Source organism: Macaca nemestrina, chromosome 2 (assembly GCF_043159975.1).
Source record: "Macaca nemestrina isolate mMacNem1 chromosome 2, mMacNem.hap1, whole genome shotgun sequence".
In the NCBI taxonomy this organism is placed as follows: Eukaryota; Metazoa; Chordata; class Mammalia; order Primates; family Cercopithecidae; genus Macaca; species Macaca nemestrina.
Window position 1 is genome coordinate 194,697,758 of NC_092126.1, and position 288,358 is coordinate 194,986,115.

General features: G+C 35.5%; 2 long non-coding RNA genes across 2 annotated transcripts; both read left to right on the top strand.

Annotated features, from left to right (window-relative positions):
• Positions 1 to 37,949: 37,949 nt before the first annotated feature.
• Positions 37,950 to 162,687, top strand: LOC105485514 (uncharacterized). Its single transcript, XR_011619467.1, has 3 exons — positions 37,950 to 38,124; positions 153,734 to 153,847; positions 162,596 to 162,687. It is a non-coding gene; the product is annotated as an uncharacterized lncRNA (long non-coding RNA).
• A 56,723-nt stretch (positions 162,688 to 219,410) lies between these two features.
• On the top strand, positions 219,411 to 247,876 carry LOC105485515 (uncharacterized). The gene is made up of 4 exons (XR_989614.3): positions 219,411 to 220,293; positions 221,055 to 221,136; positions 244,921 to 245,085; positions 245,984 to 247,876. It is a non-coding gene; the product is annotated as an uncharacterized lncRNA (long non-coding RNA).
• Positions 247,877 to 288,358: the final 40,482 nt, after the last annotated feature.

Consider the following 288,358-nt stretch of genomic DNA (forward strand, 5'->3'; position numbering starts at 1 on the left):
AGCTAGAGGAAACCCAATGATCTCCAAATACATTCAATTCTAAAACTCTTCTCCAGGGTACTAATATATAGTCAAACTGTCAACAGTCGAAGACAAGGAGATAATTCTAAAAACAGCAAAAGTGTCAAGTCACATATAAGAAAATCCCCATTAAACTACCAACAGATTTATCAGCAGAAAAGTTACAGTGCTGGAGATAATGGAATGCTATATTTCAAAGTACAGAAAGAAAAAAAAATATTGTTAATCAAGAATACCATACCCAGAAAAGCTATCCTTCAAAAATAAAGGAGAAATCAAATCTTTACCAGGCAATAATTAAAAAAAGGCAATTCATTACCACTAAAACAGCCATATAAGAAATTCATAAGGAATTCCTACATCTGGAAGCAAAATGACAAATCTACCATCATGAAAAAAAAGGAGAAAATATAAAACTCATTGGTAGAGCAGACATACAAATGAGAAAGAGAAAGGTGTCAAAAGTTACCACTACAGAAAACCACCAAAATGCAGTTATTTTTCGCAGAATTAGAAAAAACAATCCTGCAATACATATACCATAAGATACCCTTAGTAGCCAAAGTAATTCTGCAGAAAATGAAGAAAGTTGGAAGCATAACACTACGTAACTTCAAAATATATTACAAAATCATGGTAACCAAAATAGTATAGTACTGGCAAAAAAAAAAAAAAAAAAGATGCATAGAACAATGGATTAGAATAAAGCACCCCAAAATACATCCACACATTTATAGACAATGCATTTTCAACAAAGGAGCCAAGAATATACATTGGGAAAAGGACTGTGTCTTTAATAAATTGAACCAGGAAAATTGGATATCCATAGGCAGAAGAATAAAACAAGTCCCTTATCTCTCACTATATGCAAAAATCAACTCAAAATATCAGACCCCAAATCATGAAACTACTGGAAGAAAACTTTGGAAAAACACTTTAGTACATTGATCTGGGTTAAGCTTTTTTTAGTAAGATCTCAAAAACGGAGTCAACCAAAAAAAAAAAAAAAAGGTAAACAAATTAAAAACGTTCTTCATATCAAAAGTAACAGTCAGCAGAGGAAGGAGACAACTTGTTGAATGGGAGAAAATGTTTGCAAACTATCCATTCAATAAGGGACTAATATCCAAAGTATACAAAGAATAGAGACAACTGAATAGAAAAAAATTCCAAAAATTGGACAAAGCATGTGAATATAGATTTTTCAGAAGTTATACAAATGGCCAACAGATATATAAAAAATGCTCACTATCACTAACAATCATGGAAATGCAAATCAAAACCACAATGAGATGTCATCTCTCTCCAGTTAGAATGACTATTACCAAAAAGACAGACAATAACAAATGTTGCTGAGAATATCAAGTAAAGGGAACTCATAAATTGTTGGTGAGAATGAGAATTAGTACAGCCATTATGAAGAAAAGTTTGGAGGTTTCTCAAAAAACTAAAAGTAGACTATTATATCATCCCCCAATCTCACTATGGCTATTTCTCCAAAGGAACAGAATTAGTAAATCAAAAGGTTACCTGCTCCTCCATATTTATTGCAGCATTATTCACAATAGCCAAGATATAAAACCAACTTGTGTCCATTACCAGACAAATGGATTAAGCAAATGTGGCATATGTGCACAATTGGATACTCATCAGCCATTAAAAATAATAAAATCCAATCATTTGCTGCAACATGAATGGAACTGGAAGTCATATTAATAAGTGAGTTAACCCAGGCACAGAAAGACAAATATCATATGTTCTCACGCATATATATAGGAGTTAAATATTTGATCCCATGGAGGTGGAGTAGAAGAGCTGCCAGCGGCTGAATAGAACAAGGGAGAATGAAGAATGGGTGCATAATGTGCACAAACATTAGATAGATGCAATATGTTCTAGTGTTCAAAAGTAAAGTAGCATGACTATAGTTAATAACAATTTATTGTGTATTTCAATATAGCTAGAAGAGAGAATTTGAATTGTTCTCAACCCAAATATATGGTAAATGCTTGAGGTGATGGATAGCCTACATACCCTAGTTTGCTCATTATACATTGTATGCATGTATCAAAATATCACTGTACCCCATAAATATGTACAATTATGTATCAATTAAAATTTTTTAAAATTAGATTGACCAAAAAGATAATAACAGGAGAAAAACAGACAAAAGTTTATTAACACGTGCATTGTGCATGTACATGAGGACCCTCCATGGGGTGGTTAGAACTTGAGCTTATATAGCATCTTAGCAAAGAACAATAATTTCCACAAAAAGGACAAGAAAAGGAAGATGACTTGGAGCTTCTAGGTGTGGCAAATTGTGGGAAGGTAAATATTTTGGGGAGCCAATGTTAGACAAGGGCTGGTTAGTAAGGTTTGTTATATAGATTCCTCTGTATATTCCTCTGTTTGCCATCTTTTGGCTGATAAGCATCTAGAGTTGCCTCTAGCTGTTAACTTCATCTTTTCTGGTAGAGAGTAATAAGATACCTTGACAAATTTGTGTCTTGCTTTTTGCACAAAGGGGAAGGCAGAGAAGTTTTTTCTGTATCAGCTTCTTCTTAACTGCCTGTAGCTCAAAATAAATCTTATGCCAAAGTAGTGTATTTTGGGGTGCCACATTGTGTTATGTTTTACACACAAATAAACATAAAATTTTTGTTTATTTTCAAATATATATTCTAGGCTAGCTACAGTTCATAGCACAGGGCTTTGTAGGTACTAAATGTGCAATGAATAGGTATTGAGTAAATGAATGCATAATATTTTATTATTTCTCTATTTAACCTCTACTTCTGCCCCACCTGTAGAAACAGAATGTTTCTTTATTTGACTTGAAATAATAAAATTTGCATTAGCAAGCATTGAGACCTGTGCATTTTCAACATGTCTATACTGGGTCAATCAATATTGTAAAATAGAGAGCCTGAATTTGAAGACTCAGTCATATCATCTATGAATAGGTTTGAAGTCTTAACTTTTTTCAGCTGCAGTGAAATTGTGACGTTATGGTTATATTTGTCTGACAAGATTAGGGTGAAGATTAAATGAGATAATGTAGTTAAGCAGCCCTTGCTAAATGATAAACATGTACTAACTTTTACTGCTATTGAAAAAGTATTAATAGGAGATAAAACTTTCAAATCAAGTAATCATAATAGCATGTAGATTATTCAAAATGGAGGAGAATAAAAAGTTCAGGAAGAATCTATAATGTCTAAAAATGAAGGCTACTTTAACATGTTATGACAGTTTTATAAAGGAAACATAATTGAGGCATTACAAAGAATGAGGAGGCAGATCTTTTCATACCAATATAGAAGTATTATGAAGGAAAATTAAGTGAAAAAGTGATACAGAATTGTATGTGTAATATATGGTCTTCTTTGAGATGGATCTATGTCTATTTGTAAGTATATGTTTACTTGTATATGCATGTTTTGAACAATATGTAAGGAATTGATTATATATATATAATACATATATATTTTATTCTGGGCAAAAACGTGGTTGGTTTAGAAAAGGAGGAAGGAATAAGAATTTCTTTTACTATATATTTTGAACTTGTACACTGTTGTCTAGAGGTTAGCTATACATAATGCTGAATAACAAACCACCCCTAAATTTAATGGCTTAAATCAATGATCATTTATTCTATTTCAGGTACCTCTGGTTTGGCTAAAGTTCAATTGATCTAAGCTGGGCAGAGTCAGGCTTGAGTCCAAGATTCAGGTTGGGTTTAAGTGTATTCCCCATGTTTTTAATTTTTTGTAGACAACCTGGCTAGTCAGCACATTATCTGCCTATGGTGATGCCAGAAACATGAATCAATACCTCATCATGCCAGTATGCTTCAAGTGTTTGCTTGTGCCACAACAGTAAATATTTATTTGATTAAAGCAAGTGACATGACAAAGCCTAACATTTAGGAGATTTAATCTACTCACCATAACACAAAACAAAGTTACGTGGCCAAAACCAGCACCTGTTGGGAGGAGAAATGTAGTCCTACTCTCTTTTCATGTGGAGGAGGGAATGATTAGTAACCTAAGCAATCATCTACTATATTTAAGACTGCATCACCTGTTCAAAATATATGTAAATGAGAATTCACAAGAAAACAAAACAAAAGGGGTGGAAAAGTGTGCATCTACAGGTTAAGCACAAGAAACAGGATACACCTAATGGCAGCAGTATCAGAATGAAGATTCATTATGTAGTTTTTTCCAGAGATGAGAAAAGCATATTATTTAATAAACTCACCATATACGGCCATTATCCAAGTATTGAGGATAACGTAAAGAGAAAATTAAAAAAGAAGGGATTTTAACTTTGAAGATCCATTGTTTTCTTCCTCTGATCTTATAGAGATCACTATACACAGTGATCTCTCACTAATACACAGCTACAGAATGATTTTTGTCCTTATTTCTTTAGCGTATCATTTATTATGTAAACCATTTTCAGCCTGTTTTTTGTAGGGCGTTCATTTATTTATTTCATGTTTCTACAGTTGGACATTGTTCTAATGCCCAAATTTGCATTTGTTTGTTTCTGTTCTGTTTGCAATTGAAAACAAAGCAAGAACAATAGAGATACCCTGCAGTTTCCAGACCATTTTGTGTTATTTTTCTTCCACTGTGTTTTTATTAATCTTTATTAAAGATTAAACAAATAATGGATTCATTTCAAAGGTATCTTGATTTTCAGTATTTTAAAGTGTATATATTAGAATTAAAAAATCAGTCAATTATATCAATACCATTATAGTATTTGCCATCAGTCTGGGAAATTTGTTTTATCTGAAGGGAATTTGAACAAATTTTCTCCGGAAACCATGTTATGCTGAAGGAGCTCTCTCCTCCATAGCAACTCTATCAGAGGGGACAGAAAATTACTTTGTTTAAAGATGCAGAATACCACACATGAGGCTAATCTTTGCTCTACTTTGACCAAGTCACTTAGGTTATCTTTACTGCAGCATCGTCTGCTAAATGAAGATAAGAAACTTTGTGTCCCTTCCCTAATTTTATATAAAATTATTCTTTAAAATGTGGTACATTCAGAAGGGAGTCCATATGGTAACCACTTTACCACAGTAGATGACCCAGATTTAAAGTGTTAAATAGATAAGTAGAAGAGAAAAGGTACACCATGCTACCCATGGTGCAGCACAAATTTGTTGGCAAAATCTGGTGGCCATATGGACTTCTGTAAAGCTGTCAAAAGTATAAGTAGAAGATAAAAAAGAGTCACTATGCCCATGATATAGGCACAAATCATTCAAAACCTGTTGACCTCATAAACAGAAAGGACTAGAGAATAAATAGACTACCTTTTGGAGTTTGAATATACTAGATCCAATTTAAAAAATACACTAGATTCAATATACTAGATCCAATCTGTAGTCCCTCAATATATCTGCCTATTCCCATATCAGTCAACAAGAGGAAAATAGTCACCTGTAATGGAAATTTACAGGAGGGATGTATCAAATACAAATTTTATCAGAGAGAGTGCAGGGGCAAGGAAGACTTTATTCAAGACTATTGCAATAGAGGAGAGAGATTGAACTCAACTCTGCAGAAATAAAAGACAGGAGGGTTTTAATCAATATGTAGTCTGGTAGAAAAATACTGGAAAATTTTAATGGGAGGTTGGTCAATGTGTTTAGGCTGTGTTTGCAATTTTCCTTTATAGAATTTAGGTTCCTCCCCTCCCCTCCTGCTGAGACTAGGAGATGGGTATTATCTTTCTTGATCATTGCATTTCAAAGGAATGGCTTGAAGAAGGTCCTTCGGAAAGACATTCCTGGGTTGTAAAATTGTCAAGAGTCTGAGAGAAGATTTATATCTCAAAGAAGCAGAGATAGAATTAATAGTTACAAGTTTTGTGAAGTAGATCCTCTATAAAAGCAGATCAGGGACTTATAGTCGGGAACAAAAAAAACTCTATGTAAAGTTCAGACAAGCTAAAGAGAATATTAAGGCTGTCTTGGTCAGATGATAGGGTTAGTTTGATTGATGAAATAGGATGGAAGAAATCAAGGAAGACTGAGGGTAAAGAACGGAATTAACTCATTTGATTATTATTATTATTATACTTTAAGTTCTAGGGCACATGTGCACAATATGCAGATTTGATACATACATATACATGTGCCATGTTGGTTTGCTGCACCCGTCAAGTAATTGTTTACTTTTGGTGTTTCTCCTAAAGCTATCCCTCTCCCAGGCCCCCACCCACTGACTGGCTCTGGTGTGTGATGTTCCCTGCCTTCTGTCCAAGTGATCTCATTGTTCGATTCACATCTGTGAGTGAGAACATGCAGTGTTTGGTTTTCTGTCCTTGTGATAGTTTGCTGAGAATGATGGTTTCCAGCTTTATCCATGTCCCTGAAAAGGACATGAACTCATCCTTTTTTATGGCTGCACAGTATTCCATGGTGTATATGTGCTACATTTTCTTAATCCAGTCTATCATTGATGGACATTTGGGTTGGTTCCAAGTCTTTGCTATTGTGAATAATGCTGCATAAACACACTTGTGCATGTGTCTTTATAGCAGCATCATTTATAACCCTTTGGGTATATACCCAGTAATGGGATTGCTGGGTCAAATTGTAATTCTAGTTCTAGATCCTTGAGGAACCGCCACATTATCTTCCACAATGGTAGAACTAGTTTACACTCCCACCAACAGTGTAAAAGCATTTCTATGTCTCCACATCCTCCCCAATATGTGTTGTTTCCTGTCTTTTTAATGATTGTCATTCTAGCTGGCATGAGATGGTATCTCAGTGTGGATTTGATTTGCATTTCTCTGATAACCAGTGATGATGAACATTTTTTCATGTGTCTGTTGGCTTCATAGACATCTTCTTTTGAGATGCGTCTGTTCATATCATTTGCCCACTTTTTGTTGGGGTTGTCTGTTTGTTTCTTGTAAATTTGTTTGAGTTCTTTGTAGATTCTGGATATTGGCCATTTGTCAGATGGATAGATTGCAAAAATTTTCTCCCATTCTGTAGGTTGACTGTTCACTCTGATGATAGTTTCTTTTGCTATGCAGAAGCTCTTTAGTTTAATTAGATCCCATTTGTCAATTTTGGCTTTTGTTACCAATGCTTTTGGTGTTTTAGTCATGAAGTCCTTCCCCGTGCCTATGTCCTGAATGGTATTGCCTAGGTTTTCTTCTAGGATTTTTTATGGTTTTAGGTCTAACATTTAAGTCTTTAATCCATCTTGAGTTAATTTTTGTATAAGGTGTAAAGAAGGGATCCAGTGTCAACTTTCTACATATGGCTAGCCAGTTTTCCCAGCACCATTTATTAAATAGGGAATCCTTTCCCCATTTCTTGTTTTTGTCAGGTTTGTCAAAGATCAGATGGTTGTAGATGTGTGGTGTTATTTCTGAGGCCTCCATTCTGTTCTATTGGTCTGTATATCTGTTTTGGTACCAGTACCATGCTGTTTGGTTACTGTAGCATTGTAGTATAGTTTGAAGTCAGGTAGCATGATGTCTCCAGCTTTGTTCTTTTTGCTTAGGATTGTCTTGGCAATGAGGGCTCTTTTTTGGTTCCATATTAACTTTAAAGTAGTTTTTTCCAATACTGTGAAAAAAAGTCAATGGTAGCTTGATGGGGATGGCACTGGATCTATAAATTACTTAGGGCAGTATGGCCATTTTCATGATATTGATTCTTCCTATCCATGAGCATGGAATATTCTTCCATTTGTCTGTGTCCTCTTTTATTTCATTGAGCAGTGGTTTGTAGTTCTCCTTGAAGAGTTCCTTCATATCCCTTGTAAGTTGGATTCCTAGGTATTTTATTCTCTTTGTAGCAGTTGTGAATGGGAGTTCATTCCTGATTTGTCTCTCTGTTTGTCTGTTATTGGTGTATAGGAAAGTCTGTGATTTTGCACATTGATTTTGTATCCTGAGACTTTACTGAAGTTGCTTATCAGCTTAAGGATATTTTGGGCTGAGATGCTGGGGTTTTCTAAGTATACAATTGTATCATCTGCAAACAGGAACAATTTGACTTCCTCATTTCCTACTTGAATACCCTTTGTTTCTTTCTCTTGCCTGATTGCCCTGGCCAGAACTTTCAGCACTATGTTGAATAGGAGTGGTAAGAGGGGGCATCCTTGTCTTGTGCCAGTTTTTAAAGGGAATGCTTCCAGTTTTTGCCCATTCAGTATGATATTGGCTGTGGGTTTGTCATAAATAGCTCTTATTATTTTAAGATAGATTCCATCAATATCTAGTTTATTGAGGGTTTTTAGCATGAAGGGCTGTTGAATTTTGTCAAAGGCCTTTTCTGCATCTATTGAGATAATCATGTGGTTTCTTTCATTGGTTCTGTTTATGTGATGGATTACATTTATTGATTCGTGTATTTTGAACAAGCCTTGTATCCCAGGGATGAAGTCAACTTGATCGTGGTGGATAAGCTTTTTGATGTGCAGCTGGATTCAGTTTGCCAGTATTTTATTGAGGATTTTCGCATCAATGTTCTTCAGGGATATTGGTCTAAAATTCTCTCTCTTTTTTTTTTGTTTTTGTTTTTGTGTCTCTGCCAGTGTTTCCTATCAGGATGATGCTGGCCTCATAAAATGAGTTAGGGAGGATTCCCTCTTCTTCTATTAATTGGAATAGTTGCAGAAGGCATGGTACCAGCTCCTCTTTGTATCTCTGGTAGAATTCGGCTGTTAATCTGTCTGTTCCTGGTCTTTTTTTGGTTGTTAGTTTATTAGCTATTGCCTCTATTTCAGAACCTGTTATTGGCCTATTCAAAGATTCAACTTCTTCCTGGTTTAGCCTTGGTATGTGTATGTGTCCAGGGATTTATCCTTTTCTTGTAGATTTTCTAGTTTATTTGCATAGAGGAGGTTATAATATTCTCTGATGGGAGTTTGTATTTCTGTGGGATCAGTGGTGATATCTTTTTATTATTTTTTATTGTGTCTATTTGATTCCTCTCTCTTTTCTTCTTTATTAGTCTTGCTAGTGGTCTATCAATTTTGTTGATCTTTTCAAATAACCAGCTCCTGGTTTCATTGATTTTTTGAAGGGCTTTTTTTGGCTCTCTATCTCTTTCAGTTCTGCTCTGGTCTTAGTTATTTCTTTCCTTTTGCTAGCTTTTGAATTTGTTTGCTCTTGCTTCTCCAGTTCTTTTAATTAGGATGTTAGGGTGTCAATTTTAGATATTTCCTGTTTTCTCTTGTGGGCATTTAGTGCTATAAATTTCCCTCTACACACTGCTTTGAATGTGTCCCAGAGATTCTGGTATGTTGTGTCTTTTTTCTCCTTGGTTTCAAAGAACATCTTTATTTCTGCTTTCATTTCATTTTCTACCCAGTAGTCATTTAGGGGCAAGTTGTTCAGTTTGCATGTAGTTGTGTGGTTTTGAGACAGTTTATTAATCCTGAGTTCTAATTTGATTGTACTGTGGTCTGATAGACAGTTTGTTGTGATCTCTGTTCTTTTACATTCGCTGAGGAGTGCTTTACTTCCAATTCTGTGGTCAATTTTAGAATAAGTGCTATGTGGTGCTGAGAAGAATGTATATTCTGTTGATTTGGGGTGTAGAGTTCTGTAGATGTCTATTAGGTCTGCTTGTTGCAGAGCTGAGTTCAGGTCCTGGATATCCTTGTTAACCTTCTGTCTCATTGATCTGTCTAATATGGATAGTGGGGTGTTAAAGTTTCCCATTATTATTGTGTGGGACTCCAAGTCTCTTTGTCAGTCTCTGAGGACTTGCTTTATTAATCTGGGTGCTCCTTACTGGGTGCATGTATATTTAGAGTAGCTAGCTCTTCTTGTTGAATTACTGCTTTTACCATTATGTAATGACTTTCTTTGACTCTTTTGATCTTTGTTGGTTTAAAGTTTGTTTTATCAGAGACTCTGCAACCTCTGCTTTTTTTGCTTTCCATTTGCCTGGTAGATCTTCCTCCATCTCTTTATTTTGAGCCTGTGTGTTTCTTTGCACATGAGATGGGTCTCCTGAATACAGCACACTGATGGGTCTTGACTCTTTATCCAATTTGCCAGTCTGTGTCTTTTCATTGGGGCATTTAGCACATTTACATTTAAGGTTAGTATTGTTATGTGTGAATTTGATCCTGTCATTATGATGTTTGCTGGTTATTTTGCCCATTAATTGATGCAATTTCTTCATAGCATTGATGGTCTTTACAATCTCACATGTTTTTGCAGTGGCTGGTATCAGTTTTTTCTTTCCATGTTTAGTGTTTCCTTCAGGAACCCTTTTAAGGAAGGCCTAGCGATGACAAAGTCTCTCAGCATTTGCTTGTCTGTAAATGATTTCATTTCTCCTTCACTTATGAAGCTTAGTTTGGCTGGATATGAAATTCTGGGTTGAAAATTCTTTTCTTTAAAGATGTTGAATATTGGCCCCCACTCTCTTCTGGCTTGTAAGGTTTCTACCGATAGAGCCACCGTTAGTTTAATGGGCTTCCTTTTGTGGATAACTTGACCTTTCTCTCTGGCTGCCTTTAACACTTGTTGCTTTATTTCAATCTTGGTGAATCTGTCAATTATGTATCTTGGGGTTGCTCTTCTCGAGGAGTATCTTTGTGGTGTTCTCTGTATTTCATGAATTTGAATGTTGGTCTGCCTTGCTTGGTTGGGGAAGTTCTTCTGGATAATATTCTGAAGAGTGTTTTCCAGCTTGGTTCCATTCTCCCCATCACCACTCAAACCTAGATTTGATCTTTTCCCATAGTCCCATATTTCTTGAAGGCTTTGTTCATTTCTTTTCACTCTTTTTAATCTAACTTTGTTTTCTCGCTTTATTTCATTAATTTGATCTTCAATCACTGATACTCCTTCTTCCACTTGATCAAACCAGCTATGGAAGCTTGTGCATGCATCATGACATTCTCATGCCATGGTTTCAGCTCCGTCAGGTCACTTAAGGTCTTCTCTACTCTGTTTATTCTAGTTAGCCATTCATCTAATCTTTTTTCAAGATTTTTAGCTTCCTTGTGATGGGTTCATACATCCTCCTTTGGCTCGAAGAAGTTCGTTATTACCGACTTTCTGAAGCCTACTTCTGTCAACTCTTCAAAGTCATTCTCTATCCAGGTTTGTTCCATTGCTGGTGAGGAGCTGCAATCTTTTGGAGGAGAAGAGATGCTCTGATTTTTAGAATTTTCAGCTTTTCTGCTCTGATTTCTCGCCATCTTTGTGGTTTTATCTACCTTTGGTCTTTGAAGTTGGTGACCTACAGATGGGGTTTTGGTGTACATGACCTTTTTGTTGATGTTGATGCTATTCCTATCTGTTTGTTAATTTTCCTTCTAACAGTCAGGTCCCTCAGGTGCAGGTCTGTTGGAGTTTGCTGGAGTTCCACTCCAGACCCTGTTTGCCTGGGTATCCCCAGTGGAGGCTGCACAACAACAAATATTGCAGAATAGTAAATATTCCTTCCTGATCCTTCCTCTGGAAGCTTTGTCACAGAGGGGCAACTGCCTATACGAGGTGTCTGTCGGCCCCTACTGGCAGGTGTCTCCCAGTTAGGCTACATGGGGATCAGGGACTCACTTGAGGAGGCAGTCTGTCTGTTCTCAGAGCTCAAATGCCCCGTTGGGAGAATTACTGCTGTCTTCAGAGCTGTCAGACAGGGACGCTTAAGTCTGCAGAAGTTGCCTGCTTCTTTTGTTCTGCTACGCCCTGCCCACAGAGGTGGAGTCTAGAGGCAGTTGGCCTTGTTCAGCTGTGGTGGGCTCCACCCAGTTCGAGCTTCAAGGCCATGGTTGTTTACCTACTCTAGCCTCAGCAATGGCAGATGTCCCTCCCCTGCATCGCAGATTGATATCAGACTGCTGCACTAGCAGTGAGCAAGGCTCTGTGAGTGTGGACCCCACCAAGCTAGGGACTGGAGAGAATCACCTTGTCTGCCGGTTGCTAAAAGTGCAGCATTTGGGCGAGAGTGCTCTGTTTTTAAAGGTAGTCTGTCATAGCTTCCCTTGGCTAGGAAAGGGAATTCCCACAACTTCTTGCACTTCCCAGGTGTCGCGACGCCTCGTCCTTCTTCAGCTTGCCTTCTGTGGGCTGCACCCACTGTCCAACCAGCCCCAATGAGATGAACCAGGTACTTCAGTTGGAAATGCAGAAATCACCCTTATTCTGCATTGATCACGCTGGGAGCTGCAGACTGGAGCTGTTCCTGTTTGGTCATCTTGAAACACCCAGCAAAAGTCATTTGATTTTTGAAATTCATTCTATGAAATAAAATTACTCAAAACTTAATTTGCTATGTACTTGTGTCATGCATTATAAAATACAATTGGATAAAGGAGAAGTGGTTCTCATCTTTTTGGACTTTACTTCATAAAAAATGTGATACATGCACACACACACACACACACACACACACACACACACACACCATACACCCCTATAACTTTAAAACCAGGTAAAACTGGGTAAGAATTCTCCCACAAAATGATACAGAAGTAAAAGGCATAATGGTTTTCAAGATGATTTCATGAGGTTAGGTAGATTTTTTACAAAACTGATTTGAACTTGGTGGTAAAAATGTTGGTTAGAGTTTCCAAACGAACGAAATTACCTTCTACAAATATTTTTGAGAGTAAAACTTTTTTAAAAAGAAAATTTTGAATGCAATTTCAAAAATTAAGTGTCTTTGCCAGGCACGGTGACTCAGGCCTGTAATCCCAGCACTTTGGGAGGCCGAGGCGGGTGGATCAACTCAGTTTGGGGAGTTTGAGACCAGTCTGACCAACATAGAGAAACCCTATCTCTACCAAAAATACAAAATTAGCAGGTGTGATGGTACATGCCTGTAATCCCAGCTACTCAGGAGGCTGAGGCAGGAGAATCACTTGAACCCAGGAGGCGGAGATTGCAGTGAGTCGAGATTGCGCCATTGCACTCCAGTGTGGGCAACAAGAGTGGAACTCCATCTCAAAAAAAAAAAGTGTCTGTGAGGAAAATTTATTTTAGTATCATCTTTTGATTTATTTATGTTTGAAAGTTCCTTGGAGTACCACATGTTATGCATCTGTTATCCATTGTGGATTCAAAGATAAATACTACACTATCTCCTCAAAGTACTCATGGGTGCAAGTGATAACAGGCAAATGAACAAAAAATTACAAGAGAAAATGGTAGTTGTTTTGATAATGGTGAAAATCATAAGTAGTAACACACAAAAGGAGAGATCAAATGCCTTTGTATTACAGAAAGCTTCAAAGAAGTTAAAACATTCAGAGAAGGACAAAAGTGATTTTGTAGCACTGTGCTGACAAAGCAAAGGATGAAATTCTGTTACTGCTTCATCCTAAACCATTTTGTGACTTTCCATTTTATTTAAAAATTTTAAAATTAATTTGTTGGTCTGCAGGTTCTCTATTTCTCAACCATCCTACTGTAACTCCTTTCTTCCATGCTACAAATTTCAAATTCACTGGCCTGCCCTCAGTTTCTAGAATGTGTCACACATATACCCTTGTCTGCTTTCTACATAACTGGATTCTTCTCATCCCTCCTGTCACATGATTCATGTCATAATCCCTAAGGTATCTTTCCAGAACATCCTATCTAGGTATCTCCATCACTCATTATTCTCAGTAACAACAAAGTAACATCTCTGTTCAACTTATCATCATTTATCTTTATTTTAGTTATTATTTAATTTTAACCATTAATTACTCCTTCTTCTGAAAGAGGACAGTTTTCATTCTTTAATGGAGATTTCGGGAATAAATAAATATACAGCTTTGTCTGGTGTCTACAGGGGAAACAAAAATAAGAAGCAGAGTATTGAATATAATATAGTAACATTTGTGTTTATATTTCTGAAAAACAAAACAAAACAAAACAAAACAAAACTGGAAAGCCAAAATGAAAACTAATAAAAACGTTTGTTTATACAGGTGGCAGGGAACAGAGGGAGAGGATAATAATGAAAGTAAGATGTTTCTGAACATATGTTGTTATTAATTCTGACTTAAGACACGCAAGATTTGTGTATATTAAAAATAAATTATATAAAAGTGCAAGTCTTAAAAATTGAGGACAAACTAAAACAATTGAACATATCAAGTTGGTGATGTAACCACACAGGCAAAAATGATTAATTTCCACAAGATTCAGAACATAGTATTGTAGCTGTACATCCTTAAAGGGGAAGATACAAAGGAAACCTAAGGCAAACTTTATTCAGTTTTATTGTTCTAGTTAGGATATCACTATGGTTATTTAAATGTTATTTTATGTGTTGTAGAATAAAGCAAATAAAAGTTTGTATTTTCAGAATTTTTCTTGTAGGAGAAAGGAGGTAAAAGTATAAAATTTTTAAAAGTTAAGGACAAACTATAATATTGAATTTAATGTTAAGTATAAATTCAGTTTGTTGTTGTTGTTGTTAAAATTTTTTCCCAATCTCTGTCCATTGAAAATGCAATGTCAACTCAGTAGCTCTGAGCACTCACCTGTACACATCATGTTCTCTAAATATTATTCCTTACTAAAAGTATTCAGGGCTGCTTGGAAAAATAACTTGTTTTCAGCCTAGGGCAGGATACGAACAAAAAGATTGTAGAATAGTTTGCTGTGCTAGAAGTCAAGAAAGCTATCATAAGCTAGTGTTGTTGTGCCGAAAAATCACTGTGACAACTTTAAGGGGATCTTGCTGCCAAAGATTGAATCATTTAAAAATAAAAAATAATAATAACTGTAATTAATTTTAATAACAATTAACAAGTGATAACTATTAATTATATATTTTATATCCACTTAGCTAAAAATAATTTTCAGTAATATAAAAAACTGAAAATGGTGAATCTCTTTTATCATTATTGAGGATAGCGAGTGCATTAGTTACTTTACTCAGAAGATCAATAATGAAGAAAAAAAATTAGATGTTTTCCTCTTTTTTCCTCCTAGAAGTGTATTTTAACTAACAGAATATCCTTGTTTGAGAAAAAAGTTACTTTTATATTTGATTCAAGTTAATATTAGTACATATACGGGAAATACAGAAAGTCACCATTTTGGCACCACTACTTAATGATTATATTAAGCAAGAATAATAAAGTACTTAAGAAGAACACTGTTGTAAAAAGTTGATAGGGGATGCTTACTCTCAAAGATGATAAGTTTCAGCCCAAGGATTATTTATAGATTTCAATATTTAAACCAACACCAACCAACCAACCAACCAACCAACCGTGAGTTCACAATGGAGGGAATAAGCTGCCACTTCCTGAAATATCTGGTCAATCACTAATAATGTGACAGCCAGACACCATGTGTCTCATGATGATGCAATATGCTACCTAGAAGACCACCTCAAAAATGATTCTGCTAGAATGCTAATGTAAATCTAATCACCTTTTAGAGCTTAAAGGCTTAAAAAAGACTAGAGGAAAGTAACAGCCAAATACAATATGTAGAACTTATATGGAGCCTGATTTGAACATCAAGTACAAAGAGATATTTTTGAGAAAACTGAGAAATTTTAAAACATGAAATTGGTATTATATGATATTGAAGACTGCTGTTTTTTCAAAACATGTCCTCAAATTTATTTTACATTCCTTCCATACTCACTCCCCTCCTTGCATGTAGACTGACTTGCGGCTGCTTTCATCAATAGTGACTTCTGAAGTTAGGTCATTAAAAGTTAAGCATTCTTTGCCTAGTAATCTTGGGTTACTCACTCACAAGAGGCCGAGCTCTATCTAGGAAGTTCAAATACTCGAGACTGTCATGCTGGTGAGGATACACATAGACACTCCATTTGACAATCCAGATCGTCCCACCTAAGGAAGGGTGCATAGAAGTCAGTCTTGAATAATCTAGACTGGCTCATCACCAGGTGAGTACCACTGAGTAACAATACAGAGCAAAAGAATCACCTAGCGGAGCACTGCCCAAATTTCTGACCCAGAGATCCATGAACATAACGTGGCATTTGTTTCATAACGTGAAATATGGAATGGATGTTTTAATGGAGAATAGATGACTGGAAAAACATAATTGTAAAATTTTTTGTAGGTGGATAATGGTATTAGAGCTAGGAGAATATATTTATTTGTGAGAAATGCAAATAATGTATTTAGGAGTTAAATAATGCCTGGGATTTGGATGAAGCATATATAACTAAATAATTATAATTGTTGAATCTATGTAATGTGGATAGAATAATTTATTGTATTATACTCTACTCTTTTTTGTTTGAAAAGTTTCTTTTTTGTTGTTTGAAGGACTCACAGGGACATGAGTAAAGATTTCTGTTAGAAAATTAAAGTGAGTGGGGGAAGACTATGGCTTCCTGTAATTTTAATCCAAATCCTAGAAGAAAGCACGAATTAACATAGGATTTGAAAAAAAAAGTTAAAAGATAGATTTGGGAAGAATAAAAGGTAGACTGAAAACGAGGAGATCAAAGAACCTTGACAGATATGATAAAATCACTTTGTACTGTAAATCTCTGTTTTATGTGGTGGTTCCTCCCACCACTTTGTAAAATCATTTTGGGCAAGGACATTATCTTCACCTTTGTACCCTTAGAGGCCAGCATATTGCCTGGCATAATTTGGACACTCAGTAAAAGTCACATAAAGGAAAAATAATGTTGGTGGAAATTGGGATTTTAAAAACTGTACATATTAGTTCAAAACCTCAATACTGAATCTATGGGGGAAGATCTATCATGTGTAATTGTCTGTATTCAGGGCTCTGCGCACTGGCCTGTTGGCGTGGATACTATGGAGATTCCGGATATGGCATTCATACTGTATAATGCATAACTAGAAAGGAGAAATAGAGAGAGAAATAAACATTGTAAATTAAAGTAACTTCAGCTTTCATGTAAAACAAATACAAAATATATTTAAGCATATAATAACTTCTTCGCATTTTTTAAAAAAACAAATATTAAGAGATCATTTTAGCCCTCAGAATAAACAGTGAAAGATGAATCATGATAATTATAGTCATCAACATTGACAATACCATTATTTATTGAATATCAGATACTTTATAATCATTGTTGCTAATATATGCAACATCCTCTGTAAGGGAAGTATTATTTTTTTATTTTATAGATCAGGAAATGAAAAGTCAGAGATTTAAGCATCATGTGAAATACCTCACATGCAATAAATAGGTCCGAAATGTGATAGGAACTACAGAGCTAACAACAGTTAGCAAAAACAAAGTTAATATTATCTCTTTTTCTCCATGAGAAAAATGAGATACAGAATCATGCAGTTTATAAGTGGCTAGGATATGAAGTCTGCCTAATTTGCAAATACTTGCCAATAAAGTCAAAGGCGTAACCCTATCTGTGTTACCAGATTGAATGATACTAATTTAAATATACATGCTCACAGTTGCAAATATTAATGAAAAAGTCCCAGGAAAAGTGTGTCAAAGGAACTGATAGTACTTTTATACAAGGGAAAACAAAGGCTGTAAAATATAACGTGAAAGATGGTGGCTTTCCTGAACCTGCTATGGTAATAGCTGAAATTAATTTCTCAAAAGTTGCGAAATTTGGTAGAGCCTTTTGGAGGCTGAGAATATCCCTATGAGAACAAGAGGAAATTAAAAAATATAAGAGAGATGATCAAGGGTAGAGAATCCCTTCTCACCTTTCCAGATGTCACAAAGTGGTGGTTCATGTTTAAAAAATGGTATAAAGAAAAGTCCCCAGGGAAGGAAGCAAGCCAACAGCTTTAAAGAGCAAAACAGCTGCATTTAAACTGAAATGTTTAAAGGAGTACACAGACAGGAAACCAGGGTGAAGACTTGGATGCAGAAATCCATACAGAAATAACAGGTCTGTGAAGATAGTCAGGGTGATGAGAGAAGAGAGAGGAAGCCAGACAAAAGTAAAAGCACTTCCCACAGACACCTGAGGTTGCACAAGGAAACGAGACAGAATAAAGAGCAAAAAAGGCACAGGTTAAGTTGGCGCTAAAGGAAAACAACGGCAATGCTTGTGTTGTCTGAATAATGAAAGTGATATTTATAAAAGAACTTCAGAAACAAGAAAGGAGAAGAAACTGCGCTGATGCAGGGTGCCAACAAAAGAATAAGAAAGTGATTTATTGGAAATGATCACAGCTCAAGTAGCGAGGAACTCAAAGAAGAAATTGCTCTAATGACATATTGCAGTCAAATTAAGCACATTCTTAGATATTAATTATGACAATATTTGAAAATACTCATTACAGTGGAATTTCTAGTTGGTTATTTTTTAAGAATTGAAAAATGTGTTTTGAAAGTTGGAAATCTATGAAAGTAGACATTGATGTCAAGATTTTTTGAAGCATAGCATAGAAGACATGTGATAGGTGTTGTGGCAGGAGGGAAAAAAGCTTAGGGAGGCTAAAGAGACAGCATGATGAAGGATGAAAGTGGGAAGAACATTAATTTTATTTCAATGAAGCAAATGTTTGATCAGAAAAACAACAACACAAACAGTTTCTCTTCAAGACCATCTGTCTGAACATTGTTGAAATATGTGAAGACATTTCCCAACACCACCATCCACAGCCCATACTCAGTGGTGGGAGAAAGTGTGTGAAGACTGTGTTCTTCAAGGTGCTGGAGAAATAATACAAAACTACTTTTCTAGCTTCTCTGTGTGTGTATGATCTGAAAACTCTTTCTATGAAGATATTTATTTTATTATTATTATTTTGAGATAGGGTCTTGCTCTGTCACTCAGACTGGATTGCAGTCTCAAGCAATCCTCATGCCTCAGCCTACCGAGAAGCTGGGACTACAGATGCATGCCACAATACCTGGCTTTATTTATTTATTTATTTATTTATTTATTTATTTATTTTTGAGATGGAGTCTCTGTCACACAGGCTGGAGTGCAGTGGTGTGATCTTGGCTCACTGCAACCTCTGCCTCCTGGGTTCAGTGATTCTGCTGCCTCAAGCTCCTGAGTAACTGGGACTACAGGCATGGTTAGTCCCAGCTACTAACTGGGCCTTAGTAGCTGGGACTAACCATGCCTGGTTAATTTTTGTATTTTTAGAAGAAACGAGGTTTCACCATATTGGCCAGGCTGGCCTCAAACTCCTAACCTCAAGCAATCCGCCTAACTCAACCTCCCAAAATGCTGAGAGAAGAGATGTGAGCCACTGTGCCCTGCCTTATTTTTTACTTTTTAATTTAAATTTTTTAAAATTAATTTTTAGAGACAGGGTCTTGCTATGTTGCCCTGACTAGTCTCAACTCCTGTCCTTAAGTGACCCGCCCAGCTTGGCCTCTCAAACTGTTGAGATTACAGGTGTGAGCCACCACACCTAGCCCTAATTTTTTTTTTTTTTTTCTGTGTTGCCCAGGCTGCCTTCAAACTCCTGGGCTCAAGTCATCCTCCTGCCTCAGCCTCATGAGTACCTGGGACCACCGGCTCATGTCATCATGTCTGGCTAAATACTTTTTATAAGAAGATTCTTAGGAACTTTCAGGGAAGTAAAATACAAAAATGAAAACAGGATGCTAACATTGAGTGTGAAATCAATTTTATTTCGTGCAGATGACACCACTCTTTGAATTATAGGAAGAGCACAAGGATGTACAGAAACATAACTAATGTTCTCCAGAGACCTGAAGGAGAACATTTAAACAGATCAAAGCAGCAAAATCATAAACATAGGCACCAGATGCAAAAGTGGCACTGTGACATGTAGAATTCAGAAAAGAGCTCAAGGAGAATTATTGGCCTGCACTTTATAAAGGAGACAATTAAGCAAAATAAAATAAGATATGGAAAAGGAAAAGAAAAATCAGTGAAGAAACTAAGGAGAAAGTTGGTATTGGAAAATAACACTAGGCTGAGTGTATGGCTTCCAGTGACAGCTTTTGTACCTTATTTCTATATGCTCACCTCACAGGTATGTGGTACTTCTGGCACTGGATTTTTCAGATTCCACTGGAAAAGTACGAAGGAGTTAAAAAAGGGCTCATATATCTGACTGAGGAAGAACTGCACAATTTACTATTGTGTTTCCGTGTTTCAAAGTGAACAGTAACAATACAGTGCTTTGGGAAATAAACTTCAAATTCTACCAGCTCATGTGAAGGAATGAGGGAGTGGGGGTGCTTTACTAAAGATAAAATATTTTTGAAGGAAGAAAAGGGCAAATTATGAAAAGGATATAGTGAAGTACATGACAGTGTAGAGTATAAAGCCTAAGACTTAAAAAGGAAAACTAGGAAAGGTACCACACTTAGAAATATCAAAGGCGATCTATATGTATAAAATAGAAATTGATGATCTTGAGGATGAAGATGTTAAAAAAGGTTTTTAAACATCTAAAGGAAGTAGTGGAACTGGGTCAAGGTAAAGATGTCTTTTTGGAATGAAGCAAACTTCTGGCTGAAATACATATAAAGTTCTTCCCAAGAGAACTAGGTATAGAAGAGACCAACAAACACACATTCACTGACTATCAAAGGCTTGGGAGTCAGATGGCTCAGGTTATACAAATGATAGTCATAATAATGGCATATGCACACATATATGCATACACATGCATGTAAATATACGTATATATGTTAGTGAACTACACACATCTTCTTTCACATATTGAATTAGTCCATTTTCATGCTGCTGATAAAGACTCACCCAAGCCTAGGCAATTTGCAAAAGAAGAGGTTTAATTGGACTTACAGTTCCACATGGCTGGGTAGGCCTTACAATCAAGGTGGAAGGCAAGGAGGTGCAAGTCACATCTTATGTGGATGGTGGCAGCAAAAAGAGAGGGCTTGTGCAGAGAAACTACCATTTTTAAAACTATCAGCTCTCGTGAGACCCAATCACTGTCATGATAACAGCACAGGAAAGACCCACCCCTATAATTCAGTCATCTCCTACCAGGTCTTTCCCACAATGCATGGGAATTATGGGAGTTACAAGATGAGATTTGGGTAGGGACACAAAGTCAAACTATATCGCATGTGTTGTTTGGTGTTTACACTAATCCTTCCGGCTGGAAAGACGGTTACTTTAATTTCCATTTTGCAGGTGAAAACACTGAGTTTCCAAGAAATGTATCAACATTTCTAAGAAACAAAATAGCTGTAATCCTCCACCTCATTAGCTTTGCTTACTTGCTGGCTTAGTCTCCCTATTCCCCAGGGAAAAGCAAATCTGGGAGTGTAATAACCCAGTAATCACACTTGAGTGATACTCTGGGGGTGTGTGTGCCCACAAAGCTGCAGCTCTTTCCTGTAACCTTTCCTAGATTGATGGGTCTTTATTTGGGCCTCAGTCCCAGCTCTAATTTTCTCTCCAGTTCTGTGATGACCCTAGATCCTGCTTGACTGGGTGCCTGCTCCCTTATCCGGGTATGGATGGCTTCTTATCTTTTGAGGGCTGGGTCTTACGCCTGTCTACAAACTATTGTTTGAGGTTCTCTTTAACCAAGACAGCGTGTTTAGAACAAAGACACTGGAACACAGCTGACAAGGAGTACTGCTGGTCACCCAGTATGCTGCACATTTTCATAGGGCCTACATTTGCCATGCCCTCTTGAACACAGTACATACATTTTGGGTTGCTGTCCTTGAGACAAAAACAGTTCATCACCTTCCCCAAAAATAATCCATGAGTACAGTTTATTCTGTGCCTTGCTAAGTAAATGTCATTTATACTACAAATATGAGATAGAGACAACTGTAGTGGCAGTGGAGGGAAAAAATGGACAAGTAACCATGGTAGAAGAACGACTTGGATACTTTATTGAGAGAGAAAGATATATAGAGAAAATGATGTGGTGGGAACAAAGAATCCACAAGAAAGCAGGAATGCTAAAACAATGCTACTCAAAGTGGGGTTAGTGGGACCATGCTTGTCTGCTGTTTGTTACTGTTCATCAACTAGATAAGAAATTGAGAGTAAGTATTTAGAAATCAGTCAATCAAACTTAGATTGACTAAGTAAACAAGCAAAAGTAAATTCATTTGTTGCATTTAAACTTGAAAAGCTAGGCAATACCATTCAGGACATAGGCACGGGCAAGGATTTCATGAGGAAAATGCCAAAAGCAATTGTAACACAAGTAGAAATTGACAAGTGGGATCTAATTAAACGAAAGAGCTTCTCCACAGCAAAAGAAACTATCATCCGAGTGAACAAAGGTCCTACGGAATTGGAGGAGATTTTTGCAATCTATCCACCTGACAGGTCTAATATCCAGAATCTACAAGGAACTTAAAGAAATTTACAAGAAAAAAACAAAAAAAAAATTAAAAAGTGGGCAAAGGACATGAACAGACACTTCTCAAAAGAAGACATGCATGTGACCAACGAACACATGAAAAAAAGCTCAACATCACTGATCATTAGAGAAATGCAAATCAACACCACAATGAGATACCATCTCATGCCAGTCAGAATGGTGATTACTAAAAGGTTCAGAAACAACAGATGCTGACAAGGGTGCAGAGAAAAAGGAATGCATTTTCACTGTTGGTAGGAGTGTAAATTAGTTCAACCATTGTGGAAGACAGTGTGGCAATTCTTTAAAGATCTAGAAGCAGAAATACCATATAACTGGGTATAAACCAGAAGAAATAGAAATCATTCTATTATAAAGATAAATGCACATGCAGCACCATTCACAATAGCAAAACATGGAATCAACCCAAATGTCCATCAGTGATAGAGTGGATAAAGAAAAATGCGGTACATATACACCATGGAATATTATGCAGTGATAAAAAGGAACTAGATCATGTCCTCTGCAGGGACATGGGTGGAGCTGGAAGTCATTAACCTCAGCAAACTAACACAGGAACAGAAAACCGAACACCACATGTTCTCACTTATAAGTGGGAACTGAACCACGAGAACACATGGACATATGGGGGTGAACAACACACACGGGCCTGTTGGGCATGGGGGTGGTGGGAGAGCATCAAGAAGAATGACTAATGGATGCTGGGCTTAATGCCTTGGTGATGGGATGATCTGCACAGCAAATCACCAAGACACATGTTTACCTATGTAACAAACCTGCACATCCTGCAAATGTATCCCTGAACTTAAAATAAAAGTTGAAGAAGAAAAGATATTATATATGGATCTATATGGTGCTTGTTCAAAGTGTGAACAATATGCAAACTTATAACTCTTGGTTTAGTAAAAGTGGGAATCACGTTAGGAGTATAATAATGGTTCTTTCAATGAAGAAATTTTACAAACTTCATAATTATTTTCTTTTTCCTAATGTTTGATATGATATTTACGGGAATGGATTTTGTGGTTTTAAATGAAATAGAAAAAGTTTGGGTTTGTATTTGGTATGTCTTTTTTAATATTCCTTTTTGTTTGTTTGTTTGTTTTGAGGTGGAGTTTCTCTCTTGTCGCCCAGGCTGGAGTGCAATGGGATGATCTCTGCTCACCGCGCACCCTGGCTCCCAGGTTCAAGCAATTCTCCTGCTTCAACCTCCCAAGTAGCTCGGATTACAGGCATGTGCCACCACGCCTGGCTAATTTTATATTTTCAGTAGAGACGAAGTTTCTCCATGTTGGTCAGGCTGGTCTCAAACTCCCGACCTCAGGAGATCCGCCCGCATTGGCCTCCCAAAGTGCTGGGATTACAGGCGTGAGCCACGGTGCCCAGCCTAATATTCCTTTTTCTAACGATTAATTCTTACTATAATTTATGGAAGTATTGATCTACAATTGAATATAAATCTAGAAATAAAACAAACTTGTTCTTTACCACTGTATTGGGAGGCACTGAATTAGAATACAGATCTCGTAGGAGGAGGATTAATAAGAGAAGTAACTTACATTGTAAAAAGAGAATAAGTCAGTTGGACACAGTGGTGTGAGTCTGTAATGCCAGCTACTTGGAAGGTTGGGACAGGAGGATCATTTGAGCACAGGAGTTCTAGGCAAGCCTGGGCAACATAGTGAGACCCTGTGTCTAATAAATGAACAAACAAACAGACGATAGATAGATAAATAGATAGATAGATAGATAGATAGATAGAACAGTAATAGGGAAAATGATGAAACTGGAGAGTATGATATTTACAGCAGTAGATAATTTTAACATGTTTATAGAAGTATAATATACATATAATGTTCAAAACATTTTTATGAGATGACAATGAGATATTGTACAGGCAGATCCAATTTATTGTAGATATCTATTTCCTATACCACACCATTGCTGACGCTATGGCAAACATCATGAGAAACGTGGAGCAATGAGATCATCTGTGTTTTCAGAAGTGAATGGAAGGAAGCGGATATCATACACAGATCAGAGGGTTTAACTATAGCTAACGTGTGCATTTATTTTTCATTTAGTTATTTCATCACTCTTTTATTAACTCATGAATCATTCAACAAATAATTGATATATTTAGTAATATTATATCTACTCATAAAAATTATCCATCATATTTATAGGTTTAGATGAAACAAAGAAAAACATAAAAAAGAATCAAATTTCCAATACCTCAGAGATAAATTGTGTTAACGTTTTTGTGTACCTTATTGCAGTTTTCTACACACACACACACACACAAACACACACACAAATGTTGGTATATTATAATTTAAGAGGTTTTTTGCCAATTTATAATCATGAACAATTTCCTGATCATTTAATCATGCTCTATAACGCCATTTTAGTGGCTGCATATTTTTTTCAGTGGAGATGTGTGTGTTGTCTGACGTAAGCATTTTTTTCAGTGGATATGTGTGTGTTGTCTGACACAAGCGTAAGTAATCTGATCATTTTTTCTTTTTTGGGTATTTGCATCACTGACAATATATCATTATTTTGAAAATGCTGTGCTAGGTATACTTGAGGTGAATATGAACATATCTGTAAATATTTCTTCAAATTAATTTCTGAAAGTCCAGTATTTTGCACAGTTTGCGGGTTTCTAATATGTACTTCTATTTATAATGCTAAATTGTACTTGAGAAAAGTTTGAAACATGTTTTCCTGCTCAGCTGTTATAAATGAGTGTCCATTTCTTCATACACTTGTGAACAATGGGCGCTATTAAATTGATTTATACAAAAACAAAACAAAGACTAAAAACTCAAGGAGAATGCATGTGCGTACTTTTCAATCATATTCTCACGGGCACTTTTCTCTCTCTCTCGGCATATTAGCTGCTATGTTCCGGGTACTGGGCTCTGGTCTTTTGGTGACTCCTGGCCACTAGACTTTTCTGCAGTTGTCTTGGGGATTGAACAGAAGGTATTTCTGGGAAGAAAACGTTGGGGGTGAGGATAAGAGTACAGGATCCTGCAGGTAGAGATGATCTAGGAGGAAGGCTGGTGGAGAAGTCTGAGGAGGTGGCAAGTTTGGAAGATCACAGGCAGAGGTCGGAAACTGAGAGTCTGTGGTTGCTAGAAAGCCTTCTGTAGAAAGGGGAATTAGACGAGGAACAAGCGGTTGCAGAGAAGTGGTCCTGAAGGCAGCAATACTGAAAACAAGTTTCCTAGTAGAACTCCTTGAACTTGAAGGTAACTAGAGCAAGAAAACAACTTCTGCATCTGCTTGTGTATTGTTATTTATAACATGGAGCAGTGCTTGGAATTTTACGAAGAGAAAATCTACCATGGCCAGCATGTACCTTATTTTCCAGTATAAATGAACAGAAATGGTGTGGGGATATTAATCAATCACCTATTAATGCAAATAAATGTGTGCCTGTTGCTTTTTTTTCCGATAAGAGATACAAAATAATTTAGTCTTAAAAAAGAGAAACTGTAATTTGGTCTGTGTTTACAATTCTTTCGGATGTGGGTTACACTGGAATATCAGAGTTCCTCTTTCTTGTTCTGAAAATAGAGACCTGAGGAAATATATTGGACATAGGGGAAGGAAAACACCGACATTTGTAAGAGGATTAGGGACTGGGGCTGGTATTGCCAGGTTGGCATACCTTACTTCCAAATAAGGTTTTGCCTGAGGTTGTGGCTTAGCGGAAAATGAGAAGACAACAGCATCCTCCTTAAACTCTCTGGACAGCCACTCCTACCACTCGAACTTCAGGTTATGACCTTTATCACATTAATTTCACTATAAATCATTTACATGATCTTTTTGGTGAAGGCTTAGTCTCTACCATTTGCAATAAGCATTCTATGGAAAAACGTCTTCAAACATCACATGGACAGATATATTTTGTCTGTCCTCGCTATTTACAAATAGCAGTTCTAGTTATTAATGGCATTATAGTGAAAACAATTTAAAAGTCTCTTCCAATTAACAAGAAATGTTCAGTCTAACTTAGTGGCAGACTCAATTATAATACAACGCATACTAAAATATGGTGGGGATTTATAGGGGCAGGGAGCACCAGAAAAAAGTGTGAAAACACTAGTTCACAAATCAAATCTCAGGAGACCATTTCACCAAAAACTAGCATCTAAAGTCTTTGTGTGTGATTTGAAAAATAGGACCCAATACTAATTCAGAGTTTAACTATTTTTATTGGAAGAATACAAATAAGTCATCTGTTTTTTCAGCCATTACCAAATAATTAATTATTTAACTGAGAGGCATGACTAAGGATCATATTTAGATCGTGTTCACACAAAGGTGTAGAGATTACCTATTTGCAAACAAGTCCAAGGTTTTTCAACACACACACACACACACACACACACACACACACACACACACACACACAAACACTTCCATTTTCTAAGCACTTTCTTTGCCATTGGCTACAGCTGTTTTGAGAAATAATTTCTTAAAGTGAGTATCTTTCTAAAATGGGTTAAAAACGAAGGAATGATGCTGGAGGGGAATGACAAAGATGAGCAATTATTTGAGAAGGGGGGCTTTTGGCACTGTAAGTAGACACATACAATGCAGGGAAAGTAAAAATTTCAATGTCCTTTTGGAAAGAACATTTTTCATTTTGTGATGTTTCCTTCACTGTGATCTTTATCCCTCCCTAAAGACTACACCTATAAATAGATTCACAGGATGGTGGTTTCTGCACCAGCATCAAACTAAGTATGAGTTCTTTGTAATGATTTCAGAACCACTGGTTATGATCCTCTCTATGTATATGTGCATGTGTATCTGTCTGTGTGCTAGAGAGAGAGAAAGAGAGAGAGGCAGAAAGAGACAGGGAGATGGAGATGGAAAGAATGAGATTGTTTTGTTTATAAACTTGGAAGCCGTGTGTCTCTGGGCCCTAATTTATTAGTGTTATTTTATTTTTCTTCTTTGCCGTATCACATTGTTTAATTGCTTCGTTTTTGTCTGTGATACCTATAATACATGCCAGCATATCTATTAACACTTATTCATTTTCAAAGGTGGCAAAATTACTAAATAGGCAAGGTCTCATAGCTTAGATAGCAGCTGGCTTGTACTGCATCCAGCAAATGGACCTACACACCTGTGAGTACTTAATAGACTCTCTTCCCCCTGGATTTAAAAATCATTCCATACTAAAATATTTGGTATTTGGAAACTCATTTTAAGGTTACCCCTGAAAATCATGGAATCTATATGCATCACCTTCTGAATAAAATAAGCCAGGATGATTTATCATTTCTGTTAAAGTGGAAATCCCTAAGAAATAAAAAATTTAAGATTTCCTTCTGTAAAATTGATTCATTGAAATTCTGAGGCTGAGTTTGCATGATTTAATTTCTTTATAGATAGACAAATAGATATTTATAATGATCCTCCTCTTTCAACTTCCCCATCTGAGGGGGAAAACTTTCCAGACAAGCATGTAAGCATATTGGTCAATCCGGCTTGATTGCTTTCCTCCAGCAATGGGCAGTTTTAATTTCCTATCACATTTATAGTCATCATGTTTGAGAAAGGGCAAAATAGGTTAATGAAATCATTATAATTTCATTCAAATGATATATATTTTAAAAGCTCAATTAAAGAAACAGATACCAGGGTACCACATTTTATTTTGCCTTATGGAGACCATTGCTCTGTAGCATCTGTAAAGATACAGAAAAACACATTTCCCAATGCTAAAATGAATGTAAAGTCATTACCATCACTGAGCATATCTATAAAGTAAATTTATTATGAAGATAAATGATGTTTTATTGAAAATTCATTGTTTCCTTCTTTATTTAATGCATTTTTAATCAAATTCCTGACAGTTTTGAGGTAACATTACAAAGTGGTTACTGAAGAGTACTGTAATTCAACTGAAATATTACCAGTTACTTGGTTTTGAACAAACTAATAAACCTCTTTAATCAGTGCTTTCCTCTTCTGTAAGGTGAACATAATGACATTACTAGCCCCACCATGATGGGGCAAATAAGTAATATAAAATCACACTAACTGACATCTATAATAAGACATTAATACATTTTCTCTATTATCATTATTACTGCTGTTACTATTATTATTATGTCATATCCTTTAGAAAAACGGAGCATTCTGGGAGGCTGAGGCAGGCAGACCACAAGCTCAGGAGATTGAGACCATCCTGGCTAATATGGTGAAACTCCGTCTCTACTAAAAACACACACACACAAAATTAGCCAGGTGTGGTGGCGGCGCCTGTAGTCCCAGCTACTCGGGAGGCTGAGGCAGGAGAATGGCGGGAACCCGGGAGGCGGAGCTTGCAGTGAGCCGAGATGGCGCCGCTCACTCCAGCCTGGGCGACAGAGCAACACTCCATATGGAAAAAAAAAAAAAAAAAGGAACATTCTGATATGAGTAAGACACTTACTCACTTCTTAATTCCTTGGTGTCCAGGTGGGAAAGCAGATAAGATTATGTTAACATTGTACCAATCTGATCTGGTTCTAAACATTTTATCTATATTAACTCACTTATACTGTCAATGATTATGTTAGGTAGGTTTCACGAGTATTCCTGTTGTACAAATGAGGAAGCAGTGGCTTCATAGGATAAAGGGTTGCTCATAGTTACATGGCTAGCTGGAGTTTTGCTGGGACGTGACTCCAGGCAGTTTTGTTCCAGAGTCATTTCTTTTTTCTTTTTTACGGCTCTACAAGTGTATAAACACTTCTATAGAATATTTAAATCCTTGAACAAAAATACCACCTAAGAAAATATGAAATACTTCCGTCTGTCTGTCAGTGCTCGCTTCCGGTCTAGAAACTTTCAGGTGAGGAACACAATTCCAGAAATGGTTGTCCTCAACCATGTTCAATTCTTTTCCCCCAGTAATAATTCAGGCATTAGGACACTTTCCTCTGTGTGCAAAACCTCTCATATTTTTCAGTGTGATAAGCAATTTCTTCACCTTGAACAATTATTCCAGTATTCTTTACCCAGGAGAAGCAAAATTATTGATAGCATTCAGCTATCATCTTTTCACAAAACGCTATTGTTCTTTTAGGCTCCCGCACAAATGAACCATGTTCTTCTCCTAAGTCATTTATGGAACATCTACTTTGGGTTTAGCATCAGGTAAGATAATAAGAGAAATCCAGTGCTACTGTCACAGCTCTCAGGAAGTTTACAACCTTTTAAACAAATATGCAACCATAGTGTATGGCCCTTTTATGGAATTTTGGAAGATGAATAATGTCTGCATATGAATAATGTCTGTAATGTATGTACATTACATGTCTGTAATGTATGTACATACATTTTAGTGTATGTACAGAAATATGTGTATACACATATATATACACACACATATATATAAATATATGATGTATATGTTTGTTTTGGAGACAGACATTATTAATCTTCCAAAATTCCATAAAAAGTTTATACATTATGTATGTATATATGTGTATATATTCACATACACACAATTATAATATTTGGTTATACATATAGTAAAGAATGCTACCCATTTAAAATTATTTTCTGCCTTCCAGTCAATGATAAGAATCCAGACATATTCATTTAAATGGGGGGAGAGGGACACTTACAATTCCTATTTCATCTTGACAGATACAATATATTTCTTTGGAATTGACATGGGAAACAAAGCAAAGAAGAATGACACCCAAAATCAAAAAACATGAGAGTAAGACCCATCAAGATTATAGAAAGATACATTCCTAAAATTAAACATTAAGCAGAATAAAAATAATCCCAGATTATATCGTCTGACATGGCAGAAGAAATAAAAAACTAAGGAATTAGTTAAAGTCTGTGCCAGAAAACAACAACAACAACAACAACAACAACAACAACAACAAAACTATGACTAGAAAAAGCACTATTACTAGTAAAAATAATGATAATGAACTCTGGTGTCTAAAATATTGAACCTAATACTTAACAATAGCGTATACATTAAGAGAGAGTGATTGGGATTTACAGGTTCTTAATCCTGCTAATGTCAGGAGTAAGATAGAGATAATGTTAGCAGAGATTTTGATAAATACGTACATTAAAATCTGGAGGATAATCACGGAAACCAAAATGGTGGATATAATTTATCAAATAATAGCAAACAAATCAAGTGAAAAATTACTAAATTGAGGCTGGACTCTGTGACTCACATCTGTAATCCCAACAATTTGGGAGACCGAGGTGGGCGGATCTCCTGAGGTCAGGAGTTCGGAACCAGTCTGGCCAACACGGTGAAACGACCATCTCTACGAAAAATGCAAAAATTAGCCAGGCGTGGTGGTGGGTGCCTGTTATCCCAGTGACTCGGACGACTGAGGCAGGAGAATCGCTTGCACCCAGGAGGCAAAGGTTGCAGTGAGCCAAGATGGCGCCACTGCACTCCTGCCTGGGAGACAAGAGCGAAACACTATCTCAAAAAAAAAAAAAAAAAAAAAAAAAATCAAACTATTTCATAAAAGGCTAGAGAGCACGAAAAACTAAAGAGAAAAAAAAATAGCATTCAGCTATCAGAAGTTTGGGTCTAAAGTAAATAAATCTGTTAAATCCAGTAGTCAGACTCCCTAAACTTTGGCCTGCCTCTCCCAGATGAGATTATACCAAAACCATCCTCATTATTACTAAATTATTTGGTCAATTTGAAATTGAAAGGAGGAGGAAGAAAACACAACTAAATGGAATTGTACACCCAACATTATACACTAAAGTCAATTCTAGTTTGGGATAAAGAAAAATCTAAAAAATGAAAGCATACAAGTTTTAGAAGTCGTTTCATGGGGATATATTTATAATTTAAAGACAGAAAAAAAAAAAAAACCACCTTGACACAAAACAAACAAAAAAGAAAACCTCTACTATATGAGAATATAAATTAAAAGTTATTGTTTATCAAGGACCATGAAAAACAAAAACAAGAATTTCAAATTGCGAGAAATTATTTTCAGTGCATAAAAATGACAAGTGAATATTATTCAACATGTATAACAAAAACTTCACAACTACTAAGGGAAAGAAAAATAATATAAAACAGAAACAAAGATTCAAATTGCAGTTAACAGAAGGGGAAATTTGAATTTTTATCGAAAAACTAAAAATTACACTCAAATGTAATAGCAATATGAAAATACAAATTAAAATTATAATGTGGCACCATTTTACATGTAACCACATTGTTATAAAAATTCATAGCCTTCAAATATCAAATATTGGTGTGTGAAATGACAGAACTTTCATATATTGCTCACAGGCAGGACTCTAAGTAAGTACAAACACTTTGGAAAATTGCTGATATTACCTTAAAAAGTTGATAACATATATGTACGAGGACCAGAAATTCTAATCTTCAGTCTTTATCTGGAAGAACCTCATGTATATGTATTCCAAGACATATATATTTTCATAGGAGTATGTATCAGCCCCTTCTTACACTGTTATAAAAAGAAATACCTGAGTATGGGTAATTTATAAAGAAAAGAGATTTCATTGGCTCACGGTTCCATATGCTGTACAGAAAGCATGACGCTGGCATCTGCTCATGTTCTTGGGGGGCCCTCGGGAAACACAATCATGGTGGAAGATGAAGAAAGGAGAAGCAAACGCGTTTTGTATGGCTGAGGCAGGAACAAGGAGAGGGGGAAGATGCTACACATTTTTAAACAATCAGATCTCATGAGAGCTCTTTCACTATCATGAGAACAGCACAAAGGGGGAAATCCTCTCCCATTATCCAATCATCTCCCACCAGGCCCACCCTCCAACACTGGGGATTACAATTTGACATAAGATTTGGGCAGAGGCACAAATCCAAACCGTATCAGAGTACTTTTTGCAATAGCAAAAAAATCCAAGAAAAATCTTAAATGTCCATCAGCAGTAGAATAAACAAATAAATTGTGTTACAACCATACATTATAATACTCTATAGCAATATACATGAAGACCTCAGCTACCTGTAATAACATCGAGGAGAGAACCTAAAGGTTAAGAACCTTAACTGAAGCTAAAAAAGCAAATTTCAGGTAAATATATTCGATTTTTTTGTTTTAATAAATTTTAGAAGCATGGGAAATAAATGATTAGTTGTTTAAAAACTTAAAATGAATAATAACATTTTTCTAAAGCAAATAAAAAATACATTCAAAACTTAAAATAGATGTTACCCATGAAGAGGAAAGTGAAGAGATAAGGGGAGGAGGATTAGAAGAAAGATGTTAAAATCTATGAGACCCATCTTTCTCTTAAACCGAGTAATTTACATGTAGGAATTTATTAGTATTCTTTGTACTTTGTACCTCATTTTTTTTTTTTTTTTTGAGACGGAGTCTCGCTCTGCCGCCCAGGCTGGAGTGCAGTGGCCGGATCTCAGCTCACTGCAAGCTCCGCCTCCCGGGTTTACGCCATTCTCCTGCCTCAGTCTCCCGAGTAGCTGGGACTACAGGCGCCCGCCACCTCGCCCGGCTAGTTTTTTGTATTTTTTAGTAGAGACGGGGTTTCACCATGTTAGCCAGGATGGTCTCGATCTCCCGACCTCGTGATCCGCCCGTCTCGGCCTCCCAAAGTGCTGGGATTACAGGCTTGAGCCACCGCGCCCGGCCTGTACCTCATTTTTTAATGAATATGGCTTAAATAACACAAATTCACTTTAAAAATGACTGTTTTCAAGTGACTAAAAAGAGAAAATAAAAAATGCCCTAAATGAAAAAGAAAATCTTTATATTTCAAGATTTAATACATTTTAATGTAAAATATTATATAACTAAATTTATATATTTAATTTATACAGATTGTCAATTCTACTACATTGACTGCCGAAATGCTACACAGCTATGAGAGTGTATATATTTATTTGAAAGGTAATTTATGCAAGTTCTGATAATGCATTTTTTATTACATCTGTGTGCAAAAAGGAACTGCCAGCCTTTTTAGATTTTAGCTTAAGAAATACAAATTTTAGATAATGCCTAGCTTGAATCTGATTAACATGGTTTTCAAAGACATTCTGCCTCATTCCATGTAAACATTTCTAATACCGAGATTCTCATAATTTGTATAAAATTTAATATAATACCCACTCTGAGAATTCTGAAGTATCCAAGGTTAGAGCAATAATTTAAATTGTTACTGCTATAGCAACTGATTCGTTTTCTGACTGAACCACAGCACTGGGTGAAATCCCACTTGTAGATTTCATTTTCTCTAGTATTTCTCTACAAATGAACTAGTCTCAGTTTGAAATTTCTATCTTTCTCTCTGGTTATAACTCCATGAGAATAGGCTCTTTGCTGTTCTATTCACCCAGGGTCTAGCACAGTGTCTGATAAGCAGTAGATATTTGAGAACTGCTTATTAAAGGAATAAATAGATCACTGATCACAAGTTAGTGTACAGAAAAAAGGCAAAGATAAAGGACAGCATTTCAAAAGTCATATAAAGTACTGATTATTTCTACTATTTAATGCTTAAGTGCCCACATGCTTTCAGTAAGATTCATTTATTTTGATTGAATTGAATTTTATTTTTTCTTTGATAGTATATTCACATAAGTCAAATCTCAGTAAAAAATATACATTTAGAAAACTTGATTGTGCCCATTTCCTTCTCTACCAAATTTCTCCCCTGCTATTCCCTAAAATGATTTCTTTCCTGATGCATAAGAGTCTTCCAGTGTTTCATGAAACCAATATGAAAATATACTTTTTATTACCTCCCTTTAGATATGTAAAATTAGATATTCTATTTACACTCTTCCACTCCTTACTTTCATCTCTTAAAAATATACCCTGGACATGGTGTGCATCTCTAGTCCCATCTGCTGGGGGACTGGGGCAGGAGGATAGCTTGAGCCCAGGAGGTCAAGGCTATAGTGTGCCTGTGAATAGTCACTATACCTCAGCCTGGGCAATAGGCTTTGGAGATTGCTCCATATTGGCACAGTGAAAGCTACCTTAATTATTTTTATAAATATAGAGCATTCCATTGTGTGAATTTACAGCATCTAATTGAATTCATCCCCTTGTGTTTTTTCCAATCTTATACTCTTAACAATGCTCTGGTGATGTGCAACCTCGTCCATACATCATTTTTGATGTGTGCAGACATGTCTAGCTGATAAGCCCCCAGAGGAGGAATTGCTGTGCCAAAGGGTATATACATTAGCAATTTTGAATAATACTACTCCACAGCAATTGTACTATTTTGTGTGTCCACAGTGTGTTACTAATCCAGGTCTTCCAAGAAACAATTGCCAAGATGGCATTAAACATGAAATGATTTTATTTGGTTACATGCCTGAAAGTAAATACAGAGGGCACCAGCTAAGACCGAAACAGTCTTCAGTGATACGAATTTTACCACACTGAAAGAGAGAGAGGAAAAGTTCAAGTGGAAGCTCCTACTCAGCCCTGCTGTCTAAGGAAGATTTGGCAAAACCATTAGAATATCCTTGAGCCAAAGTCAGTCAACAGAAATCCCAGCTTTCTGCAAAGAACGGATCTGCTTTACTATCTTGCTTGATGTTGTAGGTAGGAAGCAGCCAGGGGAAGCCAAAGAGCAGCAGCAATAGAATGCCGCTGGGTTCTTCCTGGTTGGAATTGTGCTCTGTGTGTAAGACAAAGGCCAATATAAAATCAAAGGCTTAATTCTTCTGGTTGAAAATGGGAGAAGAGGCTTTCCTCCTCTACTTTTTCTTTTACAACACTATCTTCTTGGATGACTTTTAATTATAAATATTTTCCAATTTATTCGAAATGTATATAAATATTTTCAAAGACTATATTGACTTGGTTTTGGCTTTGTGACCTAGTAATATCTTTCTCAAGTGCAGGAAACATCTCAGAAATGCAAACATCAAGGAAGATAGTAATCCTTTTTTCCAGTTTCTGTGTGAGGGTAACAGCCTGACTTTGGTGGTGATCTTGCTCCAAATTATAGAACTACATCCTGTCATGAAGAGAAGTTTGGCTTCTCAATAAAGCCAAGTAGCTAACAGAGATGGTCACCCCAATTACCAGGTAAAGTTAGTATGAATAATGTGTGGCAAATGGTGTTGTCAAGTCCTCTTACTTGAAGACTAGTTATTGTTTATCTTGAAAACATGTCTGTAATTCGTTATATCTTCTTGGCTCTTTAAGAGGGTGAAATTTGTTTCTGTCTTTGCAATCACTTAGTGGACCGCCTGCGATGCACATCACATTCTGTTTTCATGCCTTCTCAATAGCGAAAGTGTTTCTTTCTCTACTGCCTTTGTGGAATAGATTTCTGGGTAGAGAGATTTTACTTTCAATTATATTTCCTCAATAGATACAACAGGCAGGTATTGGTGTCAATTTACCTACAGAATCATGAAAGTGCGTTGTCAAACTTTTCACTTAACTGTTCTAAGTGCTCAGTTTTCCTTCCATTAGATGGGCATAATTATACCTGAATGCTGACCTACAACATTGTGTGCTGTGGAGAGGCTTTGAAAATCAAACAGCTTTGAAAATACAAAGCACTGCGTGGATGTAAGTTTATTAATTTTTGTTTTCATCAACATTCAGTTGAAGGTATCACTTCAGGAAACATTATAAGATTTATTATTATCAATGCTCAGAATAGCATGAAATATACTGGAGAGATTTATATACGATAAGTTTAGCACACTATGTTTACAACATACTCCGAAGAAAGCACACTTGATAGCACTTCAATTTAACATGAATGGAATTTGCATGAATAGATTGGGGGAAGCATTGAGTCCCTAGTAGCAGAGAAATACCAGGAAAAATATTAGTGATTTTGAGCAGCTAAAGAGCTTTGCATGAATTAATAAATAAGCTATTTGGTGATGGTAATTATAGCATTGCTCTCTACCTTTGTATGATACAAATATATCTGGGAAGAGCAAATAGACATGAGTTTTGGAGAAACACAGTATTAATATAACATATCATGTATAGATCTTAGTTGAAGGATTGCACTCACTTTAAATAGGGCAAGTAGAAAATTATGAATTCCATAACTCTAAAACCTTTTTCTTTGCCCATTTGCCGAGTCCCAGTTTTGACATAAAACGTTTTTCTTCCTGTTGAATTTACTTTCTTCACTTTGCCACGCTTAAACCAGCTTTAATGAAAACTATTTCCTATGATGTGACATAGGAGATCTAGCAGAGGCTTGTTCGCTTGTATGTAACATGAATATTGTGCCGAGCAAACACCATTTAGATACTACCATTATTATAAGGCTCATTTAGATACTAGCACTACTAGGCTCAGCAATCAAATAAACATTTACCTAGAGTAGAGGCACTAAAATACATATTCACAACGGGAAATTCTCCATTCAAATTAACGCACAGCTTAAAGACCAAACCTGGCATTGCATTCTATACATCTAGACTGAGATGTGTGCCATTATCTTTATGCCTTTCCTGTTGTGTGTTTCCCTAGGGGTGCATTTACCTGTTCTGCATTCTATCTTGGTTACTTTCTTTGACCTTTTCTTGCTTTCATTTTGCTTCTTTTGACTTACAAATCCCTTTCAATCTATAGTAAATGCAATGGATAAATAGCACGATTTTAACTTCTCACCCCTTTATTTTAAATACACTGTTTCTGCAAACTGTGGTAGTATTTATAGCAACACACCAATATTCTACTTTTCTATGAGTTAACAGTCAATACTTTTGAAATTGTTCATCTTTTCCAATTCTACACAAAGGAAAACTACTTTGATTTCCATTGAGTAGGAAAAATTCAAATGATAAGCATGTATATACAAACTTCTAAGACACTAAATCTAATTTACTGATAAAAATAGGGGTGTGGTGTTAATCATTTGTATTAATCGAGACAATTGAAACATGTTAATTATTATATGTGTAAAGGTTTCCTTGATTTCTAAAGAAATGCATTTCTAGAAGTTTTATGCTCTAAGGATGCTGGATGCGTAGTTTGACCAATTACGGCTCTTGATATCGACTCAAGTGGTCACTTGATTCCTATTAGCATAAGTATCTGTCTGCAAAGACACTTTATAAAGAAAAGCCTTAATTTGAAAACAACAACACAATAACGATGAATATCTGTCTAATATAGAAATCTGCACATCAGAAAACAAAGCTGTGTATGTATCTGTTGATTTACGAGGATCTGATAAAATGAACCACTTAATTCCAATTCCTTCCTCTCTAAGAGAATGTTGAAAACAGGACACTTACTGGTAAGCGACAGGTCTCCTCTCTGTCTTGGTTTAGATTCTATGCTTTTCATGCAATAGCTGAAGTGTTCCTCATCTGGAGAAACAGGATCTCTTGTGATGAGGCTTTTTTGTATCACGGATCATATTTCACACTTTTTGTTTGTCAAATCTTTTTCACAGTTTATGATACTCAAATTTTATATTTTTAAAAATATTATGAGCACTTCTTACTTGACTTTCTTTCTTTCTTTTTCTTTTTTGAGAGGGAGTCTCACCCAGTCGCCCAGGCTGGAGTGAGCGGCGCCATCTTGGCTCACTGCAAGCTCCGCCCCCCCGGTTCCCGCCATTCTCCTGCCTCAGGCTCCCGAGGAGCTGGGACCACAGGCGCTGCCACCACGCCCGCCTAGTTTTTGTATTTTTAGTAGAGACGGAGTTTCACCATGTTGGCCAGGATGGTCTCAATCTCTTGATCTCCTGATCCGCCCGCCTCAGCATCCCAAAGTGCCGAGATTGTAGGCGTGAGCCACCGCGCCCTGCCAGAAAGACGTATTTACCTACCGCTTTCTCTCTCGTCATGGTGAGCAAACCGCAGGCATAAAGTCAGAGTTTGACGTTGCTCCTCCTGAGGAGGGGCGAGCTGGAGTTCAGGAAGCCTCTTTAGAGCTAACGCTGCTTTCTGATTCTGTGCCTTGGTATTAGGAACCTGATTCAACCCCATATATATTATTTAATAGCAATGCTATCTGGTCTCCATATGACAATGACTTTGCTTTGTCTCGCAACTGGTTCAGTGTTTGGGTTTAATTATTGTCAGAGGCAGTATTATTGGTACACTCTAAAGGTATCAGCTCAATGTATTTGCTGCATTCCCATTTAATACAACATGTTTGGAAAGTGCCTATTGCCAGTTACTTAATACAAGTAATATAATCTCTAATATTTTACAGTCCAAAAAATTGTTTAACTAGTCTTAATTTCATTTATGGGGGGCCCTTTCTGTTTAGACTACTATGTAAATAATTTGATAATAAGTCAACATATTTTTAGTTTTGGTTTTGGTTTTTATTTTGAGACAGAGTCTCACCCTCTCGCTCAGGCTGGAGTGACGCTATCTTGGTTCACTGCAATCTCTGCCTCCCGGGTGCAAGCAATTCAGCCTCCAAGTAGCTGAGATTACAGGTGTGCGCCACCACATCCTGCTAATTTTTGCATTTTTAGTAGAGATGGGGTTTCACCATGTTGGCCAGGCTGGTCTCCAACTCCTGGCCTCAGGTGATCTGCCTGCCTCAGCCTCCCAAAGTTCTGGATTACAGGCGTTAGTCATTGCGCCCAGCCTAGTAAACATATTTTTAAAATAAAAATGTTATTTTATCATTTACATCATATCAAAAACATGTCTGTTGGATACCATCGGCCAAATTCTTACATTCTACATTCTATTTTGCCTGCAATTTGACTCTACTCACTTGCTATTAAGCTCTGGATGAGTTTGATTCCAACTAGTTCAAAAGAAAAATGGAGCATCCTTTAAGAACATAAAACTAATAAAAATCAACTTGCTTATGAATCTAAAATGATAAAAAGCCATACCTTTAAAATAAAGGTTACTTTAAAACATGATTTCATGTCTCAATTTTTCCAACTACTTGGAGATTTTTCTAATATTAACATGCCATTATTATTAGGCTTGACTGCCTGCTGTGAACCACTGTGAAGCCCACAGAAGAATCTCACTACAGGCAAATGCAAATGCTGAGATTTTAATGGCTGTTAAGTAAATTTGAGCTTAAAAATAAACAACAGGCTTAATAGAGCCTTAATTATTGTCAGATGCAGTATTTAAAAAAAAAAATCAAAAACAAAAAAACAAAATTTATCTCCCTACCTGTCATGAAAATATATTTCTTCTGGGAGGAAAATCTTATTTGTATTTTAAAATATGAGACCTGCCAGGCAAGCAGGTACTTCTCTGCTTAATTATTGATTACTTTCCTTTAGATATAAGATCCGCCTTGTAGATGGGATAAAATTAGACCATCAAACTACAAAAATGTAACATTCAGACATACTCCTCTTTGTCATACACACTCGTGTGTCCAGCTTCTTCTGACACTTAATTTAAAATATTGGTTGATTTAGAACTTGATTTTTGTCTTAATTGTATTTGCTTTGGTTTTTTACTTATTCCTAATCTTGTTAGCTTGCTTGTTTAGAACTAAGCTGCTGGATTTTTATTGATTATAATTTCTTATTGATGTGTCTTGAGTACATGTACAAAGACATAAACACATGAAAGAGCATAAATACCTTGTTTCACATTACTGTTTGATCGGTCTCTCTATTTATCTATGTATCCATCCATCTAGCTATGTATATTGTTATGTGTATGTCTATGTATCTGTCATCTATGTATCTAGCCATGTAGATATGTATATAGGTATCTGTGTATGTGTGTATAAATGTGTCTGTGTATGTCTCTGTCTACTGTCTAGCTTGCTAGCTGTGCATGCATGTATGTACCTATCTATGTATGCATCTATCTACCTATCATCTTTCTAAATTATAATTGGCAAGAAAGACACTGAATTGGCAGAAAATAAATCTTAGTAGTTATTTCTCTCAATTTCATCAGTTTACAAATGAGGAAAATGAGGCACGAAGGTATTAATAAACAGATGGTTTGTGATGTAACTACAGCCAAATGGAAGGTTTCTCAACTCTAAGGATATGAAATCCTTACATTTTATCTTCCGCATAATAACCTCTGATGCCCAAATCAGAAGTTGCTTACCATTCTGGTGAGCATTATTTCCACGTAGCGCTAGGCAAAGCCAGAAGTTAGGGCAGATATCTCACTGCTGTAGTGTGCTAGGTATCTTCATTAGACCTTTCATCCATACTTTCCTTACCATTTTCTTGAAAGAAAATCCTCTTTTAAACATTTATTATAAAATACATACACAAAAGTGAACACATTATAATCATTCAGCTTGGTGAATATTTGCAAAGTGAATATGCCTGCATAGTCACCACTCATATCAAGATATGGAAGATTATCACCATTTTTAATTGTATATAACTTCACATATGCTGTTATATAAATAAATGTCATATAAATTAAAACACACTAATTTTTTTCATGTTTGACTTTTTTCGCTAAGCGTTATTTGTGAGTTTATCCACATTATTGGATGTTTATTTTAATTTCATCATATAAATATGCCACAGTTTACTCACTGATCCTACTGTTGATGGATATTTGGGTTGTTTCTGCTTTTGACTTTCGTACATAGTGTTGTTATCAGTATTCTGTACAAATAATTTCTACACAAAATAACACATTTCTCTATATATTGTTTGGCCTTAGGTTGTACCAGTTAGGGTAGAATATAACAAAGTCATATATCAATTGGCACTCTGGAAAGTAATATGTGACAGTTTAGACTACTTGATTTCCTCACCAATATCTGATCATATCAGGTGTCTATTTTTGTTTCACTGTTTTTGGGTTTTTTTTAAGCCATTCTAATGGTGTATGTTAAAATTGTGTCTGGAATCGGTGGGTTCTTGGTCTCGCTGACTTCAAGAATGAAGCCGCAGACCCTCGTGGTGAGTGTTACAGTTCTTAAAGATGGTGTGTCCGGAGTTTATTCCTTCAGACGTTCAGATGTGTCTGGAGCTTCTTCCTTCTGGTGGGTTCATGGTCTCGCTGACTTCAAGAATGAAGCCGCAGACCCTCGCGGTGAGTGTTACAGTTCTTAAAGATGGTGTGTCCGGAGTTTATTCCTTCAGACATTCAGATGTGTTTGGAGCTTCTTCCTTCTGGTGGGTTCATGGTCTCGCTGACAGGAGTAAAGCTGCAGACCTTTGCGGTGAGTGTTACAGCTCTTAAGGTGGCGTGTCTGGAATAGTTCCTTCCTCCTGGTGGGTTCATGGTCTCGCTAGCCTCAGGAGTGAAGCTGCAGGCCTTCGTGGTGAGTGTGACAGCTCATAAAGTCAGCGTGGACCCAAAGAGTTAGCAGCAGCACGATTTACTGTAAAGAGCGAAAGAATAAAGCTTCCACAGTGTGGAAGGTGACCCAAGCTGTTGCCACTGCTGGCCAGGGCAGCCTGCTTTTATTCCCTTAGCTGACCCCATCCACATCCTGCTGATTGGTCCATTTTACAGAGAGCTGATTGGTCCATTTTGACAGAATACTGATTGGTGAGTTTACAATCGTTTAGCTAGACACAAGGTGCTAGACAGAAAAGTTCTCCAAGTCCCCACTAGGTTAGCTAGACACAGAGTACTGGTTGATGTATTTACAAACCCTGAGCTAGACACAGAGTGCTGGATGCCGAGGCCGAGGAGGCACCAAAAGCGAGGGCTGCTAGCATATTGTCACCTCTCAAAACGTTATATTCTTTAAAATTTTTATTTCCTTGAGGACTATGTTGAATGCCCCTTCATTTTATATGCATATATATTTATGTGTGTATATGTGTGTATATATATACTCAACCCTATCGAGATCTATTCTGTTACTCTCCATCCAGATGTAGGTCCCTGCAGAATGCTCTATATAGCATAAATTTATATAACATAACATGTGTTAAGTTATGTAATGTAACATTGTTTTGAGTGGTGACTATGCAGTGGTGTGCTCTATGTTGTATTGACTATACCAACAGACTCTCTTGTCTTCTGGGTTCCATCATTGAGGACCCTTGGCAGGGAATAAAAGGAAGGAAAGGAGATAATTAAATCAACATTTCCTCCCTCTACTCTCTCCTGGCTCTGCTGCAGTCTGTCTGACCTTCCACAGAATGACCTCATCTTCCGCAAGCAGGCTTGCCTCACGGCCCTCTGTCTGTAGTTTCCAGGTCACTGTTGCCTCTCTCATTCCAAACACCTAGAGTTGCTATGGGAGCCATTCTAGCCCCAGAGATTTCACTGTTTTGTGGGTTTCCTATTCCTTGCTACAACTATGCGTATGGTTCTTTTACTAAGCCTCTTCAGTTTATTTAAATTTGAATGTGCTATCTCTTTCCTGGTGGAAAGCTATATAATATGCATGGTTACATCTGAATTGTACTGAACATGTGTGGAAAGATGGTATTTGCAAGAGATGGAAATTTTAAAATTGAGCGAAGGGTATTTAGTAGTAAACACAGAGTTTTAAAGCAGACTTCTCATCAGGACCTTAAGTCGTGAATGTAGTTTGCCAAGGTATCTTGCAATGTTTTAGCAAATGGAAAGATATTCTATTATACTGACATCTAAGGTCAAATCCTTAATGAGATTCTGGTAAGATTTCATCTTTGTTTTGTAGCAACAACAAAATTGTATTTCATACATATTGTGTGATCTCGAAGGCGTGCACACCAGATTTGCCTAATAATCTTACCAGAGTGCCTTGAAGTTCTATATATTACTTACCCATTTGTAACAAAGTAGGAAATCTGACATTTTGAAATATTATCTTCTGAAAGAGGTGTACCATTGTCTTTTTATGTACTTTTAAGGCTTCCATCAGATACTATTAAATACATTGAAATCTGAGTGAAGTAAAATTCTTCCTTTTCATGAATAATAGCTTCCACTGTAAGTATCAAAATGGTATACAAAAACCAAACCATTCACATAGAGGAGAAGAATTACAGAGATTAAAGTTTACAAATTTCCAGGGAGAGTGAGGGAAATAGTTGTAATTTCAGTTTTAAATGTCTTTAAGCCAGGAGATTAATCACTTTTAAGCATTTGTTTAAAATGGGGCCCATAGTTATGAAAAAAACACTGCCTAACAGCAGTGCCAACTTGGAGCCAACTCAAGATGAAGTATAATAAAGTACTCCCATGATATAGTTAAACAGATCTAATACACAAGATAACAATTGGAGACAATTCCATGAGCTCATGAGTTCTTCACCATTCAGTTTAATTCCCCTACCCACTGTAATTTAGTGTCTGCCTAAATATTCCTTCAAAAAATGCTCAAAAAGTCCACAGTGATGTTTTTAACAGTGACGTCCTCTCCAAATGTCTGTAGCAATTTTTAGTGTAAATCATTTCACTCGTTAAACTCAATAGTACAAAATCTACTCCCTTAATTCTGCTTTCTCCTTTGTGGCCACTCTTTTTTCCTTCTTCCCTGGTGTACCTTTCACTAACTACCTCTTACGTATTTGTGTAATGCAGGGTTCAGTTTTTGGAACTTATCTCTGCTCATTCTATATGATTTTAGAGGGCTAAGTAAATCCCTTCATTAGAGTGATCTTTTATTCCAGTGAATTTTAAAAATCTGTGTTTATAATAACCCCCAATCATATAACCTGTGTTGTAATATAACCTGTATTGTAAAATGGTTACAAGGTATGTTTTACATAGACTTTAATTTCAATACATACAGGCCAAAGTCCTTATTTTCCTCTCCAAAATCGCTCTTTCCTCTTTAGTTTTCCTTTCAGTTAATGAAATCACTATTCAGCGAGTCACCCAAGCTAGGAAACCTCATTATGATCCTCAACTTATTCATTTATCTCATCTCTCACATTCAATCAGTCAGCACATCGTGTTAATTCCATCTCTTGAATAGCTTTGGAATCTGTCTTCTACCTTTCATGTCCACAGCTACCTTTCTTGTTTACAGGTTCATCATCCCTTTTTCAGCTTCTAACCATGGCATCCTAACTAACTTCCCCAACTCCTATGATTGGCTCATGATGTCCTGAACTTCCACTGATCTTTGGCATTACTACAACTGTATAATTCTGAAACATAAATAAATCATATCCAACTCCTACTTTAAAAGCTTCAGTTACAGAATTAAATACATGCTTATATGGGATCTGCCTTAGGATAAGCCAGAATTCCAAATGGTAATATGCTCTTTCAAAAGAAAATATAAGAGAAAGTTTCCTTTCACAGAAAAACATAGAACATGCATAAAGAGAAGTATCCTTATTAATTTTTAATACAGTGTTGAATTTTATGGCTTTTAAAATTATACATTGTTTCTATTTAACCCTCAAGGATACAATACAAATTAATTATACTTATTGTTCACTAATGATTTTCTCTTTAAATAAAATTATTTCATGGTCTCTCTCTCTCTCTCTCTCCCTCTCACACACACACACACGCACACACCTTTAAAATTTATACATTATGTAAATGTATACACATGTGTATATACTGCTTAAGCAACAATCTCAGAGAAACAACATTTATGAATTCATAAAATATATGAGTTCATTTAAAATGAGTCTAAATCGGCCGGGCGCGGTGGCTCAAGCCTGTAATCCCAGCACTTTGGGAGGCCGTGACGAGTGGATCACGAGGTCAGGAGATCCAGACCATCCTGGCTAACGCAGTGAAACCCCGTCTCTACTAAAAAATACAAAAAACTAGCCGGGCGTGGTGTTGGGCGCCTGTAGTCCCAGCTACTCGGGAGGCTGAGGCAGGAGAATGGCGTAAACCCGGGAGGCGGAGCTTGCAGTGAGCTGAGATCCGGCCACTTATCATCTAACTAGAAAGATTTTTTTAGAAAGAAAGAACTCTTGGGGTGCATGGAAAAAATGAAAATTGTTTCTAATCAGCACTTTTCCCCTTAATGAATAGGGCCAATGAGTTGGTATTAAAATGTGCATTTATAAATAGGATTCTGCAAGCATGTGATATTACACACCTGCCCGATAGCTTTAAATTGCAAATGCAGTTTTTTCTTATCTTTTTCTATTTTGTATTTATTTATAGTAATTGATCAGATTATTTTTCTACGTGATAAAACTTCTGTTACTTCCTGTTATTTAACATTCCCCGTGCTCTGCTTAATAGCAGTGTGCTGGCTAGTTTTGGTTATTAATAAATTATATCAAATAGAAAGAACATGGTAACTTGCAACCTTATGAATTATTATTCCACTATATGTCTAGAAAATGCTTCGATTTAAAGAATCTGTTATTTCTAGAAAAGTTGCCTTTGCTCCTCTTTTTTCTTTGTAAAATATTACAGAAATTTTAGGTTTCTGAATTTTGCTTCTAGAGAGGCTGAAAACTCAAGAAACGTGGACTAAGTGTGTGGGCAAGTGTGTCACTGCTGACTAAAACTATGAACAGTTTTGTTTACCACGATTCCCTTCTGTTAGGCAGCAATGTGTTGCAAATTAAAAACTGCACGATTGATAATTATGAAATAAAATAACCGACAGTATTTTTTTCAGTGTCCTCCTTTTCCTTGACTCTATCAATAAAAGGAAGACTATTTTGAAGTTCTAAAGAAAAGTTTTGTAGTATCTCATACATAAGAATGCAACATCCTTATGAGTATCAGTTCGCTCTCAGAGTGACAGGAACTAGAACATGAAAATATTATTTGATACATTTTTGGTTTTGAAATTGACAATCAAAGTATAAAGATCTCACTACAATGACTAAATTACAATCTAAAATCAGTGCTTTAAATTATCATAATCAATGAACAACAATCCTTAGATATGTGTTTAAACTAATGAATGGAAATGGGTAGATACTTTTATTTTGACATAGTTATAGATAATGCTTAGAAACTTAAAAGAGTTTTTCTGACTTTTTCAAGAACACAAAATGAAGTAATATACAGCCAAAATCACAGTTCAGGTAACCAGTGTCTCACTTCTGCATTTGTTCTATGAGGGCCCGAATCTGGCTAAATCTAGTGATGATTTTGATTAACTTAAGAGCTTCAGTGATGGAGGAGACAAAAAATTCTTCATAACATTACATTGAAGAATAAACCTTAGAACATATTTTTACTTGCAGCCAAAGGGAAATACACTGCTCCACTTGGCATAGTTTATAGACCCAACACTTCATTACTATCTATGACTGAGCTTAATTTAAAGTCTAAGATAACCAGAATGTTTGCCCAACATTCCAAAATCAAGGAGTATTATAGATTCGTGGGTAATAAATGGTTCTGCAATAATGGGATGCCTATCTCACATAATGCACAAAAAACAATTTCAGGTAGAATTTATGTTCACCAAAAGACACTTAGAAAATGTGAACGTTTGTCAACAATCCAAAAGAAGAGCTTACAACGCATAAAATTAACATAGCATGTATCCAGAATAGCTAATGAATAATTCTTATGATCAATAGTTCATTATTGATCAATTCTTTGACTCTATCAATAAAAGGAAGACTCTTTTGAAGTTTTAAAGAATACTTTTGTAGTATTCCACACATCAGAATGCAACAGCCTTATGAGTATCAGTTGGCTCTCAGAGTGACAGAAACTAGAACAGAAGGATATTTATTTGATAATTTTTTGGCTTGGAAGCTGACAGCCAAAGTATACAGATCTTCTAACTGTAATGACTAAAATACAATCTAAAATTAATGCTTCAGATTATAATAAATGAAATGACGAATAACATAATTTCATAAATTTCACTGAAAAAGCAGCACAACTAGCCCACAAAATTTATAAAAAGATGTTAAGTTAATGAATAGTCAAGGAAATGAAAATTAAAACCACACTGATTTTGGTGTGGTTTTTTGTACTCAGCAGATGGGCAAAGTCAACTAATATCATGTTTGACATGGCTGTTGACTGGTGGGAATTGTTTACTATTTTAGCTGCCTTGGAAATCAGTTTAGTGTGACCTAGTAGAGAAGAATATGTATGCATATATTCTATAATTAGCAATCCTACTCCTAGTTAATCCTCCAGAAAAATTCTTGCACATGTATATTAAGATATATTTACAAAACTGTATCAGCTTTGTAAAAAACTGTTTTGTACAAAACTCTCCTCAAGACCTACAAATGGTATGATAATTTACAGTATATTTGTACAATCACTTAACAGAACAGTGAAAACAAAGACCTGGAGCCATACACATCAAAATAGATAAATTTAAAATCTAAATTTTGAGCTAAAAGAAGCACCTCACAAAAAAATTCAAAATAATATTGTATGTCTTGGCCTAAATGATGGCTACTCAGGTATTTTTAAAGAAATTTTTGCTTATGCTCCTACGCCCACTTCTTATGTATATTTTAGATTTTAAGAAATCCAGTGTCCACAAATGCAATACTGTTTATGAAGGAGAAGAAAGCATAAAAAGGGAAAACATTTGGGAGACTTTTCTCATGGAGTTTATTTTTAACTTCCTTCAGCACCCTAGAATTTTGCTTTCTTTTCATGTCTAACTTGCAAAGCCCTCTATTACCTTAGATCTCTTTCATATAGCTGTGAAAGTTTTAATAAAATAATTAGGAAAAGCAGAAATGCTAGTTCTTTATCATCTCCTTGGAAAATTGAGCTTATAAGGTATCAGTGTTATTAATATTAGTAATCGTGTGTGAACTGTTGATAGGAAGGCAATATCAGCAACGTTGACCACACTGACGTTGGTGGAGGACCGAGTGGTGATAGACGTAAGCTAAACCTTGAAAATAAGTAACTCTAACTGAAGAAGCAATGCTGTTGATGGTTTCTGTTGGTAAGGCTGACAACATAAAATAGATGTATAGTGAGAAAAGGAGAAAAATAGAGAGTAGTCTAGAGTAGATACTACATAAAACATTTTAGGATTATTTCTTAAGGCCCAAGTAAAACAGTTCTTGGAGACTCCCAGTACGATAAGAAATTTGAAATTGTTTTGTTAAAAACAAACTGGATGGAGTAGCATCAGGTTTGGGAGGAGCTGCTGCCAATGAGATATATATATATATATATATATATATATATATATATGGTTGTTAAATGTATGTATTTTCTTACTACTTATAGATTGCTTACATCCAAGTCACCATAGTCTTAGAAATATAACTTATAACAATTTAGAAAGATAAATGCATTTCCAGATTAAACATGTTATAATGGTTTGGCTCCATATAGCCAAATAATATTGTTCAAAAGTTTTGTCATTGGCTTGATTCTATATACATAATTATAATGTTGTTACCAGAAATAATGCATTTTGGGCATTAACTGAATTTATGAATGAATATTTGAAATATACCATATTTACAAATTGGGAGATGACCATACATGAACATGGAAATTTACCTAGGGTATAATTTGTTGATAAACATTAAATAGAAAACTGGTGAAGCAGTAATGCATTGTAGCAGGACACAAAGAAAAAGCAATGTGCTGGTTGAATGGAGCTTGTCATAGTCAGTTCGGGCTGCTATAATAAAGTATCATAAACTTGGTAACTTATAAACAACAGATTTATTCCTCACATTTCTGGAGACTGGAAGTCCAAGATTATGGTTTCAGCATGGTCAAGACTCTGGTGAGGGTCCTTCTCTAGGCTGCAACTGCTAACTTCTTGTTATATCCTCATATGAGAGAAAGAAAGTGAGGCAACTCTCTGGTTCTTTTATAAGGTCACTGATCCCATTAATAAGGGCTCTGATATGGTTTGGCTCTGTGTGCCCATGCAACTCTCATGTCAAATTATAACCCCCACATGCTGAAGGTGGGGTCTGGTGGGAAGTGATTGGATCCCAGGGGTGGTCTCTAATGATTTAGTGCCACCACCCTGGTGCTGTCTTGTGATAGAGTTCTTGCAAGATCTGATGGTTAAAAAGTGTGGCACCTCCCCCCTTGCTCTTTCTCTCTCCTGACATCATTTAAGATATGCCTTGCTTCCGCTTTGCCTTCTGCCATGATTGTAAGTTTCCTGAGGCTTCTCAGTCATGATTCCTGTCAAGCCTGCAGAACTGTGGTCAATTAAACATCTTTTCTTCATAAATTATTCAGTCTCAGGTAGTTCTTTATAGCAGTGTGAGAATGGACTACTACAGAAAATTGGTACTGGAAGAGTGGGGCACTGTTATACAGATAACTGCAAATGTGGAAGCAACTTTGGAACTGGGTAACAGGGCAGTGGTTGGGACAGTTTGGAGGGCTCAGAAGAAGACAGGAGGATGTAGGAAAGTTTGGAACTTCCTAGAGACTTGTTGAATCATTTTGACCAAAATGCTGATAGTGATATGGACAATGAAGTACAGGCTCAGATGGTCTCAGATGGAGAAAAGGAAATTATTGGGGCCTGGGGCAAATCTTGCTATGCTTTAGCAAAAAGACTGGCAGCATTGTGCCTCTGCTGTAGAGATCTGTGGAATTTTGAACTTGAGAGACATGACTTAGGGTATCTGGTGGAAGAAATTTCTAAGCAGCAAAGTGTTCAAGATGGAGCCTGGCCACTCCTAACAGTGTACAGTCACATGCGTTCAAAAATTTATGATCTGAAACTGAAACTTATGTTTAAAAGGCAAGCAGAGCCTAAACGTTTGGAAAATTTGCACTCTGACCATGTGGTAGAAAAGAAAAACCTATTTTGTGGGAAGAAATTCAAGCCAGCTGCAGAAATTTGCATAAGTAATGAGGAACCAAATGTTAATAGCCAAGAAATTGGAGAAAATGTCTCCAGGACACTTCAGAGTTCTCTGAAGCAGCCCGTCCTATCACAGGCCCAGAGGCCTAGGAGGAAATAATGGTTTTGTGGGCCAAGCCCAGGGCCCTGCTTCTCTATGCAGCTTCAAGACATGGCACCTTGTGTCTCAGCCACTCCAGCTCCAGCTGTGGCTAAAAGGCACCAAGGTATAACACAGGACATTGCCTCAGAAGATGCAAGCCTCAATCCTTGGCAACTTTCATGTGGTGTTGGGCCTGTGGGTGTGTGGAAGGCAACAGTTTGGGAACCTCTGCCAAGATTTCAGAAGATCTATGGAAATAGATGAATGTCCAGGTAGAAATCTGCTGTAGGGGTAGAGCCCTCATGGAGTACCTCTACTAGGGCAATGCAGAGGGAAAATGTGGGGTTGGAGTCCCCACAGAGTCCCCACTAGGACACTGCCTAGTGGAGCTGTGAGAAGAGGGCCACAATCCTTCAGACACCAGAATGGTAAATCCACTGACAACTTGCACCATCTTACTGGAAAAGACATAGGCACTCAATGCCAGCCTGTGAAAACAGCTGTGGGGGCTGTACCCTGTAGAGTCACGGGGGCAGAGCTACCCAAAACCTTGGAAGCCCACTCCTTGGATCAGTGTGGACTGGATGTGAGGCATGGAGTCAAAGGAGCTTATTTTGGAGCCCTAAAATTTAATGACTGCCTTGCTGGGTTTTGGACTTGTAACCCAGGAACCTGTAGCCCTTCTGTTTTGGCCAATCCCTCCCATATGAAATGGGAGCATTTACCCAATGTTTATCTCTCCCATTGTATCTTGGAGGTAACTAACTCATTTTTGATTTTACAAGCTCATAGGCAGAAGGGACTTGCCTTGTCTCAGATGGGACTTTGGACTTGGACTTTTGGGTTAATGCTGGAATAAGTTAAGGCTTTAGGGAACTGTTGGGAAGGCATGATTCTGTTTTGAAATGTCAGAAGGACTTGAGATTTTGGAGGGGCCAGGGGCAGAATAATACGGTTTGACTTTCTGCCCCCATCCAAATCTTACATCAAATTGTAATCCCCATGTGTTGAAGGTGGAGCTTGGGGGGAGGTGATTGGATCATGGGGGGTGGTTTCCAATGGTTTAGTACTATCTTCCTAGTGCTGTCTCAAGATATAGTTCTCACAAGATCTGATGGTTTAAAAATGTGGCACTTGCCCCCTTGCTCTCTCTCTCTTTTGCTGCAATGCAAGATGAATCTTGCTTCCCCTTTGCCTTCTGCCATGATTGTAAGTTTCCTGAAACCTCCAAGCCATGCTTCCTATTAATCCTGCAGAATTGTGAGTTATTTAAACCTCTTTTCTTCATAAATTACCAAGTTTTAGGTCATTCTTTATACCAGTGTGCAAATGAACTAACACCAGCTCCAACCTCATGACCTAATTTCCTCCCAATGGTTGGGGATCAGGACATCAACATATAAATTTGGAGGGGGATGATAGACCAATATTCAGTCCTCAACAGCACACCTTCTGAGGAATGGAAGTGATTGCCTCCCATTAAAAAGGGGAAAAATGAGACATTTACCTAAAAAGGGAGAAGAAGATATGCTGAATGTTGTAAACTCTCCACCCCCAGATGAGATGAGGAAGTGTTCACTGACACAAGTCCTGGATTCAGAAAGAGAGAATCAAAACCAGGAAGCTAAGGCAGTATAGAACCCACAAATGCCAAAACAGCAACAATTAAAAAATCAGTAGTGATTCTGAGAGATATTAACTGTGATGAAAGCTATGTTGCTTATTTTTCTTTTCTTCTTATTTGTTTTTGTTTTAAAGAAATCTAAAATAATTTCTCACATAACTAACAATGGTTAACTTCACATTTTATAGACTCTCGTAAGATTAGGTACTTGACAAAATGACAGCAGTTAGCTTTGCCAGTTTCATAAATGCAAGTCACTGAAAAATTGTTGCTTCTGTTAATTAAGTTTATTAATACAATTTCATGGTAAGAATACCTGTTCTGAATTTCAGATTTCTATCACTACCAGAGAGATAGAGGGTTTTAGAAAGTAAAAAGATATGCCAATTTGGCAGTGTTTCATGAAACTAAATGCCTGTGTAAATGCAGGAAAATAATATACTAACACAGGAATGATCTATGTAGACACATTAAAATTCAAGAAACATATTAGCACAATTACATAGGACTGATTAATAAGCATCACACAAATACAGAGAAATAGAAGTGAAATTAAAATAGTATTTACTATGGCTTACACATAATATTACAATATTAAAATATTCATATTTAAAAGTTAATATGGTTATGTTATCCAAATATTTTTAGTTTCCTAAACAACAACCAAATAAGCTACTTCTTTTAAACTACTTTCATTTAAATGGTATTGATTATGAAGCAGTTTTATCTCATTATTATTTAATTTGTAAAACAAGTACGTCTGTATCATATAGATTTTAATGTAGATCAGAATTCAGATTTATATTATTTGTGGTTAGTTTTTTAATATAACTGTGAATGTACATGTGTTAACATAATTATTTCTACACATGTTTATTCCACAAGTGTATACTTAAAATTAGACATGATTTTGTATGTTCATGATAGAGTAGTGAATGAAATAAATTCCCTCCCTTGTATATTTTATACTCTATTTTAAAGTTTTTCTTAACTTGTATTTTCTTAAATTTGTAGTCTTCTATAGTGTTTAAAAATTGCAAGTAACAAATCACCATCTATAACAAGGAAAAGTACAGAAATGTTATTTTTCATTGTTAGCATTAACATAAAGAATAACAATCACAATTTGCTCTTACATAGTCACTTTCATTCATGACTCTCAAATAATAACATTTTAAGGCACCCAAGAGAGACAGGGAGGTATTATTATTTCAATTTTACAAATGAAGAAAATGTGTCATGAAAGCTGAATTCAGAGTTTCCTCCATACCTCAACAGAGCTCTTAAGAAACCCCATAGCTATGGCAAGGTTTCAGTTTATGTATTGTTGTGTATCTCTGTGGCTATGGCACTGTTTTCATTGCTCAAGGTAGACATTCTTTGGTAAATGAAACAGAGCAAGTCTTTATGGGGACTGGGTTTTCGAACAGTGTTATACAGTTGATGGAACCTTCCCAGCAAATTGTATAGTAAAGGTGGACTGACCCATGCTCATTTCTTATGTCATTTCCACATAGAAATGTAAAGCCAGATATACATTTGGTTCAGAGAAAACAAGATCATTTTGCCCATGACCTTCTGATTTCATAACTTGGAAAACCCAAATAAGATTTTAAATACAATTTCCTCAACACAACACAAAATGATAAATAACAACCAACAAAAGAACAAACAAGCAAAAAAAAAACTAAACCTTTTTTACAATAAACAAATACTTGCTCTATCCTAAAGAATATATTAATGCTCAATTAACTCATAGTATAAAAAGGTAACCAATTGTATTAGTGAGCAGACAGAGATTTCAAAACAAACAAGCAACAAATAAACATACCAGGTGATTCAATAAAGAGACTATTGTAGCAACTATTATAATAATGTTAGAACAGCTGAAACCAACCACGTAGGATGGAGAGGCAAGCAGAAGTCATTGAAAGAAGCCACTAAACCAAGCTCTGGAGGGATGCTGGGAGAAGCTTGTATAAAAGCCTGAGCTGGCAGGCTGAAGCCATGGAAGAGACACAGCCACTGCTGTTTGGTAACAATTCAAATAGGACACAAATAGCTTCATACTCTGTCCTCTTTCTGAGAGGTCAAAAACAAATGCTTCTCCTCCAGATCTCCTTGACACAAATCTTCGAACTGGGTTTCTCCAAGTTCCTCACAAATTAACCAAACGATTAGCCAATTCACATGAATAAGTACTATGGAATATCTTTCCTTTCATGCCAAATAAACAACTAGATGTGTTGTTGAAATTTCACCTCGCTGGGAGAGTTTTCTTTTAGGGACACATTGATTGGGTTATTGAAATAGGGTTTTAACTATGAACTGGTTTTCTCCAGATCGTGCCTCATATGTCATTTTTCCTCCTTGATTTTGCTTTGTATCCTTTCACTGTATATGTCTTTCCTGTTTCTACCTCTTTGTCTTATTCTCCACATGACAGCCAGAGTCATCATCTTAGAACATAAACTATATCATGACAGTCCTGTGCTCACAACTCCAGAGAAGTTCCCACTCAAAAAAAAAAAAAAAAAAAAAAAAAAAAAAAGCCCGAATCCTGACATGGTCAAAAGACCACTTGTAATCTCACCTTTCACTATCACTGAACAGTCTCGTAGCACAGGCATACCTTGGAAATATTGCAGGTTTGGTCCCAGACCACCACAATGAAGTGAGTGTTACAATAAAGTGAGTCACATCATGTTTTTTTGTTTGCTTGTACATATAAAAGTTATGTTTATACTATACTATAGTCTATTATAGCAGTCCCCAACATTTTGTTACCAGAAACTAGTTTTGTGGAAAACAATTTTTCCATGGATGGTGCAAGGGGGATGGTTTTGGGATGAAACTGTTCCACCTCAGATCATCAGGCACTCGATTCTCATAAGGAGCACACAACCTAGATTCCTCTTATGTATAGTTCATAGTAGGGTTTGCTCTCTTTTGATAGTCTAATGTCGTGGCTGATATGACAGGAGGCAGAGCTCAGGTGATAATGCTTGCTGGCCTGTGACTCACCTCCTGCTGTTGAGGCCCAGCTCCTATTAGGCCACAGACCAGTACCCATCTGCTGCCCAAGGGTTGGGGACTCCTGCTCTGTTAGGTGTGTAATAACATTATGTCTAAAAAAGAATGTACATACCTTAATTAAACATACTTTGTTGCTAAAAACACTAGCAATCTTCTATGCCTTCAGTATGTCATCATCTTGTTGCTGGTAAAGTGTCTTGCCTCCAAGTGGATGGCTGCTGACTGATCAAGGTGGTGGTTACTGAAGATCTGGGTGGTTATGGCAATTTCTGAAAACAAGAACGTTGATGAAGTTTGTCACACCAATGGACTTTTCCTTTCACAAAAGACTTCTCTTTAAAACTTGATGCTGTTTGGTAGCATTTTACCCACTGTAGAACTTCTTTTCAAGTCCATCCTTTAAAGCCTTGCTGCTGCTTCAGCAACTAAGTTTATGTAATAGTCTAAATCCTTTGTTGTCCTTTCAACAATGTTCACTGTATCTGCACCAGGAGTAGATTCTATCTCAAGATACCACTTTTTTGGTCCCTCATAAGAAACAACTCCTTATCCATTCAAATTTTATCATGAGATTATAGCAGTCACATCTTCAGATTCTGCTTCTAAATCTAGTCCTTATGCTATTTCCACCACATCTGTAGTGACCTCCCCCATTGAAGCCTTGAACCCTTCAAAGTCATCCATGAGGGTTGAAATCAACTTCCCCCTAATTTCTATTAATGCTGACATTTGGATCTCCTCCCCCATGAAACACAAAAGTTCTTAATGGCATCTGGAAGGATGAATCCTTTCCAGAAGGTTTTCAATTTACTTTGCCCATATCTATCAAGAAAATCACTATCTATGGCAGACATAGCCTTGCAACTTTTATTTTTTAAATAATAGACTTCAGAATAGAAATTTTTCCCAGATCCTTGGGCTGCAGAAGGGATGCTGTGTTATCAAGCATAAAAAGGACATTAATCTCCTTCTACATCTCCCTCAGAGTTCTTAAGTGATGAGGTCATTGTCAATGAGCAGTAATATTTCAAAAGAAATATTTCTTTCAGAGCAATAATTCTCAAGGGTGGGCTTAAAATATTTAGTAAGCCATGCAGTAAACAGATGTGCTATCCCCAGGCTTTGTTGTTGTATTTATAGAGCAGAGGCAGAGTAAATTTGTCATAATTTTTAAGGACACTAGCATTTGTGAAATGGCAAATGACCATTTGCTTTAACTTAAAGTCAACAGCTTCATTAGCTGCTAATAAGAGAGATACCTTTTCCTTTGAAGATTTGAAGCCGGATGTTGACTTCTCCTCTCTAGCTATGAAAGTCATAGATGGCATCTTCTTCAAATAGAAGGCTGTTATATTTTTTTTTAGTGTAGCAATGTTCATTAATAATCTTAGCTACATCTACTAGATAACTTGCAACAGTTTCAACATCAGCAATTGCTGCCTCATCTTGCACTTTTATGTTACAGAGACAATTTTTTTCCTTAAAACTCATGAAGGATCCTCTGCTAGCTTCAAACTTGCCTTCTGCAACTTCTTCACCTCTCTTAGCCTGCGTATAATTAAAGAGAGCTAAAGCCTTCCTTGGATAAGTCTTTGACTTAAGTGAATGTAACTTCTTTAATTTTCTATCCTCACCATTAAAGCTTTTCCCATATCAGCAATAAGCCTGTTTCACTTTCTTATCATTTGTGTGTTCACCAGAGTAGCATTTTCAATTTCCCTGAAGTTTCTGCCTTTGTATTCACAACTTAGCTAATCGTTTGGCTCAAGAGATGTAGCTTTCAGCCCATCTTGGCTGTTGACATGGCTTTCTTACTAAGCTTAATCATTTTTAGCTTTTGTTTTAAAAGTGAGAGACCTGCAACTCTTCCTATTACTCAAACAGTTAGAGGTGATTTGGGGGTTATTGATTGGCTTAATCTCAATATTTTTGTTTTACGGAGAATAGGGGGCCCAAAAAGAGAAAGCGAAATGATAGAAAGGCTGGTAAGTGGAGCAGTCAGAGCACACAGCACTTACTTATTACGTTTGCTGTCTTAAATGGGTGTGGTTTGTTTTTTCGCACCCAAACAATTAAAATAATGACATTAATCACTGATCATAGATTACCATAACAGATATAATAATAATAAAAAGTTTGAAATATTTCGAGAATTATCAAAATGTGACACAGAGACATGGCAATCATGTGCTGTCAGAAAAAAATGGCACCAATAAATTTGCCGAATGCAGGGTTGCCACAAACCTCCATTTACAAAAAATACAAAATTTGTGAAGCACAAGAAAACAAAGTATGCCTGTACTGTCAAAGTAAAACTTGAACTAGACAAAGTTAAATAGACAAGGAAGATTTATTTTATCTTATTTTATTTATTTATTTTTGAGACAGAGTCTCGCTTTGTCACCCAGACTGAAGTGCAGTGGTGTGATCTCTGCTCACTGCAACCTCTGCCTCCCTGACTCAAGCGATCCCCAACCTCAGCCTCCCAAGTAGCTGGTGATACAGGCTCACATCGCCATGCCTGGCTAATTTTTGTATTTTGGGCAGAGATGGAGTTTTGCCATATTGCTCAGGCTGGTCTTAAACTGAGCTCAAGTGATCCACCCACTTCGACTTCCCAAGCGTTGGGATTACAGGCATGAGCCACCGTGCCTGTCTGGAAGACTTTATTTAACACTCCTGCAATAGGTGACAGTGAACTCTGCTGAAACAAAGGTCTGTAGAATTTTTAAGAGCTGAGGTAGGTGGAATCATAGACTACCTGTGCTTACTGATTAGCCTTACCCAAAGGAAAAGTAAACCTTCATCTATTTTCACGACAGGAGGTAGTTTTGCAATTTGGGGTAATGTGCCTGCCCACTGCAGTTAAGCCCCTGTTCTTCCACAGAAACTCAGAAGTAGAAGTGTTGCACCCTTCTAAGTTGACACATCAATGAGATGGCTCCCAGGTCCTTGACAAAGACATTTCTTGGGTTTTAAAACTGGCAAGATGCTGGACGAAGGTTTACCTACATTTCAAAGGGGCAGAGAAAGAATGTACAACTGCAAGTTTTTTTTAAAAGAAATGCTCTAAGGAAAGTCAGGGGCCTTATGTCGGCAAGAAGCCTGCCTAAAATTTAGTCACGTTGAGAGGAGCATTAAGGTTGTATCTTGATCAGTTCTTACTCTTTTTATAACTTCAGACTCAGAAACATTAGTTTCCTTCCTGTTCCTCAAAGACACCAAGTATATTTCTGCTGTATAATCTTTGCATTTGTTGGACTCTCTGGAACAATATTCTGCTGGCTTACTACATGGCTTATTCTCCTATTTTCTTCTGATGTATACTCAAATGTCAACTTACCACCAGAGTGGTATTTCATGACCACCCTATTTAAAACAGCAACCTTTCTTGCCCTCCCTATATCCATTACTATGCTTTATTTTTCTATATATCATTCAATAACATCTGATACATATAACTGAAGTGCTAAGAACCTAATGATATAGCCTGAATTATTTTCTCATATATTACTAGAACTAGCATATCATAGGTGCTCATGGTAGGTGCTTGATATGATTTGGCTGTATCCCCATCCAAATCTCACCTTAAATTGCAATAATCCCTGCATGACATGGGTGGGGCTAGGTGGAGATAATTGAATGATGGGGGGCAGTTCCTCCATACTGTTCTTGTGGTAGTGAATAAATCTCACAAGATCTGATGGTTCTATAAGTGGGAGTTCTCTTTCACAAGCTCTCTCTTGCCTGCCGCCATGTAAGACATGTCTTTGCTTCTCTTTTGACTTCCGCATGATTGTGAGGCCTCCCCAACCATGTAGAACTGTGAGTCCATTAAACCTCTTTCCTTTATAAATTACCCCGTCTTGGGTATGTCTTTATTAGCAGCATGAGAACAGAGTAATACAGTGCTCAATAAATTTGTGGTAAATACATGAATTAATGAAGTAGTTACATTTCAGTTTTCAAAATGAAGAAAGTGAGGCATAAATATATTAAAGTACTTAGGTTCATACAGGCATTCAGTGTCAGAGTTATGTATTAATCTACAGCAACTTTGCTGACCTTAAATCTAAATATGTAGCTAGCAATTAAAAGACATATTGGGAGTTGTAGTTTTTGAACAAATTCGTGGAAATGATTTAAATATGTGCAACTTAATATGGGAAAGCAGAGTGGCCATTCAGCCCAAATGTGATTTTTGCATTGTTTCAACAAATTATCCATAGCACCCACTACAGTGCCTGGCCCACTATTAAAACTATGTAAATAGTCAATGAATGAATGAATAAATGAATGACTGGAGTTAGCAGTCTAGATTTTTGACAATAGTTATGTAAATTGAGATATTTGGCTATTTTTTTTTAAGCCTGAAAATTATTATTGGTAAATTGAGAACAGGCTAGACAGTCTCCTTAGTATTGATGACATGCTAGCCACCACAATCATACTCCCTTTTTCACCCAAAGAGAGTTGTTGCTGAGAAGTAGCTACCCAATCAGAGACAATATTTTCCATATTTGCATCTAGGGCACATTCCATTACAATATAGTTGAAAGTCATTTATATCACTTCTGAGCTGAAGTTCAAGAAGAAAATGTGTCCCTTCCACATTTCCTTTACTTATTTGCTGGATGAATTTAGAGAACTTCAAGGCTGTAGTGGGGAATACAGCTAAAAGATGAAAACAGCTCATTTCTCTGAATTACCATGTGGAAGAAAGCCACTCACGCACCAGCAACACCTAAGCAGTTATTTACCTGAGTGTATAATAGTAATCTGTGGTATATAGTCCATAAAACAGTTGAGTTTAATTATTATAGCCCCTAACAATAGCCTTAATGTTATAACCACAAATGTTTATTTTAAATACAAAATTCCATGTTCTATACTCATATCAAATTAGTAATTTTTTTCAGACATTAAACATAATTTCCCAGATATAAGGCAGAGAACAATAGAAATGTACTAATTATTTTCCGTTTTCAGGGCCATAACCCTAATTCTATTCCTAGTTAGCTAACACTTTTAATGACCATATCGTTTCCAAGTGGTCTGCTTTCTTCTATTTTATTCTCCTTCAAATGATCATTATAAGTGTTGTTTCGTAGTTATTTTTCGTTCATTCATATATTGACCTTTTTATATAACATAAACTCAAATGTTCACATCTGACTTTTAATCTTTTTCTAAAATTCCTATCTAGGGTTTATCTTCTAGTGGTACCCAATATAAATCTGCTTTAACCGGATCTCTAACCCACACCTCTTTCCATCAATTATGCTTAGTTGAGTCTCTGAACTTTTACCATTCCTTCCCCTGGGTTACTTTGTTTTTGTCTGTAGTACTAATCTTTTAAGATCTATCCAGAAGTTTTTTTTCTTGAAAACTTCACTTTCCCTTCTGTCAGATTAATGTTAATTTCATGTGTGTACACTTTGGTTCTTAATATTTTATGTCAGGAATGGAAGATGCTTAACTTATTTTGTCACCTTAGACCTAATCCCGTTTCTATAATTATATTGTAATAATCTTTCCCAGTTATTTTATAAAAACACTTTGCACAGGAAGGGCTCAGGATGAAGACTTTAATTAGATCAACTGACCCATTCTTGTTTTGAAATATAAGCTTATATCATTTAATTATATTAAATTATCTTTCCTATATATATATACACACATATACATAATAGTTCTCCTATTAGACTACAATATTATTAAGAAAAGTAGTTTCTATAATTGGGCAAAACACAGAGTAGGGTTTTTATTTTTAGCTCTTAGTGATGGTTAATATTAAAGAATAATCCCTCAACATCTGAAAACAAACACGAAGTAGAATGTAAGAGTCCAAATTTGCAAATACAGTTCTAATAGTAAAATGTTCAAAACAAATCAGTCTGGCAGCAATGTGGTATAGCATTTTAAGTTCTCTGTACTGTGCAGCATAAAAGTAAAAGATTTAAAGTTTACATTTAGAGGCAATACATTTGTCAAAAAGATGTAGAAGTTCCTGTTAAATGATCACAATATAGAAAACATGTTATTACTTTGGTTCTATTTAGTATGAAATTTTTAAAACAGAGAAGGCAGAGCAGAGGAAAATTATGGTATTAGGGTAATGTTATTTATATTTTTATTTTGGAAAAACAAGATATGCAATGTTTAAATGAAGCAAAATAATAAATTATAATGTTTAAGAAATGCTAATGGCATTCATGATCACTTTGGGAGGCTGAGGTGGGTGGAGCATTTGAGGTCAGGAGTTCAAGACCAGCCTGGCCAACATGGTGAAACCCTGTCTCTACTAAAAACACCAAAATTAGCCAGGTGTGGTGGTATGTACCTATAATACCAGCTACTCAGGAGGCTGAGGCAGGACAATTGCTTGAACCCAGGAGGCGGAGGTTGCATTGAGCCAAGATGGTGCCACTGCACTCCAGTCTGGATGATGGAATGAGGATCTGACTTCGTTTAAAAAAAAAAAAAAAAAAGAGAGAGAAATTGGCTGGTAAATGAAAGAGGAAGTAAATTATAAATCAAGAGTAATTTCTAAAGTTTGGCAAATTTCTTCAGGCATAGGCAAAATAAAATTCCTACAAAGTTCATTGACATTTCCTCTCAGTTACACCATAACAAGGCAGTATTTCTTTCTACAAAATAATCTTAAGAAGTTAGAAAGAAATGGTTATTAGGTTATGGCTTCTTTCTTACATTTCTCCAAATTTATTTGATGCAACAATTTTTGCATAATTTGATAGAGGAGTCTAAAATTACAGATAAGCAATGTATGTGACAAAAACTAAGCAATACAAAACTATTCATTATTATAAACATAAAACATAAATTTCAAGTCTTTTTTGTGTTAAATTTTCAAGTATGTAATATATATTTTTAAAACCCTGTTACTAATATTATATATTCAATTATTAAGAAAAATAAATACAGTTGGTTTAGCATAAAGGTTTGAATTTTTTAATGAAAGCTTTTCAAACTAATATTTGAAATTAAATAAAAAACTAGCCTTTATTATTTACATAAAAAATTATTCAGTGATTAAAATTTTCCTCTTCTAAACATGTACAGAAATGCCAACAGCAGATAAAGGTATAAATACAGTTTATTTAGTGTTTATCCTTTCAGGCAAGTTCAAGTATTCTGTCAATTAGAACTTAAACGAATTCCAGACATCTGCATAGTATGTTCTTATTGGTGCTGTAAGAGGAATCAGGGTTGATAGATTCAGGAACATAGTGGCAGGATAAACATGAGTTATGCGACCAGGTGGTATGCAGAATGCTAGGCTTAAATTGGGAAATTTCAGAGATGTTTTAGTTATATAGATGGCTATGATTAAAGATTTGCATTAGAAGAGTAATTTGTAATAATATGGCCTAGAAGAGGCCTGCGACTTGAAATAAAGACAATACTTACCAGAGGAAACACATCTATTCTCACTGGTCTCCTTCAGACTCACTTGTTTACAAAGCTACTGGTTGGGGAGGGGTAGAGTAGACTGTTTAAAATGTAAATAGCTCCTCCAACAAATTGGGGAGATTTCCATTACTTGCAAGTTGTTCTAGTTCCCTGGAGTTGGCAGGGAGCCAGAGCAGCAGGTTGAGGAGCCTGTTATATACTCACTTCCTTAGTTGCTGCAGCTGCTGAGTGCAGATCCGGTCTATTTACCTGGTCCCCATGGGATTCTCCCTCTTGCTCACCCACCTGGCCAACAACAAACCAATCAATCCTAGCCTCCATTTCAAGGCTTTTCTAGGGCTTCAAAGAATTAATACCTCTCTGAAAGTACTTTATATTCAGGGAACACCTCATTAAATCATGAGGGTCAAGCATAATATATGAGATGGTCCATTTGGAAGGACCAGATCATCACAGACATATCTAGGGATGGGAGTTCTAAAAGGTTATGCCTATCAGAGCGTGCCTTGAGTGTGATTAAATGTGTGTAACTAAAGGGAGAGGGGTCAGCACACCCTATTGACCTTTGCTCTCTGAATTCCATTAGTCTTGAGGTCAGCAACTGGACTACCTGTACATCTCTATTATGCATATGTGATGTGGTTATATTCCAGGCAGCCAAGAAAAGCTAATCTGAGACCAGTGTAGATATATTATCCTCACTTCCACTACTCCTTTTGTATTTACCCAGAAAACTTTTCTCTTAAAAAATAAAATACAAAATTTCAAGGTTGTCCTTGAAAGAAGGAATGGAGTAGGTAATGCCCACTCTTAGTTTTTATTGTCCTTAATGTCTTCCCCCATCACAGAAGTTACATAAAATTTATCTTGTTTTAGGTATTACGCTGTGACTTGCTTTTTTTTTTTTTCATTCAACATTCTGCATTTAAGCATATTCATGTTGGCTTATATAGAGTCTACATGGCTTCTTTTAAATGCTCTGTAGTATTCCATTGTATAAATAGACCACAGTTTATGTATCTATTTCTTGACTGATGGAGATGTTTGGATTAGTGTCAATTTTTTGTTCCAAAAATTATGTCAGGGCTTATAGATCTGCATGTCTTCTTTGTAGGAGAGACTTTCAGTAGGGTATATAATAAAAGTGTAACGGTTTCATCACAGACTACGCATGTGTTCAATTATCCTATAAAGATTGAGACTTTTATCCCAAATGATTTTACCAATATACCATTCAACAAAAGGTGTATGGGTGTCTTCTTTTCCTAATGTCTAACAAATACTTAATGTTGCCAGATTCATTTTTATTTTGCTAATCACCTGAATATGAAAAGAATCTAATTTTTCAAAATTTGCATTTCCCTACAGAAATGCAAAATGGTTGCGAGGCTTTTCATATGTTTATTGGCCATTGTGCTTCCTTGTTTACTAATTCCTGTTTATACCCTTTGCACATATTTCCTTTTGAGCTATTTATTTCATTATTGATTTGTAGCAGTTACTTACATTTTCTCAGTACTTTTTCATTTATTATAAATGATCTAGTTATGTCCTCCAAGTCTATGGCTAGTACTCTAGTTTTATTTGCAGTATACTTGTCAAACGGAAAATTTTTAATGCCATCATATTTATCCAGTCTTCTGGTTTTGCTTTGTATGTTTTGTATCTTGTAGAGTGCTACAGGCTGAATTGTTTTATCTTCAAATTCATATTTTAAACCCCTAACCTTTAATGTGACTGACTATATTAAGACATAGAAGGACCTCTGGGAGGTAATTAAGATTAAATAAGGTGAAAACAGTGGTGGTTTAATCTGCTCAGCCTGCTATAACAAAATAACACAGACCTGGTGGTTTAAACAACAAGTTTATCAGAATTCTGGAAGCTGGAAAGCCCAAGATCAAGGGGATGTCAAGATAAGGTGCATTCCGATGCTTCTCCTCTTGGCTTGCAGTGATAAAGACTTTTTGCTTGTCCAAATTTTAATCAGTCTTCTGAGCTTCTCCTAGGTCCACCTTTGCACTTCCTTGTACAATTCAGTTTTAGCAAAGAACCCTGCTAAAACAGTTTAGCCAGAGTCCCATATCCTCAGTATCTGATTAGGTTCCTTATCCTCTACCATCATCCCAGATGATGTCTGATTATCCTGGCCTGTCTTTGGCAAGAATCCTGTTAGGTTGGTTTAGCCAGAATCCAGCTCACCCCTGATATTTCCTCTTAGCAATTTCCCATCTACTGGCACCCACGTGGCTCTTTGACCATAAATTCCCATTTGCCAATGCTATATTCAGAGTTGGGCCTAATCTTTCCCACATCCCGTTGCAGTGGTCTCTGTACCTATTGTGATGGTCGTGAATTAAGACTTCCTTACCATGTTTTAACAAGTACCACTGAATATTTTGTTTTTCCTTTAACGGTAGGTGGCTTACATCTCGCTATGCACTCCTCACATGACCTCTTGTTCACAGGCAGAGAGAGGTCGAGCTCTCTGATGTCACTTATAAGGACTCTGTTAGATTAGGGTCCAGCTCTTATGGCCTCATTTAATCTTAACTATTTTTGTAAATGCCCTATCTACAAATAAAAGTCACTGTTATTTGGTGGTAAGGACTTCAACATATGAATTTTGAGAAGAAAAAAAATTCAGTCTATAGCAGGTGGGACCATAATTTTATAGGATCAATGGCCTTATAATAAGAGGAAAAGACCTTTCTGTCTCTCTCTCTCCCTACATGGGCTAAGAGGAAAGATCATGTGAGGTCAAAGAGACTGTGTGGAAGCCAGGAAGAGAGCCCTCATCAAAAAACTGAATCAACTGAAACTTTGATCTTGGACTTCTTGCCTACTGTACCATGAGAAAAGAAATTTCTATTGTCTAAGCCACCCAATATATGGTATTTTGTTATGGCATTCTGAGTTGAGTAAGACATATAGTAATCCTGCCTTCTACAAAGCTCATAAGTAATTGCTATTATTTATGTAATTACTTATAATTACTTATAATGTGGCATTTGACCCATCCGGTATGTATAGAAATATATGCATATATGAAATGAAAATGCATTGGCCCCAAAACATTTATTGAAGGGATGACTCTGTCACCACAGATTTGTAATGGTCCAACATTACATTGGGTGGGTGTGTCCCCACCCAAACCTCATCTTGAATTATAGCTCCCATAATTCCCATGGGTTGTGGGAGGCACTCTGTGGGAGATGTTTGAATCATGGGTGCAGTTTCCCCCATACCATCCTTGTGGTAGTGAATGAGTCTCATAAGGTCTGATGAGTTTATAAGGGGTTTCCCCTTTCACTTGGCTCTCATTCTGTCTTGTCCGCCACCATGTAAAATGGACCTTTCACCTTCTACCATGATCTTGAAGCCTCCCAACCATGTGGAACTGTGAGTCCATGAAACCTATTTTTCTTTATAAGTCACCCGGTCTCGGGTATGTATTTATCAGCAGCGTGAAAATGGACTGTATGTAAAATATGGTTATTCTAATTGTCTATTTTGGTCAATTTGTCTGTTTTGGTTTATTGTTCATCCATGTAGTGTATCAAGGCCACTTTGCCTTGACTGCCATCCTGGTAATAGTGAGTCTTGATATCTGGTAGGTCAAGGGTCCTCCTTTTGTTTTTTTTTTTTTTGAGAGTGTTTTAAAGGCACCTGTGATCTAGGTGTTTTAGTAGGTCTGGAATGGAACCTAGATTCTGCATTTTATTTACAGCATGTAGATTTTCACATTGAACAACAGGCTTTTAGTAATAAGTTTATAACAAGTTTTGTTGAATAAAGTTGGAAGGCTAATGTAAATACAATAATTCATGAAATAATCTGTTAAGAATTAATTGTGATTTAAAATATAAAGTCCTCCCATAAGAGAACATAGTGCTTTTTTCAGATACTTATGTCCTTCAACAATATGTTTTAATTTTCTTTATAAGAAGGCACTCTTTGTTAGGTTTCTAAAATAAAACATATTTTATTTATATTGCCTTTATAAATTGTATTCTTTTTCCCTGTTCAATACTGAAATATGGAAAATTGGTGGTATATGTGAAAGCTGTTCATTTTTATATGCTGATCTTGTATTCAGCAACCCCAGTGAATTATCTCATCAGTTCTAGTAGTGAGATAGATAAAATGTGCTTTCTTTAAAAATAGCTTGCCTGAGTTAGGATGAAGCACACAGGGTCCTTACATTCCTTTTTTTCTATTTTCTCCAAGTTTTGGATTGCCTGTTCTTGATAGATTGGTAAAATTTATCTAGATGCAGTGTATTCCCTGTCCCCATTCCTTTTGTGGGTGGGATTGGCCCAGGGTTTTAATTGCTGACTTTGTCCTTTAATGGTGACAGATTTAGTAATGTTTTCTATTTTTTCTTGATTCAGATTTGTTTCTATTTTTTTATAAAAGATCTTGTCTCAAATTGTGGTCCAAAAACTCCTGTGGTTCCTGGAAAAGCTTTCAAGGAGTTCATGAAGTAAAAAATATTTGTATAATTGCACTATGCTGAAATATTATTGTTTTTACTCTCACTCTTTCACAAGTGTACAGTGAAATTTTTCAGAATTTCAAGGATTAAGGTGTGGTATTTAGCAGATTTAATGTAATATCAAGTGAAATTTTAAAGAAACATGACACTATTCTTTTTTGTTTGTTTTGTTATAGTTATCTCATGTAGTTTATATTTATATTAGCATGCAATGAGCTGCTTATTGTTGTATTTTAAAATGTATCAATAAATGCATATTTTAAAATTGATTTAATTTTTAAGTGATAAATGTTGATATATAAGCCTGCATAAATACAAGCTCTTTGAGGTCCTAAATTTTTAAAAGCATAGAGTTCCTGAAACCAAAATGTTTGAAAACTACTATTCTAGAAAATTTTTTACTTCGTCTAAAGTGTCAAAGTCATTGATATAAAAGTTTTCATCACTTACACATCTTTTAAAAATATGGATGTACTAATCTATGTTTATACTGAATTCCATTTAAAATTTGTTTATTTTCTTACAAGTTTCAAATAATCATATTTAAATGCTTATTTTTTTCATTCTTCTGTTTATTGAATATTAACATTTGCTGTTTCTGTATTCTCTTCTTTTTGTGCACCTTTGGCTTACTTTTATGTCATTAATCTAGGCTCTTGAATAGTTTCCAAATAAGCAATCATTTTTTAAAGAAAGACTGCAAATAGATTTTTTTAAGTATCACTTAAACTTTGTGTCACAAGTTCTCTGATGCAGAATTTGCTTATTACTTAATTCTAAGCATTTAAAATTTGTCATTCTTTTAAAATTCCATTTTTACAAGTTTTTAATTGTTGGAAAATTAATTACATGGACATTCTGTGCAGTATGCATGGTTTTAATTCATTTGGTTTTGTTTTAAATTTTCTGTGCAACCTAGTATGTGGCTAATATTTGTAAATATCCAGATGCACTTCAACATTGTTGATTACATGAGTACGTAACCATGAACATGTACAGTAGCTTTGGCTTTCTTTGAATTTTTTTGATTAATCATTAGCAAGTATTAATCAGCTTGATCTATCAGTTTCTGAGATGTGTACATTTAAGTTTTATGATTGATAATTTATCTGTTTCTTCTTGATATTCTGTCAGTATTTTCAGTATATATTTCAAGGCTATATTATTGAGTGCATGTATGTTTATTATTGCAATATATTATTGACTGGTTGTGTCAATAATTGTAAAGCAACTAAAATTTATTGTGCATGCAAGCTCAAAAGTTATTCTTGTTGAAATCCAGAAGACACAAGACTCCTGGTTTAGAGCAAACAGACAGTTTGTTATTCACAACAATAGCAGCAGTCACAACATTTTCATATTCTTATGCCTGTTCTCAGATCTCAAATTCCCATACAGTGATGTTACAAGGGCCCAATAATGCCTACATGAGCAGTAAAATGTGTTATAAGAGAATTTTAAACTTAAGAGATCCTAATCTTTTATAATGTGCTGCAATCAAATAAGTCCAAATTCTTCTGCAGAGGGAGATACTGTCTTTTATTCTACTTAGCAGTAAACAAACCTACCTCTGCTCTGGAAAAATAGCCTATCTCTATTTTTCAAACCTGTTTTCTATACAAACCTCTTTAAAAAGATAGTTGAGAAAAAATGCTCTGAGAAAAAATACGTCTGTTTGTAAGCTGTACAAAAATTCAAGAGACCCTGGGTGAATTGTCTTCTAATAGGTTGTTTTTAGTTATCATTAGAAACAATCTAATTTGTTACTAGGAATATTTTTATTTATTAACTAAAGGTAATGAATATTACATAATTGTTATTGGTAACAATTACATAATTGGTATAATTGTTATTGGTAACAATTATGTATTGGTAACCAATAATTTGTAATAATTGTATAATATTCATTCTTTTTAGGTAATAAATATTATAATGTGGTGTGAATATTTCCATGCCAGCATTAATTGTTAAGTGGTTGACAGATATACTTTTTCAACACTTTTATATTATTTTCAACTTGAGTTTTTATTTAGATTTGAAGGTAGAAGTGTATGAATTTTAAAAATCTGATTAGAAATATTTGAATTTTCACAGCAAAAAATTATACACAATATTAAAATATAAAAGTACAGTTTCTGCTGTACTTTGAATGTGTCCCCTACAATTTATGTGTTGGCAAGTTCATCCCCAATTTAACAATATTCATAAGTGGGACCTCTAAGAAGTGATTAGGTCATTAGGGCTCTGCCCTTATAGATGAATTACTGCCATTTTTTTTTTTTTTTTTTAATGGGAGTGGGTGAGTTTTCATGGAAATGTGTTCCTGATAAAAGATGAATTTGGTCCTCTTCCCTCTTGCTCTCTTACCTTCCACTATGGGATGACACAGCAACAAGGCTATTGCCATATGCTAACACCTTGATATTAGACTTCCTGGTGTCCAAAACTTGATAAATACATTTCTTTTTGATAATAATTTACCCAGTTGTGGTACTCTATTATAGCAACACAAAATGCACTAACTCAGTTCTTGTATACTGTATACAGTTGTCCCTCTGTATCCATGGGTTCTCATTCATGGATTTAACTGAACATGAACTGAAAATACTGGAAATAAATTGTGTCTACTGAATGCCTACAAAGTTTTTCTTCTTGTAATTATTGCCTAAGCAATGCAGTATAACAACTATTTACATAGCATTTACATTGTACTAGAAATTATTAGTAATATAATGGTACTTTAAAGTATATGGGAGGATGTGCATTGGTTAAATGCAAATGCTAAGCCATTTTATTTCAGGGACTTGAGCATCAATAAATTTTGGTATCCAAGTGAGGTCCTGAAACCAATCACTCATGGATACCAAAGGATGACGACTGCACAATATTTATATTTATTTTTATCATTTAAATTTAATTTTATGTTTTCCCTCCTTTGTCTTTAACTTTTTGCCATTCAATAATGACATGTTAAATGTCCCTTCTATCTGTAGTTGGTTTCAAAAAATATATTTTCATATGTCATTTCATATGTCAATAAGACTTTCTTTTTTTCTCCAAATCTACTTAATTGTGCTTCCTTAGACAAACAATAACTCAGGAAATCAAAACTCTATCTCCTTACCTCTTCATGGGTGGTGATGTTAACGTTATTCACCTTGGTTTTATGAAGTGGTTCTCTTTGGTGATCATCCAAGGGAACTATTTGGGTACCATTATCCTAATGGAGGAAAATTCTTAGCTACCTCTTCATTTCCAGTTTCAGGTCTCATAAGTCTCATGAGAAGCTAAAAATCTTATAAAAACTCAGTGAAGTCCGGAAGAGTTGTCACTGGATGTCTAGTTATTGTTGTCATAGACCAGGGAATGCCAAGAAGATAAGGTTTCTGAAGGGCAAACTTCAGTCAGCCTCCCCTTCTTAATTCATAACCCAAGTTGTCATGATTTTTGAATAATTAAAGTGAGCAGAGGAAACAGAATGGAGTGGATGATAATATTGAAATGGAGACTGCACTTAGTTATAAATATTTTCTAATTTCTTTTTCCTTTGGTCAGGCCTGACATAGAGTTAAGCTTGCTTGTTATGATTAGGCTACATGAGATTTAAAAAATTCTATATAATTTGGGAGGCCAAATGGATTTTTGTTTGCTTTATTATTTTGACAAAATTCTAAATGGCTGTAACTATTGAGAGGAAGGTTTTGCTGCTTCAGTAAGTTTTATAGTATCCTTTGCCATTGCTGATTTTATTTTATTAATGGACATTTAATCACAACTGGTGACAACAGAGACATTAGAAATAAATTTTAAAGCACACTTTAGAAAAATGAGATTAGTCAAGTTATGTCTTTTTTATGTTTTTTCCCCTAATAAAACTAGCATCATCATTAGATTTTCTATTCAGCAAATTTGTCAAAAGCATCCAGAAATGCACTGGCAGGGTGCTATATATCTTCAGAGAAGTAGAAAAATCACTTTTAGTTTGAAACCATCTGTGATAGACAGACTTGTAATATGGCCTACAGTGATCCTCTACCTCCTAGTTTTCAAACCATCTTGTAATTCCTTCTCCTTCAATGTGGCCTGAATATCGTGACTTTCTTCCAACCAACATAAGATAGCAAAGTTGATGAGATGCTACTTTGATGATTGCTACAAAGATGGTGACTTTTACCTTGTTAGCAAGACTGTCCCTTGCTGGCTTTGATAATACAAGCTACTATATTTGAGAAGCACATGTAGTAATTTTCTGAGGGCCACTTTTGGCCAATAGCTACTAGCAAAGAGATTTTCCATTCAACATCCATTGAAAAACTGAATACTACCAACAGCCACCTAAATTAGCAATGGAAGGAGACCTGTACCCAATGAAGCCTTGAGATGACTCCCCATCCCTGGCAACATAGACATGCACATTCATTGCAGTCTTTTAAGAAACCTTGAAGTAAAAGACTCAACAGGGCAGTACCCCGATTTCTGATCTGTAGGAATGGTGAGAGAATAAATGTGTGTTGTTTTCAGTATTAAGGTTTAGGTTTAGGGTAATGCTTTGCACATTAATAGATAACTAATATAAATTCTATGAACTTCAACATAAACATCATATTGTTTTCTTATGAGTGCTATAGGGCTATTTATTTATAATGCTAGTATAACTCTTGTCATATAATATTATGTCCCCAGAGTACTCAAGTTGAAGTCCTGGAGGCTTGATTAACATCCCAGCAGCACAGGCTTAAATCTAGCAAAAGTTTTATTCAGATTTTGGATCCATTCTCCTCTTTATTTGGGAGAGGAGATACATATGCATCAGTCTGGGTTCCATATGTAAAGATGATTGCCATAACCTAGACTAGTACCCAGGATAGATATCTATTATGCCGTATTTCCTTTCATAAATTTATATATGAATTATGTAATAAACACGAGTTTCACTTGATTGTCACTGTGCTTGGTTGGTTAGTTTCTGTTTTTGTGGTACTTTTGAGATTTTGGCCTTAATTTTTCCTGATCAGCTTTATAGGGATTCTTATTTTTTCTGTGTCATTACTTCTTGGGAATATGTTAAGCCACAGAAGGAAAAAACTCTTTAAAAATGATTAAAATATAGTTTCCACCAAGATATCAACTTTATACATTATTTAGGCATTTCTGTTCTGGCTTCAATTAGTTGATTGTGCCCTTTTAAATCACAGTTTTATAAATGACATTCCTGTATCTAACAATTTGTGATTAATTTTTTTCTGTGACAGAAACTGAAGCCTGAAACTACTCCCTGTGGTTCCCTTTATTTGTTACTCCATGATTCTGTCAGTGATGGGTACACAGAATTGAAAATGTTCTAAGCTAACTAAACCTGACTCAGCAGGGTCTGGGGAATCTAGCCATGAGGGATAAAAGGGAAAAAGCTGGAGACTCCGTATGCCTATAGGAAAACACCTGTTTCAATGTCTCTTCTTAACTGACTTTGTCTGGTTTTTTGCAATAATGAAAGCCATTTGAATGCAAAAACCCTAGCCTAAAAAGCAAAGAGAAGAAATTCCTGAGACTGTCTTCTTTGATTTTAAATAAATAATACAAGCAAACTCTCTGAGCTAGAAAAAAGTGAGATCCATGAAAATGAGGCCAGTTGTGGGTTACAATTTGCTTTCTTTTACACACAGTGTTGGAAACTTCGAGAAACAGGATCTTGGAGACAGTGTTCACTTTACCTGTTTCTCTAATACTAGATGAATCCACAAACAAATCTACATGTTTATTTTACATTCACCACCAAAGTTGTCACATGATTCCAGGTGATTTGCTCTAATAACAATTACCTATTTTCAGCTACAGACACTTTTTTTCTGTTGCTTTTTCACCTTTTAATGCCTTCATCTTCAATTTATGCTTTCTGCCACAGGTGGCGGCAGAGTCTCATGGGTACAGGATAGTGAGCATGCTGATGTGAGATCCAAATTTATCAACTCAGCTCAAACTTATTTTTAAACACATTTTAATTTCATTTCATTTTACCTTTAAACTTGGTTTTAAATTGTGAAAGTAACACATAATATAAATATTCATTTAGAACAGCAATTGGTGATAAGTAGAAATTACTTCACAATGGCACTAGCAGTATCGTAAGACCATTCCCTGAATGTAAATACTTTAAAACGATTTCTTAAGCATCTTTTCAGATAATTTATTTGCACGTATCAAGGTTTCACAAATAAATGAGATTATATTGTCATACTGTTGTGCAACTTGATTTTAAAAATTAACAGCATATTAAATGCTACCTCTTTTTCCATAATATAGTTAATGCTTAATATATTTAATCATTCTCCTATTATTTTAACTTTCCTTCTTCTCTTCCTTTTTCATTCTTCTTCTCCTTTTATTTATTAAAAGAACTATGTAATGAGTATCACTTCCCATGTATCTTTGTGTATATGTTTGAATTTATGGGTGGATGAATTTCCAAATATGAAATTGCTAACTCTTAGGGCATATGCTTTTAAAATTTTCATAGAAGAAAAGATTGAACACATTTAAACTTCCACAAAAATGTCTGTGCGTGCTTAATTCTTCTAGAGTATTGTCAACATAGATTATAAACTCTAGTTTATTTGATTAGTGTTTCAAAAAATGTATATATATCTCATTGCTATTTTAATTTGTATTATGTAAAGTGAGTAAAGTCGAGCATATTTTCCTCTGTTAACTGGCCATTTTATTTTTCTTTGAACTTGGAGTTTGAAATAATATAAATCAGCTTTTACTGTGGTAACAAACAATCCCATATCTCAGTATTTTCTGATGAAACACATTTGTTTCTTGCTCATGTTATACAAATACATGGTCTACTCTGGCTTTGCTGGGCTCAACTCTAAGTTTTCTCATTTTGAAACACAGGTAACAGGCACAGTCACTATCCAGAATTTCTAGTTCTCATGATTGGGGAGCAGAGCAAGAAGATACCTGTCAAGATATATAATAGTATCTAAAGCTTCTGTTCAGATGTGGGACTTTGGAGTTGTGACAATATATCCTTTGACATTAGATTGAAAAAATGGGTCACATAGCCAAGACCAAGTTCAACGGTGTATAAAAGCATGGAAAAAACATGGAGAGAAAAAAAGTATTTTGAAAACATAATGAAACTTACAATTATGGTCTTGACTTATTTCTCTATTGGTTAATTTTCTTGCATATGTATTTATTCAAAACAATATTTGTATATTGAGGAAACCATTCCATTGTTGTATTTGTAACAAATGTTTTTGAAGCAAATTTTCACATGCAATTGGCTTCTATAGTTATTTTTATGCCATAAATTTTTAGAATATTACATATATTTATTATATATAATAAATGTATAATATAAATAAAATCCATAGATAATATATATTTTATATAAAACATATGAACTATATATATTTATTTATAATATTATTATATATTATATATAAATTATATATATAATTTTAAAATATAAAATTTATTCAACACTTACTTTTGTGGCTTATGGTCCTATATTATGTTAGAAAGAAAATCTCTACTCCATGACTATAAGAAACAGCAAAATGATGAAGTGTTAAGTAAATAAATCTACACACACAAAAAAAATCTACACAAAATATATCTTGATTACAATTTGTGCAGAATTTTTTTTAAAAAAAAACCATGCATTTAAACCCAAGTAATTTCTCTCTCTCTATTACATCTAAACTAAACTAATTAGAGAAAAAGTTCCTCTCTAATCCTCATTTGTTAAGATGACTTAATCAAGTTTAATAAATGTTATTTTCTAGACCTTTATATCTGTTTCTCTGCGTCGATATGTTTCTTGTTTTTTTTTATAGAAGTTTAATGCAATTCCTAAACATGCTATAAAATTGAAATATCTAAGTCACTCCATTGGATTTATTTTCAACAAATCTCTTCTTGACATTTTCTATTTTCGAGAAAACATCATATTTCCTTTTTTCCCCTGGATCTGTACATATATGTATATAAAAGCATACATATGAAGAGGTAGATATTCATATCCACGTTATTAATCACATGTTTAACATTCTAAAACTGAAGTACTATGGTTGACTTGATTCATATAGAGTAGTTCAATGATGTCTAACAAAGTCATTCATGTCCACGTACTTTCATCTAGCATAATTCAAGAGAAGTTTAAATCATGTCCTCACATGGAAAGGGCTTATAATTTAATTCAGGTAACAATTACATATATCAACAATTAGTGAATTATATAGAGCTTTAAATAACAAAATTATATTATTATATAAAATGGAATGTAATAAGGATATGAGAATCAAAACCAGCACAGATTAGAACTGTCAATAGAAGCTTTGCTGGAGGAAGAGACCCAATTTTAAAGATGGATGAGATCTAGGTAGATGTTAAAATGGGAGAAGACTAAATATAAACATTGGGCAGAAGGACAGGATAAGCAAAGGTAAGGTAACGAGACAAGGTTTAGTCTTTTAGAGACAACAAATAATGTCTACACTTACCTTGTCTACTAATGTCTACCGCTTGCTGAAGACTGGAAATGTATAATATTAAGAAACAGTAGATACAGACCAACTTCTGGCATGATGACGTGAGGCGTTCTGTGGACCTTCTCCCTAGTGAAACTGATAAAAATTATTTTTAAAAAACATACAACAATTTAAAGCCATGGACATGATCGTAAGAGCATACAATAAATGAAGAAACATCTAGTCAAGAAAATTAACAAAAATTTGATAAGAAAATCAGAGCCAATGGTATTTAAAACAAAATTACTTCTTCCCAATCCCCACCCGCAGCTGATAACGCCACCCCAAACCACTGCGTTGGAGATCACGGTGCTTTCTTTGTACCCTGCTCCCCATCAGAGTTTTTTTTTTTTTTTTTTTCTCCCTGGGAATAGCAGGATGTCAGCATTTCTCATCCTTCCCCAGCTGCCTGCTCAGTCTGAGTTTTGGGAAAGAGCACTTGAAAAGTAGGGGCTCCTTTCCTATAACTCTCCCTCACTCTATCTTGGGCATGGTATCACGAGGAATACTGGGGCTGAAACTGCTTTTGACAAAATTATAATAGTGAGAGAAATTTAACATAACACTTTACTGTTCTTCAAAACTCACAAGTTGACCACCGTGCTCATTGCTGTACGCAGACCAAGCTAACTATGGGTGGAATTTGGTTTCTAGTTTAATTTTAAAACAAATATAATAATTAAATTATTTATCCTCAAAACTAGTCCTGTCCTTGCTTTAGGACTGAAACTGTCTATATAGTATTAATGAAAGCCCACAAAGCTAGAATTGTGGTAAAGGCCTGAATTTTGTTAAGACATAGACAGAAGTTCAGCGATAACCAGCCATTGTTTGTTTGCTTTTCCATAATTGCTTACAGCTCAGAAAGTCACCTACCTAGGGGTTTCAAGATTGATAACTTCTCCAAATTACTCCTATGGATAGCGTCACTGTTGCAGAAGCTAAGATTGGTGTTCAGGTTATTTTTCAGACCTTGCATTCTGATGAACCAACTGACACCCACCAGACTTGTGACCCATACCACGGAACTCACTCAACTGGTCCTGTGAACCCCACCCAGAAACTGATTCAGTGCACAAAGACAGGTTTGACACCCCTGTGATTTTCTCTATGACCCAACCAGTCAGCATTCCCCATTCCCTAGCCTGTCAAAGTATCCTTTAAAGAAAACCTTAACCTCTGAATTCTTAGGAAGGCAGATTTGAGAACTATCTCCCATGTTCTCATTTAGCTGAATCTGCAATTATTAAACTCTTTCTTTACTGCAAACACCTGCTGTCTCTGTGTATTGGGTAATTCTGTGCAGTGGGCAAGAAGAACCCATCAGGCTGTAACAGGACCCTGATCATGCTTTTTCTTGCTTGTAAAGTGGTGAATCTATGCCAGGAGAAGCAAAAAGAGAAGACCTCAGACTTCTGCCTGCCCCTAATGAGTGCCCAACTCCTGAAGCATGGGTATCACTTAGACTGAAGAGTGGCATTGTCCCCACCCTCAGCTCAAGAGCCCTGAATCAAAGGTTTTGCCTGGGGTAAGAAGCAGGACCTAAAACAGATAACTCCTAACTTCTTCCCAAAGTCCTGACTTCATTTGCAGCAAGATGTAAAGGTCAAGCCAATGGGTACTCTTAAGAACCATGGACATGGAGGTTGAGCACAACTGAAAAGTGATTCATAGATTTGGTGAAGATATGATCTAAATTTGTGCCAACCAGTTTGCAAGAGAGAGTGGGAAAAACCTACTGGGAGAAGTCCTTCTGGGGAGAGCACAGATATCAAATGTGGACCTATAGAGTTGTTCCTTCAAAGGAGTGTAAATTTGATTGAATTCATATCTAGAGCAATTTAGGCTTTAGAAAATTCTTGAAAACAATAAAACAGTCACTCAGCAATTAATGGAGCTTCACAGCTGGTTGCTGTCAGGGAAAGCAGCAAAAAAAGTCTTGCCAAAAAATGGTCATTTCAGGGTGACTAAGCTGCAGTTTCCTGAGGAGCATCATCCCAGGTTAAACATAGCCATGGCAGGCAGTGGGGTGGGTGGGGGTGGGAGGTAAGGGGGAAGAGATAATAGACCAGTTCAGCTAGTCACTAAACAGATAAACATGCAGTAATAACAAGCCACCCCGCTCAGTGGGCTGAGGGGATTCCCAGTGTTGGTGCAGTATAATATCTAAAAAGCCTACTTTCCAACACAAAATTATGAGACATGCAATAAAATCAGAAAACACAATAATACATTTAGAAAAAGCAGGAGATATTAGCTATTGGTGACAGCAACCAGATGTGGGATTTAACAGGAAGAGGCATCTAACCATTATAAATATTTTCAAATAACTAAAACTAAAGAAATAACGATTAAAGAAGCAAAGGAAGATATAATGACTATATTACCTCAGATAGAAAATATAAAGAGAGGCCGGGCGCAGTGGCTTACACCTGTAATCCCAGCACTTTGGGAGACTGCGGAGGGTGGATCACCTGAAGTCTGGAGTTCGAGATCAGCCTGACCAACATGGAGAAACTCTGTCTCTACTAAAAATACAAAATTAGCTGGGCGTGGTGGCACATGCCTGTAAACTCAGCTACTCGGGAGGCTGAGGCAGGAGAATCGCTTGAACCCAGGAGGTGGAGGCTGTGGTGAGCCGAGATTGTGCCATTGCACTCCAGCCTGGACAACAAGAACAAAACTCCATCTCAAAAAAACAGAAAATATAAAGAGAGAGAAATTATTGGAAAAACATCTGGAGTTGAAAGTATAACTAAAATAAAATATTTACTAGTTTTGATTAATAAATGATGGGAACTGGTGGAAGAAAGAATTAGCAAAATTGAAGATAGATCAATAGAAATTATGTAATCCAAAGAATGGAGAGAAAAAAGAATGGAGGAAAATGGACAGAGCCTCAGAAAATCCTTTAAATGCTCCAACATACATAATATGGTTTGGCTGTGTCCTCACCCAAATCTCATCTTGAATTGTAACTCCCACAATTCCCATGTGTCATGGGAGGAACCCCATGAGAGGTGAATGACTTATGGGGGCAGGTCTTTCCCATGCTATTCTCATGATAGTGAATGAGTCTCTCAAGATCTGGTGGTTTTAAAAAATGGAGTTCCCCTGCAAAAACTCTCTTTGCCTGCCACCATTCACATAAGATGTGACTTGCTCCTCCTTGCCTTCTGCCATGGTTTTGAGACCTCCCCAGCAACGTAGAACTGTGAGTACAATTAAACTTCTTTCTCTTGTAAATTCTTCAGTCTTGAGTATGTCTTTATCAGCACCATGAAAATGGACTAATACAACACACATAATAGCAGTACCAGAAAGAGACAAAAAAGAGCAGAGAAAAAAAAAAAATGTGAAAAGTAATGGCTGAAAATTTCCCAAAGAGAAATTAGACATTACTTTGATATAAATAAAGTTGAAGACACCACATATTGAAATGTATCAAATGCAATTACAGCAATACTTAAAGGGAAATTGATAGTTACAACTAATTATATGCAGAAAAAGGAAAGATCTCAAATCAATAATCTAAATTTCTACCTTAAGACATAGGAAAAAGAAGAGAAAACTAAATTGAAAGCAATTGGAAGAAAGAAAACAATAAATATTGGAGCAGAATTTAATGAAATAGATAATAGAAAAACAAACAAAAAATCAATGAAACCAAAGTTGTTTCTCTTAAATGATCAATTAAAATAAACCTTTAGCAGAATTGACTAAAACAAACAAAGAAAATGAGAGAAGGCACTTAAAGTACGGGCATGGAAAATAAAATTGGAAGAGACATTGTTATAGACATTACCCAAATATAATGAATACGGTATATGTTGAAAAATTAAATAATTTAGATGGATTCAACACATTCCTGGGAACATGCAAACTCTAAAACTGACTTGAGAAAATACAATATGAATAAAAGTATAACAAATAAAGTGTTTGACTCAGTAATAAAAAGATTACCTACAAAGAAAAGATCAGGCCCAGATCCTCCATTGTGAAATTATTCCAAATATGTAAAGCAGACTGAATACCAGTTCTTCAAAAAATATGTAAAGCAGACTGAATACTAATTCTTCAAAAAATCTCTTATATAATAGAATGAGAGGGAAAAATTGTAATCCTTTTTGATGCTAGACATACCCAAATAATAAAAAGACTTGGCAAGAAAAAAAACATTCAGACCAATATTTCTTATAAATATGGATACAAAAGTCCTCAACAAAATAATAGCAAATCAAATCCAGCAACAAACAGAAAGGATTATACCCCATGATGTGAACCAAAAGTATCTGAGAGAGATCTCAATCAATTTAGAAAGTTAATTTTACCAAGGTTAAGGACAAACCTGTGACACAGCCTCAGGAGGTCCTGAGTACATGTGTCCAAGGTAGTTGGGGCACAGACTGGTTATATGTTTTAGGGAAACACGAGACATTAATCAATATGGGTAAGATGTACATTGGTTCTGTCCAGAAAGGTGAGACAACACGACTCAAAGTGGGGGAGAGGGGACAGAGGCAGGACTTCAGTTCATAGGTAGATAAGAGACAAATGGTTGCATTCTTTTCAATCTCTGAATAGCCCTTCGTCCCGAAAACACAATTTACATATGAGGAAGGTAGAGGAATAATTACTTATGCCTTAGTCTGTCTTAGTGAATCTGCATTTTTTATATAAACAAGAGGGCAGAGGAAGCAATCTAGCATATATTTGTCTGGGTGAGCAGAGGGATGGCTTTGAGTTCTGTCTTTGTCCTGCACCTGTGAAGATACAAATGACATTGCCAAGGTGAAATTTAACAGATCTGTTTTAGGGTAAAGTTTCTGAGCCCCCCAAAGAATTTAATCTCGACAAATTGTGAGGGAGATATGGTAGCTTATCAATTTTTATAGCTGTCTCATTTTGAAATAAAATGGGAGGCAGATTTGCCTGATGCAGGTCCAAGAGTGACATTTCCCTATGGTTTAGTGAAATTAGGGTCTTGAGAGTTGTTTTCCTTTCACAATGACTAAGTTGGATTTATCTAAGGAATGCAAGGTAGGTTTGTCTAGCAATCAAGTAATGTAACACATCATATCAACAGATTAAAAAGTAAAACAAAAAAACCCTGCATGATTTTCTCAACGAATGTAGAAAAAGTACTTGATAAAATCAAACATTCTTTCATGAAAAAACTTAGCATAGATGAAAAAGGCAGATACAAAAAATCTGTAGCTAACATCATACTTAATGGTGAAGGCTGGATGCTTTTTTTTTGTCTTTTTCTTTTTTTTTTTTTTTTATAAGAGCAGGAGCAGGATAAGGATGTTTGCTCTCAGTAGTTACACTTAACAGTACTGGAGGTTCTAACCAAGGACAGGGCAATTAGGTAATGAAAAAAGTCATTCAGATTAGAAAGGAAGAAGTAGAACTAACACTTTTTGCAGACAATGTGGTATTTAATATAGAGAAACCTAGGAAATTCACTAAAAGTTATTAGAATTAATAAATGAGTTCAGCAAGAGAGTAGCATACAAAATCAATATGCAAAATAAATAGCATTTTTAAATTGTGATAACCGATTTTATGTGTCAACTTGACTGGGCCATGGGATTCCCAGATATCTGGTTAGACATTATTTCTTGGTTGTCTGTGAGGCTATTTTCAGAGAACACTAGCATTTGAATTGGTACTGAGTGAGGCAGGTGGTCCCCCCCAGTGTAAATGGGCACAACCCAATCTATATGAGGACCCAAGTAAATCAAAAAAGTTGAATTTTCTCTGCCTAACGGCTTGAACTGGGATCAGTCTCGTGTCATAAGTGCTCCTGGTTCTAGGCTTCAGACTCAGACTGAAATCTGTACCATCAGCTTGCTGGCCTCAGGTCTTCTAAATATACCACAGACTTTTCTGGGTCTCCACCTTGTAGATGGCAGATTATGGAACTCCTCAGCCTTTGTAACTGTGTGAGCCAACACCTTATAATCAATATCTTCATCTGTCTTTCTCAATTTATTATCATCCACAGAAACCACTGTACTCATCATCAATTGCTACCTTTGACCGACTCAAATTCTGCATTTTAAAAAATGGACAAATTTCCATTTCTTTGGAGTTTTTGTTTACTCTTTTGTAGGTATTATATTTGTATAAATTATTGAGGGCATATTAAAAGTCTTTCAAATTAATATAATGATATAAGAAACTTTTAATAAACAGTGTTATAGTATACACTACTTGACTTGAAAATTGCTCCTGTATATCACTGGTCACTTTTAGTTGCCTAGAGCTAACTGAACAGTTATTAAAAATTCCCAAAAGAAATGAGCTATAGCAAGGAATGCTTTCCTTTACTTCCAATTATTGTTTTCTATTTGTATTGGTATATGGATTCATTTATTTTTGTCAAGGATATTCTAGGTATGTTTGTCCACCTCATTAAGGTTAGGAGGTAAGACAGCTACTCATTTACCACCTAGTGCACTCTGACTACTCTGACTATATGAAGTAGGAGCTCTTTCCTTCCCCCTCTCCCAGCCTACTTAGGAATTCAAAATGTGAATCAGAAAGCATCATATATTTTCAAAAAAAGCATGGTTTATCAAAGAATATACTAAAGATGAAGATGTGTAGTTTAGAGTTTCATTCCATCAGTGTGGACTGAGCAGCTGTTTGAAGAATATCATCAATTACTTTCATTTTTTTTGTTGACAAAAACAAAGTGGTTCTAAAAACAGTTTTGAAACAATTGTGGACAGATAAAGAATCACTGGATCGTTTATCTAAGTAAACCTATGCATGGCATGCCATTATATTTCATTTAATCTTAAAATGTGTTTATTTGACTGGTAGACTTGGGTTGTGTCAGTACCTTATGTCAAGCTCAATTCTTCTCCAGACACAGACAATAAATAAAGTTTAAAATATTTGCTGGGATAAAAGATTAATTTTATACAACTTGGTTGAATATTTGATATTTGATATTCTTTTTTCTTTCTTTTTTTTTTTTTTTTGAGTTGGAGTCTCGCTCTGTTGCCCAGGCTGGAGTGCAGTGGCGCAATCTCAGCTCACCACAACCGCTACCTCTTATGTTCAAGCGATCCTCCTGCCTCCACCTCCCAAGTAGCTGGGATTACAAGCATGCGCCACCATGCCTGCCTACTTTTTGTATTTTTAGTAGAGACGGGATTTCACCATGTTGACCAGGCTGGTTTTGAACTTCTGACCTCAAGTGATATGCCTCCTCAGCCTCCCAAAGTGGTGGGAATACAACCGTTAGCCACCATGCCCGGTCCTAGTATTCTTTATTTAAAAAAAAAACCTCACAGATCTTTGGGAGGTGGTTGTATAGGTAGGTGTGTTTATGAGTGTTAAGACACTCTAAGACAAATGTTCAAGTGGTAATTGAGAAGGAACTTAAAAGTGGTGGCACATTTTACCTTCTGTTAAGTGAGTATTCATTATCTGTGATGCAATAAGTTCATAATAGTCACTTTACTGGGTATATAAAAGGTGCTTGATACTATTTTGTTTAAGTGAAATTACAGCCAGCAAAATCCCTTGTATGTTAATTTTTATTAATTTACACTTAGCTTATATTTCCACGTTTGAAAAGTAGATTTTTTGTTTTTTACTATGTCTATAAATTATAAGGTGAAAATATGAAATGTAGTAAATATAATAAGCTCCAAAAAATAACATTTTTGATATGACAGATATAGCGACAAGGGTTTTTAAATTCTCTGCTATTTCTTTAACTACTTATAAAATAGCCTATGCCTAAGATTAATTTGAGCCTACTGTGACTTATACAATAACTGAATGTGCAACTGACTTTTTAAAGGTTACAGGGAATTGAAAGGAATAGATGAGTAAGATGGTTAAATGCCTTTTTTTTTTTTTCTTAAGTATGAGTTTTTCTGTAAAGCCTCAGAGAGACCTTTGGCCCAGAAAGTAGTTGAGTAGGGATTAAGTTCTTGCAGGAGAAAAAAAGAAAGTTTGTTCCCTGAAGGTATTAGAAGGATCCCAGCTGTTGGGGTACATACTCCCTGGTTATGATTGGCACTGAAATGTCAGAGCTCAAAATCCCAAGCCACTAAATTGTCTGCTTTAATCAGTCAAGGCCTGTCTACCCCCCACAGCTCCGCATCAGCCAAAAGCTGCCTATCTTAGCTTCTTACAATCTTTTGACTGAGGAGACACCTCCCCGTGCCCCTTCAATTATGTTTCCCTTTTTTTCCCAAAGAGAATTTTTTTCTACTATACTCCTTTAAAATATCGTTTTACTTATAAAACATTTACTTATACAATTTATAAAACCCTTTTACTTGTTAGCTACATAGAGAATAAGAAAATGACACACGGCCATTGAATCATTCATTCAAAGAATATAATTTGATTTTAGGTATCTAGATTTGTCAGAGGACACATATCTAGATGCATAATAATTTAATAGTGATTAGTAATAATAATGGTTTGTATAATATAAATATATTAATTTCATATAGACATATATCCTTACACAAAATAAGTGTGTATACATATAGAGGTATGTGTATATATATACACACACCCATATATGTATGCATGTGTGTATATATGCGTGCATGTATATGTGTATAGACAGAAACAGAGCCAGAGAGAGAATTCATAACATTGCAGGAAGCCCTTGAAAGGTATTTACATGGAATGTGTTTCTTGTTAGAGTTGATTCCTCACTAAGCAGATATGTTTTACATTTCTAAACGTTTTGGTCTTTACAGGCAGTCTGTCTTGTCATTAAAAAGAAAAACAAAGAAACTGCCTCACCAATTAATTCCATTGATATCTTAAGACTTTTTATTCAGTTCTATAACAGTAAAAATTCTTCTAAATACTTCGCACATATCAGGCTATTGAATGACCTGGAATCAAAAGTTGGCATGAAAATAAATAATCCTACTCTTTCTTACCACTGTTATATAAACCAGAGCACTTTAATGTGCACTGCCTGGGGAAGCTGTTAAAATTTATATTCTGATCCAGGAGACCCAGAAAGGTCCCAAGATTCTCTAGTCCTAAGAAGTTCCTGGGTGCTGCTGCTATTGCTGTGTCAACCATACTTTGAGGAACAAAGTCATAAAGAAGTGCTTCAAATTATTCTTCCTTGCCCCTTGTATATAGATACAACCCTTGCAGATCTCACTGTTTTTCTGGTAAATTTTAGGTTTTAAAAAGCTTAGTCAAGTTCAAAGCAATTTCTCACTTGAGTAAGCAGTTTTCCTCACAAAACCCAGTTCTGATTCAGCCTCAGAAACTTGAAGTGAGAGGGTTGAGGAGGACTTCCATGGCAGCTTCTTCAGTCAGGTTCAACAGTCACAGACAACAGTGTGGGGAAGCAACAGAAGAATGCCTTCAAGACAACAGACGGGGAGGAAAGGAACTAGAAAAAAAAATGCTTACTTGATATAACATATGATATTGGCACCCATTTGTGTGTCAGTTGTCTAAATATTAATTCTACTGAAGGCTTTTCAAAAAACCTAATCACTGAGGAATTTCATTTCTAGTTTCTTGATGAGGCTACTTGCATCCCTTGGTTATTTACTAACTGAGTTGTTTTTCAAGCCATAGGTTTAAGCATTCTATTTTGGCCACTTCGGTCCTATGGGAAGTGTCTTTCAAGATAACCTAGGACAGACACCCTTCTGCAAAGTCCACACTGTCTATGGGGAAAATCAACATTTGCCCTACTTATGCTCATGGTGTGCCATGTCCATGCAGCCTGCCTCCTTTTCTGTCCCCAAATAGGCACTTCAAGCCTGTTTCTCATGGTTAGCCTTTCTAGGCATGAGTGCGTCAAGTACCCGTCCTTGCATCCCACATGTTGAGCTATTTGAGTAGTTTTCTTGAAGCGACCCTATATCTAGAAGTTCCCTGAAATTGGCAGAAAAAAAAATCTACATAACTTTCTGAAGAAGTCTTTATGCTTTAATCTTATTCTGTTCAATCTTTAAGCCTCTTCTCATATACTTTAAAATGTGAGCTATGGGCAGAAAAATATTTTTCTTAGTTTATTTATATCATATTTTATATAGATGCTTTGGCATTTTGCTTTAAAGTGTGGATGTGATTAGTATTCATTGTTTCTGGCTTTATGTTTTGAGCTAAACCTTTCCAGAGATAGTACAGTCCTATTACAGAAACTTATTCCATATGTATTATCTCATTTAATCTTAACCCTGTGAGATAGGGCTATTATTATTCCTATTTTAGAGATGAGAAAGTAAGGCACAGAAATAAAATCTATAAATCCAAGCATAGCCATGTGTGTTGGTCTCTTTTTCATCATACACATTCATTTACCTTGTAAGTGTTGTATCCCATCTGGTGCTTGGGTGATGCCATTATTCAATAATGTCAGGGGACTGATTGATGGACAGCGTGATACGACTAGTGAATCCAACTGACATCAATCCACAGCCTTCTTTCTTTTTCCGAGCAGTAAAAGTTGTATTGGAAGTCATGGTGTGTGAGTTATTATGGCAGTGTATATAGCATTCAGTTCATATGTGGATAGTGTTAGCAGAGAGGGAGGGAAAGAAAATCTGAATGCAGATAAATTATCACTTTCCATGATCATACATCTCCATCTCCTTCATGAACGAAGGAGATCAGGCTTTTTCAGAAGCAGATCTCAAAACAAGGATTCAAAGCACATCGTGTATTTGAAAAGGCAGGGCACATAAATAGAGAACTAGGAAAATGATGCATGCAAAACAGGGCAACCAGGAGCAACTGGACTTCATCCCATAGGGACACTTGGGGAAACTGCAACAAGAATGTCTCAAAATTATTCCACCAGAAAAGTGAAATAAGTGAGCATTCATATATGAAATCCTAAGAACGGTTAGTTAAGAATTTCCATGGGGTATTCATTTCTTCAGTACTTCTGGTGTGCAAAGGCAGGTCAAGCAACCCAATTGGAAGTGGGGTGGTGGTGGTGGAAACACTTAGTAACAAAGATGTACACATTACCAATTGCACCTCTGTCAGAGCATACTGGAAAGTTGGAGAAATATGAATGGAACACTGGCAACATCTCTCCAGAAAAGTATGTAAGAATGGCTGGGAACTGCTATGTGAATGGTACATTTGTTCAACTGATTTTGGAAGATTGAATGTAGATCATGTTTTTTTTTTTTCTGTTTTCAGAAAAAAAATAATATTTATTTATTTTTTAGCAGTTCTTGCATGCCAAATGTATGGCTAGAGTAGTCAGGCAGTTAGAAGACAGGTACAAATTTCAAAGATAATTTTTCTGAAGAGGTGACAAATAATATCAGGAGCAGCAGTGTACCTTTTTGTGGACTTCAGGGTCATGAAATCACCCTCTTGCAATGGTAATGATGCACTTACGCTCTGTCAGGAATCTTCATGCAGGTAAATTATTAGATGCATTACTTACATTATACATACAAGTATTTTTTGCCAAATCAATTATTTTCCATCAGTCATTGTCACTTTGCAGATCCAAAATAATCAACCTGCTCCTGTCAGAATAATGCTTCCACGTAAATATGCTCAGAGGTTGTGAGTATTCTTGGAAAAATTCAGTAATCTTCAGTGCAATAGCTAGAACTCACTTGGTTAGATTATATTGTTAAACTCTTGCATAATGTTTATTCCTGGTATCATGGCCATTATGTTTAGGAGACCATGGAGGAAAGAAATTCAGGGTACCTAAGATAAAAGTCTGACTGATATCTGCAGCACAATTCATCTGAACTCCACGCTTCTGCAATGAGCTCCTTTTGAGGTTCATGTTGAATGTGGAATACAATTTTCTCATGCTCTCTGCCCATTCTGAAATATCCAACCTCAACCTTCATTACCCCAAATGCCTACAGTACTATTTACTGACTAGTTGCCAAACTTGCTGCTGCTTCACAGGCTCTGCACCATCTTGGCAGACAACTGGCAACTATAAAACCTCATTTAGCTTGTGGATTCTAGTTTAAGAGTTTCGTCTTCGCAATGGGTCAGCAATGGGCCTATCAAACAGCTTGAATACTTATCCTAAATGAACCTATTGAATCACAGCTCTATATATCAATTAAATCAGGATGCTTTAAAATTATGCCTTACTCAACTTTATTAAGCATCTTTCATATTCATTTCTACAAATTTGATACATATATTTTAATGGCAAATTCCCTTGATTCTTTTTGTGTATAACATTTTATTTCTTGCTGTAATTATAAATTTTACCATAATCTCTTACTCCACTCAAGCCATGTTGAATTTATATTCCTTTTACTTGTCATTCAGTATCCAACCACTGGACCAGATGGACTTTAGTTTTCTTTTTTTATCTAAGGACAGCTTCTTCAGGCAAGGATGATACTGAATTTCTAAAAGAGATGCACAGTAAGTCATATTTCATTGGAAGTTTGGAGGTTGACCTATTTCATGTCTTTAATTAATCTGTAGTATCTTCTTAGCAATTAGTAAGAGTCTAGTCTTTTATGATCAATGTCCTAACATTCACTTAAAAGATATGGTCAAGCTGTAAATCAACTGGTATAGTAATTCTGCAAGCTGCAGAGTCAATATCTGAATTTGGTCTTCAGTGGTTTTGGTTGTCAGCAATATCTTATTTTTTCAACTAGGTCATGAGAAATCTTTGAAGGTTGTTTCATTCCTTAGGAGAACATTTAGGAATTTGATTTGCCCTTTATTTTGATTCATTTATCAAATACTGTTTGAAGTGTCCATCTGACCGAAGACATAGTGATTTTAATTTCTTTATAGTAGGGGCAATCTGGTTTCCCAGAATTTTATCCTGATTAATAGACAGTTGCTGTTTGCTTTTCTAGCATTCATTCCCTTCTTTTGTCCTTTCCTAAATGTACCAACAATTTAATTTCCCTTTATGTCCCCTTTCTCTAGAGAAAGGCCATGACTTCCTTTAGGTAATCAGTATGTTTTATCCCCCTGGCAAAAATCCTGAGTGGATATGTAACCTAGTTTGTCCATTTAGGCTGAATTTGAAGATTGACTTTAGAACATTGTAAAAATGATATACTCATAGGAAGGTTAGAACTGCTCCATTCTCTCTCTCTCTCTCTCTCTTTTTTTTTTTTTTAACAATGAGAGAAGCCACAGTAAGAAAAAAGGCTACATATAGGGTAGGACTAAGAAGAAAAAAAAAATCAGAAAATTCAGATAAATGGCACCTGGAGGCCAAGCAAACCACACATACTATTTTTCTGCTATTTTTGGTCTTTACAGTTGCAATCCCTCACCCCACTCCAAAATACAAATTATTAGGGCAGTTGGAGTTGGAGGTTTTGTTACTTAGAGAAGAAAGATAGCCACATCCTCAGTGAGTACTTTGCTCTAGGTAATCACCAGGAATAACTTCATCTGCAGTTTTATCTCAGAGTCTCATGGACAGCCAGAAACTTACTCTATAATATGAATGGAGATCTTATTTTCTTTCATTCCAACTTAGCCTAATGAGGAATTTTAAATACTATATATTTTCCTAATTTGTATGTTCTAGTACATGTACTAGTGCCAATTGCTGTTTTTTTCCCCCCAGTACTTTTTATGTTGCAAGTATAGGAAACCCAGTTAAAATGGTTTCAGGAAATTGTAATTATATATTATGAAAGTTCAAAATCGAGCTTTCAGTATGCATAATTTTGTGCATATCTTAAACATAAACAGGTCCAGAAGTTCAGCTGATGTCACGAGTTTTTTCTCTCTCTTTTTTTCATCTCTATCACCTTTCAGTCTTCTACTTTTCTTTGTCTAATTTTATCTTAACTAGGCTTTCTTCTTGAGTTGGCTACATGGTGACTAGTGTCTTCATGTTTATAGTCAATCATGGGAGCCAGGAAGTTGAATTATCCTGACCAAATGGGCAGAGGATACATGCACTACTGAAGTAAAAGATTGAGGAAAAGTGACACCAAAACCACATATACTGAAATTTGGGAAGTAACAGTTTACCTAAGGAAAATCAGAGTGCTGATACCTTAAACAGTCTTAGGGTATTCAAATTCTGATTGTTTTGTTGTGTTCCAAATGTTCTGTGTATGTATTTCTTAAATTACTTTTAAAATGAAAAAGCTTATTTAAATTAAATTAAAATAAATAGCTATATGGCTTTATCCTACTTTTTTTGGTTTATTTTGAGTCAGAGTCTCACTCTGTTGCTCAAGCAGGAGTGAGAGTGAGGGGGTCTGATTATGGCTCACGGCAGCCTTGACCTCCCAGGCTTGGCTTTCTCCTACTCTTTGCATCTGTTTCTTAAAAGATGTTTCCCTGGATAATAACTCTGCAAGAAACACTCTACACAGACGTGAGGCTTACAAATTGGCAGACTCTGTTTTAAGATGCAGTCCACTGGCAGTCAATGATCAGACTGGACCTTCCTCATCCTCATATCCTTTGTAAGGTATTTGAGACACTGATTAATTTGGGAATTGAGTTGAGGGCTAATCAAGGACAAAGACATGACCACAAGGTGACAGCATCACACGAAAGCCTTATTGGGGTCACCTTTTCACAGTGTTGCATGCAGGGGTAGTCCCTCACAGCATGAGCATGTCCAGAGGCTATGGTGAAAGGTTGGTCATTCAGAAGGGGAGGAAGCCAAGGAAGCTGGAGAGGGTGAGAGGACTCAGAGAGAGGACTTACAAGTTTACGGGATGTGATTCAGCGTCACGGTGAGGAGTATCTGGGTCAGTAGGCTGGGGTCTTTAGAGCCCTGAGATTAATTTTACCTATGGCTAATATGTCTTGGGCAGTTTTGAGGGTTATGCCAAGTAGGCAGGCTCTAAGTGGCTAAAAATATGCTTATTTAAGACTGTGTTTGAAACAAATGAGTGTGTAAAAACTTGCATTCCTGATGGGATGGCTTTTGAGCTAACTGGCTTCAGCATGTTTTGAAGAAGTAAACAACCTAGGAGGCAATGTACAGAGGCCATCTCTGGTTCATTTACATAACACCCACTGAATGCCAGTATAACAGGAGTGTTTTTCTTGATTGTCAAAATCAAGGTAGAATTCTTTGATCTCATCAGATGTTTTATCAAATTCACTTGGAGGAAATAATTATTTTGCAGCCCCTGTACTGTATTCTGAGTAGCTGCTTGTTTTCACTGATTTCTTTCTTTCTTGGAATCCCCTCCAATCACTTCTTTTATAAGCAGCTGCCTTTTTGTATTTCTGTGTGTTGTTTTTTTAACCTGTGTACTTGGGAAAGTAAAAAGCAAATATAAAACACAATCTACTCATCTACTAACTTGAACAAACACTAAATACTTTCAACAAATATTTATTGAATGTTACCATGTGTACAGCAGTAATCAAAATACATAAAAACCCCTATTTCATCAGGATTTCATTCTAGTGAATTCCAAAGTGGTTAGCCTCGATTTCAATAAGGGGATCACAGTATCTCTAAATCTCAGACAATTACATGTACTGAATGAATGGAGACATTTTTAAAATAAAGCCTCTAGCATATCTGAACTCAATAAGGAACTCATCAATTAGATTACAATATGTTTTGTGAATCCTCTTCAATTTTTTATTAGAATCATTTGTGGGTTTTATAGTCAGAAATTAATTCTTTATGTTAGTAACCCAATCTTGAGCCATATTCCCATTAAGATCGGCTTTATTGAGGTTATTTTTTGATTTATTAAGCTTATAGTACATTTAAAAGTGCTGCTTTGGTGAAGTATAATAAATTCTAGGATAACATTCACTTTTGTCCAATGTTTCTGTTATATCAATATAACAGTTAACTATTTCATTGTTGGTTAATGTTAAATTAAGAATAGAATTTCATTTTATTGTATTCTTGAGTAGTCAGCAAAGTTAGTACTTATCAGAAGCTATGCTTTTTGTATAAATAAAGTTGTATGACTTATGGATAATTTTAAACCTTATTATTACTCTGTATTTCCCATGTAAACATATTTAGAACTCAAAGTAGCTTCTCTCTGTAACTTCTTTGTGATTGACCATCCGTATGTTGTCACACAGGTGATGCTTTTATTTCTATGTAACAAAAAATCTGGCTCAATTTGAAAACTAATTCATTATTTCACATAACAAGAAAGTAGAGATATAACATGGACTGCATTCATAGTAGGATCAGAAATCTGTGGTCATTTTTCTATCATTCTCTAAGCTATACTCTCTCTTTGCTTGTCAGCTTACCTACAGGGTAGCTTCCTTCATGGTCTCAGAATAGCAATATCTAAGGCAACAGGTTTCTTCATTTATATGTCATATGTATTTCTCCTTCAAACACAGAATGGAAGCTATTTGTTCAGTGTTACCAGGTTAACTTACATTTTATACACAGCATTTAACCAACAATCGTTGCCTGGGGAAGTATTGGTCTTTGGCTGTGTTATAGAAGTATTTACTTGTAAAGCAAAGTATTACCATGATTGATTTAGAAAATCGGATGAGGTTGGTACCAGAAGTACTGTCTTAGTTCTATATTGCTGTATAACAAATGAGCACAGAGTTAGTGGCTTAAAACAATAGCCATTTAGTATATCATAGTTTCTGTAGGTCAGAAGTCTGGGAAGAGATAACTGAATTCTCTGTTCACATTCTTCAAGAGTTGATGTCAAGCAGATTGTGTTCTTATCTGGAACATGGGATTCTCTTTGAATCTATTAAGCTCATTTAGTTTACTGCCAGAATTCCCTTCCTTGCAGGTGCGAGCAGAAGATCCTGTTCTGCTATCATCAGCTGGAAACTGTTCTGAGCTGCTGGAGGCTGCCCACATTCCTTCCCATGTGGCCTCCTCCATTCAAAAACTGCAGTGGAGAATCTTCCTCACATTGGATTCCTCTCAGATTTGGACTCTCTTTCTTCTAGAACATCACAGTCCCTTTTAAGGGCTCATCAGATTAGGTCAGACCACATAGAATAAGCTCCCTTTCTTAAGGGCACCTATGCCATTTAATGTAATGTAATCACAAAGGTTATTTCCCATTATATTCGTAAGTCCTGGTCAGACCCAGGGGGAAGAAATTATGTAAGACATACGCATCAGGGGTTGACGGTTCTGGAGGCCATCGTAGAATTCTGCTTACCGTAAGTATGCACTAGACAATAAATGTTGTAATACTCAGTGGTTTGTGGATGTGTATGGCTGAAAGAGGTGAAATAAGCATTGATACGGTTTGGATGTTTTGTCCTCTCCACTTCTGTTGGATGATTTGTTGCCTCCAAATCTCATGCTGAAGTGTGAGCTCCACTGTTAGAGGTGGGCATAGTGTTCCTAGTGGGAGGTGGTTGGGTCATGGGAGCAGATCCCTCGTGAATGGCTTGATGCTGTTCCTGTGAGAATGAGTGAGTTTTTCCTCTGTGAGTTCACCTGAGATCTAGTTGTTTAAAGGAGGCCAGAACCTCCTTCTTTCTTGCTTCCTCTTGCGATATAACATGCTGGCTCCTCTTCACCTTCCACGATGATTGTAAGCTTTTGGAGGCCTTTGCCAGCAGTAGATACTGCATTGTGCTTCATGTACAGCCTGGAGGACAGTGGGCCAAATAAATATCTTTTCTTCATAAACTAACTAGTCAAAGATATTCCTTTATAGCAATGCAAACAGACTAATATAAGCTTGTAGAATGATTCTTTGATTTCTAAAATGTATCTGGCTTTATTCTTATTTCCAAAAATGAAATTAGGTAAAAATATGAAGAAGTAGAGGTTATAGGCAAAATTGTGAGTTTAATTTGAACTTTTATGCTTGAGATATTTTCAAGGATTTTAAACACCTCACAGCTAATATAGGAAAATATTAGGGATAATCAGCTGTCTGCATGTACTTTGAGGGCCTAGCTAACTTGCACAGTCTTTGTCTCATTACAAATAACATTGGGAAGCCCTGATAAAAGCCTTGAAATATAGCAAATTTAAAACTCTGTATTTTGTGAGAATTTACAAGTTCTTGAAAATAATCCCAGTTAGCAATTTATTCCCATCTCTTATAGACATACCTATTGCCATTGGCCATGATATGCATTGATTTCAGTTGAACCCCTGAGATCTTGGACTAGAAGCTCCTATTAATAGAAGTTTTATTTGTTTATTATTATTCACTCCACCTACACCAATCTTCCAGTTTCCAATCTACTTTTAGATACAAAGCCCTACATTACTCTTTTTGGAATAATTGGACTTTACTTCTAGTATTTTCCAATCCCCAATCTTCTCAGTTTTTACCTGCTGAGTCACTTTTGAAATTTGGTCTTTGTCTTGACTCCCAGGATATTCACAACACAAATAAATGATAAATGTTTGTGATGATAGATATGCTAATTACCTAGATCAGATAGCCATACATGATATATATCAACACATCACTATGATCATATAAATATGTGTGATTATTATATGCTTTCTTAGTCCGTTCTCACACTACTAACAAGGAAATAACTGATATTAGGTAGTTTATAAAGAGGTTTAATGGACTCACAGTTCCATATGGCTGGGGAGACCTCACAATTGTGGGAGAAGATGAAGGAAGAGCAAAGGGACGTCTTACATGGTGGCAGGCAAGAGGGCTTGTGTAGGGGAACTCCCCTTTATAAAAACTATAGAATCTCGTGACTTATTTACTATCATGAGAACAACAAGGGAAGAAACCTGTGCCCATGATTCCATTACCTCCCTCTGGGTCCCTCCCATGAGGGGTTATTACAATTCAAGGTGAGATTTGGGTGGGCACACAGCGTCAAACCATATGTCAATGAAAATTTTTAATTAATTTATTTTTTTAAATTGTGGGTATATTTGGTGGGGTAGATACAAGAGGTATATGATGCAGACAAACAATGGATAATAATTACATCAGAATAAATGGTGTATCCCATTTACACCTCAAACATTTATCCTTTGTGTTACAAAAATCCAATTATACTCTTTTGGTTACTTTTAAATGTATAATAAATTATTATTGACTGTAGTCACCCTGTTGTGCTATCAAATGCTAAATTTTATACATTCTGTCTAACTGCATTTTGTACCATCCCCACTTCCATCCCTACCCCCCCTACTCTCCTGAGCCTCTGGTAACCATCATTCTTTCTCTATCTGCATGAGCTTGTTTTAATTTTTAGCTTCCACAAAGTTGAAAACATGGGAAGTTTATTTTTCTGTGCCTGGCGTATTTCACTTAACATAATGACCCCCAATTCCATCCATGTTGTTACAAATGACAGCATCTAAGTTTTTAAATGGCTGAACAGTTCTCCATTGTGTATAAGTACCACATTTTCTTTATCCATATATCTGTTGGTAGACACTTAGTTTGCTTCCAAATCTTGACTGTTGTGAATTGTGCTGCAATAAACATGGGAGTGCAGCTACCTCTTTAATATACTAATTTTCTTTCTTTTGGGTATACACCCAGCAGTGGGATTGCTGGATCACATGGTAGCTCTATTTTTAGTTTTTGAAGGAACTTCCAAACTGTTCTCTGTAGCAGTTGTACCAGTTTACTTTCTCACCAATAGTGTTTGAGGGTTCCATTTTCTCTACATCCTCTCCAGCATTTGTTATTGCCTGTCTTTTGGATAAAAGCCATTTTAACTGTAATGAGATGATATCTCATTGTATATTGATTTGCATTTCTCTGGTGATCAATGATGTTGAGAACTTTTTCATATACTTGTTTGCTGTTTTATATCTTCTTTTGAGAAATGTCTATTCAAATATTTTGCCCATTTTTAATTGGATTATTAGATTTTTTATATAGAGTTGTTTGAACACTTTGCATATTCTGGTTATTAATCCCTTGTCAGATGGATAGTTTCCAAAAATTTTCTGCTATTCTGTGGGTGGCCTGTTCACTTTGTTGATTATTTCTTTTGTGGTGAAGAAGCTTTTTAGCTTGATATGATCTTGTTTGTCCATTTTTGCTTTGGTTACCTATGCCTGTGGGGTCTTATTCAAGAAATCTTTGCTCAGTCCAATGTCCTGGAGACCTTCCTCAATGTTTTCTTGTAGTAGTTTCATAGTTTGAGGTCTTAGATTTAAGTATGTAATCCATTTTGATTTGATTATTGCATATGGTGAGAGATAAAGGTCTATTTTCATTTTTCTGCATATCTATTTTTCCCAACACTATTTATTAAAGAGACTGTCCTTTCCCTGATGTATATTCTTGGCACCTTTTTCGAAAATGAGTTCACTGTAGGTGTGTGGACCTGTTCATTGGTCTACCTGTCTGTTTTTATGCCAGTACCACACTGGTTTGGTTACTATAGCTCTGTAGCATAATTTAAAGTCAGGTAATGTGATTCCTCTAGTTTTGCTCTTTTTGCTCAGGATAGCTTTGGCCATTCTGAGTTTTTTGTGGCTCTGTATAAATTTTAGGATGGTTTTTGTATTTCTTTGAAAAATGTCGTTGATATTTTGATAGGAATTACATTGAATCTGTAGATTAATTTGAGCAGTATGGACTTTTTAATAATATTGATTCTTCCAATCCATGAACACAAACTTTCCATTTTTTAATGTCTTCTTCAATTTTTTGCATCAATGATTTATAGTTTTAATTGTAGAGATCTTTCACTTCTTTGGTTAAGTTTATCCCTAGGTATTTTATTTTATTTGTAGCTACTGTAAATGGAATTATTTTTTATTTCTGTTTCAGATTGTTTGCTGTTGGCATAGAAACATGCTTCTGATTTTTATATGTTGATATTGTATCCTGCAACTTTGTTTAATTTATCAGTTCTAACAGTTTTCTTGTGAAGTCTTTATTTTTTTTTCAAATATAAGATCATATCATCTGCAAACAAGAATTATTTGACTTCTTCTTTTCCAATTTGAATATATTTTATTTCTTCCTCTTGTATAATTGCTCTAGCTAGGACTCCCAGTACTATGTCAAATAACAGTGGTAAAAGTGTGCATTCTTATCTGTGTTCCAGATCTTAGAGGAAAGGCTTTTGTTTTTTCCCATGCAGTATAATGCTAGTTGTGGGTCTGTCATACATATACAAATTTTATTGTGCCTAGGGATGTTCCTTTTATACCCAATTTTTTGATGTTTTTTTATTTTTTTATTTTTATTTATTTATTTTTTTTAATTTTTAAAAGCTTTTTATTTTGAGATAATTGTAGATTCACGTACAGTTTTAGGAAACAATACAAGATCCCATGTACACTTCACCCAGTTCACAACCAGGACACTGACATTAATATACTCCACCCACCTTATTCAGATTTTACCCGTTATACATGCACTTATTTGTGTACATGTGTGGGTATTTAATTCAAAGCAGTTTTATCAAATGTGTAGTCATGTGACCACAGTCAAGAAAAGACCAGTGCCATCATCACAAGGATATGCAATCCTCTCTGTTGCTCCTTTATACTAAACCCGCTTCCCTCTTCATCTGCTCTGCCCCAAGGTCTGAACCCATGGCAATAAACCAGTAATCTGTTCTCCATTCCTATAGTTTTGTTATTTCAAGAATGTTATGTAAATTAAATCATATACCATGTGATCTCTTGAGATTTACTTTTCTCACTCAGCCTAATTCTGATAGTGGCATAGTACAATATAGGAGTAGTCCATTCTCACAGGTGTGTAGAGATATCTCATTGTTATTTTAATTTGCACTTCCCTAATGCTTAATGTGATTGAACATATTTCCTGGAGTTTATTTTTCTCTTTTACTAGTTTTATGATTTTTTAAAATTTTTTATCTCCATAGGTTATTGGTGAACAGATGGTGTTTACTTACATGGGTAAGTTCTTTAGTGGTGACTTGGTGAGATTTTTGATGCACCCATCACCCAAACAGTATACACTGTACCCTATTTGTAGTCTTTTTTTTAATTATTATTATACTTTAAGTTCTAGGGTACATGTGCATAACGTGCAGGTTTGTTACATATGTATACTTGTGCCATGTTGGTGTGCTGTACCCATCAACTCGTCAGCACCCATCAACTCGTCAGCACCCATCAGCTCGTCATTTACATCAGGTATAACTCCCAATGCAATCCCTCCCCTCTCCCCACTCCCCATGATAGGCCCCGGTGTGTGATGTTCCCCTTCCCGAGTCCAAGTGATCTCATTGTTCAGTTCCCACCTATGAGTGAGAACACGCGGTGTTTGGTTTTCTGTTCTTGCGATAGTTTGCTGAGAATGATGGTTTCCAGCTGCATCCATGTCCCTACAAAGGACAATTTTTTTTATTATGAAGATATATTGAATTCAATCAAATGCTTTTTCAGCATCAATTGAATTATCATATGGTTTTTGTTCTTCATTTTGTTGATATGATGTATTACATTGATTTGTGTATGTTGAACCATCCTTACATCACTGGGATAAATCCCACCTGGTCAGGAAGAATAATCTTTATAATGTGATGTTGAATTTTTTTTGCCAGAATTTTACTGAGAAATTTTGCATCAATGCTCATCAAGGATATTGGCTTATAGGTTCCTCTTTTTTTAAATTTTTTAATTTTTTTTATGAGTCTGTCTGGTTTTGGTATCAGGGCAAATACCAACCTTGTAGAATGAGTTTTGAAATATTGCTTCCTCCTCTATTTTTCAGGATAGTTTGAGTAGGATTGGTATTAGTTCTTTAAATATTTGACAAAATTTAGCAGTGAAAAGCAGTGAGGCTTTTCTTTGTGGGGAGACTTTATATTATGGCTTTGACCTTGTTACTTTTCACTGATCTGTTTAGGTTGTGGATTTCTTCATGGTTCAATTTTGGTAGGTTGCATATGTCTAGGATTTTTTTCCACTTATTGGCATGTAGTTGCTAATAGTGGCCACTAAAGAGTGTTTGAATTTCTGCAGTGTTGGTAATAATATCTCCTTTCTCACTTTAATTCTATTTATTTGGTTCTTCTCTCTTGTTTTCTGAATTTGGCTAAAGGTTTGTCAATTTTGCTACATTTTCAGAAAAATGAACTTTTCTTTTTTTTAAGACAGTACTTCTTTCTGTCACCCAGGCTGTGTGCAGTGATGTGATTACAGCTCGCTTCAGCCTTGACCTCCTGGGCTCAAGTGATTATCTCATGTCAGTCTTCCAAATAGCTAGGACTATAGGTGTATCCCACCATGTCTGGCTATTTTTTGATTTTTTTAATTTTTGGTAGAGACAGAGTCTCTCTTTGTTGCCCAGTCTGGCCTTGAACTCTGGAGCTGAAGCAATCCTCCTACCTTAGCGTGCAAATTGTTGAGATTAGTTGTGTGAGCCACCTTGCTGGTGCCCAATTTTTTATTTGATTTTGTATTTTGTATTTTTATATTTGTTTCAATTTCCTTTATTTCTGCTTTGATCTTTATTATTTCTTTCCTTCTACTAATTTTGGGTATGACTTTCTCTTGCTTTTCTAGATTCTTAAAATGAATTATTAGTATATTTATCTGAAGTTTTTCTAATTTTTAAATACAGGTGTTTATAGCTATATACTTTCCTCTTACTATTGCTTTCACTATATCTCATAGGTTTTAATATATTGTATTTATCATTTGCTTTGGGAAAATTTTAAATTTCCTTCTCAATTTCCTCACTGACCCACTGTTTATTCAGGAGCATATTATTAAACTTCTTTGTGGTTCTGAGGCTTCCAGAATTCTTCTTGTTATTGATTTATAGTTTTATTCCTTTGCAATAAGAGAAGATAGATATAATTTCATTTGTTTTGAATTTTTAAGATTTTAAGACTCGTTTTGTGGCTAACAAATAGTCTGTCCTTAAGAATGATCCATGTGCTGAGGAGAAGAATGTGTATTTTGCAACCATTGGATGAAATGTTCTATAAATATCTATTAGATCATTTGGTCTACAATGCAGAGTAAGTATGATGTTTGTTGATTTTTTTCTCTGGATGATCTCTCCAGTGCTTGAAGTGACTGTTGAATTCTCCAGCTAGTATTTTGTTGGGGTCTATCTCTTTCTTTAACTCTAATAATATTTGTTTTTTACACTTGGGTGCCTCCATGTTGAGTGCATATATATTTACAATTGTTATATCCTATTACTGAATGAATTGATTTCTTTATCATTATATAATTACATTATCTCTTTTTATAGTACTTTCCCCTGAAATATATTTTATCTGATATAAGTGTAGCTATTCTTCCTCTTTTCTTTTGTTTTTTATTTGCATGGAATATCTTTTTACATTCCTTTATTTACAGTCTCTGGGTATCTTTATAAGTGAAGTATTTTCTTGTAGGCAAAAGATCATTCATGTTTTTTTGTTGTTGTTGTTTGTTTTTTTGCCTTTCAGCTATTCTATGTCTTTTTTTTTTTGGCAGGGGGAGGACGGAGGATGATGGAGTCTCACTCTGTCACCCAGGCTGGGGTCCAATGGCATGATCTTGGCTCACTGGAAACCTTTGCCTCCCAGGTCCAAGTGATTCTACTGCCTCAGCCTCCAAAAGTAGCTGGGACTACAAGGTGTGCACCATCATGCCTAGCTAATTTTTGTATTTTTAGTAGAGAGTTTCATCATGTTGACCAGGCTGGTCATGAACTCCTGACCTTAGGTGATGCACCCGCCTTGGCCTCCCAAAATGCTGGGATTACAGGTGTGAGCCACTGCACCCAGCCCACTCTATGTCTTTTGATTGGACTGTTTTGTCTATTTTTCATTCGATGTTATTGTTAATAAGTAAAGAGTTACTTACTCCTGTCATTTTGCTGTCTGCTTTTTGGTTGTTTTGTAGTCTTTTTTTCATTCTTTCCTTCCTTCCTGTCTTCCTCTTAGTAAGGTGATTTCTCTGGTTGTAGTTTTAATTTCTTGATTTTTATTTTTTGTGTTGTTGTTGTATGTTTTTGTATTGGTACACCAGGCTTCCAAATATTATCTTACGATTCTTTATTTTAAACTGATGACAACCTAACATTGATTGCATAAACAAAGAAACAACAATCAGAGAGAAACCTAATAAAAAAATTTAAAATACCCGATCCTCAACGAAAATGGATGTTAACTTCTCCTGCGACCTTAAAAAAATTGCATGTTTTTCTTTCGTGTTTAGATATTGAAGATGATACACTTATTTATAGGTATCTTTTGGCTATACCACTCATTCAGACGTGTACAGAAGATATTAGTAGTTGGGGAAGTTTATATGTACAGTCTTAGTATTTACTAGATATTATTGGTAGTGTGAACACAAAGAAATATTTCAGTTTAATGTACTCTAAAATTTTAGCTCTCTGGACTCTTAAGAATGGGATTTGGTGATTTGAAAGGTGTCAGTGATTTTGAGAGTAGAGTTTGAGTAATGTACTGAATGCAGAAGCCACAGAGCCAAAGGTTAAGGATAGACATTATTTCTAGAGTGATCTTTGACAAAGTAACTGGTTAATTTCTGATAATTTTGAACATCCATATTTATTGGAATGGGAAAAGATAAGGTCTTTATTATGTGTCAAAAGCCACAAATAAATATAGGGTTAGTTGCTGCAATCCATTTATTTGCAGGCCTTTGACATTCCAGTGGCGTTGCTCATTCATCCAACTCAAGGCAGTGAGGCATACTTGCTTTCACTGGAAATATTTTTTAAAATGAAAATTTCCTTATTCTTAGGCTGAAGATTTACAAAACACTGATTAGAAAGTGAACTGATTTACAAAACACTGATTGTTATTATTTATATGATTTAATTTACATTTGTATCCTCGTGTGAATAAAATACCTGGTATATGAAAATGAATTAATTTTTGGGCCCACCTCCTCATACAGTTTTGCACATTGTGGAGTCAAGAAAAATGGCTGGATTCATTAAGGTTATTTTAGTAAAGTAGATTTGATGTAAACATAGTCATCAATTATTTATAAAGAACTTTCCCACTCGATTTTATTTTCATTTTTCCTAATTTGTGTTTATTTGCCAATTGGTGGTTCACACAGAAAGAAAGAGATACTGGACAAACTTATTTGACTTTTTAAATGTTGATGTTTTCCATTTAGAAAAATATGTTGAGATCTTACTGAAATATCAGTTCTCTGGCTCTACCATTTTAGTTTTTGAATCACTTTAGGGTTGTACAAAGCCATAACAGAAATAGGATGCTGAAGCATTTTCTCTAAACTGCAAAAGACAGAATGGACAGCATTTGTTTAGATTATTTATATTAGATTATAACTACTAATTATAATATATTATTTATATATAGTTAAGTCTAGTTATAATATTGATGTATATATCTTAGTCAATGTTATTGTGCTTTTATTGTTATATGTAGTAGATTTTTTACAAGTAGTAAGGGGAGAGTTTTATAATCATATAATAAATGCCATCATCAATGTGTTTCAGAATTATAAAGTCTTGATTGGGTTCTCTGAAAGCAGGGCCTGAGAAAGGAAATTTCTTTTTATGTGGTTTCAAAAGGAAAATGTGGGGAGCAAGATAAGACAGGGGGAAAAACTAGAGTATGATCTCAGAGATCAGTTTCTGGGTGACCTCACAGGACCATCTGGAGCATAAATTTCATCATAGATTTAGTCCCATCTGAAAGCAAGGAGGCCTGTCTTATTAACCCTAATGTCAGTCATCAAAAGGTTGAGATGTAGAGAAAGAAAAGTACATAGCTAGCCAGAAAAGTGAAGTCTCTTTTCATATTATGGGCTTCTCTCTTCATACAAAGAGAATGAAAAGATGTTCTGCCAATGCCTAGTGGAAGAATATTTTTTAATTTCTTCTCACTACGATCTTTCTGGGTTATCTCTGAATATGGTTGTTAGGCAATCTGGTGGTCCATTTTCATATTGCATTACATACAAAGCAGATTAACTAAACACAGATTATTTTTTTCTCTCTGTTATCTAATCCTAGTGAATCCTTCATGAGGCCATTGTTCTGAATGGAAGAAGAGAGATATATGTAATAGGAAAAGGTGACATGGAATCCATGAGAGTCCCATGTTTATGTAGCATATTATACCTACTGTATCTATTCAGGTGAATCTCAAATTTTCTACTTCTATTTTAGAACGTATTGCTGCTGAACTGTGGTGCATATAATGGTATTTAGCTTATTCAGAACAGTTCTGATTCCATGACCATATGGTATTACAGCATAAAATGCTCCATACATATCTGAGATCAGTAGCATGCTAGTTGTTTGAATAACCTATAGTGCTCTGATAAGGACAGTTTCACCATGCTATAGAACTTTAGAGTTCTGCACTGTGACTTTTACTGGGGCTTGACAGAAGCACCCTATCTTTCTCTAACACAGTTATCTCTAATATTGTGGGATTCTCCAGGTGATATGGCCCAATCAGGCTTGCTTCTACAGCAGTCTGAACCTACTTTAGAGTTCTTTCTTATTCTGGATGTTACTCAAAACTAGGAGCCACACACATCATCCAACAAATTTATCTGAATGGTAGTTGCGAGTGGAGGATACGATGCCTCCCAAACCCAGGGGACTTTCTTAGTGACAGGTGTTGCAAGGTGCAATAAATTATCTTCTAATTTTCTGGTATATTACAGAACACTACACTCCCCAAAAACCTTTATTAATGTGGTAGGGTCAGAAACTGTGTAGTTTTATTTCCCATTCAATGGGCTGCATGTGTTTTACCAAGGAATCCAGAAAACTTTCCGCTTCTTATTCAACAAAATTGACTTATAAGATACCATCAACAAAGGGAGAAATGTGATTTATTTTTTAGAATATCCCAATGGTCCAAGTCCCTCCTGACTATACTACAGCAAAGAAAGGGGGAATTATTATATCCATAGGACCAGACAGTGAATGTGTATTGTAGTTCATCCCATATAAACACAAACCACTTTTGATCCTGATGGATATGGAAAAGAATGCATTCACCAGATTAATAGTCGCATATTCCTTTAACATATCTGAGTTTGGGTTGTTCTGCTCTTTCAAAAATACTACATCTTGTGTAATAGCTCCAACTGGCATTTCTACTTGGTTAAAGTTTGCAGTAGACCACTGTCATTTATTAGGATTAATACAATTTTGTAGGAGTCAGACAGGTTAATAGAATGGGGAATATGATGGAGAACACCATCTCTGCTTCTTACAAGTCTCTGAGAATTGCGTCTCTACCATATCCTCCAAAATACAATACTATTTTTGATATACACAGTTGGCCCTCCATATCCCTGGCTTCTGCATCCATAGATTCAACCAACCTCAATTTGAAGGTATTTTAAAAGAAAAAACAATAAAAATATCAATACAATAATAAAAAATAAAAATAATAGGCTATAACTCTTTACATAGTGTTTACATTGTATTATGTATTATAACTAATTTAGAGATGATTTAAAGTATACACAAGGATGTGCATAGGTTATATGAAAATATTATGCCATTTTATATAAAGGATTTAATTATCCAGAAACTCTGGTATCCACCAGGGGGTTCTAGATACTAACCCCAGTGGATATTGAGGGACTATTTTATGTTCTTCATTGGTGGCAATGGTAATGAGTATTTACTTGATACCACTTAGCCTTTTTTATCATTGTATTTTACATTTAACAAGCCAAGGAACTAATGTGAGGGTTCTGCTCACTGGTAAGTATGTCCATCCCAAATATACATTAGGAAATAGAAATAAAAATTTGGAGACAAATATAAATGGCTACTAGGTGAGGCCATGGGCCCAGTGTACACAAAATAAGAAAAACCTAGGCTAGCATTCCATGTTACCCATATTAGATTCCTGTTGCTGCTGGAGCAAGTGACAACATACTTAGAGGCCTAAAGCAATGCAAATGTGTTATCTTACAGTTTTGGAGGTCAGAAATACATTATATGTTTCACTGGGATAAAATTAAAGTGACATGGTCTGCTTCCTTCTGGAGGTTCTAGGAAAGAATCTGTTTCCCTGTCTTTTACAGATTCTAGTGGCCAGTGTGGCTTGTGGTCCCTCCCTCTATCTTCAGAGTGAATCACTCCAGATGTTGCTTCTGTCATCACATTGTTTTCTCCTCTGATTGGCTTCTCCTGAGCTCACATTTCAACCCTCTTTACAGTAATTATGCCAAATTAGCATCTCATAATTAAATAACTGGGGTACGTCCTGTAATCCTCATCTCATGTCTCAGAATCCCACTCCATTTCTATCAGAGTTCTTATTTTGACATAGAAGATTTGATCACCATATGAATTCTGCATTCTCTAAAGTTTTGGCACACTTAGAATTAAGGTTTGTGATTGATATTTAGGTGCATCTGACCTATCTATCTACCGCAGGAATGGAGTCCTCTTTACTACCCAGGTGGTCAATAATCTGACCAAAGACCTAATTCTTAAAAACCTGTTTCCTATGATGACTTCTATTACCACCTATTTTACATCAGGTTATCCAAAAGCAGAGCCCAGGATGTGAGATCATCTTCAAATGATATATTGGGGGAGTGCTCTCGGTCAACAGAAGTATGGGAAGCATGATAGGGTATAGTAGAAAAGCTAACTTAAATTCCTGGCTCCACTGAAGAACCAGCTGCAGTTTGAGCTCAGAGAAAAGCTCTGGGGCACAAAACGTGCCACAGAGGTAGTCCATCCTGAGGTAAGGAAATGTGTCTTATAACCTCTTATCAGGCAGCCACTGGTCAAAGTGGTTAGGAGATGGGTTGGAAAGCCATAGCTTCTGGGGGAAATAACTCCAGTCTGTTTACAACAATTTTCTGGAGAAGGCAGCAGTTGCAAGCCATTGTTGACCAAGACTCCCAGCTTCTGGGAAAATGGGTACACTGGCTGGAAAAGGGGAACTGGATGTAGCAACAACAGCATTCTTGACATAAAATTCTACAAGTATAAATTAATTTGACTTCAAATCTCCCAGATGTGTATAACTACAGCAATTGAGGCACTTCAGGTGAGCAAAAGACATCCTACATAATCTTGTTTGGTTTCTGTTGTTCAGACAGAATATCAACACTATAAATTACTCAGATGATTGTCAATCCCCACTTCGGGCTGTGAAATCCTATACACTAGCTTTGTTCCTATTACTCTGTGTGAAATGACAGTGTGGCTATTATCCTCTTATTTGGATCATCCAGGGCAGATAACTTGAACCCTAAATTGGCTTTTCTTTTCTTACTTGAATCAATCAATTTACCTGTTTAAATTTGTAAAAGCTAGCTTACAGCTTCAGTAGATTGGTCTGTACCTGAGTGGGATAGGTTTTCTGCACGACACCAAACAGTTTGGATGAAAAGCTAAAAATCAGGTGGCTCAGAAAAAATCAGTGTGGCAACCCACTGTCCATACAAGACCAAACAAGTGATTTTTTTTTGTGATTCCCAAGTTGTGATGAATAATGAAACCGTGTTTTCATTTAATCTCTGTGGTTTCGGCTCACTTAAAGGTAGTTAATCTGATTTGACAGTACTTCCCTCATCCAGGGAAATGTGATTACCTTTTGCTTCTGGGGAGTAGTGGGACGTCAGAGTTAGATATTGAAAATATATTAAAGCTGATTTTTTTTTTAATTTTTAAATTTACTTTGGGATCCCATACTCAGCTGAAGATCTATACTTTAAAATATGGAGATTTGGATCACTGATCCAAACTACCATTTAAAAAAAATAGTACATTATCTTGGGCTGTAAAGAAAATAAGCCAATTCATAGAACCAAGGCATTTCTATAGGGCACTGGGCCATCAGGTTTCCATGTTCCTATTTAATAGATTAATGCATTAAAATTTCCATTTAGTATTTCAGAAAAGCGATTATCTGTCCCTTAAATTTTTATTTGGGAGATAGGAATTTTATTACTAAGAAAAACATTCCCTTAGTGCTTTTGAAGGCTTTTCACATTCTAGATGATAATAGGTTAATTTGTTCATTAATAATTTAAAAATATATTTTGTGAGGCTTTTAATGAAAACTATATTTAAAATTTAACCTCTTTGCTTCTGAATTTTATACTTAATGTCACATTATGAAGCATTTTGAGATTTTTCCAAGACCTCAGAAAATCTTATTTTGTTTTGTCTAAATTACACTTGTATCTTCAATTTCCAGAGAAAAAAATAAAAGAATTCTGTAAAGAAATATCTATGTGGCACTTAAGACTACTTTAAACATTAAACATTTATACTAGGGCAAAAACACATTTTATGTATTGCCTAACTGTGCTTCAGATACTCAAGCCTCACTCTTGAGTATTTGCACAATAACACACATCATCACTGATATCTTTGAAAGCATGTATCTTTCTAAGGGAAATTTACTATGCAAGTATTATGGACTGAATCTTAATCCTTAAAATTCTTATGTTGAAGCCCTAACCCCCAATGTGACTGTACTTGGACATAAGGCTTTTGGGGAGAGAATTAATGTTAAATGAGATCATAAACGTAGAGCCCTACTTGATAGGACTGGTGTACTTACAAGAAGAGGAAGTTACACCAGGAATCTCCCTCTCCCCAACTACAGAGGAAAGACTTTGTGAAGACACAAAAAAACAAATGACTATCTGCAAGCCAGACAGAAAGCCCTCACCAGAAACTGAATTTGCCAGTACCTTAATCTTGGACTTCTAGCCTCCAAAGCTGTGAGAAAATAAATTTCTGTTGTTGAAGGCACCTAGCCTGTCGTATTTATTATGGCAGTCTGAGAAGCAAGTAAGTAGTGACAGAATCCAGACATCTCAAGACGTAGACTTAGTATATATTAGATCATTTTCTTCTTCTGATTTGCTATAGATTGGTAGAAAATATCCATTTGGACTAAAATTAATGATTGACTTGTATTTGGTGACACTAAGAGTGATGGTTAATCTATTGATTCTGATATGGAAAATGTGGTTCTAATGTTATTGATAAAATACTTTGTAGGTAGAACTAACTCTGCAAGCACTGATTTTTCTTGTTGGCTTTCACTCTCTAAATATGAGATACTTGATGCTTAATATACACAAATGATATATATTGAATACATTCTATATATCATGAATATTCTATGTATGGTAGGATTATTTACCCAACAGTATTGACCTATGTTACAAATAAGATCTTTTTCTCCACTGCACAGAGAACCAGTTATGAAACGTTTACCAGTCCATCACTCATGAATACATGTTGTATTCTAATCCAACCTGGAAGCAATGGGGGAGTGCAAAAAACATGTGACATGGCTCTCATTTTTGAAATTTTATTCTGAAAATGAAAACAAAATTCATATGCTTGACTAGCCTACTGTACATTTATTATAATATTATGTTTATTGATTCATGCAGTCACTCATTCATTTTTATGAAATTTTATTGTGAAATATAGCAAAATACTGATGTTTATACAACTATGCACAATTTAATAAACAATTATAAGTAAAGAATTGTGTAACCACCTCCCAAGATAAAAGTTAACATGGTCATTACCTTAGAGACCTTCATCTGCCCTGTGTTTCTCTCATATGTATACCATTGAAAAGACCTTGAAGGACTTCAGGCTGTATTTTGGGATATTAAAGACCAATCTCTGGTTTCAGGGGTCCTCCTATTACATCCCACTGTCTCCTACCAAACCCTATTTTTATATAATCATTTTTACAATCTTTTTTTGTAATTTTTTCCTTTAATCAACATTATGTCTGGCCATTCTTCCGCATTGTTTATGTGGCTGTGGTTCATTCATTTACACTATTATGGAGTAAAGATTTACCTCAATTAAATTGCTTTATTCTTTTAAACAACAGACATAAAATTCATCCTTTTAAAGTGTACTTAAGCTTTATTTAGTATATTCACAAAGAAGTAGTGCAACCATTACCACTGTCTAATTCCAAAACATTTTAATCACCCCAAAAGAAACTCCATATCCATTCAGTCACAAGTAATTACCTCCCCACTCTACCTAATCCTAGATCTCACACTTATCCACTCTGTCTCTATGGATTTGTCTATTCTAAACATTTTACGTAAATGGAATCATGCAACATGTGACCTTGTTGTTTGGCTTCTTTATGTTAGTATCACAGTCTCAAAATTCACCCATGTTGTGACTTGAATCAGTACTTTATTCCTCTTTATTGCCAAATATTTGATTGATTGGCTATCTCATATTTTGTTTATTCATCTGATGGACATTTGAGAAGTTGCAATTTTCTTTACTATTATAAATAATGCTGCTGTCAACATGTATGTATGTTTTTACTGGGACGTATGTTTTCATTTTCTTGGGCATATATCTAGATGTGGAGTTACTGAGTCTTATGATAAAGCCGTGCTTTCCTAGTGTAGGAACTGCCAAAGTTTTCCAAACTGGCTATATCACTTTCTAACAAAGTTTGAAGATTGCAATTTCTCCATATCCTCACCAACATTTATTATTTTCTGTCTTCTTGATTATAACCATTTTAGGGGAGTGAAGTGTTATTTCATTGTGATTCTGATTTGCATTTACATGATAGTTAATGATGTTGAGCATTTAAAAATGGGCTTAGTAAGGTCTTCTGTGAAGAAATGTCTTTTCAAATCCTTTGGCCATTTATAAATGTCTTTTTATTGTTAAGTTTAAGAGTTATTTATATTTTCTAGATACTGGTTCAATATCAAATACAGAATTTGCAAATATATTCTCCCATTTTAGTTTTTTTTTCCACTTTTTCGATAGCATCTTTTGAAGCACAAAATATTATTATTTTGATAAAGTACAATATATCTATTTTTTATTTTATTGCTTTTTTGGGGGTGTCATATTTAAGAAATCATTGCCTAATCCATGGTCAGGCAGTGTTATGCCTACACTGTCTTTTAAGATTTTTTTTTTTTTTGAAACAGAGTCTTGCTTTGTCCCCCAAGCTGGGGTGCAATGGCACAATCTTGGCTCACTGTAACCTCCACCTCCTGGGCTCAAGCCATTCGCATGCCTCAGCTTCCCGAATAGCTGAGATTACTGGCCTGTGCCACCATGACCAGCTAATATTTGTTTTTTTAGTACAGACTGGATTTTGCCATGTTGGCCAGGCTGGTCTCGAGCTCCTGGCCTCAAGGGATTTGCCTCCCTCGGCCTCCCAAGTTGTTGGGATTACAAGCGTGAGCCACTGTCTGTGCCTGGTCCCTTTTAAGATTTTTTTTTTAAAGTGGGAGGGTTTCATATAAATTATGATAAACCTGTAGATAAATATTAAATCTTTTAATCCAGGAACATAGACTGGCATTACATTCATTTAGTTCTTTAATTTTGCTCAACAATGTTTTGCAGTTTTCACTATATAAGACTTACACTTTTTTTGTTAAATTTAATATTAAGAATTTTATTTTTAAGCTGTTGTAAATGAAATGTTTTCTTAATTTCACTTTCAGATTGTGTATTGTTAATGTAAAGAAATACAGTTGATTTCTGATAATAATTTTGGATCCTATAATATTGATGAGCTTGTTTGTCAACTCTAACAGTTTTTTATTTGTTTGTTTGTTTGAGACAGCATCTCATTTTGTCACTCAGGCTGGAGTGCAGTGGTGCGACCACAGCTCACTGCAGCCTTGACCTCCTGAGTTTAAGCAATCCTCCCATCTCAGACACTCAGGTAGCTGGAACTACAGACAAGTGGCACCATATCCAGCTAATTGTTTTTATTTTTATTTTTTGTAGAGACAGGGTTTCGCTACATTGCCCAGGTGGGTCTCAAATTCCTGTGTTCAAGTGATCCACCTGTCTTGGCCTCCTGTCACAATTATGGAAGAGTGTGCTTATTTTGAAAATGTGGTCAAAAGATCATTGCTTACTGAACTACTGAGTCATTGCATGAAGGATATGGGCTCTACAAGTTCTTTGTATTTCTATGTAAATTTAAAAAACCACTTTGTCATGTTTCTAATAGAAAGTCAGTGGGATTTTGAGTAGGATTGCTTTGAATCCTTTTAGAAAAAAAATGAGCTGCTAATAAAATTGAATCTTGTAATCCATGAACATGTAATATCTCTCTATTGATTTAGTACTTTAATTTATACAAAAATATTTTGTTATTTGCAGGATACAAGCCTTGCACATCTTTTCTTAAATCGATTCCTAAATATTTTGGTTTTTATACTTTTATAAATAATAACATTTATTCCTTTATTTTTCAATTCTTTGTTTCTAGCATGTAGAGTTGTAATTATTTTTTCTATATTTGTAATTTTGCAATATTGGTGAATTCACTCATTAGTTCTACTTGTTGGTTGTAGATTATTTTGAATTTTCTTAAAAAAAACCTCTTGTCATCTCATAATAAAGGTATTTTAGTTTTCTTTTACAATATTTATGATTATTTATTTTTCTTACAGTAATGCTGTGGCTAGAATGTCCAATACAATGTTAAATAATTTGATAAGACATCTTTGCCATATTTCCTATCTTAGTGGGAGATGTTCAATATTTTACCTTTAATTTTGGTGTTAGCTATAGACTTTTATTTTTTCAATAAATGTCTTTTGTCAGAAGCAGAAAGTTCTTTTTTGAGTCCTAGTTTTCTATGAATTCATATTATTAAATGTGTTCTGAATGTTGCCCAAGGCTCTTTTGGTGCCTATTAAGAGGAGACATCATTTTTCTTCTTTATAACATGGTACATAATTGTATGTTTTAAAATGTGTTTCTGTGATACATCGCAATGGGTAATGATGAATTTTTCTTATTAGATATTGCTGGACTGAATTTACTGTACTTTAAAATAATTTCTATATTCCTGTGAATGAGTAATATTGATTTTAGTATTTTTCTTTTCCTGTAAGAGATTTGTCACATTTTAGTATCAGGAGTATGTAACCTTCATAAAGCAAATTGAGAGTTACTCTTTCTTCCTGCATTTTCTGAAAGAGTTGATGTCAGTTTGGTATTATTGATCGGTATTATTTCTTAAATATTGTTTAAAATTCACCTGTGAAGCCATATTAACCTGAAGAGTTCTTGGGGGAAAGGTTGAATTCTTGTTGTTGTTGTGAATATAAATATAATTGCTCTGAGTATGAAAACTTTTTAAATCCATTACTTGTGTGTTCAGCAGTAATTTTCTGTCAGTATATTGAAGATATAGGAACACGAACTTTTCACTTCTATTATTTGTATATATATGTCAATTATCAATGCAAAGGTTGATAATTTGATGGTAATCACGATTTTTTTTCTCTGGCCCCTTTAAAACAAACCAAAAATGTTTCTCTGGCCGAGACGGGCGGATCACGAGGTCAGGAGATCGAGACCATCCTGGCTAACACGGTGAAACCCCGTCTCTACTAAAAAATACAAAAAACTAGCCAGGCGAGGTGGTGGGCGCCTGTAGTCCCAGCTACTCGGGAGGCTGAAGCAGGAGAATGGCGTGAACCCGGGAGGCGGAGCTTGCAGTGAGCCGAGATCACGCCACTGCACTCCAGCCTGGGTGACAGAGCCAGACTCCGTCTCAAAAAAAAAAAAAAAAAAAAGTTTCTCTGTGCTTTGGTGTTCTAGCTGTGACCATATGAAAATTTCTGTTTATTTATCCTGCTTGAAATTTCTTGAGCTTTTGTGCATTAGTTGATTTTATTATTTTGAAAAAAAAAATTCCCACTAGTATATCTTCACAAATTTTTGGTTTTATATTTTCTCTCCTTTTTCTAAAATGCTAGTTCAACATATGTCCTACCTTCTAATTATGTTTTTTTTAAAATGCTTCAATAGCAAACTAATAATTATCCAATAATGCCCATATTTGAATCCCCAGAACCTCTAAATAAGTTACCTCTAATGGAAAGGGACTTTGTAGATAAAATTAAGATTAAGAACCTTGAGATGAAAGGATTATCCTGACTTATCAAAGCGGGGCCAAATTTAATTACATAGTCCCTAAAAGTAGAGAAAATAACAACAACAAAAATAACATGTCAAAGAAATGCAACTTGAGAAAGACTTGACCCACAATTATTGTCTTTGAGTCAGTAGGGAGCGGACCAGGAGCCAGAGAATAGGGTGGTATTTAGCATGTGTGAATGGCCTTCAATTTGTAGCTGCGAAGAAAAAGGGAACTGAAATCTTCCAAAAACTCAAATGAGCATAAAATGTATTCTTTTTCACAACCTTCAGAAACGAATATAGTCTGTCTACACCTTGATTTTAGTCTAGTGAGACCAGTAGTGGACTTCAGATCTACAGAACTAAAAGATAACAAATTTGTATTGTGTAAGTTGCTAAATTTGTGGTAATTTATTATAGACAGAAGAGAAAACAAATAGATGTATTAATAACTATCTCTTATTTTGAAATTATGTATCTATGTCGTGCATTGGGAATATTTTCATTTGATTTATTTGTCAGTTCACTAATTTTCTTTTCAGCAGTGTCTATACACTTATTAAAAAGCTATTTGTAATGTTATTTGTTACTGTTACTTTTTTTCTAAACATTTTATTTGGCTTTACTTTAATTTGATTTTAATATTCTAATAAATATTTACGATTTTGTATTTTATTTCTCAAAACATAGTAGGCAAATTTATTCATAAGTCTTCTGATAATTCTAATATTAAAAATTATGCAGAACTATTTTTGCAGTATGTCCTTTCTTTCGATTATTTCTCATGATTCCATGTTTTTGTCTTTCATTTTATACGTGATTTGACTATTTTTCTTGGAAAACTTGTTATTTAATTAAGGCATTTGTACTTGCTTCTACTAGCCACTTGGTGGCAATGCCAAACTAGAATAATTTTTATAGGTTAGTTTTTCTTTGTTTTGACCATAAGATGATACAATTTTGCAAATCACAAATATGATGCAAGACAGTCATATTTATTTCTTTATATTAAATTTATGTAACTTGTACACATTTTTGCCTCATTTTATGTTCATAAAAAAAAAGTTTTCTATTACCCTGCATTGTAAGTAGGGCATATTTATTTTGGATTCATAATTAAACTGAGAGTGTAGACACTGGGATTTGAATTATATCAGAGGAGCATTTGAAATTTGATAAACCTAATAGTTTGTCTCATACAACTTTAATATGTATGTATCTTATACTACTTGGGCAAGTTCCATTCTTTTCTTTTTTCCCCATATAACTACAATATATTTAAAAACCATAGCTCAAATATTTCAAGTTTGGCAGGTGCCTTTCAAAAGTATGTGCTACATTCAACTTACATTTCTGGATTCCAGCCTTCAGTAAGAGTATGGCCTCATATTTTCTTACTGTCTTTCAATACTATCTTTTACATCTTTGGCTATTTTTAAAAAGTTTTATTTTTTAATACTGAAAGTTATTACTACATAGTAATATATTACATAGTAGATGTATATATTTTGGGATAAATGTTATATTTTGATACATTCATATTACAATATATGCAGTCATAAAATCAGAGTAACAGAGATATCCTTTATCTTACCCTCTATCATGTGTCTTTTCTTTATGCTAGGAACATTTGAATTATTCTTTTCTAGCTAAGTTGAAATATACAATACCATAGATTACTGTTAACTATCATCACACTACCGAACTCTCAAACAATATGCCTTATTCTATCTCTCTAACTGTATTGTACTCATTAATCAACTGTCTTTATCCTCCCACCGCTTCCAGCATCTATCTTTATGAGATCCACATTTTAACTCCTACATATGAAGAAGAACATGCAATATTTGTCCTTTTGTGCCTGTCTTATTTCACTTAACATAATGGCTTCCAGTTCCATTAATACTGCTGTAAATGGCAGAATTTCATTTTTCTTTATTGCTGAAAAATATTCTATTGTGTATATATACCATATTTTTTTGTCCATTCATCTGTGATGAACAGTAGGTTGATTCCATATCTTGGCTATTATAAATAGTGTGGCAATAAACATGGGAGTGCAAATATCTTTTTGATATACTGATTTCCTTTCTTTTGGAAGTATAGCCACTAATGGAATTGCTGAATCATATGGTAATTTTATTTCAAGTTTTTTGACAAACTTTCTTGCAATTTTCCATAGTACCTTCCCAACAACAGTGTATGAGTGTTCCCTCTTCTTCACATCGTCACCAGCATATATTATTCCTTGTCTTTTTGAGGAAAACCACTTCAACTGAGGTGAAATGATATGGTTTTGATTTGCATCCCTGTGATGATTAGTGTTGTTGAGCATTTTAAAAAAATATGTGTGTTGGCCATTTGTATGTCTTGTTTTGAAAAATGTCTACTCAGATCTTTTGCCCATTCTTCAGTTGAATTATTTGTTTCCTTGCTATTGAACTGCTCAAGTCTCTTATATGTTATGGTTATTAGTCCCTTGTCAGTTGAATAGTCTGTAAATACTTTTCTTATTATATGAGTTGTCATTCACTTTGTTGATTTTTTTTTTTTTTTTCCTGAGGAGAAGCTTTTTAACATGATATGATCTTCTTTGTCTGTTTTTGTTTTTGTTGTCTGTGCTTTTGAGGCCTTACTTAAAATCTTTGTCAGATCAGTGCCTTGGAGTGTTTCCCCAGTGTGTTCGTTTAGTCACTTCATGGTTTCAGGTCTTAGGTTTAAGTGTTTCATTTAATTTGGTTTGATTTTTGTATATGGTGAGAAATTGGGATCTGGTTTCTGCATACGGATATCTAGTTCTCCTAGCACCATTTACTGAAGAGACTCCTTTTCTTAATCTATGTTCTTGGTGGCTTTGGCGAAATGAGTTATCTGTAAGTGAGTGAATTTATTTCTGCATTCTGTATTCTGCTCCATTGGTCTACATGTCTGTTTTCACGCCAGCACTCTGCTGATTTGGTTACTATAGTTTTATAGTATATTTTGAATTTGGATAGTGTGATACCTCTAGCTTTGTTCTTTTTGCTCAGGACTATTTTGGCTCTTTGGGGTCTTTTGTGGTTCCACATAAACTTTAGGATTGCTTTTACTATTTCTGCAAAGAATGTCATTTGTATTTTGAAAGAGATTGCATTGAATCTGTAAATCGCTTTCTATAGCATTGACATTTAAACAATATTGACTCTTCCAATCTATAAGCATAGAATATTTTTCATTTTATTTTGTCCTCTATAATTTCTTTCATTAGTGTTTTATAGTTTTTCCCTGTAGAAATTGATTTCTAGTTTTAATCCACTGGAGTTGTAAGACTTGATATGATTTTAACTTTTTTGAGTTTGTTAGACTTGTTTTGTGACTAACATGTGGTCTATCCAAGAGAATGTTCCTTTTACTCATGAGAAGAATGTGTATTCTAAAGCAGTTGGATGCAATGTTCTGTAAATGTCAGTTAAGTTCATTTGGTCTACTGTGCAGTTTAAGTACAACTTTCTTTGTTCAGTTTCTGTCTGGATAATGTGTCCTTTTCTAAGAAAAGGGTGTTGAAGTACCCTGCTATTATTGAATTTCACTTTATTTATTTATCTAGTTATACTTTTTTTCTTTTTCTTTCTTTTTTTTTTTTTTTGAGACAGAGTCTCGCTCTATCCCCCAGGCTAGAGTGCAGCAGGGCCATCTTGGCTCACTGCAACCTCCACCTTCCAGGTTCAAGCAATTCTCCTGTTTCAATCTCCCAAGTAGCTGGGATTACAAGGACATGCTGTCACATCTGGCTAATTTTTTTTTGTATTTTTAGTAGAGACAAGGTTCAAGGTTTCACCATGTTGACCAGGCTGGTCTTGAACTCCTGATCTCAAGTGATCTGCCTACCTCAGTCTTCCAAATGGATTACAGGTGTAAGCCACCATGCCCGGACAGATTTCGCTTTAGATCTATTAAGTTTTTTTTTTCTTTTTTTTTTTGAGACAGAGTCTCACACTGTAGCCCAGGCTGGAGTGCAATGGCGTGATCTTGCCTCACTGCAAGCTTTGCTTCTTGGGCAAAGCTGTCTCAGCCTCCCAAGTAGCTGGGACTACAGGCTCCCGCCACCACACCAGGCTAATATTTTTGTATTTTTAATAGAGACATGGTTTCACCATGTTAGCCAGGATGGTCTTGATCTCCTGACCTCGTGTTCCACCCACCTCGGCCTTCCAAAGTGCTGGATCAAGTTTGTTTTATATATTTTAGTGGTCCAGTGTTGAGTGCATAGGTGTCAATAATTGTTATATCATCTTATTGAATTGAAGTCTTTATGATGACCTTTATTGTGACCTTCTTTGTCTCTTGTTATAGTCTTTAACTTGTAGTCTATTATATCTAACATGAGTGTAAGGAATTTCTGCTCTTTTTTGTTTCCATTTTCATGGAATACATTTTCCATTTCTTCAGTTTCAGTCTATGTGTGTCTTTAAAGGTAAAGTAAGTTTGTTGTAGGCAACATATAGTTGGGTCTTACTTTTAAAAATTCATTTAGCTACTCTATGTCTTTTAATTGCAGAATTTAGTCTGCTTATATTTAATGTTATTATTGATTGGTAAGAACTTAAAATTGCCATTTTGTTACTTGTTTTCTTGTTTTGTAACTCCTGTCCCTTTTTTTCTTTTCTTACTGTCTTCCTTTATAGTTAAGTGATTTTCTCTGACAGTATGTTTCAATTAATTGGTGTTTTTAGTGTATCTATTACAAGATTTTGCTTTGTGGTCACTATGATGCTGGATACGAAATTATTTTAAACAGATGACAACTTATCTTTCATCATGAAGAATACAATAGAAAAAAAAAAACAAAAAACAAAAACAAAAAAATGGAAACAGCTTTAACTCCCTTGTCCACACATTTTGAGTTTATGTTATCTCAATTTCATTTTTTTAATATCTATCACTTAGTATGTTGCTCTAGCTATTTTTTTTTTTTGCATAATCATGTTCTAGTCCTTATACTATAATTTTGAGGGGATTGTACACTTCAGTTACAGTTGTAGAGTATTCTGTTTTTCTGTGTACTCAGTAGTCTTTACACAACTCCAATTTGTTTTTTTGGATTTTTGTGTTTTACTTTATTTATTTATTTATTTATTTATTTATTTATTTATTTAGAATGAAGAACTCCCTTTAGCATTTGTTGTCAGACAAGTCTGGTGGTGATAAACCTTTTTAGACTTTGTCTGGGAAAAACTATCTTTCTTTCATATTCAAAGGACAACTTTGCTGGGTACATTTTTCTTGGTTGGCAGCCCATCACCTTCAGCACTTCGAATATGTTGTCTTACTTTCTCCCAGCTTGTATGATCTTCTCCATTGAGAGAAGTCTGTTGCCAGACAAATGGAAACTCCTTTAAATGTTATTTGCTTCTTTTCCCTTGCTGTTTTTATGATTCTCTGTTTGTCCTTGACCTTTAAAAGTTTGCTTGTTATAGACCTTGGGGTAGTCTCATTTGGACTGAATCTATTTGGTGATCTCTAACCATCCTGTATCTAGATAATTGTATCTTTCTCAAGTTGGGAGGACTTCTATTATTTTTTTTGAATCAACTTTCTGCCTCTTGCTCTTTCTCAACTCTCTTGAACATCAATAATTCTTAAATTTGCTTTTTTGAGGTGATTTTAAAAAATATCTTATAGGTGTTCTTTGTTCCTTTTCATTCATTTTGTGTGTATTTTCAAATAGCCTGTCTTCAAGCTCACTGATTCTCTCCTCTACTTGATCCATTTTTTTCTTTGGACAGTTTCTTAAAAATTTTCAGCTCAGCAAACATATTTCTTTCTTACTCACTGGTTTCATACATTGTTCATTTGTAGAGACCATGGTTCCCTGTTTACTGTTGTTTCCTGTGGATGTACCTCTATGTTTTCTCATTGAAGAATCAGTTATATATTCCAGTCTTCTCTCTGTGGTTTCTTATGTTTTGTTCTTAGATATGTTTACAATTTACCTGTTGAATACACACACACACACACACACACACACACACACACACACCTGTTGAATACACACACACACACACACATATATACACATATCTGTGTATGTGTGTGTGTGTATATATATATATATATTAATTATACTTTAAGTTCTGCGGTACATGTGCAGAACATGCAGGTTTGTTACATAGGTAGACACATGCATGGGGGCTTGCTGCACCCAACCTGTTGAATATATTTGCACAAGGTTACTGCCTTCTATTTGGCACTAGGTAGCACCTTGAACCCATGTTTGCTTTGACTCTAGCAAAAGTTTGGAATACTGCCCATCCTGAATGGGGGAGATTCTATAAAAAATATCCCGGCTGGGTGCGGTGGCTCATGCCTGTAATCCTAGCACTTTGGGAGGCTGAGGTAGATGGATCTCCTGAGGTCAGGAGTTCAAGACCAGCCTGGTCAACATGACAAAATCCCGTCTCTACAAAAATTAAATAAGCAAACAAACAAACAAACAAATAAATAAATAAATATTAGCCAGGTGTGGTGGCAGGTGCCTCTAATCTCAGCTGCTCGGGAGGGTGAGGCAGGAGAATCACTTGAACCCAGGGGGCGGAGGTTGCAGTGAGCTTAGATTGCACCACTGTACTCCAGCCTGGGTGATAGAATGAGACTCCATTTCAACAACAACAGCAACAAGTACCCCAACAGTACGGGAAACCTGACTAGGAACTCATGCCCAGGGGAACTGAAATATGCTTCCAACAGTATCGTTCTACCAAACAGGCCCTCTGATTTGGTGTCTCCATTGACTGAGAAATAGAACAGAGTTTTGTGTGTTGAGATTGCTAGTCCTGCCTCCTCTGTTTGTCTCTGGCTGCCCTCAGTGGTTTTTCTCCCTTTGGGCACTCGAGATGCTTTTGTGGGTTGAGGCAGAGACAGTTCTCCTGCCAGGGAAACCAACACAGTAACGAAGTGGTTGTCCATCTTGATTTCACTTTTTCCCGTGTAGGAACTGTGAGCTCAGGGGAAAGTTTCTATATGTGAAGATATCTGGTAGTTTGGGACCAGTCATTACTGATATAGTCTGATTCTTTTACTGTCTGCATGGAGTTTTAAAATTCTCTATGGCCCTAGAAACTGTCTCGTCCCTGTATTTGAATTTCAGGATATTGCTGGTAATAATCTTGGCAGTATATATTTATTTTTGGTATTCTGTTGTTTTGGTGATTTCACATCAGCATTTTTATTACTTTTACTTGGAGTGTATGTTTGACTGTCTAACTTACAATATTTCTGAACATAATTAATTTACTAAACAAACATTTATTGGGAACTTATCATATATTTGATATTCCAGTGTAAATAAGACATGATTCTTGACCATTTGGAATTTGCAGTACTGTAACAAAAACATATAAACAAGTCAAATTATAAGTTACATAAATATTATAAAATACGAAATAGAAGTAAATCTTGAGATCTTCTAGATCAATATTTTGACTCATGAGATTGTGTGGTATTTCTGATTATGCAGATTAATTGCAAGCTCAAAACTATCAGTTACCCTCAATCCCAGTTCAAGGTTCTTCCTTCTTTTCCATATTTACTTATTTTTATTTGTTATTTGTCAATGTTTCCAATAGTGGGATTCTGTTTCACTATGCAGATCAAGCTGCTTGTAGCCTTAAGTTCTTTAAAAGAGTTCTTTAAGAACTCTCTAAACATTTTTTTCATGAACTTTTAAAATATGTTGCTAAAGTTATATTTATTTTATTATTAATTTGAATACTGCAATGGTAGTAGGCCCGCTTATGTATGCTCAATGCATCTTATATAACTAGACTAAGAAAAGAAAAGTTGTGTAATTGTTCATAAAAACTCAAAGGAGAAAACTGCAATATTTGGTTGAAAATCAAATCAGTGCTACTAGCACAAAACTTTGTTGGGGATTATAAAATATTCAAGGGATCAAGAAATCACTCCTACAGATTATTCATTAGAAAGTATTCAAACGTTTAGAGATAATACAAATGGAAAATTGAAACTTGTTTTTCTTTCTCAATGAGATACCCATTGATTCCCTAATAAATAACTTCATCTGATGGTTAACTTGTGCCATTTGGGTAGGAAGTTCTTGTTAGACAATTTTTAAAGGCAGCAACTGTTTTTTTTTTTGTTTTTTTTTTTTTTCTATAAGCATTTTTCTACCTTTCCACCTTTCTGGCTATAGATTTTTACAACTGGTGTTCCAGCCAAACACTTGACATTTTACCACAGAACATTAAGTTACCACACTTCCTACCCACACAAAAATTCTCATTTCACATTTTTAAAGAGCTTTTATTCTCACAATACTCATTACTTTGTTGAAGTCTTCTTATATTAGCACTGACCAGAGGACTCGATTTTCCTAGTTATTACCTAAAAACAGTTGAAGGACAGTTTTATCTGTGGTTTTGTCTGCTTGTTTGTCTGTGAAAGAGATGATTCTTTTCCTTATGATTGAATAAATATGCAGTAAATACTAAATATTACCTATATGTTAATAATTTCTAACTTCTATTGAGTGTTTTCTACGTACCAATTATGGTTATAAGTTATTTCCCTATGGAGTCAATTTAATTTTCCTATCAGCTCATTTAATTCAACAACCTTCTAAAACACAGACTGTTATTGCTCCTATTTTCCAGATAAGGAAGTTAAGACTGTTTTGTAAAAAATTCCATTTTTATTTTTGATTCAAGGGTACATGTACAGGTTTGTTACAAGGGTAAAATTGTGTGATGCTGAGGTTTGGGCTTCTATTGGTCCATCACCGAGATAGTAAACATTGTACCCAATAGTAAGTTTTTCGGTTCTTGTCCCTCTCCCTTCTTTTGGAGTCCCCAGTGTCTATTGTTCCCATCTCTGTGTTTATGTGTACCCAAGATTTAGCTCCCGCTTATAAGTTAGAAAATGCAATAATTGTTTTTCTGTTTCTGAGTTAATTCACTTCAAATAATGGCCTCCAGCTGCATTCATGTTACTTCAAAAAACATGATTTTTTTTTTCTTTTTTAATGGCTGTAGTATTCCATGGTGTGTATGTATAACATTTTCTTTATCCAATCTTTCATTGGTGGACACCTAAGTTGATTCCATGTCTTTGCTATTGTGAATAGTGGGAAGCTAGTCTTGAAAGGTGGAACAGAACAGTTAGATTTTGAACCAAGAGAATCTTACTCTAGAGCCTTTGTTCTTCAGTGTCTGCAATCTAGATTTCCATTCATGATACTTACTATATTTAATTGGGTGAACAAATATCCTCATTTTTATAGGTCTATAATATGTTATTTTATTATAAAGTCATGAATTATCTTGCTTTATTTCCTGATTGTAGAGATTTCTTTAAATTTTGTACTTTTAAGTGTAGCCTCTTATAAAATAGAGATTATATGTGCATATATTGCATATAAATATGTTATGATGTGAACATGTAGTGACCCATAGTGTATAGAAAATTAAAAGAGTCATTCTCTTCCCATTTCATAAAATTAAGCATTACATATTATTAAGTATTGTCAAAAACAGAAACATGATTTTAAAGACTGTCTAGAAATCTGTAACAAGAATGTTTTACCTACCCATGAATTCACTATTTCTCATATTTCTTCCATTTTACTATGATTAGAAAATACTTCGGCCAATGTTTATGTTCAGTCATAACATATGTTCAGTTCATATTTCACTATGAATTTCATTAGACATTGTACTAGTCTGTTCTCACACTGCTATAATGGACTGCCCAAGGTAGATAATTTACAAAGGAAAGAGGGTAAATTAACTCACAGTTCTGCATGGCTGAGAGGGTATCAGGAATCTTACAATCGTGGCAGAAGGGGAAGCAAACACACCCTTCTTGATGTGATGGTAGGAAGGAGAAGTGCTGAGCAAAACTAGGAAAAGCTCCTTATAAAACCATCATCTCTTGTGAGAACTCACTCACTATCACAAGAACAGCATCATGGAGGTAACTGCCCCCATAATTCAATTTCCTCCCACTGGGTGCCTCCCACAAGACATGGGGATTATGAGAACTATAATACAATTCAAGATTTGGGTGAGGACACAGCCAAACCATATCATTAATTTGTCATTTTATATGTCCATTGTCCCTTCCAAAAATTATTTTCTTTGCTTCTAATGGCCTAATTGCTGTAAAGTCTCTTGAAAGACTGCCCCTGTGGTAAAGGAGGCATTTTTAGGAGGCTAAAAGCAAAGTCAATGTGTCTGGTAGATTATTCCTTCATGCAGTACAGTGTACTAAAGTATAAAACCCAGCTCCCTTGGATTAAATAGAGATATACGTTACTTATACTGTACATTGTAGTCTAGAGCAAATTTGTGGGATTAATTTAAAGCTGGTGTGTTGCCTGAAATCTTACCCTGATTGACTTATTTTCCTTTCCCTGTTCTATTGGTTTCTCTTGTGGACACTTGATCAATAAATCACAGAGCAATTCTAAGGTTCAAGGAAACTTTACATAAGACAAAATGTCTTTATATGTAAATCTTTATATGTAACTCACAATATTTCTAAAATTTTATGCAATATTTTTTGGGGTACAGGGTTTTTTTTTTGTCACAAGCATAAGTTCTTTAGTGGTGATTTCTAAGATTTTGGTTCACCCATCACCTCAATCCTTTCTGACTTCTATGGTTTCTGCTGATAAATCTGATAAATTTTTCTTTATAGATTACCTGATGCTTTTGTCTCACAGTTCTTAAGATTCTTTCATTTGTCTTGACTTTAGATGACTTTACGACTATGTACATTGGTGATTATCTTTTTGCGATGAATTTCCCAGGAATTACACGAGCTTTTTGTATTCAGGTGTCTAGATCTCTAGCAAGGCCAGAGAAGTTTTCCTCTATTATTCCTTCAAATAAATTTTCCAAACTTTAGATTTCTCTTTTTTCCTAAGAAATATCAATTACTCTTAAGGTTTGGCCACTTTACATAATCCTGTATTTCTTGCAGACTTGGTTCATTTTTTTCAAATTCTTTTTACTTTGCCTTTGTCAGATTGAGTTAATTCTAAAAACTGGTCTTCCAGCTCTGAAATTCTTTCTTCTACTTGTTATAGCCTATTGTTGAAACTTTCCATTGCCTTTTGTATTTCCCTAAGTGTGTCTTTCATTTCCAGAATTTGTGATTTTTTTTTTTTATAATATACACTTATCTGAAAATTTTTCATTCATATCCTGGATTTGTTTTTTAAATTTCTTTAAGTTGGTTTTACCTTTCTCTGCTATGTCCTTGCATAGATTAATAATCAGAGAATGATTTAAGATTCTTTGGGTGTATACCCAGTAATGGAATTGCTAGATTGAATGGTATTTCTGCTTCTAGATCCTTGAGGAATTGCCACACTGTCTTCCACGATGTTTGAACTAATTTACGCTCCCACCAACAGTGTAAAAATGATCTTATTCTCCACATCCTCTCTTTCATCTGCTGTTTTCTGACTTTTTAATGATTGCCATTCTAACTGGTGTGAGATGGTATCTCATTGTGTTTTTGATTTGCATTTCTCTAATGACCAGTGATGATGAGCTTTTTTTCATATGTTTGTTGGCTGCACTTCTTTTGAGAAGTGTCTGTTCACACCCTTTACCCATTTTTTGATGGAGTTGTTTGTTTTTTACTTCTAAATTTATTGAAGTTCTTTGTAGATTCTGGATATTAGCCCTTTGTCAGATGGATAGATTGTAAAAATTTCCTCCCATTCTGTAGGCTGCCTGTTCACTCTGATAATAGTTTCTTTTGCTGTGCAGAAGCTCTTTAGTTTAATTAGATCCCTTTTGTCAATTTTGGCTTTTGTTGTCATTGCTTTTGGTGTTTTAGTCATGAAGTCTTTGCCCATGCCTATGTCCTGAATGGTATTGCCTCGGTTTTCTTCTATGGTTTTTATGGTTTTAGGTTTTACATTAAAGTCTTTAATCCATCTTGAGTTAATTTTTTATAAGGCGTAAGGAAGAGGTCCAGTTTCAGTTTTCTGCATATGGCTAGCCAGTTTTCCCAATACCATTTATTAAACAGGGAATCCTTTCCCCATTGCTTGTTTTTATCAGATTTGTCAAAGATCAAATGGTTGTAGATGTGTGGCATTATTTCTGAGGCCTCTGTGCTGTTCCATTGTTGTATATATATCTGTTTTGATACCAGTACCATGCTGTTTTGGTTATTGTAGCTTTGTAGTGTAGTTTTAAGTCAGGTAGCATGATGCCTCCAGATTTGTTCTTTTTGCTTAGGATTACTTTAGCTATACAGGCTCATTTTGGTTCCGTATGAAATTTAAAGTAGTGTTTTCTAATTCTGTGAAGAAAGGCAGTGGTAGCTTGATGGGGATAGCACTGAATCTCCAAATTACTTTGAGCAGTATGTCCATTTTCTTGGTATTGATTTTTCCTATCCATAACCATGGAATGTTTTTCCATTTGTTTGTGTCCTCTCTTATTTCCTTGAGCAATGGTTTGTAGTTCTCCTTGAAGAGGTCCTTCACATCCCTTGTAAGTTGTATTCCTAGGTATTGTTTTCTCTTTGAAACAATTGCGAATGGGAGTTGAATCATGATTTGGCTCTCTGTTTGTCTATTATTGGTTTATAGGAATGCTTGTGGTTTTTGCACATTGATTTTGTATCCTGAGACTTTGCTGAAGTTGCTCATAACTTAAGGAGATTTGGGGCTGAGAAGATGGGGTTTTCTAAATATACAATCATGTCATGTACAAACAGAGACAATTTGACATCCTCTCTTCCTATTTGAATACCCTTTGTTTCTTTCTCTTACCTAATTGCGCTGGCCAGAACTTCCAATACTATGTTGAATAGGATTGGTGAGAGAGGACATACTTGTCTTGTGCTGGTTTTCAAAGGGTATGCTTCCAGCTTTTGCTGATTGACTATAATATTGGGTGTGGGTTTGTCATAAATAACTCTTATTATTTTGAGATATTTTCCATCAATACCTAGTTTATTGAGTGTTTTTAGCCTGAAGGGGTGGGAATTTTATTGAAGGCCTTTTCTGCATCTATTGAGATAATCATGTGGTTTTTGTCATGGATTCTGTTTATGTGACAGATTACATTTATCAATTCGTGTATGTTGAACCAGCCTTGCATCCCAGGTATGAAGCGGATTTTATCGTGGTGGATAAGCTTTTTAATGTGCTGCTGCATTTGGTTTGCCAGTATTTTATTGAGGATTTTTGCATCGATGTTCATCAGGGATATTGGCCTGAAATTTTCTTTTTTTGTTGTGTTTCTTCCAGGTTTTGGTATCGGGATGATGCTAGCCTCATAAAATGAGTTAGGGAGGAGTCCCTCTTTTTCTTTTGTATGGAATAGTTTCAGAATGAATGGTACCAACTCCTCTTTGTACTTCTGGTAGAATTCGGCTTTGAATCCATCTGCTCCTGGGCTCGTTTTGGTTGGTGGGCTATTAATTAATGCCTCAATTTCAGAGCTTGTTATTGGTCTATTCAGGGATTCGACTTTTCCCTGGTTTATTCTTGAGAGGGTATCTGTGTCCAGAAATTTATCCATTTCTTCTGGATTTTCTAGTTTATTTGCATAGAGTTGCTTATAGTATTCTCTGATGGTAGTTTGTATTTTTCTGTGGCATCAGTGGTGATCTCTTTATCATTTTTTATTGAGTCTATTTGATTCTTCTCTCTTTTCTTCTTTATTAGTCTGTCTAGTGGTCTATCGATTTTGTTAATCTTTTCAAAAAGCCAGCTCCTGGACTCACTGATTTTTTGAAGGGTTTTTGTGTCTCTATCTCCTTCAGTTCTGCTCTGATCTTAGTTATTTCTTGTCTTTTGCTAGTTTTTGAATTTGTTTACTCTTGCTTTTCTAGTTCTTTTATTTGAGATGTTAGGGTATTGATTTTTGATATTTCCAGCTTTCTCCCGTGGGCATTTAGTGGTATAAATATCTCTCTAAACACTGCTTTAGTTGTGCCCCAGAGATTCTGATATGTTGTATCATTGTTCTCATTGATTTCAATGAACTCATTTATTTCTGCCTTAATTGTGTTACTTACCCAGTAGTCATTTAGGCGCAGGTTGTTCGGTTTCAATCTAGTTGAGCAGTTTTGAGTGAGTTTCTTAATCCTGAGCTCTAATTTGTTTTCACTGTGGTCTGAGAGACTGTTTGTTATGATTTCCGTTCTTTTGCATTTGCTGAGGAGTGTTTTACTTCCAGTTATGTGGTCAATTTTAGAATAAGTGCGATGTGATCATGAGAAGAATGTATATTTTGTTGATTTGGAGTGGAGAGTTCTGTAGATGTCTATTAGGTCCGCTTGGTCCATAGCTGAGTTCAAGTCCTGAATATCCTTGTTACTTTTCTGTCTCATTGATCTGTCTAACATTGACAGTAGGGTGTTAAAGTCTTCTACTATTATTGCGTGGGAGTCTAAGTTTCTTTGTAGGTCTCTAAGAACTTGCTTTATGAATCTGAGTGCTCTTGTATTGGGTGCATATATATTTAGTATAGTTAGCTCTTCTTGTTTCATTGATCCCTTTACCATTATGTTATATAATGTCCTTCTTTGTCTTCTTCTTTTTTTTTTTTTTTTTTTATCTTTTTTGGTTTGGTTTAAAGTCTGTTTTATCAGAGACTAGGATTGCAATTCCTGCTTTTTTTTTTTTTTTTTTTTCTACTTGCTGGGTAAATGTTCCTGCATCCCTTTATTTTGAGCCTATGTATGTCTTTGCATGTGAAATGAGCCTCCTGAATGTAGCACACCAATGGGTCTTGACTCTTTATCCAATTTCCCAGTCCGTGTCTTTCAATTGGGGCATTAAGCCTGCTTACACTTAAGGTTCATATTATTGTGTGTGAATTTGATCCTGTCATTATAATACTAGCTGGTTATTTTGCCCATTAGTTGATGGAGTTTCTCCATAGTGTCAATGGTCTTTACAATTTGGTATGCTTTTGCAGTGACTGGTACCAGTTTTTCCTTTCCATATTTAATGCTTCCTCTAGGAGCTCTTGTAAGGCACGCCTGGTGGTGACAAAATCTCTCAGCATTTGCTTTTCTGTAAAGGATTTTATTTTACCTTCGGTTATTAAGCTTAGTTTGACTGAATATGAAATTCTGGGTTGAAAATTATTTTCTTTAAGAATGTTGACTATTGGCCCTCATTCTCTTCTGGCTTGTAGAGTTTCTGCAGAGAGATCCCCTGTTGGTCTGATGGGCTTCCCTTTGTGGGTAACCCTACCTTTCTCTCTGGTTGCCCTTAACATTTTTGCCTTCATTTCAACCTTGATGAATCTGACGATTATGTGTCTTGGGGTTGCTCTTCTTGAGGAGTATCTTTGTGATGTTCTTTATATTTCCTGAATTTGAATGTTGGCCTGTCTTGCTACAGTGGGGAAATTCTCCTGGATAATATCCTGAAGAGTGTTTTCCAACTTGGTTCCATTCTCCCCATCACTTTCAGGGATACCAATCAAATGTAGGTTTGGTCTTTTCATATAGTTCCATATTTCCTGGAGGCTTTGTTTGTTCCTTTTCATTCTTTTTTCTCGAATCTCGTCTTCACTCTTTTATTTCATTAAGTTGATCTTCCATTTCTAATATCCTTTCTGCCGCAGTAGTAGTGGGCTTTGAGCTTCCCCTAAGTTTACCAGAGGAAGTATTCTGGTTTCTCAGGTGATAGGCGGGGCCATAAAGTTCCCAAGAGTTTATATCCTTTGTGTTATGCTACCAGGGTGGGTAGAGAAATACCATCAGGTGGGGGCAGGGTGAGGCTGGTCTGAAGGCAGACTCTCCCTAGGCGGGGCTTGCCACGGCACTGTGGGGGATGTGGAAGTGTTTCTTGGGCCGTTTGGGGTAATGTTGCAGAGGGGAGGGAGTATGAATACCTCTGCTGTGCAGCAGAGTCACACGGGTAGTGGGAAATAGCTGGCAGCAATTCCCATGCAGTTGGTGAGGCCAGTGTTGTTCCCACAGTTGCCTGCCAACAGCAACCAGTCTAGATCCAGGCAGCCTGAACACAGAAATCAGACCTGCCCCAGGCCATAAGCTTCCCCTCTGAGAAAGCAATCATGGCTATCAGGCCATGCCCCTCCCTGTTTTCCTGCAATGCTGGGCACACAGCTCCTGCACTTGTATCTGCAGCACTTCCCATTCATCCACTAGATTCTGTTCAAGGGAGTCGATGCCCATTCAAAATCATATCACAAATTTTAATTGGGACCTTCTTTCACCCTTTGACTCCTGCTTGAGTTTCCTGGCTGCCTTTCCTGAGGGCCCCTGTGAGACATAATCAGGGATGACTTTCCTGGGTTCACACTGGAGACTGGGAATGCTTATCAGCCTCTTCCTGCTTCTACTTTTATATTTTATACACTTCCTAAATCTGTTCCAGCTCTAGGTGGGGTTAAAACCTTCTCCCATGATTTGGATTTTCAGATTCGCCAGTGGAGATATGTGTTTGGAGGCAGGCTCTACCCCTCTCATACTTCAGAAATTCACAGTTTTTGCCTGTCTCACAGAGTATGCTGCAACCTGTGACTTCTTTCAAACGATCTGTGAATTCTTTGGGTTTTTCTGGCAAGTTCCTGCAGTGGTTCTTGGAACAAAAGTTCACAGTGTGAATCTTCACCCATTATTCAGTCCTTCCGAGCTGGGGGAGAGGCACACCAACACTGCCTCCTGTTCTCCATCTTGGGGAGAAAAAAAAAAAACAACAACACACACCTCATAATATTTTTAATATAACTCGTTAGATCTGGAATGACTATGCCAAAAACTAAATATTTTTATGGCCTTGAAATTTGTACTAATATTAATTATTTCCAACCTGTGAGAATGCCAGTATCACAACACTCTGCGTTGATTTACTGCAATGTGGACTGCATATTTTCAGTTTATTTCTAACATCAATAAAAATTTTTCTTGAATTTTTTTCTTCTTTATTTGTTATTTCCATGGAATTCTGAGATGGGGCAGGTCATTAGGAACCTGTGTTCATGTTATTATTTAATGAATTTGTGTATTCATTAGAGACAGCATCTTGCTTTGTCACTCAGGCTAAAGAGTAGTGGTACTATCATAGTTCACTGTAATCTTGAACTCTTGGGCTCAAGAAACAATCCACCACAGTCTTCTGAGTAGCTAGGATTGCAAACACATGGTACCATGTGTGGCCCCATGTTATTTTTTTATTTGCAATTCCAAAAGCTCATGATAAATACTAATGTGATTTTGGATTGCTTCTATATGTATTTCAGTTGAAATTGAAAATTTTAGTTTAAATCAGACCCACATTTCTCTAGGGATGTCTGGAATAATAAGTAAATTGTGCTTTTTGAAGTTCATTTTGTTTTGTTGGACATTTCAGAGTACTGTTTTGTCTTTATAGATACCTTTTCTGTACCATACACATTTTCTCAATTACCCTCTACTTGCTATAACTGGTTCCAAGAAATGACAAATGAGACAGATATTGGTCCTGCAAACATTCTAATAGTGGTATAGAGTGGTATAGACTGCTAGGTAAATAAATATAGTGTTGGTGGCAGCAGCAGCCCATCTGGAGTGGCCACTGCTATGACATTGACTGCAGTGAGGAGGCACAGCTGGGGCTGTGTGCTCCGTGAAGCTGGTGGGAGCCCTGCCCCCTTCCTAGTTGAAGGGGGGAGAGCCCTGCCCTTCTGGGTGCAGCAGTAGCTGCCCAGCCACGGCTGCAGACCTGGGCATACCTGTACTCTTGGGGCCCAGGAAGCCCCCCGTTCCTCTGCAGGCTCAGAAGTTCCTGCTCCCACTGCATGGCCTCTGCCTGCTCTTGGCACCTGCTCCAATTTTGAAGCAAAGTTGTGGCTAAGCCTGGGAACCATCATGACCTGGCCAGGTGTGTGCGCACTCAGGGTGGCACTGACACACCAACCTGCTACTTCCTCAGCTCCCTCCAAACTTTGAGCACCAATGAGCATGGGAGGGAGGCCAGGGGCTCTGAGAGAAGCTCAATGTGGGCCTGTAGGTGCCCCCTTGGCTTGAACAGCCTGGGCACTACGGATGACATATAGTGATGGTAGGAGGCAGATAGGCTCCTGGGTGGAAAGGGGTGGGTCTCCAGTGAATCCCCACCTTCAAGCCAGGTACGGCCTTAAGCCTGGGGCCTGGGCTGCCAGTTCCACAGACTGGAGTGAGGACTTATGGTGCTTTGTCCAGGCCTGCCCATGGACCAATCAGTATGCACTTTATTCTCTCTGAAGTCTGTAAAATATCCAGTCTCAGCCAGACTCAGGCAGATGACAGTATGATCTGCCTGTGGCTAGGGGCGACCCATTCTGGTCTCCTCTCTGATGAGGGTTGCAGAGACATTGGGATGACCTGCCTGCAGGTAGGAGCTACCCACTCTGGGTCTCCTCTCTGCGGGATGGCAGCAGATTCGATGGATGATCTGCCTGCAGAAAGCCGTTGGGATGACCTGCCTGCAGGTAGGAGCTACCCACTGTGGGTATCCTCTCCACTGAGAGCTGGGCACTCATCTGGATGACCTGCCTGTGGAAAGGAGCTACCCACTTCAGGGCTCCCAGAAACTGTTCTACCACTCAGCGTAGCTCCTCTCTACCTTGCTCATTCTCCTGTTGTCTGTGTACCTCATTCTTCCTGGATGCAGGAGAAGAACTCAGAACACATTGAATGGCAGGACTAAAAGAACTGTAACACAAACAGGGCTGAAACACACCCCCACTCACCACATTGTGGATGACAGTAGGAGGGAAGAGCTGCTACACTTCAGGGTAGGTCTGGGGGCTCCCTGAGCCAGAGCTGTGACATTATCTTTGGGGCTCTGCAGTTCCTGCTTCTGGGCAACACCATGTTCCCCTCATCTACGCATGGATGCCCACAGTGGAAGCTGCGTATGGTACGTCCTGTCCAGTTACAGCCTCACATGGAACCAACACCTGCGTTGGTGCCTGGAGCTACCCACCCCACCACAGCAGCTGCCGTGCCTGGCTGTGTGCAGTGGCCAGACCCTGTGCTCGCTTGACCCCACACCCCTCGCTGCTCTGCGGGCACCTGGCTCACCCTCGGCAGGTGTGGGTCACCAGCACGGGCTAGTAGCATGAGCCAAGTGCAGCCTGCCAGGCCAAGTGGGTGGAACGAGCCCAGCAGGTGCAAGCACTACTCCAGCAGAAGGCGCTGCCGACCACAGAAGTTTCTAGCTGGCGAAGCGACACCCTAAAGATCCCGTGACATTGTGAAAGTGCTGTCATGAGGAACGTACAGTTTTCTCTTGTGAGCACATTGGAAAATATTTCAAAAATCAAGCAGGGCATCCTTTTTCGTAGATTCTAAATTGATGAGTAAAGGATTGGAACTGTTCAGGTGAAAATACACATAATCTAAGAGGATTTATGAAGGATATTTCAGAAAAATTGGAAGTTTAGAGTCAAGGAAAATACTAACTTTTCTGAAAGTAGAGAAAGTTCACTATTACTAGAGATGCTGACAGAAGGCAGTTAATGAAGAGCCTTGCAGACCAAATTAAGTTTAGAATTACACATGAAGGCATTAGAAGTCATTGATACATTTTAGTTTTGGATAAAAATTTTATTAAGTTTTTTGTGTTAGCATATAATTCAGTCTGGTGCATGGAGAATGGATTAGAGTATGGATAAATTTGGAGAAGGAAGCAAGAAGTTAGAAATAGTTGCAGTTATCCAAGTGAGAGATAAGGGCATGTGAATTTTTGGAAGTTGAAGTCTAGATAGAGATAAGTAATTAGAAATAAGGTGTATTAGGAAGTAGAATCCAGGGAAATGCTAATCAAGTGAGTATACGGAATATGGGAAAGGAAGGAGTCAGGGATAATGTGGTTGTTTCTTTGATTATTGAGTGGAAATCTGTGTCATTCTTCAAGCAGGAAGAGTGCAGAAGAACATATTTGAAACTAAAGATGAAGCATTTGTTTTTGGACATGTGGAGTCTGAAGTGCCATTGTCAGAGTCAAATAAATATATTTAACATACATATGATATGTGCATCATGTTTCAACATCCAATCAGTTCTATGTTGGAGATTCTGGTTTTGGAGACATCAAAGCCAAACATGTAGATGGCACTCGAAACAATGAATAGTATGAGGTAGCCTAGGAAGCATGATTAGAATGAAATAAAATGGGCTTAACACATAAACTTAAATAATATAATATTTAAAAGATAAATAATATGCTGTGGCAGAGTGGCTAGAAAGGAGGAAAATATTCTAAGAAAAGGAGATAATTAATGGTGATATCAGATAAAATAAGTACTGATGGTCCATGAGTTACCAGCACGAATTGGTACCATGGAGAGAGTTACTTGGTGAAGTTATGGGGACTATATCTAGATTGAAGTGAGTTGAGGATTGAATGAATCATGAAAAAGTGGCGTCAGTGAGTATAACCTTTTTTAGCAGGCTGATGTTGTGGAAGAAGAGAGAGACACAATCTGAAACACAGGTAGAGGAATTAACCTTAAAAAGGAAAAAGAACACTGTTTTCATTATAACTGAGGAAAAAGAAGTAAGAGTAGGTAGAAATGCAAAGAAACACATGAGTTTGTGACATAAATCTAAAGGTCTGTTTTATGAATTACCTTTACTCCATGAACTACACATTGAGGTCATTTGCTGAGAGAGAATGGAAGGAGGAGAGGGGATAACATTTGAAAAAGAAACTGAGAATTAGAGTGAGCACTACAATCACTGCCTTTGCAGACTCACTTAAATTTTAATTTGGATTCTATCAAACCTATTCCATAGGTGCAGTTTCCTTCTCACCACCGTCACTGTTCTCAAGTTCCGTTGCTCCCTATTTTCCTGATGGTGGAGAGTAAATCGTATGTGAGTCCTAGATTCCTGGTAAGAATGTAATGTTGGGTTGGGACACAGGCACAGTCTGGAGGAAGAGAGGCGTATTACTCCAGCTCAGAAGTGGATTTACCATAAAGTAAATAGAGCTTACTAACCTTGTTGAGGAAGCTCCCTAGCAGGAGCCCCTTAAAATTACTCAGAGAGGCCCCAGCGATATGTTTACATGCTCTTTTTCTTTTCTTTTCTTTTTTTTCTTTTTAAAACTGACAATATTGTATATATGCAAGGACTCACAAAAACAGATTCGTCCCTGCTCCTACCAGCCGCTGAACTGGACATGTGCTGATTGCATTCAACTGGTGGTCCAGGATGATAACTGAGTACCAATTTGTCTTCTTGTGGTTCCATCATGGTGACAACAAATGGTGGCTTTCCTAGTAAAGGCTTATCGCTTTTAAACTTTCATGCTTTTCTTATTTCCTTGATCAGTAATCCGTGTTTGACCAGTCCATGACAGCTTTCATTTTGGCTTTTCTCTAGGGACAATACAACTAATAATGGTTGTTTTTCTCTAAAACTTAACTGTCAACCTAAGTCATTATACTTATTATGTATCCTCCACCTTTTGATTTTTATTTCGTATCTATCCTCTCCTCCCTAAAGCAGTGGATAACATTTCTAGTAGCCCAAGGTAGAGAAAGAAAGATTCTCATAGAACAAGCCGTGAAATTTGAAATACTATCTCCCTAGATCCTTAATGATTCTCAGGGAATTGGGAGGGCATTGTCTAGTAGGATTGAATCATATGTGTTATATTCCTTTGAATAAATTACCTGCTTGCCTCAGAAACACTAATCACTAAAATTATATGGCTGATTTGAACTGTATGTAAAAGTTCTCAGTAGTTTAGGAATATTTTCTTTTGATATAGTAGTAGGTAGAATTTGTTTTGATGCATGTTATTCAAGTTTAATTTTTTTTCTTTTAGCAGCAACAGAGGTTGTGAGGAAAAAAATCTCCTTTTCATTTTGCCTATTTGTGTGGGGCAATGATACTGTTTTACATTACTGGAGTTTTTTTATTGTCTTGAGGATTTTATGGTATTTAATATTTACAGATATGGTTTTGACAGATATTGATAAAAATATTCCAGATATTTGTGGCACAAAAGACATTTATTCCACAGTTTATTTCCTAGTGGCTATTTTCAGAACCATGATATGGCATTAAATCCACAATTAGAGAAAGAAAGAGCAGAGAGGCAGAATTAACAATGAAAAATAGATGAAGAGATCAATATGTTTCCGGTAGCTTTGTGTTATTAACATAAAAAAGCAAATTATTTGGATAAAAATTGATACCCAATTGATTACACAGTTTAATTGTAATATTTAACCACAATGTCTGATATTATACAATTTAAATAACATTAAGGAACAGTGGATTCCTTTTTCATTATGGTCAACTATGTTAAGTAAGATTATAAGTGACTTAAATAAAGTGCAATACAAAGAAATATTTGATGAAAACATTTGTCCCAGCAAATGAGCCAAAATGAAACCCAAACAAAAGTAAACTGGTCATCTTATATTTCCTTTCCATATTTATTATTACCATTTGTCATTTAAAATGAGTTTTCCTTCATGGAGATTGTCTCTCAGTTGAAATTTAATATGTAAATCTTAGCAGTTCATTTGGTTCCTAAAAACTTGGGGTGTGCTGGTACAACGTATGCACATCGTGCTTCTGCAAGGAAGATAATTCAATCATACGCTAGCCTCCTTCCCAGGGGAACAGCAATTTATGAAGGGCGAGCTATGAAGAACACTTGTTTTACTTAGTCTCCTGCCTGTGTGTGCCTCCTGGTTAAAATGGGTTAGCAGAGAGCGTGCATGGTTTATCTTAGAGTCGAAGAAAGCAATTATATTAGATAATATTTGTAAGGATAACTTATAGATAAGGAGTAGGGAGCAGGGGTCAGAATGGTAGCCAGTGGGAAACCTGCCACTGATGTACAGGGAAAGAAAAAGAAGAACAAGAAATTGTCCCAAAGCTAAGGTAGAAAAATGAAGTTTAAATAGACCCCAGGATAAATATTAGATGAGACAGAACCCCAACTTAGGGCCAGAGTCTATTTACTTCAACAAGGGAGGCAGCTGAAGGGTGAGCAGCTGTATAATTCAACCTATATAACTTAGGTTAATACCAGTGGGTGAAGAAAAGTTTGGGGCAATTGAAAGAGCAGGATAAGCAGAGTTATGACTTAGATAAAAAGAAAAAAACAATTTACAGAGAAAAAGTATTATGGAAAAGTAGGCATAGTGAGCATATTTTAAGTGATCAGGAGGGTCCTTTGAAATGTAAATACAAGTATAAATGTAGTTACAATTTACTATATAAAGCAATTATACATAGTGGGTGCTTTTGATGTTCTGTCCATATTCAATTTGCTGGGTGGTATACACCTACCTTCTAGCTGGGAGGGGCTATGTTAACAGCTTATACCTGGGATGGATGTTACATTTCCTGTCCATTACACTTATGACTTAACACGGGGGCTCTGTGGTCTATTTGTGTTGCTTAAGAGGGATGACTCTGCAATGTGATTTATGCTCCAGAGCATGCTCATGAATCAGATCAAGGATAGAATCTATGTGAGACTATACTCTTGCCCAGCTCCTTCCTCTTTCCTATTTGGCTCCCCACATTCACAGGTTTTCCTGATGAGAGCTCCCTCAGTCTTCCACACCTGAACCCCTGACACTGGCTTTGCTTCTGCAGTGCCTGACCTTGAATAGTTGGTACTAGAAGTGGTCCTGGGAGGAACACTAATGATTGATTCTGGCTACCTGACAATGAGCACTCCACCGCTGAGGGTACGTGGAATATTAATAGTCCTTAGCATTCTGTAGAAGTTTGTCATTAAGACTTTCCCTATGAGAAAGAAAGAGGTGGAGGGACATGCACTGGTTCATGCAATGTGCAATAACTCTGGCGTTTGAAACAAACCGGGAATATACTAATTTTAAAGACAGGGAAATTGGGTGGCTGTTGCTGAGCACCAATGATGTTTGCAAGAGAAGAGATGATTTGGGATAATCATTCATCAATTTAATATGAAATGTGAAATCAAAGGGCCTTAACGTCAGTGTTTTAAAAAATATTCATCTCCCTTAGCTGGAGGCTGATCACTGAAGAGTAGGCTAAGAAATTACATGTAAAAGTCTCAAAACTCCAGGAACATTTACATTCTTAGTCCCAGTAAATCTCCTATGGCTGGTAGGGAAGAAGTAAAACCCTGAGATTAAATTATTGGGATATTTGGATATACCCACTTGAGAACATAGAGCACCCAGATTCCCTTGACCCTCTGGGCCTCCAGATGTGGCTCACTCCCTCATGTTAGAGGGGAACAACTCCATCCCACTTTGTATTGCCTTTGCTTATAGTTCTTGCAGAGGTCTCAAATTGGGAGGTGGCCTTATAGGATAATGCTTTAAAAAAAAAAAAAAAAAAAAAAAGGGATGTGTTTCTATCTGTTCCTATTCCCTATACGGGAAAACAAAACTATAACTAGGGGGAAATATCAGCATAACTAACTGATGAAACTAGTTAGATGGGACTATTAAGGAAAGAGAGGAAGAGAAGTATTATAGGATGAAGAATTATAAACTGAGGGATTTGACCCTGTTTTATTAGGAAGGACTTGGAGAACATACTGGTGGTGTTAGATCGAGGGGAGTGGAATATCAGTCTGCACATGGTACTGTCAGAGGTGTTTGAACCAGACCAGCTCTATCTTGAGTAGGGGCTGGGTAAAATGAGGCTGAGACCTGCTGGGGTGTGTTCCCAGATGGTTAAGCCATTCCAAATCACAGGATGAGACAGGTCAGCACAAGTTACAGTTCATAAAGACTTTGCTGATAAAACAGGTTGCAGTAAAGAAGCCAGCTAAATCCCACCCAAACCAAGATGGCCAGGAGAGTGACCTCTTGTTGTCCTCACTGCTACACTCCCACCAAAGCCATGCCAGTTTACGAATGCCATGGCAACATCAGGAAGTTACTCTATATGGTCTAAAAATGGGTGGCATGAATAATTTACCCCTTGTTTAGCATATCATCAAGAAATAAGCATTAAAATGGGCAACCAGCAGCCCTCAGGGCTGCTTTGTCTATGGAGTAGCCATTCTTTTATTCCTTTACTTTCCTAAGAAACTTGCTTTCACTTTATGGACTCGCCATGAATTATTTCTTATGGGAGATCCAGGAACCCTCTCTTAGAGTCTGGATCAGGACCTTTCTCTGGCAATAGTACTTTTTATCATATGGGAACACTTTCTTAGGAAACAGACATTAACAGAGGCCAGGGCAGCAAAGCGGGGAGGACTAGTTTTAATTCACTGCCGTAATGAGACTTTGTGGTGGTGGTGGTGACAAAAACGAGCGTTAAATGAGTAGACTTGTCAGAACTTGGCCTGGAAAACAAGGAGGGAGTGGTGAAACAACTCAAAGAAGTACACATGTTAAGCGAATTGATTGTTTAAGAACAGAAGACCCCTCCCCTTGCTGGCTATGTTTCTTGGGAGGACTTTTCATTTGCCACGGCAGTAAAACTGCACAGGTTAAGTGGGATAACAGTGACACTGAATAGTTCTATAGGCTGGAACGTGAAGGTTCTGGCCCATAACTGATCATCAACTCTCGAAAAGGAAGTCCAGCGGCAACACTTAATAGAAGCAAGATAGGCATAATTATCCTAATGACCATCAATATCTCAGTGTCAGGCTAGAGTGATATGACTGGCAGGACCATCAATATCTCAGTGTCAAGCTCGGGTAATATGACTCAAAGGGATCTAGACCAATAACATTTTTTTTTTTTTTCCACTGAGGAAACATTGCCAGACAAAATATAGAGCATCCAGTTAAATATAAATTTTGGATAAATTTTACTTAATTTTTTAGTCTAAATATGTTCTACATATTGCACGGGGCATGTTTATACTAAAAACATTTTCATTGTTTATCTGAAAATCAAACTTAGGTGGTGTTCTGTGTTTTATTTGCTATATCTGGAAAACTTACCTTAAAGACAAGTCACTCTGCCAGGTTACTGCTTAACATATATAATCAAAGATGTTCAAGAATGGATGAGGAGAAGGCCTGCATCAACCAACCCCTGTAGAAATGTTACTATCCCTTTCCCAGGGCCCAGAATTAAGCCAGTTTCATACCTGGAATTTATTAGCCAATGGACAAATTGAGGTTCCCATGAGGAAGAACCTGGAACACCACTGACAATATGTACAGTAATTTCCCGAATTGTTCTCCAAAGGGACTTAGGTCCATTGATTTGGATAATATTTCATGGAGGAAAGGGAATACTTAGACATTTCAAGGGCTTTTGAACACAAATTCTGAAATTTATACTAAAGTCAGATACATATCTTCATAGAACATCTCTTAAAGTAGGGGTTCATAGGAACCAGGTAATTAATGAAGTTTTTGCCTAGATTTGTCTTGACAGTGGGTTCACTGAGCCCACAGACCCATCATTCATCATTTTGTAGTTCCTCCAAGTGCCACTTTTCATGAATTGTGCAAAGTATATATATATATATGATATTTTAGGTTTTTTGTTCAAGTGTCTCAATTTGGAGATCTGGATCAACTCAGGCTAGCTATATGGACAAGAAAAAGTGCTAGCTGAAAGGAAGGGCACTCGAGATGCTGAGAGGGAGATAGTCAGTATCAATTAAAACCTCCAAATCAACCATAGCATTAGGGCTGTACTTTGTCCTGCCAATCATCCCTGTAAGTAAGTTTTCCCTCAAATTGTGATCAACCATAATGGGTACTTTCCTGGAGTGAACTTAATTTAAGAAGCAAGTAGTTAACATTTGTGCGGGGCAAGAATTAGACTGGAGTAGATGCTCTTGTCATTATTTATTGCTATGCCTTTTCCCTCAGCTGCTGTGAGAGCTGAGATATGCTGCATTTCATGGCTTATTACCTGGAGCCCTCTACATAAAAGTGCCTTTGGCCAGTACCAGCTACGTAATTTTCAGGGCCTACTAAAAAATACAAATATGGGACCACTGGTTCAACAAACAGGAAGTCATTGTAGCTACTAACCTATAAAGCTTTTTTTCTTTGTTTTTCATGGTTATTCTCTTGGCTTGTTCTGAGTTTTTTTTTAATTGGTTATTTGAAATGAAAATGTTAAATTATTAAAATAAATTTTACCATACAACTTTATATTGTTCTATGTCAATTTTAATGCAAATATTAGAACATTTAATTTACATGCAGATTATCAAAATTATTAAATTCAAATTTAATAACTCACATATCATATATATTTCATTTTTACCAGAAAATTAGAGCCACTGTACAAAATTATTCACCTTACTTCTTGATTTACACATATTCTACCAAGACTTTACCTTACTTATGTGTAAGAAAGAACTAAAAAGTAAAGGAATGACTGATGACTCCTTTTTCTTCATTCTTTTCAGAGTAATATTTGGCTGTAAACTAGGGAAGTTATCAAGTCATGAAACATGAAGTTAAAAGGCACGGAGTGAGGATACAATAGCGTTTTCTTGGTAACTTATATTTCTAAGTACACAGTTGCCTTCTTTCTTTGTTCAAAGCAAATTCTGCTTGGAATACAAAGTATAGCATCTTGGGACTGTCGACGCCCCCACTTACTCGGTGGTACACGTCACACACTTATCTTGTACTCTCTTTAACTCTCACTAAACCCTCATCTCACAGATCCACTGGAATTTGATATTCATGGGATATTGTTTATGCTATCTGAAATCGGGGGCAGCAAGAAATGATGCATACACATATTATATGTGCCTCTTGTGCTCACAAAGATACTCCGTTGTCCCATTGGAGATAGTTAAAAAGCTCAAAGACAATATTATTAAGAATTTAAAGGCAGTAACAAGAGAGCATTGAAGCAAGCATGGGTCTCTTCTGAGTGTAAGTCCTGTGCAGTTGCCCCAGTCACACACTTGAAAAACCAGCGCTGATGTTGAGCTGGCAGACATAGGCATATACTTCTGAATTAGAAAAAAAAAAATGGGAAGAGGAAAGCAGTTTTTCAATGGGAATTAGAGGAATAGCCACTGGGAATCTTCATTAAAGGTTTAAGTAATTGTAGTTCTAACAATTATGATCTCTTGGAGATTAGGCTATCTTCCATGATTCTTTAAGTCAGAAACTCAGTAAGAATCAAGGTATGTCTTGTCAAGTTTGTCAGTCATGAAGCATGAAAAAGTAATTAATCTGAAGGTAGAGAGTGAGAGACGAAAGAGAGCGATAATAACTAATATACTTGTTTACTTGTAAGTTGTATAAAGATTTAGATGGTTCTTTCTTAATAAAGGGAAAACACTCGATAAGAGATACCTTTCTTCTCTCAACTGTCCAATTTTCCAATAGTCTCATTCTCAGAGGCTAAAATTTGCAATTGGCTTTTTAAAAATCACAGTAGTTTTATTTTCAATTGGGTGAATGTGATGCTTTGAGAGAGTATTTCTTAGGATCTTTGATATATGTACTCAGAAGAATAAAATGGTGGCTTTTAATACTGTCTTAAGTATTATTTCACCTTATTCTTGTAAAAGAACTAAAAATTTTTCTATAACTTTTATGTGGCCTGTTAGGTTTGGTATGAGTATTATAATGTGCTTGCTTCTGTAATCCACCAATGGTGGCTTTGTAGACACAGAATTATTTAGACATGGAAGATAGAAATATCTTTAGCTGTCTACTTCACCTCTGTCCCCAAGTCATATATAAATGGGTCAAAACCCTCATATTCTAACTCACCTGAATCACCTAATATGACCTCTTATCAGAACACTTAGAATGCTGATAGTTCCAACTCCTTTTGCTCAAAGGACACCTCTTTCTAACCCTGCAGGGTGGTAACGTGACTGCAAGGCATCAGTCTCTGTTTTGCTCGGCTTCCTTCAGTTTCTCGAAGGCTACATTATAAAAACATCTATGCTCAGCTTCACTTTTATTTTTCTCATCTGAGTTTTTGAATTCTAATCACTCTTACAAAATGCATCAAATGGTTTCATTTTTCAACCAATACCTGAAGTCATGCTGATATACTATAGTTTGGAAGCCATCTATTAATGCAATTTTCCCTCATTAATAAGCCTTCTTTGACTATCCCATTTTCAGAACTCCCATTGCATATACACTCTGTTTCCATACTGTGACTCTTAATATACTTTCCTGTTTTATTTCTTCTTTCTAGCCTTTCCTTTCAGCAAACATTTTATGATATCAGTAGTATTTAAGTGTTTTTCTTGCTTTATACCTTTGCCGACAATTAGTACTATCAGATTTTGTAAGTTTGGACCATATACTATGTGGAAAATGGTATCTCACTGTGATTTTAATTAGCATTTTAATTACTAAATGAGTTAAACATCCTTTCATATGTATATTGGCCATTTGTGTTTTCTCTTTTGTGAAATGCCTTTTGTTCATGTTTTAACAGGCTATCTTTTTAAATTGAATATAATCTACATATACTTATTCCTTCTTATTTATATGTCTTTCAAACATTTTATCCTAATTTTTGTCTTGTATTTTCCTCTATGATTTTTAAAAAATGAACTAAAGTTCTTAATTTCAAGTGCTCAAATTTATCAATCATTTATCTTATACGTAGTACTTAAAAAAAAAAAAAAACTGCATCCTGAGGACATAAAGGTTCTATTCTGCATTTTTTTCTGATACAAAGTGTTGCCTTTTGCCTTTATGAAATTTATTTAGTACAACATGAAGTAGGAATCCAGTTGCATATGGTTATACTTGCAAATGTATAACTAGAATTTCTTTGTGTATAATATACAATATTAAGAAGAAAGAGATGTAATATAGTGAATTATGTACACTAAAAATTCTAGGGAAGATTGGAGGAATGGGCTCTAGGCTGAGCTTGTAAGAATGATTTTCTAAAACCAATGCATAAGTGGCTAAGGAAATTGCTACCTGTTCTAGAATCAGGAAGTAACAGCATAGGAAGTTTCTGAGCCAACTGTTGGCTCCAGGATATTACACATTAGCTACACTCTAGAAGAGTGCTGCCTCATGAGGTGTTTGGTCCATCATCAATTTGAATGCCTTAAATGCAATATTTTTCTCTGTACTTCACTTTGTTTTGAATTTAAATCTCATGTCAGTCCAAACATTGGCAGAGACTGAACTACACTAGCAGCTGCAATAGAGTTTTTGAAGTTCAGTCAATCTATTATATTCATGTCAGTAACAAAATGTCTCAATTCCATTTATTATCTTGCTAGATGTTGTGGTACAGGAAGGTGTACTAGGAGGCAATTAGAACAGCTGTTGAACTATATCTCTTGACTTTTGAAGAACAGTTTTGTCAGGTATAGTATTCTTGGTTGTCAGTTCTCCCCTGCCTCCCCTCAGCACTTTGAAAATATCTTCCCACTTTTCTATGCTGCAATGTTTCTATTGAAAAGTCTGCTTATAGTCTTATGGTGGGTCTCAGATAAGTGACAACTTGTACAATCATGCATCAGTATAAAAGTAAGTAGCCAAGTGTGGTCGCTCACACTTGTAATCCCAGCACCTTGGGAGGCTGAGGCAGGCAGATCACAAGGTCTGGAGTTCGAGATCAGCCTGACCAACATGATGAAATCCCATCTCTACTAAAAACACAAAAGTTAGCCAAGTGTGGTGGCACGTGCCTGTAACCCCAGCTACTCAGGAGGCTGAGGCAGGAGAATCACTTTAACCTGGGAGGTGGAGGTTGCAGTGAGCTGAGATCACACCACTGCACTCTAGCCTGGGCCACAGGGCAAGACTCTTTCTCAAAAAAAAAAAAAAAAAAAAAAAAAAGAGAATAAGTAAATTAATTGATCTAAATCTACAGACTATGTTCTAGATATCATTTGAGTATGTGGTAGATATAATAGATTAAATAGTTGGTTTCAATTATTTATTTTACATTCTTGCCTTAGACACATGGTAGGCAGAATAACTTTCTTTCCTCACCTAGGCCTTTGCTACAGTATTGGATTTTGGTCAACTAGATGTTCCAGCACTCAATACAAGTGGAGGCTTGAAATGTACATACATGTTTGGGCTTCCTTATTGGGCTTTTGATATCATGATCAGAAGAGTATACCTCAGCAGTTACTATCCCTTTAACCTAAGCCCCACATGAGACACATGAAATATACTTGAACTTGATCTGTAGCCCAGAGCTATGCTGACTAAATCCAGCCAAGCCCAGCCAAGATCAGCCAAATACCATCTGACACTCTGGTTCTGAGTGAGGAAAGTAAATATTTGTTGTTGTAAACGACTAAACATTTGAGAGTGTTTATTATGTAATTAATTATTGTAGACAAAGATAATGTATACCTTAAGTATTGAAATTTTTTCTAAAAAGGTAAATGTTTAATGTATAGAAAAGATTCATAACTGGTGCAAACTTTGCACCCAAAAAGACATTATACAAAGCCTGCAATTTTTGGTAGTCACAAATCAGAAGGAACTACTGGCATGTAGCCCAATATGTCAATAGCGCCTAGGGTGATCACCCTTGAATTAAAGGTTTACATTAGATATTGAAATGAGTCAAGTGATTTATTTAAAAACAAGAAAATGGCCAGGCACAGTGGTTTACGCCTATAATTCCAACACTTGGGGAGGTCAGCCTCTCAAACTGGTGGAATTATTGGCGTGAGCCATGGTGCCTGGCCATTTTGTAGGCCCTCTCAACAAGAGACCTCACTTCTACACACACACACACACACACACAATAGCTGGGTGTGTGTGTGTCTGGCTGTAGTGAGCTGTGATCTTGTGACTGCATTCCAGCCTGAGCATCAGAGTGAGATCCCATCTCCAAAAAAAAAAAAAAACAAAATACCAAAAACCCCAAGAAAGTGTTTAGTTTTTAAATGCATGGACTTGAATATATGGCCACATGTTCACCAAAAACTTCAGCAGTGCACCCACAAAACTGTCATATATCAAGCCTCCTTCTCCATTCTCATGGCTTCTTTTTGACTTCATATTTTGTTCTTCTAATTAGAATATTGTATCTTGGAATGCTTTCCTGATTTCAACATTGCTCATGATTCCAATCTAACTTTTACAGTGCTAGCAACATAATCTTTTAAAGGTTTAGTTTTAGTCATGTCGCACAGATAATTCACATGGATAAGTTTTATAATTTTTCAAATCTTTTATATTTTCACTGATTCTAAACTTTCTGCTTCGAAAACTCAGACCCACTGTCTGAAACACATACTATATTTGATTGCATATACTATTTTTATTTTGTTGAATATTTACTCATTTATTCTCACTCAATCCATTTTAAAATACTTGTTCAAGTTTAAACATATATGCAAAGCAATTTCTTTTATTCAAAGACAAGGCTTTAAAACATATACGTCTGTATAATATATGCATATGAGAGAGAGAGTATGTTTAGTATATGTATGTATGTATTTGGGTATTTGACTTAGACAAGGAACTTAGATGTAATCCTAGGACTATTACCCTGACACTTCTCATTTATTGTCTGTTTCTCTCTGAATTTGGTACATATAGGAGAGGAAAAACCGATAAACATGTTAAAAAATCACATTATTTTGGATAATAGAAGAAATCTATGGATGCAGTGTATTGATGTATATATAAAGTCTAAATAAAGAACTTTAAACAGTCACATTTTGAAATAATAGTTATAATTATCCAAGCTTTTCATTGGTTTATTTTTTAAAAAATACATAAACCCAGTAAAATTACATTGTGTTGATGTGACGGAAAACTTCAAGGTTGCATTTTGAGTCAAATTTGTTCTATTGTAGCACTTATTATATTTATCTATTTACTTATCTTTTTTCCTCTGGCATGTGATAAGCTGTTGAGCACCCACTGTGTGTATTTGTGTGTCTGTGTGTTTGTGTATGTGTTTATTCTAAATATTTACCTCTGTAACATATGAGAAAACCTGGACAACTGCTGTTACACAAGCATGTTGTTGTTGATAAATGAATAAATGTATCTTATAGCTGTAAATCTAGATGCCTTGTTTTTCCAAAATACCTTTTTCCATAAAAGATAGTAAGAAATCAGCATACTTAAATAAGGAATAAAATTATTCAACATAATTTTATTAATCATTGACTTAGGAACATTAAGGGCAAATTCACATTTATTTATTTGTTATAATGTCTGATATGTTTGAAATTATTCCATATGTCCTACTTAAGCATTTACTGCTGGGGTTCATGGAGCTTCTTTGTTAGTTACAATCTCACCACCAATTATTTTTAAGCATGAGGTCTTTAACTCTTAATTATTTTTGGTTAAGCATAATAATGAACAAATATTATTTATCATGGGTTTATCTTTGTTGTAAAGTTCAAACCAAGCCATACTTTTAACTCAAAAATTTTGCAAATACATATCAATAGAGTTCTTTTGGATAAAAACTTCTGCTTAGTATTTAAATTAACACTATTATTATTGGGATTGTATAATTTCTCAGCTCTATCAGAGTCAGTGAAAAATATCAATAAATTCAAGTTAACTGTGAAATATTTTTAAATCAATATCTATAGGTAATATTATTTGAACTGGTCACAAATCTGACACTATGTGAAAGTTAAATGCATTAATCAAAGTTGCTTTTATACTAATAGAAGCAAAATGTTCTTTAATTTGAATAGTTTGACTGAAATTAATTGAAAGCAATGGAAAATATTCTCATACACAAATAGGAGAATGCAATTAATGTGACCACAAGATCAAAGGCAGCATGTGAAATGCTAAAACCTAAATATTTCACTCTGTGTTTGATTCCCATAATTATTACTGTCTTGGAAACTTTTTGTTTTGTGAGTTAGAATTGAATTCTTAGTCTCTAATGTGTGTATCATCCTACTTTAATTTTTATTAAATATCAAAATACTATAGAAATGTTCTGCTGTTCTGGGATAAATAGTTCACCCTGAGAAGCATATATTTTTATTTCTGCAATATCCAGACCTTAGAGCAAGCAGAGAGATTTTTCCGTGTTACTAAAGTGTTCAGTTAAACAGTTTGTTTAAAGCTCTTTTCACATAAAATAAACTTCTGACCTTATGTATATCTTACATAATTAGTTTGAATATATTATTTTTGTGACATGATTTTCCTTTTTCTTAAAACCATAAGTATCTTCTGGGTTAATATGTGGATGTTTATCTATTGGCTTATCTTCTCCAGGTACTGCTAATACTCAAACAAGAAATGAGTGAGGGCATTCAGTTTTATAATTCATAGAATAATCAAGAGTTTCACAAGCCTGAGAAAATTTTATAGTTTAAAAGGAAATTTTGATGGAAAATAAGATACAAGGACAAACCACAGTATATCAACTATAAAAATGTTGTGAAGTAAAAATTAAACGCTAACTTGGTATTCAAATTTCCTGTTAGTGTAACATTGCAATATAACTTAATGCCTATTTTGTAATTCAAGATATCATTATAACAATTTATTTTGAATTCAGATCAACTGAATTAAATATATTTTCAACTTTACTATAGAATTTGGTGGCAAACAAAATCTGAAATAAAATTAACTTGTTTAGGATGTATGCATTCTGTGTATGTTCACCGTTATGTTTTTCTGCATAAATACATACAAGAAAATTGTATTTAAAAAGATGTTTTGGGCAATGTATAGCTCCCCTAGTGCTTTCTAACCACACTAGTCTGAGCTATCAGAAGAGTCTAAGAATTACAGGACTAAATTTTCTCCTTTCAGGAGGGATTCTTAATATAAGAGATACATTTGCAAAATAGCTCCCATTACCTACAAACACCGTAAAGAAAAGTAACAGTGCTGCATGTGGTCAGAACTGTGTCACAGAAGTTAGAGGAGGAAAGCATTTCCTATCCAACTGTAAATGCTGAGAATGAATACGCAGGAAAAGTGCGACAGAGGATAAAATACCAACCAAAGACTCCAAAAGCGATGTGAAGAATATAAGGGGCTCATCGTTCTAAATTCTGCAGGAAAGCACTAGAAGAAATCAGGGGAATCCCACATTATGTGGTAACTTTTACAATTTTATGCTTCTTTACACATTTTATTGATTGAATGACAATTTTTATTTACTGTGGAGCACCAGAAAATTCTGACACACAGTTAAGTATTCTGCTTCTCAAAAGAGTGAAGGGTACTTCCTTTAAAAATGAATAGGAATAAAAATGAATATTTTGCTAGGCTGGTAAATCCACAAGCCAAAGTTTAAGACAAATTATTATTATTCTGAATCAGTGATTCTTTTATTTAAAGTCATAAATTAGTAAGCAAATTACAGTTTCTGATCTGAGAAAGTGGCTGCTGGATGTACATTTCTTGATAATATGACCTAAACAGCAGCATGACGACACGAGCTAGTGCACAGAGCCAGAAAGGGTTTCAATAACTAACACACGTTTGGTGAACAAATATCCCTTTGGTGACATTTGTAAGTATCATACCGTCAATCTAAGCAGCTTCCAGCTATGGTAATAAACATGTGTCTAGACACAGCTGCACAATATTATACAACTTATACTGTATGTTTAATTCCTAAACACTTTAGTCTTTGCCTATTTTTTCACTTCACACCCTCATATTTTAAGAAAATGAGTTTTTGAGTTTTGGAGAATAAATATATGTTCTAATGAAGAAGAACTTTTTAAAACTAATCATGGATTTAAGAATATTTCAGCCAGAATACTGTTACCTACAATGTTATTTTTAGAGGAAAGACAGCGTATGATGTGGAGGAAAAATCTGCCTGGTATACATTTGATTCCAAAATTACAGTTAAGGTATTTTTTTACTTTTACCTTTTTCTAAACCACTGATGGATGAATGATGACCCATGGGTCAAAACCAGCTCGCTGCTGGGTTTTATACATAAAGTCTTATTGGAAAACAGCCATGTTCATTCATTTATCTATGGTCTGTCGCTGCTTTCACACTTCAGTGGCAGAGCCAAGTAGTTGTGGCAGAGACCATATGTCCCACTAAACTGAAATTTACTGTCTGGCCCTTTAGAGGAAAAGTTTGCTGATCCCTGCCCCAAACCATCAAAAACCAAGCATCAGTTCTTTGCTACATCTTTTTTTTTTTTATTGTAGCGATTTATAATTACCTTCAAATATTAAACTTCAGCAAATTAATTGTGTCGTTTTGAATGTTAAGAAGTTATTTGAGATGTTGATTTTTCTACTTATTCTACCAGGTTGTCCTTTACAACTAATACAAATATTGAGAAAATAAAAACGTTCCAAGAGAAGAATGAATATGCCTGTAATCCCAGCACTTTGGGAAGCCAAGGCGGACGGATCACCTGAGGTCAGGAGTTTGAGAACAGCCTGGCCAACCTGGTGAAATCCCGTCTCTACTAAAAATACAAAATTAGTCGGGTGTGGTTGTGCAAGCCTGTAATCCCAGCTACTTGGGAGGATGAAGCAGGAGAATCACTTGAACCTGGGGGGCGGAGGTTGCAGTGAGCCAAGATTGCACCACTGCACTGCAGTCTGGGCCACAGACTGAGACTCCATCTCAAAGAAAAAAATACAAATAAAAATTTTATAAAAATAAATAATGTTTGGAATAGCATCAAGGAGCTACATAGGGCTATGGGTACAATCTGTAGTCGTGCAGTAACATCATTACTTCATAGTTACTAAAACCTAAGATGTTACCATCATCAATATTACTGAATACTGAAGGGTACTGATTAATCCAATTTTGCTGGTAAAGCAAAAATGCAATACAAAGTCACTTACTTATGATCGGTTGTGTCATAGTATCATGTAGAACTCTTGTAGTTTCTTTGAGCTATTAGGTCTTACAAGCAAATACTTTAGTAAGGGCTTTTTTTTTTTTTTTTCCAAGCAATGTTTTTTACTGATGACTAATATCTTTTTTTTTTTCCTTTGAAATCTTTCCTGGATGTATTACATTGCATTAGGAGCCATACCTTTCTGCATGTACTACTTATAGCCAACTCACCCTAGTACATCTTCTGACACTGCTGCTAGTTGTGTTTTCATGGTTTCTTTTTATGTTTGCTTCAGTCTTCTAGGTCAGAGTGATTTATGCGTAGTGTTGTTTCTCCTCTTGCTCCCGCTATCTCGTCTTCTGCCTTAATGGCATGCTTATGAGGATGGATGCTGTTATTAGTCTCACTTGCTTACCTAGTATGGAGCCATTATAATCTCAGTGGAAGAAGGGGGGCAGAATGATTCAATTATTATGGCTTCAGTGGATGAAGCTCATGCATCCTACTGTTTCTTTATCACTTTTTATTTTTAACATTTGACTTTCTTTTTGCCAGATTCTGAAAAAATCAGTGAAACTTCCTTTTTGCAATTCCCAGTGATTTGGGGGGTATGTAGCTCTTACACAAATATACTTACCATAAGAATATTAGAGTTTCTATCTCTAGGTCAACATCCTAATTAGATTTCCTAACCTTATTTTCATGACTACTTAAATAAGTCAAATCTGAAAGTCTATTTTCTTTTTCTTTTTTTTGTCAACAAGACACTGAAAAATATGTAGCTCTTCACTGTGATAAAAACATGTTTATAATGGAGATTTGGGGACCCCTTCTAAAAATACATATTTTCATTTTAAAATTTGTCTATTGTTTTTTAACAACAAATGTAGACGTATATGATTTTGGTCTTTTCATTACCTTGAGAAAACTGTCTTGAAACAGTCTGCGTAAGCAGACATTTCTGAGAGTATTTATAAATTTGAGTTCCTTCTCCAGTTTTGAAACCGTTCCAGATTCAACTGCAAGTGAACCGGTTTCTATCTTACATTTGCAGCTTGTCAAGAAATTAACATGTTTTACTGCTATCACACAGGACTCTGGGCCAGAGATTTTTTTTTTTCAATTTTAATCTCGTTATCATTTTTCCATTTGCAAAGATGTGAGAGCAGTGAATATACTCCTTCAACAATCAAACTGTCAGTGCTTTTGTCTGCTGATGAGTTTAGACTACCATTGACACGTTCATACCACCATTTCTGTACGTGAGTCGACTTAGTGACATAAAATTATTACAATTATTCGATTGCCACAAGAAGGCGTACGTTTCTTCTTCTTGCCACAGTGACCCTATATTCATACATGGAAGCTCACTTAGTGATTTAATTTCAAGAGACTGAAGACAGTCTCTGTACAATCCTCAAGTAATGCATGGCCCTTCATTTTGCTGTGGAAAGTCTCCAGGCAGCAAAAGCTAAGTTGTTTTGCATGAATATTCAATTTCTGCTTATAAAAAATTTTGACTCGCTGTTCCTTGTAGTAATTCAATACAAGTTGGCTTTGTAGTGATAGAATTCTTAGTGGCTCTTCATGGGGATAGGCTAATAATGAAGCGAGTGGTCACAAATAAAATGATAATTATTTTAACAGATACTATGATAATTTCTGTGACAACTAACTCAAGAATCCAAACTTTTCAAATGTTAATTTACAGGTTAATATTGTGACATTAGGTATCAGGAGTTTCACAGATAATCATTAACTTGTGTGTTTCAGAAGGCAATCAACCTCCTTGTTGACTATAAACAAAGTTAAACTAATCAATAGTCCTTAATGGTCCCAGTTCCTCTGTAGATTACCAGGTGATGTTTTCCAAGGGAATGGCTAAACAGAAGGAAGTCTCTTTAAAAGGTTTATTTTGATTTACAATCTTATATAACTCTGGTCAGTGCAAAACATTTGGTTGAATACAGATGTCGCAGTATTACTTCATGACCCCTTGTAAGAGTAAGCACTCAAGCATTATTTATTATCGTTCCTACTACTACTACTAGTATATTATTACCAGAAAGGGATCATTTAGAAGCGGATTTATATTAAAGAAATACCAAATACATACTCTGAGTAAATTCTAAAGGTAAGAGAACAATTTTGTGTCTTTGCAGACACAAAATTCCTTGCAGATGTTTCAGAACAAGGAAAGGAGGTGTATCTAAAAAAGGTCCATGCTTTTAAATGTACATGTTACATAAAGCATAACCATCTTAACATGTTATTATTATTTTAAACTATAAAGCATAGTGATAACCACAATGTCTATCTACATAAGATTTAGGACATAGTCATAATGCAAATGGGGAAATGGTTTCTGGTGTTCTTCTGCCCATTTTTGTTATTCTCTCCTGAATCTTACCATGTCCACATCCAGCAACCAGTCCTGATTCCTATTTCTGTGAGAAAATACCAAATTCTAGGCACTCACATGCATTTGGAGCTAATAAATTTCATTTTCTAATTAAGAAAAATTACCTAATGAAGCAACTCAGAAGACTCAGAATAATAAATACATAGGAGTACCTGTTCTGTCAGGGACAAGGAACTTTTGATCAGGCTATGTTCTTTAGAGCCTTCAATCATATTTAAGTTACTGCCTAATGTGTACTCTTAAAGGCCAACTCAACTATTTTCAATTTTTTTGTGTTACTGAGTTCTGGAGCCTGTTCATATGTATTTTTCAGAGTAAAAAGTACAACTAAATGTTTAACTTTTGTTTCTACTTTCTATATGTAAATTAGATCTTACAATGTAATTTTCAAACTTGATGCTTTTTTGCATCCTGCCTCTATTTGTGAAAATCTGTAGCAATACATATTTAGGGGATTTTTGTACTGATTGTTTGAAAAGTATACAGATTTTATTCTAAAAGCTTATTTTTCTTTTGAGATTGCATATACTTCAACAGCCTAAAGGGATATTTGTATCATAAGCACAATACTCAATAACTAATGTCTTGGTTATGGTTTCACAATTATCCCCAGGAGATGATTTGGGGGATAGATAGAAGAAAGTCAAAGAAGCATAGCAACCCCCAAAAGATATCTAGATGTTTTCTAGTTCATCCTCCAACTGAGATGTTAAATAATTCAGATCACTATTAAGAAAACATTGAACTATAAGTTTACCCCAGTTAGATACTGGATGTGGTGAACTCAATTTGTTGACAGGAAGGGGGTATGATATTCTACTCTGGTGCTATAGATAATCGGGTGTCTAGGATTCTCTTCATTTCTTGTTAAATCAATGGAATGATGTGTGTGACTCATTAAATGATATATTCCACATAAGACTATAATTGTTTCCTCTACCTACATGTTTCTTCTTTGCACTTGAATCTAAATGGTAGAAGCAGCAGGAATTTAAGGAAACTGTAGTCAAGAATGTGCTTTGAGAGAAATCAATGGACTGCTTTGACTGGTCAGGTCAATCAAAACAGCCTGTGCATACTGAAACATCCTAAAATAATTGTATAGAGTCTGGTGGTGTGGGGAACATGGTTGCTAAAACATGCTCTAACTGTTATTAATTTTGGATTTTTTGAAAGCAAAAAAATAAAGAGATTTGGCTATGGTTTTCATCCTTCAGCAAGAGTTAAGATATGGTGTTTTAGCCAGTAATTTAATATGAGTCACTTGACCTTTCATAATTCACTATATTGCTATTCAGTTTGCAATCAGACTATGAAGCTCTTTATAGTTAATTTTGTTTTTCTTCATTTTAATAGCTGTATTTTTTTTTTTTTTTTTTTTTGAGACGGAGTCTCGCTCTGTCACCCAGGCTGGAGTGCAGTGTCCGGATCTCAGCTCACTGCAAGCTCCGCCTCCCGGGTTTACGCCATTCTCCTGCCTCAGCCTCCCAAGTAGCTGGGACTACAGGCACCCGCTACCTCGCCCAGCTAGTTTTTTGTATTTTTTTTTTTAGTAGAGACGGGGTTTCACAGTGTTAGCCAGGATGGTCTCGATCTCCTGATCTCGTGATCCGCCCTTCTCGGCCTCCCAAAGTGCTGGGATTACAGAATAGCTGTATTTCTTTATATCCCATGTAATTCAATGGAAGTCTTATCAGTGGGAGATAGCAATTAATTCATTGCTAGCTAATCTTCATTCAATTCAGATATATTGGTAGTTCAACTCAGATCTGATGAACTTCCACTGTGAAAATTAGATATCCATACAATCATGTGCATTGCATCAAATTCAAGTTTATTGTACTTAGATGCTTAGTTGCTTGCAATGCTCTTGATTTCCCTTTTTGTAACTAACAACTGTTTGGTTTCTAAATTACTACACATATTCTGAAAATTAATTTCTTTTCTAGAAGAATTAGGCAGCTTACTTTTTGAGCTCCAATGTTGCTTCTAGGAGCAAGCACAAAATTAAACTTGATTTATACATTATGCATTTCATTAAAGAAAACATAGTTCTAAGTGTTTGTAAATCTTGAATGCTTCATTCATGATGGTTCAATTTATTATTACTAATAAGGAGGTGATAATGTGGCATGTGGTATTCATCCAGAACAGGGGTGACATGCAGCTCTTTCAAAGACTGCTTTGCCTGCTGCAGGACTAGCAGTCAATGTGGTAAACGAGATGTATACCAACCACTGATTTTTCTCATTCCATCCCCTTCAAAACCCAGAATGTATTTGAAGACAGAGCAAGGTGTTTTCTACTGTTAAATCAGGCATAGGCAAATGGGAACTTGTTGAACAAATAGAAACTGCACTCCTGAGGAGCTTGGAAGATTGTTATTAGATTCTCTCTGTTGAGGATCCTAATCACACCACTTGAAATACTAAGTAGGCTGCATCCAAAATGAACTAAAATCATGTGGATCAGAAGCTAATTGCTAGCAAGCTGTTTAACCAAAACTGAATTTAACAAGCTGTCTTCATTATTTGGCTATTAACTGACAAAAAGATCCGAATTATTGATAAATATAGGGATTCTCAGAATGTGAGACCGTGCTATGTCTTCACCAGTTTATTGCATTTTTACTTCTGAGAAAACAGAGACCATGTTTTCAACCTTTGCATTTAGGAAGAACCATATGACAAATTTTATCTGACAGAACGTGGGCAGAAATGATCTTAATTTTATCTTTCATTACTTATCAGATGGCCGAAGGCAAAGAATCCAGTGAAGGACTTCGAGGTCCTTGGATGGACCCCTTGGTGCCTGATCCCTGAATATAAAAGCCTGCCTGACAAAACCTGACTGGATGAATACAGGTAAAAAAATAAACTTTTACTGTGCTACATAAATGAGATTTTGGGGATATTTGTTATAGCAGGTAGCTTCCTCTGAGTAATACATGCATGATAAAAAAAAGTGAAATATAATGGCTATAGTACTGGTATTCATGCTTTAATAATATTCGATTCCTTAGTCAAACCATACATTTCTTTCTTTTGTATTTAGATTACAAACATTAAAACAAAGAGTTTACACATTTAAACCAGTCTTATGCTATTTTCAGTATTTCAAACCTGAGTTATTAGAAATAAAAGGGAATACAAAAGAAATGCTTTTATTATTCCACTTCCAATTAACCTATCCTGTGATGTAAAAAAAAAGCAAAAACGGTAAAGGACACAAATTTCAACTTTTACAAACGTCTGAACTATAGGTAATTTTTTTATTATACTGAATATTATTCTTCAGTGACTAAATGTTTAAGAATGTATAAAGATGTAAAACTGAACATATAAGAACAAATTAAATATTTAAATTAATGAGTTGTTTTTAAATGCCAAGGTGTTGTATAGCTTGTAAAATGTTGCCTCTTTGTTTCATATATGTTATTGCTATTTCTTGCAAGACCAAAAAAATAAATTAATAAAAAGGACCCTGATTGTGGTTCATCCCAATAGTATGAATAGTATGAACAACGAGGTAGTTCAGTGTAATTAATGTGGCACAGAACCACAAAATATATGTCTTCCAATATGTCATGCCTTATAATTCGTCTGAAGTTAATAAAGAGGTTTAATTTGTCAAAAAAAATCTCCTAAATGCACTTTCATACAATAGTGGGCTAATGTTACATACTTATGTAGACTGAAAATTCCTGAGCAACTGAAATTTTAGATTTCTATTTACTGTAACCACAGTAATTCATGAGATATAAACATAATTCCTCTTGTTTTGTATGTAAAACTTAAAGTGGGATGTTATTTTGGGGATTGAACATTTAGAGCTCAACTTGCTCAGTACTTTACTCGATGTCTGATTTTGGTTCCTGGAGTTTCACATTCAGGCCACAGAACTATAATTAGAAAGGGACAATTGGTACTCTGCCCCAGCTCACCCAGATTTAGAGGGTACAACACGAAAATAATAATTGTAAAGACTTAGCACCTACTTAACAAGAATGATGAGCTAAAATAGGAAGTTACCAGATGGCACACATGGTTAATAACATCCATCTGTGCGCCTCATCATGAAGAATAGAGTTTATTTGAGGGCACATTTAGTGCTGTTTACACCAAATAAAATATTATTACACCTTTGTTAGGGCAGGTCCCCTTTGAGCGCTTCTTTCTCAAGCCTGACCCCGGCAGAATATATGCTTTTGTTCTTGGAGGAGAGAGGAACAAACTACGCTAAGATTTGTGGGAGCACAGAGACCATCTTTTCACAACTCCTGTTTGCCTTGCCCTGTCTCCTTCCTCATGCGACTAGCAAATTAAAATAAATAATTTTCACTAAACTACCTTTTACCAGGAGCAGTACATCTGGATACACTGAAAGATGATAGAGATATATTGAAAATAATCCAGCTTGTAATATTCTAGCATTCAGATGAGATACTCTGGATTCTAAAATACATAAATTGTTAGTATACCAGTGGGGTTAGATACTGGAGATGTACAGCTAGACTACCTGGGTTCGAATCTCATTTCCATTTTTTACCATTTTTGTGACTTAGATAAGCAAGTTAAATTCCTTATAGCTACATTACTCCATCATGTTCCATCTGGAAAGTGAGGATGATAAAAATGATATAACCTGTCTATGAGGGTAGTTGGGAAGTGGAAATGTGTTATTTTTAAAGCCTTTAGAACAGATTCTTGAACATAATAAGCATCATATGGGTTTGACTGACTGAATAATGACAATTTTAAAACATCTTATTTAAATGGAATAATTGGCTTGTGTGAACATTGTAATGTTTTTTATACAGTTTGAAAGGAATTAATGCTAGCTTTCCATTGCATTTTATAATCCAATCTAATGCATAACCATGTAACTAATCTAGTACAAACTGTCAGGAAAATATAATTTGGGCAATTATCCAAGTGGAGCAAGCTTAGAGGCTATGTGCTACACAAGCACACATATAATCCTTAATAGAGATGCACATCTATTTTTGTCCTGCTGAGGTTATAAGCTGTATTCCATGTGACTTAACCCATTTGATTTTTTCTTACAACGAAATCCACCAGAAGTGAAGAAAAGTGAAGTGTACTTAGATGAATTTCCAGAGATCTCATTCAGGTTTCCAGAATATGATGAACTTTGATAAATCTAGAAACATCAGCCTTGCCTTGTTTTTAGCTAAAGAGTATCACCAATACCATAACAAACCTGGACGTTGAGTGTCCACGAATGTGGATAACTTTTTAAATGTTTAAAAGGCTTGTACATATACATTTAGTCCAGTCCAAAAAATGTAAAAGAAGCAATGTTAAACAAGCCCTGGGTTACTCATCAGATTTAAGTAAAATAAAAATATATACTAAGGCACATATGTGAGAATAGTGTTTTAGGTTAATATTTATCTTTTAGTTGGAAATCATTTCTTTGGAAATCCTTTTGAGACATTATCACTATTTGCCTGTAAATACATTAAAGACATTACTTTGCAATATTACCTGTAAAATCACACATTTTGAACTATGGAGTTTTTACTTTCAATGAAGACCCAATTTTATAGCATGAAAAGAAAAATAGTCATCCTCTCTTTTTAAACAAATACATATAGTATGGAGGCACTGTTAACTTTGTGATTCCTATTTTCTTCCTGTAAATATGAGATTCACTATTGAATTACTGCATGAAAGGATGTCCTGGGTTAATCTAAGTTGCTTATTTTGTAGAAAGAAAATATTGGGTCTTAGGTGTAATAAATGTAAATATATCTACGAGAGAGTTAGTGTGTGTATTTAAATTCATTCTACACCTGGCTTGGTGAAAATTAATGCCCACAGCTCCCCTCAACTCATTTCAGCCCTCTTCTTCTTTACCTAATTTTGCCATATCTTTATTGTTTCACCTTAGAAATACATATAATTTGGACATATTTAGTAGAAATATTTGTTAGCATATGTGCTGTTGTAATTTCAGCACAGGTTGATGAAAATGCACCAAAGTATCTCCCCATATGTCTACAGGAGATTTTCTTAACTGCTACAAGGCTAGAAAGACGCAGGGGAGAGAATACACTTTTAGAGGAAGTGAGAACTAAATGGCTGTCTTTGTAAGCAGATAGAGGCGACTTTATTTCCTAGAGCACTGAGAGAGCGTATAAGCAAAGTAGGAAAGCAAGCCAAAATATTAATTTAATATAAAAGCAGCTCTTTAATATCTGATGCACATTATTATATGGTCTAATTCAAGGTAGAAGGGAGGATAAAATATTTGTTTCTTTTATTCTGTGACATCTTATATGAATTAAGATGATATCGTTTATAAACAACCCTACCTTTTGGTTCATTTACTACAACAAAAGTCTATCTATCTTTCACTCCTTCATGGCCTGCTATAGGTCTTGGTGATTCTCTCATGCATAGTGTTCAAAACATGCCGTCATAATGATTATGAAAAAAGAAAAGTCTGTGCAGTTAAGCATCAGCTTTGCAACATCAAATAATAAGTAATACATATTACTTTTTCCTTCTAAAAATTGCAACAAAAGTTTTTCTTATTGAAGCAACAGTTAAAAACATTTTTTTTTTGCAGAAGTCTTACCTAACCTCTTTTATATATATATAAAACATATATAAATGTATATGTTATATAATGTATTCCATGTGGATTTATTCATTTTGTTTCTCTGAATTGGGACTAAACATGGATTCTTGTACTTCTGGACTTGCAGAAGCAGGGTTCAATAGAATATATTCTGAAACATGTAACATTTCCTGATTTGATCATACCTACTGATATGGTTTGGCTGTGTTCCCACCCGAAGCTCATCCTGAATTGTAACTCCTATAATCCCCAGGTGTCTTGGGAGGGACCTAGTGGGAGGTAATTGAATCATGGGTAAATTGAATCATGATTTTTTCAAATTGAAAATCAGTTTTTCCCATGATGTTCTCATGATAGGGAATAAGTCTCATGAGATCTGATGGTTTTATAAAGAGCAGTTCTCCTGCACACATTCTCTTGCCTGCTGCCATGTAAGATGTGCCTTTCCTCCTCATCTGTCTTCTGCCAAGATTGTGAGTCCTCCCCAGCCATAAGGAACTGTGAGTCCATTAAATCTCTTTTTCTTTATAAATTATCCAGTCTTGGGTACATCTTTATTAGCAGTGTAAGAACAGACTAATACACCTACTATCATGTATTATGGAAATGTAAACTCCAGTAATTTTCATCACTTTCTTCCATGTGTCAATATACTACAGTTTTATTCTTGCTTCCCAGTGATTTAACACTTAATCCAGTGTTTTATTATTCCTCATCTGATTGTATTTCTCTGACATGTGACATATTTGACCACTCCTTTTTCTCAAATCTTTCAAGAGAACTCAAATCTTTCAAGAGAATTTCTCTTTCAAGAGAATTCAAGAATTCTTTGACCTTGGTATTTGTTTCTCTTTCTCCTTAGTTTCCTCCTGTGACTGCTGTGCTCTTTAGATTTTTTTCTTTCCTAGAATTTTAATTCTAAATACTATTCTCTTATCATTCATCATATTTTTCTTGAATATTATTCAATACGCTCTCCTCAGTTTTGAGGGATTTAGGAAAATTAGGCACCAACTATGGCTACTGTTGGGCCTTCAGACTGAGAAGGAGTTGGGATGAGGTTTATCTGAAAAGAAGAAGAAGAGTATTAATCCTAGGAAATGACATCTATAAGAAACCAAAGTCAAAACAAGGTCAGTTTGTCAAGCATAAAAATATTAAATAGATAATAAGCAACATGTTGGGTAAGGTAAGATTGAATGGCAGGTATCAACAGCAGGTTCATAGAGTCAGGTAGTGATAAATATAACAGTAGGTGATGTTTATTAAGAACGTATTCTATATTGATATCATATAGGCAATTTATATATTCAGGGTTATGACCTCTTCTCTGAAACTCTGTGTGTCAGATGTTTTGCATTTTTGAGTATCACAGATTTTAGAAAGCCTGCACACTGCATATATGGTGTAATTGGCACTATCCCCAAATCAAACATAAAAATATTACACAATATGTGGTAAATAATGACTACCAAGAACTACATTAGCCTGTCTTCAGGTCGGGTAAGGTTTTGCCAACAGATGATTTTGCAATAAACTTACCAGAAAAAAAAAAAAAAGCAAACTTTCAGTTTTCAGAACTTGATATATCTCACGATTGTAGAAAAGGTATGCTGTGTCTAAATTATCTCATTCAGTCACTGTGAAATATTAAATTATTATTATCCCCATTATTCACAGACAGGAAAACTAAGTTTTAGAGATAATAATTCGACAATAGACGATTGGTAGATGACAAGGCTAGTATTTGAACCTAAGTCTGTGTGACAGTCTGTTTCACTTTTTCATCACTACAATACCTCAGTGATGACAGTCTGAGAGACACACATACTTCTGAAGCAAATCTTGCTGAACTATATTGAAAAAGCACTCAAATCTCACACTTTCCAATAGTGTGTATATGTCTGTGACTTCCAAATCTGTTTCTATAACTTGCGTTCCTCTGGAAGTCTCCAGACTCATATTGCTAACTATGTGCAAATATCCAGCTGCAGGACCCTCAGCTCCTCCAACCCCATATAATCAAAACTTCACTGAGATTTTGGCTGACAAATGAGGATTACTTCCATTAGTCTGCCTCTTGGTAGCAAATTCCATTTTTAAGTCTCAGAGTTCCTTTTGATTGCGCTTCCTAATAAAGGTCTTTATTTTAGCCTGGACTATTTCAGTGAATTGTATGTCTGCCCCAAGTCTTTCCCTTTTTCGTGGCTACAAAGGTTATGTTTAAAGTCCTTTTACTTACTCATATTATTAATTTGTATTAATGATAATATAAACAACTCACAATGTCTATGGGATAATTTTCAAATTCCTTAACACACCATGAAAGAACTTCCTAGACCTGACTCATTTTACCATTCTAATAGTAACCTCCCACAAACCCCATAATCCCCTCTATTACCCAGTCACATTGAGCTTCTGGTTTTTGAGTTGTTTCTGCTGTTTTATGCCCCGTTATGTTAGCATATATAGTCCTCACTTATTTTTGTCTCACTCTGCTCTTTCTCACAGACCCATTTCTCAAAACCCAGGTGAGCATCACTCCCCATGTAGCCTCACAACTTACTGAAGCAAAGAGAATTATTTTCAGTTTTAGGCTCAAATGCAGGTAGTAATTATCACGCTAAATTTCATTTATTCAAGTGTCTTCATCACTCACTTGTTTGAGTTTTTAGATGATGGAGACCACTAAAAAATAGTCTTTCATAAACTTTACTTAGAGAGTATAGAGTATAATGCATGATTACTGAATAGATGAATCAGAATTTAGGGCACTGTGAATTATACCCATAATAACTCACTGTCTATTCTTAATTATTTCTGATCGTTAAAAAAATGCAATAGTTAACCCCAGGTGGTTTTAGACTACAGAGACCTAGGGAAATCTTAGAAATTGTTCACAGTCCGTTTTCTACATTTATTGACATAAAAACTGCCTACATTTGAGGTAACTCAATAGTGAATTATCTAGAATTATGAAGTATTCCATAAAATAAAATATTTTGAACTAAATTAGCAGAAGTGTCAGAACTGCTGTTAGTAATCCAAAACAATACATTTACATGCTTTTTGGGGTAGAAAAGAGTGACAATACTTTAAGATTATGTTAAGTAGTTTTAAGAGAATTTAAGATACATGATATAAGGCATTTTACTTTTGCTTATCACACCATGAAGAAAGTTACACATCTATAACTTCAGATGGGTCATTTCATTTTCTATATTTTAGTAAATCATGTATCATTATGTTAACGTGAAAGTCATCAGCATGGGCTAAAAGAGTATAACTACTAAAATAGGAGAATAAAATAAAATGAAGTAGCACAGCATTTAAAATTTAATTTTGTTGATTAAAATGTCCATCAGAGAAAGTTACAACTAGAAATTATTCAAAACTTGAAGTTTTACCTTGGAAAAAATGCTTGTTCATAAAAAGGATGAATTAGATTTTAAGGAGATTAATGTATTAGTGAACATGACATAAAGTCTGTTATTTCATAGTAACATTTTATAAAAATAAAAACTCAGAAGAAAACAGTGTAGCGAATAAAACCTTAATGCATATACACTGGAAAATGAATGTATCTGTGTTAGTCCAGGTTCTATTAGAAGCTAACACCAAGATAGGATTAAATATGCAATGATTTTACTAGGGCAAAGATCTGTGTGAGAAGAAACGGGAAGGGAGGCTGAAATGGTTGGGAGAGGCATCAGAGTAAGATGCACACCGAATCCCAAGAGAAAGCGGGAGCAGGGAAAGCTGAGTGGAAGCATCGTCGACTGCTGTGTAATTTAAGAAAGGTTCAACAGGGTCATCTGGAGTCAAGCTGAAGCCATCATCAAAGAAACACTGGGTCTCCCAATATCAACATACCTTACTATTACTGCACTTAGTCACTGAGTGAGAGCAACCTGTGGGAAGTTGGGGCCTCACCACTAACCCAGGCTTGGATCTCAGAATGCAGCAGCAAGAGTTCTCAGTCAATTACGCTCTCCCAATTTGGAGATCTTTGAGTTGCATTCTTATGGCCACTACAATATCTTTCTCACTTTTCTTTCTCTGGAAGAAAATACCATGTATTGGAACAATAGGAAGATAGGCGGATGGTTCGATGTTCTGAATTCTGTATTCTTAAGTTATTCACCTTGGAGAAATTAACAAATTGACATCTATAAAAGGTTCAGATTAGAAATTATCTGGGGCATCCACAGATTGTAAAATAGGTAACTTCTTTGCTCACTTGGCAGGATAATGCTTGACCAAAGAAAAATTAAGTATCGAATGTTTTCATTTAGCATCATTCTGTTCGTGTATCTTGTATATCTCTAGTAGATGCTATAGGATGGCAGTTCATCATCACCCATCCCTGCTCCTCTTCTTCCCTTTCTTCCTCTACTGTAGGGACTGTACAGATTAATAAAAGGACACCACCGGGGAAGGAGAGTTAGGACTAATTTCGTTTCTTGATAAAATCAATCAGATGTTCCTGAGTACTTCTTCTTTCTTCCTGTCTTGAATGTAGAGGGTATGTCTCAAATTGCAACTGTTAATTTGCAACCATAGTGACAAGTATGTGAACAAACATCACTATGCAAAGAATTGTATTGTCAACGTAAAGCATCCAACTCTGTAAAATATGTGGAGATTTATTCTGAGCGAAGTCTAAGTGACCAATGGCCCATGGCACAGCCTGAGGAGATCTTGAAAACATGTGCCCAAGGTGGTCAGGCTACAGCTTGGTGTTATACATTGTAGGGAGACATGAGACACAAATCAATCCATGTGGATGTACATTGGTTCAGCACAGAAAGGCAACTCAAAGCAGGTGCTTCCAGATAGTAGGTGGATTCAAAGATTTTCTGATTGGCCATTGGTTGAAAGAGTTGTTTTCCCCTCCCCTCCCCTCCCCTCCCTTCCTTTCCCTTCACCTCCTTTCCTTTCCTTTCTTTCTTTCTTTCTTTTTTTTTTTTTTTTTTGACTGAGCTTCACTCTTGTTACCCAAGCTGGAGTGCAATGGTTTGATATCTCATGATCTCGACTCAGTGCAACGTCCATCTCCCGGGTTCAAGCCGTTCTCCAGCCTCAGCCTCCCAAGTAGCTGGGATTACAGGTACGTGCCACCATGCTGGCTAATGTTTGTATTTTTAGTAGAGATGGGGTATCACCATGTTGGCCAGGCTGGTCTCGGCTTCCCAAAGTTTTGGGATTAGAGGCATGAGCCAGCGTGCCCAGTTAAAAGAGTTGTTTTCTAAAGACCTGGAATCAGTAGAAAGGGATGTCTGGTTTAAGATAAAGGATTGCAGAGAACAGAGTTTTATCAGTAGATAAAGCCTCTAGGTAGCATGCTTTAGAGCTCTTATCAGACCTAAAATGGTGCCAGACTCTTAGTTAATTCTCTCATTGTTTAGGGAAGACCTGGAAATGGAAGGGATTCTCTACAGAATGAAGATTTTCCCCACAAGAGACACTTTGCAAGGCCGCTTCAAAAAACGGCAAATAAATACATTTCGGGGTAAAATATTTGGGTTTGTTTTAGGGCCTGCTGTCTGTCATATTGGCATCTGATTGCTACTGAGTCAACTTTGTCAGTCTCTTTTTTTTTTTTTTTTTTTTTTTTTGAGACGGAGTCTCGCTTTGTTGCCCAGGCTGGAGTGCAGTGGCCGGATCTCAGCTCACTGCAAGCCCCACCTCCCGGGTTCCCGCCATTCTCCTGCCTCAGACTCCGGAGTAGCTGGGACCACAGGCGCCGCCACCTCGCCCGGCTAATTTTTTTTGTATTTTAGTAGAGACGGGGTTTCACCGTGTTAGCCAGGATGGTCTCGATTTCCTGACCTCGTGATCCGCCCGTCTCGGCCTCCCAAAGTGCTGGGATTACAGGCATGAGCCACAACGCCCGGCCTGTCAGTCTTAAGGTTTCTCTTAACGGTAATGCTAGTCAGCTGGGCCTGAATTCAAAAGGGAGCAAGGTATAATGAGGCATGAGCAACCACCCGTTCCCATCATGGTTGGAACTAGTGTTTCAGGTTTACATTAGAATGCCCCTGGCCAAGGGAGAGGTCCATTCAGTTGGTTGGAAGGGGTAGAATTTTGTTTTTGGTTTACATTCTGATGAAAGACCGCTGAGCAGCCTGATACACATGCGGATACTTCTCATTGATAGGATTAAATACTCCATCCTAACTCCATGGATAAAGTGATTTGACTTGTCTGCGCTCATTTACCACTTAATATATTGATAACATTTCTTCTTATTTACCATATCCAAATTTACCTTTATGAAGTCTCATCCCTTTGATAAATGAATATATGCATTTTGAGGACATGGCTAGCTAAGATGATACACAAATACATGCCAGGGTAGTAAAGGATGGATGAAGAGTTGATGTAATATTGGTATTATACTAGGCAAGGAATCATACTTGCCTTTCAGATTGCCTGAGGCTTCATAAGGAGTTTATGAAGTTTTCTTCTTGAGCTTACCAAGGAAATACAATTGACTACATTTAAAAAGTTACTATTTAGGTACACATATGAAAATATCTGTATCTATCTAGATATAGATTCCCTATATTATTTTATTCTCATTTTTGAGGTGAGATATAATGTACAAATTATGTATGAATATCAGTCTTAGACTAAAATCAAAGCTTTAAGAAGTATTACCAAATTGTTGAAGGAAGTTAGTAGTATTTTAAGATCTTCTGGAGAAGAAGTGTCTTATCTCTAAAAATTTAAAAACAATCTTTTAAATAAGGAGGCCTCATTTAAAAAAAAAAAATCTTTCACCTCACATAAGGAAGGCAGTTATGTACTCTGCATTGGCTAAGTGCTTATCCTGGAACCAATAAGTATTTATTAGATTTCTGAGACTCCTATATTTAAAACAGTTTAGTTACATGAGTTTTCCTTGCGTTGAGTATATTGAATCAGAAGTGTAACTTTCAAAGGATTGGAAATTGAAGAAAACATAATTCCGGAAGTTGTAGATGTTATGTTAGAATTGTTTTATTCCTGATACAATAACTTTAAAAAAACCCCTCCAATTTAGTATATTTTTATTTAAACTTTATAAGACTAACAAAGGACCAATTTACACCATCTGCTTCAGTTACACTCTGATGTGGATTTTCTCTCCATTTTTTTTTTTCTCTTTAAATAGAAGTTCTGTTTGGCACCTTGTGCTTAAGTACATGTCTTTGAGTAAAAAATCTAGTTTGTCTGACTTCCTGTCAAACCAATATTTATTCACAAATATCTGTTTTGTTGCTTTCTCACATGAAATCATATAGCACTTTTCCCATGTGAAGAGCTGGCTAGTTGGCGGTAGTGTGAGCTACCAGCTGGAGCTTTTACAGTTTTTAGTGTGCCAGCTGCTTTCATGATGGACAATTTGTTCCCTGCCTTTAGCTTTACTTTTTTTTTGAACGGAAGTGTGTTACTTTTGCTCCAATTATGAGAGGACAGGATATTGCCTCTTATATTTTACAAGTACATATTTTGATTGTTCAGTTAATAATAACACTAGCATTTCCTTTGAAACTATTGTTCTGGTGAACTGTTCTCGAACCAAAGGTGAACCAGACATGAAGCCTCACTGCTCTGTAAGATATCTTTCAGCTCTCTTTAAAAAGTTCATCGGAAGTTCCTGTTAACATAGTATATTGGAAAAAGAGAAAAACAGAACAAGTGCTGGGAAGATAGACCAGCATCTTTTACTTGTAAGTGTGTTTTGTGTGGAATAATTGCTGGGGAAGTCTAATGTTTTTGCCTGTTCCTCTTGCTACTTCAGGAAAGTAAGAAATGGACCTACTTGTCCTGACTCTGCTTTGGGACTGTTTTACAATCAATGAGAAGCCCATACAATTATTTTCTCTAAGTTATTTGACTATATTTCTGAAACAAAACTTGAACTATGAGGGAACAATAAAATCCCAAGTATACTGAAAATGTACTAATTTTTCCTGGCTATTTGTAGGACACTTTTATTTGGAAGAGGCTTCTGTTTTTTCCATTATCCTTATGGGCATTTTTTAGCATATGTAACAACTGGGAAACAAACTAAATTCAGTTGTGATAAAATAGAAAATTCATAGTCTTAAAACTCACCATATAAATACCCATTACCTCTAAGAGGCTTAACATTATATTATAACCAGAGCACTTCAATTCACTGGCATATTATAGCTAATAAATAAATAAATAAATAAATAATTGAAAGAAAAATACACCTAAATCAGGTTATATATGCAGCCTACGAGTTTAGAAATACATTGTGGAGTAGCAAATGGATGTTTTCAAAATTTCATGTGATAGGAATAAGAAGGACAAACAACAAAAAAAAGTCCACTTTTGTTAAAATATGTCCCTGTCTCTGATATAACCCTACTTAAGTGCATTTAAAAAGATGTTGAACAACACCTTTTATCCCTAGCTGTACTTTATAGCCAAAGAAGTTATCAAGATAAAGATTATTCACATATTTATTCATTCACTCATTTACTCATTTAAAGAATACTTTTATGCACATCTGCTATGTACATAGAACCAAGTCAGTTTTGTTCTAAAGTTTTAAATGTTTCTTCATTCTATTAACCTAAAACTTAGATAAATAGTTGGGGTGGTATTTTGGGAATTAATATTATAATTTCAGTTTGTCTTATATGTATTCAGATACTGAAGTTAAGCATTAATGGTCTGTTTCATGCTACTTTTTTTTGGAGAATGAGATTAACATAATACTCTACTAAAACTTTTTAAAGATTGTGAGACTATAACTAAATTGAAATAAAAGAGAAAGTTATACCTAATGATAGTTTATTCTCTCTTCAGAAATCTTGAATTGTTGGACTTTACGTTATGGGTAAAGTTAAATTTCATCTAAATATATGACAGAAGGATTGTTTAAACCTATAAAGTTAATGTTCTATAAAAGATCCAAAGATGTAATGCAAAATTATAACATGTGCACACATATAGATATATAGAAACACATACATATATGAGTGTGTGCAATGGAATCATACTTGCCTTTCAGATTGCCTGAGGCTTCATAAGGAGTTTATGAAGTTTCTTCTTGAACTTACCAAGGAAATACAATTGACTACATTTAAAAAGTTACTATTTAAGTACACATATGAAAATATCTGTATCTATCTAGATAGATTTAGATCCCCTATATTATTTTATTCTCATTTTTGAGGTGAGATATAATGTACAAATTATGTATGAATATCAGTCTTAGACTAAAATCAAAGCTTTAAGAAGTATTACCAAATTGTTGAAGCAAGTTAGTAGTATTCAAATTTCTACTGACAACTATTAACTGTAAATACTTCTGGATATTTGGACTTGTAATATATTGTACAATGAATATTTTGACCTAAGATAAAAACATTTGCTAATTCATAAATACAAAAGCAAAACGCTGAGAAATAACAAATAAACAAAAGAAATAAATAACAAAAAAACCAAATAACAAATAGCAAATAACACATAAATATGGTTGATTTCTGTTGACTAGCACTTCTGTCACCATTTGTCCAAGTTCTGTTTTTTACAAAAATCAAGGCAAAAACAAAGTGAAAACACAATTCCTGTGCCACGGTTTAAAATATATGTGTGTTTTCTTTAAATAAACAAATTTTATTTGTAACTTCTATTGGGAAAAAATTATAACCGCTAATGCGGAAAAAAAAAAAGCGAAACCCATACCACGCCTGGGAGACATTTTCTATTCATCTATCGTTTTGAAGCTAATTACGTCTTGAACAGTTGTATTTAAATAAGCTTCTCCGATATACAACAGTTTTTAAGAAATGTACAAATTAATTTCACAGTTTGAAATTTATAGTAGCTATCCCCTTTTTCATTTTTCTTTTTTTCTGGTTTCAGTCATTGGTCAATGACAGTTTGAAAATATTAAATAGAATATTCCAGAAATAAAACAATCTGCAAGTTTCAAATTGCATGATATTCTGAGTAGTGTGATAAAATTTCTCACCATCTCACTCCGTCCCTCCAGGGACATGAGTCATCCCTTCACAAAGCATATCCACGCTGTGAATGCTCTAGCCCGTTAGTCATCAACATCATCTGCCCCTGACATCCAACCATTGACATTGTCATGGCTCCGTGATTCAGGCACCAAAAGCGGATGCCTAGGTCACTTCATTTCATCTCATCATGTAGGCATTTTATCATCTCACATCATCTCAAGAAGAGTGAGTACAGTACAATAATATATTTTGAGAGAGGGACATTCACATATATTTTATTGGAGTATATTGTTATACTATTTTATTATTAGCTATTGTTATTAATCTCCTACTCTGCCTAGTTTATAAATTAAACTTTATTGTAGGTATGTGAGTATAGAAAAAAAAAAGATATATAGGGTTTGGTACCATCTGTAGTTTCAGGTGTTATCCATTGGGAGCCTTGGAACATATCCCCAGCAGATAAGGGAGGCCTACCGTATATATTGCAACATATAACTTACATGCATAGTTTAAAATGAGTCTTTACCAAAATAATACATGTACACAATGAAAAATAAAATTTCACAAAGGAACTTATGAGAAAAAGCCATATTCTTACAATCCTATCTTTCCTACCTCTGACCCACTTTTTGAGGCAAACTATTTATTACTCCTATTTTAGTTCTTTTGGTGATTGCCTGCATAATTCTTGAAAGTACGCCTGGTCTTTTCTTCCTAATATGTCAGATTTGGATAGTATATGTTCAGGCCCTGATTTAGCTAACATTTACCACCTCATTTATTTCCAGCATTCATATTTATATTTTGAGTTTATTTGTTAAGATAAACACTTGAATAAATGTTATAAAAACTATTTGTCCTGTTTCATGTATTTTTGTCAGTATTATTTTATTTGTATAAATTTAAGGGGTATAAATGCCTTTTTGTTACATGGATATACTGAGTAGTGGTTAAGTCTGACTTTTTAGTGTAAATATAACCCAAATGATGTACATTGTACTGATTAAGTCATTTCTCATCCCTTACTCCCCACCTACCCTATCGTCTTCTGAGTCTCTGGTGCCTACAATACTATTCACAATAGCAAAGATATATAATCAACCTAAGTGTCCATCAGTGGAAAATAGAATAAAAAAGAAGATGTGGTATACATTGATGGTATTTTTCTGAGTCCCACTTTCTAATACAGTGTGTTAGAAATGCCATCTTTTCCTCTATAATTCTTGACAATTTCAAGTCCTATCTTCTGTTTATACTCTGTCTCGCAGCTGCAGTAAAGACTTCTGGACTTGTTCGTAGGCTGACTTTTATATTTGAAAACAAACACATGATGATTATTAGAATATTATTCAAATTGGCCCCAATTATTTCACTAAGATTACGTTTACTTCTTGCCTATTCATTATCTTAAACCTGAGCCACTCTAAGTACCTAGTATTAGGATTAAATATATTCCATTTTAAAAATCTCATTTGCTAAGAAATAGGTCACAGTTCCATTTAAAAATATTTGGATTAGGCTTTTTGTGCTGCTTGTTTGATTTTGAGTTGTTGTTGTTGTTGTTGCTGTCTGTGTGTATATGCTTTTGTGTGGAGGGGCGTATTTATCACACTCTTAAGATTTACAAGATTTCAGTCAACCTTTTCACACTACCAAGTGACTTTTATGCCTCGATCCTGTCTTACAGAAACTTCCATTATCCTTTTCAATTACTTCTTATTCATTTTTTTAAGCAATACTTTTAGGTATGTATTAGAAGTCAGATATTGCGGTAGGCACTTGGTTTACATATCAGCTTGATGTTCTCCAGGACTTCAGTTTGGGACCTTCTTTTTACTGTTTTTACATGTTAGAGTCTTTGATATTCAAGATCCTGTGACTTTCTACTTCTTGATTTGTGTTTCATGTTTCTGGAGAACATACTGAGGTAGGGGTGCATGTGCCATAGACAAAGTTTGTCCGTTAATATTTGAATGTGGCTTTATTGCCTTCATTATTGCTGTATGGCCATTTCTTTCTAGATTGCAAATTTTCCTTCAGAAACACCAACACATTCCTCCATGCTGTTCTTGCATTACTTTTTCTGATAATTAGTCTAGCAGTATGTTGTAGTGGTCTTATTTTCTCCTACATAGGACAGCATCTTTTATTTAGGCATATATTTCAGAAATTTTATGGAACTAAGGTTTTATCCTGTTTCTTCTTTGAAAAATGGTTGTCTACTATTTAATTGGTAATTACTTCCCTTCCATCTTTTTTTTTTTTCTATTCTTTCATTCTTGGGCTTTTATCATATTTCTCATACCAAGTATTTATTCTTGTTATGTGATATTTATTCCTTTGCATTAAAATAACCATGTTTTATGGATGCTTTGTATTTTCAAATAATACACAAAGTTTAAAGTATATCATCTCTAGTCTCCTTAATTATATGTTTTCCCAGGGATCAGTAATTGTGTTTGATTTTCATTTTTCTCTTTCATACTGCTCATTCACTAAACACATCAAAGTATGGGGTCTCCTTATATTAAGACAGTTGGCTTGGCCGGGCGCGGTGGCTCAAGCCTGTAATCCCAGCACTTTGGGAGGCCGAGACGGGCGGATCACGAGGTCAGGAGATCGAGACCATCCTGGCTGACACGGTGAAACTCCGTCTCTACTAAAAAAAAAAAAATACAAAAAAAAAAAAAAACAAAAAAAAAAAAAGACAGTTGGCTTGAGCAGCTGGCAGGCACTTTCTTTATTTTCATGCAAGTAAATGCTTTTTTTTTTTTCCAGGCAATCCTGGAGTGCAGTGGTAAGGAAGTCCTATGAATAAAGATAATTATGAGAGAAGTTGATAATATTTCTTAGAGTATGATTCAAATTTCACCAGGAAAAGAGAGGTGGAAAAGATAGCTGTTAGAATAGACATAGCAAGAAGAAAATAATGCTGTATGGAGAACAATGACACATTCACATTTCCTTAATGGGACAGAGATGACATAGATTTTGAGGTTGGCAATTTGGGCCAGGCCAGGTCACGGGATCCTTGTGTATATTTGAGCACAGAAAATTTAAATACAGGTGTGGTGTAGTCATGTTTTATTTTAGATTACTTTTGATACTTTGTGGCCTATTAATAGGATGGCCAAGAATGGAGAAAGAGAGACCACTGAAAGACCCATACTCTTTCAGCTGAAAAATAGATGGAGCTTGAACTAGGAATTAATTATCAAGGAAAAATATGAAAAATTACTGAAGTAGGAAAATAGTGTGGATGGAACCTGGAAACAAAAATTACATTAAACATGCAAAATGGAAAATAATTTGGCCGAACACAGTGGTTCATGTCTGTAATCCTAAAATTTTGGGAGGCCAGTGCTGGAGGATCTCTTGAGTCCAGGAGTTTGAGACTAGACTGGGCAACATTGTGAGACCACATCTCTACAAAAAAATTAAAAAAAATACCAGGTGTATTGGCTCATGTCTATAGTCCCAGCTACTCTGGAGGCTGAGGTGAGGGGACTGCTTGAGCCTGCGAGGTTGAAGCTGCAGTGGGCCATGAATGCAGAACTACACTCCAGCCTGAGTGCTAGCACAAAAGAAGAAGAAGGAGAAAAAGAATCTGGCTAAAAAGAAGAAAGAAAAATAGGTCATAAATGATTCTTTTGGTTTGTAGTTTAGGTGCTTCAGTTGATGGTTATGCTATTGATGATTGTAGACAATTCACAAACAGAATTTATTGAGGATAAAAGGTCATTGAATGAGTTTGGGAACATGTTACATTTAGAAATTTGAAGTTTAGTAAAATAACCATGGTTTAAATGATAAAGGGTCAATTCCACATAAGTGCTAATAAAAAGAATGATAATGTGTGAGAAAACACAGTAGGAACCTCGAAATTGAGGTGAAATAATCTGTAGGTAAAAATCTTTTTTTTTTTTTTTTTTTTTTAGATGGAGTCTGACTCTGTCACCCAGGCTGGAGTGCGGTGGTGTGATCTTGGCTAACTGCAACCTCTGCCTCCCGAGTTCAAGTGATTCTCCAGCCTCAGCCTCCCAAGTAACTGGGATTACAGCCATGTGTCACCATGTCTGGCTAATTTTTTTTTTTTTTTTTGTATTTTTAGTAGAGAGGGGTTTTCACCATGTTGGCCAGGCTAGTCTTGAACTCCTGACTTCAGGTGATCCACCTGCCTCGGCTCCCAAAGTGCTGGAATTACAGTTGTGACCCATTGCATCCGGCAGAAAGTAAAATCTTAAACCCCTAATACGACATAGGTAGTAAAGGAAAAGCATCAGAAAACTGAAGTATGACGATCAGAGAGTTAGGAGTTGTAAAAGAGGGCAGTAGTTTATGGAAACAGAGGGAGAAAATAGAGATAGATGGAGGGTAGGTGGACATTTTTCAACAGTACGCCTTTGCACTATTGGTTTCTTCTGCCTCAAATGTTTGTCTACTCCTCTTATGTCGCCTCCTCATCATCCTTTAGGTCGATGCTTAATATGATCTTAATAGAGAGACCTCCAAGCCTACCTTGTCTATAGTAAGTACTAATTGTTACTCTTATAATAACTCGTTCCTTTTGTTTAAGTAATTTTTCTATCACAATTATCTTCATTTTGTTTTTGCTTGTTTGCTTATTCATTATTGGTTTTTTTTTTCATTTTTTATTTTCCTCTAGCTTGAAGAGCTATGGAGAGGGATGGGGTTCTTTATTTTATTTATCACTACACATCATAAACTTAGCTCAATTCTTGACACATACTAGTTGCTCAGTCAATATTTCTTGAATGAATTAATGGAACATAGCAGAGAGGGAGACAAAGGGAAGAAAAGTGTCCCATTGTATTTGAAAAATGGGGGATCATTGGGTTCCTTAAAATAATTGCATGTGTTGTTTGTTTACTGCAGCATGATTTACACTAGCAAAGACTTGGAACCAACCCAAATGCCCATCAATGACAGACTAGGTAAAGAAAATGTGGTATATATACACCATAGAATACTATGTAGCCATAAAAAGAATGAGTTAATGTCTTTTGCAGGGACATGGATGAAGCTGAAAATCATCATTCTCAGCAAACTAACACAGGAACAGAAAACCAAACACCGCATGTTCTCACTCCTAAGTGGAAGTTGAACAATGAGAACACATGGACACAGGAAGGGGAACATCACACACCAGGGCCTGTTGGGGGCTGGAGGGCAAGGGGATGGAGACCATTAGGAAAAATACCTAATGCAAGCAGGGCTTAAAACCAAGATGACGGGTTGATAGGTGCAGCAGACCACCATGGCACATGTATACCTATGTAACAAACCTGCACGTTCTGCACATGTATCCCAGAACTTAAAGTAAAACAAAACAAAAAAATTGCATGCGTACTAATAATAATGATAGGGAGAAGAAAAGAAGGAGTAGGAGGAGGAAGAAAAATTGTTTAGTGTGTTTCAGGTGCTGTTTTAATTGCTTTTCATGTTTTTTTCTGATTTAATCCTCAAAACAATGCCATGAAATTATTAGTGTTTTTAAATCTGAACATTACACAATGGAGGGCAGGTAAGTTTAAGTTTTCTTGTTAGGAAATGGTTTAAGCTATGAAACTAATCCATGTCATCCATGCAGATACCGTGCTTTTAATATGTCATTTTTAGTGGGTTGAGAAGTAAATGGGAAGTAAATAAGCTGAAAGAAGAGATATACTATTTTTAAGAATTCTAATAAGAGAATAAAATAATTTGTATGTTGAGATTTGATTGCAGGAGATAACATTACAGAATGTGAACATATATATCTGCTAAGACTAAGAGGTAGTCATTCTTATTAGTATATTTTGAAACAAGGAATCTCAATTGATGATATAAAATCCTGGGGCAGGAGCTTTTCAAAGGCAATACAGTAATGAATAAAGATGGCATTAAACCCAGCACTTTGGGAGGCCGAGACGGGCGGATCACGAGGTCAGGAGATTGAGACCATCCTGGCTAACACGGTGAAACCCCGTCTCTACTAAAAATACAAAAAACTAGCCGGGCGAGGTGGCAGGCGCCTGTAGTCCCAGCTACTCGGGAGGCTGAGGCAGGAGAATGGTGTAAACCCAGGAGGCGGAGCTTGCAGTGAGCTGAGATCCGGCCACTGCACTCCAGCCTAGGCAACAGAGTGAGACTCCGTCTCAAAAAAAAAAAAAAAAAAAGATGGCATTAAAATGCTCATGTATTGGAAGGAAAGGAACATATTAGGGGTGAACCCAGGAAGTTTGTATTTGGGAAAGGGCAAACGTTTAAGAGTCTTCACACACAAAACCTTTAGGAATTTTTGTTTTGGTTTTGGTTTTGAGGGGGTTTAAGAGAAAAGGCCTTGTAATAAACCCTGAGACCAAGGAGGGCTAAGAAACTGGTGTTAAGTGAAATGCAGGTCAAATATAATATACTGGTGGGAGGAAGAGAGAGTACAGCTGGTGGGCTATCTCCCAAATTTTATACAGGTCAGAATGGGGCTCGTTCTCATCAACCAAATTGCACCTAGGATAAGTCAATTACCTCTAGAAGAGTTAATAATTGTTTTTATGAGCTATAACATGTTATTTAGATGGCATGTTGCATGGTAGAGAACATTGAGAATAATAAGTATGGAGTTATTAGAATCATTTGAGATTTGTATAGATCAAAATTATGCTATCATTCCCATCTCTGGGCTATACAAAAAAAAAAAAAAAAGAAAAGAAAAAGAAAAATAGAAGAATATGGCTCTAGCGTACATCCTGTTTGCTACAAAAATCTTAGTATAATGATATCTACACAGTACTTTACGTTAAAAATTGCTGAAAAACTGAGTTTGAGTTGTTATATTTGTTGATATGTAAGCAAAGAATAAATTAACTTTTTCCTTTGCAAACATTTTGTGTTCTCAGCTCAGCGTGAGTTGCTATCATGGATATTTAAAAAATAGTAATAATACAGAGCATGACCCTTGACTTCAAGAGGCTAATAATGTATCTGCAGTGGTGATAGAAAAAATATGAAACAATTAGAGAATATTGATGAGATAAATTGTGAAACTGAATTACATATATAATAGAAGAGAAAGAATGAAAAGGTCAGTGTCAGCTAAAGTAATCAAAAGAGGCTACAATGAAGTAAATGAGACTTATTCTGGGTCATGGGAGATAAGTTAGATTTAGCTAAACAGAAGAAAGGTGAAAGAAAATCACAATAGTATAATACTGGGAGCCAAGGCTTGAAGGTGTCAAAGGACAAGGGTCTTGAAGGACAGAAATGCTCTGCAGGTAGCTGAAATCAGACCACAGTCCAAAGCAATTGCACAACAATCTCAGCAAAAAAAGAACCAGAAGTACTGTGGCAGATATTCTGACTCCTGCGCCATTAGGAGCAGCAGACTGACCAGATGGCACTGCAGAAACCGGAGATGGGGTGGATCTTTTTAAAAATAGGCATCAAGCTATCCATTAGATTAAAAAGCAGAGCCCAGGATGGTGACAGGTTTTGAAAGAAATGAGAGGAAAGAAACTTAAGTCATGATTTGGTTTTTTGGTCACACTTGTACTGATGGAAAATATCTTCCAACATGAAAGATGAGAGTGTGAGATTCAAAACTCAGAGGTCTTTATTTTCCAATTTGAGTTTTTCTCTAAATTTTATGATTCAAGTCTTATTCTTATGTCAAATTATTCTTTGATCTTTGATTGTATACTTAATTTCTCTGAGTTAACTTTTAAAAAGTTATTTTTGGATAATAACCAAATCAGTAATAAAGAATCTCAGAATAAAATAGTGCTTTTATAGTGATTGAAAACACTTTTAAACTCTTCTTTTAAAAATTATTGTAGAGGTTTTCTTTTTCCACTTGCTACTCCTCTTGTAGATGAAATATGACTCATTTCTTTGAAATCCTTTACAAATATTGAATTATCCCTTTTGTATACAGTTGGATTTTCTTTTTTTTTCTTTTTGAGATGTAGTCTTGCTCTATCGCCCAGGCTGGAGTGCAGTGGTGTGTTCTCGGCTCACTGCAACCTCTGCCTCCCAGATTCAAGCAATTCTCATGCCTAAGCTTCCTGAGTATCTGGGATTATAGGTATATGCCACCACATCCGGCTAATTTTTGTTCTTAGTAGAGACGGGGTTTCACCATGTTGGCCAGGCTGGTCTCGAACCCTTGACCTCATGATCCGCCCGACTCGACCTTCCAAAGTGCTGGGATTACAGTCGTGAGCCCAGCCCTACAGTTGGATTTTAAAATGGGTCATGACTGAATTCGTTGGTACCTAGTTAGAGATATTAAATTATATGTACTATAATTGATATCAAAATAAAGTCTATTAATAATTTCAAATTTTTATTATAACCAATAGATCTCAGATATGAACAGACATGAATGAATAAGTAAATGACTGATCAGATGAATGAAAAAATGAATTAGTGTATTAATAAATGAATAACTGCAGCTCAGAAATATTTAATAAGATTTTCACATAATCTGGTGCTAATAATAATAATACTGTAGGAAACCTGTAAATGTTGTCAATCATTTGTCTTCTCTGCAAGAAGAAACCAGCCTGGCTGATTTCATTTACATTCCCATTACATACACCAATTGTGTATAAGCATTGCCTTCTCTGCAGGAAGACCAGCGTGGCTAACATGGTGAAACCCCATATCTACTAAAAATACAAAATGAGCCAAGCATGGTGGAGGGCGCCTGTAATCCCAACTACTCAAGAGGCTGAGGCAGGAAAATCACTAAATCACTTGAATCTGGGAGGTGGAGGTTGCAGTGAGCTGAGATCGTGCCACTGCACTCCAGCCTGGGCCACAGAATGAGACTGGGTCTCAAAAAAAAAAAAAAAGGAAGGAAGGAAGGAAAAAGAGGGAGGGAAGGAGGGAGCGAGGGAGGGAGGGAGGGAAGGAAGGAAGGAAGGAAGGAAGGAAGGAAGGAAGAAAGGAAGGAAAGAATGAATTCAGCTTTTATTTTAGATACAGAGTGTGTATGTGCAGGTGGTTACATGAGAGTATTGTTTGAGCTGAGGTTTGGGGTATGGATCCTGTTACCCAAGTATTGACCATACTGCCCAATAGTAACGTTTTAACCTCACACCTCCTCCTTCCACCCTCTAGTAGTTCACAGAGTGTATTGTTCTCATATTTATGTCCATGTATGCTCAGTGTTTAGCTTCCACTCATAAGAGAGAACATGCTGTGTTTGGTTTCTGTTCCTGTGTCAATTCACCTAGGATTATGGCTTCCAGCTGTATTCATGTTGCTGCAAGACACATGGTTTCATTCTTTTTATGGCTGAGCGGTATTTCACAGTGTTTTGTTGGAGTGTTCTATAGATGTGTATTCTCTTTGTGGCTGAGCGGTATTTCACAGTGTTTTGTTGGAGTGTTCCATAGATGTGTATTAGGTCCAATTGGTCAAGTGTCAAATTTAAGTTCAGAATTTCTTTGTTAGTTTTTTGCCTTGATGATCTGTCTAATGCTGTAAGTGGGGTGTTATATTCTCTGACTCTTATTGTGTGGTTGTCTAAGTCTTTCAGAAGGCCAAGAATAAATTGTTTTATGAATCTAGTTGCTCCAATGTTGGGTACATATATATTTAGAACAGTTAAGGCATCTTGTTGGATTGTTGAACTAAAATCTTTATTATTATTTAATACTCTTCTTTGTGTGTGTGTTTTTTAAATTTTTTATTTTTATTTACTATTGCCGGTTAGCAAACCCTGCTCTTTTCTGGTTTTCATTTGTGTGATACATCTTTTTCCACCCCTTATTTTGGACCTGTGAGTGTCTTTACGTGTTAGCTGAATTTTTTGTGGGAAGCAGATGGTTGGGTCTTTTTAAAAATCCAATTTTCCAATCTACATTTTTTAAGTGGAACATTTTGACTGTTTACATACAAGGTTAATATTGATATGTGAGATTTTGTTTCCATCATAGTGCTGTCAGCTAGTTGCTTTGTAATGTCAATTGTGTAATTGCATTATTGGATCTCTGAATATTTTATTTATGTGTGTTTTGTTTTCCATATTTAGAATTCAATGAAACATTTGTTTTAGGACCAGCATAATGGTGACAAAGTTCCTTAATGTTTGCATGTCTAGGAAAGACTATTTCTCCTTTGTTTATGAGGCTTAGTTTGACAGGATATAAAATTCTTGGCTTGAATTTTTATTTATTTTTTTTTAGGAGACTAAAAATGGCCCTCAGTCTCTTCTGGCTTTTAAGGTTTCTGCTGAGAATTTCACTCTTAATCTCTTGGGATTCCCTTCATAGGTAATTTGACTCTTCTCTTTATCTGCCTTTAAGAATTTTCTTCAGCATTTTCCTTAGATACTGTATTAGTTCATTTTACCCTGCCAAAATGGAATACTTGAGACCAGAGAATGTATTTTCAGGAATAGGTTTGTTTGGCTTATGGTTCTGTAGCTGTATAAGCATGACACCAGCATCTGCACAGCTTCTGGTGAAGTCTCAGGAAGCTTTTAATGATGGCTGAAGAGTTCCTTGTTGCTGTGCAATTGGGGTTCTCAAAAATGCCCCATCTGGTGGCTACCATTGAAATGGGCTCAGAGAACTTCTCTCTGTCCAGAGCAGACAGCTGTGGCTTGTTTGCCCACCATTGCTGGGATGCCACCACTCGGTTTAAGGAGGAAGAGGCGGGCCCTGTTTTTTGTGCATGCCTGGGTGGTGGGGCTCACTTACCACAGGGTGCAGCCGCTGCAAAAAGCACTAGAGGGGCTGACTGCAAGGGTTCATGCAGGAGACTGCAGGTGGGAAGGCCCCTGCTGTATCAACAACAGCGGACAGAAGGAGTGAGAAATCACCCCCGCCCCTGTCTATTTCTTTTCCTGGCGGTGGTTGTTGCCCCCTTTTAGTAATTGGCACCATTGATGCATTTCTTATGTCCCAAGGCTGCATTTTTCCGTCTCCTAGGGTTGCATTTAGAAGGCTGCATTTTCCCCTCTCCAAGGGGTGGGGCATGCCAACGGCTAGATCTGTGGGGGAACCCATGGACCTGCAAGTCCCCTGTAGTTGACAAAATCAAAACAGGTTCTAGGATATGTTTGCTGGAGATCTGTTAGTTCAGTGACATAAGAGCTGAGGTTCCCCAAGCAGGACAGTGGCCCACAATGGGTGCACAACCAATATGGTACATGCTATTTCAATTCACGCCTGAGGGGAGTGCAGGTGAATTAGCACAAGCTGTCCACTCAGTGCCCTGACCCTTAGAAGCTCCCAATTGCTTCGACAGTGTTGCCTGGTGTTGCAAAGGCATAAGGCCTCTGACAAATTGGCAATCAACAGTTTGTCACAAGGGTGAAGGGAGCAGAGAAGGATCCCTCACCAAAACCTTCTGTGGGGCTCTGAGCTCCGCAAGAGTCGGTCTTTGCTAGAGGTTTGCTGCTTTCTTCTTCTGTACCCTGGCTTCTTCCTGTGGGCTCTCTGACAGGTCCTGGCTGTATTTCCTCAGGTTTCCATTTGGAAAATGACCATTCACCTGTAATTTTGATCTTCTTTCTGTGGAGAAATGACATTTAACATCTGTAGTGAGCCATCTTGGGTGGCTCAGCCTCAATTCAAATATTTAAAATGTCACTTTGGCTTCATAGAGTAGAATAAATTTTAGGAAGATAAAAATTGATGCAGCAAAATTAACTAGAAAAATTTGCGATGATCTTAAAGGGAAATAATTATAGCATGCCCTAGAATAATGGCAGTGGAGATGGTAAAGATCTCAAGAAACACTTAGGAAATACACTGACTAGACTTTGGTAATTAATTGGGAGCAATAGTTTCCTTGGATAGCCAGCTGTAGTCATTTAATTAAATTGGAAATGCAGACAGATGAGTAACTTAGCTGGGGGGCGGAATTAGTGAGTTCAGCTTGTATTGCGTTAAATTTGAGGTTAATGGGGATTGTGCCATTGAATTGTGCTGGTGAATATGTGGATTTGAAGTTGAAGAAAGAGCTCTGAGTTTCAGGTTTCAGAATTGTCAGCATATGAATGATATTTTGTGATGAAATAAAATCATTTAAATATATTTTATTAAATATGACTGGAATAAAGTATAAGAGAGAAATTTGGTAGACACTAATGTTTAAGAGAAATGCAGAAGATGAAAAGCCTGCAAAAGAATCTGAGGAAGGGTAGCCAGATAGGTCAAAGGAAAACCAGAAAAAAAAGCAACACTGAAGTTAGGGGAAAATGGTATTTCCAGGAGTCAATAGTCAATAACTTTGGCTGCTTAAAAGAGGGCTACAGTGAATGAAGAACTGCTATGGATTAAGAGGGGGAAGTCCTTGGTGGCTTTAGTGCACTTTGCATTGAGTAAGAACTGAAGAACAAGAGAGGGATTGCATGCTTCTATGTGAAGACATTTGGTTCTTAAAAGAAGAGCTGCATCACTGAAGAACAATAAAGGGTCTGGAGAGAATATTTTAGTTTTTAAATGAGAGAAGCTTGTGATACTTAAATGTTAGTAGGATACTCCCACGGAAAAGGAGAGTTGTTGAATATAAAGGAAGGAGAATAATGAAAGAGCAAAATTCCCGAGTAGAAATATAGTTTTTGTAGTTTTATTGTAATAATTCATATAATTGGTTAAAATGCCTCCAAGGAGGTAACCTCTTAAGCATCATTTATTTACTTCCTTTAGACAGAATTTGATTAAAACTTTGGCTTAAGCCACAAAAGAGTGGTAATATTTTTGGCCTTTTTGTTGCAGATTGAAATATGATTAAATGATTTCAAGACAGTTATCTCTTGTAAGCCAGCCTTCAATTTATTTTCACTGAAATATGTGTTTAGAATAATTTTTTTTTTCTTTTTTTTTCTTTTTTTTTTTTTTTTTGAGACGGAGTCTCACTCTGTCGCCCAGGCTGGAGTGAGTGGCGCGATCTCGGCTCACTGCAAGCTCCGCCTCCCGGGTTCCCGCCATTCTCCTGCCTCAGCCTCCTGAGTAGCTGGGACTACAGGCGCCGCCACCACGCCCGGGATAATTTTTGTTATTTTTAGTAGAGATGGGGTTTCACCGTGTTAGCCAGGACGGTCTTGACCTCGTGATCCACCTGCCTCGGCCTCCCAGAGTGCTGGGATTGCAGGCGTGAGCCACCAAGCCCGGCCCTAGAATAATTCTTTTACAGAAACATTTATAAAAAATTGAGAAGCATGGAATAAAAATTATTTGTGAATTCCTGTTTCTAGTTATGGTATCAGAATAAAGTCTATTTAGAATCATAGGATAGTTTCTGGGATAGCAAGCATCTAAAGGACCAAGATTCTTAAAAGAAGGCAGTTATGAAACATTGACGTTCTTAGACCTAATGATTTTTCCCTGAAGCCATTAAACAACATTTTAAGCTTTGTGAGGCTAACAGAAAGGAAAATATGAATAGAGTAGAATTTTTTGTTTGTGAGTTATTATGACTATTCATTTACTTTTGTAGCCTCAGACTGCTAAGGGGCTAAATATTGGAGTTCAAGACCTACCTAAATGAAGCTGCTCTAGTAAAAATTCAAGACTTCCAGTTGAGAAAGCTTAATTGAAGGAAAACATGATATAGTTTGAACTTTAGAAATTCAGAAACACTACCTCCATTCAACTCACTCACTGTTTGAACTGAAGGGATCTCCCCATTTAGCTTTCAACCAAAGGATAAGGTAACTCTTCCCAAAAGGAAAATAATGTCATCCGAAGCCTAAAACTCTTTCAAACATTTTTCCATAAAAATATTTCAATGAAAAAGTTTTAGTTAAAAATATCATAAGACATATTAAAAATGGGGAAGGGATAATTAAAATCAAATAGTAAGATGGCAGATGTAAACATAATCAGCAATTATGTTAAATCCAGTAGCTTGAAAACTTCAATTAAAGGGGAAAGATTCTCATACTTTACTAAAACAAAGAAGTTGTATATTTCTTATAATAGAACACTATAAATATAAGAGAACAGAAAAGTCATTATTAAAAGATATTAAATTATGTACAGTAAACACACAAGCCAAAAGAAAACTTATATGGATATAGAAATGTTAGACAAAATTGATTTTATGTCAGAAACGTTAAGAAAATGAAAAACAGGTATTCAAAAGTAGATGAGTTTACAAGTAAGATAAAACAAATATAAATGAGTAGTCACATGATAAAACAGTTTCAAAATATATACAGCAAAAATTATCATAGCTAAAAAGAGATAGCCAAATTCACAATCTTAGTGAAAGATTAAAAATTTTTCTCATTCTCTGATGAAAAAATAAAAAATCTGTAGAAATATAGAAAGTCCGAGAAACATCATTAAGAAATGGATAAAATAACAATAAAACATGATATAAAGAAAATACAAATCATATTGCCTCCAGTTCTCATGGCACATTTACTGTAGTCTGCATCATAAACCAAGAATCCATAAGTATCTTCTTTAAAATTTTAACTTTTATTTTAAGTTCAGGGTTACATGTGCAGGTTTGTTATACAGCTAAACTTGAGTCATGGGGGTTTGTTGTGCAGATTATTTCATAACCCAGGTACTAAGCCTAGTACCCATTATTTTTTTTTTCCTGTTCCTCTCCCTCCTTCTACCCTCCACCCTCTGATAAGCCCCAGTGCCTGTTATTCCTCTCTATGTGTCCATGTATTCTCATCATTTACCTCCCACCTATAAGTGAGAACATGCGGCATTTGGTTTTCTGTCCCTGAGCTAGTTTGCTAAGGGATGGAGCCTCCAGCTCCATCCATGTTCCTGCAAAGGACATGATATCGTTTTTTTTTAAGACTCCATAGTACTCCATGGTATATATGTACCACACTTTTTTTATTCAATCTACCATTGATGGGCATTTAGGTTGATTCCCTGTCTTTGCTATTGTGAATAATGCTCCAATGAACATATACATGCATGTGTCTTTATGATAGAACAGTTTATATTCCTTTGGGTGTATACCTAGTATGGGTTGCTGGGTAAATAGTGTTTCTATTTTAGGTCCATGAGGAATTGCTACACTGTTTGCCACAGTGGCTGAAAAAATTTGCATTCCCACTAACAGTGTATAAATGCTTCTTTTTCTCCACAACATCACCAGCATCTGTTATTTTTTGACTTTTTAGTAATAGCCATTCTGACTGGTATAAGATGGTATCTCATTGCGGTTTTGATTTGCATTTCTCTAATCATCAATGATGCTGAGATTTTTTTCATATGATTGTTGGTTCCATGGATGTCTTCATTTGGAAAGAATCTGTACATGTCTTTTGCCTGCTTTTTAATGTGGTTGCTTTTTTTTTTTTTCTTGTAAATTTGTTAAGTTCCTTACAGATGCTGGATATTAGACATTTGTCAGATGCAGAGTTTGCAAAAATTTTCTCCTATTCTGTAGACCATCTGTTTACTCTGCTGATAGTTTCTTTTGTTGATCTTTAATTAGATCCCATTGGTCAATGTGTTGCTTTTGTTGCAATTGCATTTGGCATCTTTGTGATGAAATTTTTGCCCATTCCTATGTCCAGAATGGCATCACCTAGGTTGCCTTCCAGGGTTTTTATAGTTTTGAGTTTTACATTTAGGTCTTTAATCCGTCTTGAGTTGATTTTCATATATGGTGTAAGAAAGAGGTCTAGTTTCAATATTCCACATATGGCTGGCCGATTATCCCAACACCATTTGTCGAATAGGAAGTCTCTTCCCATTGCTTGTTTTTGTCAGCTTTGTGAAAGGTCAGGCAATTGTAGTGTACTGCCTTCTTTCTGGGTTCTCTACGGACCTGGATCATGCTGTTTTGGTTACTGTGACCCTGTAGGAAAGTTTGAAGTTGGGTAGAGTGTTGCCACCAGCTTTGCTCTTTTTGCTTAGGATTGCCTTGGCTATTCAGGCGCCTTTTCAGTTCCATATGAATTTTAAAATAGTTTTTCTTAGTTCTATGAAGAATGTCATTGGTAGTTTAGTAGCAATAGCATTGAATCTATAAATTGCTTTGGGCAGTATGGCCATTTTAATAATATTGAAAAATAAATGAATTTTATAGTATTGAATCAATTCAGAATTACGCTGTCTAACCACATGAAATTAATATGGATATAAAAATAATCAATAAACTCTCCAAATATTTTGTAATTGAATAGCAATTTCGATTAAATAACTCATAGATTAGAAAATGAATCACAATTAAAATCAGAAAAAAAATTTAAATTGAAAAAATATAAAAGGAACCATCCAAAAGTTAGTGTAAACTTTAGAGTCTCAATTTGTATATTAGTGATGACAGAAAAATTGTGTGTACATCTCAAGAATAAAAATGCATACCAGCCTCTATTTAACACAGGTAAAATTAAAGACAAATTAAATATAATAGCAGAAATTGACTAACCAGAAAACAGAAGTACAATAAAACATAATGATAAAAAGTGGTTCTTTGAAAAGTCTATTAATATTTATAAAAAAAGAGCGATATCTGAATTTACTAATAGTAGCAATTGAAATGTGACATCACTATGGTGCCTTCAAATGTAAAACAGATAATAATGTTAAAATAACTTATGTAATGATATAGAAAATCTAAATAGTCCTACATCTATTAAAGAGATTGAATATGAAGTAAAATCTTACCACAGAAATCTCCAGATGGCTTTCAGAGTAAATTCTTCTAAACATTTGGGGAAGAAATAAGAAATAACACAAATTGTTCCAGAAGAAAACTGAGGGAGTGGGGCACCTCTAAGCTCATTACATAAAGCCAGCATAACTTTACTATGAAAACATTACTAATAGGAAAGAAAAACTATATAGTAATTCCTATAATCATTATAGATGATATAAAACCTAAATAAAACAAGTAGAATTCAGAGATATTAAAAGAGAATAATATGTAATTCCCAAACTGACTTTATTCTAGTAATGCAAGTGTGGTTTAATATTTGGAAATCATTGAATGTAATTAACTATATTGATAAACAAAAAATTAAATTATAATCTCATAAATGCAGATATATATTTAATAAAAACATAATAAAAACTCTTACATGATGTATATCTAAGAACTTTGTATTCTAATAAGGAATATCTTAGTTATATAGAAAATGTGATTTTTATAATGAATTTCACATTGAAATTGACAATGAGACAAAGTTGTTCACTATTCACTTCTATTTAGCATATGTTAATAGGGAAATCCAGCAACAAAAGAGAGTGAAGAAGATGAAATATAATTGCACCTCTTTTCAGATGACATAGTTATATACTCAGAAAATCCAAAATAATCAATAGACTACTAAAATTTAGAAGCAAATTTTTAAAAATTGATAGATTCAAATTTTATATAAATATCCCATCAAGAATTCTATCAGAAAATGTACATATTACTACTAAACATCAATGAATATCTAAATAACCAAAGGATATATTAAATTTATAAATTGGATGATTCAGTTTTCATAAGATACCAGCACCTTTCATAATTATCTGTTGTTCAATGCATGTTTCAAAATTTATGTAAATTTATGGGGTACAAGTGGAATCCTGTGACATGCATCGATTGTGTAGCAGTGAAGTCAGTGCTTTTAGGGTGTCCATCATTCAAATAATGTATGTTGTACACATTAAGTAATTTCTCATTATTCATCCCTTCTCCCACCCCTACACCCTTCTGAGTCTTCATTGTCTCATTCCACATTCTAGATTCATGTGTATAAATTATTTAGCTCTGACTTGTGAGAACATGAAACATTTATCTTTCTGTGTCTGACTTGTTTCACTTAAGATAATGGCCTCCAGATCCATTCATGTTGCTGCAAAAGACGATTTCATTTTTCATGGGAGAGTAGTATTCCATTGTGTATATGTATCATCTTTTCTTCATCCAACCATCCATTGATGAACACTTAAGTTGATTCCATATATTTGCTATTGGAAATAGTGCTGTGAAAAATATACAAATGCAGATATCTTTTGAATATAATAATTTTTCTTTGAGTTGATAGATTCTAGCAGGATTTCTGGATCAAATGGTAGGTTTATTTTTAATTATTTGAGAAATTGCCATAGTGTTTTGCATAGAGGTTGCAGTAATTTACATTCCTATCAGCAGTGTTTAAGAGTTTTCTTTTCTCCACACCTTTGCCAATGTGTTACTTTTGTCTCTTTACTAATAGTCATTATCACTGGGGTAAGATGATATCTTGTGGTTTTAATTTGCACTTATCTGATGATTAGTGATGGTGAGCATTTTTTCACATACCTGTGGACCATTCGCATGTCTTATTTTCAAAAATATCTGTTCATATACTGTGCCCACTTTTTAATGGGATTATTTGTTAATTTTTGTTGTTGAATTGAGTTCTGTATATATTCTGGATACAAGACCCTTGTTGGATGCATATTTTGTACATATTTTCTCCCATTCTGCAGGTTGTTTGTTCACTCTCTTGATTGTTTCTTTTGCTGTGCGGAAGCTTTTCAGTTTAATTATGTATCATTTGTCTATTTTTGTTTTTGTTGCTTTGCTTTTGGTGTCTTAGTCATGAATTCTTTGTTAAAATATGACACTTTTTTTTCTTCAGTTTTCCTTTCCTTTTCCCTTCCTTTTTCCTCCCCTTTCCACTTTCCCCTTTCCTTCCCTTCCCTTCCCTTTTCTTTCCTTTCTTCCCGTTCCCTTTCCTTTATTCTTCTTTCCATTCCTTTCTTCTCGTTTCCTTTTTTTTTTTCTTCTCCCTTCTTTCTTTATTAAATTGACAGGCTGATTCCCAAATATATGTTAGAATTCAAAGGGGCAAGTGTAAGCCAAGGTAATTTTAAGTAAGAACAACAAAGTGAAGGCTAAGACTACTGTGTATTATGTATTGTCAAGTGACAGTATTTAAGACTATGTAATATTCTGCATGGGAGACAATTTCAGAAACATTCACACATATATGATTACTTGATTTATGATATTAATGATTGGTACAGAAAGTAAGTGGTTAGCTTTACAAAATAATGTTGGAACAATTGAATATATATAAAATATATGAGTTATATACAAATTATATATGAGTTATATTATATATATATATGAGTTTTGACTTACCATACACAAAAACTAAATCTAGATGGATTCTATATCACTTGTAAAAGGTGGAACAGTAAAACCTTATATGTGAATGTGGGAGTATATTTATGACATTGTAGTAGCCAAAGGTATTTTAAAATAAGGCATATAAGGAACTAAACATAGGGGAAAGACTGATACATAGTAATTCATTAAAATTAATAATAATATTAAAAGTCATCAAAATGAGAGTGGAAATGTAAGCTAGATTGGGAGAAGGCATTTGTAGCATATTCATCTAAGAAAGTATTATTATGTGAAATATACAAATAACTTCTAAAGTTCAATAAAACAGATAACAGCCTAAAAGGAAAAAGAATAATTGAACTGATTTCTTCATAAAAATATCAATTCTAATGACCAATAAACATATTGCCAGGTGTTCAACCTTATTAATAATAATGGAAATAAAAATTAAAATCACAATTGGATGTCACTACTCTCATTAGAACACCTAATTATAAAGCGTGCAAAATATCAAGTATTGGCAAAGACATAAACAACTGAAACTTGCATATTTGTATTGTGGTTTATCGATGTGAGCATAATGTACTCCAATCAGTCTGGGAGACTGAATTAGTTTACAGTCAGTACTAATTTAGTTTACATAATGTACTAATTCAGTTTGGGAAACTGAATCAGTTTGCAAAGCTGAATGTACATTAACCTATGAAAATTTTGTGTGTGTGTGTGTGTGTGTGTGTGTGTGTGTGTGTGTCTGTGTGCGTATACCTTTACAAGGTGGTATCCCCTTCGATTGCTGGTAATATTCCTGATTCAGGTACTAGTTATTCTCATCAAAGCATAAAAGTTAGAGCTTCTATGTTTTTCTTTATTAATTACATATATCTTTCTAGTGCTGCCATGACAAATTACCCTATGCTAGATAATTTTAATAACATAAATTTATTATCTTACATTCCGGAGGGCCAGAAATCTGAAATCAAGGGTTCTGCAAAGTTAGCTCATTCTGGAGGCTCCAAGGTAGGATCTGTGATAAGCATCTCTCCCTAGAGTCTAAGGGCAGCCAGCAATTCTTGGCATTCCTTGGCTTGTAGATGCATCACTTCAATGTCTGACTCTCTCTTCACATGTCCACTTGTCTATGTCTGCATATTCTTTTCTGTCTCTTAGAAGGACACTCTTACTGGACTTGAAGTCCAGTTTAATCCAATATGAACTGATCTTGATCCTTCAGTTACATTTGCAGAAGTACTATTCCAAATAACGTCACATTCTGTGATTGGGGTGGATATAAATTTGGGGGGGATACTGTTAAGCTTGTTACAGTTATTTTTCAATAAGCTGGTTGCATACCAAATACTGTTAAAATCACATATAGTATTAGATTAATCAAGTGATTAATGTTTATTCTTGGTGGCGCATAAGTTTTAGCTAAGTTTGTTCTATGGGAAAACAGAATTGATCCTGGATTCCTTTTTATCACCAGTAAAAACAATAAATTCGCATATATTTTGTAACAAGTATATTTGTGCATATATGTATATTTGTAATAATATATATTTTGTAACAATAGAAATATATATGTGTGTATGTATACATATGCATATTTCTATTGCATTGGAGTTTTTTTTTTTTTTGTCATCTGTGCTACACGTTGCTTATTTTCCCTTGACTTTGATAGAAAAGATTTAAAATTTTAATATGACAAAATGAAAAACCAAAACAAATGTATTTTGTGGATACTGATTTATAAAAATAACTACATTTCTAAGCTTAAAATCAGTGACCATATGATTAATTGAGGTCATAATGCTTTCAATAATTTTATACATTAATATACCATGGAACTGTGATAATGTTGAAATTTGGGGGAAAAAAAACCAAAAAAACTTCATTTCTTATATTGGTACATAATTTAAAACTTTACCCCAAACACATTTTGGATTAAAGACACTAATCACGTAAAAGTATAATTGCAGATTTCTCACTTATAAAAACTGATTTTTTACACTCTAAAGACAGTTTTGGATTTAGTCCTCACCTTTCCAAAAACCAATTCCTTTCTTATTTTACATGCAATATGTTCATTATGATTTTCTATATGGCATATTGGAGTAAAGAATTCTATCTTTAATCCCTACAGCTTTTAAAACTAAATCTCAATTTCTAAATTAAGAAATGAGTGCTTTAGCATTGCCTGTTTATATGCATACCAAAATGGCTTATCTTGGTTTTATGATGTTGTTTGTAAGCTCTCGAGATACTAATGCTAATTTCATCTTTGTTACATTCTTGGATAATCTGTTCTGAGGCTTTGTGTATTGCTGACATACAATGTTCAGATTTTATTTTTCCTTAGTGGACCCGTTGTTTAGTCTTGCTATCGCTAAAGCTTGTTATCATTTATCCTGCTCATTCAGCTGCAAGGTTCAATCCCTGTCCATCATGCTCTCTAATGCCCAATGTCAGTACTTTCTGGCAACTTTTTGTTTTTGTTTATTGGTATAAGCTCTTTTTTCCCTTTGGGAAGATAATAGTTGGTCTTATGGTAAGAATCATTTAAAGTTCTTTTCTCATTTTGAAAATATAATATAGTTTAGCCTTTATATATACAGAGAAAAAGAATGTAATGGTATTTTTCAGTAATAATATTCTTAACATGGGAAAGTAATTGGAGAAAACTATTGGAAAATAAGCCTAGTCAACGTAGAGGTACAGCAATCTATTAAACAAAATCAGCACAGCCAACATAAAATGGGTGTTACAAAACCGAACATTAGCCTTTCAAATAGTCTAGGAGCATTATTAAACAGAATAATCTCAGAAAATCAGTACCCCCAGTGATATGAGGATCAGTTAATAAAGATAAATAAAATAGGACTGTAGATTTCCTATCATCCTAAAACATATGGATTAACAATATTTTTTGTTAAAACAGCATGATTCAGATAGAGAGAAACCTTCCATTCTTCACCATGTATATGTAATGCAACAAGAGATCAAACACAGTTTAGGTGCACTCTTCCGTATCACCTTGGCACTCACTCTTACATGCATTCAGAAAATCTTGCTACTGAAAGCACCTGGAACTCTCCCCCTGATGACTTTGCCAGAAGCACTTACCTAGAAATCAGGCTGGAAATGCTGGGCAAGTGGATGCCCAGGGAACAGCTCTTATCCAATGACAGTGTAAGAGAAAAATTACAGCAGCTTCCTTGCCTCATAAATAGGACAACTTATAAGTACATTCTACCTCAGGGCTACTCCAATTCCACACCCTAGAAGCAGTTGCATTATCTGAGGGCTTCTTAGAAATCCCTATGGCATATCTTAGACTTATGGAGTTGGAATATCTGGGGAATGAGCTTCAGATTCTGCTTTAAGTGAATCTTAGGTAGCCCTTACATATGCTAAAATTTGGGAAGCATTATTTCACACTAGGAGCCAAAAAACCTTTTAGGTTATGTTCCTTGTTGAAGCTGAGGCAAACCACCACAAATACAAGTTGATAAAAATAACACAAATGTATTATCTTACAGGTCTGGAAGGCAGAAGTCCAACATCATTCTCATTTGGCTGAAGTCAGACTGTCAGTAGAGCTGGTTACTTCTGGAGGTTCTAGGACAGGCCCTGTTTCCTTGCCTTTGCCAAATTCTATTATTGGAATTGTGATCCTTTATCTATCTTCAAAACCAGCAGTGTAGTGTTTTATCTCCTTCACTGACTCTATTTTTGTGTTCATATTGCCGTCCTCTGTCTGACTCCCTTCCTCCCTCTGACAGGGACTCTGCGACTACATTGGGAATGTACAATAATCTAGGATAATCTCTGCATATCAAGATCTTTAAATGAATCACAGTTGTAAGGTCCCTTTTGCCAGGGAAGGCAATATATTCACAGGTTCTGAGGATTCAGACTGAGACCTCTTTGGAGCCATTGTTTAGCCTACCACGGGCTGGATAATAAATATGTAAGTACTATCTGCCAAGAGGCAAAGTTGAGGCTATTGTGCAGTCACTTTATGTAAAAAGAGAGAAAAACTCATGCCCTGCTTCATTTTCCTGGGATGTGTCATCCCACATGGTGGGCCTGCTGTGGCACAGCTGGAAAATTTTTCCAGAGGAAGAACAACCAACCCGAGAGAGGGAACACCTGGAAGTGGGAAATGATGGCTTCATCTCCACCTATCAGTTTCATCCTCTGCCCCAGGAATACCCAGATCTTTGTGCTCCTTTCTTTCCTGAAGAGTTTTGCAAACTCAATTTGGGTATCTGGACAGTGAGGAGGCAATTTTACGAGTCCCTGACTCCCACCTAGACTGAGATTCCAATGCTAGGTGTCCGGAAGTTTCAAACCAATGCAAAGGTGGCAGCTGGCATGGGCCCTGTGCAGCAGTAAGGTGAGTCATAGACTGATGAGGCAAGTGCTGGGAGAAATGGGCAAATGGGGATGTCTTAGCTTGTTTTCCATAACTCACAGTGCTAGACTGCTAGGGAGTAGTGCCCTGTGCGCATGGGGCTACATAAACAGGCAGTGTGCCAGGTGTGACCTGAAAGCTGTGGTCTGCTGATATCAATTCTACCATTTCCCAGAGATCACCATTGGGAATGAACTCCATTTGCTCACAACAGTGATCCACCTATGGCTCCACCCTCTACTTAATCCCTTCTCTTTCCTGTCCCATGGATTCCTCTTCCCACACTAATGCTTCCAGGAACAACTTCTCAAATAAATTACTTGCACGTAGATCCTTTTTTCAGGAGCACTTCTCGGATAACACGACCAGGACCAGAGATAGTAGAAATGTTTTAGGAAGTCAATTCCATTTGTCTAATATACACCAATGATAAACTGGATCTCTCATTAATATCAGGCTTCAAGTAGACAGAAAGGTATATGCTTTTTCTACTTATTCTCCCATTGATTTGTTTGTTTATTGGTTATGATGGTGTTGGGTATGGATGAAAGTGTATAGTAATATTAATAAGGTAAAAATCCATGGATGATCTCTAAATGAAGCAAATGATAGAGAAGAAAATTATCCAGGAATATAAGAAAATTGATAATGAAAACATACCATTCAGCACTACAAATTGTTGTTTGGACCTCTAATATTTGAAAATCTTTCTAGAAGAATAAAGAGCTTGTCATAGTCTTGCCCGCTTGGCAGAGTATTTTCTAAATCCCTGGTAGTGAGCGCTCTGCTGAAGGTCTGAATCTTTCTCTAACACAAAGTTAAAATGCAAGTTTAAAGTCAGAAAAACTGTCTCTTTCAATTATTTGAAAGGAAGGACCATTTAAAAAATGCCTTCATGTTTATATAAAAAGTATTTGTCCTTTCCTGGGGCACAATAAGAATAAGATGCCAGAGATGGAACATTCAGAAGGATAATGCACATATTTCAGTTAGGTCTTAATCTGTTTTGGTTAGAATACAAAATCTAAACTTATAATCTGACACTAACAGACACTATTTTTCACAAATATGTGGCTAATGTAACAAGAGCACACATTTTAGAATTTTAACTAATCAAGCTAACAGTTTTCACAACATATCCTTTTCTAATATTATAATTACAAAGAAAAATTTCATGTAATGCGATTGTCACCAGCAAGATTCTAATTTAACTATAATAACATTAGAGAGTAACAGGGCATGGAAATGAGCTCTATAAACTGGCAGCATAAGGAAAAGATTTTACACCCACACTCTATTTAGAATATGATCACTACTGTCTTAGTGCTTCTGTGATTGCTCAATTTCTCAGGTAAAAGTATACTTAACATGTTAAAACAATTAACATTTAAAATAAAAAAGCCCAGCTTATACAGAGTCAGTTGGAGTTTGAGGCAAGTATTCAGTAATTCATGTTCCCTTTATCTACCCTCTCATGTGTACATAACTACAAATAAGTGAATGAAACCTATTGTGTCAATTAATAGTAAATATTATAGAAATTAAAATGTCTGTTTATCCATTTTATTGAAGTTACTCTATTGTCCCAGATTTTTAGTATACTTTATTATGTGCAGGTATAAAGATTAAAGTTAGATAAAATATAGATTTACATAGAAATCTACAATACAGGGATTTATGTAGGTAAGAGTAATGATATAGTGATAGAAATAAATATATTTATTAACTCTAATAACTTCTGAACAACTGACACAAAGTAATTCTCAAAGTGGTGAACACTTCCACTATCTCTGAAACCTGTACATTCCAAGAGAGGTAGTTTTAGTATCATATTCACTGTTATTATTGACTATTTGTAAAATAAATGGAACATTGGTTTTATAAATCAAATCATAAATCCTACTGAAGTGTACGAAATTTTGGCCTGTGGTAAGTTGCCAATTCAGGATTAACGTATCTGTGCAGCTCACTAGAGCAGAAAGAGTTGAACTTTGAAAAATTCATGAGTGTGCAAGCTATTTACACCTTTAAAACTGGTAATGAATAAGAGAACAATTGGGAAACACTCCTTTAAGGACTTAATTTTTAAAAGAAACCAGAGATTGCAGTTTGTCCCAAAGGCATGGGTGACTTACTATCATGATGACATTTTCGTAGTTTCTTCATGACCAATTATTAGATTATAGCAGCACGTGTCTTCTCCTGTAAAATGTGGTACACTATTGGTGAACAGGTACTATATCTGTTGTTTTTATTACAACTTCAAATTATCTAACAAAATAACTGTATAAAGAAATAGGTCCAAACCAACATTATTTTAAACCTCACTTCTGAACACAATGTCTATCAATACTCAGCTTTCTCTAATATTTTGCACAAAGGAATTCTAATTAGAGAAAGCACAGTTGAACTATATCTTATTTTAAAAGATAATTTTATTGCCTATATTTATGTTAAAAATGGGACTGCTGGGAGGCCCAGGAGGGCGGATCACCTGAGGTCAGGAGTTTGAGACCAGCCTGGCCAACATGGTGAAACCCCATCTCTACTAAAAATACAAAACTTAGTTCTATGGTTTTAGGTAAAATTAATATACAAATATTTAAGTACCATTAATATACAATAACATTCATTTATTTAAATTTATCAAAACTTGACAAGTTTGCTAATGTATACATCCCATAAAATAATTACCACATTCAAGATATTGAATATATTCATAATCTACCTATCTACAAACGTTTCTTCGTGCCCTGTGGTAATCACAGTTTCCTACCTACCACACTAGCACCAACTTTCCCAGGCAACAACTGATCTTAATTCTGTCATCATTGATTAAATTGAATGTTCTGGGTGTGGGATGTCTGCAAAGCTGGGTGTAGCTGACCTGCACCTCCTAGGCCTGGCTCTCTAGAACAAGACATGGCTGTGGGTCCCAGCCCCCGAGGCTAGTCTTGCTCTAACATAGTTGCCATGCCTGAGAGAAGAAAGTAACTCAAGTTCTGGGCCCACGATGTCTGCTCCAGACTAGTGACTATGGCGGATTATGCCAACCCAGATCTGGCAATCATGAGGTCTGGATGAGTCAAGAAAGAAGTCACCAATGCTATTTAGTAGGAAGTAAAACCTATTTGTGGCTTAAAAGCTTTCCAGATTCCTTTAGAGGACGTTTTTACTTTCTGGGACAGGTGAGCACTGTGACATCATCAACAGCAGTGATGAGATGGATCCAGCGTAGGAGGAAAACATCCATGAGAGAACTTGTCTCCAGAAAAAAGAAAAGAAAAAGGAAACAGGAGACCTAGGTGGGGCTGGAACAAAATAATGTCCCATGGATATTTGGCTATTTCTGGCCTCCTACGTCTGTCCTGAGGATATTGTGAAATTTTTCTTCATTTGTAAAAATGACTGGACTGTCACTTGTACTGCTGCCTTTTGGATCAGGTTATACCAAAAGCATTACATGCTGAATGCTTTTCAGCCTTTGCGCCTGTGACCACAGTCAATGGGGAAGCTGTGCTGTCTCTGGGCATAGGTGATCCAATCTCTGTACTGTATAAGTGATTTGTGGCTCTACTCTCCAAGAATCCAGCCATTGCAGAAGGCACTCCCAGCACATTAAAGACTTCCAAAGGCTTATTTTTCTGATGCAGAATGGGCCCAGATGGGAACCGATGTGGGAAATCAACTTCAAGTTCAAAAAACAGGCGCCTACTTTAAAAGAGCAAGTGTATGGGAGGATTGCAGTCTCTCATTCAGTATGCAGATGTTCACACCAACTCAGTTCAGGTCTGCTCCCTACTGTAGGTTACCACCCTGAATTGTATCTTTGTCTCTTATCTCCCTTATCCTCCTGGGATTTCCACATGATAACCTGCTTGATGGTATCTCATTTTCTTAGTCATTGTTCGCTTGGGTTCCATCTTTTTTTCCTTCTGTTCCTCAGTCTTCATCATTTCTATTGTCTCGTCTTCAAGTTTACTGAGTCTTCTTTCATTATGCTTAGATCTGCCTTTGAGTCCTTCTAGTGAATTTTTTAGTTATTGTACTCTTTGGCTCTAGAATTATGTCTTGGTTTCTTTTTAGGCTTTCTAATATTTTATTAATATTTCCCTTTTGTTCATGCATAGTTTTCCTGATTTTATATCTTAGCTCTTTGAGCATCTTTAAGATTGTTGTTTTAATGTCTGCATTTTAGATCTTCTCTCAGTTCTTTTTTAGGAAAAGTTTTTTTTTTTTTTTTTTTTCCCTTTGAATGGGCCACACTTTCCTGTTTCTTTGTATGACATGTATTTTTTTTTTTTTTTTTTCTGAGATGGAGTCTCACTCTGTCACCCAGGCTGGAGTGCAGTGGTGTGATCTCAGCTCACTGCAACCTCTGTGTCCCAGGTTCAAGCGATTCCCCTGCCTCAGCCTCCTGAGTAGCTGGCACTATAGGGGCGCACCACCACGCGTGGCTAATTTTTTGTATTTTAGTACAGACAGGGTTTCACCATGTTGGCCAGGATAGTCTCAATCTCCTGACCTCATGATCTGCCCACCTCAGACTCCCAAAGTGCTGGAATTACAGGCGTGAGCCTCCGTGCCTGGCAGACGTGTAACTTTTTAAAAATCAAAACTGGACATTTGAATTGAATAATGTGATAGTTCTGGAAATAAGATTCTCATTCGTCCTCAGGATTTGCTCTGTCTTGTTGTGGTGGCTTTGTTTAGACTTCTGTAGGTCATCTCTGTTGTAAGGATAAGCCTAGGATGTAAACCTAAGGTCTCCTCAGGTCTTTTTAGAGCCTACATCATCTGCTGGGCATGCACGATGACTTCTTAATTTCCTCATACATGTGGTTGATTTTGGATGTTCTGTTCTTTAAAATCTGGCTCTCAAAAGGGGAAAAAGTGAACTGAAGAATGGAGGTACTGAACCTTGAAGTCTACTGGATGTCACTTCAGGTGTAGGGCGAAGGACTTGCAACAATGCGACTGGGAAGTGCAATAGTCTCTGCCTGCCTCCATGTCTGCACATCTGTAATTATATGCAGTAATCAAAACATGGATTCCTAATGTTTGGTGGACGGGATTCTTATCATCCACCCGAACTATGTGCAGGGTTTTCAAGAAACACATGCACAGCTGCTGGCATAAAGCTAGGAGTTGGGAGAAGAGTAGTCAATACTGAGCTAAGAGCCCAAATTAACTGCAATTTACATCCAAGCCTTCTGAAATTTGTAATTGTTCAATAGACTCTAGAGTTCCGAAATATGTAAATCAAACTGATTCTGCCAGTGCAATTGTTGACTAGGTAGGGACACAGATTTTTGATGCTTCCTACTCCAACATTTTTCTAGAATCCTCTTCTAAATAGGTAATTATCTTTTGAAAAGAATTAAACAATAAAAAAATTGTGTATTCATCCATAGAGTTACCATTTCTAGTGCCACTCATTCCTTTGTGTAAATCAATATTTCATTTACTATTATTTTTATTCTTTCTGCAGGAACTCCAGACATTAACATTTTGGTTCATGTGTGTCTAATAGTGACAATAATTTGAACCTTTGTATGTATATTTAAGACTTTATTCTGCCTTTGTTTTTGAAATATTTTTTTCTTACTATGAAATTCTAGTTAACAACTTTTTCAGTACCTTTAGTGAATTGCTTAAGTGCCATTTTACTTACATTGTTGCTGATCAGAAATCTGCTGCCGTCCTTATGTCTGTACATTGGTATTATATTTTCTCTGTTGGCTTCTAGTATTTCCCCTTTAATACTGGTTTTGAACAATTTGATTGAGAATTAATTTTGAATAGTTATTTTATGTTTTTGTACTTTGGTTTTTTGAACTCTTTAGATCTGTGGAATACATAATTTAAACTTTGTAAATTTTCCGCGTATTATTTCTTCAAATTTATTTTTTGTCCCTTTGCCCTTCCTCATTTTTTTTTTCAAGTTATACATATTTAGGCAAATTGATGTTGGCGCATGACCTACTTATATTCTTTCGTTCCTTTGTTTTCCCCTGTCAAGGACTGGTAAGAAAACTTTCAGTATTTTTAATAGTTTTTTTTTCACTGTTTTATTTTGAAGCTTTTATAAAGAAATAAAAAATTGTCTTCAATTTCATGAATATATTTATTTGCAATAACTAATATTTATATATGTTTATTGGCAATATCTAATCAGAAATTAATCTGATCCAGTGTATTTTAATCTCAACTATTCAGTTTTTTTTCTCCAACATGTTTAATTGGGGTTATTTTTATATATCTTCAATATCTCTATTCTAATTTGAACAAATGAATTATAGTTTTAATAACTATTTTATAGACATTGACTGTTCATTCTAATACCTGTGTCATTCTTGGATCAGTTTCCATTGATGGGTTTTCTTCCTCATTATGGGATGTGTTTTTCTGCTGCTGCATGGCTGATAACTTTTGACCTCTTAGTAGATATTTTAAATTTTACTTTGTTGAGTCATGGATTTTTTTGTTTCTATAAATATTCTTGAGTTTTGTTCTGAGGCTTAGTTAATTTACATAGACAGCGTTTGATTTTGTTTTTTGGCCTTATTTTAAACATTTATTAGGTGAGAAAAGAGCAGCATTTATTTTATTGCTATTTCTATTTAGATCCCTCTGAGTACTCTACCCAATTTCTTGTAAATTATGGGCTTGTTGGTCTGCTTTAATAAATTTTTATTCAAATCACTTCTGTCTTGTTCAAATTACAACTTATTCTTTATACTGAGATTGTTTTGTCATTTTCTGTAATTTCTTCTCTTGCCTAAGTCAAAAATTGTTGCATTTACTTTAATATTGCTATTTCTGTTGTTACATTTTCAAATATGAGTCTTTTTTTATTATGTTTTCACATGCTTTTTTGAATGTATTTAAATTTTCTTCATTTGTGATTGGTACAATTTTCTTCTCCTTTGTGATTACTTTGTGAAAAGAATTATATTACCTTAAATGTTTTGATTTTTCTTATCTAGTTTTACTTTACAGTAATTTTTTTTGGAGTTGGTCTGATGTTTCCTATTCCTAACCATTTCATGGACAAGTTCCTACTTTAAGATTACATTCTTTCATCAATGTATTTAAATATGTTTCATTAATAGATAAAGGTTATGTTGATGGGAGTGGTAAATTTTCTCAGCTGGAACATTTTGATTCTTATTTTCTATTCTCTTGTTAAGGTAATTTTTTATGAAAATTATCTGACATTTTTATTCCTAGGCAGTTAATGGACATATTTTTAGTTTTAAAATACCATCTTTTGTTAGTATAGTAAAATGCAAATATTTAAAATAATAAGGCAGTATTTGTTGTTCTGTTTTGTCTTTTCAATGTAACTTTTTAATTTTTGTTTACTGTCTTATCTTAAATGGCAACTTATCCTTCTCTAGTTATCTCATTTCTCTGCAGAGAAATGTTCTTCCAGGGTTTCCACCTCCAGTCCCACTAACTTCCAAGTTTCATCCCTAGACCAAGTGATAGGCACTACCAATTTCCAGACTTTTGATTACTAATTTGACTCTTAATGTGGGACTTTTTCTGAGGACATCTTTGCCTGTGCTTTGACTTTAGTTTCTACAATCCTCCTGTATTCTCTCCTGAGCTTCCTGTAAGAGGGCGATTGAGCACTGTCTCCCCAAAAACACATTCACCTGAAACCTATGAAGGTAACCTTGTTTGAAATAGGATCTTTGCAGGTATAATCATGTTAAGATGAAGTAAAATTACTAACATTTTTAAAAAGAGGGAAATTGACACAGGACCACAGAGGAGAACACTGTGTGAAGACGGAGGCAAAGATTGGAGGGATGCATCTACAAGCCAATCAATCCCAAAGACAGCTGGCAACCACCAGAAACTAGGAGAGAAAGATGAAATGGATTTTCTCTTACAGTCTCCAGTAAAAACTAACCTTGCCACAACCTCAGTTTCAGCTTTCTGGCCTCTGAATTGTGAAAGAGTGCATTTCTGTTGGTCTAGGCCACTTCATTTGTGGTGATTTGTTCTGCCAGCACTGGGAAATGAATATAACTCCTCTCCTTCACTCTTCATGTCCACAAACTTGCTTCTGAAGCAGGAGCTTCACTTGTAGATCAATTGGAAGATGTTTATTTCAGAAATTATAACAGTAGGTTCATGGAATTCTCTACCTCCTAGCAATGGTAAATGTTTGTAGCATGTGAAGATTTTTATTTGCATGGAGTTTGGAAAGTCTGAGCTGTGTAAGCTCACATAGACACAGTTTACCTGGAGGCACTTGCTTTTTATTGCTCATTTAAGAAGTGTCTAAGGATAACCATGAAAAAGGAAGAATTTTTCAGAGAGTAGAGCTAATGGGTAATGAATATATCAGAATTAGGAACTATCTTTAGGAGAAGATAATGGCCTAATCAAGATTTCCTATGATCATTTTAGATTTTAAAAATATGTTCTACATAAGTTTCAGAATTTCTATGAATCACTGACTACTAGAAGCTTCTCATCTTCCCTTTTCCTAAAATAAACGCTTACTGTGGCTGATCTGTATATCTTCAATCTTGTAGCTCAGTATATAGTGAGAAAGTAACACTTTTTAGTATATCGTTGTTATTTGTATTATTTTATACAATAGATTTCTAGATGATATGAATTATATTCAGACCTGAAGAGAGGACAGAAAAATTCTGGACTTCAAACTGAATGCAATGATTGGATAAGACTTTTGGAGTAACTTCTTTTGGAATTGCATAAGAGATCAAGACTACAGACTTTGGTAGATTTTACTGCCCCAATTATTTGCTTTTTATAAAAGGATAATACATTTTTTTCCCATTGGCGTGTGAATTATAGTGCCTTACACATTGTAGGAAAAGAAAATGTCTGTACCACATTAATTTTGAGTATAGATAGCTATGTGATGTTTTTGGTCACTTGGATGTAAGCAGGTGTAATTAACACATCTGAATAGTAAACATAACTGCAAGTTTCTATCAGCTATCTTTTTTTTTTTAAACCATCCTAATAACAAGGATGGTGTAAATGGAAGTTATTCCTTTAACTACAGTCTGAAAAGGATAGACACATGGAGCAGAGCAGCAGCTGCAGACATAAAGCCTCTGATGACTCATGTTTTATGCCACTGAATTTGGGAGCTGTTTGTTACCACAGCAAACTGTCTATTACAGCCTTCAGAAACGTAACAAATGTAACAACAATTACAAAACTAAATAGATTTAATGGCTGGCAGTGATTGATGTGTGGAATGTGTCAATTCCTTCATCTTTCACAACTTTGCTAGATTACCTATTTTTTTATGTTAAAACATTAAGTTAAAAATAGAACATATGACTGCAATCATTTAATATTTTTTTCTTAATCCTTTTCTTATTTGTAGTATAATCAATATTTATCAGAAGTTTGGCAAATACACGTTCATTGTAATGTGACTTAGTAACGAACTGTATCGTGATTCAGGGTTCTTTTTACATTATTGATTCTGGGCTATCATTGTATCATGCTCTGGGCAATAAAATACAAAGGAAATGAGAGTGCATCAGTTAGGAATTCAGGCCTTATATGCTATGGAATACTTCCACCGGTTTTCTTGAGCTCATGGCACCAACATGAGAAGAAGCCCAGGATAGCCTGCTGGAGGATGGCAGACTGAGATATTAGAGCCAGCTTACACTTACTTGCAAGAACCAAATGTGCACATCTTACCCCAACTCACATTTAGTGACATCTTATTGGTACATTGAAAGTACTTCAAGACTGAGTATACATCTACTGTTGTGGATCAAAATGTTTTCTAATTCATGTCTTTGTATGCTGATCTTAGTTCAGTGAATTTTTCAACATTTGAAGGCCCTGAATTTCTAAAATCTCTCTCTCTCTCTCTTTTTTCTTTTATTTCTGCTTGAAAAATGGCTACTTTTATCTGAGCTTGTCTGTTTCTTTTAATACCTTTCCTAAAGAAACTACTAGCAACTGAAACAATATTCTGAAACTAATATTCGATTTTCCAATCTTTAGATCTAAAAGTTTCTTAGGTAACCAATCCTTCTAAATTATTTAAAACCATATTTTTAGGAGATACTTTACCAAAGTAAATGTCACCAATTTTTAACTTCTAATACAAGTTTTATTTTAAAGTTTTCTGAATTTAAAAGCATATGCCAGGGCAATTTACTTTTTAAGGCAGCGCTCTACTTTTGATACCATAAACAGGGGTTCATTCTGTATTGCCTTTCCTGAATAATATAACCTCGTGTAAACTCCACTGTCTGCAGAGATGTAGGTTGTTGTGACTGTTCAATGGAGACATGGGAAATTGTGCCTCACTTCTTAGAGGTTTTTATTCTAAAAATAAAAACAAGACTTCATATATGTCTGATGCAGCACAGAGTAATCCTACAATTTTCTTTAGAAAGGGGAGAAGCACCCATCAACTCGTCATTTACATCAGGTATAACTCCCAATGCAATCCCTCACCCCTCCCCCCTCCCTGTGATAGGCCCCGGTGTGTGATGTTCCCCTTCCTGAGTCCAAGTGATCTCATTGTTCAGTTCCCACCTATGAGTGAGAACATGCGGTGTTTGGTTTTCTGTTCTTGCGATAGTTTGCTGAGAATGATGGTTTCCAGCTGCATCCATGTCCCTACAAAGGACACAAACTCATCCTTTTTGATGGCTGCATAGTATTCCATGGTGTATATGTGCCACATTTTCTTAATCCAATCTGTCACTGATGGACATTTGGGTTGATTCCAAGTCTTTGCTATTGTGAATAGTGCTGCAATAAACATACGTGTGCATGTGTCTTTATAGCAGCATGATTTATAATCCTTTGGGTATATACCCAGTAATGGGATGGCTGGGTCATATGGTACTTCTAGTTCTAGATCCTTGAGGAATTGCCATACTGTTTTCCATAATGGTTGAACTAGTTTACAATCCCACCAACAGTGTAAAAGTGTTCCTATTTCTCCACATCCTCTCCAGCACCTGTTGTTTCCTGACTTTTTAATGATTGCCATTCTAACTGGTGTGAGATGGTATCTCATTGTGGTTTTGATTTGCATTTCTCTGATGGCCAGTGATGATGAGCATTTTTTCATGTGTCTGTTGGCTGTATGAATATCTTCTTTTGAGAAATGTCTGTTCATATCCTTTGCCCACTTTTCGATGGGGTTGTTTGTTTTGTTTTTTTCTTGTAAATTTGTTTGAGTTCTTTGTAGGTTCTGGATATTAGCCCTTTGTCAGATGAGTAGATTGCAAAAATTTTCTCCCATTCTGTAGGTTGCCTGTTCACTCTGATGGTAGTTTCTTTTGCTGTGCAGAAGGCTGACGAGTTGATGGGTGCAGCACGCCAACATGGCACAGGTATACATATGTAACAAAGCTGCACATTATCCACATGTACCCTAGAACTTAAAGTATAATAATAAAAAAATAGTAATCACAAATAACTAATCAGCCAAATTCAGATTATAAAAAAGGTTACAGGACAAATAAGCAGTTCTTCAGCAGTTTAAATGGCATGGCAAACAAAATGTTGGGGCTGGGCTTTGGGACAGGGACTAAATCGATTAAGATAGACCTCAGAGACAACAAATAAACACAAGAAGCCTTATTTGGCTCCTTATCTGAAAGGAAAAAAATATGATAAAAAGGTATTTCTGAGACAACCTGGAAAATAAGTATTGGGTGATACTGAAAATGGTTATTAAACATGGACTGGGTATTGGGTGATATTGTTAGGTGTGGTAAATTGCTTATCTGTGAAAGATATGTATTTGTGTGTTTGTATGTATGTAGAGATATGTATTTCATGAATTTAAAATACTCCAAGAAAAAAAGTGGAGGGTAAAAAAAGTTCAGTAAAATACTGATAGTTATGAAACCTGGGTTGCAGGTACATGGGGTGGGGGTGGGGGTTGTTACATCATTTTAATTTTGTGTATGTTTGAAGGTTTTCTATAATAAAAAAAAAAGAAAGGGAGAAGCAAAATTCTAAGGATAACATTAATCATTACCATGGTAATAGAAGGGCAAGTACACAAAATAGAAATAATACCATGATTAAAGGAAGAAAAAGATGTGGCAGTTATTGAAGAAAGTGTTCATTAGTTTTCTAGTGCATTGATATCACATGCAGAGTGCAAGATTGGGTTTGAAAAGCCAGCCAGCATTTGGATGGCAGCCACAGAGCCAGTATCAATGACTAGTTAGTCTTACCAAGAGCAAGAGGGACAAAGAAGAGAGAACTATAGCAACTCCCACATAATCACATGTCCCCTTCCCTGTCAGCAGAGGTAAAGACAACCTAGATTCATGAGAAGAGGGAAAGTAAAAGAACTGCAGCTTTCCTCCCACTCTTAAAGTAGATATCTGGCTAGATTTTGGGGATATAAAGAAGTCAGCATTAAATGGATGCATTTGATTGATGCTTTAAGGTTAAATAAAAACTTTTATTTATAACTGAAGTAAATAAAAATTAGAAATTTATGCAAGACATGTGCTGTTAGGAAATTGGAAGAGGTCTTTGAAAATATGACTGAAGGTAGTATTTGGTTGCGAATAAAATATATATACAATCAGTTCTAATGATTTATGGTAACTGTGTTCTAGAAAGGTACCACAAACATTGGGTTAACAAACAGAGAACCAGTGCTCCTAAGGAAAACACAGAATTAGGTTCCTGAAAGCCTCTGATCATAGCATTTTAATTAGCTAATCAGTGCATAACCGTGTTTTATGTGTGTGTGTTTTAAGGACATCTTATTTAATGTGTAATTGACCCATTAGCATTAAACCCACAGCCAATATTACTTGAAGTCATGCCTCAATGCAGCTTATCCAGCACGTTTTTCTCACAAAGGCACATCATGATTTCTTAGGAACACTAGACATCACATTAGCATTATGCCTGGAGGCCATTTTTAAACAGCAATATCAACAACAGGAAGTACTTTGTAACTAAAATGACCAGAAAGTTAGAAATGTGTGTAAAAAATGTGCTATTGTGGAAATGAAAGAGGGCTTAAATATATGACTGAAGCCAGTGTTTGGATACAAATGAAATAGATACAGTCAATATGTAAATACGTAAATATTTAAGGTATACAATGTGTAAAAAAAATGTGGCACCAAATAGGTTGAAAAAGAAAAAAGAAAACATGTGTTTGCAGTATGTGACTAAAACAACAAGGTGGAATGTCTCCTTGTTTGACATAGGCAGGGAACAGGTACCTGGGGCAAATCAAATATTTTGCTACTCTGTGCATGCCTGTGAATGATCATGAACACATTGGGTATGACTGATCTTTGTAAAGTTTTAGAGCAGGCTTCAGAATGGTAAATGTTTTATAACTGAGTGTGAAAAGGGAATTTGTTAGCCACATGAGAATATGATAAAGGTCAATCTAGCCAGAGAGAATATTATATAGAAAGACAGAGAAGCAGAAATGAATATGGTATATATTGAGGGTTGTAAGAGAAATGTATTAAAGTGCAGGATCAAAGATTTGAGTGTGCCATGTTAAAACTTTTGTCTAGGAATAAAGGAGATACCATCAGATTGTTTTGAGTAGAGAAGGAGAGTTAATTTTACATATATTCTTATTTTAGAAAATTCATTCTGGAAACATTGTGGAGGATACACTAAAGTCATATGACAGGAGAAAGGATGACTGAGGCTCCTCCAATTTGTAGGTGAAAAATGTTGAGTCTTCTTTGATTCCAAGATTTTATGGCATAAAGTCCAAGACTCTATAAGAAATATTGTGAGAGAGGCCAAAAAAGGTAATTCTGTGGTTGGGGTAGGGACTTCTAACTTGGAGTTTAAGAAGAACAACTTTGAAAAAATAATGTTTAATTAATTTTGAACAAATGATACATTTATATGGCTCAAAAAGAGAAAAAAGTTGCAAAAGGGGATAAAAAGTTAAAAGATCTCTCTTTTACTTAAAGTCTTCCAACTGTGCAGAACCTCACGGTGGAGGGCAAATATTTTTATGCAGAGGAATCTAGAAGAGCATGGCATTTGGGAGGGACATTGATGGGTTTTCTGGATTTGGAGATAAAATACAGTGCATTTGTAAAGACCTTAGAAGACAATATTGACGGAATGAAATCAGGGAGAGGAATTGTGAGGAGGCCCAGAATTAGACAAAAACTGTCAATTACAAATTTAGTGAGAAGTTCTATGTTATATGATCATAATATTATTATCTTTTGAATCATGAGTTTTAAATATACTGAAAAGTAGAAATTATATCAATTGATCTCAGAAGTGTATTCTTAATTTTACTTCACTGTTAGAAGTGTTTTTTAATATGTAATGAAAATCTCCATCTGTTAATTTTATCACAGTGATTTATTTTAGTAGGAAAAGGATTATGGAAGACTACAAGAAAACCAAAGCAAACAATAAAAAGAAATTAATAAAATATAACTTTGAATTTCACAATTATTTCTGATTGTTTCCAAAGCTTTGGGGGTTTTTAACAAACTCAACTGAAATAGTTCTACAGTCCCATGAAGTAGGGGCAGGCATTATAATCTCTATATTACAGCTGGGAACCTTAAGGCACAAAGCCATTTAAGTGATATGTCCAAGGTCACTGAGCAAGTCACTGGTGAAGCCAAAAATAGAATCCCAATTCTTCAGCTAGTTCTTTGTTCAGGAGACCATATTGGTTCTTTTATTACTCTGAAGAGAAAATTTAGCTTTATACCAGAGGCTTTTTTTTTCTTATACGTCAACCTAAAATATCAACATTTAAAAAGACTATTGAAAGGATATTAAATCAAATCATATTTCATGCTTGAGATTTTCAAGTTACTCTTAGAAAAGTGTTTTCTTGTTGTTTAAGAGGAAAATATCCTTGGTAGTTTTTCACTGTTATTATCTCAATTCATAAAACTTTTCGCCCTCCCCTAAATATTTAATGGCTCTATTTAACAATGAATATGTTCTGGTCTCTGCACAAGGAAATGCAAGCCATAGTCATTGGCTTTGCCCTCAGACAGCTGAGTCAGCACGAAATCTAGCAGCCTATAGAAACCTTTTTATTTGCTATCAGTTTTTCAGAGTCTCAAACCATTGAAATATATTGAAAAAATATGGGAGGCAACTAAACCATGCAAATTAACCTTACATCTGCTTTATATGACTCTTGAACCTCTAGATTTGTAATTCTTTATCTGTGGCTGCTCAAACAATTTTCTGGTTCATAATGCTGTCAGTGCAATGGTAGGAAAGGAAAGTGGATTATAGTTTCCAGTACATATTTGTCTAAAAGTACTTGTATTTTTCCAGTCATGAAAATAATCTTTCCCCTCTTGTGAGAATGTTGGACAACTAGAAATTCTACTTTTTGAGCTTCCTGTTTACACATGTAGATTTTATGAAAAATAACTTTGTAAAGTACAAATCTGTTAAATATTTTTAAAGACATATATGTTCACGTACACTAAATAGGACTATATATGTATTTATCTTTATATGTATAGACAAACACACAGATAAGAGCTCGTGTATATATGTGTATATATGCTTTATAGTATTCTATCAGTGTGTGTTATTAAAATATAATGATAGATAACATTTATGGAGCAATTATCTTATGCTAGGCAATCTATGAAAGCCTTTACATATAATATTTTATTTATTCTCATAACATTATGAAGTGACTATTATTATAATCTTCTCCATTTACTTAATGAGGAAACTGAGACACTAAGAACGTAAGTCAATTGCCCAAAGTTGCATAGCTTCTATATGGTAGAGCAGGAATGTAAGTACAGGCAGTCTAGCTTTCCTATACTGTGTAGGAATAGGAATTATTTTCGGGCAGGTGAGTATAATAAAATATAAAATCTAGAATTTTAATAAAAACTAAATCCATAAACTGAGATCCAGAGGAAATAAATACTTTTCACTAGTTCTACAGCTAGGCAGTTGCCAATTCTGGAGTGTGACTCAGGCAGTATTCCATTATAGCTTTCTTGGAGTTACTACCAATGGATGATGTCAAAAGTTGCAAACCAGTCAAAAATTATCTTTTGTGGCAATTATGCAATAGATACCTGTATTAGTCATTTCTCACGCTGCTACAAAGAACTACCTGAGACTGGGTAATTTAGGAAGAAAAGAGGATTAATGGACTCACACTTCTGAAGGCCATATGGGAAGTATGGCTGGGAGGCCTCCGGAAACTTACCATCATGGCGGAAAGTGAAAGGGAAGTAAGCACTTCTTCAGGTGGCAGCGAGAGAGAGAGAGAGAGAGAGAGAGAGAGAGAGAGAGAGAGAGAACAAAGCGGGAGGTGCGACACACTTTTAAACCACCAGATCTCATGAGAACTCAGTATCATGAGAACAGGAAGAGGGAAGTCTGCCCCCATGATCCAATCACCTCCCACCAGGTCTGTCCGCCAACGTGGGGAATTACAATTTGATATAAGATTTGGGTAGGGACACAGAGCCAAATGAATATCCAATTTTTCTAATGAAATATTTTGCTAACATGACATTTTTCACCTGAGATCTTTAAAAACCTAGGCAGAGAAAGTATTTTTCACTTAAGTTTCTATTGATATATACTTCAAATTTTTTTCCACATGAGTAGAACATTCATACTTCCTCCTGAATGGTATTCAACCACATTTTTTCCACTTCCCATTTACTAGTCAAACTCCTTATCTCAAATTTTTAATCAAATGCCTCTTGTTAAATACTTAGATCTGTGAAATTCTACCTGCAATGGAATGTCTTAGTATTTATCTCAGAAAGTTTTTGCTGGATTTGACACTCTGGATTACTCTTCCCTTCTCCACCCTTCTTTGAATTTGACTCTATCTCATTCTGATTCAACTTGTAACTTTTTAACTCTGCTTCCTCTCATTTCTCTATGACAAATTATTTAACAAATGTTGATTTTTCTCAATGTTCATTCAGACTGTACACTTCTACTTTTCTTACTGTATAAACACCCCAAGGTTGAGGTTGATCACATCTACTGTAATACACATATGTGGATAATTATATGCAACTGCGTGCGTGTGCATGTGTGTGTGTGTGTGTGTCTGTGTGCACCTGTGCATGTGCATGTGTACACAGGTGTATAAAAGAGAGAAAGGCAGTAGTTTCAGATTCCATTTGTCTATTATATCTTCTCAACTCAACTACCCATGACAGCAGGTACAAAACACTTAATTACAGTGGTCAGAGATAACCCTACAGAGACGAAACACATAGCCCGAGAACTGAAGTCTAAGAAGGATCCAGTTATGTGAATATATTTTGAATCATTTTGTTTAAGTTTTATGTTTTCATAGCTATACTCAGATGCTACCAGGTTAATGAAATTTTCTCCTAAATGACAGGTCACAAAAAGAACAGATTCAAAAACTTATTTTGTCTATTTCAGTTTCTGGAATCATCTGACTTTCGCATTTAAGACTTTGACTTGCTTGTTACACATTAAACTATTCAATGTCTTCTGAATTACCCTGGGCAGGATATATGTATTTTCCTTGCTTGAATATAACAACTATTTTTTTGATGTTGTTTGTGAGTTTCAACACATCATGCTGATAAGGTGTTCATTCCTGTGCAGCTCCTCTAGGCATTTTGAACATCTTGGTTTGGATTCATGTCTTAGCTGACCTTTACCTGATGACTTTTATAGTGTATTATTCTAATGCCCATATCTCTTTTCTCACTTCACTCCCCAAATCTGTATGTGAAATGACAAAACTCTCTTTCAATTTCGTCTATCCTTCTATGAGTCTGATGAATCCCTGCAGAATGCTTCTCTTATACACTTAAAGGTGATTCTAGCTCCCTTTATGTCTTGCAGCTGTTTCTCTCTCTCTATTCCCCAAATTCTCCTTTTCATTTTTCTATTTAGCACAGAAGCATATCATTAAGTCCTCCTTCTAGGTAAATGCATAAACAAAGAATAAGAATTATTTTTTCTTCTACCAATCTTTACAGAGGAATCTCACAGAGCCGCCTTCCACGTCTTCAAATTGTTGGCTCACTTTCCATGAACAGGGTACTCTGAAATGTCAACTAGCCTTGTTTTCTGATCTTCATCCCACAGTAATCAATGGGGATGAGTAGAGCTGACACAGTCCATTCCCTGACTTGTACCTCTCAATTGTTTTGATGGTTTGTGTCTCTCTCATGAAGTATTTAAGGATGTATAGCATCAGCTTAAGCCATGATTTTAGAACAGTGGAAAAAATCATCAACATCTTTTTACATTTTGATTAGTTGAATGATAACTCATGGGAAAGGAACTAGTAGTTTCAAAGACCCTGAAGTAGGAAATTCACTTGAAATTTTAATAAAGACTCTAACTTCATTTGATGTCTAAGTGCTGACAGTGTTCAAGCCCTACCACTCTCCTTTCTCCTCTGCTTCACAGCTGGTCAAGTTGATCAGAAAGACTGCATGCTCTCTTCTTGGGCAAGGGCAGGAATTTCAAACCATGCAAGCCCCATCTCATTCATGAGAACCCTCACCCTAGACTCATCTACTAATCATAGTAAAAGTCAAGCCAATCTCCTTTCTCTGCTCTCTCAAGACACTGTTTTTGGACCTGTGTGGGAGGTTGCCCTGCCTGTTGTAGAAAGCTTCATTATGTTAGTTATAAAGCTTTTCATAACCTGTTGATGCAGATGTGGCATAGTCCGTCACAAACCTTAACCAAAGGTTAGGTGTGTGGAGATCCATCCAACTTCCGTGGGGTGTGGAGGATGTCCAAACAATGGCCAATATCACCGGAAGGTGTAGTGGGGTTGTCTTTCTTCTAGTGGTTGCTAATTGGTTTTGTTGCCTGCTGGCAAGTGTGCACATGGAGCTGTTGGCTACTGGCTAGTGTTAGCTTTGAGCCCTGCTGTTCTGTGCATAAGTTATTCTTACAGGTGTTTGTTTGTTTGTTTGTATTTTTGGTTATTTTCAAGTTAACATTTTTTTCAACATTTTTAATTTTTTTTTTTTTAATTTTACTTCACGTTCTGGGATACAAGAACAGAACGGGTAGGTTTACTACATAGATATACATGTGCCATGGTGGTTTGCTATACCTGTCAACCCATCATCTAGGTTTTAAGTCCCATGTGCATTAGCTATTTGTCCTAATGTTCTCCCTCCCCTCGCTCCTCAACCCCCATCTGACCCTGGTGTGTTTTTTTCCCCTCCCTGTGTCCATGTGTTCTCATTGTTCAAACCCTGCTTATGATTAAGGACTTGTGGTGTTTGGTTTTCTGTTCCTGTGTTCATTTGCTAAAGATGATGCTTTCCAGCTTCATCCATGTCCCTGCAAAGGACATGATCTCATTTCTTGTTGTGGCTGCACAGTATTCCATGGTATATATGTACCATATTTTGTTTATCCAGTCTATCATTGATGGGCATTTGGGTTGAATTCTATGTTTTTGCTATTGTAAATAGTACTTCAATAAAACATGTGCATATGTCTTATAGTAGAATGATTCATAATCCTTTGGGCATATACCCAGTAACGGGATTGCTGAATCAATTTATATTTCTGGTTCTAGATCCTTAAGGAATTGCCGCACTGCCTTCCACAATGGTTAAACTAATTTACATTTCCACCAACAGTGTAAAGATTTAACTGACCCAGGTTGAAAGTTTTCATAATAGACATTTAAAGAGAGTAGTATGGAATTAGAACTCTCCTAAAATGACTGTAGTCCCTGTGTCTTGGCTGGGAAATATCCGTGTGTCTCAAGTCTAGCATAAACCATGACTCACAGTAGTTACAACGGAATGATTCTTTCTCTGTGGTAATTGATTGTGTCTCAACCTGGCACTGACTTCCATTGTATCAAATGCTCAGGAGAAAGAATGAAGGCCCATTGGCAGTTGCTCAGGTGGAGCAACCTGTAGAGGGCCACACTCCTAAGTAGATGACGTGCCTTAGACCCTTTTGCCTCTGTTGCAAAAAATAAACGTAAAAGTAAAAAAATATTTATACTCAGAGATATAGGGAAAAACACCCATGACATACTTGTGACACAGCAAAGGGACCAGTTCAAACCTGACTTCAGCTATGAGCGCTTAAAACCCACAAAGCTACCATTGACTTGAGGTAGGTCCTGAATACTTATGGTACTGACCTGAAACTCTCTAGAGGAAGATACTTACAAATATGAGGAGGATATAGAACAATTCCTCAAATTCTATCTGGTAATTACCTAAAAACAAACAACTGAAACAAAGGTCTACAAATTGGTCCAATCCAAAATCTGAAACTAACTAAAAGAATTTATATGACAAATAGATAAAAGGGTGCTGATTAAATTTTATGCCTCTATAATGTAGGTTTTCCATTAACTTTAAAATCTGATTAAATTCACCAATTGGCAAATATTCATGACCTTTATAAATACGAAAGCTCAAAATTCAGTTGTTACCTGGAGATCTCACTATTCTAAAATAAAGTATCCCTTTACTCTTAGAAGAGCTACCAAATATAAAACAGAGGAAAAATAGGTGTGCTTCACCTTAACCATCAGAAGTATCACTTTTCTAAACTCCCTGTAATCCTAGTAAGCATCAACCTAAAATATCCCAGAGGGAGCCTAAATACTGTCAATTAACAAGTCATGAATTAAACAGTGTTTGGCATTTACAATCAGATTTATAAAATGAGACCTCTCCTACCTTATTCCTCAGTTTCCCAGATTTTGGGCCTGAGAAACAGATGATTGAGCAATGAGTTTAACAATGTCCTTTTGAAAAATTCTGTCTCTGGCAGTCAACATCACTCACAAGCTGAGGATGATGAAACGGGGAGCACAGAAACAGGCCAATGATGGAAGAGCCGAGGTCAGTAAGAGTAAAGGGATTTGGTTTTTAGTCTCTTGATTCATCTTTTAGCATTATCATTTCAACCATGGAGAACCTTGACCTTGCTGTAAGGGTACTATTAGCTTGCTGTCATACTTCCAGGAGATTTTGTTTGGATGAGACATGAATCGGTGAGAAGAATATTTTAGGTAGCAAGTGAGATCTGCTGTTGGCTGGAGGAAGGGAGAAGAATGAGAATTCCCAAGAATATTGGGAAAGTGAAGAATTATCAGTTTGAATTTATCTGTACAAAGAGTAATTCTTGAATGAGGGGCCTTAGGCTGTTATAACTTTGTTCTCTGCCTAAAGGCAGGTCATAACATCTGGGGAAATTTATGTTTTTGTTCAGCTGTCCTGTCTGTGATCAAACTTCCTTTATTCTAAATCATTTGAGACTCAGTTTGATAAATTTAAAGTGAAAAACATTTACTTAAAAAATACAGTGCTAAAAGATGTGTACAAAAGAAATAGTTATCTATAGAGTTATAGATAATTATTTATCTATCTAAATCTTACTTATAGAGTAAGATTAAGATCTCTGCTTTAATGCATTCTTTAATTTATTCATAATTTAATAACATTGGGATGCATTTTTATGAAAAAAATTTTACGTTTGTTGTCCATTTCAAAGTTCTAAAGATTAAAATATTAAATGATCTTTTTAGAGTAACTGTTTTTTGATCAATAAGTATTAATAGTAGAACAAATAAAGATTATTTTAAAAAATATGTGTTTAATTTTACAGATAATGTTTCTGAAATAGATAATCTTATTACTTTTGTTTTTGTGTTCTTAAATGACCATATGCACATGATTTGGTTGTTAGTTACTAAAATAATATTTAATTAATGTCTGCTATGTTTCCATGCCAGTAAAAAAATAAAGAGAATATGTGAGGACAGAGGGAGAAGAATATTCAGTAAAATAGCATGATGAACTATGATCTATATTCTCAAAGTACTTCTATATTTTTCCCCTATTTCCTCAGGGATGCCAGATAGTCACAAATAGTGTGCGTACTTTTGTGTAGCCACTATATTTTAATGAAATGTTATTGTCTGTTTTTGTCATATGCCTGTGAACATTGTAAAAACAGATATTATTTATTTCTTCTTTTTGTGTCTCTAATGCTAACTTTGGGCCTGCAAAATGATGGGATCAGCACAGATTTGACAGATAACTGTTTAGCTAATATGAACCAAGAGCCTATAAAGTGAAAACATATAGAAGTATGTAAGAAAGAGGAAATTAAAAAAAATAGTTCACATAGAGTTTTGTTTTCAAAGCATTATTACATTTATCTCCTTTGATAAGGAATAAACATGAGGTCTACATCATTCTGAGCTGGAGAAGCCGCAGCTGCTTCGTAAGTGTGATGTTAGTTTTGAATGTGCATTGAGGGACAGCTGGTGTTGAGAAAAAAGGAAATTACCGTAATGCCAATAATTTCAGCACAGATTGTCATGTGGTTGGGAAAATATTTGATGTGAAGACATTGAGTCCACCTCCTAAAGAATAACAGGATATATTCATGAATGGAAGGATTTGGTAAGATACATGAGAACAGATATAAGACCGCACGACCAATGTTACACAAAGGTACATGAATCAAATAAACAAACAATAAAAGACAAAAAAACTTTACCTTTTCTTACAAACTAATTAATTAGACTAATAATCAAGGCAGTCTGTTAATTGATTCTATGTAACTTATATGATATTATTTTACAACTTAAACACTTTATTTTACCTAAGTCAGTCTCCAAACTACGTTGGAAAAGGTTGAAGACTTATCGCACACACATCTATGTATTCACTCACATATTAGCAGTATACGGGGACTGTTTACTCTGTTAGATGTTATTTTAGACTCTGAGGTTATACTGTTGTGTAAGACAGATACAGTTCTTACGCCCATGGGATTCACAGTTCAGTAGAAGAACCAAAATGTTTTTTAAAATTACACAGATATGTTCCTAACTGTGATTTTGTTTTTCAGAATGCAGTGAGATTTTAAATAAATAGAAGACACTACATTTGAGGTTCACTTATGCTTCAGCAAAGGCTTTCCAGAAGAAGAGACATTAAGCAAAAACCTGAAGTAGAACATGTTTTAGACAGGTGAAGTTGAAGAGAATGTGTGTGACAGTCTGGAAATGAGGATATTCTGAGTGTGTTCAACAGAGTGAATGCCAAAGTAAATTACAATGAAGATAGTTGAGGTGGCTTGAGAGGACCTTAGAGAGGTAGGTAGCAAATAGATCATACAGGGAGATGAAGCATATGCAAATAATCTCTCTATTCTAAGCCTTTAATAATACTCTGGCCACTGCCTGGAATGCCTTTCCTTTGTTCCTCTGTCTGTGCTAATTCTCCATATGCCTTAATTCGTATTACTAGGAACCTAATCATAGTGGCTAATATTTATTACATGCTTATCATATGCCAGCCTCAGTCTCAGTGTGAATTGTTTCATATATAGCATCTAATTTATTTTCCACCTGTATTATACACAGGAGATTTATTCTTCTTCACAAGAAAGTGATGTGTAGAGATATTCGCTGAATTATTGAAGATTATATGTGAGAGGCAGGTTGGGGATCCAGCTTGTCTAATCCAAAGATTGTTTGATCAGTAAGCCATACTGATTCTTTTAAAAGAAATTTCATTCCACTAATCTATGCTCTCTTTCTATTGTCTTTTTTTTTTCCTTTTTTTTTTTTTTTTTGTGGAGAACGGGGTCTCGCTATATTACCCAGGCAGGTCTCGAACTCCTGGGTTCAAGCTATCCTCCCGCCTCTGCCTCCCTGAGAGCTGGGATTACAGGCGTGAGCCACCGCGCCCGGCCAGGTGCGGTGGCGCGTGCCTGTAGTCCCAGCTACTAGGGAGGCTGAGGCTGGAGGATCGCTTGAGTCCAGGAGTTCTGGGCTGTAGTGTGCTATGCCGATCGGGTGTCCGCACTAAGTTCGGCATCAATATGGTGATGGGGACCTCCCGGGAGCGGGGGACCACCAGGTTGCCTAAGGAGGGGTGAACAGGCCCAGGTCGGAAACGGAGCAGGTCAAAACTCCCGTGCTGATCAGATCTTTCTAAAAATCTAACCAAAACTTGCTATTTTTAGTTTTTCAAATATTTATTGATATGTGTGGTCACAGTATGACCCAGAACCTGGTATTCAGTTCTGCCATGCAGGCATTATAAAAAGAGTACTCACACCAGACAACTTTTGCTAATATAGAAAGCTAGGTTCACAGAAGGCATTCAATTAATATTTTGAGAGTCAATGTCTCAGTGATCAAATCTGAGACTAATCTGTTGTTCATCTTCGTTATGACCATCCAGGGGCACAGTGTGCCTGAGTCCCTTCAGACTAAACTGGGCCACAAAAAGCAGCAAGTGTTTGTTCTAAATATGCCAAAATTCAGTGTTACTCCAGGGACCCCAATGTGCCTCCCAGTGAAGGGAAGAGTGACCCAAGAGTGCGTGGCTCTTCATTTAATACAAATATCCACTGCTGCTCAATTTGCCACCAACCAAATGTAATAACCTTAGGAATAGGTAGAACTCAGAATTCTGATCACCTTTTTCTCTTTCTAGCATGCCCAAATACTCAATAATAATGCCAATTAATTATATATCAATTTATGAATTGGGATAATAGTATTTTGGTTCAAACTTGCTAAAAAATTACAAGTAATTTTGGTGAAATTCTCCAAGCTGTAGTTTGGTTATCATTATTGTCAAGGGAGAATCTATTACATGTTAACAAATTCTTAAATAAAGGAGCTCTTTCAAATAAAAAATCATATTTATTAGAGTAATAGAAAGGATTTAACCATTAATTAATAATATCTGGAGACTCCTGAATTGATATTTTCCTTCAGTTCTTGGAATGGCTTATAAACAAGGAACCTTAATTAACAGAAACACATGGTATATAGTTTCCTGTCTATTATCATTGGTATGGAGTGAACACAAGGAGGAAAATCCTTAGTTTATTCAAAAGCACAGTTCTCTGAACTGAGATGATGGTAATTTATATCAGGTGAGGAATATTTAAGAGAAGATAATTTAACATTTGAAGTCCCCCCAAACAGGTCTTCCATTAAATATAGAATAAATATTGTCCAGACAATTGGTTCTATGCACCACCAATACATAGTTATTTAAAAACCGCTTTACTTTTAGTGTACTTGTGGACATATTCTGGTCTTCTGAATTTCTTTCATTTTTTATACTGAAGTGTTTACTTGCCTACTTTTCCACTTACAACTCTTATAGTATAGATTTTTTATATCTAAATATTAGAGTAACAATATCATAGTCTTCTTTCATGAACAAAATATAAACACTTTAAAAATTGTCTATTTTGTGAGGTCATTATATTAGTAACACACATTGAAATCTGAGTTCTCTGCAGGTATTAGGTATTAGGGTTAGAGTAACACAAGTTTGCAGTTCTCAACCACTAAACTGCCTTGCCTGCAGCTACAATATGTAGCAGTTTGAGGGATGAAACACATACACATACCTGACTGGCTATTATTGTCTCTGTATTTGTGCAATGAGATAAAGTTCTTAGGGCTTTTTTGGCTATTTGAATGATGAATATGGTTCCTCTGATATGGTTGTTGCATCATTCACTATTTCTCGGAGAGTCGCATTTATGTATAACTTTTCTAAATCTAGCTTGGCTTGGTTAACTTTTACTCTTGTCCTCTTTGTGTTGTACTCTTTCCCCTCTATCTAGAGAAACAAGGTCAAGGCATGTTCTCCGATGCTTGTTCATTAACAACTCTGCGGGTGATGCTCCTAGAGAGGTCTGATGTGTTGTGTGATGTTCTCACACAAACTATGTTAATTTTTGATCAGTGATTATGAGTTTAATTGTGTTGAGGTAGCTAGAGGTTTGTTAAATGGACGTTACTTCAAAAAGGTAAGTTGAAGCAGCAAATGTTAAAACCAAGGAATCCCCCAACTTCTTGCCCTTTATTTTTTGCATGTGAATTCCTGAAAAGAAAGAAAAAAAAGCTTGAGGGTTAATGTGGTATTTATGCAAGGCTGCCAATGTAAGTAGAATTATGTGATTTAATTTTTCACTGGCATGACATTATATATGTATATATATTAGATGTGTATGCATATATAATTTATATTAGATGTATAAAACACATAAGATATACAATAAAATATTAGATATGTATTATGTAGTAGTATATATAAAATATATACATATCTAATAATGCACACATTATATATCATATGTATATAATATATACATATATCTACTATATACAATATATACATATCTATTATATTTATATGCATACATATACATATGTGTATGTGTATGTCTGTGTTTGTGTATTTTTTTGTCTGGCAAGCTCAGTCTTTATAAAGAAGAGTTCGAGGAGGGATGGAGAAGGAAGAGAGTGATTGTATATACATATACTGTCCATGTTTGTTTAGCTAGTAAGAAGCAGAATCTGGATTCAAATTCAAGAAGTCTGACTCCCAACCAGTCACCCAAGTAGGACTGTTTTGAAAACTCCGAGCCTTCTATTTGATATAAATATAGCTCATTGCCATGGAAATAAACACGTGTTTCTTTTTTAAATTAAAAAATATTTTTATTTTGTTTTCAACATTTAGCATTTTTTTGCATCTAAGTTCTAAGTAGCTGCATGTCTGTTTATAACGTGTATGTTTGTTGTTTGTTTTTCTGTTTTGTTTTGTTTCTGTATAGTTTCTTTGTTTGTATCACTGGTAATTTAATCCCTCACGCTATGCTCTCGGATTATGTACAACAAGGCACCTTCTTAGCTTCTTCAAATCCCTTCACTGCAGGCTGCTTTTTTGTGCTTTTTGAAAGAAAAGGAAGAAAAAGATACTGCATTGTCTTAAGATAAAATGATGCCTGTTTCTTCATTTCCTCCTACTCCTTCCTATTATGTTTTGTAGAAAGAATTGCTGAATCTATTGATACGTAATTTTCATTTAATTCTCCAACATCTTATTGCTATTTAAGATGGTTTAAGAAAACTGGCTTAGTATAGCCAAGAAAAATTCTATAGTAACACTTGTCTGTAATTTCTCTATATTTAAATAAAATATCATTTCGATCTTGGAGGTTAGATTTGGCCATTTAAGAATACTAATGTTTTAGTTTTTTTTTTTTTAATTACATGCATTTTCATAGTGTAAACATCGAAGTTTCCTTAGGATATATAGTGAAAAGTCAGTAACTTTACAACCTCTGTTTCAAACCCAACTAGTAATTTAAGTTGTTTTCATAACAAAGAGTTATTATTTATCTTCTAATACTTATAAAAAAAATTTATTTACTCCCCAAACTAAATAGAGTGTTGGTTCTGCAATGAAGTTATGAAGTTACTTTCAATTAAATATGCTGTTTGATTAGAAGAAAAAAAAATCCATCAGATCTCAGCCAAGTTCTTTTGGATGATTATTTTTCTTCAAAATCAAATACACTAAAATTTCCAAACAGTTGCAGTTACAATGTTTCAGTTTCTTTTAAGGTAGCCTGAACTGAGAAATATTAAGCTTTATTTCTAATTTCATAGTTCTATTCAGTAGGAAATAAGTAAATTAGTTTAAAGGACTGATCCATATCAGGAAATCAGAACTGAACAAAGTGTTAATTTATCTACAGATTTTACCAGGCAGATTGCCAATATCCAAGTTCATTAGACAGGTCCTAGGACTAATAAGGACCCTTGGGGGCTACAGTGTGAAATACCTGAGTATATGAGTCAGGTAAAGATTTTAGAAAGTTTGGCTTCTTCTACTCTCCTATTCCCAGGAGTTGAATAGATTGGAGTGGAAAAAATGTGGTCAAAAACTAGTGATTTTGGGTTAGAAGTAGGGCATAAAGGTCCTATTATTGCACTTGGGCAATATTAACTGGATTGCAAGAAACTGTAATATGCAGAAACAGCATAAATCAAGAACTGTCTTTCCCTTAGGGAATACGTTTTGTTAAGCTTAGTGTTCTTGCTACCTGTTTTGTTACCGAAGTTTAATGGACTCTGATGGCCCTAGACTTGAGCTTGGTGCAAGGTGAAAATTGACTTTAAGCAACTGCAACATTGTCCAAATATTTGGTTTTGCATAGACCAGTTTCGGTTCTTGTTTTTGTGTGACTTTGAGGGACTCTTTGAGAAATCCAAGGACAAGGTGCCATTTCTCAGGACAGTCTTATTAGGGCCGTCTTTAGTATTGCCTGAAATTAGAAATTCAGACAGTAAGTGCATGAACTAGTTTAAAGAGAGAGAGGGAGGGAGACAGCGAGAGTGTGAAAGCGAGAACCGTAAGGAAAATGGCATTTATTAAGGCCCCACCATTCACAATGCATGATGCTAAAGCCTGACAGTGCACCGTGCTAGAGACTGAAGAGACATTAAAAAAAAAAAAAAAAAAAAAAAAAAAAAAAGAGGCAGAGTTCCTGCTATCAGGTTCTTAAAATTTTCTTTTTTTGGTTACATTCTTGATTGGATTTTTTCACTAAATGTATGGCCCCATTTAAAATAAATTTAAAAAAATAAGTGAAGAAAAAATGAAGGAAGAATGGAAGAGAGGGAGGATAGGAAATGAAAGAAACAAAGCCAAGTAAGAGATGCGTCTGCTACAGACCTGCAAGCTGGCTGTGCTTGCAGAAGACAGTTGACATATTCTTGCTTGGCTCACATCTTCTGTTTACCTTTGAGCATAGAATAAAGAATAGAAAGAAAACGCTTTTCTTTTTTTTTGCACAATGAACTTTCAACAAATCAGGAGAGTATATTGGTAATTCAGAGAAGTAGCAATTCTCATTAAATCTGTTTTTAATTGAATTATCATGCCCTTAAAATTATATGATAGATTATTATCTTCAGTAGTATTAGTTTAAGTAAGAATTATATACAACCAAATATCAGTGAGGCTAATTCTCTGAGACTATAAGAGAACCAAGTCAATATCCCCATAGCTACATCATATTGATCATTTATTTGATTTAAGAAGAAAGAAGACAAATATGTTAGTGAAAGGGAGACAAATGAGTATGTGCCTGGCCAATTCCTGACTCATTTACAAAGGAAGCTAATATAGCTCTCTTACTCATTTTATGGGAAATATGATAGATCTGATTATATAATTTATGCTTCCTTTCAGACTTCCTACACCCCACTAATTGTCTCTTCCTTTCTTTTCTCCACTTTTTGCTCAGGTATTTGGCAGTTATTGCACTTTTTTGGATCTTTTTTTAAGGATGTTACTATCAATCTTTCACCTACATCTAAATGACATACCTCTGAAGAAGATTCCATTTTTAGCCTTAATATTTGCAAATTACTTGAGAGGTAATATGAGGGAAAAAAATTAAGTATTCACCCACATATGTCACTGTAGCTTTAACATTTTACTTAAAATTGCATAATCAAAGCCTATCACTATATTTTCCTGCATAGTCTTAAAACTAGCAAATTGATTGCTTTAAATGGATTTTTCTTTATCTTGGAGCTTTGGTACAATAAATTATTTTAAGTAATGTTAATTTTGACTGGAATTGTAAATCATCATTTTCTAAGTGAAATACATTTTAAAACTTTAGTTTTATATTTCAGGATTCATACATAATATTCTAAAGTTCCTGGTATGAACAAAGACACACACACACGCACACACACACTCTTGAAACTGTGTAGACATCAAAGTGTGCTTTAAAAATTTAAGTGTAAATTAACTCAAAATATATAGATTAAATCTCTTTGAAATACATTTGTGTTTAAAATTTAATGTTAGTAATGCTTAGCTTGAAGGTGTCTTGGGTTTTGCTTAGTAAAAACATTTGAATTATCTTATTGAACTGAACTTAGTGTTTTTCACTAGAAATGAATATGCAGCTATAACTTAACTTCTAAATTCATTGAAATGAATGCATAGTTAACACACGTTTCTAAGAAACTCATAAGAAATGTAATTTATATATTTGAGGAAGGTTTTCTAGACCACTGCTTCTCAAAGTTCATTGTACATATATGAATTGTCTGGGGATTTCGATAAAAGCAAAATCTAATTTTATATGTGTGGGATAGGACCTGAAATTCTGCATTCCTAACAGGCTCCAACATGATGCTGCTGCTGATGTTCCATGAACCGTGCTTTGAATAGCAAGAGTCTAGTTCACAGGCCACATGGGAAAGGTGTATTTGTTTCCATGTCTTGAAACTTCAAGGAAAATTCTTTAAAATAGTATATGTATTATATATTATAATTCTTCCCTTCTAGATTTCCATCAGAAAGCTGTAGATATGCTATCTGCTGAAAGGCTAGAAGCAACGTAGGCACATGGAGATGTCTAACTTCTCTGTACCTCATTATTTTATTTTTAGTTTTCAAAAATATAGGGTTAATCTGATGCTGAGTTTTGAACTTGGGAGGCAGTTGACTAGTACAATTACAACTGCTGTCAGATATGGGCATAGGCTCCAACTTCAACTAACTATATATGTAACAGTAGTAAATATGAATATTAATTCAGCAAAGTCAAAGAAGGCTTCTTAAATAATCATTGTATTGAGATCTGAAAAATGCACAAAATTGCTGTATATATAGGTAGTTATATATAATTATATAACTATATAGCTAACTCTCTCTTCCTATATATATATATATATATATATATGGTTTATATATAAATATAAAATTTATGTATATATGTAGTTCCAAGATACATGTTCAGGATGTGCAGGTTTGTTACATAGGACCAATTAGCTATATTTAAGCCAGCGTAAACACTGAGAGTCACACTAGTGGTTCCAGCCAAATTAGAAATAGAGTTCACAAGTTACTATCTCAATAAGATTAAACTTGACAGGTATGATGGGAAATTTGCTTTGACAGAATAAGCTTTGGAACTTTGTGATGAATCACAGTCATAATCATTCTTACAGTACATAAAATCATTTTAATAGGTATGTTAAGTATGAATTTATAATTAATATGGACAATTTTTATATTTCCTGTCTTATTTTTTAATTTCCTAAAGAGGAGACAGACACATATAGATCTTTATATAAGGATTCTTGGTAAGAATGGTGAAAAATCTCCTTTATCATACCAAACAAAAAGACAATTTGTTCAATAAATGTATTTAATTATAAAATCTTCATTTGTTAAGAATGATTAATTTCAAAATCAAATTAATGAAGACATGCTTGGTCTTTTACCTAGAATTTGTGAAGTGGTGCTGTGCATTAAAAAGCGGAGACACAGTTTGCCTAATTAGTAGGTTAAGCAATGAATTTTAGTTCAGTATGACTGTATTTAAGAAAACTCTCTACACTATATAAATAAGGACTAATAAGTAGAACTTCTGAGAATTATTTCATATGTGAATATAAGTATTGTTAACTTGGGGCTATAATGAGATATCACTCAAGAATTCAGAAATAAGTGAAGTATAACAGCTCTTTGAGAGATTAACTGTTAAATAATGACAGTAGAGCAGAGCGGAAATATACACGTCACTGGAAAGAGAAAGAATACTTTCAAGGCCTATGTGACTTAACTGTTTCCTGAATAAATGTATTAATATACCTGGTAAAAGAATAATACGTTCATCAGGGAAGTTGGTCAGTGGTAAAATCATAGATAAACGAAAGTAACACCTATAAACTTTAGCAGCACCCATCCAGATATTTCTCTTGGATGGAGTTTTGATCAATAACCTGAACCCTCTGTACACATTATCCTTCCTCTCTCCTTCTCCCCTGTATCCATCTCATTATTCTCCTACCCATCTTGTTCATGAAGCTCTCTTAACTGTGAGATGGATGATGAGATACTCTTCTAGCTTGATGCCACTGAACATTTAATACACCCAACTCCTTGTTTTGTTTTAATTCCTTGCAAAATAAGCAAATTTTATATTGTTTCCCCTTGCAGATCTCATTAAAACAGAAAGTGCACAAATCTCATGGATTTGAAGATTTCAGCCCTTGTGATAAATTTTATTATTTATTATAAAATAATAAATAGTTATTACAATGTACTGTGTGGGAAATCTAGATTAGGTGCTAGGCTTTGAATACCTGGATGGGGCTAAATACATGAAGTATGTTTAACTTTCTTCTACAAGTTGGACAATATACATAGACACACACACATATATATGTATACATATTATATATATATTTAAGAAATGCAATTAAAAATATTATTTTTTTTAAAAATGTCATACTAGCTCCTTGTATAAGCCTTTTAAAAACTTTTTTATAAAATTAATAGAAAATAGTAGGTAACTCTTTGTAAAGAGCAAATTACTGTTGCTAAGTTACTTTAATCCAAAGTATAAATACAGAGATGGGAACTGAGAAAGAAGTGGGATAGGTCTATGTTCTTCTATTTTAAAAATGATGTTAGTTATAGTAGAATGATTTATAATGCATAGCTATGTTTATTGCAGCACTTTTCACAAGAGCAAAGACTTGGAACCAATGCAAATGCCCATCAATGATAGACTGGATAAAGAAAATGTGGCACATATACCTCATGGAATACTATGCAGCCATAAAAAGGGATGAGTTCATGTCCTTTGCAGGGATGTGGATGAAACGGGAAACCATCATTCTCAGGAAACTAACACAGAAACAGAAAACCAAACACTGCATGCTCTCACTCATAAGTGGGAGTTGAACAATGAGAATACGTGGACACAGGGGAGGGGAACATCCCACACCAGGGCCTGTCTGGGGGTTGGGGGCGAGAGGTGGGATAGCATTAGGAGAAATAACTAATGTACATGAGGTTGATTGGTGCAGCAAACCACCATGGCATTTGTATACCTATGTAACAAACCTGCATGTTCTGCACCAGTATCCCAGAACTTAAAGTATAATTTAAAAAAAAAGAAAAAAAAAGAAAAAGAAAAAAAAGATGTCAATTCTCAAAGATTAGTATAACCTTCCCTCTTCTGATCCTTGTTTTCAAGGTCTTAGAATAAATAAGATACGCTGGGAAGACATAAAGAATGTTCACTCTGTCACGTACTTTTCTAATTCAACATTTGCTTTTTCTTTCTCTTACTCTGAGATGGAATGACAAATGTAAAGAAGATAGCATATGGTTTTCTGGTCACAGACTGGTAGGATCCCCAATATTCATCCTAGTATGTTATACATTTTTTTTCTTCCTTTTTCCTCATACTGCATCAGTGCTTTAGAAGTAGGGTAAAATTAAGCAAATAGAAAGTGGAAAGCTAATTTGTAATTGGTTGTGTAAGTGTCCTTCACTTCGTTGCATCATATTCTACAATTTCAACGAATATTATTAAAGTATTAATGTATGTCTGGTATAGAAATAGATCCTGGGGACTTATAGTCTCCAAAACTTTCCAGGTTTTGCTTTCATGAAGTTTTCAGTTTAGTAAAGATGACAAAAGTATATTCAGGAGTCAGCCATATGTAAAAAGTGCCAATAGAGATGACTATGTACTTTGTACAATAGAGATGAATAGTTTTAGAATGAATATTAATTCAGTGAAGTCAAGGAAGACTTCTTAAATGATCATTGAATTGAGATCTGAAAAATGTATAGAATTATTAGTTGTAAGTAAGGAGAAAACAGCAATCATTTCATTCCGTATATGCAAAGAGCATGTGACAAGAGTGAGCATAGCTTAAAAGAGATTAGCGGAAAGCCATAGTGGCTGAAGTCATGTGTGCAAAAGTGAAAGTTGTATAAGATCTGGACAGGCTGACCTGGAATTGACATTTCAAGGCTTTTCTGACATTTTTAAGAGTCTTGTACATTATCCTAAGCTAAATGGAACTCCTTAAAAGGAGGACGCAAGATGGACAGTTATGCAATGATTGCACCCTCTAGGTGAGAGATAAAGCTGACAATACAGCTATGTTAGTACAATTTTTTTTTTTCTAAGAAAGGATGGCATTTTGGACAGAAATAGGTTCTAAACAAGGAAGTTAGTCCTCAGCTATTGGTTCTGGGTTTGGTCCTATAGGCAAGAAACAATATCGTTTACTTTTTGAAACTAGGATGGTTTCCAGAGAACTGACCATAATTAATACTTCTGCCAGGATCACAGACAAAAACTGACAGTTTCCTGGACAACTTGGGAAACATGGTCTTGCCACCAGAAGAGATTCCAAGGATGCTCTCTAAATTGAGCAAGAAAGACTTAAAAAATATGAATTGCTTGAAATCGTTGCTGGTGAAGAGTCTTCTATCATGTAAAGAATTCACTGGTATTCACTGGTGGCTTTTAGTCCCTGAATTGACATCAGAGCATCAGTGATTTTTATTTTCCATTAGCTAATGTTTTATCATAGGACTGTCCTTGGGAAAGCTTGTGTGAATCATTGCAGTACTATACAGGCACTTTCTAGTCAATCTCTTTGTTTTTGCAGGTATCATGGGAAGTTGGGTTTGGCTACCATGGCTCAGAGGGTAAATATCTGTTATTAAACATATGATTTCCTGACTCTTATCAGAGTAATTGATGGTCAGTGAACCCTCTAAAAAGTCCATTTGGGGTCAAGTTCAGAAATGTTGCAAGGCAGTTTTCTGGAAATATTTTGTTCAATGGCAGAAGAAAGCAGAGGTCATGTGTTCAGTACACAGGGTAGACCCAGGAAAGATTTAGACAGTCATTAAACTTTCAGGGTGTGAGAAATTCTAAGCAATATTTTGCTTCTTTTCATTTCCTCTTTAAATTTGATTTTATTTGTATGTACTTTTTAAATGTAGAGGGCTGGTTTCCTATCTTTTCCATTCAAAAAGAATTGTGCATATGAAAAACACCTTTAGAGTAATTCACTCAAAAACCCTGAAATATTCTTAAAGGGGGTAGGCAACAAAGTGGGGGGATACTTTGATTCCGCTTTCCATTCTGTAAGCAGACAGCACACTATGGGGTGGAAGAATTTGCACTTGCACTTTTGGTAAGCAGGAATCATTTGATTAGAAGTGGAAAACAAACCACAAAGAGTAGTAGCCAAAAGGAGGGTTAAGAACCCATTGCACTTTATCCACGGAACAATTGACTTTCTGCTTTTATACATCAGTCACGTGAACTTGGTCAATAGCTGGTCCTGAGAGATGGACACTCTCTGGATGTGCTGACAAAATCAGGTTTATGTATCTGCAGTACTGAAGGGCAGAACTTTGACCACAGCAAATTTGTTAAAGTAATGAATGCCACCCTGGAGAACTTGTGTTGGCTGTCTTGCTAGCCTAACACAGGAAACCTAACCTCTGTGCATCACTATTCAAGCATGTTGAATTCCTGCTTGAAATTATGGGTTCACTTTTGGGAGGTTCTATTGATCTGGACAGACATTGGCACGTTTGAATATAAAATGTGGCATTACCCTTTACTTATTAATAATGTTCTATGTTATCATAAATGAAGTTGAACCAAAGTAAGAATTGGAATTTTAGTGATTGTCAGGTGAGATATTTTAAATACAGAGCTGATGACTGACATTTGAAGAATTCACTCTCTCAAAATCTATGAGAGTAGTTGTGAGAATTTGTTTTGCAGGATTAAGATAGTTGCAGTAATGATATGTATAACTTACTGGAAATATGACAGAAGGTGAATGAGTGGGATTATGTTGAATCAAAGAAAGAAAATGGAATATGAATAAGGTGAAAGGAAAATAAAGAAATAACCTGGGATTTTTAAAAGTGTATATTTTGTGTAAGTAAATATTTGTGTGTGTGTGTAAGCATATTAGTTGATTCTTGCACTGCTATAAAGAGCTACCTGAGACTAGTTGTTGTAATTTATAAAGAAAAGAGTTTAGTTGTCTCACGGTTCTGCAGGCTGCACAGGAAGCGTGGCAGCATCTGCTTCTGGGGAGGCCTCAGGGAACTTTTACTCACTGTGGAAGACGAAGTGGAGTACGTGTCTTACATGGCAGGAGCAGGGCCGAGGGGTTGAGGGTGGTTGCTAAACACTTTTAAACAACCAGATCCCATATAACTCACTCATTCACTATCATGAGAATAACTCTGAGGGAATGGTGCTAATCCATCCATGAGAACTCTGCCCCCACGATTCAGTTACCTCCGATAAGGCCCCACCTCCAACACTGGAGAGTACAATTCAACATGAGATTTAGTGGGCACACAGATCCAAACCATATCATTCCACCCCTGGCCCCTCCAAATCTCACATTTTTCTCACACTGCAAAATGTAGTTATCTCTTTTCAATGGTCTAAAACCTCGCAGAGTCTTAATTCATTCCAATATTAACTCCAAAGTCCAAAGTCTCATCTGAGACAAAGAAAATCCCTGTCACCTATGAACCTGTAAAATCAAAAACTAGTTACTTCCAAGATGCAATGGGGGGTAACAAGCATTGGGTAAGTACTCTAGTTCCAAAAGGGAGGCATTGGCCAAAAGAGAAGGGCTACGGGCCCTATGCAAGTCCGAAACCCAGTAGAGTAGTCATTAAATCTTAAAGCTCCAAAAATAATCTCCTTTGACTCCATGTCCCACATCTAAGGCACACTGATGAAAGGACTGGGGTCCCAAAGCCTTGGGCAGCTCTGCCCCATAGATTTCCAGGGTTCGCCCCTGTGGCTGCTCTAAAAGGTTGGCATTGACTGCCTGCCGTTCTTCTAGGCTGAGTGTGCAAGCTGCTGGTGGATCTACCACTCTGGGGTCTGGAGGATGGTGGCCCTCTTCTCACAGTTCCACTAGGCAATACCCCAGTGGTCATTCTGTGTGGGAACTCCAACTCTACGTTTCCCCTCTGTACTGCCCTAGTATAGATTCTCCATGAGAGCTCCATCCCCGCAGCAGGCTTTTGCCTGGACATTCAGGCTTCTCCACACGTTCTCCAAAATCTAGTCAGAGACTCCAAAGCCTCAACTCTTGCACCCTGTGCACCTGCAGGATTAATAACATGTGGATGCTGTGAAGCCTTACCGCTTGCACCCTCTGAAACAGCAGCAAGAGCTGTACCTGGGCCCCTTTTAGCCATGGCTGGATTTGGAGTAGCTGGGGTACAGGGAGCAGTGTCCACAGGCTACATTGGGCCGTGCGGGGTAAGGAGGACCTGAGCCTGGCCCAGGAAACCATTCTGTCTTCCTAGGTCTTGAGGTCTGTGATGGGAGGGGCTGCCACAAATCTTTTCTCCAATATCTTGGCTATCAGCATTTGGCTCCTCTTTACTTACACAAATTTATTGAGCCTGGTTTAATTCCTCCCCTGAAAATGGGGTTTTCTTTCACACGTTGGGCTACAAATTTTCCAAAGTTTTGTGATCTGCTTCCCTTCTAAATATAAGTTCCAGTTTTACATCATTTTGTTGTTGTTGTTGTTGTTCACACACATGGGCATAGGCTGTTAGAGGGAGCCAGGCCACATCTTGACCCTTTGCTTAGAAATTGCTTCCACTAGATACCCTAAATGTTCACTCTGAACTTCAAGGTTCCATAGATCCCTCGGGCAGGGGCACGTTGCACCCTGGCTATTTGCTAAGGCATGACAAAAGTGACCTTTGTTCCAGTTCCCAGTAAGTTCCTCCTTTTCATCTGAGACCTCCTCAGCCCATTCTTCATTGTCCATATCACTCTCAGCAGGTTTGTTCACAACAATTTGACAAGTATCTAGGAAGTTCCAAACTTGCCCTCATCTTCCTGTCTTATTCTGAGCCCTCCACCCTCTTCCAACCTCTGCCCAATACCCAGTCCCAAAGCTGCTTCCATATTTTCAGGTATCTTTATAGCAATGCCCCATCTCTTGGCACCAATTTTTTTTGTATTAGTTCTTACACTGCATGAAGAAACACCAGAGACTGGGTAATTTATAAAGAAAAAAGGTTTAATTCGCTCATGGCTCTGCAGACTGTACAGAAAGCCCAGCAGCATCTGCTTCTGGGGAGGCCTAAGGGAACTGTTACTCATGGTGGAAGGCAAAGCGGGAACAGGCATCTTACATTGCAGGCACAGGACCAAGAGAGAGCACGGGGAAATGCTACACACTTTTAACAACCAGCTCTCATGGTAACTGACTCATTCACTGTCATCAGAACGGCATGGAGAGGATGGTGCTCACCCATTCATGAGAGCTCTCTCACCACGGTCCAGTCATCTCCCACCAGGCCCCACCTCTAACACCGAGGATTGCAATTCAACGTGAGATTTGGTAGGCACACAGATCCAAACCATATCAGTAAATATACACATATGTAAACGTTCACATACCTATAACTTGTCTTTTTTGAGAAAAGTTGGGTAAAGGAAAAATTGTTTAAAAATTTTATATCATTTACATATAAATTTATTCAAGAATCAAGCCTTCACAATTGTCTTTAAGCATGGTTACTAATGATAGGTGACAAACGTTTTAGATGAGAAAAGAGTTCGATTTGAAAAAAAAAAAGGTAATAATTATACTTACATGTTTTTTTCCATTTGCTAATTCCAGATATTCTTTTAACACCCATATTTGAGGAAAATCATAAGACTCAACTATTTGGTAGAGAAGCAAAACAGCCAGTATTTGTTCTTCCCCCTCTTTAACTCTATATGTCAGAAAAATCTGAATATTTTTTTCTAAACTCTGATCTCTGGAAAAATGCCATTTCTTACTTCTACTGAGAGATATCAACATTGTCTAAAAAGCCATAAGTTTTCAGAGAAAACCCTGTGTGGCATCAAATATTCTGGAATACATCAGTCTTAGAAAAAAAATTATCCCATTAGAGGCAACTGGGATAACATATAGTTTCTTTTTATCTCTTCAGTTTCATTGAGGTGTAATTGTCAAAAACTGTATATATTTGCAGTATACAATGTGAGCTTTTGATATATGCATATGTTGTAAAATGATTACCACAATAAAGCGAATTAACATATTTATCACCTCCCATTTTACTTTTCTGTGGTGAGAATATTTAAGATCTACACTCTAAGCAAGTTTTATGTATACAATACAAGAATTTTATTAACTGTAGTCACCTTGTTGTACATCTCCAGAACTTACTCATCCTACATAATTGAAACTTTATACCCTTTAACTAACATCACCCCCCTTCTCCCACTCTCCGACACTGCCTACCACCACTCTACTGTCCTATAACTTCCAGTTTTTTAGATTCCATATATAAATGACATCATACAGTATTAGTGTTTGGGTGCTTGGTTCATTTCACTTAGCACAGTGTCATTCAGGTTGATCCTCGGATTGCAAATGGTAGGATTTCCATCTTTTTAAAAACTGACTGTTGCACTGTGTGTGTGTGTATGTGTGCGTGTGCACGCATATGTATGTGTGATATATACACACATATACATCCTTTCTTCAAAGTATGGACACATAGATTGATTCCATATCTAACACTGCAATGAAAATGGAAGTGCAGGTATCTCATCAAGATACTGATTTCATTTCCTTTGGATATATACTCAGAAGTGGGATTGTTGTATAATATGATATTTCTGTTGTAAATTGTTTTGTGTAAATTTAAGGCATACAAGTGCAGTTTTGCTAAATGGATATATTATGTAGTGGTGAAAGTCTGGGTATTTAATGTTACCATTTCCTGGATAATGTACATAGTATCCATTAAGTAATTGCTCATCCTTCATCCCCCTTCTACCCTTCCTCCTTCTATGTCTCTAGTGTCTATTATTCCACACTCTATATTCATATGCACACATTATTTAGCTCCTACTTATAAGTGAGATCATACAGTATTTGATTTTCTGTTTCTGAGTGGTTTCCCTTAAGATAGGGCCTACAGTTCCATTCATGTTGCTGCAAAATACAAGATTTTATTCTTTATTTATGGCTTAATAATATTCTATTGTATATACAGACCGCAGTTTCTTTATCCATTCATCCACTGATGGACACTTAGGTTGATTCCATATCTTTGCTATTGTAAATAGTGCTTCAATAAACACACAAGTACAGACATCTTTTTAAAATAATGTGGTTTTTTTTTCCTTTGGGTAGACACCCAGTAGTGGGATTGTTGGATCCAATTTTAGCTCTATTTTTGGTTGTTTGAGAAATCTCTCTATTTTGCTATAGATGTTGTACTAATACTAATTTATGTTCCCACCAACAGTGTAAAGTATCCCTTTCTCTACATCCTCTCTAATATATTCTTTCTTGACTTTTTAATAATAGTCATACTGATTGGTGTACGATATTTCCTTGTGGTTTTACTTTGTATTTCTCCAGTGATTAGTGATGTTGAGTGTTTTTCCATGTGTTTATTGCCTATTGTATGTCTTCTTTTGAAAATTGTCTATTCATGTCCTTTGCCCACTCTTTTAGTTTTTTGAGGAACATTCATACTCTTCTTTACACATTTCTTCATACTCAGAATGTTAGTAAAAGTATACATTTCCATCAAAATCTATGAGAGATCCCTTTGCCCCACATCCTTGCCAATATTTATCATAACTTTTTTTAAAAAAAATTATATCCATTCTAACAGGTATGGTGTTCTATATCATTGTGGTCTTAATTTACATATCCTTGGTGGTTAGTGGCATTGAACATTTTTTTCACATACCTGTTGGCCATTCATATGTCTTCTTCTGAGAAATGTCTACTTAGAATCTTTGCTTGTTTTTAATTGGGTTGTTTTCTTGCTAATGTGTTAAATTTCTTATATATTTTGGACATTAACTACTCATCAGATGTATAGTTCACACATGCTTCCTTCCAGCTATATATTATTTCTTACTTTGGTGATTGTTTTCTTTGCTGTGCAGACACTTTTTAGTTTGATAGAGTCTCATTAGTCTTTTTCACTTTTGCTGTTTGTGCTTTTCAGGTTATATCGAAAAATTTCTTGTTCAAATCAAGGTAAATAAACTTTTCTGTTTTCTTCTAGTAGTTTCAGTTTGACGTCTTATATTTAAGTCTTAATTCATTTTGAGTTGATAGTGTGAAATAAGGATCCTATTTTATTCTACTGCATGTGTGCATCTAGTTTTCTCAACACCAGCTTTTGAAGAGAATATTCTTTATCCACTGTGTGTTCTTAGCATATTTGTCAAAGACCAGTTAGACTGTAAATGCATGAGTTTATTACTGAGCTCAGTATTCTGTTCCATTGATGTATGAGTTTGTTTTTATGCCAATACTATATTGTTTTGATTACTACAGCTTTGTAGTATACTGTGAAATGAAGCAGTGTTGTGCCTCCAGCTTGATTTTGTGTGCTTAATATTGCTATGGCTATTTGGGGTCTTTTGTGGTTCTATGTGAAATTTAGGATTATTTTTTACATTTCTGTAATGAGTGCCATTAAGACTTTGATAGAGAGTGAGTTGAAGCTGTAGATCACTTTGAGTCGTTTTTAACAATATTAACTCTCTTTGTATATAAATAGGAGCTATTTTTCCATTTATTTGTCTTTTCTTCAGTTTCTTTCATTGATGTTTTATAATTTTCAGTGTTCAGTCCTTTCACCTCCTTGGTTAAATTGATTCCTAATTATTTTATTCTTCTTGATGCTATGGTGAATGGGATTATCTTCTTAATTTCTTTTTCAGATAAGGTATACAAAATCTTCTGATTTTTTATGATATATATATTATGTAATAGTTTTTTTGTATCAGTTTACAAATTTTTTTATTAGTTCTGACAGATTTTTGGTGTTATTTTTAAGCATTTCTATATATAACATTATGTCTTCTGCAAGTAGAAATAATTTTACTTCCTCCTTTAGAATTTGGATATATTTTGTTTTTATTGCTCTAGCTAGGATTTCTAGTACTACAGTGAAAATAAGTCATGAAAGTGGGTATCTTTGCCTTGTTTCTGAGGAGAGGAAAAACTTTTAGATATACACAGTTGAGTATAATGTTAACTGTGGGCTTACCATATATGGCCTTTATTATGTTGAGCTACACTTCTTCTATGTCTAAGATATTATGATTTTTTATCATGAAAATACATCAGACTTTGTCAAATGCATTTTCTACATTTATTGAAATGGTCATATACTTATTACCCTTCATTCTGTTAATTAATGTGCCATATTATATTGATTGATTTGTGTATATTGAAACATCTTTTCATTTAAGAGCTAAATCTTACCTGATCATGGCGTGTGATCCTTTTAACGTGCTGTTGAGAAAGGTTTGCTAATACCTTGTTGAAGTTTTTTGCACCTATTTTTTGCAGGGTTATTAGCCTGTAATTTCCTTTTCTTGTTTTATTCTTGCCTGGCTTTAGTATCACGGTAATGCTAGTCTTATGGAATTAGTTTTAAGTGTTCATTTCCTTCAATATTTTTTGAAATGTTTTAGAACAATTGACATTAATTCTTCTTTAGATGTTTGCTAGAATTTACCAGTGAAACTGTTAAGTCCTGGAATTTTCTTCATTGGTTGGGTTTTGAATACTCATCCAATCTCCTTACTTTTATTGTTATTTTCAAAATTTCTGGGTTTTTTTATGATTCAGTCTTGGTACATTGTATGCTTCTAAGAATGTGTTCATTTCTCCTACATTATCCATTTTGTTGGTGTATAATTGTTCATGGTATTTTATGACTCTTTGTATTTCTGTGACCTCAATTGTGATGTCTACTATTTCATTTATGAATATATTTATTTGTGTCTTCTTTACCTTTTTATTTGTCTAAATAAAGGTTTTAGAATTTATGTTTTCAAAAGAAGCCAACTCAGTTTCATTATTTTTAATACCATTTTTAATTTTTTATCTTAATTCATTTCTTCTCTGATCTTTATTATTTTCTTTCTTCTAACAACTTTGATCTTCACTTGTTATTGTTCTTCTAGTTGACTGAGGTGTATAGTTTGGGTGTTTATTTGAGAGTTTTCTTTTTTGTTAGTATATGTATTTGTTACCATAAATCTCCCTCTTTGAATCACTTTCAGTGTAACCTGTAAGTTCTGCTATGTTGCTTTTCCATTTTCATTTGCTTTGGAATATATTTTATTTCCCATTTGGTTTATTTTTTAACCCATTGTTTATTCATGTGTGTTTTGTTTAATTTCTACTTATTTGTAAATTTGACAATTTTTCTCTTGCTATTGATTGCTAGTTCCATACAATTGTGGTCTAAAAGGATACTTGATATGATCAATTTTAATCTTAAATTTTTAAAACTTACTTTGTTTCCTGACATATGATCTCTCCCAATGCAGTTGTATGTTCACCTGTAAAGAATGTGTATGCTGCGGCAGTTGTAGGGAATCGCCAATATGTATTTTTTAAGTCCATTATGTCTATATTTGTTCAAGTTAACTGTTTTCCTTACTTTCCGTATGGATGGTCTGACTATTATTGAAATTGGGGTATTGAGACTTCCTGCTATTAATATTATTGTATTTCTATATAACTTCCCTTCAGTTATGTTAACATTTTCTTTATATCTTTAGCTGTTCCAATGTTAGGTGCATGTATATCTAAAATTATTAGAGCTTATTGATAAAATGACTCCTTTATATAATGACCTTTTTTGTGTCTTATGAAAAATGTTGACTTAAATTCTATTTTGTCTGAAACAGTCATAGCCACCCTGGATCTCTTTTGGTTACTATTTGCATGGGATATCTTTCTCTATTTCTTCACTTTCTGCCTGTGTGTGTCATTACAACTAAAGTCTTATAGGGAACATATTGTTGAATTTTTCTTTCACCATTTACCCACTCTATTTCTTTTGTTGGAAGAATTTAATCCATTTACATGTAAAGGTATTATTGATAGGCAAGGATTTAATATTTATATTGTATTAATTGTTTTCTGGTTGTTTGGTTGCTTCTCCTCTCTTATTGTCTTCCTTTATGATGAGGTCATTTTCTCTAGTGATCTGCTTTGACTACTTACTTTTTATGTTTTGTGTGTCTATCACAGGTGTTTTCTTTGTGGTTTCCATGAGGCTTATGTAAAACACCTTTTATTTTTACATAACCTTAACAGGCTGTTGTCAGCAGATAGCAACTTAACGTTGGTCACAAAAAAAACTCCACTGGGTGTGGTGACTAATGGCTGCAATCCCAGCACCTTGGGAGTCTAAGGCATGAAGACTGATAAAGGCCAGGGTTTGAGACTGGCCTGGGCAACATAGTGAGATCCTATCTTTACAGAAAAGAAAGTTAGCCAGTCAAGGTGATACACTCCTCCTTTGGTCCTAGCTACTTAGGAGACTGGGTCATGTGAGACCAGAAGTTGAATGCTGCGGTGAGTTATAATTGTGTCACTGTACTCCAGCCTGAGCAACAGAATGCAGCCCTGTCTCAAAGAAAACAAAACCAAACTCAACATTTTTACCCTTCTCTACCCTCATATTTTATATTTTTGATTTCACAATTCACATATTTTTCTATGGTGTCTTCCTTATCAAGTTATGTAGCTATTATTGTTTTCAGTAGTTTTCTCTTTTAACCTTCATGCTAAGGATATAACTAACTTATACACCACTATTACAGTATTAGAATATTCTGAATTTGACTATGTACTTTTACCAGTGAGTTTTATACTTTTGTATAAAACTTTTTAGGTTCCTAGTTAGCATTCTTTTTTTAATTTTATTTTGAGATGAAGTCTCACTCTGTCGTCAGACTGGAATGTGGTGGCGTGATCTCGACTCACTGCAACCTCCATCTCCCAGGTTCAAGTGATTCTCCTGCCTCAGCCTCCTGAGTAGCTGGGACTACAGGCATGCACCACCACACCCAGCTAATTTTTTGTATTTTTAGTAGAGACGGGGTTTCAACATGTTGGCCAGGATGGTCTCAATCTCCTGACCCTGTGATCTGCCTGCCTTAGCCTCCCAAAGTGCTAGGATTACAGGCATTAGCCACTGCACCTGGCCCCTAGTTAGCATTTTTTTTTCATTCATTTTGTTGAAAAAACTTCTTTACTATTTGTAACTTAGGTCTGGTGGTAATGAACTCCTTCAGCTCTTGGTGGTTTGGGAAAGCCTTTATCTCTCCTTCATTTCAGCAGGACAGATTTGCTGTGTAACATATTCTTGGTTGACACTTTTTTTAAATCTTCAGCACTTTAGATATATCATCCCATTATCTCTGGCCTTTTAAAATGTCTGCTGAGAAAGCCACTGTTAGTCTTATTGGAACTCCTTTACATGTCATTTGCATATTTTGTCTTTCTGCTTTCAGGATCTTGTCTTTGTCTTTGACTTTATTTATTATTATTATTACTGAAACAGTGTCTTGCTCTGTTGCCCATGCTGGAGTGCAGTGACAAAATCTTGGCTCACTGCAACCTCTGCCTCTTGGGTTAAAGCAATTTTCGTACCTCAGCCTCCTGAGTAGTTGTGATTACAGGTTTGCACCACTATACCCAGCTAATTTTTTTTTTTTTTTTTTTTGTATTTTCAGTAGAGACATGATTTTGCCATGTTGGCCAGGCTGGTCTTGAACTCCTGGCCTCAAATTATCTTCCTTTCTCAGCCTCCCAAAGTGCTGGGATTACAGTCATGAGTCACTACACCCAGCCTGTCTTTGGCTTTAGACAGTTTGATTATAAAATGTCTTGCTATGGTCTTGTTTGAATTGAATATGATTGGAGACCTTTGACCTTTCTGTATCTGAATACTTATGTGTTTCCTCACATTTGGAAAGTTTTCTTCTAGTGTTTACTTAAATAAGTTTTCTGGCTTTTTTTCTTTGTCTTCTCCTCCTTATACTCTTATAATTTAAAAATTTGCTCTTTTGATTCTGTCCCAGAAATCTCATAAGCTATTATTAGTCCTTTTTATTCATTTTGCTAGCTTGGAACTGAGGTTCAAGGAGTAGGCTGCATACCAGGGACCATCAGCTAGACTTGGAACCTGGTTCCACAGGGAAAGGCCTGGAGCATGGATCTGTGGAGTAAAGCCTGGCACTAGGGTCTACTGTTTTAGGCCTCAACCCTTGGTCCACTGAAGTAGGCTAGAAGCCTGGAAATCTTTGAGCCTGGAGCCATGGAAACTGGCCTGGTACTAGAGTGGGCCTGCTATATTATTTCGTAAGAACAGTTCTGACCATGAGTCCACATTCTGGCCTGGTGCTGAGGTCCACAGTCATGGGCTTTGTGTCTGGGACAATGAGTTAAGCCTGTGTCCTGGTGGCATGGTTTTGCTCTGTGTCCTGACCCACATCTCATCTTGAATTATAATTCCCATAATTCCCATGTGTCAAGGGAGGGACCTGATGGGAGGTGACTGGATCATGGGAGTGGTTTTCCCCATGCACTTCTTGTGATAGTGAGTTCTCACAAGATCTGATGGTTTTATAAGTGGCAGTTTCCCCTGCTCTCTCTCTCACCTGCTGCCATGTAAGATGTGCCTTGCCTTCCCTTTATCTTCTGTCAGGATTGTAAGTTTCCTGAGGCCTCCCCAGCCATGTGTAACTATGAGTCAATTAAACCTCTTTTTGTTTTCTAAATAAATTATCCAGTGTCGGGCAGTTCTTTTTAGCAGTGTGAAAATGAATTAATACACGTGGGGTCCATGGTGGTGGGTATGGAGCCTGAGTTTTTGGGAACTGGGTAGGTGCTGTGGTCTACTGGGGCACAGCTGGTCCCTGGGTTCACTGGAGCTTGGGGCTGTGTTGGTAGTACTGGAGCTTGGAGATGTAGGGGCTAGCATGAACATGCAGTTCTTTAAATGTATATAATAGTCCATTCTCACACTGCTAATAAAGATGTACCCAAGGCTGAGTATTTATAAAGAAAAAGAAGTTTCTTGGACCCACAGTTCCACGGAGCTGGGGAGGCCTCACAATCATGGCAGAGGGTGATAGGCATGTCTCACAGCATAGCAGGCATCAGAGAGAATGAGAACCAAGCAAAAGGGTTTCCCCTAATAAAGCCATCAGATCTCGTGAAACATATTCACTACCATGAGAACAGTATGGGAGAAACTGCCCCCATGATTCAATTATCTTTCACTGGGTCCCTCCCGTAATATGTAAGAATTGTAAGAGCTACAGTTCAAGATGAGATTTGGGTAGGAACACAGCCAAACCATATTAGTGTATTACTCTGATCCTAACTTGTTTAAAGAAAACTCTATCTTAAGTCTCAGAAAGCTTTTGCGTCAAGTTTTTCACTATACTGAAAACATTAGATATACCACAGAACATTCTCTCAAGAGAGTCACTCCTAGTAGGAGTTTGGGTATTACATACACTCTATGGTCAATTAATTACTAGTGAGTAGATATTCCCTGGTGAGAGAGCTTAAAGAGAGAATGCCTTTTTTTTTTTTTTTTTTTAATTTTCCACATTAACACAGAAAATCTGGAAGCAAATGAACATCAATGGTCAAGGGAACTAGGATGGGTGACATTGGGAGAGGGCTAGGCCGACTACATCTTAGTGATAACAACAGTAGCAATAACCAAACAAATGACATTGGCAGTACTATTTTCTGAAACCCTATTATATCTGTCAATGCATTCAGCGTGTTAATATTACATCTTATAATCCTTGCTGGAAACATACAGGCTAAGTATTATTATTTGCAGTGTAAAAACAAGGAAGCTGGGCATTAAATAAATTAAATATTTTTCTGAAATTACAATCATAGCCAGATTGAATAAATGTCAGATGTTAGATTTGAATTCAGCTGAGTCTGATCCCAAAGCCTTTTGTATGTGTTAGTTTTAGGTCATGGACTCTAGCACTGTAAAGGCTAGAGAACAGGTAAATCTTTATCATTTAATATTAAGCATAAATTTGAGTTGACCAAACCAAAATCAGTATACCATTTGGATATGTTTTTTATGCGTAAATACCAAGGAATATTTCCATATCTTTGATATTGCGAATAGTGCAGTGATCAATATATGAGTGCATATGTCCTTTTGGTAGAATGATTTATATTCTTAAAGACACGTGCACTTGTATGTTCATCACTGTACTATTAACAATAGCAAAGACATGGAATCAATGCAGGTGCTCATCAATCGTATACAGGATAAAGAAAAAGTGGTATAAACACCATGGGCTACCATGCAGCCATAAATATAATAAAATCATGTCCTTTGCAGCAACATGGATGGAGTGGGAGGCCACAATCCTGTGCAAATTAATGCAGGAACATAAAACCAAATGTGAAAGCTAAACATTGAGCACACATGGACATAAATATGCAAACAATAGACACTGTTTAATGCCAGAGGGTGGAGGGAGGGGAAATGGGTTAAAAACTTATCAGATATATACTCACTAGCTGGGTGACGGGATCTAAATCGCAACATCACACAATATCCCCAGGTAACAAATCTGCACATACACCCCGCTATCTAAAATAAAAGTTGAAATTTAAAAAAAATTAGAGAATCAGATATGTATGTGTACATAACCTATGTAATTTGGTTTTGATAGCCACTGCCAAATTGCCCATCAAAAAATATATATCATTCTTAAAAGTATTGACATATGAGCTGATAAAGACATTTAATTCTAGTTAAAAATAAAATAAAACTTGGAATAGAAACTTTCAGACTATCTAACTATTATATTTGAATTACATACAAAAAATAGGACCATAAAAGGTAATAGAAAAGTGCTATGGAAGGTCAACAACAAAGCTATGATATAAAAAATAATTTCATGAGACATTTTCGGTACTTCAAAGATACATTTATGCTAATAGATTCCAAGCTAAAATTTCATTTTCGCAATTAAATATTACTAAGTAATCACAATAAGTCAACGTCTTTGGACTATTTGTATTTTACATTATAACATAAAAATATGATTGATTAAAATTGTAGAGTATTGCAGTGTTTAAGAACAAAAGTTCAGGATTCTACTTGCCTACGTACAAATACAGACTTTGACAGTGGAAGCAAATGAATAGTTTGTCTAAACCTCAGCTTTACCATTTAGTGAGTGGTGACTAACAACTGCATTTAGCTCATAAGATTGTTTTAAGTATATAAGAGCATAAGCACTTGCTCCTACAATTGGTACATGTTAAATGCTTGATACAGTTTCTGTTTTTATAATTATAATTTAGTCTGTTTATATAATGAAGCTTAACTGCTTTGCATGCCCCACAAGGGGTGTATTTATCTATATTTACAATGTAGTCTTCTACCTTCTGAGATCTCACATTTTTATGTTCTTAACTATAAAATGTCTTTCTATGAGTTTCTTTTCTACCCTCAATGGCCTTTCTGTCTTTTCAGTACACAAACAACTACTCATTCTTTTTTAAAAACAAAAACAAAAACAAAAACAATATATGCTGTAACAACTCTCTTTGCTGTTTTAATTGGCACTTAAAGAAATTTTCATATACTTCAATACATCTTAAACTCTTTTCTGTTTTATTTTTTTCAACTCATTAATTGAGGCTAGAAGACATGTTGCAAGTATAAAAGAATGGACAAATTTTAAATGATAAGAAATTGAATTCTTTGAACTTAAAAGTACAAAAGTTTGAATAAACAAATAGAAAATAATGAGCAAAAACATCTTTAGCATGCTTAATTTATGCCAGGTAATATAAGCACTTTACACCATTGTTCCTTAATTAATGCTCTCTCGTGCAGGCTATTTTGTTATTGACATTTAATAGATGAGGAAACGGAGGCATATAATCAGTCTCAGGTGCAACTTCTTGGTAATGCCTAACCTACGTTGTGTAAATCTGGCTCAGTTTTAGTTTCTTCTCCTATGTGGGTACAATATTGTACTTAAATCAATTATGGTAGCTATTTAGAAAATCAAACCTTGTCAAGATGGAAAAATTACTCAGTAAAGAATTCCTTTCTTCTTGATTGGTTAAATCCAAAGAAAGAAAATATCCAAACTCTTCTCCAAAGTCTTTTGCAATAGGTAAATTAATTTAGATAATCAAAATGGTAGATAGATTGAAGAGCTAGAGGATGGGATGGAATGGAATATATTATTTCCAAGCTTTACCTAGTCTAAAGTTTGTTCTGACATAAGATGTGCTATATCTAAATTTTAAAGGTTCTTTATAGATGACTTACTAAAAGTCTATGAGAAATCTGAAGTACTTTTTTTTTTAGATGGAGTCTCACTCTATCACCTGGGTGGAGGGCAGTGGCGTGACCTCACCTCCCTGCAACCTCCGCCTCTGAGGTTCAAGCAATTCTCCTGCCTCAGCCTCCCCAGTAGCTGGTATTACAGGCGTCCACCACCACGCCTGGCTAATTTTTGTGTTGTTAGTAGAGATATGGTTTCACTATGTTGGCCAGTCTGGTCTTGAACTCCTGACCTCAGGTGATCCACCAGCCTCAGCCTTCCAAAGTGCTGGGATTACAGGCTTGAGCCACTGCACCCAGCCTGAAGTACACTTCTAAATCTGACCTGTTTTTGTATTTCCGTATTCCACATCTGTATGTAGAACAAGTGAAAGAAAGCTAGCACCAATGAGCACTGGCCAAGATGATGTCTGTCACCAAAATTCTTAAAAGACAAATCTATACCCATAGGCAAATATTCTATAGTGTACAGCAAATTGATTTATCCTAGATGAAATCCCATAGAAGAATATTGTACCATTTTTGTTAAATCTTCTTTGTGGTATTGTCCTATATTCTTACAGCAGTGTGTGTCAGATAGGAGGTATGATTCTCTTATAGAATTTAATAATAAAGTCTGCTATCGGTAAAGCACAGAAATACTAAAATAGAGTCAAACAACAACAAAAAAACACCTTTAATCTGGCAATACTGATAGAAATTATTGTACAGAATGAGAGTTTCTTTTAATATTAGACTAACATATTTAAATTTATTTATTTTTATAGGCTTGAAAAGCAGCAAATATGATGGAATGATCTTTCGGTGTCTTAGTATATGAAAACAGAGTCAGCAACAAGTATTGTAGGCACAAATGAAGTTGTCAGCAACTGCTTTAATAGTTTTTCAGAACACAAATAATGAAATGCAGTTGTGGAGCTGTATCCATTTGTGGCAGCATACTGCCATGTGGAACACAAGTCTTGTTATTTAAACCAGTCCCTTTACATTGATAATTCAATGTTAAAAATGCGGTTTATTTAGTTTGTTCACACCACGTAGTGAACAGAGGCACAAGAAATTATATTATTTTGCAGAATTATTCTAAGGATTTTTTTGTATCTTTGGTGCCTAATTCACTGTCATTTTTACTTTTTACCTGGCTGGAAAATCAAGAAAAAATTCAATGAACATTATGTGGCGTTTATCTAGAAGTGTTTTTTAGTTTGTAGGGTTTTGTGTCAATATTGGGAATGTGCACTTGCTTATTGATGTATGTAATTCTATTATGCATGAGTTTTGATGGTTTTAAAATTGCTGAAACTAAGTTAAATTGGCAAAATTATGAAGTCATTATAGTTTTTACCATTAACTGTAACTTTCTCCAGTATTCCTTATTTCTTCGGTCTGTACTATTACTTTCTGCTTTTGACCTCCGAGAAAATCAAACCATTTGCAATATCAGACTCTCCTGTTGGGGAAAATAAAAGCTATACCACAAATGCATAATTCCTTTTCGTCTGATTGCTACTACTCTAACTTTGTCCTTCTGCATCACTGGCCTATGTGATGGCAACATAGAGTTTTTAGTCTCTGTCTTTTATCTCTCTAACACTGAAATTCCACCTCTGGGTAGAAAATATGGTTCTGATTCAGTTGTAGTGCATTTTCAAATGTAAATGATATATAACTAGTTTTTCCTCTAACATTTCTGTTATTTAACATTTTTCTGCAATAATTTTCCTTCCAATTCCCACCTTGTTTCTTCGCTTCTTAATTGTTTTATTAAAATGCGATATCGCATGACAGATAATAGAAAATGATGAATGTTACAGCTTTTCTCAATATAATATTTTACTAACACAAATACTGATTGTGTATTAAATTATTCAAAATTAGCTAGGGAAAACATCTGTTTACAATAATAGACAGTCATGCACTGCAAAATGAGGTTTTGGTCAATGGCAGATCATATACATGATGATGGTATCATAAGATTATAATGCCATATTTGTACTGTACCTTGTCTGTGTTTAGATATGTTTAAATACACAAACATGTACCACTGTGTTAAAATTGCCTGCAGTTTTTAGTATAGTAACATGTTGTATAGGTTTGTAGTCTGGGAGCAATCAGCTATACCATATAGACTAGGTGTGCAGTAGGCTGTGTTCTCTAGGTTTGCGTAAGTATACTTTGTTATGTACTCACAATGTACAATATCGCCTAATGCAACATTTATTGGAATGTTTCTCTGTTGTTAAGTCATGTGTGACTGTAAACCTCATGAGAAAAAGGTAACTTTATTATTATTTTTTGACACTATCTAGGTAAGTTTTCAAAATTGACAAGTCTTCAGCACAGGGACAGATACTTTTAATATACTTCCTCTTATATTTGTATCTAAAACGATACAAATGAGACACCACTCTACCTCATCCCATCCTTTCTTTCTATTTTTATTTTTTAGAAGCATAAATTCTGATATTTGTTCATTGGCTTGCTAGTTTTTAATTCATAAACTCTGCCATCTCTTATGGTATTCCTTATGATATCTTGATCTTATAAATTATGTACTCTCGTAGCAAACCACTGGATTTGAAAGTAATCAAAAAGCATTTTTGGGGTAGTTTTCTAGCAGTTATAGATACCATGCTCCCATAAGCAAAACGTGAAGCCGTATTGTTTCTCCTATGCCTTGATTCAGCTTTCTTTATATTTTACTGACTCTAATGAAATGTAATATAAAATGTGACTTTATTAGAATACCTCATTTATGGAATATGCTTTGGTGAATGTTTAGTTATGCTAACTTGTCTTGTATTGCATCTTGTAAAACCGAACAAGTTTGTGATAAGTCTTCGGGAAAAAACAAAACTTTAAAAGCAATTTGTGCAGATATCAAAATATTCCATATTAAAATTCCAGATTAGATTGTTTTGTCTATTTTCATAATATTATAAGACATTCTAGATATTTATTTTAAAAGTCCCTAAATCGATGACTTCTTGTTACACAAATACAGATACTACTTAGACAAGTCTTTTCAGTTTTCTATTTATTTATTTAAATGAAAGAGAGATTATAGGAGAGGGTGAGAGAATGGGAGATTAGACAAAAGTGTTCAAAAAGAGAAGTCCATTCCTTCACATTATCTACTATTTAAGTCAGAAAGTTTATAATACCAACCACAAGTTGCAGTGTTGACTGGCATTACTCACTACTAATCATTAAGTCTTTTTTTTAATTATACTTTAAATTCTAGGGTACATGTGCACAACGTGCAGGTTTGTTACATATGTGTACATGTGCCATGTTGTTGTGCTGCACCCATCAACTCGTCATTTACATTAGGTATAACTCCTAATGCTATCCCTCCCCACTCCCCGCTCCCCACAATAGGACTTGGTGTGTGAAGTCTTTTCTTGACCAAATTTCAGTTTGGCTCTTTGAAGCCTTCTTTTCAACCAGGGCTTTACCTTGACCTATCATGTCTTTGACCTCCTCAGTGCAGTTTTAGCAAAATGTCCTGCTCTATCAACCCCCTAGTCTTGGTGTCTCATCACCCTTGGTATCTGATCAAGTTCCTCATCCCCTACCTTTGATGTATAAGTTTTGGCTTGCTTTTAGAAGGAATGCTATTAGGTGAATTTGGTAAGCATTCGCTTACCTTTCATATCTCCTCTTAGTGATTTTTCATCCACTGCCCCCCTCACCCTGCTCCTGGGCTATAAATCCCCACTTGTCATTGTTGTATTCTCAGTTGAGCCCTATCGCCCTCCCTTATTGCAACTCCCATTGCAATAATATTTTGAATACAGTCTTTACTGTTTTTAACAAGTGCCAGAATAATCTTTCTTTAACACTAAGTTTATACTAATTGTGTTAGTGTGGGTTTTCTTGCTGGAATGAACAAATCCCATATATGTACTATAATCCTAAAGATTTATTTTCAGTTCAAGCAAATCTATTGTAGATTTCCTTGAGTTGACTTCCCCTTTCTCACACAGGTTACTGATGGATCCATCCTAAATGGCTCTGGAAAGAGCAGATGAAGATAAGGCCTTCCAGGTTGGAGGTGATACGAATCAGGGAAGACAGGCAATCACAGTGGATGACAGACCAGGATTCCCAGATATCTTAGCATGGCTGGAACACTGTACAGATCAAACCAGGTAAAATGTAACAGGGATAAACCAACTCTTCACTTTGGTCTAAAAAAGTCCAATTACATGGCTTCTAGTTAAAGGTGGACAGGCTCACTTTAGAATCCTGTTATACAGACAGGATTTAGGGGCTTTAGCCATCTCATAGTGACCATGGCATGAGCTGTGTGATTTGGTTTAAATATAATAGAGAATGAAGGACAAGGTTGAGGGTGGTGGCTCTAGTCCTGCCTGATTCTGTAGTGCTCAAGTTACCTTTGAAGAATGGAGAAAGATGTCAAAACCCCACACTATTAAGACATTGGAAGACTGGGAATGTTTAGTTTCTGAAGAACAAAAGATGTAGGAAACATGAACTGTCTTGATATGTTTAAATGGTTGTCATATGAAGGAAGAATGTACAGACTTGTTCTGTGTAGGAGCTAAAGAAGGATGAGTTTTTGCCAACCTAAAGGTGGAAATTTTAAACTCTGAGCTTACCGGTAATTCACTGGAACCTTCATTTAAACAATTTATTTTGCTGTTCCAATATTAGATGACAGGACTAATTGAGTTTAATAAACATTTACTGAAATATTTCCTGTATAACAGCTTATGCTAGACACAGTCCCTAATCCTTTGAAGTTAAACCTGAGGAAAGCGCACGCAGAGTCATCACTGAATACTCGCGTAATCAGTGTAATAAAGGATATTAAGGAGGGTCAGGGAGAAGATAGCAAGAAATGCTAATCTAGGAATAGTATTTGGCCAAGTTTATATGGTAAATGAGACTAAATAACACAAAACAAAACAAAACAAACAAAAAGGCTTGTGTTAGAAATTGGAGATTTAATTTGGGTTGGGGTGGGGGGACAGAGACTGGATTCAGTGACAGCAGCCCCACGTCTTTTAGCTTTTCTACTTCCAGATCTAAACTTTGGCCTGTGGAGTCCAGGATATCACAGCGAGATCCAACAAAGTCCTTCATGACTGTGTTCAGGAGTTACTCAACTCATCGCGGTATTCTGAGGCAGAGAAGGGCACACCGCAATATTATTGGCTATCTGCTATTCTTAAAGAAAAATCACGTTCACTGTGTCACATTTCCCAAGCAGTGTGATTGACCAGTAGGTGGTGAAGATTGCAACACCCTTCTCTTGGAGAAAACTTTATTTTCCTAGTATTACCTCAAACTTCTTAACAATGAATATTTCTTATCTGGTATGTCATTTTCCTGGTTGAGACCATTGTTGAACATTTGAGAAGTCTGTACTTGGTGGCCAAACAGGTATCTAGGCAAAGGCTCTGACTTGGTACATAGCCATTCCACAGATAAACTCTTCAATTTCTCTAGTTTCTCATGACAGTAACTCCCACCTCATTCATACTTTAAAAATACTTATTGAGTGTCTTCTGGGTTCTAAAGCTATATAACAGTAAGCAAGATAGTCATAGCCACTAACTGTTTGCAAGGCAAGGGTGTTGAAATTGTAGTATACTAGTGATTATATATAAAGAGATCAGTAAAATAGAACTGATATGCTGGAGGCATTAAAAAACCGTGTGTGTTGGCGGGGGATGCAGAATAAAGGATTATTTCACAAATGGTTCCCTAGCGATTGATTAACCTTTTGGAGAAAAATAAAATAAGAACCTCATTTTGCAATGTATGTCTGCTATGGTTAGAATATGTTCCCTTCAAAACTCAGGTATTGTTGTTGTGATAGTATTAAGAAGTGAAGCCTTTAAGAGGTAATTATGACATGAGGCCCTCTTCCTTATAAGTGGGATTAAAAACCTTATAAAATAAACATGGAGTGTTTGGGAACTTGCCCTTCTGCTGTGTGCCTTGTGAGGATGCAGCAAGAAGGTCCTCACTAGACCTAGCACTTTGATCTTGAAATTCGCAGCCTCCAGAATGATAAGAAAATAAGTTTCTGTCCTTTATAAATTACCCTGTCTCAGGTATTCTGTTATAGTGGCACAGATGGACTAAGAAAACTCCAAAATGATTCTTATATGGATTAAAAATTAAATCATAAAGAAGAAAGCACAGACACAATAATCTCAGAATGGAAAAAGACTACTAATTATTAAATGGGAAAAAGAAATAAACAAAAAAAGGAAATAAACACATGTATGTCAACATTATAAACAAAATTCAACAGGTAAATTAGCCAAGAATGTTTGCAAAAATATTTGTAAAACCAAAAGACAGGGAGGATAATATAAAAATAAAAGAGAATTTATGACAAAGCAAACCAAAATGAAGACAAATCACGAAATATATAAACATCTCCAGTAAAAGATATCCAATATCATTAATAATGCAAAATGGAAAACAATTATATTGTCTCCTCTTATATTAGTAAAATGTTTCTGTTTTGGTTTTGTTTTTGCATTTACTTAATAATGCCTAGGTTTGTCCATAAGAGAGTGAAACTTGAATTTTCATATACTATTGGTAAAAGAAGACATTTTTATACATTTCTTAGTGGGCCTTTGAAGCTATTTGTCCAGAACTTTAAATATTTCAAATACTTTAGTAGTTCTACTTCCAGAATTTATAGCATAAAAAATTGAGAAGCTCATAAGAATGTATTTCCAGATGTTTGCTACAGCAAAGTTTAATACCAAGAAGCTAGAAGAAATTCAACTATTCAATGATACAGAGTCTATTTTATTATGGTACACTAAGTAATTTCAAAATTGTAATAAAATCACATTCTAGAAAAATCATCTTTGCCCCATGTGTGAATCTTCTTATTTTTGTAGTTTCCTCACTCATGGCTCAAACTTCATTGAAATCACTTGTAGTATATAGTCCAAATAAACATAATCCTTCATTCTTTATGAGTTTCTAAATAAGGATTAGTAACAAATTCTGGCAAGGATTTAGAGAAAAGATAAACCTCCTGTTGGTGGGAATGTAAATTAATTGCTGGTTTACGATGTTACTGTGTTATCACTATGTTGCAATGCACAAAGGAATCATTGTAAGCACTGGAGATACTGCTGCTAAAAATATATATATTGCCCTCTTTTTGCAGCTTGCACTTTAGAACAGCAGTGGCCAATCTCTTGGCTACCCTGGGCCACATTGGAGGAATTCTCTTGGGCTACACATAAAATACACTAACAATAGCTGATGAGCTAATTTTAAAAAATAAAAATTACAAAAACATCTCCTAACGATTTAAAAAAGTTTATGAATTTGTGCTTGGCCACATTGATAGCCATCCTGGGGCATGGATTGGACAAGCTTGCTTTAGAGGATGAGACATACCATACACAAATTATTTCAGGTGGTAACAGATAATAGAAAATAAATCATGAGAAATAGGATAGACAGACATTGGGGAAGTATGCTGTTTTACAGAATTTTCAGGGAATCTCTGATTAAATAACATTTGAGCAGAGACACGAAGCTAGTACAAAAATAAGTCATGAGGTCTCTGGGTGTTGAAATTAAAAGCAACAGCAAAGGTCCCTAAAGCAGGATGAGGAACAGTAAGGAAGCTAATGAGATGAGTGGTGTGAGATACGGAATAGTGGTCAGAGACTGATTGATAGTGATGGTCGGGGGAGTGGGTGGAGGGCTACATTTAAATCTATGGGACCCTGTGTGCCATGCTAGGAGTTCTGGGTGTTTTGAGCTGTGTGGGAAACCGCCAGAGCTATTTAAATAGATGAATGAACATTACGGCCTATGATAGAGAATTGTGACTAATTGTGTAGAAAAGAATCTGTAAAGAGGCACTAATACTGGGTATAGACTCAAAGGATTATAAATCATTCTGCTGTAAAGACACATGCACAAGTCTGTTTATTACAGCACTATTCACAATAACAAAGACTTGGAACCAATCCAAATGTCCATCAATGATAGACTGGATAAAGAAAATGTGGCATATATACCCCATGGAATTCTATGCAGCCATAAAAAAAGGATGAGTTCATGTCCTTTGCAGGGACACTGATGAAGTTGGAAACCATCATTCTCAGCAAACTTACACAAGAACAGAAAACCAAGCACTGCATGTTCTCACTCATAAGTGGGAGTTGAACAATGAGAACATATGGACAGAGGTAGGGGAATATCACACACCAGGGCCTGTTGGCAGGCAAGGAGCTAGGGGAGGGATTGCATTAGGAGAAATACCTAACGTAGATGACGGGTTGATGGGTGCAGCAAACCACCATGATATGTGTGTATCTATGTAACAAACCTGCATATTCTGCACATGTATCCTAGAACTTAAAGTATAATAATGATAATAAAAATTGTTTATATCTACAAAAAGAAAAAGAGAGAAAAAGAGATGTATGAGTAGAACCAGGGAGATCAGCTAAGCAGTAGCATAAGCAAGACAATGATTGCTTGCATAAGGCTGGAGGTGATGAGCAGTGGTTGAGTTTGGGATGTATTTTGAGTTTCAGTGACAGGATTTTGCTAACAGATTGAATTTTGAGTGTGAGCCAGAGAGAGAAGTCATAAACAACTCCAATAGCGGCTTGAGTAACCGTGATTGAAATGCACAAGATTTTAGAAGTAAGAGATTTGAGGGTGGTTCAAATTTAGTTAAGCTTGACTTCCCGATTATATATCTATGTCTATATATTAAAATTGACTTACCAATTATATATCAAAAGGGACATTTTGAATGGACAGTGGACATTTGGACTAAGTCAGTAGATAGGAAAGAGGTTGTTTTTACAGGCACATATTTGAGAGTTAGTCTATAGATTTTTTATTCAAAGCCGTGTGACTAAATATTACCTAGGGAATGTGTATAACTAATACAAAAGTTCCAAGGTAATTCAGCATTTGGAGTTTAGGTAGATTATGAGGATTCAGAAAGCAACCTGAATATGGATGGTCAGTGAGACTGGAGAAATACCAGTTGCATGTGATCTCATGAAGGCAAAGTGACGATAAAGATTCATGAGTATAGGAGGGACAACTGCATCAGGCTGTTGATAGATTGACAGAGACAAAGATTCAGGCGTGACCATCAGATATGACAAAACGACAGTCATTTGTGATTTGACAAGATTAAATCAGGAGAAGGGGCTGGAAGAAATCCCAGATTAGAGAGAATGGGAACTGAAAAAGTACAGACAGCAAGGAGAGAAAACTATTTGGACAACTTTTGCTTAAAGAAAGAAAGAAATTGTAGCGGCTGGAAGGGCATATGGAAAAAATAGTTTTTTAAAGGGATAATAGTATAGCATGTTTCTGTTCTGGTGGGAATGGTTCAGGAGTGAGAGAGAAACAAAAATTGATGAATCACGAGAAAGAGGGAGATAATCAAGCTTGTTATGTTACTATCTACAATAGCAAGGTCATACTTTTCATTATTCCTGTAAAAGTGGGATTTTTTGACATTTTTTCACATTTTATATCTCTAACATTCAAAGCAGAGAAGCAGAGAAACAGAGACCTGGAGCTCAAATGCTCTGTCTTATCGATCAAGAATTCCCTGTGAGATAAAGGAACATAGCAGCATCAAGACCCTTAGCTATCTGCCTCTTCCCTTTAAATATAGCCACATCTGCCCTCCATTCTTACTTTCTTTTATCCTTTTACAGAGGAATATATGTCTTTCCAATGCAAAGGTAATCATTTTGTTTCGTGAATCTTTTCACAAACAGCTGACTTGAATTGTTTTCTCTTCATTTCAACTAAAAGATCATTGATAAGAACACACTGAAGACGTATTTTACAACTGAAGAATGAATTAATGCAAGCAAATGTCTCACAATGTACTGTGTGTGATCATGGGCTATACACATACTCTGTCTCATACACACACACATACATACATACACACCCCACCTCTTTTCAATCACCTAGTTCTGAATTTGTCAGAAATCTTAATTGCAAACTATAAACCAACTATTGAAGTTAATTTCTTCGGATGGAAAATAAATAATTTAAGTAATAATGAAAATTTGTTTGGGATAGCACACTCTGATAAAACCAGGGAGCAAAAGATCAACCAAATTCTGCCACAATATGGTTTTTGTTAGAGTGCTTCCACGGGCAGTACCTCCACAGATATTTATTTGTTGGTATGTCACTGGATTCAACCACTCCCAAATTCTCATCCATCCCACTGCCACTGCTGCTATGAATAATCTCTAAATGAATGGCAGAGCATAGATCATGTGACTGTCCTCTACTTGGCAGGAAATGGAAAGAGGATTATTTTTCCCCATTTTGTTTTTATAAAAAGAACTTAGGATAAAACTTTCAGTTAATATGTGCTTAAAAAGACCCTGACAATTGATTTAAAATATGTGTTGCAGTAGAGATAAATCTTTGAATTACAGGAAATTCTGAGAACATATAAAGGATCCAGGGAAATTAGATTAGTCTATGCTGAAGTTATGTCTCCATAGGTGTTTTGTTTCTTTAACAGAACCCATCATGAGGTGAATTGCTAAATTTACTTCTTGGCATATACACCCCAAACATAATTATCATCCAGTGCATGTTTCTATGGGAGTGAGAAAGCAAATAGCAATGAGCAACATCTACAATTTTTTGTATTCTATTACTGCACATGCCTGACATTTATATTTGTATATCCCTAGCTTATATTTGTGGTTTTATATTTCTCAATTACAACATCTATCTATTAGTGTATTAGTGGAATAATTGCCTCAAGTCAACACTAGACACAGTCGAAAACTGTGCATCTCCAAAATCCTTTTGAAAACATGAATTTTCGCATTAATACTTAATTTTTAAAAAGGTTTTTTCTGCCATTATCTAGTAGTTGAGAAATGGTAAATCTAATCCTCTGTGTCGTCATCTATAAAGTTGTTATAATACTGGCTCACTTCTAGTATCAAAATTTATATTAAACATGTAAAGCATAAATATAAGCATTTTTTTGGAAAATGTATAAAACTCTACTAATGAAATGTGTTATTTGTATTATATTTGGACAGACAATTCCTCTAACAGGTTAGTTTTAGGAAATAATATTAGATCATAGGAAAAAATGAAATGTTCATGTAATACAAATTATTAGTTAAGATGAAATCTAATTAAATAAATATATTTAATAAAATAAATACTGTGTCTTTATTATCTGATTCTGCTTCTAGCCTTAAAGTCTCCTATTACCATTATAGATTTGATGTTAATTAAAACTGGACATAATTATTATCTGATGGTCACTGATTTTTATGACCTCTTCCCAGCAGGAAAAGTACAGTTCCCTCGGTAGGGCCTAAAACAATGCCATTGAACACTGCGGGAGCTCCATGAATACTCTATGGTAACTCAAGAGGCCACATGTTGAAATCCACAGTCATTGATAACGTGTTGGCATGGATATCAAAGAGTGGCAGTATTGGCAGCTTCGGGTACCGAATTGACGCTGGGGATCGTTCGTTGTAATTAAGGGTTGGAGTATCTTGGCATGGAGTGCATAGAGCAGCCTAATGAGCACTTGAGTAAGGAATTAGAAAATCTGGATTCTAGATGTAGTTTTGTTTTATTAAATATTAAATGTGCATATCTCTCTTCATAAACTAGGAGAGAGATTATAAGAAATACGATATAATTCTGAAATATAGTCCAGTGATACATTTTTCAGGCTAAGAGTATTTTACAATGTATGAGCTACATAAAACCCATCCTCTTGTGTCACTCATTAACCTTTATCTGTACAGTTTAAAAAATCTAGAAACACCATGGAGTTGTTTTGAGCTTCAAATAAGATACTAAATACGTAAACTCTGTAAAAACTGTAAAGTACTATGGAAATGAAATATATTATGCTTATGACTGTAACTATATTCGTATCATTTTCAGCAGTGACTAAGGATGAGGAATAACGTTTTTATGGCAGGCACTAAGCTGATTTTTTAATGACAGACTTCTATTTCAGTGATTATCTATTTGAGTAGTATCTTTTGTGTAGTATACAAAAGTGATAGAGAGAAGTTGCAGGCATTCATTCTCTACCACCATCTACCACTAGGCTAGTGACTAAGAAAGAGTTAACTCAGAAATGGCTGGGCTTTGGAAGGTCTACTGATAAGTCTGTGGTCCAAAATAATGGCATTTTTACCACTACTCTATAAAAATAGCTGTTGCTACAAATAACCACAATGGTGTTTTGGAAAAGAACATATAGCCCAAAAAAGCTAATGTTTGAATCAGTTATTCACTATTGTAGGCAAATTTTCTGATATTTGGCTTTTATACTACAAAGAGAAGTCAACTTATGCAGATGTCTGCTATTTTAATATAATGTACCACCTTCTCCCAGAAGCAAAGTTGAGATTGTTTGATCAGTCCTTAAAGGCTACAATATAAGCTCACTGGGGATTTGTCCTCACCCTTTTGGGATGCATATTGGCTCCATCAACCCCTTTTTTAGATACTCCTCTTGGGGAAGGTTATTTCAAATGAGTTTCATGAGAAAAGACATTTTGGTGACATTCAAGGGGCATCACGTACTGCCTTGATAGGTAGTACCTTTCTTTTCCTTTTTTTTAAAAAAAATTAATTTGAAGTAGGATGTTTGTTCCGGTAAACAGCAACACATTTAGACTTATGCGCCATTAATAACTTAGTTTAAATGGTTTGTGGAAGATGGCTGGCAATGAGGTTTTTCCACTTAGGAATATTGGAAATCAAGATCCAGAACATAGCCGAGAGAGAGAAGAGCTCAGATGATAAAGAAATAACAAAAGTTCTTGAAACGGCACTGGGTTTGAGAGGAATGGAGATAAATGTATGTTACTGAGTAAGTGATGGACCAAAAAGAGGAAAGGAAACAGTTTGGATTAAAATAATTTCGAGAGGCTGGATGCAGTGGCTCACGCCTGTAATCCCAGCACTTTGGGAGGCCAAGGCTGGCAGATCACTAAGTCAGGAGATCGAGACCTGCCTGGCCAAGGTGGCGAAACCCATCTCTATTAACATACAAAAAGAAAAAATAGCTGGGCGTGGTGGTGCATGTGTGTAATCCCAGCTACTGGGGAGCCTGAGGCAAGAGAATTGCTTGAACCCAGTAGGTGGAAGTTTCAGTGAGCTGAGATCACTGCACTAGAGCCTGGGCGACATAGCAAGACTCCATCACAAAAAGAAAAAAAAAAAAAACAGTTTAGAGAAAGACAAATTTGGTAGGGCTGCTCTTATAAAAGGGCGTATGAGGAATAACTGCAGTTCAAACATAAATTGCTTTTGTTATCACCGAGGCAAATCTGATTATAAAGTTATTAAGCTCCGTGGTTTGGCCCTGATATGATGGGTCCCTGATATTTGGCATTTGCCAGGAAGGCGTGATGCCATTCAGCTGGTACCAGGTTGGGCTAATGAAATAGATATGAAAGTATTGGTGAGAAATACTTATTGTTTTATTTCCTGGTTCTTATCTTTCCTTTCAATAATTTCAGCATTTTAGTCTCTATAAATGTCAATCCTTTATTCTTCTGATGCTGAAAGAATTGCTTTGTTATAATGCCACGAAATGAGCATTTGACACAGGAAAATCTGCAAATCAACTTTTCACATTAGTTACTGTTACAACGATTTACCCCAGGGGTGCCATTTCTGGGTCAAAACATCAAAACTGTTCTTCGGTAGCAAAACAAAGGAGAAATAAACGCTGAGTCTGGAAAATAGGAGTGCATTTTGTGATTTCTGGAGAGGAGGGCTCCACAGAGAGGAGAATCTTAAAACACTTTTTCTCTGTAGGAGAGTCACTCGCTAAAGGTGCTGTGTATCCCAGACACGTACACACTGATAGAATGTGCTGTGAAAATCAGCAGTTATGTTAGGGTCTAAACGCTGCTTCTATAGCCAAAACCGCTATATTCTCCCTTCATCCCTGATTTGAAGCAGTAGGTCTTCCCTGAGCATCATTGTTTTTTCTTTTCATTTTTCTCTTTTAAAATTTGATTTTGTTCTCAGTAACGTCTGTGGCGATGAAAACTAACACAAAGTAAAAAGACACAGTGACAAAAGAAGCTGTGTGTTAGTTTAATTGTGTGCCTCAAAGTCATATTCCAATATTATCATCAGTTCAGTCACAGTCCATCTTACACTTCAGATGAAATCTAAGAGGATAAACAATTTAACATAAGTTTTATGTGCTGCTTGTGGTGAACAGGCAGATCGTTGCATCCATCAAATCCCTGTTTACATCAATAGAGACTAGTACGATCTTAAACTAGCAAAAACTGCTCGTGCTTTGTTGCTCTTAGTATTCTCAGCTGCTTCATGGTCCAGGGCCGGCAGGCGTCCATCACCCATAATGGTTCTTACAGAATATAATCCCTAACTCACTTTAATACAACGCAGCATCTTTCTTTCTGAAGTGCAGAAACTGGTGAATAGAACACAATGCCCATTACAGAGCAACCGATAAACTCTTGATAATTCGGTAGAGGCCCCGGGGTTTGATTATTGCTCAATTAGAATTCTTTGAAAGTTATGAATATTCCGATTGCTGTAGTTTCTCGGGTTCAAGCAGATGGTTACTGGACAGGGTGTCAAATAATGGTGAAAGGGCAGATGAAAAATTTCAAAATGTGTGGGTACAGATGGGTTGGAATACAGAATTTATGAAATGCAAATGTGATTGCTGTCTCAAATAATTTTTAAAAGTATGTGATTTATTTAATGCATAGTACTTACCTGTACCTGCATGTTTTATATGTCACTGCAGTTAAATTGCTATTACATCTTTGTACAGATGCAAATACAAATTAAAATAGAAATTGCATCCTAAGTTAAACAATCTGAGAACCTTAAAAATTGTTATTTTGAGAAGTGCTGACTTCATTCTTCAATGATTCTTCACATCTAGTGTAGGATAGATGTTATCATTCATTAATATTATCATATGAATTGATTGGTTGATTCATTTAGTGTAACAACTATTTCATAATGATAGTAATAAAATCATATCTAATATAATGAAAAATTAAAGATATAAAGTATATTTACTCAACCACTTTTATTTTCCTAAAGCGGTAATAAAAATAAATTCAATTTCTAATATGAAAATACTATTTTTAAAAAAGTTTACTTAAAGTATGAAAACTCACGTTTAAATCAGTTGTTAATAAATCAATTGCTTTTAGCAATTAGGTTAGTCTGAGACTAATCAGATTTTTTCATATGTCCTTTCTCTTCTACTCTAGTAGTGACAGAGAAATTTATTTTCTACATATTTTAGAGTTAAGACAAACATTCAAATTACTGTATATTTTCAGCTATATTTTAAGGTGCTGATGGTTAAATTGTCCCTATTGAAATCATAATTACCATAAACTTAAACTGCATTATAAGTGGATATAGAGTCATCCAGTACTCCCTGTCTTTAATTATTAAAACTAAGGACAATGATAGTTATCAAAACAATGGACAGAACTAGTATAAATTGGATGATGTTTCTTTAATGAATTTAATATAAAAAAATATTGTTTATTAAAAATCTCTTTGGGGAAACTGGTTTAGAATTCATCTTATCTGATCATCTCTTGAAGAAAAATTATATAAATTTTCATCACGTTAAAGACATATGGTAGTCTACAATGGAACATAAAACAGAAAACAAATACAACTATTAAGATGATTTTGCATCACTATCTGAAATCTTTGCTTAATTCCTTAACCATTAGCAAATGTGTGACCACAGACATCTTTTTCTGCCCTCCAATTTTCTGAGAAGAAATTCAAGCAGGGTGCTATTTTGATAAATGAGTGACTTTTTCAGGAAAAATTTCTCTATATGCTGTTTTTATCATTCTAAATATAAATTATAATGATATTTTATATGACAGAAAGAGTTGGTGTATCAAGATATGCTCAGACTCATCTTGAACAGACTAGATAAATGCTCTTTCAGAAACATAGGATAAATCACTGAAATATTTTTCAAATGATATGATTCTCTATAGAATGTGGATAGGTGTCATTAAGTCAGCATAGGACATCATAGGCAGACACAGAACAAAGTAATACAAGTTCTCTTCATGCTTATTGCTTTTTAATGTTGGTAGGTTAAACAACGTATATCCATTAAATAAAGCCAATTCAGTTAGTTTAGTTTCTTGTTTTCTATGTGCTCCTGAACATTTGAGGATATTCAAATCATCTGAAAATATTTAATTTCTTAGGAAACATTAAGCCTTTCTGGGTATTTGGTCATGTCATTGAGGGTACTCTGAGAATAAGAATTACATTTCTTGGAAGTCTCTGAGCTTGCTGTTATGTTCCCAGGAAAATAATTTAATATTCCATAATTTTTTTAAAGGACAGTAATTGCATGTGGGGGAAAAAGCCCAACTTTCATAGACCAAAGTATTTGGGCTAAGATTCTTAAGGTAAAATAGAATTACCGTGCTCTGTTTACCCCTGTCTTCTCTGAGTTATATCCCTACAGAAGAAAGATGGTACTTATTTATCTCTTCTTGGAGTGCAAAATATAATATGCATTTCTCAGAATACTTTCAAGAGAACCTACAAAAACCATTTATTAGTCACTAAAATTTCTACCCATGTCCACAATTGCCAAATGAAACAGAGCCTTTTTCTTCAAAACATGTTTTCTAAGTTGAAGTAAATCCTCTACCCAGGAATTATGAGTAAAAAATGGCAATAGCAAATATGTGTAAGGGTAATAGCAGATTAGAGTATATTTGTCAGAAAAAAGAGGGATTCTAGGTGTGATTCAAGGGGAATGTGGATATCAGAGCGGTGGACCAAAGAAGACCTGGCAGCGGTGTCATATGAGTCACAATAAAGTGAGTGGATGCTGCTGAGAGTGAAGTTTGAAAAAATTCTTTAGGTAAAGTACAATGTAAAATTTAGAGAAAAAATAATAAGGAAGATAAGGGGAAGAGGTATTACTATGAAAAACAAAATCCAAGTCATCTCTAAAATCATGTGTACCTAGTTGCTTCAAATTTCTAGTCCCTGAGCATGGTCTGATCTAGCAATAATAGCAAATAAGATACTTTATCTTCCTATCAACTTTATTCTAATGCTAAAATAGTGTTCTTGTCAAAGTGTCTAGGTGTTAAAGTGATAGCTATGATATAACATTTTAAACAGGTAATAAATATTAATCAATGTGATGCATTTTATACAGCTATCATCTGGGTATTTCAAAACATGTTGCAAAGAGTTCTTACGAAGTCCTTTTAATTAATATTAGTGCCAGGGATGATCAGACAAAATATTTATTGAAGGGCATCAGTGTGAAACATTTCATAGACACTGATTTTATCTAATAAAGCAGCCAAGGCAATAAATGTGAAACTAGATGACTTACCCGGGAGGAACTTACCGGGCATTCACTCCATTTTATACTGTCATGGATTATGGACCCCTCCAAGGACCTCCGGGTTTGAGGGGAGAAACTGACATGATTAACTAAAAGTGAATGCTGGAAACTGATTTTAAAGAGGAAATGAATGTGCTTGACAATTCAGGAGAAAGCTTATAAAGTAAAAGGAATTGCATGAAATCAACCTGAAGAAAACATTAAAAATGATCACGATTTTTCTAGACTGCACTAATGATTAAAAAAAAACCTTTCTCCCTCTCCTATTCTCTTCCTTTCCAAGTTCTTCAATTTTCAGATTCCCAATGAAGAATGTTGTATTAGACTTCAAACCCAGATATCACTTGATACATATATATATCAATTTTTATTGATATATATATCAATATTATATGTATATATCAAGTTAAATGGTAGCTCCCCCTACCTCACCTGCATATTTAACTGAAAGTCTACCACATTCATTGTTATTGGGGCTTCAGTGGAGAGGAGAATATGTCATTGCTATTCTCTGTGAAAGAGGTGCTCTAAGAGTTGGAAATCAAAATGAAGACAATCCTTAGTAGTTGTTGTTCTATTCAGAAATCTATAGTTTTTAGAACGGCATTTCCATTTTCAAAATATTTAGTCATATTTTACATTTTATTTTTAACCTTTGCCAAGCTCCTTGCATCTTGAATTATGAAACTCTAAAAGGAACGTATTATAGGCAGTCCTAAACTCACCACTGATAAAAGTAAGTTGTTTAAAACTAATGAAGAAAGAATATTTCTGACAAGGAAATGATGTTATGCATATTGCTTAATTTCTCAGAAGCATATACAAGAAGTCCTTTTTGCTTATAATGCCACTAAAATAGAGTCAAGATGCCTTTTAAAGTTGGCATGAAAATCACAGTCAGTTCTATTCAGTTTGAGACACAGCCTCATGAACAGTTTTTCCCTTTCTCGTTCTTATTTTTCTTCTTCAGTAAAACCAAAAAATAGAAGGGTATCCCTGAAGCTCCTGAAATGTGGAGTGTATGATGCATTCCCAGAAATTTTGGAGAAGGAAATTTTATGACAGCACATGTGGAAATTTTAATCTCCAGTTGAGATGTCTATTTATGAAGCATGTTTATAAACTGTGCATTTGTGACCTGATAGATTATCTATATTAATTTTAAGGATTGGATGTGTGTCTTGAATAGTATAAAGATGACCTACCTATTTATCTGTTTTTATTTAAGAAGACATGTATGTCCATTTCTTATATTGCTTGGATGTAGTAAATTTTTGTTCAATGTAAATTAACAATTATGTTCTTATTGAATAGAAATCACTGGGCAACACGAAGAATTAAAAAATCCAAGAAATAATTTTTCATAATTCCTATCTTCAAGGCAGACACTAAGTGTAAGATTAATAATAAAACCTGTTTAATTTTAAGTTTCAAAGTATATATTTGGCAATATAACCATAAATTCTCTAAGGGAGAAAAACTTGCCTCTATGAGCTCTTCATAGATTCATGCAGAAGGTAAAATCTTACCTAGATTTTACAGAAAAGAGATAATTTGATACCTAGAGTACAGCACACTTGGTATTTAAACCTGGGTTCCCTTTTTATATAAAAAAGAATTCAAAAGCAAATAAGAAGAACAGCATAAAATCTCTTTGGGACATATATAATGGAAACAAACTAAGAATATGCAAGAAGGAAACTGCTTTTGGAGAGGAAGACAATGCTAAATGGGATCATCTACTACTGAGAAATGGTTATGGTTGGAATGTATCATCGAGGTTCCCCTGGGAATAAATATGTTAGACCTCTTGATGTGGTTTGGCTGTGTCCCCACCCAAATCTCATCTTGAATCATCATTCCCATAATTCCTATGTGCCGTGGGAGGGACACTGTGGGAGGTAATTGAATCATGGGGGTGGTTACTCTTATGTTACTGTCCTCATGATAGTAAGTTCTCACAAGACCTGGTGGTTTTTCAAAGAGATTTTTCCCCTTTTGCTCGGCACCTCTCCTTTCTGCCACCAGGTGAAGGACGGGTTTACTTCCCCTTCTGCCGTGAAGTTTTCCTTTGTAGTTTTCCTGAGGCCTCACCAGCCCTGTGGAACTGAGTCAACTAAACTTCTTTCCTTCATAAATTACCCAGTCTCTGGGATGTCTTTATTAGCAGTATGAGAATAAATTAATACAGTAAATTGGTACCAAGTAGTGGGGCACTGCTGTAAAGATACCCAATAATGTTGAAGCAACTTTGGAACTGCAACAACAGAAAGATGTTGGAACAGTTTGGAGGGTTCAGAAGAAGATAGGAAACTGTGGGAAAAATTGGAACTTCCTAGAGACTTGGGAGGGCTTAGAAGACAGGAAGATGCGGGAAAGTTTGGAGCTTTCTGGAGACTTGTTGAATGGGTTTGACCAAAATGCCAATAGTGATATGGATAATGAAGTCCAGGCTAAGGTGGTATCAGATGGAGATGAGGAACTTGTTGGGAACTGAAGTAAAGGTTGCTATTTCTATGCAAAGAGACTGGCAGTGTTATGTTCCTGCCCTAGAGAGCTGCAGAACTTTGAACTTGAGAGAGATGATTCAGGGTATCTGGTGGAACAAATTTCTAAATGGCAAAGGGTTCAAGAAGAAGCAGAGCATACAAGTTTGGAAAATTTGGAGTCTAATTATGAGATAGAAAAGAAAAACCAATTTTCTCATGAGAACTTCATGCTAGCTGCAGAAATTTCCATAGCTAATGAGGAGCCAAATGCCAATCACCAAGATAATGGGGAAAATGTCTCTAAGGCATGTCACAGACCTTCACAGCAGCCCGTTCCATCACAGGCCCAGAGGCCTAGGAGGGAAAAATGGTTTCCTGGGCTGGGTCCAGGGCACCCCTGCTGTATGCAGCCTTGGGACCTGGTGCCCTGTGTCCCAGCCACTGCAACTATGGCCAAAAGGGGCCAAGGTACAGCTTGGTCTGTTGCTTTACAGGGTGCAAGCCTCCAGCCTTGGTAGTTTCCATGTGGTGTTGAGCCTCTGGGTCCACAAAAGTCAAGAATTGAGGTTTGGAAACCTCCATCTAGATTTCAAGGATGTATGTAAACACCTGGATGTCCAGATAGAAATTTTCTGCAAGAGTGGAGCCCTCATACAGAATCTCTTCTAGAGCAGTTCAGAAGGGAAATGTGGGGTTGGAGCCCCGACACAGAGTCTCCACTGGGGCACTGGCTAGTGGAGCTGTGAAAAGAGGGCCACTGTCCTCCAGACCCCAGAATGGTAGATCCACTGGCACCTTGCACCATACTCCTGCAATATCCACAAACACTCAATGCCAGCCCATGAAGGCAACCAGGAGGGGGACTGTAACCTACAAAGCTACAGAGGCAAAGCTGCCAGAGGCTGTGGGAGCCCACCTCTTGCATCAGTGTGACTTGGATGAGAGATGTGAGATCATTTTGAAGCTTTAATACTTGACTGCTCCCCTGGATTTCAGATTTCTATGGGACCTGTAGCCCCTTTGTTTGGGCCACTCTCCCCCATTTGGAATGAATGTATTTACCTAATGCTTGTACTCCCATTGAATCTAGGAAGTAACTAACTTGCTTTTGATTCTACAGGCTCATAAGTGTAAGGGACTTGCCTTGTCTCAGATAAGACTTTGGACTTTGACTTTTGAGTTAGTGCTGGAATGAGTGAAGATTTCAGGGGACTGTTGGAAGGGCATAATTGTGTTTTATTTGTGAGAACATAAGTTCTGAGAGGGGCCAGGGGCAGAATGATATGATTTGACTGTCCCCACCCAAATGTCATCTTGTAGTTTCCATAATTCCCACGTGTCATGGGAGGGACCAGGTGAAGATAATTGAGTGATAGAGGCAGTTACCCACATACTGCTGTTCTCATGATAGTGAGTGAGTTCTTATGATATCTGATGGTTTTATAAGGGGCTTTTTCCCCCTTTTGCTCAGCAGTTCTTGTTGTAGTTCTTGTTGTAAAGAAGGATGTGTTTGTTTCCTCCTCCACTGTGCTTGTAAGTTTCCTGAGGCCTCCCTGGGCCCTGAAGAACAGTGAGTCATTTAAACCCTTCCTTGACAAATTACCCAGTCTCAGCTATGTCTTTATTAGCAGCATGAGAGTAGACTAAAACACCTCTGTACCAAGGTATAAGCAAGATGGTGAGAACTTGTATGTAAAATTTCTCTACCATGAAGTACTTAAGCCTAAGTCTTAAATTTCTACCCAAAATGTTAATCTCCACTAATAGTCTGAGGATTCATTTTTATTAACCCAGTTTAGGCTATTTCATCATTAAGATTCGTTTTCAAATTTAGCCATGAAATTCTGTACCAGCTCTACACAACGCCTATTATTCTGACCTTAATTTTGTCTTAGTCCAGTTGTGCTTCTATAACGAAATTATTTAGAATATTATATAATTATATAATATTATAATTGTATTATTATTTTAACTCCTTTTTAATTTTATGAAGGCTGAGAAAGTTGAGAAATCTGCAGAAGAAAAGTTTGATGTAATAAAGGTTGGTCTATGAGATTTAAGGAAAGAAGCTCTCTCTATAATACATGTGTAAGGTGAAGCATCAAGTGCTGATGGAGAAGTTGCATCAAGTTATCCAGAAGACCTAGCTAAAATCATGGTTTAATGTGGCTACACTAAATAATAGATTTTGAATGTAGACAAAACAGCCTTACATTGAAAGAAGACACCATTGAGGACTATCACAGATAGAGGGAAGAAGTCAATGCTTGACATTAAAGATTCAAGAGACTGGATATGTTGTTAAGAGATAATTCAGGCTAGGCATAGTAGCTCAATCCTGTAATCTCAGCACTTTGGGAGGCTGAGACGGGCGGATCACCTGAGATCAAGAGTTCAAGAGAAGCCTGGCCAACATGGTGAAGCCACATCTCTACTAAAAATACCAAAATTAGCCAGGAGTGGTGGTGTGCACCTGTAATCCCAGCTACATGGGAGGCTGAGGAAGTAGAATAGCTTAAATCCTGGAGGCACAGGTTGCAGTGAACTGAGATGATGCCACCGCACTGCAACATGGGCAACAGAGCAAGACTACTTCTCTAAAAAACTATATATATATATACACATACATATATATATACACACATATATATATGTATGTGTATACACACACACACACACATATTGCAACTGGTGACTTTAAGTTGAAGCCAATGCTCATTTACCATTTCAGTAATTCTAGGGCCTCTAAAATTATGCTAAATCTACACTGCCTGTACTCTATAAAGGGGACCGGAACCACAAAGGCTGGATGACAGCACATAATTTTGCAGCACAGTGATGGCTCTGGTTTCTGAGATGTGGGTTAACCTAGGTTGACCACAGAGCCTGAGTATGGAGTGTGGTCAGTTGTAGAGTGACCATTGCCCTGGGGTCAAGGCACGTATAAGCTTGGTGAGGTGGTGGCTCCTTTCTGAAAGCAGCTCAATAGCAGCAGCTTCTTGAGTTGGGGAGAGATGTGCAGCTCATCTCCCTTTCTGGTCTTCCACAGTGGGAATGACAGTTGGTTGCCTAACTGCTAAGTGATAATGGTGTTCTCTGTGGAGGAGGCCATGGGCACTATAATGATTTTCACCATGTGGCTGATACCTGTGGCCCTCTGCTTTTCTTCTTTGCACCTAGAAGTCTCCTGGCTTCTCAGATGTGTTGATCTCACCAGTTATCTTTTCTATATGAATATTCACCATTTATTTATTTATTTATTTATTTATTTATTTATTTTGCTCCATTGTGTTGCTGCAGATTATTTAATGGGCCCTCTCTGAGCTATTTTGGTTTGTGAGTAGCTGTCTATGTATATATGTGTGTGTGTGTGTGTGTGTGTGTGTGTGTGTGTGTGTGTGTGTGTAAAAATTAAGGCTGGTATTTCCTACCCTGCCATGTTTCTAATGTCAATCAGGTCTCAAATTTAAAAGTTATTTAAAAAATGAAAAAAATGGTATAAAAGAACTCAGAAAGGAAATGGAGAATTTGTTGTTGTTCTTGTTGTTCTATAAATACATTCACTAAGAGGAGAGTGGTTTCAGATAAGAAAATATTCAAAAGAATATTATTATTTGAGGTTTACTATAATAATTTAACCTTAAATATCCTGAGTCAATATCATGTATTTTCTATTGCATTAAATAATGAGATATTTCAAATAAATGAATGGAATATTCTTAGCCTATTTCAGATATTGTGATTGATCCAGAAATGTAAAGAACCAAGTTGTCTTTCTGATTTATTACTTATGAACTATGCTATTTTAAAGAATTTACCTGAAAACACAAATGGAAGCACTTAGCGTCTCAGAAAAAAAACAATAAACACACATACACATATTACATATGTGCGCACACACATGCACACACACAATAAGATGTATGCTTTAATTAGATCTATTATTTATTTTAGTCAGAGACAGTTTCTTTTAAATCAAAAGCTACTCCATTCCAGGAAGGATTTAAATTGACTTACAAATATAGCTCCAGTATTTAAAACTTTACCTGCCTATAACTAATATCAAGTCATGTTCCTTTTACTACCTGCATGACAAACACAAGCCCTTATCTCTTAATTATGGGTTCAGAGCCTGTTTTAAAAATTAAAATTGTTCCTGAGATATCTGTAGATTTACTTTTAGGTTGTAACATACAGTACAGAAATATCCCATTCACACTTTGCTAAGTTTTTCTGATGATAACCTTCAGTAAAACTATAGTATATTATCACAATCAAAATATTAATATTGCTACTTTTCACCAATCTTACTCAAAATTTCCCAGTTTTATTTTTACCTTTTTGGGTATATGTGTCTAAGTTTTATACAATTTTATCACTCTGTGTAGGTTGTATATCCACAACCAAAGCCAAGATACTGAGTAATTCCAGCATCTTAACACCCTTTCATAATCATACTCACCTACCTACAGTCCCGTTACCCTCAGTTCCTAACCCCTGACATCTAGAAATCTATATTTTAAAAATAATAACATTATTTAAATGTTATATAAATGAAATTATAATGTAAATATCCCTTGAGAATGATATTTTTTACTCAGCCTAAGCCTCTGGCAATTCATCCAACTTGTTGTATCTATTAGAAGTTTGTTCCCATTGATTGCTAAGTAGTGTTCTATAGTATGGATGGTGTACACAGTTTAATTACTATTCCATTGAAGGACATCTGGGTTGATTCCAGTTTTTGCTCTTACAAATATTGCTACTATGATCACTTGTGTACAGGTTTTTGGGAAAACATAAATACATACATTTTTATTTATCTCTGAATGATGTCCAAGGGTGCAATTGCTGGCTCCTATGATAGTTGCATATTTTGCTTTATAAGAAAATGTGCCTGGTGTAGAGACTGACACCTGTAATCCCTGCACTTCGGGAGGCAGAGGTAGGTGGATCACTTGAGGTCAGGGGTTTGAGACAAGCATGACCAACATGATGAAACTCTGCATCCACAGAAAATACAAAAATTGGCTGGGTTGGGGACATGTCTTCTAATCTCAGCCACTTGAGAGGCTGAGATATGAGAAGCACTTGTACCTGGGAAGTGGAGATTGCAGTGAGCTGAGATTGAGCCACTGCATTCCAGCCTGGGTGACACAGTGAGACTCTATTTCAAAAGAAAGAAAGAGAGAATGAGAGAAAGAGAGAGAGAGAGAGAGAAAGAAAGACAGAAAGAAAGAAAGAAAGAAAGAAAGAAAGAAAGAAAGAAAGAAAGAAAGAAAGAAAGAAAGAAAATGCAAGCTGTTAATCAGACTGACTGTAACATTTTATGTCCTCACCAGTAATGTTTGAGTGATCTTGTTCCTCTGCATCCTTGCCAACATTTAGTATTGTCAATATTTTGACATTTAGCCATCTGGTCAGTATGTAGTGGACTCTGTCTTTTTTGACTTTGGGAAATCCAGTTTGCTAAATCCCTCCCTTCAAAAATATGTATGTAATAGAGAAGTAAAATAAGATTCACCCACAGCACCTGATTATAATTTGTAGTCTCAGCCTCAGTTCTGAATCTAGCGAAATGTCTTTGCTCCCCCTGTGTACTCCACTCTACATGTTCTTGTTCTGTGAATTTTGGTATCTTTTATTATGTTAATAAATCCATTGCAACTGTGCTTAACTTTCTGGAGCTCTCTCATATTTAACTAATATGATAGCTGATACAAGACTTCAATATGTAACAAGATTGTACAAATCATTTGGATAAATAAAAATAATTTATACAAATTGTAGTATTAATTTTTTTTTTTGGAGATGGAGTCTCGCTCAGTCGCCCAAGCTGGAGTGTGGTGGTGCGATCTCGGCTCACTGCAAGCTCCCCCTCCCAGTTTCCCGCCATTCTCCCGCCTCAGCCTCCCAAGTAGCTGAGACTACAGGCGCCGTCGCCATGCCGGGCTAATTTTTTGCATTTTTAGTAGAGACGAGGTTTCATCGTGTTAGCCAGGATGCTCTCGATCTCCTGACCTCGTGATCCGCCCACCTCGCCCTCCCAAAGTGCTTGGATTACAGGCGTCGTGAGCCACTGCCCCCGGCCTGTAGTATTAATTTTAATAACCTTTAATTTATTAATATATGATGTGATATACTAAAATATAATACATTTTATCTAATGTGAATATGCTATATTCAAAGTTTATTAATTTAATATATTAATTTATCTATATATTACATTTCATATTAATATAATAATATTTAAAATAGTATTGTATAATTAATAATACAGGTTGAGTATCTGTTATTTGAAATACTTGGGGCCAGAAGTGTTTTGGATTTTTGATATTTTTGGATTTTGCAATATTTGCATATACATAATGTGATATATAAGGATAAGACATGCATCTAAACATGAATTTCATTTGAGTTTTTTATATACCTTACACAAATTTCTATTGCTGTCCAGTTTTTGCAACAGCTTGACTTTCTGTGATGTACATAAACGTGAGTTTTCTTTCCTTCCTTCCTTCCTTCCTTCCTTCCTTCCTTCCTTCCTTCCTTCCTTCCTTCCTTCCTTCCTTCCTTCCTTCCTTCCTTTCTTTCTTTTCTTTTCTTTTCTTTTCTTTTTTTTCACTCTCTCACTCTGTGGACCAGGCTTGAGTGCAGTGGCATGATCACAGCTCACTGCAGCCTCAACCTCCCAGGCTCAAGTGACCCTCTTATCTCAGCCTCCCGAATATCTGGGATTACAGACATGCACCAACACACCCACCTAATTCTTATATATGTATTTTTGGTAGAGATGGGGTTTTGTCAAATTGCCCAGGCTTGTTTTGAACTCTTGGTCTTAATGGATCTGCCATCCTTGGACTCACAAAGTGTGAAGATTAAAGGAGAGGGCGACACACCCGTCCCTTCCTTGACTTCTTATTACTGTTACCCATGAGGTTGTCAGCAGGTCTTTTTGCAATTTTTAACAATATCTTTATACCAGAGAGCAGAAAGTAAGCAAAAAGTACAGTGGATAATGCACATAGGTCTTGGCCCAAGGTGAGACATCACGGTGAACATGCTCTTGGCACATCCGGCTTGCACACATGCCATGTTATTACTCTTTACTCTTTATGGGTGCGCTTGCACTGAGAAATCTGGGCTTGTGCAAAAAGTTTCTTTTTTGAGAATGCTGAATAAACTGTTGTGCACCTATGTTTTGCATGAGGACAGGTGTAGAATTTTCTACTTGTGGTATCATATTGGCACTCAAAATTTTACATTTTTAGATAGTTTGGAATTTTTACATTAGGCATGTTCAACCTATATAATGCAATTTAATTTCTGTTAGACATAAAATTTCTGAGAGCCAACATTACTAACTTTGGACACTTTCATGTTGATGTCCTCTCTGTCTAAAGTGCCATCTTGAACAGACCAGCTTCTGTCAAAAGTGGCGTCCATATCATCTCCTCTGTATCTCGAGTTTCGCTTTCTGCTCACAGACTCCTCTTTCTACTAACAAACACAGGTTATGCACATTTGGCTTCATCCTTTGGACTGTGCACAAAATATTTCTATGAGTAAAACTGGCTCAAAGTTATACAGTATTTCTAAGACCAAGCAATATTTTTCAGGAGGAAAAAGAAAAAAAGGTAAAATCCATAGTTTAAAAAAGAACCTTTCCTAGAAAAGTAACAATATCTATACAATTCTGCTAAAACTGATATTCATATATATTAGCAAAAAGAACAGTTGGTTTTACATCCTAATCTACTTATTTAATGTGGCTTCAGAGTACTCTTGCAATGAATGGATGTATATTAGTACTAACTGAGTTTCAATATTGCAAGTGCAAGTTTAAACCTAAGCTGAAAACAAATCAAAAGCTTACCTGTCTGTACTACTGTGTATTATTCAGTTCAAACTGTTTCCAAGCACAGCTGGATCTGGGGATGTTCAAACACTGTTTTCAGGACTGCTTCTTTTTCTCCTACTCTTGACATTGCTCTTCTTGTCTTGGCTTCATAGGCATACTCTCTCCACACAGATAGATTGGGCGTTCCAAACTTTAGTGCGTTTTACAGATTTTGATATCAAGAAGGAGATATTACAGTTTCTAATCTCAGGAAGAGCACTTTAACTATACTTGTGGCCAAAATGATGAAGCTCCCTGAAAGGTCAAGCTAGGATCGAAGATCCATTACTTGGGTGTTAGAGTCAGGGCGTTAAGCATACCTTATCCACGTGTTTTAAAAAGTTAGTATCAAATAAGGAAAAGATGAATCTCCATAGAATGGGATGCAGGGAAAACAAAATATCCACGTACTATCCAATTTCATGATTTTCCACAAGAAAAGAAAACGAAGTTTCAATGATTAATTTTTTTTTTATTTCTGCAAAATGAAAATGCTTTCAACTTTAAAATTAAAGTCTTAATTCCCCTCACTCTACCTGTTTCACTGAGGTTTCAAAGCTTTTATCATGGCTACATGAGTAGATTTCATGCTCAGAATTTCCCCCTCTTTCTAGGAAATACTTTTTCAAGTACGCAGTATAAGCATGCAATATAGCATTGAGGTGAAGGTATTGTAAAATTCCATTCTGGTCTTCCAAGGCCTATTATAGGAGAATTTTACTTTTCCCTATCTATATTATCCTTTTGAGTAATGGTTCACAAAAGTAAAAACATTCCTCTTTTTTTTGTTTTCAAGAAGAGATTTAATGCAAGGTATCACATGCCTACAAATTACAGGAAAGTCTGGAGAAATGAAAAGTGGCTACCAATGGATTCATGATTTCAAATATGTACTGATACCTCAGTTCTAATCTGGAGGAGACAAAAATGCTGAATCTGGCTCCTCGGGTGTCCCCACTCATGAAGCTGACAGCTAGACAATGGGATGCAGGCATCATCTGCATCAGTTGTCTCTAGGTTATCTTGAAGCTGTCGTCTAGACGTTGGAGCATTGTGAGCAGCCAACACTCATATCCCCATGACCTTCCTGGTAGGCAGTAACTGCAGCAAGAAGGCCCTTGCCTTAACTAATTTTCCAGAACTCAAACAAGTGCTTCCTTTTGGCAGAATCTAATTCAAATTCATAGCTCTAGCTTCAAGGAGGCCTGGGGACTAAAATAGGTTGTCTTCCTAGATCTTGTACTAAAAGGCACTGCATACACTGTGATAGAAATGGATGCTGAATACCAAACATAATATATTATATAATTATATACCTGTGTATATGCGTGAATATATAAAATGCATATATATGAAGTAAATTTTCAAAGCCTATGGAAAAATCATTGCAATGGGTGATATTAAATTACAATTAGTGAAATCTATAATTGTAAGATTTCTGGACATATAATAGTTGTTATTGCATTTATCAATGTGAAATAAAATCTGCGGTCAAGACTCTTTGCTATACACTATGTAGCAAATAGTAATTTTTAAAACTCTTCTCTATTCAGCATTGTTGCTTCCATAAGTATACTTAAGGAATAAAATGGCATAATGAAGCTGGGCATCAGTTTGTGGCACTGTAATTGAGATTGGGCTAAAATCACAGCAATTTTTGAATCAGCACTTTAAAAAAAATCAGTAGTTTTTCCTTGTGGAAGCAATCCATATATTCTATTGCTCAAGTATTTCTTTTCTCAGGCTTACACAAGAAGGCATAGCAATTATTTCTCAAGTTTTTATTCTTATTCTCTAGGGTAAAATACATTCTCTTGATGGGCTTCATCAACATTTTTTTTCTTTTCTTTCCTTTCTTTTACTTTTTTAAAAGAGACTTCAGCAGAACAGAGAATGAGACTATTTTGAAATTGATGGGCTGACTAGCAGTTTCCTCTCATACAAAGAGGCATTCTTGACAAGATGTGTACTATTTATACCTGCGTTAGCAGTCAATCCATAAGATTAAGTTTAGGAAGAAGAGGAATAGATTGTTATTTAGTAAGAGAAGCACAGGTTTCATTAATGTACAAGAATCAATGTCTTCACTGGCATGCTGGGGTTAAAATTATTTAAAAAGTTTCAAGCTGGTTATTCTCCCTGTCTTATTCCCTGTCTAATTCAGTGTGACAATCAAAAGAATCCTGTTTTGAAGCACCATTATTGGACATTGATATTTAATTTCTATATATTTATTATCTTCAGGAAAACTACATTGCTGAATGTTTAAACCAATATGCATGAGATTTTAGATCTTCTAAAATTTCTTATCCATAGTGTTTCAATTGAGATACTCAGGGAGATAGTTTTAGGTGGTACCCACATTTCCAGGTGGCAAATTAAGCAGAAGCATAGAAAAGAGAACATGGTAAAAATTCTAGGGAAAGGTACCAATACATTAGTGCATTCGAATTGGTTATTTGAAGGCATTAAATTAACACATTTTAACCAATTTTGTGCAGTGAAATGTTTCTAATGAAAACATTACTAGTTTAATAAAATACTTAAAAATTTCAACAATTTTAATATTTCATATGAATCATCAGTCATTTAACAATGATATGCTTCTTTTGGAACTTCAAGAAGAAATATTCTGTGTGGTAAGAGATATACACTTTATGAAGGAAATGTCTTGAAACCAATTAGAATTAATTTATCTGAGATTTAATGCCTTGCAAAATAATAATGCTTTCAATTTATATGATATCTTTCTTAACATGTCCAATGATTTAAAGATTATTAACTGGTTTATTTTGATCACATATGGAATCTATTGCAGTCAAGAACATAACTTCTTTGGAAAAAAGAAAAATTATGTTCTGCTTCATGGTATCAACTGCTAGGATTTAGGTGAAAGGCGAGGATGCTGACTAGAAAGAGAATAAAATGAAAAGCATCTTTGCACATGGGGGACACGAAAATCCCTGGATCTCTCTATTTCCCAAGCTAGTTAATTATAAGACAAATTCTCCTGGTTGAAATATATCAAAAAGAATTTTTAACCTGGAGAAAAGATTCCTAAGCTACAGAAAAAGAATCATTTACACCTGCTTTTTACATTTTACTTCAATGCTAGTTCTTCCTTTCTATCATGAGTAATCTTTTAGCTTCACTCTACCTATATTACAGGCAACAAAAAGTCAATATGGATGACAGCAGTGGGATATCATTACAGATGGGTAGCCTAAAGGAGAATTTCATAAAATATATATCATAGCTAGCTTTGGTACTTTCAATAATAGAACTCATACTGGGTGCCCAGGGTTTGTAGCAATCCAAGTCTATGTTTAAATTGCCATTTATTTTTATTTTTTTTTTCAAATAGCTCCTATTGACTGATTAGGTAAACGTACCTTTTTTTAATTTCAGTTCCAGACATAACATGAAAAGTGGTTTTGCGTAACACTTGATATATTTTTTAATCATTGACCCACACTGAAGTGTGATTTGGTCTGGGATGGTCATCTCATGTTGTGATGTAATTGAGGTACTAACTCACCTGTATTCTAAAAGTTATTGGTGCTTATATTTGGCCAATGAAATCAATGTCAGATATAATCATAGGAGTTTTCATAAATCCATGATTTTCCTAGATTTTTATCCATAATCTTATGCAATAGCCTCATTTTTAACTTGAAAAGATAGAAAATGTAGGTCTAAAATATCTTACTAAAAAGCATTTACACCTCATTAATTTTGTAATCATGTTTATATAGACAGTCTAGAGATTATAAGGAAATCTATCATATCTATCTATGAGATAAATCACCTACAGTATCATCTTCGTAAGGTAACCCTTAAACATTTTGTAAGATTTAATTTTCATTATCCTTGTTATAAATGTATTATCAAATGGGTATGATAATATTGTATATGTAATTTCCAGACTTTTGTATCCAGTAAACATTAAATTATTATTGTATCCCAAGCTATTAACTACCTAAGAATCTTTTCTAGAAACAAAGTATTAATAACTTTTAAGCACCAAATACCATGTTCAACTATTTGCTGAATGTTGATGGGTACCCAGAATTGTGATCAATTTTACCAGGTTATTTATTGGAAGCATTCTTGGACAGGGAGGATGGGAGATTCAATATATGATATTGACTATCCCTATCCTAATGAATCATAAATTTCTAAATATAAATGCTAATCCTGGCTACTATGAACATTGGGCAAACTAAAATAGTGCAAAATTTTCTAGAATAAGTTATACCAATATATAATGAAATATAATGTTTTCCTACACAGCCATCTCTGTCACTTAGAATGTATATTATGTAGTACTCAGCGAACAGCTTTTCCCTTCTTCCTTCTTTTTCCCCTTAAACCATTAATTCATTTTTACCAGTCATTCACTTATCTACTCATCCTTTTATACAATTATTTAAAATTGCCTTTTGTCTGATAATTTCCAGACATCTGTCTAGGTTCCGGGGAAAAAGAGGTGAGCAGAAACAGAAAAGTTATTGACTTTGTGGATTTTACTACTTACGGCAAGGAAGAGCCACAAATAATTATGGCAAGCAGCTTAGACTGGATCAAAAGTGCATGAGAACAAACCAGTTACAAGTCTACTGAGAAAAATCAGATTGCTCAGCAATTACATGTATGTTTCTCTGGCATAATTATTAACAATGGCCTTTTACCTCAAAATGTCTCATTTTAGATAATAGATAATATAGCCAACCTACATGTCAGCAATTTTACAAAGTAGCAGTCCCCTGTATCACTAATTTTATGAATAAAGAAAGTGGGAAGACTCTGGTTTGATGTCATTCCCATGATGAAATGGTGACTTAATGGTAAAAATGCACAGCTTCGTGGGACAGAAAATTACCCATGGGTGGCTCAGAGCTCAACAGTGGACCATTGATCTTGGAAAGTAACCTAAACTCGCTAAGCTTCAGAGTCATGGTCATATGAATCCTAACAATTGCTTAAATCCTTAAAGGGTGCTATAGAAATTAAAAGAGGTAAACTTCTTGGAAGGTCTGGAAAAAGGAACTTAAAATGTATTCAATCATACTATTTCCTCTGCCAGAAGAGAAAGTGCTCTCACTCACTGGCTTTTATTGAATGAGGGAGCTCTCACAAGGTTCTTAACAAAGTATGAAATTGGAGAAGAATTTTCAGAATTTTCAGAGTACCAGTGCAAAGACTATCTGGATGAATCAAAAGGTAATTAATCAAAAGATAGCACAGACAAGTTCCTTTTCAAATATAGAGAGAGAGCTAATGTGAGTCTAATGGTTGCCCTTCAAAGAATAATAATATGTCTTCTACATCTAGGAGAAGTATAATGACTAACCCTGCTTTTAACAAAACTTTTAGCTTAAAGTTCAAAGGGAAGACTAAGCAATAGTTAATTGTAATAAAGACTTCCCAAATATCTCAGAACTGGAAATGGAAAGATAATATAAGTTTTATAGGTATGAAAACAGACAAATAGCTGTTTAAGCTCTCCAAACATTTTGATATTCTTTCCGTGTGCCCAAGGCAATAATGTTATATGACTTACTGGATACCTTTAACAAAATATAAATATCAATCTGTACAAGGGCTTTGATTTTGGGAACCATCTGAGTTGACTGAAGGATGCTCACCTGTAACATTGTATACTACACATGCTGAGCAACTTTACAAAGGCAGGTCTTTTGCACACTCATCGTGTAATGTTTAATGATTTTTAAGTTTCCAATAGTATTGCACATGTAAACCGTGTGTAATACTATGGAAATTACAAAAACAACTACAAATTACATACAACATTTTATATTGCAAATATATATGTTTATATATATTTATATATAACAGCATTTTATATTGCATGCATATATATATATTTATTTATAACAAAGTCTAGTTTAAAATAGTTCGCTTAATTTAAGGTGTTTGGATGTTTATCCCATAGGTCATTAACCAAGGTACTTTGCCAAGTGAGCTCATTTTATTTTTCCTGAGGACTCACATGGCACTACAAATTTCCTCACGGTAAGCAATAATGGAGAGCAATGACAGGTAGCATTAGATTCTAGGAGCACATTTCTGACAGCATTTATAAGAGGCAAAGATCACCTATATTAAAAAACAAAGTCTCAACTTTATCTCAAAATATGATTAAATATATATTTACATTAAATTTGAAAGACTTGCTTAACAGCTCTTAAAAACTTAAGAGATTTAAATTAGGTTTTTAAGTAGTAACCTCCGGTGCTCTGAGAAGAACTAAATTTTAATGCATAATAATGGTAACTTGACTATGTTACCACCATGAGTAGTTTTATCTGCCGTAATATAAGTTTATTTTTTATTGAGAAACTGACTTCAACATTTTTTTTTCTGTTTTACACAGTTTAGGATATTTATCGATTTTATACACTAGAATGTATCCTATTTCTCCATGTCTCTTTTAACTATACATAAATCAGAAATATACCTCAACAGAGGCATGACCCATGGAGTATATGAGAAGGACTATCGTCTTGTACTTGCATGCACACTTCAAAAATTATTACAGATGTACTTTTCTAAATATTCTGCTACTTATACATATTTTCCTTAATATCTATTATGCTACCAAATTTTGATATCTTAAAATTGTATTGGGATAAGTTATTGGAGTGTGAAAAGGGGATTAAAGTTTTAAAATTTATTTATTTTTAATTTTTTTTAGAGATGAAGTTTTTTTTTTTTAATGTTGTCCAAGCTAGAGTGCAGTGGCTATTAATATGGCTATTCATAGGCATGATCATAACACCCTATAACCTCAAACCTCTGGGCTGAAATGTTCCTCCTGCCTCAGCCTCCAGAGTAGCTGGAACTACATGTGTATACCTCTACCAGGCCTGGGGGAGGTGAATTTTTTAAAAAATTTGTTTTAATTTCATCATGTAACAAAATCACTTGGCCCTTGAAGGGGCAAAGTTGTGGTGTAGTGGAAGGAAAGATGTGCTATTTTTATGCTGCTTATAACTTTAAAAATATCAAACAAAATTTGAGGATGCTTCATTTACTTTACTAGGCAACCATCTGACCTTTATGATTTTAGCCCTGCAGGGCTATGTTTCCGTTGTGAGTTAAACTATGTTCCCCTCAAACATGTTGCATTCCTAAACTCCAGTATCTGTGAAGGTAACTTTATTTGGAAATAGGGTCTTCACATATAATCAAGTTCAAAATAGTGAAGAGCTAATAACATTAGCACATTTCTGCTGTCAAATATACAGTTTGATGCCCACAAAGGGATCTTCATAGAATTAAATAACAGTTAGACGCCATGATTCTCATAAATCCTCATTTGTTACCAGGATACTCAGCAAGATTTAGGTCAGAAAACAGCAGAAATGCATTAGGCATTCATTTTCTGCAGGAGATGTCTCAGGGCCCAGGCCACTTAGTACAAGGAGATAAGATGTACATCAGGTGGTTGCAAGATCTGACATGAAGGAAACATCTCATGCTCCAAAGGAGCTAAAATCTCTTGTCACAATTCCATAGGTACAGATTCCAGAGTCCTCAGAAGAGAGACACCTAGAATCATCGCACTCGGGAAGCCTCAAGTTATGGCTTCTTATAGGGTAATTTTGTATCTCCTAGTCCAGATGAAATTTACCAACAGTAGTTGTTTTCACTATAATCATTCTTGCTTAGGAACATAGAGGAAATAACACCTTATTAGCTTACCTGGGCAACAAAGTTAGAATTAATCGTAGTTCAAATTCTCATGAGGAAGAAAATGATATCATTAATCTATTAATTAAAAACATATAGTCACACATATTAGTGGAATTAAGTTACTTTCCAGTAGTGACTTGCACTTTGGAGAATGGTTGAATATGTGAAACCAGTGAGTATTATCACTGTACTTAGTTCTGTACTTCAGGTTGTAACATTGTTTCTGGCAAGAATGAAAACTCTATGTTTATGCAGAAATCATAATTGTTATTAAAACTACTGCTGTTGTTGAGATTCCTTCTCCTCAGTATTTCCCCCCTCACTAATATCACTCTTGAGTTGCTGAAGACTCTTAACTGTGACGTACCCCCATTCCTTTTTATTCTTCTATACTCCTTGATATATTCTTTCTAATTTTATTAACAATTATTTTGTGCTATGATCAAGGTTACAAGGAATTTTCTCCCCTAGAAAGTTTACAAAATAATACCTTTTCTCCTCAGAGTCTAGGGACATATATCAGTGAAGTAATAAAGTTGTTTCCAGGTTTAGTAACATATTTGTAATCTACCAGGAATCCTTCCATCATCACCAGTTTTGGGAAATATTTCTCATAGAATATCCAGGCAACACATGCAGTTTTTAAAATATGTTACTTTGGACACGTATTCTATTATAGAGCCCTGATATTATTTAGTTGTGTTCCATTTTCCCCACTTATGAAGTTGATTCTCTGTATGAAATGTTTTTTTTTTGCACTTGTCGTTGTTAGGATGTGAAATCATTTTTCTATTCTGTTGTTTTTATATTTACGAAGAATATGTATTTAGTCTTTATACTTGAAAGCTCACTTTTTTGCTGTGCAAAGAAGGGAAGACACCTTGCTCTTCATGCTTTTGTTTTCTACCTTTTCTTTCGTAATTGGACTTCTTTGCTCCTGGTTCAGAAGCAGAATTTCAAACAAAGCATTCCCATGTAAACACATTCACACTTACAGAGACCCTTATCAAAAAGTAAAAGCACATCCAACTTTGATCTTTATTTTGTGGAAATATGGTTTTCTTAGATCTATAACCTCTAGGAAATTTTGTAAATCTTGTTCTTCTGAATTTTTGAAGAGTGTCTGGAAAAATACACACACACACACACGCCCATATGCACACACACACAGACACACATATCTGCAAGGGGTATAATACATTATATAAATGAAAAGATACAGAAGACACCATAGAGCACATGCACATAAGTCTTCGAATAAAGGTAGAGTATATGATAAAACAGAAGAAGGAGAAAGAGAGGTCAGACAAGAATTAGGGGCCCAAAATACTTTCGGTAGCATTTCTCTTCAGTCTGTGTTAGGAACACAAGGACATCATTTGTCTCTAAATTGAATCACCAAAATTTGTACAAAGAATGTTGATTTCAGGAAAGCTGAGTTTCGCATAGAATGTTTCATGATCCTCTGATTACGTAATTTAGTCATGTTCTCTACTGATTAAGTTTAAGCATCAATAGATCAACTGGCTCTGAGTGAAACAAAGGAATTTCAAACTTGAAACAGCACATGATAAATAATTGGTTAGCCTAATACCTTTATTTTGGCCTAATGTCAGTGCCACATTTCTAGGCAACCCTAGAGATAAACACAGGCTGTCTGAATTTGAGTGAAATAGCTCCATCCTAAATTTTATATATATATATATACACACATACACACACATGAATATTTTATTATAGTTCTATAAAAATTATAACAAAACAGTAAACATTTAAACACATTCAAGATTTTATTTTTAAATATGTTAAAAATGGCTGTATAATAAGATAGCTTGGGCTATATGAATAATTATCTCAAGAGTTTGATATCTTAAATATCCTAAAACAACCATTTATTTAGGTCTTGATTCTGCTATTTGACAATTTGGACTGGGTTCAGCTGGACTGTTCTTCTGGCCTAGGAATAGTTTACTCATGTGTCTACAGTCAATTGCTGGGTTGTCTGGGTGGTAGTTGCTTTGGATCGTCTCAGCTGGGATAGTTCATTTCTGTTCTACATGATGTCTCATTTTACAGCAAGTTATATTGGACTTATTAGTATGGTGTCATGGAAGGATTCCCAGAGACAGTGGAAGTTTGCAAGACTTTTTGACATCTAGTCTCAGAACTGATATGGTGCTACTTATGCCACATTTGATTGGCAAAAATAAATATCAGGTCGCTTTCCACAAGAGCAGGTACTACGATGGTATACCTATTAGAAACGAACACCTATTAAAGGAAAAGAGAGGAAACAACATTGTGCAAAAGAAGAAGTTGATCAGTAATGCAGGTGTGAAAGTCTCAGACAACCTGGTAATGAGCTCTAAGGCTAGCCTGTCAGAGTGTCCTCCAATAGGTAAAAATGAACAGACATTTAGTTTCTTTCTCATGAAGTGATTTCATGATAACCTGGAAAGGAAATGACCTTAGGTGGTGTGGCTCTTTACAACTGAGGCAGACTCCAAAGCAGCTGACATTTATAGGCTCTCTACTAACTGTATACCTCACAGTTGAATAGTAAGTTCTTGCTTGAAGGAGAATGTGGGCTGAGCATTTCTGCATCTATGGTAGCAAACCAGAAAATGAGCCCAGGTTCAAGAGGAGGAAAAATAGTCTTGATATGTTATTGGGAAAAGCAAGTGGTATCAACTGCAGTCATATTTGGAAACTTTCACAATGTTAAAAAATACTGATCACAGTTTGCACTCAATAAAAATACGTATAATTGAGTGAACTACTAAAAAGCAAAGAAAGACATTTATGAAGTACATAAGTTTTATTTGATCATTGTCAACATACATACATATATTGAAATATCAAATTTACCTCATGAATACTTCCTATTAGAATGTACCAATTAAATAAGTATATAAATAAATAATCAATTGACTATAGAGTAGATAGGTTCTGTGCTAAGTAGATGCAGTAGTACATCTACCTCTTTGTTCCTACATAAAATTGTATGATCTCTCTGTCCTTAGGCATAATTCTTGTCAACTAGACATTCACATAACAAATATAATTTGTGAAATGCTAAGTGGTTTCATGTTAGAATTAATGGTGTTATCATTTTCCCATCCTAGACAGGCCAAGCACTGTGATATAATTTCACTGTCTGAAATTTAACTTGTCAGTCATCAATTATTAAAATTTGATGTAGTTTGGTCTACTGAAAGGAGAAATTTGGCCAAGAGTCTAAGAGGACTGAGATGCAATCCAAGATATTCACCTACATTTTCTTATGGTCCTTGGGCAGAATATTTCTCATTTGTAGCCTCTTCAAATGTAAAATAGAGACCCCCATTTGAGTCCTTTGCCTTCTTTCTCCCTCATCTCTTTTGGTAGCACACATTTTGTGACTTATTTTTTCAAAATATTTTTCCTTTGGGAAATGCCTTATATTAAATACAGAGTTAGAGACTTCATTTATCCACTTTTTAAATTCAATATTGATTTTCATGAGAGTATCTTTCATGAGTCTCCATCTTGCTATCAGCTCCCTTCTCATTTTGCAGAGGTGAGTTATCTCATGGCAACTGCTCTATATACCAGTCTACTTCCTGTATGTTCTTCAAGTCAGCAGAGGTAATTGTGGAGGAGTAAAAGAAAACCTGACATTCTTTGTCGAAAAGGAAATAACTTTGGAAATCATTCTTTACATTGAGCACATCTTGATAAGCGGTGGCTTCTGGTGAATGACCCTGACTATGCAGCCTTAGGGGAGATGTTCCCTATTCCAAGTGACGGGTCTCAGCTGTCAGTGTGACAGTCAGTCACTTGTCACAAAACCCCTAAACTTCACACTGTGAATCTACATACTGAGCCACCAACATCAGTGACTATGCCCTGGACATGACAAACACTGATAAGAGAAAGAGATTTTATAGCTATCTAGACATATTTATTGTTGCACTACCAACATCTAATGTGGTAATCATTGTGTAAGATTTCAATGTGTAGGATAGTACTATTGCCAACATATGGAGAAAAATGTATGTCACTGGATTGGAAAGGAAAACAAAATATTTTAGTAAATACTCCACCAATAACAATGTGCTCAGAGTAAGCACTATCTATATATAATATTATTTATTAATAAAATTTGTTAATTTATTAGTAGTATAGAAAAGGTGCCAAGGAACAGCTAACAGCGAAATTTGAGATGGAAAGAACAAAAACGATAAGAACTTAGACTCATTACATTTGGGTGATTCTCTGAATTAATATCTGATGATTCTATTATTACAAATAAAACCTATCATTAATGTTATATAGGAAACCTAGATTTAACATGTTCATGTAGGTTCAGATATGTTTCCAAAAATGACAATTAAAAACTGTGATTATTTCTTGGCGAAATTCTTAGACTGATTCATCTGAAGGAAACCACTCTCAAGCTATATTTGAAATACATACTGTATATTTTTGTCCTAGAGTATTTCTTTTCCTTCTTCGCTTCAGAAGCCATTGTTAAAATTAGATGGAATTGAAACATGCCATTTTGCCAAAAAGTTTATTCGGGAAATGTTCTTTAGAAAATAGACAATATTGGAGCAAGGTGTGAGCATCATGTGCAGAAATGAATAGATCACCTTTATGTGTTTTCGTTCCAACAGATACAAAAGTTCCTGTCATACTGCCTTGAGTCCTTTGTCTCAAGGTTCCTATTCTGTCTTGCTATTTTGAGCTTTCAAAAACTTAGTCTTCATTAATAAAGGAAAATCATTGAAGAATATGGGTTTTTCTAGATCCTTGGGGCTCAGGTCCCTTTCATGTCTAGTCTTGAGCAAATTTCTGTATTAACTATGGGAGGTGTGAAAAGCAATAAAAACAATGAGAGGAGATTATCACCTGGCAGCTTTCTTCATTGGACAAAGAAATTCCACTTGGATTTCTATGATATTAATTAGTTTAGAATGGCAAGGTGCAGAAATACTGCCTCATGAGTAAGTAGGGAGTCTCTGAGTTAATTGAGGCACTCTATATATTTTCTTATTTTAAAAGATTTACTTTTTGTTATATGGTTTAAGTCATTCTAAATATAACATTTTAAAACTGAGCATTTAGGGGAAATTTTATATATAAATGGTAGGTAACTCAAGCTATCACATTTCAAAACTACTTTTGTCCCCAGATGATACAATTCTCTATTTTCTGTAATGCCTTGAATACTTTACTTGGAAGTTTAAGGCATGTTTCATCAAGTAGTTGCTTAAATTTGAAATTCCTCAACTACCAGGATCAAGTAGATAGTTATTTGGCAAATGTATTTTTCTAGTCCTTAAGGTAAAGAAACCACAACTAAGCACAATATGGGAGGGACCATTAATTGCATATATACAGAATCTTGCATTAAATCTGGGTTGTAAATCTTTTCGTTCACTTTTAAAGTTAAGTCAGTTGATTTCAAGTTTACTTTTTATTTATGTTCTTTTCTAAATAATTCAAATAAAGCAAAAGCAAGAGAAGAGATCCATCAGCACACATTGCTGTGATTTGTGAAGTCCTTCACATCAGAATTGAGCCACAGTTGACTACTCATCCCCCCTGACATTGAGTCACTGCTATTTTCTCCACCCAGCTCCAAAATAAAGTGACAGATTTTAAAGGTTGGAACAAGAAAAGCACAGGTGGTACCACCTACTGTGAATCTTTTAGTTCTTCTTAGCTCAGTAACAGCTGTTGGTCTTTTCACAGTCTGTTAAAAGCAAAACAAGGAATAGAATGTGGGCTAGTGACATTGTGCAACAATACCATTTGTTTGCTTAGATTATGAAAATCAATGGCAACTTGAGAAGGAGCGTTTCCTATTCAGACTTTGGGTAAAAATCTTCAGGCTTGACCGTCTTCCTTGCACACAGTGCTGTTGATCTATTGATTGATTCTGGGAACATTGCAAATCATATAACTGCCATGTGTCTTAATCTCACTAATCTGAGAGTGTATATTATATATTTTTGAAGCAATTTTAAGAATTAATGAGCATCTGCTTCACCCTATCTAGGCATATGGGGAGAGAGTTGGAAAAAAAAAAAAAAGAACAAACTGTTCTGAGGACGGGCAGTGTTGCCTCAAATGCCCCTATACAGTGAGAATCGAAATTCTCTCTCCTCTCCCTCACACACACACACACACAACAAACAAACAAACAAACAAACAAAACAACAGACCTTCTATTCATAGAGTCTTAGTGTATACAGGAAGAGGCAAAATTCCACACCTTTGATAAGTACAGGGCCTCCAAGGAAAGAGTCATAGGCACAGGGCTGACCCATGCATTGGGTGAAAATGAGTTCCAATTTGAATAAACAAAAGGAGGTGACTCATTTGCGCTTGATTCAGGCTATCTTTGTACCCTAGAACTTAAAGTATAATAATAATAATAAATTATAAAAAAAATAGATATTTGGTATGGCCAGATATTCCTTCATTGATTTACTCACTCAATGACAATTTCTAAAGATACACAAGGATGTATTATTAGTGAATGTATGCTGGAATTTAGTGGCTGTCATTTTCTAAGTGCTCGCAAGGTGTCAGTTCTGTAAGCATTCCATAATTTTGCTGGTCTATAATTTTCAGAATTTAATGTTGAGCTTTTAAAATCTCCATAATGTTTTCTCTATTTTGTTTTTGACTGTTGAACAGAATATTTGATCCTGTGAACAAGCAACTATGAAGACTAAGGATAAAATATATAGTCAGATTTTGTCATAATTATAAGATATTCGACAAATAAATATTAATTTTTCCTTTAAACAATAAAAAAAAATCTAAGATGGTGCAGCTTGTTGGATAAAACATGCAATAAGGTACCCTCGACCATAGCATTAATCAAACAGATAAAGGTTGTGTTTCCATTTGGTGGTCTATTTTGATAAAACATATTCTAATAAAGGCAAAAAGAGACAGTGGAAAGCACTCAGAAAACAGACCCCAGGGAGCAAAATGTGTAACAACAAAGCTGACAGCAATCTACCCTATCCGTCAGATGATACTGATACACTGAAAACATATTCAAGACTAGATCAGAAAGTTTGTAAGGCTGAGGCTGTGTATTGGTCATAATTGATACAAGAGAGGAGGTGGAAAAGACAAGAGTAAATAAATGAACTTCTAGCAGGGGCTCTATAACACTAAGTGTCTACAATACACTAAATGGATTTAGAAGGTAATTGCAAGTTGTCCAGTGTAGTTCTGGGTCAGTTCCAGGAATTTGCATTTTACTACATCAAAGGATTTTAATGCAGAAGATAGCCCCCATACCCAAACCAAAGTTTTATAAACAAGACTTATTGTCTAGAAAGAAAATAAATTAATGCCTAAAGAAACATAATAAAACATAAAAAAAAAAAAAGATATGTTACCCTAAGAGAGACATGGATAATGATTTTGGGGCAGGCATCAGGGAAGGTGTTAGGTTGTTGGAATTCATTTTGTCTTTTTTTTTAAATTTATTATTATTATTATACTTTAAGTTCTAGGGTACATGTGCATAACATGCAGGTTTGTTACATATGTATACTTGTGCCATGTTGCTGTGCTGCACCCATCAATTCGTCAGCACCCATCAACTCGTCATTTACATCAGGTATAACTCCCAATGCAATCCCTCCCTCCTCCCCCGTCCCTGTGATAGGCCCCGGTGTGTGATGTCCTCCTTCCCGAGTCCAAGTGATGTCATTGTTCAGTTCCCACCTATGAGTGAGAACATGCGGTGTTTGGTTTTCTGTTCTTGTGATAGTTTGCTAAGAATGATGGTTTCCAGCTGCATCCATGTCCCTACAAAGGACACAAACTCATCCTTTTTTATGGCTGCATAGTATTCCATGGTGTATATGTGCCACATTTTCTTAATCCAGTCTGTCACTGATGGACATTTGGGTTGATTCCAAGTCTTTGCTATTGTGAATAGTGCCGCAATAAACATACGTGTGCATGTGTCTTTATAGCAGCATGATTTATAATCCTTTGGGTATATACCGAGTAATGGGATGGCTGGGTCATATGGTACATCTAGTTCTAGATCCTTGAGGAATTGCCATACTGTTTTCCATAATGGTTGAATTAGTTTACAATCCCACCAGTTCATCACAGAGGAAAGTAAAGAGTTAGAATTATACATAATGGAAGGTGGTAAGCAGATACGTGGGGATTGGTCAACTCATACACATCATTGAGAACTATTCAGGGGTAATTTTTAAAATGCAGTTAGGTGTCAACTCTAAAAGATAACACTGAAATGGTAAAACTGGAAGATTGTTAGAGATCACCGTATTCAAATGTTATACTTTGACATAAGAAAACAAACCTAGAAAGGTTCCTAATTTCATCTTTAGATAATCACAACTATTTTGTCATGGCAACAAAATGTAACTCCTTAATTTTCAAATACTAATCTGAAACCATGCAATTCTATTTTCTGAGATATTTGAAATTCCATTTTTTTTTTTTTTTTTGAGACGGAGTCTTGCTCTGTCGCCCAGGCTGGAGTGAGTGGCACGAACCCGACTCACTGCAAGCTCCGCCCCCCGGGTTCCCGCCATTCTCCTGCCTCAGCCTCCCGAGTAGCTGGGACCACAGGCGCCGCCACCTCACCCGGCTAGTTTTTGTATTTTTAGTAGAGACGGGGTTTCACCGTGTTAGCCAGGATGGTCTCGATCTCCTGACCTGGTGCCCACCTCGTCCTCCCGAAGTGCTGGGAGTACAGGCGTGAGCCACCGCGCTCGGAGAAATCCCATTTTTTAAAATTAATTCTAATGTTTTAATCCCTAACTCAAACGATTTTTTCCTGTTATTTTTATAATGATATAGCAATGCAATCCATGAATATTTTTCAAAAAATTCTAATTTCTGTTCATCTTAAACATTATAAGGGAATAAACATTATAAGAGAATAAACCCACATGATTACAAATACTGTGACTTTTAGTTTCCCCAATAGCCTCTCTTTGAATATGTCCTTCTTGGACTATGTCCTCCTTTTTATGTAATAAAGGAGTCAAACTCCAGGGAATAAGAGGAAGCAGAATAGCCGTTTGAAATATGCTTTACTTGGTTCTCACCAATTTATTAATGTCTGATGAAGAGCATATGAATCATGGGCAATTATACAAGTAATGAAAGAGTGATATCACTTAACCATCTGCAACCAATATTTAATTCACCCTGACATGATTCTCTTTAGCTACAGAATTCTTACATTCAGGATCAAGATAAACAAGCTCCCATTCATATTCAGATTGGACTTTATTGTCCCTTTCGCTGAGTGAAAGAACAAAATAGCAATTGATAATATAATTATTTATAAATTAAAAATATAATTTCATTCCAAAACAGTTATGAGAAAAAAATATTAGTATATAATAGATTTAATTTGCCATAAACTTGTATTATCAAAATGGAAAGCATCTTATAGGAAGTATTCTCAAGTGAATTGAACAAAAGAAATTAGAATGAAGCAAAAATATGGAGGAAATGAATCTGTACTCACTTGGTAAACTATTTCAGTTCCAATAATGTTCAGTTTCTTTATATATAAAATAAAGAAGTCCTATTTTTTTAACAAGAATTTTGAGGTAATTAAATAAGAAGAATTGTAAATCATAAAGCACCATATTATCTGTTATCAATATTGTAGTATTAAAGTTTAAAGATAAAGTATAGTATAATAATATTAATTTAATATTATTCCCCCTTAAAGTCATTCCAAGTATTTAATATGGGATATTTAAGTATAATTTAATATTTTATGGGTCTAAAATTAAGTTATAAAAATGGAAGGATTTTAATATTACATAGAGAGTTTTTAATTTTAATGAGAATGATTTTAAGTAAGGACTCAGATAACATGTAATCATCTTATGGTGTATTTTATGAAACAGATCCTGCTGCAACTATTTCAAGTCTCTTGAGTTCAGTGAGCAAAGGTTGGTTAATCATCTTTTAGCATGTGAAACTGCTTGTGTTCACTATTAAGGAATACCTAAGGATGGGCAATTTATAAGGAAAGAGGTTTATTCGGCTTATAGTTCTGCAGGCTGTACCAGAAGCATGGCACCAATATCTGCTTCTGGTGAGGGCCTCAGGAAACTTCCACTCATGGCTGAAGGGGAGGGGGAGTCAGCACGTGCAGATCACGTGACAAGAGAGAATCAAGAGACAGGGGAGGGAAGTGCGAGGTTCTTTTTAACAACCAGTTCTTATATGAACTGACAGTGGGAACTCACTCAGTCTGTCAACAATGGTACCAAGCCATTCATGAGGGATCTGTCCCATGACCCTTACACCTTTCACCAGGCCCATCTCCAGCACTGGGGATCAAATTTCAACATGAGATTCAGAGGGGATAAATATCTAAACTACACCACCACTGATATGTTCAAGCGTCAATGTCAGATGAACAAAGAAAGAACAGAGATGACATACAGATCATTAATTAACTGTATTATACAGATCCTCATTTACTTATCATATAATTACTATAACAAAGAAGGACTATATTATGTACTATATTCCTTTTTTGCCTTCTTTTCTTTCATTATATTTAAAGGTAAAAGTTCAACATGATTGAAATGTCCTTCTGAGTGTACATTTATGTGATTCAATTAATTCATATATTTGGCATTTTTGGGGTGACCTTGTTAACATGTTAATATTTTAACTGATTGAACTAAGCCTGACAAAGTTTTATTAAGTCTTTTTCTTTATTAGAAATAATACTTTCAGTCCATGATTTATATTTGTGTGATGTTGATATACTCTTAGGACACTTCATATATTGATCATCTATTTACATTGAGTTTGTTCATCATTACTTTTTCCTTCTTTTTAGCTAGTGACTTTCTTTTAGTAAATCATATTGATTTCTCCTTTTACACAATTATATGTCTACATACATATGTAGAAAAATGTATATCAAGACCATTGTCTAAATGATTATTTACAATGTTTGGTCTTCCATTCCTGAGTTACTTCATGTAGAATAATGGTCTCCAACTCGATCCAGGTTGTTGCAAATGCCATTATTTCATTCCGTTTTATAGCCTAGTAGTATTCCATTATATATATAATGAAATATATATCATGCATATGATTATATATAATGTATATATAATATAATGTATATGATATACAATGGAATATAAATGATGTATATAATGTAAATGTAAATATATATACACACACGCATACACCACATCTTCTTTATTTCCTCATTGGCTGGTGGGCATTTATGCTCATTCCATATTTTCACATTGCAAATTGTGCTGCCATAAACTTACGTGTGTAAGTGCCTTTTTCCTCTAGGTAGATACCCAGTAGTGCGACTGCTGGATCTAATGGTAGTTCTTCTTTTAGTTTAATCTCCATACTGTTTTTCATACTGATTGTACTACTTTACACTCCCACCAATAGTGTAAAAGTGTTCCCTTTTCACCACATCTATGCTAGCATCTATTATTTTTTGATTTTTTAATCATGGCCATTCTTACAGAGTAAGGTGGCATTGCATTGTGGTTTTATTTTTCAGTTCCTTGATAATTAGAGATGTTGAGCATTTTTTCATGTGTTTGTTGGCCACATGTATGTATTCTTTTGAGAATTGTCCATTCATGTCCTTTGCACACTTTTTGATAGGATTATTAGTTTTTTTTTTCTTCCTGATTTGTTTGAGTTCCTTTGATGGGATTATTATTATTATTATTATGCTGATTTGTTTCAGTTCCTTGTAGATTCTGGATATTAGTCCTTTGTTAGGTGCATGGTTTGTGAATATTTTCTTCCATTCTGTAGGTTGACTGTTTCTTTTGCTGTGCAGAAGCTTTTTGGTT